The sequence below is a fragment of the Cupressus sempervirens genome, chromosome 2 (assembly GCF_028749045.1).
Source record: "Cupressus sempervirens isolate cs-2001-9-10 chromosome 2, ASM2874904v1, whole genome shotgun sequence".
Classification (NCBI taxonomy): domain Eukaryota; kingdom Viridiplantae; phylum Streptophyta; class Pinopsida; order Cupressales; family Cupressaceae; genus Cupressus; species Cupressus sempervirens.
The window spans coordinates 465582881-465871238 of record NC_143119.1 but is presented as its reverse complement, the minus strand read 5'-3'; the positions used below and the strand labels follow the sequence as shown (position 1 = coordinate 465871238).

Below are 288358 nucleotides of genomic sequence, written 5' to 3'. Positions count from 1 at the left end.
CAATGGCTTAGCTGATTCTTATACTTCATTACAACATCATAACTTCAACCTTTCTCTAGGTACTCTAGTTACATCTTATTGATTGCCACCTCCTTGTCAATAAACCAACTTATAGTATTTGGATCACTAAAGCAATTGTCATTCCTACAAGTAGCAAGTTTGACATCAATGAAAAAAAAATGATTGAAAACATTCTTTACTAGTTCCATTATTCTTCATTCATGAGCTTTTCAATCATTTCCAACAATCTCCCTCTTTGGCATTGATGGCAAACCAAACTGATCACTTGATCAACTTAGTTGCCACCAAAATTATATACATTTTCTACTACATTCTGCTTCCTTCTTGACTGTTGCATCCTTTACTACTGATCTCATATATCTCCATATCTTTACCTTTCAGTTTCTCATGAGTCTCTCTCTTTCATATATATCTCCCTCTTACTTTGTATTGATGATCAGTTTTCTGCATATGTCTCCCTTTTTGACATAAATGCCAAAGATGTAACATCTTTAACATGTGAAATATAAGCTTTCCATCTCATGGTTTCTCCCTCTGTCACCATGCTTGTGACTGATTTGGAGTTCCTACTCCTGTTATCATCCTCTGCATCATTCTTCTAATATTTCAATGATTTGTTCTTATTGATGCAGGGTAGCTTCTTTGTTTCTTTAAATTGCTTGAGTTAGGGTTATTACCCCCAACTTGCCTCTAAGATATTCAAAAGCATCCTTGGGCAATGGTTTGGTGAAGATATCTATAGTTTTTTTCTTTGTTTGAATGTACTCCATCTTCAATTGTTTGTCTTCTACCAATTCTCTGACATAGTGATACTTGATTGCAATATGCTTGGTTTTTTGCATGCATTACTAGATTCCTGGATATGTTTATAGCACTTGTATTATCACAATACAATATCATAGGTTTGGTTACTTCTTCTTTCATTCCTTTCAAGAGATGTGTGAGCCACACAATGTTTGTGCAATTGACTACTGCTGCCACATATTCTAATTCTACGGTGGACTAAGATGTGCATGTTTGCTTCTTGCTAGTCCAAGTAACTACTCTTTTACCTAAAAATAATGCTCCTCCACTTGTGTTTTTTCTGTCATCAATGTTGTCTCCCCAATCTGCATCTGTGCATGCATTGAGCTCAAACTTTTCATTCTTTTTATAATATACGCCAAAATCATCAGTTCCTTTGAGATACCTCATTATTCTTTTTACTACTATGAGATGATTTTCTTTAGGATTAGCAGAGAATCTGGCCACTATTCCAACTACTAATGCTATGTCTGGTCTGCTATGCACAACATATTGTAGTTTTCCAATCATGGATCTATACATTTTTTGATTAACTTCAGCTGATACATCATTTTTGGATAGCTTATGTCATGTTGCCATTGGTGTGCTGACTGGTTTGGAGTCTTCCAGTCCAAACGTTTTAAGTATCTCTTTGATGTACTTTGATTGTGTCATAAATATACCATGTTTTAGTTGATGTACATGAAAACCAATAAAAATTTTGATCTCTCCAAACATAGAAATCTCAAACTCATATTTCATTTTGTCAGCAATTTTTTTGCAAAGCACTTCCTTTCCTCCAAACACTATGTCATCCACAAAGATTTCAGATACAATAATATCCTTACCTTCTTCTGATTTGATGTACATGTTGTTGTTATCATCAGTTCTTTCAAATCCTATTTGCACTAGGTACTTGTGAAGTCTCTCATACCATGCTCTAGGTGCTTATTTCATACCATAGAGTGCTTTATGTAGTTTACAAACCATATCCCTGTTGTTCTCATCAACAAATCCCTCTAGTTGTTTGATATAGAATTTCTCTTCGAATATACCATTCAGAAAAGTAGACTTTACATCCATCTAATAGACTTTAAAAATTTTATATGCAGCATATGCAAGTAAAGTTCTTACTCCTTCCATTCTCACAACAGGGGCAAATGTTTTCCCATAGTCTAATCCTTCTTCTTGAGCATAACCCTTACATAGTAGTCTGGCTTTGTTTCTGGTAATCTCACCATTTTCATCTAGCTTGTTTCTGAATACCCACTTGGTGCCAATCACATTCTTGTCAACTGGTCTAGGAACCAAACTCCAAGTTTTGTTCTTCTTTATTTGATCAATCTCTTCTTCCATAGCTTTATGCCAGTCACCATCTTGTAATGCATCATACACTGTCTTAGGTTCAAATTTTCTTAACAAACATGATTCATTTCTTAGTCTATTCCTTGTCATTGGTCTTGCATCTTTGTCACCAATTATTTGTTTAGCAAGGTGATGCCTCTTCACATATTTGGACAATCTTGGTTATGTCCTTGTTTCGATGTTTGATCTTTCAGATTTAGGATCACTATGCACTTCATTGTCAGGTAGTTCTACATCTCTTTCATGTGTACTGACTTCAGAGTCAAAATGAGCATTTCCTTCATTCTGCAACTTGACTTCTGAATGTAGCTCGACATTCACTGGTTGTGACTCGGCTAAGACTGAAACTTGTTGTTGAATCCCAATTTGATTGGTAGTATCCTCATCAATAGGAATTCCTTCATAAGAATACACAAAGGTTATGTAGTCATTCATTCTCTTTGGTTTTTCAACTTAGACATCTTTCTTGACTTGTACTCAGTTTAGTGTATGAATAGCCACACTTATAGCTTCTCTCCAATATTTTAAGACGATAGTCTTATCCATCATTAATGTTCTGGCACAATCAATCACAGATCTATTTCTTCTCTTAGCAATTCCATTCTATGAAGGAGTTCTAGGAGCTAATGTTTGTCTCTTGATTCCTTTGTCATTGCAAAATGTCTCACATTCATTTGATGTGAATTCACCACCTCTGTCTGATCTCAGGCATTTCAAACTCTTTCCTGTTTCTTTTTCAACTCTAGCCACATACCACTTAAACATTTGAAAAGCATCAAATTTTTTCTTTGAGAACATAACAGTCATCATCATGGAATAGTCATAAAAAAACAACAGTATATATTTATCTCCTTTGTAGCTTTGTACTTCTATTGGACCACATAAGTCAGTGTAAACTAACTCAAGTACTTCTTTAGATGTATAGTTTTTACTCTTGAAACTTGACTTGGTCATCTTTCCTCCCTGACACTATTTGCACATGATATTGTCAGGTTTCTTCAGTTTAGGTAAACCTCTGACTTTCTTCATTTTATTGATACTGATTAGATTATCAAAGTTGACATGACATAGCCTTCTATGCCATAACCATACATCATCAAATTTTGCAACAAGACAAGAAGCATTTTTCATATCAAGATAAAACAGATTATTTCTTGTTTGATCTCCTTTTCCTATCAATCTACCATCAGTATCATAGATTTTTGTAGTTTTATTTCCAAATTCTACTTTGCACCCTACATTGCCTAACTGTGAGACACTTAGCAAATTGTAGTTTAGTCCTTCAACATAGTATGCATTTTCACATGAAATTTTTTCTGTAAGCTTAATGGAGCCTTTTCCTTTGATTTGACATGGAGCATCATTACCAAATCTAACACTATTTCCATCATAATGTGTAAAGTTAACAAACTTACTTTTGTCTCCTGTAATGTGATGTGAGCATCTGTTGTCTATGATCCATCTGTCATTCTTGTTCATACATGTTACCAGTGCTATAGGCTCTTCTTCATCAAATTGGTCCTTCATGGCCACATAAACAATTTCATCATCATTATCATCAAAATCTTCTTCAAAAAATATAGCACTTCTTGCCTTTGTCTTTGTAATCTCTCTTATCGTCTTCTCTTCTATATTTGTACTTGTTACCTTCCTTGTATTCCTTTTTCTGTGTACACCTTGCAGCAATATGTCCTACTTCATTGCAATTGAAACAAATGATAGGCAGCTTACCTTTGAATTTTTCTTTGCCTCTATGAAATCTTCTAGCTAGTAATGCTTCTACTTGTTCCACGTCTTCCTCATCAGTGCTACTGTCACTGGATACATATTTTATCTTTCTTCCCTTCTTTGATTTCACATGTTCAGCATCTTTTAGTAATAGCTTGGCCTTGAAAGAAGATTCAACATTCTCATATTTGTAGTTGTCAAAGTTAGATAACTCAAATGCAGTGAGTCTACCCACTATACCTTTAAAACTTAGATTGTTTCCTAGCACACATCTTATCTCTTGTATAGCTGATACTCTAATAGCATAGATAGGGAGAAAGGTTCTTAAAAACTTACTATTAATAGTATCATCATCTAATTGACCATTCAAACATCTTATTGCACTTACCACTTCCTTTATTCTAGAGGCATACTGAACAATATTCTCACTTTCTTTCATTTTCATATCATCAAACTTTCCTCTAAGGCTTTCTCTTTTTGCTCTTTGGACATTCTGATCTCCTCCATAAATGTCTGATAGGGCTTTCCACATCTTGAATGCAGTGTCACATCCTTTGATATCATTGAATTTAGTATAGTTGAGTGCAAAAGTAATTTTCAGCATTGTTTCATTGTGTTCCTGTTTGTTTTTCAAATCTTCTGCAGTAAGAGTACCTGTCGGATCAACATGTTCAGTAACAATTGAATTTTGAGCATAATCTCCTATGGATCCAAGATGTAGCTTCATCAAGCTTTGCCATGCAACAAAGTTGTCTTTGTTGAGCTTGGGAATTTCTCTTTTAGGCATTTTGATCTTTTCTGCTTCTAGTCTCTTTAAAGTAAGTCAGCAACAATTCTCTGATACCAATTGTTGTAATTATTTAGAATAACTGAGGGGGGGTGTGAATCAGTTATCCAAGGTCCAAATGCCCTAATAACGCTTTTTCTACAAATCCTTAATGGTGCATAACTAAAATTATCATGCATGCAATTGAACATTAAACAATCATGTAAAGTAAACATGCATCACATCATAACACTGAGAATTTGATAACCCATAAACCCTCCAAGAATAAGAAGGTAAAACTAGAATGGGGATGATACCCACAAAATAAGTACAAAATTGATTTCAACAACTTTTGATGGTTTGCCCTATTATAAAGGCTATAGCACATTGTTAAATGTGACCTTGTTAAAGGATTTCACCATACTGCTAGGAATGGGCCTGGTTAAAGAACTTTGGAACATTCACTTGGAATGTCACCCTATTAAAGGATTTACAACATGGGTATTAAACCAACCTAAGTCCATAGGATTTATTTTAACTGCTACAATTTCTAGAGAGTAATAATAATGGCTTTTGATCTGATACAACTTACAACATATCTTGCAGATTACAAATCACACTTTGGTTCAATCCTTTGCTTGGCTTTAATCACTACAGCTCTATAAGCTTGTCATCTCAAGCTTCATCACCTTGAGTCTTCTTACTCATCATGCCAATGCAATCATATCTATGGTCACCTATCGAAGCAGAGTATCTGTGCTTTCTTGCACCTTAGCACCTTCTTCAGCACTTCATGCTTTCATGCTCGACAACCACACTTTTCTTCGTGACCTTATGACTCCTTAAATAGAAATTTGGAATATCTTTCCTGCTCAATTCTCCCTTTCTAACTTTAGGGTTTCAATGGATTAGGTAAGATACAATGTATCTATCCCATATCTTGCTCTTATCTAGAAACTTTGTCTAGAATGCAATTGCATTTGCCAAAAATATTTTGCATAGTGTTTTGTGCCACCAACTCATCATTCTTATCTTCTATCTGATTCACAGAATTCTAGATAACTACCATGTCGGCTCAGATCTAGTGAATCTTTGATTTTCAAAATAATGGAACAACTCAACATTATTGATTTACTAATGCTCAACACCTGAAAAAATTCTGTGAAACTCAGCTCTTAAAATTCACTCAGCACTTCAATATCACTTGGCACTTATATATTGCTTGGCACTTGAAAACTTACTCAGCACCTATTTCTTTTCTACTACTCGGCACTTGATCTTCACTCGACACCTGAAGACTGCTCGGCACCTGAAGATCACTCGACACACACCAAGTTAAACTTTGCTCGACTTTAACTGGAAATTTGTTCGGCACTAACTAGCTTGCTCAGCTCTTTCTAATGAACTTAGTTAGGCTTTACAAATGACTTAGCTAAACCTTACATCTTTGATATGTCTTGGTGTGTCCATCGTCTATGTCTTAGAGTATGTCATCAATACACTATTTCATCAATGGCTTAGCTGATCCTTATGTTAGAGTATGTCATCAATACACTATTTCATCAATGGCTTAGCTGATCCTTATACTTCATTACAACATCATAACTTCAACCTTTCTCTAGGTACTCTAGTTACATCTTATTGATTGCCACCTCCTTGTCAATCAACCAACTTATAGTATTTGGATCACTAAAGCAATTGTCATTCCTGCAAGTAGCAAGTTTGACATCAATGACAAAACAATGATTGAAAACATTCTTTACCAGTTCCATTATTCTTCATTCATGAGTTTTTCAATCATTTCCAACAATTTCCACCAATGCCTGGATTTTTTTTCTACCTTTGTTGGTGGAAATTTCTACTTTCATTGGTTGAAATTTCCACCAATGCTTGAATTTTTTTCCTACCTTTGTTTGTCAAAATTTCTACCTTCATTGGTCAAAATTTCCACCAATGCTTGAATTTTTTCCTATCTTTGTTGGTCAAAATTTCTACCTTTATTGGTCAAAACTTTCTACCTTCATTGGTCAAAATTTCCACCAATGCTTGAATTTTTTTCTACCTTTATTAGTTGAAATTTCTACCTTTATTGGTCAAAATTTTGACCAATTCCTAATTGAACTTGGACAATGACTGGGGAAGGTTTTTGACCAATGGATTAGTCAAAATTTTGACCAACCAATATGTTGGTCAAACTTTTGATGAGAAAAATTTTGACCAATGGGTTGGTCGAATTTGGTCAAAATTTTGATTAATAAAGGTCAAAAAATGAACCCAAATGTACTAGTGTGTGTAACTACTACTCCACCCTCTTTTAGATGGTTACTGGATTTAGGTGCTTAACACCATATGGCATCTTCTCAAGATTGGTTCTCTTCATTTGCGGTTTCTCCTACTCCACACAATTTGATGGGAAACACTATTATGACTATATATGGAAAAATTTATATTGAAATTGATGATGGTACATTTCATGATGTACTTTGTGTTTAATATTTGTCCTCTAACCTTCTCTCTATTTACCAGATTACACACAGTAGGATTGGGAAAATAGTTTAGTTTGCACAAGATTAAGTTCACATCAGAGATAGTGAGACATGCAATATTATTTCTATAGGTATTTTTGATCATTCTTACCACCTATACTCCTCTCATTTTGGTCCACCATCTTCACTATCGGAGACTCACTCTCCTTCATGAGAGACTACTGAGGTGAAGTCAAGTCACTTGAACTTATGCATTATTCCTAAGACCAATGTTGTGACTTCTACACCTCCACCTCCTATTCAAATTCCATCTATCTTACATGATTATTCTTTAGCATTTCCTACTATTGTAGCTCTAATCATTGAGCCACCTACTATAGTTTTTGAGGATATATCAGAGGAAACACATGTCCTCTCAGATGAGAGATTCAACACACTTGTTATCCCACCTCCATTGGAGATTCCATTTTAGGAATCTCATGTTCTCTCCTTTGAACATTAGCTAGGACTTCCAGTTGCACCTTACATACATGGTTTTTATCATCCTCGTCCACTACCTGTTTTTCCTTCAGATTGGAGCCACATTGGTATGTTCATTGACACAGAAGTTCTGCCATTTTGGGGGGGCTATAGAATCTCAAGCTTCTATCATAAGGGGTTTTATTGCACTTATGGTCTTGAGGGAGTCTCTTGAGATATTTCATTTGTGCATCCATTTATATCTCTTTTTGGAGAAAGGTTTTTCCCGTTGGATTTTCTCTATTTCATAGAGATTTGATTGTGATTGGGTACCTCATCAGGCCTTGTTGTGTGGATCCAAGTTTTTTTTCATCATCATAGTTTCCTTGTAGTGTTTGTAGTTTATTTGTTTCTCATCTTAAGGGGCGGGGAGGGGTGGGGGTGTTAGAGTAAAAGGTTAATTTCATTTCATTTATTGAACTACCTTTACTCCCTTCATGAGATTTCACTTTATGCACCTTGCATTTCCATTTAATAATTAATTAGTAATTATTAAATGTCATTTACCTCTTAGGGTTTTCCTTTTAGGGTTTCAATCTCCTTCATAAGGATCTATTGGTTGTAAATTCATTCATTTTGTTTTGCACAAGCAAATATAGTTTTCCTATTTGTTGAGAAAACCCTTCTCTCTCTTTTCTTTTATTTCTTCATTGTAACAGGTTATTTGCATACAAGATATCTAGGGTTTGTGGATTTTTTCATCATCAAATCCTACACTTATCAACACTTACATCATCATTATACTTTCTTCAATTCATCTTCATCAATTGGATCCTCTTCATTAATCAAATCATATGGAACTCTATTGAATTATCATAATGTCTCACCAATTAAGGCTTGACATCAATGACAACATAACAATTGATATGGCTATACATTAATAATATTATTAGTTAGCACTAAAAATCTCCCCATTAGCATTGATTTAAACACATACATACATTACATTACATATAACTTAGAAACTATGAAACAAGGTTCCATATATCAACAAAATTGCATCTCTTTTCCTTCACTCTGGTCCTTAGTAACTTCATGTTCTCTGTATCAGGTCTCTTTTCTTGATCTACAATAGCATATACTTGTCTATTCAATAGCATCAACAACTCATTACCCTCTTTGAATAATTCTCCCCCTTTGAGTGTACTCAATCATTCTTTCAACATTAACTCCGTACATACATCATACTTCATATAGTTGTTCATGGACATCATCTCCTCATTTTATCATTCTCTCCCTTTGACTATACGACACTTTATTATTTAATGCATTTCACCAATCACTCTAATTATTCTATAGAAAATCATTCCCTTTCCTGATATTCTCCTTATAAGCTTCAATAAGAAACTTATAAAATGTTGTAGTTATACATTATAACCTGCATGTACTAAATGTTGGCATTTTCATTTGATGAGTATGATGATGACATTTTGTCCTTGATGTCAAAAATCTAATGAGAATACATTGTCTCAATAAGCACACTTATTATCAGTATTAATAAAGAAAAGTCACTATCATAGGATATGTATGGTTATCAAAAATCTTAACTATTAGATTAAAGTATGAACGACTTTATCAAGATATCATCAACTTACAATGGATGTTTTGTTTGGAAGTTAACAATAGGAATAAGAAAGAGATTAACCTTAAGATCTATGGTCAAGATTGTGTGTAAGGTTAGCAAGAAAAATAGATAACAAAAAGGAGATTGAGATATGAAAAAAAGGACATAACAAAAAGGAAAAAGAAGGTAAACAACAAAATATCATCGCATAGTGAGAATAGAGCACTAAGGGATCTAAAAAAGCTTAAGGTAGAAGTGAGAATCAGGTCAAGTTGTCTTGTACAAATTAGTTTTCTCCAAGATTTGTAAAATCCTTTACCAAAGGTAGTCTTTTACAGGACTAATAAGTTCGTGTATGATTTTTTGTTAAATCCTCTAACAAGGTGAATGCCTAGATAAGTAGGTTAAAATATCTTAATTGAGTAGCCTTAATAAACCAATGATACAATTGACACAATATCAATCAATCCTCACAAGGTGAGTTTCTCAAAAGAAAACTTCATTGTGAGCCTAATAGGTAACCTTTTTGTACTACAGTAAAAAAGTTGTGGGTACTATCCCCACCATAGTTTTTCCCTTTGACCAAGGTTTTCTATGATACCAAAATGCATGTGCTATGTATGTATCAATTTATTATGTGTTAGTATTGTTTACTTTCATGCATATGAATTATTAAGTTATGAATCATGTAATTGGTTACATGAAAGTGTTATTAGATTTAAAATATTGCATATTATCAATTAATGTGAAGAATAAGGATTTAGAATTTTGAAGAATATTTAAGTACTAATCCACCCCCCTCTCTTAATACTAAGAATTTCCAACAAATAATTAAAAATTGGTATTAGAGCCTCATTCTCTTGAAGGAAGTTTGATAGCTTGAGAGCAGATTTGGAAAAATGAAAAGGTACAAGAAGGAAAAACAACATGAAGAAGACCTAGATGAAGATATAGCTCAAAATAAATAACTAAAGAAAAATTTGAAAGTTTCATTTACAAAGATAAAGGAACTATTAGAAAGATTACAAATAAGTCTTGAGGATCTTGAATAACTCTACCAAAATACGAAAAGTTCTGAGGAAATTAATGTAGCCGTAGTAGGTCTATTAGACAAAAATACTATTCTAGAGGAAAACATGCAACAAGCTAAAGAGAACTTGAAAGTCAAGTGTTAAGAATGACTGAACTTCTAGAAAGAATGAAGACTACTGAAGATAGAAAAGGAAAACTTAAAGCTAATAAGAGAAATTTGGGAAATAGAAACATAGATAAGGATAATGTCATTCTTCGAATGCAACATGAAAATAATACATTGAATGGTTATATGCATGATACTAATGATGAAAATACACAAATCCTTTTTGAGAATGAAAGATTGAAAAAGGAAGAAGAAGATCTGACTAACAACTAAAGGTAGAAAAAGAGGTAAGAGAAAAATAAACTGAGATTGACCTAAGAAAGAAAAAGATTGATGAACAACTAAAATGGCAAAGGAGATTGAGCGATACAAGTAGACTTGGCTATCGATAATAGTCCATTTGAGATCGGCAAATCATCCAAAACTATTGTAGAAAATATATCACAACCAATAAATAATTAGAGTAAAAAACCTACTTGCTATAATAGTGGGAAAGCATGACATACATCAAATGTGTGTAGAAGTAGACCGTCTAATACCTCATCAAAAACATCTTTCAATGGTTACTGCTAAAACTTTAATAAATATGGACACATAATAAGAAATTGCAAAATGATAATTTCAAACATCTCAATCGAAGGAAACTTTATGTATTATTACTCTACTTGCAACATATTTGGTCATAAAACTAAACATTATAGAAATGGAATATCATCGAGAAGGAGACCAAGAAACACACAATGTAATAACTATGGATATCTTGGATACATGGAAAGAGAGTAAAGGTTCACAAATACAGAAAATGTTGTATGATCAACATATATCATACTACATTTATTACAAATATAATCATACAATAAAAGAATGCAAATATTGGCAACTATGGATGGGAACCATATGAGGTTCGGAACAACAAAGAATAGTGTCAAACAAACATGGGTCAAAAAGGAAGACAAGAGTGTATACAACAATAATTCATGCCAAATTCAAGCCAAGAAGGTGCATCCTTGAATTGAGACAAAAATACTACTCAGGGACTTGTAACAACGGTAAAATCTTATTGCATTCCCTATAAAACATATAAGTGAGTTAAATAGAAAAGTACAATGTGAATGACTATTGTAATGCTATTGACAAGAAAAGATAAATTCTATCATTCAGAGAAAAATGCCTATCAGAGAAAAAGTCATTGTTGTAAATGCATTTATTGTATAATTAAATATTTGCTTACTTTTTTGGCTATAAGCACATGTAAAGGTAATTCATTTGACACCTTGGTCTCAAAAGTTACCAAGTGTACAAAGAATTCTGAAGCAATTTATTATAAGTGTTAAAAGCAAGTACTAGCAAAGAGAAATTTATGCCCTAATTTGCAAAAGTTGAAAAAACTTTGTTTAGTGCATGCATTAAGCAAGTAGAAAATCTCTAAGAAAATGGTAGTTTTTGTAAAGACATGTTTTGTTGTGAGCATCAGCAAAAAACTAGAGCCAAGATGTGAGGTCTATCTTGTGGATTCAAGCATATGAGATGATGTAGGAGCTTTATCATCTCTACCACTAAGAGTAATATTGACTAAGGACATTACCACTTTTATTCATAACAAAATTGTAGTGTTGGGTAATGCAGGGATTGAAGAAGTGTATAACAAATAAATATGTGTAGATGGAGCATTAAAAGATGGTTACAGGCACCTAAAAGCTCAAGGTCTAACACATATAGTGCACATGCCTAAAGTCTTTGTTGAGGGTTGGATTAGATATGTGTTGAGCTGAGTACATGATGGTTCACTTTGGTTGGATGAAGAGAAACCAATAAAGATCACAGGAGATTGTCAACAAGGTCACAAGCCTATTGACAAAAGGGAAAGAGTGTCCTCTGAGAGTTTACTAACATGAATGAGTTAAGGAAAATAGTAGAAACCACATCAAACAAGAGAGCTATGATGGTAGATAATGCTACACATGAAGGCACAAGGTTTGCAATGATGATAATTGGGTACAAGATATATCAGTCAAGCCACCCTAATAGTGTGCTCATAAAAACTATTTAGACAACACATGACATATCAAGTATGTTTGTTAATCAGTTAAGTATGAATTTGGAACATATGAAGGAGAATTGACAATAAGATATCAAATATGGTTCTTTACTTGTATGAATTTAACTATATGTTAAGAAATGTTTCCTTGATATAGGAGAAGTAGAATGGATTAAATATAGACCAATTTTTACCAAATTAATGAGTATGTTGAACACCTAGGAGGAGATTTCAAGAGTGTCATGTGGAGCTACTTCAAAGAATTTCAAAAAAATGTAGAAGCACTATCAAATTCTAGGCTTCGTAGTAGAATAGTAGAAAGATACTTTATGTTTTATTCTAATTGCATGATTTAGCCAATTAAACATAGGATTTCTTGGGTTTCATATCTTGACTATGAGGTTGTAGAAGAAGAGTTGGTCAATTATGCTGATTATTTATTGAGTTTTACCAAAAGACACCTAAGTTGCATGATAGGGACTTGTGCAGAATTTTTTAGTAGCAAAGCTTTAGAGGCCCTAGTTATCAAGAAAGAAAATTAGAAAAAGAAGACCTCAGGTATAGTTAATAAATTATCCAATAGCATATTGGTGCAGGAGGTTACACAAGTGACATTGTCACTCTAATTGTCAACCCTAGTAAGGAAGAAAAATGGTAAAGCCACTAACCCTACTAAAGAAATTATTTTTACCATTTTAGGACATAAGGAAGAAGACAATGGTGGGGAGATTTAATTAAAAACACTTGAAGAGGCAACTGAAGAAAAGGTCATATAGATCGATAAGGGAAAAGTTTTTAAGAGCAGAAAAACTCAACTTATTGTTGCAGAGAGAAGGGTCACTTGAAGTCAAGGCAAGACTCCACTAACATCAATGAAGTCAAAAGTTGAGCTAAAGAAAGAAGTAAGATCATGGGGAAGAAAGTCTGGAGGGAGGATGTATAACATTCCACCCAACCCTAAGGAACTAGCTAAGTATATCATTGATACATGTTTAGTTGGGAAAATAGATCCTAATGCATTTGCAAATTTGATAGAAACTAACAAGAAAATTGTTGAAGATTCATTGATCAAGCATTTTAGAGAATATGGTAAGTATCCTAGAGATGTAAAGGATAAAGTACCCCAAGAATTGTATACTTCTTGGTTAGTGAGATGAAATTCAACACATCAAAGAGTAGAGGAATTGAGGAAACAAGTATTAAAAGAACTATATCCTAACTTATTAGATATTGATGTTGAAGTATGGATGGACAAGTATAGTAAAGCATTTAGGACTAAAGTGATGACATTTATGGTATTAGTTAATGAAGAATCTATTTTGATTCAAAATATTAAAGAAGTATAAATTAAAGAGTTATAGAAAGAATAGAATCAGGCCTATGAAGAGGCATGACCTTCTAGTAAAAATGATGTATTTATTATTGGTAAATTAATTGGCACTACTACTATTGAACTTGAGAAGAAGTCTAAGGAGGTACAGGTCACCATTGAAGACATCACCAACAAACAAGGTGAATCTGATACTAAAGATAATGTTCAAAATAATTTGGCACATGTACAAATGAGTGCATAAGAACCAAGAAAGGAAACAATGATTAGTATTAAGAAGAGTAGAACAAAGACAATCGATAAGGCTACAAATAGCCAACATACAATTCTAGGTTAGTACATACCATTCATTTTCCACCACTTGATCTTACAAGTCAGACATTGATATCAACTGAAGAAGTATTGAAATCTAAGAGAAAACAAGATGAGAAGAATCCCATATCAGCTAAATAATATCTCTTCCCCATCAATAGATGTACTGACAACGATCAAAAGAAATATTGATGAGAATAAGGATAGTAATGATATATGTAGTCACTCTAAATATATAGGATCACATCAAGAACAAGTGAAGAGTGATAGTACACACACTAGAAATGAATAGATATAGAAGGATACGAGTATAGAATGCATAACTTTGTACACTAATAATACTACGTGATAGAGACTGAAGAATTTGTCAAAAGCACAAGGCATTGTACACACACCAAAAGATAGCACGATGATTGGAATGGAAAATAATGCTTTAGAATTTCAAAACCATATTCTTTTTCTACAAGGTTTAAAGAAGACATGTGAAACACTAGTGAAGCTCACTGAATCAAGGTATTCAACTATCATGAGAAAATTGTAAATACTTATAACTTTCACTACATATTGTATTTGGTCATGTTTATTGGCACTAATTTCCATAAACAAAAAGGGGGACAAAGTAAGGTAAAATTTTAGTTTAGATTAGAGACCAAAAGTAAACAGATATAGAAGGATACAAGTATACAATGCAGAAAAAAAGATATCATAGTAAATAAGACTAATCTAGGGAAGTAATATGAATGGGATAGAATAGTATACATGGAAAAACTTAACAGAGTCAAGAGCTTTTGTTTTTGTCATCAATGCCAAAGGGAGAGATTGTTGGCAAATGCCTTTTGAGTATGATGATGACATTTTGTCATTGATGTCAAATATCTAAAGAGAACTCAATGACTTGCTAAGATTGCTCACTATCGATATTAATAACAAAAATTATCGGAGTATATGTATAGCTATTGAAAATATTGACTATCAGAGTAAAGTATGAATGATGTTATCAAAATATCATTAGCTTATGAAGGAAGTTTTTTTTGGAAGCCGACAATAGGAAGAAGAAAGAAATTAACTCTAAGATCTATGGTCAAGATCATGTGTAGGGTTAGTAAGAAAAAGAGAGAACAAAAAGGAGATTGAGATACAAACATAAAATAGTGAAAAAGTAAAAGAAGGTGAATAACAAAAGAGAATCACAGAGCGAGAGCATTGCACTAAGGAATTTGAAAACTCTTAAGGCAAAAGCAAGAATCACATCAAGTTATCTTGTACAAATGCCTAATCAAATTTGTACAAGATTTGAAAAATCCTTTAACAAAGGTAGTCTTTTATGGGACTAATAAGTTTTTGTAGGATTTGTTGCTAAATCTTCTAACAAGGTGAATGCCTAGATAGGTAGGTTAAAATATATTAACTGAGTAGTCTTAATAGACTAATGATATAATTGACACTGTATCAATCACTCTTCATAGGGAGAGTTTCTTGGGAGGAAACTTTATTTTAAGCCTAATCGAAAAACTTTTTGACAGTAGTGAAAAAGTTGTGAGTACCATTTCCACAGTATTATTTTCCCTCTGACCAAGGGTTTTTTGTGATACCAAAATTCATGTGTTATGTGTGCATCAATTTATTATGTGTTAGTTTTATTTACTTTCATGCATATGAATTGTTAAGTTATGAATCACGTTATCGGCCACATGAAAGAACTATTAGATTAAAAATATTACAGAGTATCAGTTAATGTGAAGAATAAGGATTTAGAATCTTGAAGATTATTTAAGTAATGATATTGAACAAGACTTTGCACATGTTTGAATTCCTTATGCCAGATGTTTTTGTAGATAAGGAGAGGCTTGTCCAATGAAAACAAAAAGTGTATTCAGATACAATGCAGGCAACATGAATAGATCTTGGAGATTAGTTAGCTCAGGAGGCTACATGTTAAATTGAAGAGAAGACAAAACAAATTTTGTCAAATAAGAATGCAAAATTGAAAAGGAAACTAAAAAGTACTATTATTTAATCATGGTTGATAGTGAATACAACTACTAGTAAGTATACTACTCTATGTGCTTTTGATACATTCACTGCAGAGTTAGACACAAAAATTATCAGTGTACAAAGTGAGAGACTGAGTCATATCAGAGGATCAAACTCATCAACAAATATTGTACAACATTCATTAAGATTAAAGGAGTTAATTGTAAAATAATAGGAACTCATAGCTGAAAAAGTAAAAGTAATAGAAAACATTTTGGAGCTACAAGGAATGTTGAGTTTGCATATCAATGTTATGAAGCATAATCTGTCGGAAGCACAAGGCATTGCACACACACCAAAAGATAGTATAGTGACTGGAATAGAAAATAATGCATTAGAATCTCAAAAGAATACTCTTTATTTGTAAGGTTTGAAGAAGACATGGGAAACATTGGTGAAGATCATTGAATCAAGGTATTTAATTGTTGTGAGCAAACTGTAAATAGTTACAATTTTCACTACATATTTTATTTGGTCATGTTTACTAGCATTGATTGCCATAAACAAAAAGGGGGAGAAGTAAAGTAAATATTTAGTTCAAATTAGAAACTAGAAGTAAATAGATACAGAAGGATACAATTATAAAGTACATAATAGATGATATCAAATTATCAAAGATTAATATAAGAAAGTAATATGAATGGGTGGTACAATATGCATGGAGAACATGAACAGAGTCTAGACTTTTTAGTTTTTCCATCAATGTCAAATGGAGATATTGTTGGCATTTGTATTTAATAAGTATGATGATGATGTTTTGTCATTGATGTTAAATATCTAAGGAGAATTCATTGACCCGATAAGCACACTCACTATATGTATTAATAAAGAAAAGTCACCATCAGTGTATATGTATAGTTATCAAAAATCTTGACTATTGGAGTAAAGTATGAATGTCATTATCAAAATATCATCTTATGAATGAAGTTTTGTTTTGAAGTTGACAACAGGAAGAAGAAAGAGATTAACCCTAAGATCTATGGTCAAGATTGTGTGTAGGAATAGCAAGAAAAAAAAAAACAAAAAGGAGATTGTGATACAAAAAAAGGACATAAAAAAAAAGGAAAAATAAGGTGAACAACATAAGATCATCACAGAGTGAGAAAAAAGAACTAAGGGATTTGAAAAAACTTAAGACAAAAGCAAGAACTAGGTCAAGTTATCTTGTACAAATGTATAATCAGTTTTTACAAGAATTATAAAATCCTTTAACAAAGGTAGTCTTTTACAAGATTAATAAGTTTTTGTATGAATTTTTGTTAAATCCTCTAAAAAGATGAATGCCTAGACAAGTAGGTTAAAAGCTCCTAACTGAGTAGTTACAAAGACTAATGATACAATTGAAACTGTATCCATCACTCCTTAGAGGGTAAGTTTCTCAAAAGGAAACTTTATTATAAGCCTAATCGACAAAAAAAAATTACCTCAGTGAAAAGGTTGTGGGTACCATCCCCACCATAATTTTCCCCTCTGACCAAGAGTTTTCTGCAATACCCAGATTCACATGTTATGTTTATATCGATTTTTTATGTGTTAATATTATTTACTTTCATGCATATGAATTGTTAAGTTATGAATCACACTGTCAATTACATGAAAGACTTGTCAAATTAAAAATATTACAAACTATCAGTTAATGTGAAGAATGTACATTTAAAATCTTGAAGATTATTAAGTAATGATATCGAACAAGACTTTAAACACATGTTTGAATGTCTTATGCTAGATATTTTGTTAGGTAAGGAGAATCCAGTTCAATGGTAACTAAATTTTTATCTAGATACCATTGAAGCAACAAGAACATATCTTGTAGATAAGTTTTCTATGGAGGTTGCATGTAAAGTTGAAGAGCAGACAAAACATTTTTTTGTCAAATAAGATTGCAGATTTGAAAAAGAAACTACAAAGTACTATTATTAAAGCACAAAAGATAGTGAATACAACTACTAGCAAGTATACTACTCTATGTACTTTTGATACATTCACTACAAAGTTAGACACCAGCATTATCAATGCACAAAGTGAGAGTCTGAGTCATATTGGAGGATTGGTTTCATCTGCAAATATTGTACAAATTTCATTAAGATTAAAGGAGTTAATTGTAAGAGAATGGGAACTCATAGCTCAAAAAGAAAAAGTAATAGCAAAATTTTTGGGGCTACAAAAAAATGTTGAGTTTTCCTATCAATGTTATGAAGCATAATTTTTCAGAAGCATAGGGCCACCAAAAGATAGCATGGTGACTGTAATGCAATATAATGCATCAAAAATTTAAAATCATATTCTTTATCTATAAGGTTTGAAGAAGACATGGGAAACATTGGTGAAGCTCACTGAATCAAGGTAATCACCTATCATGAGCAATTTGTAAATAGTTGAAATTTTTAGTACATTTTTTATTAGGTCATGTTTACTAGCATCGATTGCCATAAACAAAATTGGGGATAAAGTAAGGTAAAAATTTAGTTCAGATTAGAGACTAGAAGTAAATAGCTACAAAAGGATAGAAGTATATAGTACCGAATAGAGGATGTCAGAGCATCGAAGACTAATATAGGAAAATATTATAAATGGGGGAGTATAATATACATGGTGAACATGAACAAAGTCAAGAGTCTTTATTTTTTCCATCAATACCAAAGGGGGAGATTGTTGGCATTTGCATTTGATGAGTGCGATGATGATATTTTGTCATTAATTTCAAATATCTAAGGAGAACCCATTGACCCAATAAGCACACTCACTATTAGTAATAGTAAAGAGAAGTCACTATTAGAGTATATGTATAGTTATCAAAAATATTGACTATTATAGTAAAGTATGGATGACATTATCAGAACATCACCAGTTTGCAAAAGAAGTTTTTTTGGAAGTTGACAATAGGAAGAAGAAAGATATTAACCCGAAGATCTATAGTCTAGATTGTATGTAGGGTTAGAAAGTGAAAGAGATGACAAATAGGAGATTAAGATACGAAAAAAATGACATATCAAAAAGGGAAAAGTAGGAGAACAATAAAAGATCATCACAAAGCAATAATAGAGCACTAACAGATCTAAAAAAGCTTAAGGCATAAGCAAGAATAAGGTAAAATTATCTTGTACAAATACCTAATCAATTTTCTACAAGATTTGTAAAATTCCTTTAACAAAATTAGTCTTTTATAGGGGTAGTAAGTTCATGTATGACTTTTTATTAAATCCTCCAACAAGGTGAATGCCTAGATAGATAGGTTTAAATCTCTTAATTAGGTAGTCTTAATAACATCCCCACTGCAATTTTCCCTTTGACCAAGGGTTTTCTACAAAACCAAAATTCATGTGTTATGTGTGTATTGATTTCTTATGTGTTAGTATTATTTACTTTCATGCATATGAATTGTTATGTTATGAATCAACTATCGGTTACATGAAAGATTTATCAGATCAAAAATATTACAGGCTATCAGTTAATGTGAAGAATAAGGATTTAGAATTTTGAAGATTATTAAGTACCGATTCACCCCCTCCTAGTACTAAGCTTTCTATCTAATAATTAAAAATTGAATACTTTTGTTTCATGAAAAACTTCTCCACAACTCTAGGAACAATCCTAAGAGTGAACTTTTGCATCAACTCTAGAAATATATTTTGATCATCCATGAGTTAATGTGGCATGCATCCTTGTTCAATGAATCTTAGATATGATATGGACCCCTAACTTTCCTCTCAAATACTCTAAAGAATCCCTAGACAATGGTGTTGTGAATATATCTGCAATCTTCTCGTTAGACTTCACATACTCTAATCTAACTTGTTTTTCTTGAACTTTCTCCCTCAAGTAGTAATACTTGATAGTTATGTACTTTGTTTAGTTTGCATACCAAGTGCTTCTAATTTTGCTCCACAAATCTTCTAGATTGTTCAATTTAGACTTCTTCCTCCAGAATATCATTTAGAAAAGAATACTTAACATCCATTTGATAAACTTTAAATCTCTTGTAAGATGTAAATGCCAATAGTGTTCGAACTCCTTCCAATGTAGCAACAGGTGCAAAGGTCTCACCAAAGTTAATTCCTTCTTCTTGGGCATAGCCTTCGCAAAAAATTCTAGCCTTGTTCTTCACAACTTCTCCTTTCTCATTCATTTTATTCCTGAATATCCATTTGGTTCCGATCCCATTTTGGTCTTTCAGTCTCGGTAACAATGTTTGTGTATTGTTTCTTTTTATTTGATATATCTCCTCATTTGTACCATTGATCCAATCATCATTCTCAAGTGCATCTCTTACAATTCTAGACTCAAATTCAGCAAACAAACATGTTTTATCCTTTAACTTATTTCTTTTCATAACTCTAGCGCTCTTGTCTCTAATGATTTGATATTTTGAATGGTTCCTTCTCACATACTTTGCTAAGACGAGCTCTATTATGTGTTCTCCAACATTATCATCACTCGGTTGGGTCTCAACATTCTACTTGGGGTCTTCTATCTATAGCTTGGGTAATGTAGGTAGTTGCTAGGTAGCTCTTTGATGTTGTTCGATGTAGCACTATAATGACTTAGTTAGGTGCATCATCTTCAACATAGAAATTTTTTTTCTAATCTTCAAGTTCTTTCTTTCTCTCCTCATCATTCTTATCTACAAACTTATCAATTCTCACATTTACAATTTCAATCATTGTGTCAGTCACTTTATTGAAATATTTATAACCCTTACTCTTAGTAGAATAACCTAAGAATATACCTTTCTTTTCTTTTCAATCAAACTTTTCATTTCTTGCATCTCTATGAATATAAGACCTACTTCCAAAGATTTTAAAATAACTTACAATTGGTGTATGACCCTACCAAAGCTCATAAGGTGTCGTGTTCATTCATTTGTTCAACTGAACTTGATTGAGGGTGTTGATAGCAGTGCCTACAACTTCCCTCTAGAAAATTTGTGCAATTTATTTTTCAATTAGCAGTGTTCTAGCACAATCAACAATAGATCTATTCCTTCCCTCTACAATTTTAGTTTGTTTTGGTTTTCTCAGTACTAACAATTGTCTCTTAATTTCATGCTCAATGCAATAGTTCGTAAATTCATTAGAAATAAACTCACCACCTCTATCAGATCTAAAAAATTTCAACTACATATCAGTTTCCTTCACAACCTAGCATTATACCACTTGAACATATCAAATGCATCAGAATTAATTTTTAAAAACATAATTATTATAATCCTTGAATAATCATCAACAAATAGAATAAAGTATATATCACCATAATAACTCTCAACTTTCATAGTACCACACAAATCAATATGAACCAACTCAAGAATATCATTAGATGAATGTGAATTGCTAAAAAAACTAGAATTAGTCATCTTACTAAATTGACATCATTTAGATGTTGCATTATTAGGTTTATGCAAGTTTGGTAAGCCTCGCTCTTTATTTTTCTACTCATTTCAACCATATTCTTAAAGTTTTCATGAAAAAGTCTCTTATGCCACAACCATACATCTTGAACTTTAGAAAATATGAATGTACTCATAGTAGGATGATCTAGATAAAATAAATTACCTCCAATTTTCTCTCTAATTCCAATCAATTGTCCATCAACATCATATATTTTCACCTTTTTGTTCAAAAATTTCAATCGAAGACCTATGTTATTTAGCTCTACGACACTCAACAAATTATACTTTAGTCCTTGAACCCAATAAGCATCATCACATTTGTTCTTATCATTCAACATCGATGATTCTCTACCTTTCACTAGACATGGAACATAACTTCCAAGTTTAACATCCTATTAGCATTAAATTTTGGGTTGATTAGCAGCCATACTTGTTGAGAAATCAAGAGCATTATTGAAACTTCAAAAAATATTTTTTTAAAAGAAGAAAAAAATTGTAAAATTGTAAAAAGAACACCAAAATCAATTAATTCATCTCAAGAACATGGTGAGAAATCTCATCATTTTAATAGAAAAAATAACAACCTAATTAGCTTTATGTAATTTCTAAATGAATTGTTACCCCTCCTTTAATATCATGAATTTCAAACATAATGTAAAGAAATTTTAAAAAATTCAAAATGAAGAATGAAAAAACCAAAAAAAAACTACCCAAACCAATAAATTCATCTACAAAACATTGTGGGGCAGCTCATCATTTTAATACGAAATGATGCAACCTAATTGGCCTTATTTAATTTCCAAATTAATCATTACTCCTCCAATATTAGAGATCTCAAACATAATGTATACAAACTTTTAAATTTATCACTATCTTAATAAATATAACCAAAAAAAATTAATAATAATGGTGATCTTAATGTGACACGACACAATATTCATAAATAACATATCCAAGCTAATTGAATATGTATATGTTATATTTTTATATCAAAATACGAAATTATACATCAATTGAAAAAACACATCCAACCTTAAAACACAAATTCAAAAGATTACGCCAATTAAAATAATTGATAAAATGAACTCACTACTTATTCTTAAAGAGACATAATCCACGTGAATAACAAAACTCTTATTTGGAATCATAGTCATTGGGAGACTAGGTGGCCCCAAATCCTAAGGCACAAGTCTTCATGACCTTGTACGCACCCCAAAGTCTTCAAATTTGGGTGGAGGCTTAGTGTCAAAGTCTTCTAATGTCTGTCACACATCTCCAAAAGAAAAATCATATTAGAAAGTAATAAAAGCAAAGCATTTTATTTTTTGTTTGTTTGTAGGGTGAATTTTGAACTATTTGACTCTATATGATAGTATGCAGACATAATAATCAAGCTAAAATAACTCTGGACACAATAACCTCACCATAACATCCCAAGGACAAAATAACCCACGGTCATAATAACCCATGGTCATTTTGGATCAGGCTATATGCTAGAAATTGAAGGATTTAAGCAATACAAATCTACAAAGCCCAAAGAATACCTGCATGCAAGGACCTGTCATAGAGAAGAAAAAGACAAGAAGAGGCAAGGGTTTTTCTCTAAAAAATATGCTGACTATGTTTCAAAAATGAATAGAATGAATGATCATTACAAAAGATCAATCCTTATAAAAGGAGATTGTAAACCTAAAAGGGAACCCCTAAGAGGTAAATGACATTTAATAATTTCTAATTAATTATTAAATGGAAATGCAAAATGAATAAAGTGAAATCTTAAGAAGGGAGTAAAGGTAATTTAATAAATTAAATTAAATTAACACTTTACTCTAACACCCCCCCTTAAGATGAGCAACAATGTAGCTACAAATAATGGAGAAAGATTAAGAAAACTACAATGCAATGTTGAAAGCAAACTTGGGTCCTTGCAATAAGTCCTAATGAGGTACCCAATCACAACCAAATCTCTATGAAACGAAAAAATAGAGAAAACCCAATGGGAAAATATCTACTCCAAAAAGAGATAGCAAGAAAAGAAGGAAGGAAAGACTCATCACTGAGACCCCCCAAGGACAACTTCCTTCACTCCAAGCATAGAGCACAGCTAAAGATACCGTGGGGATGCAAAAGGTTTAGTGAAGATGCCTGCAACCTGCTTAGTAGTAGGAATGTAGTCCAAGATCAAAGCACCTTCCTGGATCAGATGCTTGATGAAGTGCATGTGAAGCTCAATGTGCTTAGTCTATTGATGCTCAATCGAGTTGTAGGAAACATGTATAGCACTTTGATTGTCACACCATAGAAAGATGGGACTATTAGGAAAAAATCCAAACTTTTTCATCAACTATCAGAACCACAAAACCTCTTGACTAGCTAATAAAGTTGCATTGTACTCAACCTATGTAGATGATAATGTGTGAGCATGTTACTTCTTGCAAGTCCATGTGATAGGACCAGAACTAGGAAAGAAGAAAAATCCAGAAGTAGACTTGTGATCATCAATATCACCAACCCAATTTGGGTTTGTGTAACAAAAAAGTGAGGATCTCCTGATGTATAGTGAATGCCACAACATGTTGTACCCTAAATGTACCTCAAGATACATTTAGAAGCTTGCCAATGACTCTCATGTGGATCATGGGAGAATCGACAGACAAGACCAACCACAAAGGAAATATCAGGACGTGTGTGTGGTTGGTAGAACAAACTACCCATAAGTTGTCTATATAAAGTGGAATCCATTGTAGGAGTAGTGCAAGTGGTAGATAAAATAACACCTAACTAAAAAGGTGTGGGAGCAGGCTTGCAATCAAGCATGTTGAATCTCTAATGCATATCAAGAGCATACTTCTATTGGAGCATGGCTATGCCATTCAAAGGTTGAATAACTTGTAGGCCCAAAAAATACTGCAGAAGTCCAAGGTTTGTCATCTCAAACTACTCTCTCAAGGCTTGTTGAATACTCTGTATCATGGAGACTGAGCTACCTATAATAATGAGATCATCTACATAAAGCACAAGTATCAATAAGTCAGCCCCATGACCCTAAATGTAAATTGTAGGATCAAAATGACATCGAGTGAACTATGAAGCAAGCAAGAAGGAATCCATCTTCTCATATCAAGCTCAAGGGGCTTGTTTGAGACCATATAAAGACCTATGAAACATGCATACTAATGAAGAGTCTTGCACAAAACCATGAGGTTGGTCCATATAGATCTCCTCATGAAGGTCTCCATGCAAAAATGCACTCTTCATGTCCATATGATAAATTTTCCATCCCTATGAAGTTGAAAGAGAGCACAAGGTGAATAGAATTCATCTTGGAAATAGGGGCTAAGGTATTAGAGTAATCAATATCCTCAACCTATAAAAAACCCTTTGCAACAAGATGTGCCTTGTACCTGTCAATAGAACCATCTGCAATGTACTTGGTACAATACACCCATCGACACCAAACCAACTTTCTTCCTTTTTGAAGAGGACAAAGATCCCATGTGTGGTTCTTCATCAAAAACGAGTACTCATCCATAGCCCTATCCCACACTAAGTGTCTTGTCACCTATGAAAAATGTTTATGGATCATCTGAAATGGCATGACTTGAGATGCCAGTACTTGCAATATGAGCACATGTGTGATGAGAATTGGTAGGATCACTTGCAAGAGGTCTTGCTGTAGATATAGTATCACAAACCCACTTGGGCACTCACTAAATAACTAGTGGAGGTGGTGAAGGGGGGTCAATATCAAGATCTTCCTCAAAGGATGCATACTCCTATGGAGGAGTAGAGAAAGTATTGGGTAGTGAGGAGAATTTTGTGATGGTGGGTCCATCTTAGGATAACACTCATCAAACTGAACATCTCGTCAAAACAAGACATCTTTGGAATCAAGATCAAACAACCTATACACCTTCACATTCTTACAGTAGCCAACAAAGATGAGCAGTCGACTCTTCTTCTCTAGGGCTTTTTGTTGAGCATATAGAATCAATGCCCAAGCCTCACTACCAAAAATGTGAAAAGTAGAAACATTGGGCTTGACATGAGTCCAAGCCTCCTCAAGCGTCGAGTGTCACAATGCCTTGTGAGGCATCTGATTCTAAATATAGTTGGCACAATTGATAGCTTCAGCCCAAAATGAAGAATTTATAGCTCTAGATTGAATCATACAATTGGCCATCTCCTATAATGTCTTGTTCTTTCTCTCTGCAACCTCATTCTTTTGAGGGGTGTGGGGAATTGTGAGTTGATGTTGTAAACCATCTTCAATGCAAAAATCCCTAAAAGATTGATTCACATATTCACCCCATTGTCAGTGTTTATATGCTTGGCAGAAAGACCATATTGCTTCTCCACAAATGTCTTAAAGATTCAAAATGAATCGAAGACATCAATCTTGTACTTCAAAAAGTACACCCATGTGCATCTAGATAAGTCATCTATGAAGGTGAGCACATATTGAGCACTTGAAAAGGATGGAGTGGGAAATGGCATAAGATCTGATGAAGGGTGCTCCCCTTAGTACCATAAACCCATAAAATAAACAAAGAAATAATAGCAAATGTGAGAACAAAATATGGACCTCTTATTATCACCGCAAATGCAGAATTATAGAATTCACAAGTATGATATGATAACCCACATGGGTGCCTTCATTATAGTAATCTACAAGATTAAGCTGTGAACTACCACCCAAGAGTTGTTCAGGACAATGTTCGGGCCTTTCTTAAATAGGCAATTTTATCTGGCCCTAGAAGGTTCTAGACATTGAAACTTAATACCTTGGGCCAACAGACCCTAACAATACATTTAGAGTCATCCAAATACATCTTTGACAATTATTTTAGAAATTTTGGGTAGCCCAACTTTGGAAGGTCATAACTCTTGAATTGTTGCTCTGATTCACTATTATAACCACTTTTTCAGAAATCCTAGCTCATGATCTATGGGCTTGGAATCATGCAAGCGACCTTCCATCGAGTTTTTGGACCACATCCAGACACTCTAAGGCCTCCAATAGTGAGCCTAAAGATTTTTCTCCAATTATTTCTACCAAAAATCTGCAATAATTTCTTTGATACTTAAGCTAGAGCAATGAGAATTTTATGATAGGCTTATAATTCTAAAATGAGCCTTCGTGTAGAAATTGAGAATATTTTGAGCTCATACAACAAACTTACTAAAAATAGTAAGCTCCCAGAAATAGTAACCACCCTATCTAATAGTCTTTATTAAAATAGAAAAGACTAAAAAGAAAATATTTTTGGGTGATGCAAGATTGCTCTTACACCTAGGATGCTTCAAACACCCAGGGTAATCTGAAAAGTGAATTCATCATGTCTTAGGTGTTCAGAGGAAAACCACGATAGTCAACCTCCTCCCTTGCTAGCCATGATGAATCCTCTACTACCCTCCCTTTCCATTTGACCAAGTATTCCTCATAAGTCTTGTTCCTTGTACTTTTGCAAACACAACTATCAAGTGTCTCCTCAATCTCCTTTGTAGTTGAACTAGTTACTAGAATACTCCACTGCACTTCTGCAACTTCATCTTCATCACCTCCTTCATAATACTTTTTCAAATATGAAATATTAAATATTGGTAAAATATTCAATTCAGTAGGAAACTCCACTTCATTGGCATTTCCAGAATCATGCATTTACACTATCTTGCATGGTCCAAACTTCTACATCTTCAACTTATTATATGTATCCACTACAAAATGCTCCTTCTTCAAATGAACCATGACTTCATCTCCAATTTCAAATGCTTGTACCTTATTTTCACATCTTTCTTAGTCTTATACTATTTATTCATCTTTATGATGTGCTTCCTCACCTCCTCATCGATGTTCTTCAAATGTTCAACAAAATCTTCTACTTCAGCACTACTTATCTCTCATTTATCTAACTATTGCAATTCAAAAGCATTTCTAGGACTACTCCCATATACAATTTGGAAAGGTGATTGACCAGTACTCCTATTGACATAATTATTATATGCAAATTCTTCCTATGGTAAAATCATATCCCATTCTTTTGCCTTGTCTCCAACCAAACATCTCAGCAAATTTACCAAACTCTTATTAACCACTTTTGTTTGTCCATTAGTCTGAATGATGCAATGAACTAAACTTCAACTCTATCTTCAATTTCTTCCACAATGTATGCCAGAAATACTCATTAAATTTGGTATCTTGTTCTGAAACTATACTCTTTGAAAAACCATTTAGTCTCACCACTTCTATGAAAAACAACTTTGCCACATGAACAACATCACTAGTCTTCTTGCAAGGAATGAAATGTGTTATCTTTGAAAACCTATCAACCATAAAAAAAATAGAATCATGCCCATGTTGTGTCCTTGGTAATCCAAGAACAAAATCCATGTTGACATACTACCATGGATTCTTTGGTATAGGTAATGGCTAATACAAACCTGTATTCTGCTTCACACCTTTCATCATCTGACATACTCTAAAACTCTATACAAACTTCTTCACATCTTGCTACAACTATGTCCAGTAATAATTCTCAACAACCAAATCTATGGTCTTATCTCTGCCAAAATGTTCAGCCAATCGTCCACTACAATTCTCCTTGATTAGATTCTCTCTCATTGAACTTTTGGGAATGTACAAGTGGCTTCCTTTAAGCATCATACTATCCTAGATCATGAAATCCAACCACTTTTTCATGTTAAGTGTAACAAGTTTTGTACAAGTCTTCCACACTTTACCAAAATTAGGATCATCTAGATACAAAATACTGAGTTCCTTGAACCCAACCACCTCTATTTACATTTATGTCAGAAAAAATTGTCATCTACCAAGAGTATCTACAACTCTGTTAGACTTCCCACTCCAATGTTTCAAAACAAATGTATAACTCTGCAAAAACTCAACCTACTTCAAGTGCCTTTGGTTCAATTTTCCTTGACTATTTAAATATTGCAAATCTTGATGATCAATATACAAAACAAACTCCTTAGGAAGAAGAAAGTGTCTCCACTTCTTCAATACTTGAACTATAGTATAACATTCTTGATTATAAGCAGAATACTTTCTTTTTGCATCATTCAACTTTTCACTAAAATAAGTAATAGGTCTACCTTCTTGGCTCAAAACAGCTCCTATTGTAGTACCACTATCATCACACTCTACTTGAAACACCTTGTTAAAATCAGGAAGTGCTAAAACATAATGCTCAATAACTTTTTTTTCAACAAATTAAAACTATTATTTGCTCTTACAGTCCACTTAAATTCTTTCCTATCCCCTCTCATTGTTTTAGTCAGGGGTCCACAAATACTGCTAAAATCTCTTATGAACTTTTGGTAAAAACTATCCAGTTCATGAAAAAATCTTACCTCTATCGCACTTCTTGGAGTAGGCCATTCAAGGATAGTCTTCACTTTCTCCATGTCCATTTATAGACCATTCACTGAGACTAAAAATCCCAGGTACACCAACTCCTGTACAAAACTGTACTTCTTCAAGTTTATCAGCAACTTTTCTTCCCTCAACTTATCAAACACCAAGGGAATATGAATGAAATACTCCTCCAATATCTTACTAAAGACCAAAATATCATCTAGGTAAACAATGAAAAACTTACCCATGAAAGTGCTTGGTGCATTGGTTAGCCCAAAAGGCATGACTAATCACTCCTACAGTCCTTCTTTTGTCTTGAAAAAAGTCTTTCACTCATCACCTTCTCTAATATGAATCTGATGGTACCCACTCTTTAGATCTGTCTTTTTGAAATACTTAGCTCCACTCAAATAGTCCATAATATCATCCATCCTTGGCAATAGAAATCTATAATTGATTGTGATCTTGTTGATAGTGTGAGAATCTATAAACATCCTCCATTCTCTATTCTTCTTTCATGCTAATGTGGATGGTACAACACATGGACTCGGACTCTCTCGAATCAACCCCTTCTAAAATAACTCATGAACTTGTCTATTCAACTCTTCACTTTCTATTGGTATCATTCTGTGTGATGCCTTGTTTGGAAAACTGGCTCTTAGAACCAAATCCATGTGGTGACTGATCTTCCTCATTAGTGACAATCCATCAAGTACATTATCTAATACAATATCAAAAAACTCTATCAACATATCTACGACTTCTGCAGGTACTTCCTCTACTTCTGATTTACTAGCTTTTGGAATTATAGAAAAACAAATATGCTCACACTTCATACCTTTAAAAAACTCATTTCCATCAACAAAACATATTTTGGCAGCACTACATACATTTTCTTCTTTCTCCTTCAACGACTTCAACTTATGCTTCACTCCATCCTTGGTTAGAGTGTAGGTATTTGCTCACCCATCATGTACAACATGTCTATCAAACTGCCATGGCCTACCTAGCAACATATGACATATGTCCATAGGTATGATATCACATAGTACCTCATCCTAGTAGCTTCCCATCTTGAACTTCACTGAGCACTGCTCATTGACCATGACCTTGTGGTCATCTTGCACCCAAGCAATACGATATGGATGCAAATGTTTCTATCTCTTCATCTTCAACTTTGTGACCATCATTTATGACACCAGACTGTTAGTACTTCCACCATCAATGATCACATCACAACACTTATCTTTACATCTACACCTTGTGCAAAAAAAGCTCCTTCTTTGATCAGGTTCATTCTCACCATTCAGTAGGACTCTTCTGTTAACTAGGAATTTTCCTCTTTCAACATCTTCAAAATGTGATGATCTGGTATCTTCATCAACATGTGCAACTCTGGCCTAGCCTTTTGTTCTTCGATCTGTCCTTCCTTGGTGATGGGAACATTCAAATGCTCTATGCCCTTCTCTATAGTGAAAACATTTCCCATGGAAGCCTCCTCTTCTAGATCCTTGTCCTCTACCTCTCCCCCTCTGATCTCTATTATTTTGATCATGGAAATGATTGGCATTGTTTTCCCTCTAGTTTTGATTGCTACTTCTAGTCTCGTCCTTGTTCTTCCGATCATCATTATGGCCTCCATAAGATCGTCCACCAAATCTTCCATCGCGACACCTTCCACTATTCTTGTTGTCATAATTCTTGCTCAATTTCTCCTCAACTCTTAGGGAAAATTGGTGAACCTCCTCAATATTGTTCATTTGAACCAGATTCAACTTGTCCTAAATACTTGGCCTTAACCCATTAAGATAATGGGCTACTTTCTCTTTATCAACTTCTGCATGGTCGGTTCTAATGAGAACTCGATAGAACTCTTCGGTAAACTCTTGAATAAATTTTCTCGCTTTCTTCAACTGTTGCATTTTATTCAATAGATCAAGCTCGTAATCCATGGGAATAAATTTTTGCTTCAGTTATGCTATCATCCAATCCCATCTGGTGATTTTATCCTTTCCCTTTCTATTTCTCTCCAACTAAACCTCTTGCCACTAGATATTTGCATGTTTCTTTAGTTTCACCTTTGCAAACTTGACCCTATCAGGATCCTCAATATATTTATACTCAAAGTACTCCTCCAGTTCATTGATCCAATTGATCAGCTCTGGGTTAATATTTTTCAAAAATATGGGAACTTCAAACTTAGGTCTTTTTCTAATCTTGAAAATGGCCTTAAAAAGCCTCTCTTCCTATGGGTTTGGAACTACCTCTGCTTCGGCATTTTCTTCTACTTCGTCCTCATCCTTGCTTTCATCTCTTACAAGAAGATTTACTCCTCTATGCATTTGTTCTTCCAATGCTTCTATTTGTCTATGGAGGGCTCTAAAATCCTCAAGTGTAACACCTACATCTCTCCCACCATGCTCTCTTTATGGAGGCATTTTTACATTTTTGTTGAAACCCTAATGCAAATTACCTCACAATTAGTGATCTGTCTACATGCTCAGCCCAAACCATGGTCTAGATGCTAACTAACTCATAGTTGGCGATCTATCAACACACTCAAGAACTCTAGCTCTAATACCACTTGATGAAGGGTGCTCCCCTTAATACCATAAACCCATGACAGAAACAAAGAAACAACAGCAAATGCAAGAACAAATTATGGACTTGATAAAGGGTTCTCCCCTTAATACTATAAACTCATAACAGAAACAAAGAAAAAATAGCAAATGCAAGAACAAAATATGGACTTCTTATTTGCACCGCAAGTGTGCAATTGTAGAATTCACAAGTACATTATGCTAACCCATATGGGTGCCTTCATTACAGTAATCTACAAGACTAAGCTGTGAACTACCACCTAGAGGTGTCTTAGACAATGTTCAGGCCTTTCTTAAATAGGCAATTTTATGCCACCCAAGAAGGTTCTAGATGCTCAAACTTAATACCTAGGGCCGACAGACCCTATCAATACATATAGAGTCATCTAAATACATCTTTGACAAATTATTTTAGAAATTTCAGTAGCTCAACTTTGGAAGGCCATAACTCTCGAATCGCTACTCTGATTGGCTATTATAACCACTTTTCAAAAACAAGCACCCTTTCATCATGTTTTTGGACCTCATCCAGGCACTCTAAGGCCTCCAATGGTGAGCCAAAAGGTTTTTCAACAAATTTTTCCACCGAAAATCCACAATAACTTCTCTGATACTTAAGCTGGACCAATGAGATCTTTATGGTGAGCTTATAACTCTAAAATGAACCTTCATATAGATAATGAGAACATTTTGAGCTAATATGCAAAACTTACTAAAAATAGCAAGTTCCCATAAATAGTAACCACCATGTCTACTTGTCCTTATTAAAATAAAAAAGACTGAAAAGAAAATATTTTAAGGTAATGCAAGATTGCTCTTACACCTAGGATGCTCCTGCATCAGGACTTCTTATTATCACTACAAATGCATAATTACAGGATTCAGAAGTACAATATGCTAACCCACATGGGTGCCTTCATTACAGTAATTTGTAAGACTAAGCTGCAAACTACCACCTAGAGCTATTTTAGACAATGTTCGGATCTTTCTTAAACATGCAATTTTATTCTACCTAGAAAGGTTCTAGGCATTGAAACTTAATACCTAAGGCCGACAGACCCTAACAATACATATAGAGCCGATCAAATACATCTTTAACAATTATTTTAAAAAATTTTGGTAGCTTAACTTTGGAAGGCCATACCTCTTGAACCATTTCTTTGATTTACTACGATAACCACTTTTCAGAAATGCTAGCTCCTGATCTACAAGCTTGAAATTACATAAGTGCCTTTTCATCGAGTTTTTTGACCTTATCCGAGCACTCTAAGGCCTCTAATAGTGAGCCTAGAGATTTTTATCCAAATTTTTCCACTAAAAATTTGCAATAACTTCTCTGATACTTAAGTTGGAACAATGAAATTTTTATGGTAGGCTTATAATTCTAAAATGAACTTTCATGTAGAAAATGAGAACATTATGGGCTCATATGACAAACTTACTAAAAAAAGTAAGCTTCCAGAAATAGTAACCACCCTGTCTACTAGTCCTTATTAAAATAAAAAACACTGAAAAGAAAATATTTTTGGGTGATGCAAGATTTCTCTTACACCCAAGATGCTCTTGCATCAAGATAACTACGTATCAACTCCAATGGTGCCCTAGCACATGTGGATCTACTTGTTGGAAATGGATTTATGTGATGTTTGGCAAGTGCACAACCTTGATACACACCATCAATATAGGAGATCTGAGGTAGCCCAATCACTAGCTCTTGTGTACTCATCTATTGTAGATATTTGTAGTTGATGTGGCCAAAATGCTCATGCCAAAGTTTTCTCACTATGTCTGCATGTGCAATGAGAGAAACATGTGTGAATTGATATAAGTGAGATTGAAGATCAATGCTTCCAGTAGAAACAACCAAGTCAAGATCATGAAGGTCTCGAATAACCACCTCATATGGTGAGAACTCAACTATCATTCTAGAGCCAAAATGAAAAAGCTAAAAAATAGACAAGAGGTTCGTAGAAATGGTAGGAACCAAGAGAACATCCTATAATGAACCACCTTCTAAAGAGATAGTTCCTAAACCTATGACTGAAAGCTATGTAGAATCACCAACTGCAATCTATGTAGTAACACTCTAAGCAAGTGAGGTAACAAAATCAATTGAGTGTTTCATATGATGTGAAGCTCGAGAATCAAGAATCCAAGTAGTTGTAGAAGACAATGCTTGTGCAAAAAGAGCATGTCATTTCCTTGAAAGAGGAGGTGGTGGCTTTGGAGAAGCAATACTATGTTGATGCATGGCCTCCTCTAAAGCCTCGACACATTTCTAACACTTGGAAACTGGATTTCCTTCCTTGCCACAAAAACTACAAGGATCACCTATGAACTTCTTTGTCTTGGAGGAAGACTCACCAGACTTAGAAGATTTACCTTTCTAAGAGGATTTATGAGCATATGATTTAGGAGTAGGCTTGGAGAAACTCTCACTACCTGTTGAATTTGTCTTGGGCTTTGATTTTTTCTTCTGCTTGACTGTAGATGTCTAAGCAACCAATTCTTGTGTCTTTGAACTAGTGATAGTATCCAACTGTGTAAGCTTGGACTTCTCTCTAGCCAAGCAATCACAAAAGACCTCAAAAGAGAGCATAACAAATCTAGGACCTAAGGCATCCATAGTGGAATGGAAGGTAGAAGAGAAAATTTGAAAGTCTCCTCGAACCTTGGAGAGAATTAGGTAGATACATTCCTTATCTATCTTCTTTTTTCCACATCCCTGTAACAAAGTCCTCTATTGTTTGAACCTCACAAGAAAGTCCTCAATATAGAGGAAAGAATTGGGTACAAGAGAAGTAAGCTCTACCTAAATCTGAAGTGCTCTAAACTCGCTGATGGTGTCAAACAAATATTTAAACTTGTCTCATGTTTCTTGAGGAGTGTAATACTCATCAAGATGAAACTGTAAGCTATCTAAAATACTCAAAGAAATTAGACACATGGATTCATCCATCTTATGCCTACATTGCAAAGTTTGGTATTGACTGGTTGCATTGTATCTAGACAAGACCACAAACCTTTTGAATGGAGAAGTTGTTGCATATGGCATTTCCATGTATGATAGTTGTGTGGATTTAGAAGTACTAGACAAGAAGAGGTCTCGGCCATTGTTTTAGAATGGGTTTTTGAAGTTCTCTGATATGTTGATATAATAATAGAAAGTAATATAGAAACAGCCCCCACAATGCAAATAACCAAACCCCAACTTACAAAAGGAATGCATATTCAAGAAAAGAGAAAACAAACTTCAAATATGAATTACAAATACCTAGTATAAATTATTGGTGAAATAATAGAGAATCTAGAAAGTGCTCAAGAAGATCTTTCAGGTGCTTTCTCCAAATTGAAAAATGGAGCTATAACGAAGAAGTTATGCCCCTAGAAGATGGAAGAAATCAATGCACTTCAAGTGCAAAAGCATGTACCAAACTAGAAAAAAAATCCAAAAAATACTTGTTCCATTTTCTTCATCTTTGAACCATATTTTTAGTGCTTCTTTTAGATCAAAAAAAGACATCTGTATGCTCAAGATATCGCCCAAAAATAGACAGGGCCTCCCTAGTAGCAAGAAAAACCTTATTTTTTATTTTTTTTAAAAATTAAAATATTCACCATCGCAATGGTGCAGCGCCTTGGTGCTACACTAGGGGCCAAAGGGTAGCACTACTGCAGTCGCATTTGGGTGGCCACAGGGTGGAGTGGCGATGATGATAATAGCAATAGTAGCGGTGAGATGGAGCGACTAGTAGAGAAAAAGACTACAACGGTTGGAAGACCGCTAGCGGTTTTGGTAACCGGTGGTGGTTTTTAAATCGTCTGTGGGCCAAATATGATGAAAATACAAAAAAAAAATGCAATTTTTTTGTCTTGGATTGCGTGCAAAAGTCATATGACCTTTTAACACAAAAAAAATTGCCTCCTAGGTCAATGTTGTCCAAAATCGATAAAATTTATATGAAAATGGAGGTTTTGACACCTTCTGAATTCAATGTGAGGTTTTTTTGGCCTCAAAGTGCTTCAAAAATTAGAAACCCCCTATTCTCACAAAAAATACTCGAAAAACACTAGATATGTTCTATCAAACCCTCATTCTTCTTTTACTCCAAATATTGAACAAGCTACAATAGATCTAGCTTTACCATGAAGGATTTGAGCAATACAAATCCACAAAGCTCGAAGAATACCTGCATGCAAGAACATGTTACAGAGAAGAAAAAGACAAGAAGAGACAAAGGTTTTGCTTTGAAAAATATAGAAATTGTATTTCAAAAATGAATAGAACAAATGATAATTACAAAAGATCAATCCTTATTGAAGGAGATTGTAAACCTAAGAGGCAAATGACATTTAATAATTACTAATTATTTATCAAATGGAAATGCAAAGTGCATAAAGTGAAATCTTAAGAAGGGAGTAAAGGTAATTTAATAAATTAAATTAAATTAACACTTTGCTCTAATAGAAATTACATAAAATAAAGAGGTTAGCAAAAAAAAAGGCTATTTAGGTTATTTTTAGACCATATATTCATTAGATATCCCTAAAATAGCCCTAAAACACTTCTAATATGCTTAAATTATTTATAAAATGTAAATACGTATAAAATTAAAGTTGATTTCATGTGAATAAGCTAATAAATAGTAAGACTATTTAAGTGAAGAAGCATTATGGAGAGGCATTAAGAAGATATATATAATGTGGTAGAATTAATAAAAGTGGAGAAAGGAAGAAGGGGAGAAGTAAGACTATGTAGAGTGATAAGAAGAAGAGAAATGCCAATTCATTAAAGAAAATATTTTGTACAATGCCTTTTCAAATTTTAAGAAGTCAAAAAAATAAGATATTACTTATTTTAAATGGTTACACATTTTTGTTCCATAACAAGACATCAATAAAATAATTTGGTGTTGTGCAAAATATTTTTTTTAAAGGTTCAACTCGGTGTTATACTACGACATAGATAGGATCTAGTGATGTGATTTTTAGTATAGAGCATAATCATGCTCCAAAACCTAAGATAATCATTGTGAAACAAAATTGAATGAAATTAAAGAACACGAGGAGACTCTACAACCCATTATTGATTATTTTGAAGACGTGTAGATTGACATACTTACCAAAAGGGGCAATAGGCAATCACCTAAGTTTCCAATCACAATGTGGACTATTATTCAACTATTTAAGATGATATTTCAAAAACCAACAATACTATTGAGGGGTGGCATAGAGGATTTGGTGAATCACTTCAATCATTGCATAGAAGGTCTAGAAATTTATCAAAGCATTAAAAAAAGAACAAGTCTACCATGAGAATAAAATAGAGAAATGTATGTCTACATACACTAGACAACCAAGCAAGAAAAAAATATGTGAACTCAAAGAAAGACTAAAAAGACTAGTTGGTGGTTATGAAAACCATAACATTTCAGATTATATAAGGGGCATTGCTCATAATTTAACACTTAATTGAAAATTTGAATAATATTTTTTTTAGCAACAATATGTAATTTATAAATTTTATTTGCTCTTCTCTATAAAGTTATGGGAACTTATTAAATTATATATATATATATATATCATCTCCAAGTACCACTATCTCCTATTTTTGAAAAATAGGCATACTAGTAACAGTATCAATATCCCACATCAAGTGTCATTATGTCTAGACGACCTTGTTTTGAATCTATTTTTAATTAAAAATATTCATTGTAAAGATAAGAAAAGATACTATTCAATCTTAAATAGATTAAATTTGATAATATTGATTGAGAGACCTCTTATTCCTCAACTCTTCCAAAAATAAGAATCAAAAGAGAGGAAAAAGACATTTTCCCCCTCTTATTTATAACTTTAGAATGTGACTTTGTTATTACATTTGGCATCTCTTTCAAAACATTTTTAATAATAAAATATAGGTTCCATTATCATGAATACAACTTAGGTTGGGGTCTTATGGAGGGGACCTTCTTTAAAAATAGAGTAGGTGGTTGTTAAGATCTTTTAGGAATATTCTAAGGTGAACGGTCTCATGAACTTTTAGATTGTTTTAGCATTAAAATTTTAGCTCCTAACTCAAGGAAGCTAGTGGACCCATGGATTCTAGAGTGAATAAAACTTAAGATTCTAAATTTATGGTATCATTGATTTATTATTATCATAATTAAATGTTTTGAATAAAGAATTGGTTGTCGACATGCAGCAAAACAAATCCCTAAGTTGGTGGGGTTATTCCCAGAGCCGCCCCATTTTCATCCGCTCAAATTGAGAGGGCTAAAAATTTGGAGCTCCTATTTTTAAAAAAATATTTCAAATAAACAAAGATTCCAAATAAACCTTTAGCCCCCATAAAAAAAAATCATGATGCCACCTGCTTTACAAAAATAGAGCCCAAACCCCTCTTGTGGGACTCCTGCCTAAGAAAATTTTAAGATGAGTGGTCCTATGAATTTTGTAGTGTATTTCAGCTTAGAATTTTTAGCTCTTTAATTTAAGGAAGACTTTCTAAATTTTATTCACAAAGACTTTCAGGCACCAAATATTCCAATGAAAGTATACATGAAAATATTCATAGAGATTTCAAATCAATTTAGGATATTTGTAGGACTTTATTTTGAGCAACATTCTATAGACATGGCATCAAAGATGTTCGAGAATTGCATAATAGCTCATTCAACAAACATTATATGGCTAATTAACAAGACCATTGTTTGTGTCAATCAATATCATCAATAAAAAAAATCTATATATCAACTTAATTTAAACATTGTTTACATCAATCATCAACATTGAATTGTATATATGACAACTAAACAAGAACAATGGTTGCATAACTTGAAGTAGATTTGTACATTTCCTTGCGTAACTTGAGAATACTGGTCATGATGTGATGAAACAATAACTGTGATTATTTGCAATAGAGGATGAAAAGGTCAAAGTCTCTACTAGCTTCTTTGTGGTTGAAAAGATTCCCAATGACCCCAACTATGATTGTAGATTTAGCTTCAAGTCATAAGAACAATTTTTTTAGAATATAAGAAATGGGGAAAACAACAAGAGAAGAAGCACCCACATGGTTATGGAAAGATTAAAATAAATAAGACCATTCACCAATGTATTCTCAGTTACAAGAAAGAAGCCACAGTGGCAGTATCTAACTAGTTATCGGTCACACACACACACACACACACACACACACACACACACACACACACACACATGTAGGTGCAAGTACACTTGTTAGAAATAACATCATGTCAATATATATATATATATATATATATATATATATATATATATATATATATATATATATATATATATATATATATATATATATATATATATTCAAATGACTCATGAATGATCTCAAATATAAAAAGGTGACAATTTTATGTTATTTAAATGTTTAATTCTATTTTTTGTTTTATAAACCGACTCGGTAGCTCATGGTTGTCCAAGGTATACTCTTGCTTGCCTAGTAATTAAATCTTTCACCAAAATGGCTAGAAACCATACCTGATGACTTGTCAATGGACTTTTGGTGCACCAATCCTTATCTCCCATTTAGAAATACTTTCCCCCTTCATCTTCCCCTTCATCCAAGAAGAATTTTCCCACAATAATAATATATTCCTCAATTTAAATCAAGATAACTATAATCATTTAAATTGTAACAAACAACTAACAAGTCGTCTTCACATGAATCAAAATGATCAACAATAATTTTCATTTCATGTGATCATAACATTTAATTGTTTTAACTATCCAACTATCATTCACATGAAATATAAAATAGTTATATGATTATTTTAAATGGGCAAAATTTGGGATGCAACATACCCTCCCCTTGTGTTTCATTGTCCCCAATAAACTTTATAATATTAAAGAAACAACATTCTACTTAATTAAGCCATACAAGTTCTAGTTGATATTTCAACAGAGTTTATCTATGGTTCAAATTCTTGAGAAAAAGTGGGGAAATTTCTGGAAGATCTCATCATAGTCTTCCCATGTAGTATTTTCCTAGGTATACTAGTTCCACTAGACCTTGAACTGGGTTATATATCAGTTTCGCAAGAGGGTCTTATGCACCTCAAGTATTCCAAGCAGCTCTATTTTGACCACCCTTGGGTCTTGTACCTATAATAGGTTCTAATCGATTACATGCTCATGATGGGTGATATATTTCTTAAGATATTATAGTGGAATACATTATGCATTCTAGCAAGGGTTGGAGGTGGTGCAATCCTGTATGCCACTGGGTTTATGACCTCTAATACCTCAAATGGTCCCACATATATTGGGGTTAGCTTGATGTTCTTCCCAAACTTGGTAGTGCTCTTCTACGCTTTTACCTTTAAAAGAACCTTTTCTCCCACTAAGAACTCTCAAGGTATCCTTTTTGCACCTGCAAAACATTTTTGTCCGCCATTTGCCTCTTTTAGTCTCTTACAGATCTAAAGTACTTTTTCTTCCATCTCTAATAGCATCTCAGGCCCAATGATGATTTTGTTTTTTATTCACTTCCAACTTATGGGGGTTATGCAATTACGGTCATGTAGGGCCTCAAAAGGTGTCATCTTGATAGCAGATTGGTAAAAATTATTATAATAAAGCTCTACTAAGGGAAGATACATTTCCCATTGGTATTGTTAATCCATGCAATATGCTCTTAGGTGATCTTCAAATGCTAGATTTACCCTTTCTATATGGTTGTCAATCTCACGATGATAGGTGGAATCGATATTTAGCGTGGTTCCCAAGGCTCAAAACAAGGTTTGTCAAAACCTGGATGTTATTCTAGCATCTCTATCAGATATAATCTTTTCTCGTATTCCCTAGAGCCTAAAAATTTCTCTAACAAACTTGTGAGTGATCTCTGGTGCTCCATCTATTAAATTACCTAGTATAAAGTGGGTCACCTTGGTTAATCTATCCACAACCACTAAGATGTTGTTGTGCATGTTATGGGTCATGGGTAACCCTTGAATAAAATTCATTGTAATTATCTGCCACTTCCATTCTTGAACCTCATTAGAATGCAATAGCCCAGTTGGATAATGATGCTCTATGTTGGCCTAGCTCTGACACTTGAGGCATCATGCCATGTATTTTGCTATTTCTTTTTCCATCCATTTCCAAAAATACAAGGGTTTCACATCTTCCAAAATATTGGTCACCCTAGGATGTCTAGAATATGGAGTTGTATGGGTTTCTCCTAAAATCATCCTTTAAGTTTGGGATTCTTAGGAATATACATCCTACCTTTGTATCTCAAGAGTCTATCCTCTTCTAGTTGCTAACCTCCATACCTGGGGTCTTGAGGGTCTCTTTCAATTGCTTGACTAACCTCATAATGGAAGTTCTTACTGAGTAGGTGATGTAGTACTTGCTCCCTGAGCCAAATATTTATTACTACTATAGTTGATATATGCCTTTGCCAGCTTAAAGAATCTACTACCTTGTTCTCTTTTCCTTTAATATAATTAATCTCAAATTCAAAATTTGCTAGAAATTTCAGCCATCTTCTTTGATGAGAATTGATATTAGGGTGAGTAAATATATATTTTATTCCATGACAATCTAATCAAAATTTGAATGGTTTCCCTATTAGATAGTGCCTCCACATCTGAAAAGCGTGAATAATGGTTGCAACTTCCAGATCGTGTGGGGCATAATTTTGTTAACAAGTCTTCAATTTTCTAGATTCATAAGCAATAACTTGAACTTCCTATATTAATATGCCTCCTAACCCCTCTCCAAATGCATCTGTTATAACTACAAATTGACCTTATGGATCAAGTACTCTAAGTATTGGGGTAGTAGTTAATTTTTCCTTTAGATATTCAAAGGCTTCTTGACATTTTTCATTCCAAATAAACTTATTTCCTTTCTGTTGGAGTAGGGCAATGGGATATTCTATTCAGGAGAAATTTCAAACAAATCTTTTGTAAAATCCAGCTCAACCCATGAAGCTCTTGACCTCTAACACATTCCTAGGCACTGGCCAATCTTTGATTGCCTTGATCTTGGTAGGATCTATGGCTATTCCTTGAGCTGATATAATGTGCCCTAAGTATTGAATTTCATTTTAATTATAAAAAAACTTGGATAGTTTCCCATACAACTTATGCTCTTGTAGTCTCTGTAAGACTATCTCTCAATGTTTTTGATGTTCCTCCTCATTTTGAGATTATATGAAGAAATATCGTCAATAAAAACTAACACAAATTTATCAAAACAATCCTAGAAAATGTTGTTCATAAGGTTCATGACGATTTTTGAGGCATTGTTAGTCCAAATGGTAGTATTGTGAATTCATATCGGCCATATCGAGTTCTAAAAGAAGTTTTATGAATGTCCTCATCTGTGATCCTGAGTTAATGATATCCAAACCTTAGATTGATCTTGGAATAACATAGTTGCACCTCTTATCAGATTGAATAGATCATCGATTTCACGAAGTAGATACCTATTCTTAATGGTGACCTTATTAAGCATCCTATAATCTATGCACAACCTCATAGTCCTTTCCTTCTTCCTAACAAACAACACTAGAGCTCCCCAAGGTGAAACATTAGGTTGAATAAGTTCTTATCTAGTAAGTCTTGCAACTACACTTGTAGTTCCATTAATTTGGTAATGGTCATTTAGTAAGGTGCTCTTGATATGGGTTCTATCCTGCGTACTAAATCTATAGTGAAATCAAATACCCTAGATGGAGGTACACCAAGGAGCTCTTCTAAAAACATATCCTAAAATTTTATAAGATATGAATACTTGTCGTTGAAGGATTCTTTCAAATTCTCTCTAACTTCCCCATCTTCTAGAATGTAGTTATCCTAATAAGTATTTTCTACAAGTTCCCTCAAGTCTTCTACATCTACCGTGAAGATTTCACACCCTTTTCTTCTATACCTCTTAAGTTGCATGGTTGAGATATGATGAGATTTAACCACATCCATAATTCCTTGAATGCTCATAGGATTGCCTTGATCATCTAAACATTCTATTGTCTCAACAAGACAATCTACATTTACCTTATTCTCATTGAGACAATTCATACCCATAATGATGTCATAGAACCCAAGAGGTGTTACATACAAATTTCCTTGTGTAGAGAAGTTCTAAAAGTCAACTTGGGCCTCAAGCAAGCAATGATCTACCTTAGCCCTTGTTTGGTTTGCATACTCAATGTTCCATGATTTGGTGATAAACACAAATCTCTTAGGGAATCCCCTTTTTAAAAAATTGGGAGATAAAAAATTCAATTACTCGTGTATCAATTAATATAGAAATAGGGTTTCTGTAGATCTTACCAGGGCTCTCTATTAGACCCAGTTGTTGTTGGGCTTATCGGTTATATAGTGATGCATGAATCCTTTGTTGATAGAAGAACTTCTATGGAGGTAGTAGGGGTCATGATGGTTGGTTTGTATTTGGCTTGTTAGGGCCTTTGTGGGCATAATTATCCCCACCACATGTAAAACATCTTGACGATGGTCCTTTTTTTCATTCCCTTTATTGCCCCTTATAAAATTGGAGTTACCCTTGTACTCCTTGTCATTATTTCCTTTAGATTTTGGTTTATTATGTTCGAACTCTTAATTGGACACCAAGATACTGAGACGAGGGACGATGAATCCGGATCTACAACAATGTAACCTTTCCAACAATTCTATAATGCATTCACCACATTTACCATCTCATATTCAATTGCTTATGCATACATAAATTATATAATCAAACTGTAATAACATATAGATCTAATCTATCAATCACATACATGAAAAGTAATCACATGACACAAAGATTTGGGTTACCCAGAAACACTTCAAAATGAAGGTAAAACTGGGGTGGGATGACACCCATAAATCCTCACTACTGCAGTAATAAAGTTAATCCATTAGGGTTACAATGTTTGACCATATCCAATAATCTACTCTGTGAGGGGTTTGCCTTGTTAAAAGCTTTTGAGACTGTTAGATCTCACCCTATTACAAGATTTCACACTTAGACCAAAGCAAGGACTTTGTTAGGAGATTTAGAAAGATCTGTTAAGACCACTCAGTTAAGAGATTTACCCTATCTCAATCTATTAAAATTGATTCAGTACCTAATCCTCAAATTTCTCTAATAAGCTGATATTGGATCTCCTCTTTCCAATCTGATTTGATCTTTGATCTAATATGGTCTTTTTGTCCTTTGACTACATCACTTGCTCTATTCTACAATAACAGAACTCTTTGTCTCTTCTGCAATGTTTGCACATTCACTCTTGAATTGCATGAATAGCTTGTTCACTCCTTCATATCACCATACACTTCATCAACGTCTATCTAACTATATATCAAAATAGGTCAAGTTCTACCCTATTTAAAGATTTCATAAAGAGTTTTCTAGATGCTTCCTTGTTTTGCTTCTCCATTTTGATTTGTTCATAGGAATATGTGATCCATGTCATGAAAAACGTAAAACTCTTTGTAACAAACTCTACAAGTATTAAATATCATGTCCATGTCAGCTTGAAATGATTTACCTCAAAGTTTCTATCATTCCTGACTTGAATGTAAATTTTGTGTTGCACAGCGCATACTATTTCTAATACTTGGCACTCATTGTATATGATGTTGACACTCGGTCTCTATTATGCTCGGTACCTTCTATATAACTCGACTTCAACATGCTTGAACTACTTGGTTAACATTACACTCAACTTACATACTTGCTTGGCTCCTATAGAGCTCGGTATATACAAGTTTATATACATGACTTGCCCTATATAAAGTAGCTCAATCACAGTGTAGACCATTTGACTTTTCCTAGTAAATGACTAAGTGTTTGACACTAATAGACAACAATAGTTAGAGAGAATAACATATTGGTCTTGGAGTTCTTTAAAAAAAAATTATGTGACCATGTATCTAAGTTATCTGTATTCCATCTAGTTTTCCTCTTCTTATCATGGATAGAAAAATCCTTTTTTATTTTGTGTTCCTGTCAAATGGCTCTCTCAAGAGCTTCCTCCATAGTTTGTGTATCAAGGGCATCCACCACTCCTTCAACTCTATTATTCAAGTCAATAACAAACTTTCTATCCTTCAAGTTCTTGTCTTGCTAATACAGGGGAACCTACTTCAACAATCGGGTGAACTCTTCCCAATATTTGTGCACAATCAAATCCCCTTGTTTAAGGTTCTTGAAGTCTTAACAAAAAAAATTATTGTAGAAGGTCTAGGACAGCCAAGGATTTTTAAAAATGTAAACAAACTTGTCCCATCTAATTTCAATTGTTTTAATGTTGAGCTTTATCTTAGTGTTTCCCCACCAAGTAGTTGCTTCATCGGAGAGGTGATATATTCCCCATACCACTTTGGAAGTTTCAGAGAAACTCCTGATTTCAAAATATTGTTCTATCTCAATTAAAAAGGCCTTTGCATCATCCCCAAATTCGGAGCCCAAGAACCTAGGTGGTTTCATCTTTTTAATATCTTTGGAAAAAGCACTATCTATCTCTTGTTTATTTTGTTTCTCAGTTTGGATAGGTGAGGCTTGAGTAACTCTTTTGATGTAGCTAGAACATTCAAGTTCACCTCTAAGTGGGAGCAAGGAGTGTGTCTCCTCTTGACCTTGCCCAATCTGGGTTGTCATTTCATTCGTTTTCTTTTCCATCTTTACTAATTTCATTTTCGTGTCTCACAAAACCTAGAGTAATAGGTCTGAGGAGCTCCAAGGGCACCATGCTCTTGCCACCTGAGCATTTTGGTGTTAGTGTGTCAGCTAAGCAACAGACAAGGCATTGGATATCCTCCAACAACTTCCCCTCTATTAGCTAGCACTCTAACCTCTAGCGATCACTATGACAAACATGTCACTAACCTACCTTGGCCAAGGATTTCAATGGGCTACTAATTGTGCTTGATCATCCACTATTCAACTTCACAACAAAAATAGATATTGGACAACCATGAGCTAACTCAGTATAACTCATAGTTTTTACAATTTAATCGCTCTTTCCTGAATTTATTTTGATCTTATAGGGATGTCCCTCCTCCCACACAATATTTGTTTAACCCTTTCGATCTTGGGTGTGTCCTAGGAGATCCTGAGATCATGAACAAAACAAGTAGTTGATTGAGTATTTAATATTCTTTAACATCTCGAGTTGACCTTATCTCAAAGATATATAGTCAACGTCTCTACATAAGTCGAATCAAATATTATGCACAACAATAAATTGGTGCTTGCTTATAAAACATTTCATGTACCATAGTTCAATAGTCATAGATATTTTAAATCAACTTAGGATATTTGCAAGACTATAGTTCCAGCAACATTATATAAATATGGCATCAAAGATGTTCGGAAATTGTATAATCGCTCATTCAACATTCTATGGCAAGTTAACAAGACCATTGTTTGCATCAATCAATATCATCAATGAGCAACATCTATATAGAAACATAATTTAAGCATTGACTGCATCAATCAATATCAACATTGAACAATGTATATATGACAACTAAACAAGAACAATGGTTGCATAACCTAAAGTAGATTGGTACGTTGCCTTGCACGACTTGAAAATACTAGTTATGATGCTATGAAACACTAACTCGAATTATTTGCAACAAAGGACAACAATCAACAAAGTTGAAGCCTCTGCTAGCTTTGTGGTTGCAGAGATTCCCAATGACCCCAACTATGATTGTAAATTCAGCTTGAGGTCGTAAGAAGGAATTTTTTAAAACATAAGAAACGAAGAAAACAACAAGAGAAGAAGTGTCTATGGTTATCGAAAGAGCAAAATAAATAAGACCATCCACCAGTGTAAGCTTAGTTACAAGAAAGAAGCCAAGGTGGCAATATATGGCTAGCTATCCGTCAAAAGTAACTCCATCAATTTAAACTTTTAAAAGAATTGAGCAAATATGAAAATGGCAGTCGTTGAAAGAATAAGAAGCCAAATTAAAGATATACGTAAAGGTTATTCTTTCGTGTGATTTTTATAATATGTTGTCGTCATGCTATTTGCCCCACTTCTATTGGTACGTGTGTGTGTGTGTGTGTGTGTGCGTGCGTGCGTGTGCGTGTGCGTGTGCGTGCGCGCGCGTGCGTGTGTGTGTGTGTGTGCATGTGCGTGTGTGCGTGCGTGCGTGTCTGTGCGCGCGCGCGTGTGTGTGTGTGTCACATTATATATATATATATATATATATATATATATATATATATATATATATATATATATATATATATATATATATAATGTGATTCTTTGTAATTGTCTGTGTGTGTGTGTGTGTGTAGGTGCAAGTACAGATGTTGAATAACATGGTCTCAATAAAAGAAATATATATATTCAAATTCAAATGACTGAACAATCTCAAATATAAAAAGGTAACAATTTATGTTATTTAAATGTTTCATTTTTTTCTTGTTTTATGAACCAAATGGGTAGCTCATGGTTGTCCAAGGTATACTCTTGCTTGCCTAGTCATTAAATCTTTAACCAAGATGGTTAGAATCCATATTTGATGGCCTGTCGATGGACTTTTGGTGCCCCAATCCTTATCTCCCATTCAACAATTACTTCCCCCTTCGTCTTCTCATGTATCCAAGAAGAATTTTCCCACAATAAAATCAAGATAACTATAATCAAATGGTCATTTCATAATAAATATTAAATAATAACATATTCCTCAATTAAAATAATAAATATTCATTTTCGGTTAAATTGTAACAAACAACTAACATTTCATCTTCACATGAATCAAAACAATCAACTGTAATTTCCATTTCACATGATCATAGCATTCAACTGTTTTAACTATACAATTGTCATTCACATGAAATATATAACGACTATTTGATTATTTTTAATGAGAAATTTGGGATGTAACAGCCGGGGAAGTGGGTTGACCAAATCAACCTTATTTCATAATTATTAAATAAATTAAAAACTCCATGAGAACTGAATTTTATTTTTGATCAAATTAATATTTATTTAATAATTATGAAATCAAATTGATTTGGTCCAATTGCATAGCCGCTTCCAATTTCCACCCCCACCCTATTTTCACCAACTCACATTTAAAGACCTAAAAAAGAGTTCCTATTTAACAAGAAAAGACTAAATAATCCTATAGCACCCCTTTAAAAAATTCTAATAACCCCCTTAAAAATTCCCTTCAAAAGAAGAGCTCATATTTAACACCCTTAAAAATTCACTTAAAAAGAGGAACTCATATTTAGCAAGAGAGGATTCTAAATAATCATGTAACACCCCCCTTAAAAAAATCCCAAAAAATTAGAACTTTAGCACATCTTCAGTCAACCCAAAAAAAAAAAAAAAAAAAAAACAGACATCGCATAATGATATCTTTAAAGGCTATTACTCATAAGATAATCATATTCTTCATTTTGAGCTACAACATGGGGTTCTATGTAACACTATAATAAATAAATTATCTGCAAATTCAATGAAAAATAAAGCATTTAAAAACTCATTGAAAGTTGGTATCAACGTAGTGCAGATATAAACCACTAAAACGAGGACAAAAGCAATCATTATTTTCACTCCACTTTCAAAAACTACAACTTCACGATATTAGCAGTGTATATGGAGAAATCTCTGAGCCTAAACAATTCCGGACCATGCTGAAAGGAAAAGCCTAAACTTCACTAGCTAAGATTGAATGATTTATTGAAATGGAGAGAGAATACAGGTTAGCACAGAATAAATGAATTGCTCAGATCAACTTCTGATCTCGAATTCATAAATATAATGACATGCAAATATCCGTCCACGTAAAGGGATGTCTATCCCAAGTTTGTGTTATCTCATAAATGAAATATGAAGAAAATTATCCACCCATAAACACGACTTTTATCTGATAGATGCCGCCAGTTCCCAAATCCAGCAAATAATTGACCTGAGTTATAGCTTGGTGTCTCTCCATTTCAAGACTTCAGTGTAGTCTATGTTGTATGTGACACAAATAGTGGATATTGTCAGATTGCTCAAGGCACTTGCTCTGCTGTCTGAGGAAATAATATCCTCTAGCCGTCTGCATGGACATAGTACCTTGACCCAAAGAGGAAATACAAAACATTTATAATCTGAACAAAACAAGCAGCATCTTTATTCGCCTAAAAATATAGACTGAGTTAGCAGGAAATAAACCTTGGAAGCAGTAAATATCAAATGATAAGAAAGACGAACCTTGTGTGTTTGACAAATCTCGGTCTTCGTTCATTATAATAAATTTCTTTAATGTCATTGGAAACAGAAAACGCAGTACTCTCAAAACAATAAATAAAGCATAATCAAGCTATCATACAACATTTTCTATAAGGATTTTGCAAGCTAATCTAGGATAGGTTATTGCCATAAGGATCATCATAACTTGTTTAAAGCTAGATATGCTAGAATTTTGAGATTGTGTTATCGAAAGAACTAACACACCAGTAACAGAACTGTGAACTTCCAAGATATATACATCTGCACCAGGAAAACTAGTGGTACACGTCTACTGGCTAATACTTCAAACATCAAAATGGATTAGATAATTATTATTATTATTTTATCAATTAGCATTCAGTGATTTGACTTTGCAATATCCAAATCCATGTATGGTTACATCGTCACAGAAAGGCCATCAAGCAGTGATTTTGTTAAATTTCATTAGGCAAGTTAGTACGAAATCCTTTGGCTTCCTATTTGCCGTTAGGTTGCTGTACTGCTGCGATATCATTCCTTTATGACCCAGAATGTTAAACCCCGCCTTGTTAAATTTCCGTGGACCAGCTAACGACTCAAACCTTGGGCCGCCGATTTGCTTCTAGGCTGCTCTACCATTGGGATATTTTTACTTTTATGATCCAGAGTGGTCGGCTCTTCTGACACATTGTAAAGGTTGTAATTGAATAATTCTCCAATATGCTAGTCTACAATGTCCCACTAGCAAGTTTTGTAATGTCCCCAATTTATTTAAGTCACAATTAATTTAATTAAATATTATTAAGTTGTCAAAAATTAATATACTAAATTATAACTGAAAGCTAATACTAATTAAAGTACTATTGAATGTTACTTGATATTATTTCCCTTAAACTTCAATTTTAAAATTAAAAGAAAAAATTGAAAACAATAAGTTCGACATTCTGCAAGGTGCTATTTATTTATAATCATTTTTTTAAGAGATGACATATTTGACCAATTTGTCAATCTGCTTCTGCGAATTGACTTCAGTAGGAGGTGGCACAGGTGATGGCCGAGGCGCCCGAGGGTGGCACTTGCATCATCTACAGTGGCTGCAAGCAATAGCCAGATGAGGAGGAAAAGCAAGACATGTTGATGCTAGACCAAGGCGAGGAGACAAAGCTTACACCCCAAACGGACCCAAATCCACCGAAGAAGCCCAGACCCCTGCAACAATAATGGAAGAAATGGTCTCTTTAGATGCAGGTGGCACAGACACCCCTTATGCAGCAAGACCGACCTATCCACTGGCACCCCCACCATTGTGGATAAGGTGAGATGGTTTTGAGTCAAATCCTTACCAGAAACTCATAAATCAAAGGGCTACTGGTACTCAAACTATTTCTTCATGCACTTTAGCAAGTCTACAGGAATATCTAAGCGTGGAAAAGAACCCAAACATGCCACAGAAGCTCTAGCCGCAGAGGCCATCACGCATACAAAATTTAGGTCATTGTTGATGAGCAGCCTAACAACAAATCTCCTGCAATAGATGCTCTTTCCCAGCCACAGGGAAAACAAAAGGAACATGGCAAAGGCCATAGAGGCTCCCCTGCGACTACCAGACGCCCCGTGTTTTGAACACTTCCGCCTGACTATAATTTGCGATCTAATTCTCGAAACTTCAGAGACTATATAGTGTCTTTCATTGCAGTGTTATTGATTTTTCCATGGACATCACCGTGTCGTTGTGCATGGATGTGAGCTTGCTGCTGAGCAAATGCTGCAGATGCGGAATAGGTCTTGTAAGGATTATTTACAATCTAGATTATTCCATCTAATCTATATCTATTCATGTGCTACCTAGTCTTGGAGATAAGTTATTTAGTTGCAAATATGGATATTTTTTCTTCCCAAAATTTTGATCTTTTAAAATTTGTCACAGGTGGTGAAAGTTTCTTACAACTGTCTAAAGAAGCCCCAGTCAAGTGACACATGTTTTTGTTCCGGACGTTCTAGAAAGCACTACAAGCTCTCACTAAAATGGAAATGCCCAACTTTAACAGTGATTAATTGTACGCAATGAGAAAGCATATACAATTAAAATGTAATCACTCCATTAGCATTATAAATTATTTGTAATTTTTTTTTTTCAAAAATTTGACGTCATATTTCATTACATCATTTTCAACATAATTATCCTTTCACAAAGGCCACATCCACATTTTTTAAGCCCAAATTCCAAATTATATATAATATATTCAATTAAATATGAATGACAATTAAATGATAATTACAAATTAATTCTTGTAAATTAGGAAGTCTGAATGACAAAAGAAAACAACAATTACTTGTACATCCACATTAAACTATCGTAATAGATTTTTCATAGATTAATGTAAAAAATATTATTGACATATTTTGGAAATGGTTTAAACGAATTAAGTATCAATACAATTTAATTAACTAAATAAATATGAAATATGATTTTAGTAGTTAAATTTTAAAAATATTTTTATTCGAGTATTTGATTTTTCTTAAAAATTAATTCAAATCGGGATCCGGGGCCAGGATCTTGCCCCAGGCGAATTTGACAGCGTGGATGCTCCTCAGTCCTTGGCTCTTAGCCGAAGAGGTTTCAAGCACGCATGGGCCCGTATTGGCTACCTAAAACGTCTTTGTGGATGACCTCCATCGAAAAAAATTAATTCAAATTTCTAGCTTTTAATAAATGAAATTTCAAAATAAAATTGTAGATATTAAAATGAGAATCTAAATATGATGTAATATGTATATCATTACAAATTTTATCAATAAACTAGATTTTATTCATTTTACAAAATTGTTAATTATCTATTAAAAACTTTTACAAACAAAGTATTCAACTTAAAATATTTTATTGGTAGAGGAAAGATTATATTTTTGTTAAACAATCTAATCACAAACCAAAATAGCAATCTTACTAAATGCAGTTGTTGGTAAACAGATTTGTCACAGTAGAATTTGCCCAACGGAGTGTGTGGAAAACCGTTCACAACAGTTGGAGAGGCGCTTGATATGCGGCCTTCCTCTGTGTTTAGAGGGGCAGCTCCCTCGTATGATATAATTTTTAAAAGATTTTCAAATAAAGAATCTAAAAACTTCGAAGATCAAGAGAAAGTCGTTCAGGATGAATGCACCACACGTCTTCACAACCTTCTTCAGTAAACAAGATTGATAACAATGGTGATCAAGAACTACGCTTGAAAGCAACCAGTATTATCAAGCACATTCATTAACATTCATAAACACTCGCATAATACCATGAGAATGTCTACTACAATGCATAACAATTTTGATTTCAGTATAGGGAACGCAAAACACATCTCATTTCATTTCCTTGCACCAAGAAGACAAAAGAGATTTTCAATTTCAGAGATAAAAAGTGTACATACTTCCCAAAATTTATCCTGCAATCAAAATTTCAGCATAGTGTTCCCTTATTTTTAAAACCAAAAAGTCCCTTTTACAAAGCTAAAAGGTGTCCTTATATAGACATAGAGGTTAATAACTACCTCTTCGTGGTTAATAACTACCTCCAAAATACGTGGTTTTGGAAGGTTAATTAACCTCAAGAAAATTAACCTATACAAAGAAACTTGCAAAAACAAAACTTTCGCTAGATTTCTTAAAGATGTTTACATATAAAAATACTGATTCTTCTAGCCACTAATTCTATCTACCCGAACACAATTGATCTATCCCAGAAAGCCCTGTAAGCATCTAGGATGATCATCATTGATTCATAGTTCGGAATGAACACATTTTCCATCTTGAGTTTGGCTGTGAAGTATCTATCTTGAATTTCTTTTGACTCTTGTCGATAGGCTGAAATGTTACAATCTCCCAGCGTGACTGCAACTAGGCTAAGCTTCATCATAGTTTCAACATCTGATACACGGTTCTCTATTTCTGAATGAATCTGAACACTGAAGGAATCAAGGAGAAACTGACAATCAACATGCTGAAGATCACTTACTGGCACCCCACCTGTAATAGTAGAGATTAATTCATCTGTACTTTTTGTTTTCAGTTGCTCCAAAGAACCTATTAGCTTTTCGAACTCAGTGATCCCTTTGCTGATGTTTATCACCTTTCAACCAACACTTTTACTCCAAATACGTGTTTGGTTGTCACTTGGATCAGCAATAATTTTCTCAAGAAGTAGGGTGCTCATACCTAACTTGGCCATTTCTTTTAATTCATCAGCTACTTTTTGCCAGGTGGATTTTTGTTTCTTGCTATTTTCCAGATCTTTAGAAATTTCCTGTATCTGTGCGATGGCTTGTCCATATATCTCCTTCACTCCAGTTATAAGTTTCGAAGCATCCTCTATCATTCTATTTATCCCATAGTAATGAGAATCGCCCAAAAATCGCCTGAATCGGCAATTCCGCGACCCGATTCATCTTGCACGATTTTTTTTGAATCGTGAATCGGTATCGCCGATTTTTGGGCCATGAATCGCTTGAATCGCCGATTCAAGCGATTCATGTAAAAATCGCCAAAATCGCCTTAAAAAATCGGTTATGAATCGCCCGCGGCATGTAAAAAGGGAAGTTGAAATTTTTTAAAAAATCATTTGTTTTTTTCACTTTGTTTTTGACCTATTCTCTTTGTTATAACCCTAAAGGCCTTTTATTTGTGAAGCATGAGTAGAAGAGAGAAAAAGTGTGAGAGAAGAAGAGAAAAAAAAAGCCATAGGTTTCCAACCGGCAAGAAGGAGGAGCACCAAAGAGATCAGCAGGCCATTTGGGGAGCCCATCAATTGCTTTGGGAGCATTAAGAAGCCAATATCAACACTCCTCAACTCATTTGCAAGAGGTAAGTGCTTATTTTTTCTTGCATGTTAGTGTATTAAATTTTTAGTGTATTATGCGTTTTTTGTTAAATTTCTATAGTTTTCAAGAATTTTAGTGTAAATCTTGAATGTTCTTTATTTTTACTAAGTTGCAAGCTAGGGTTTGTTGTTTTCTAATTTTTATTAGCTTCAAACTGTGATATTTTACATAAAAAAATTTATTGCAGCAGCCTTTGCTCTCATTTTTCGCAAATTCCAATGGGTAAAAAAGATGAATGTTGGAAATATAATGAAGAGTTTCCTGGAAGAACCAAATATCAAACAAAATGCATGTTTTGTAAAAAAAAAAAAACTTCCGAGGGTATTTATAAATTGAAATTCCACATTGCTGCTATACCTGGACATGATGTTACAGTTTGCACTCACCAAACTCCTGAGGCAAAACGCACTTGCTTAATGGCATTAGAAAAAATTGAAAAAGACAAAGCAAATAGGAAAATGCAAGTTGAAGGGTTAAGGGGTATTGGCTCCCATGTTCCCGCATCCGCAGCCGCATCCACGTCTGCATCTGCATCAGCTTCCGCATCTGTAGGTTGTGTTGGAGAGGGTTCTTCTAGGCCTCCTTTTTATCCTAATTCTTCTGCTCATGCTAGTGCTAGTGCTAGTCGGTCACATACTGAGACAGAGTCCCACACCAACCTATTGCAGCCTTGAGTGCGGAAAAACAGAATGGATAGTTACTTTGTGCCCCGCACTACTCCTGGTTCCCAACCCACGCTTGAGGGCATGGGTTTGAACAAGGAGATTCACGATGCTGCCAAAAAGGAGATATGCAAATTTTGGTACTTTTGCAACATTCCATTTATTGCAGCCAGGTAACTGATTTTTTTTCTTTGTTTTCTTTAAAGCTAAAATTAAAAGTAAAAGTAAAACTTTAATTATATTTAGTTGTTTTATAATTTGAGTCTTTGACATCTAAACTTTTATTTGTGACAGGGCTCCTTATTGGCAGAATATGATAGATGCGGTTGCTATTTGTGGTCCGGGGTTTAAAGCCCCAACTGAGGCTGAGTTGAGCAGATACCTCCTGGATGAGATGGTAGAGGACATGAGGGTTGACTTCGAAGAGAACCGAAAGGAATGGATTGCAAAGGATTGCACCATCATGACTGATGGTTGGACCGATAGGAGAAATAGAACACTCCTCAATTTTCTTGTATCCTGTGGAGGTGATTGATCATTCTACTTTCCTACATACATTGTAAATTTTGATTTGTTGAATGCTAATTCGTTAATGATCCATTTAATATTATAATTCGTTGTTTTGTTACTTGTAGGATATACCATGTTCATAGAATCCATTGATGCTTCCGCACATGTGAAAAATGCCACATATTTATGTGAGGCTATTGAGGAAGTTATAGTAGAGGTGGGAGAACAAAATGTGATCCAGGTGGTGACAGATAATGCAGCAGGTAAACTTTTTAACTTTGCAAGTTTTGAAAATAAATTTATTTGAATTTTGAAATTTGAGTTTCTAATTGACTTAAAATTGTTGTAGGTAAACTTTTGATGGAGAGGCACCCCACCATATTTTGGTCCCCTTGTGCGGCACACTGCATTGACCTCATGTTGGAGAAAATTGGCAAACTTGAGTTTGTCAAGTCATGTGTGGAAAGGGCAAAAAACATATGCAAATTCATTTATAATCATGCATTTGTCCTTAGCACAATGAGGAAGTACACAAAAGGCAAAGAGTTAGCTCGCCTAGGTATCACGAGGTTTGCCTCGAATTTCATCACCTTGCAGTCCTTGTTGACATCAAGGGATGGATTGAGGAGCATGTTTGTTGGGCAGGAGTGGATTTGCTCTTCCTATGCTACGACCACTGTAGGGTTAGATGTGGCGGATTGCATATTTGATGAGGATGGTTTTTGGAAACCCGCTAGAGAAATCCTTAAGGTAAATTTATTGCAATTTAACATTTAGTATTTTGCTTTTACTTTAAGTTATATTATTTTATATTTAAGTTTTGACTCAAATTTTTTGTTTTACTTTATACATAGGTCACTGAGCCCCTTGTAGCTTTGCTACGAACTGCTGATGGGGAGAAGCCCTCTATGGGCTACATTTATGAGGGCATGGATAGGGCCAAGGAGGCCATCAGAGCCCAATATGCAGGAGTGCAGGAGAGGTATGGCCCTATTTGGGACATCATCGATAGGAGATGGCAGAATCAGCTCCATCGACCCATCCACGCAGCAGCTTACTATCTGAATCCGGCATTTCGTTTCTGTCCTGAGTTCAAGGCGGATGCGGAGGTTCTCACTGGCTTATACACAGTGATTCAGAGATTGAGTAGCGATGAAAATAGCGTTGCTGCGATTGTTGAGCTAGACCAGTTCAACAATAAGGAGGGGCCACTTGTCTCTGGCAGGATGGCCATAAATGCTCAAACAACACTACAGCCAGGTAAAAATTAAATAATATATTCAATGTTCATGAATCTAGATTCTAAACTTAAAGTTGATTATATAATGCATTAATTTTAGAGTTGTAATCTATAAATGAGACTAATTGTTTTTGTTTTTTCCTTATTTCAAATAGATGGTGGCAAATGTTTAGGGCCACAACCCCAAACCTTCAAAAAATTGCCATCCGCATTCTGAGTCAACCGAGCAGCGCTTCTGGATGTGAGCGCAGTTGGTCCATGTTCGAGCACATCCACTCGAAGAGGAGAAACAGGTTGACAGTGCAGAGGTTGAATGATCTTGTCTTTGTTCATTACAACCTTCGTCTTAGGATCAGACAGATTTTGGGTGCTGACTCCTCTCCGATCATTCTAGAGGAGATTGATCCAGAATCAGAGTGGATCACAGAGACCGTGGACCCAGTCTTCACTGAGGAAGACCGCGCGTGGGTTGACCAGGTGGATGTAGAGGCTGAGGCTATGGCCAGGGCAGAGGAGGCAGCTAGAGCACGTTCAGGCATTGGTAGACGCACACGCGCACACACAGACGCAGGCCCTAGCGACGTTATTCATGAGCCCATTGCCCATGCAGGGGACATGGCTCGGCGGTCCTCTAGGACCTACCTTACACGCCTTTCTCATAGGCAAACTGGATACTCATGAGGCTGCAGCAGAGCTAGAGGATGATGATGAGGATGATGAGGCGTGAGCTGGAGCCTTGTTTTTATATTTTGTTTACACTGTATAGATATTGATAGTGATACTGAATCACTGATAGACATATGTTTCAAACTTTCATGGATCTTCATCTTAGATTTATACATACATTTATGATTTGATGTCTTATAGATCTTCATGATTTCATCTTACTGATTCTATGATTTGAATCATTATGATCATTTGATTTTTATTTACTTCAGCTAGCATACAATTTACATTTTAGTACATAATGATAACATAGTTACGTATGTGATGGATTTTATGTTTCATGTTTATGTATGTTAGATTCTATTTGATGATGTTATAGTGTTTTTAAGTTATATTCAATAAAGGGTGCATGAAATAAGTCTTAAATTGTTAAAATCTTTACATTTAAAGGGTTTTTTCAAATTTGCCGATTCATTGCCGATTCACCGGCGATTCACCCCTGATTCACGATTCGATTCGGCCGTGCCAATTCCGATACAATTCTGATTCACATTACTATGATTTATCCAAGCTTCGATCATCATACTATGTGACTTGTGTTGGTTCATTCTTTCAACAACAGTATGATCTAAAATACCATCAGGGCCTGCTAAAACTGGCGGAGTGACCACGACTTGGGCATTAGAGGGATTGCTGATTGAATTAATATAAGATACCAGTATCTGAACTTGTTCCTTGAGTTGCTCCTTGGCTCTTTTCTCTTCTTTCGCCCTTTGCAACATCTGAGCGGCAATCAGTTCAAAATTTTGAAACTCTCTTTCTGCATTAGAAGGACCAAGATCAACCTTTTCTAGAATGAAATCTAATTCAGATGCTTCATCAATACTCTTTTCAATTATAGGCTTGGCTAATTCCACACACAAGTTGCTTGAAGTTTCATCAATAGCTAACCTGGACATCACCTTGGTCTTTTTCACCTTAGGAGGCTTCTAAAGAATACTAGAGATCACATCAAATGGAGGTGGGACCATTTGAACAACTTTCTTCCTCTTCTGAAGACTATCCTGGAACCACGAATGTGTAATTTTTGAAGCTTGTACATCGCTTGTTATATTTTCAGCAACCATCATTAAGTCTTCTGAATTAGATAACGGGTTATCTAACTGCATGATGTCTATTATTGGCATATCAGGAGGAGGGTGACTCAAGTGAGGAATCGCTACATCATGAGGGGATGTAACAGGGACATGTGATTCAGCAAATTGAGGAGTTCTTTGGTCTTTTTCATTGGATTTATTCCCTTCTTGATTCATTCTACCTTTCATTCTTGTCCTTTTTCTTTTGACTGTAAACTTATTTGGCTGATCAGATCTTCATCCTGTCCTAGAGCACCTGTATCTAGTTGTTGTATCTTCTCACTAGAAGTTGCTTCTATTGTCATCCGAGATGATTCCCCTATATTATTTCTCCTCTCTTTATTTTGAAATTCACCAGTTGCTATTTCGGATCTGACTTTACTAATCCAATCTCTTGTTCTTTTAAGAACATAGGAAGACCTCTCCTTCAAGCTTTTTAATTCGAGAATTGACCAATCAATAGGAGGGAGCTCTAGCAATTCAATTTTCTCATAATAGTAAGGATCAACCAAAGAACCCTCATCGTCATTTACACCTATCACATCAATGTCCAACTTGAAGTCTATCACCTGTTGTACTGTAAGCCGCATCCAATCTCTCTTCCTAACTTCAAAATCATTTTCACAGTCCTCCCAAAAGTCTTCTAGAGCCGAGAAGTGACCAAGACTGGGATTTAACTTTAACTCATTCACTGCATAGCCCTTACTGTCATAAGGGAAATGCATTGTGTATGGATGCAAATTTATTGTGGCAATAGATCTTTCAATGTTCCTGGCATTTGACGCAGTATCACAACTATAATATCCGATGCCGATAGGAAAAGCTATTTCTTCTATCCTCCTATTCCTGCAAAGTTTATGGATTTGACTAATTTGCCTGACCATTTCAATTAAGACCAGTTTATCATCAAAAAATCTAGGTAACATCAACGGACACCCCGTCATAGACAGCTAACCTGATATAAGTAAATTTCGGGAACTGTATGAAAATACTTCCATATTTTTGTACTTTCATCGCTGCTTCCGGTGAAATCCTGAGTCCAATGTTCCCTTGAATTTCCCTTACAATTAGCATGGTGAATGCATCATTCACTCTTCTAAAATGGTGCATGCTATTATCATACTGAATTTGAGGAAGATGATTATAAATGATGGTAGTATCATCATAAACACCCTGCCGGTTAAGTCCTGACCAACTTTTGGTACTTGCGATAGCATAGAAAAGATATGAAGTCATATAAAAGTAGTTGTTTTCTTGAAGTCCCATGAGCTGTCTATGTAGTGAGTCGCCGATAATTTCAGCCCAATCAATATGTTGTTTCCCTTCACAGATCATGTTGATAAACAGGAACATCCAACCTTCAAACTCGTGTGAATCCCGAAGACCAACGATCCTGCTTAGTAAGGTCACCATGTTCGCCACATCTTTTAACAACGACCTATGGATGGATTTTCCTAATTGAGATTTCCCTTTTCTTGGTTGCGAGAACCATGACCTGGCAATGATGTTTAAACATTGAGTTTGATTTGCAGTAAAATACTCTTTGGCAGTTCTCATATTGATGCTAGCATATTGCATCCTGGTAGGCAATTTGAAAACATTAGCAATAGAGGCAGGGTCTAGACGGACAATTACTTTCTTGTTTGATGAAATAACTTCTCTAGTATTCGGATAATAAGCCTTCACGCATTCCAATACTAGATCCGAGCATTGTACTGAAATAGGATGTCCGCCTACTTGAGCTAAGCCACTTTCCAATATCTTTTCAGCTAGTGGAGTCTTTTCTTCATTCACAAGAGGTGACCAGAAGTCTTGAAGGTAGACACTTCTTAAAATGGTATCACCGATATCTGGAAGCGTACTTCTTAAAACAGGAGCATAATCCGGCCTTTGATACTTGTACCTCATGATTGATTATCAATTTTCTGGATATCTTCAGCCCCATACAGCAATCTTTATTCCCAGCTTCAAAGTAACAAACCAACCATTCAATGGAAAAGATTTGCCAACATTACACTTGACTGAAGGTCACTGTGTTTTGTATTAAACATTCACACAAATTTGATCTTGCCCAAACTATAATTCACTCATAAATTTGCACGACATTAATGATGCTCCAGCTTATCTGCAGATTGTCGATTGCCTAAGAAAGTAAGGATGCATCTGAATTTGAAATGAATTAAGGAGTGCAGCTTTCAGAGCTACAGGTCAAGAATGGATATTTCATTTTGTCGAACATTTTCCAAGCACTCTATATGTTCTGTTCACATTCACCACCTTGTTATTCAGGCATTATGTCAAACAAGTCAAGAGCAATCTCACTCAATACTTGCATTCCTCGTTACATGTCCATGGATTTGAAAATGGACTGTTTAGATTTCTCTTTGATTCTAGGTGGTCATTGTCTTCCATGATCAGATTCTTTTTCCCATGTTTATATTTGTATTCTGTCTTCACAAATACCCTAGCTAGATAGTTCTCCATTCATATTTGCAGATGGGCATTGTCCACAACTTATATTTTAAATGACTTAAGGCAATTTGAAAGCATTACGGGCCTGAGTCAATATTTTATACTTTGGGCATGCAGCTGGTACTGTACCTGCGTATTCTCAGACATGAACTCAGGTTTTAGTATCATACCCACTGTTAAATAAACCAAAAATGCATTTGGTTCTTTAACGCATCCTTCCCTTGCTCACGTGGACAGAAGTATAGACTCCTCTGTATCGCTCAAGCACTCTGGCGTGAGGTTGGCTGGCAGCGTGATTGTTTAATTAATCACATTAACCAATGTGAATTTGAACTTGTGCCATGTTGTGGCCCCATATGGCTTACGAAATTTTGAAGCATCTCCCACTGTGAAGGAAAGCCGCTGCTGAAAATGATCCCAATAAAAGTAGAATCGTGGGTTGGCAACGTATTGAATGAGGTGGTATGAAGTTGTTTGATAAACTGCACTTTTATTGCTCCTTTAAAAACATTCTTACCCTGCACTTTGTGAAGCGGACAGCTTACACATGATTGGTCTCTATATAGCCGCTGCTCAACCAGTTTAATTTCCCTATCATTACGACACCCTCTACACCAGCATTTGCTACAACTGCATATGCACAGGTCTGAATTGTTTGCACTCCAATCTTCTATCCGGCTGTTGCTTTATTAACCAATGTTGCATATGTCCCCTTAACAGGTTAATAACTACCTTATAGAGGTTAATGAAAACGTGTTTTTGAATGTTATCATTAACCATTTGAGAGGTTAATGAAAACATGTTTTTGAACGTTATCATTAACCTTTAATAACTTGAAGCTCAGAAGTCAAATTTTAAAAATTCCAAGTGCTGTGCGTAGCTGATAATGAGCTGGAGACATGGAAGTTTAGAGATTCATGAAAATTCAAAGATAAAATGGCCAATTGAAAGCTTAAAATCGGGCAATTTTCAAAAATTAACCAACGCTTATAAAATGGAAAGAATTTTATAACCAGGTAACACTAGTTCACTAATTAGAATATGAATAATCCTTCTAACAATTCATTTTCGTATCATTCTAAATTATACCTGTTAGTGAAAACTTCATTTTATAAAAAAATGCTTGCTAAACGTCCTATTTCATTGTATATTTCCAAATCACTTAAATGCTTCTCTAATAAATTATCATCTTCTCTTCACTGTGCTTTAACAGAAAAATAACAATTTCTCCTTTTTGGCAAAAGGCAGGGACTATAGCTCCTTCAGAGCTCTTGTTAGAAAGCAGCTTTAGCTTCATTTTGGGCATGCTTGGTTTATACATTTTTCCTTGATAGAATTTTGGGAGCTTATTTTAGTTCCAGTTTCTTGAGGACGGAAACTCTTAGGATTTTCTTAGTGGAGTTAATGGAAAATCAATTAGTTTCATGGGATTGGATTTGTGATGGAGTCCACATTAAGCCAAATTTGTGAAGTCTTCTCTCAAAGACAAATCTGCAGAAATAAGAGCACAAATATGCAGTGCTGAAGAGATTTACAGCTGTAGCAATCTGATATTTCATTCTGAATATTCAAATATTTGGTGAGAGCTTTATTAGAGTTTTATATGGTGGTTTTGTTTATTATTAGAGCTATTATTATCTTTAAACTTTAATACATATCATGACATTTGCATTTGACTAATATTTGACATTTTTATTATCGGTAACTAGTATTTGACTATTAATATGGTGGTTTTGTTTATTATATAACACAAGATGCTATCTATGGTGTATTCCAAACTTAATTACTGTTGCAAATAAGTATATATTTCTGATTTTGTATGCTTTATATAGAAGAGACCCAACCCCCAAACGAATTAACCAAACCCCTGAACACACACCTCAACCGCTATGAAGACTGGTAACTTAGTTGAGGATTGATAACTATGGACATTTATTGCCAAGACTTCGACGCTGAGTAAGTACCTAAAAAACCTAACAACTGTTGACTGTTTACGATGTTTGCATGTAACTACTTTACCCCTATGACTATCTATGTATGATTGTTGAAACCACTTTGAATAGAGAATGCCAATAAAAGTTTCATTTCATGATGATTGAATTTATGTAACATGCTCAGATCAAAAACAAAAAGTAATTTTGATTCTGTGATCGTTTACAAATAGGAAAAACTTCTGTCCAAACTGGAGGATATTTAGTTTTTTCAAGTTTATTGCATCAGCTTGAAATTGCATTTTGGGACACTGATATAAAACAATGATAGGCTATCACCCTCACGGTTCAAAACATACCCTGCATTTAGTGTTAGATACTTGAGGTTGTAAATTGGCAAGATTGAGAGCTTTGTGATTTCAGCAACTGTTGCATATAGTCTAATTTTCTTTCATTGCTCAAGCTATCTAGTATAGATGTGTTCACAAGGGAAAAATTCAAGAATCCTCAAATGGCTACTCTCTTAATTCTTAGACAATGCTAATCTATAAGTCCCAATGATTTGTAGAGTATTTGTCGGTAATTTGTACCTTTTCTTACCAGTTTCTCACTCACTGAAATCTTAATGGATGACTCTTGAGATTTGTACATATCCTGTCAGTGTAGCAGAGAGGGTGCTGTGTGAGACCACTTAACAATTCAGCTCTGTTTCTTGCATTTTATCACAACCAATTGATGACATATTTCAAAGTGCATGTCAATCAACTCTAACACATATCTCTGTTAGAATGTATAGGATCTACCAAAATTGTTGTCATTAGGGTTGGGATTTTAGACTTAACGGTCCTAAGAACCAGTACAAGCTAGGATCATTAATCAATATTTATAGATTCACAATAAGAATCAACAAATTTGAAATTATACTAAACTAAAAATAAAAGAATATAAAACTATGACATCTATGTAAATATTAATACCTTAGAAGCATACAACTAAACATTACAAGACATAACTCAGCCAGCAATTTCATTGATTTGATGGTACAAATTCATATCTTCATATTTGGGATATTTTAAGCCAATTAAGGTTCCTTATTTCTACAGATGTAAAATTGCCTCGTGTGTTGCCAACATCTTATACATTGAAAGGAAAAGAGGTAAGCTTACCCAAGGACAACATGCCCCACCCACATCTCCAGATGAAATTACATTCTCACCATCCTTATTATCAGGTGCTGCATTCATCTTCCAAGCTTCTGAGGAATCTGAAACCAAGAAAAGTAGCCTCTCACTTCCCTGCAAATTACTTTTAATTAAAAAATATCAGATGTATTGGTTGTAAGAAAAACAATGTCCATATGCAATTCAAATGAACTAATACTTAATTTAAATTCTAAGATGAGGAAAACCACCCTTAAACAATGATACTAGTAAAGGGCTTTGGACTATTTCATCTTCACAAAACATGGTGACAATAAATATATTCATTAATTCCAGTGTGACATCCCCACACACATAGCAACTTTCTGTAAATGGATATACATAATGGGATCCAAATATAGAAATATTTTTGAGAATGGACAAATAACATGCAAACCCAAGAATTTGGCCCTTATATTCTCATTACATATTAAAACTTATGGGAATATTTTCCAGGCCTGCTGGAATGTCTTTGGACAAAATAGCAGAAAAATAAGAAACTTCACAAATACAACCCTAGTCTTTATAAAGTCTTAATTCCATAAGAAAAAAACCTACCTTAAGAGCTCGCCAATGAGCATGTGCTCGAAACAGGTTCCAAAACAAAGGTATGTTTGGAAAAGGGAGGACCTGCCAATCAATTTGAAAAATCAAACGATTAGTTTTGACAAATAGAACACCTAAAACCTTTTTATATATGCAACAGTAATACTACAGTACTGTTATTTATAAACAAACAGTGAAATCAAATCAAACTACAGAAGATCACTAAAGACGACCACTACATCATTGCATAGCCAGCTTTGACTTCAAAACAGAACACCACTATCGAATATATAGAACAGTTTTAACTTCTATAATAATATCAATAGCTCAAACTCAATTACTTGCGAATGGATGTCATCAAGTATCACAGTAAGAAGCCAAACATTGAAACAAGATCATGTTAAGAAGCCAAGTCCACATTTATAAAACTGATCTCCAACAATTAGAACAATGATCCACAACAATAAGAAACCATACACCATAACACAATGATTTTGCTAACTATATAAACCCTTGATCTGAGGAAAAACCCCAGTGGGGATGGTACCCACAAGATGGCGTACTAATATATAAATTCCTTGTGAAAGGATGTTGACCCTATTAGTAGTCAAATACAGATCATTTAGTACAACAGTCCCTCTTAAAGGACAAATCTCCGTTACAAGGCCTTGAACGCTTACTAGAAGGTTCTAACCCTGTTAAAAGTTGATAAGAACAAGTAGACCCGCTGTTCAAATGATCTAACAAAAGTGAAAGATAGTTCTTTCAGGATAACATATCCAATAAGCATGAACTGACTGCTCTGCAACTTACTTGCCAAAACAGTTCCTTAGAGATCCACTAATCATCTAAACAGCTTCTCTGCTCTGCTCTAATAATCCAATGTTACAAGCTTCAGACTCGGCTCACACACAACAAAGCCCCAGTCGGGCTTGAACTCAGACTCAACATCCGGACTCTACAATTAAAAACACATGAAATTCAAGGATTTATAAGGATTTAAAGTTTCTTTCATGCATCATTTAGCCATTTAACTTCAAATACACAATAATTGAGATAAATAGAAAGTACTTTACACACATACACAACATTGCATCGATCACATGAGTACAACTATGAATTTTGAAAGAAATCAGTTAAAGTTAAACTAGATAACATAATAGAAATATAGTGTCATTGTCAAATGTCTACAATATCCATAGAATCAAAAGTTCAAAACATATATCAAAACAAAAGCTCATTGTAGACTATGTCCTCCTACGAGTAGGCCTGAGATAGGTCATGGAAGACTCTAGAGCCATCCTCTCCCCCTATCTCTGAGGTTGAATCTCTATGACATGTTCATCATGATCGTCCTCCTCATCGCTAGATTCATCCTCATAATCCTTATAATCCTCTAAAAATGGAATTGCAATTCAAGTTTGTAGAAGCCTCCTCCGAATGCTTCTTTTAACTCCTTTGAATGCTTAGGTGCAAGTTACAAAGTAGCACAAACAATCAACAACCAATATATGAGAGTCAACTGATTTGCCAACCTATCTCCTAATTAGGTTGGCCTATTAGAGCTTCCCCAATGCATTACATAGGACCATGCTAAGGCATATATGTCTTCATAAGCATCTATACAACCATTGCATTAAATTCCCCACACGTTACAATAGGAATATAACATTTGCTAATAATAATTCACACACTACAACAACCTAGTCGGTAACCAGTAACATGCATCGTACATTACACACCAGCAACCTTTCCAAAATAATCTGAATAATTCACAAATCTGAACATATGTGCGCGAACAAGTTTTCTACAATCTTCCATGTTGGCTAGCATTAATTCTTGCTTGCCATTAATATATAGCAAAAAACACTATAACTAGTTCTGTCATATTTTCGTGTACATTGGTTTGCTACTAGTCTTCACAAAACAAACCATAACTCATCCAAAATATTATATAAAGTACAGTGAACATAGACATGATGTCTACACTCATTGTTTTACACAAATATAAGCTTGCATAACCAAATATGTCAACCACTTTCTACATTGAACTAATAACTAGCCTACGATATACAAAATCTGAGTCTATGAAGAACTGAAATATATGTTGACATCAATGACAAAATCTGCCATTAATACATCTCTGCAACACTCCCAAGTGCCAACAATATCCTCTATTTCTAACAGATAAGTGTATTTTTAAGGATTAACAACCGCATGTTTTGAAACTGAAAGGAGAACCAATGTTTCTCTAAGCTTCAAGCATTAAGGGATAGGGCCAAAATTTTGAGCATGGCAAAATATTTCTGTATATAGAGTATAGACTCTAGAGTGTGGACAACTTTTGAAATAATAATCATATTCTTAAAATATAAATAAATAAATGAAACCTGCTTAATGTCAGGCAAAATTCACTTTGATATTTTGTACAAAACCTATGAATTTGCATTAAATTCTCACCCAATTTTTTATCCGATGTAATTTAATTAATAAAATCATTAACAAATTTGCTTTCAAGTCTTAACTAATTTTCAGTAAAATTTACTTCATGTATTTTATTTTTTTGAAGAGTTAAGAATCTATTTTAAGTGTTAAGAATCTTTAAGCAACTTTCTTCAATATATAAATCAGTTTGAGAGAGAAATTCATTCTCTTTATGATAACTTAGGTGACAAATTATTGCCCACAAAAACGGGCTTTACTTTAGGAGCAATACAAAAAAAACCAAAAAAAATTGTACTTAATTCCACAAATTAAAATATCGCAAATATCTCGGTGATGAGTTCACTTATTGCGAGAAGTTATACATGGCAAAAAATTGTGTTACTTTTGCACAGAAAATATCACAGATATCTTGGCAAAACATTGCCAACAACTTGCTAATTCATCACAATTAGCCAAAAACTTATCAGACGCAATTGCATATAGACAATAACAGCTCAAGAAAAGGTCAAAACATAATTTTTTGATTGCAAAAACAGGATTGGAGAGGAGAGAAAGGATTTGGAGGAGAAAGAAAGTCATTTGCAGTATTGTGGAGTGATTTGTAGCTCATCCAGTTGTGACTGTAATTGGAGCATTGGACCTTGTTCGAGGCCATTCACATGAAAAAGAGGAATAAGTTAGCACAAAAATGCCTCAATGACCTTCTCTTTGTGCAATATAACCTTAAGTTGCACATAAGAAAGGTAGAGTTAGCATCATGCGGTCCACTTGATTTGGATGACATAAATCCTTATTGTGATTCAAAATGGATGACCTCAACGATTTGGAGAGGCAACCTTTGGAGGAGGGTGGATTTGCAGTGGGATTGGATGCCACTCGGAGGGAGGATGAGGACACTAAGAGCAAGGATACAAACGATGAGTCGTTGCCAGTGTTAACACCATCTACATCTAGGATTTTGGTCAAGTTACAAACAGTTGCACAGAGAAACGGGGCACATTCAACTACAACAGACTTCAAGGTCTAGACCCCCTACCACTGCCGTAGTTTTTATTAGAATATTATTATATTATTTTAATGGTCATCTTTTGTATACTATGTAAATTAGGTAGATATGATCATAGAAATGATCAACAGTTTCTTATTAGAACTTTCTATTTTGTACCTATTGTAAATTATTTATAATGATCTTTGTGACATTCGCTAACACAACAAATAATTTGCCAATTACTTGCATAATAGTTTTTACTAGAGCTGTTGCAAAGGGGAAGAGGAAGATGTAGACTATTTTGATATTGTACTTGTATTTGTTTATAGCTTTACAAAAATAATTTGCATTTTTAGTTTGCTTCAAAGTTCAGACTATCAAACTATGGCCATCAACATACTTGAATTTGTACCCTATATGCATTTTTATATAGCAAGATCAATTTGTATGGTTTGTTTACTCATTTATTGACTAATTAGATGCATCTCCTTATTCAATTTTGCAAAAGAAAAATGCATTTCTAATTAAATCTAAGCAATTTTTTTAGTCCTCAGGGATGAGTTATCAATAGCAATATTTTGAACTATGCTTAATTCAATGTCTATTCTAGAAGGTTCTACAATTCATTAAGGAGGTAATTATTGCAGAAGGGGCATGGATTCTCCCATGAACCAATGCTTGTGGATTATTTGTGCCTTTAAGAAAGGTATTTCTAGTCTAGCCCTCAGATTTTCCTATTCAATTGAGATAAGATAAATTTATTAATGTCCAACTAGAGACCACAAACAGGTTTAAGGGATTGAAAAGTGTACAAGGCTGCAGCCAGCATTGGGAGCACAAAACATTGTCCATGGAAAGAACAAAACAGAAAAGTCAAAAGATAGAACAAAAGAAACCTATGTACTCCTCATAGGCAAGAAGTAGTTCAGAATTGAAGGATACGATCTGAGGTGAAGATGAGTCACAAGTCATCTCAAGGAGTTGTTGGAGATAGGGTGTTGCTGCTGAGGGTGCCCTCTATGAGGTCTCATAGATTCAATGTGAGTTGAAGAATGGTTGAGTGACCTCTTCGCCACCAAGCAGTAGATCAAAGAGTGAAGAAGGAGGTGATGAGATAGCCTGAAGTTTGTCTTAGGGGAAACTGAAGCTCAAGAGTGTGATCACGAAGTTGCATGGCCTCCTAGAGAAACGGCAAGACACCGTTGATTAGTGTATCTGAAGAAAGATGACAAGCTCCTACACTCTTCGAACAAGCAATAGAACCTCCCCCTAATCTCATAGTAGATTGGGCAACGAAAAACAAAATGGACCTTTGACTCTGCCTCCCCAAGAGGGCAGAGGCAGCATTTTGTGTCAATTGAAGTTGAAAACTTATTATAAGCATTTTGTATCCATATGAAACTTGTTTTGAGTTCTTCAATCAAATTCATGGCATTCTTCACATTGTGATTCATAACTCAATCATTGTCTCCCATAAACATGAAGGTTTCTTTTCTCATTTTTTATCAATATCTTTGTAGGCCCAATGAAAGAAGAGCTTTCAAATGCACCAGGCAAAGAAAACATCTAGACTCATGTAAAGAAGGTGAGAGTGGCCCTACATGAACAATTTTTGGAACCTTAGACATTAAAAAATGTGGAAAAGTTGTCCAAATATGCATGTAAGGAGAAAGTTCAGTTTTGAGTGAGTTTCAAGTTGAATAAATGCTTAGCAAGTCAAAATGAGTCCTTTTGATTGTAATAGAGACTCTAACAAGTCAAAGAGCATGATTTTGATCACATAAGTAAGGGCCATTGCAGGTCAACTTCAAATTAGTAGAAAAGGTGAATTTTAAATGAAACACTGCATAAGTTGCCCAATGTCAATGACAAATTAGAATTTTAAAAAAACACTTAAGTGACTCAAGAAGGCACATTTTACTTAAATGCCAAAAATCAACATTAAAATGTGAGAAAAAGTTCAACATGACCCCCAAAAAGGATGCTAGGAAATTAAATCAATTAAATGAATGAGGCATTAAAAAGAAAGTGCAAAAAGACCCCCTAGGAGTGTATCCAAATTATTTAAGTCTTGCCTTAGAATCCGTTATAAAATTAGATCAGAACATTCAATTGTAGTTGCATGGTGTAATATCCCCTTTTGGGGGGCATTAAGAAATTAAGGACGTATTCATGTAATATTAAAATTGACTTATGGAAGGATAATGTAACTTAATTAAAAGGGGTCGATTTAATATTAAAGTGGGCAAAAGTGACAAAGGAGGAATATGACAAAAGGACAAGAGAAGGTGATTGAAGAGTTGTTTGCATATTAAAGAAGGAAGTCCCATTTATTTTTGGCAACCTTAGTTTATCATTTTGGATTTGGTTTTCGAGTTTCTCTTGGAGATACATTGGGAGAGCTTTCAGCTTTCTATTCAGACTTGAGGACAGAAACCTTAAAACCATTTCTAGGGGATTGGATGTCGTAGGATTAGATGCCACTCAAAGGAGGATGAGGACACTAATAGTGAGGAGGATACAAATGATGAGTCATTACGCGTGTCAACACCATCTACATTTAGGATTGAGGTCGAGTCACAACTAGTTGCGCAGAGAAAGGAGGCACATCCAGCCACAATGGACTTCTAGGTCTAGACCCTTGTACCACTCCCATAGTTTTTATTAGAATATTATTATATTACTTTAATGGTCATCATTTGCATATTATCATTTGTATATTATGTAAATTAGGTAGATAAGACCCTAGAAATGATCTTCTACGATTTCTTATTAGAAACTTTCTATTTTGTACCTATTGTAAATTCTTTATAATGATCTCTTTGATCATTTGTTAATACAACAAATAATTTACAAATTACTTGCATCATAGTTTTTAGTAAAGTCACTAGGAAGGGTAAGAGGAAGATGTAGACTATTTAAATATTATATTTGTATTTGCTTATAGTTTTACAAAGGCAATTTGCTATTTTTAGTTTGCTTCAAAGTTCAAACTATCAGACTATGGCTACTAGCCATCAACATCCTTGATCTTGTACCTTATATGCAATTTTTTATTTCTAGATCAATTTGTTTGGTTTGTTTGCTTATTTACTGACTCATTACATTCATCTATGTATTGAGTTTTGCAAAAAAATGCACTTTTAATTAAATTTAAGCAATATTTTAAGTCCTTAGCAGTGAGTTGTTGATAACAATATTTTGAACTATGCTTAATTCAAAGTCTATTCTAGAAGGTTCTACAATTTATTTAAGGAGGTAATTATTGCAGAAGGGGCATGGATTCTTCCAAGAACCAATGTTTGTGGATTATGTGCGCCTTTTAGAAAGGCATTTCTTGTCTGCCACTAAGATTTTCCTATTCAATTGAGATAAGATAAGATAAATTTATTAATGTCCAACAAGAGACCACAAACAAGCTTAAGGAACTGAAAAGTGTATAACAAGGCCACATCAGCATCAATAGCACCAAATGTTGTCCATGGAAAGAATAAAATAGAAAAGTCAGAAGATACAAGAAAAGAAACATAAGTACTCAGGCAAGTAGTCTAGAACTGAAGGTTAAGATCTGATGTGAATGTTAGCCTGAGCCCATCTCAAGGAATTGTTGGAGATATGGTGATGTTGCCTAGTGTACCCTCTATGAGCTCTTAGAGATCTCATGTGAGCTGAAGAATGGCCGAGTGACCTCTTCGTCCCCCAAGCAGGAGATCCAGGAGTGAAGGAGGTGATTAGCTAGCTTGAAATATGTCTTGGGGGGAACTAAAGCGCAAGAGTGTGATCACGAAGTTGCATGGCATCTTGGAGATAAAGGGCAAGACACCATTGATCAGTGTATCTGAAGAAAGATGACAAGCTCCTACACCCTTTGAGAAAACAATAGAACCTCCCTCTGATCTCATAGTAGATGGGGCAACGAAAAAAAAAAGAGGTCTCTGACTTAGCCTTCCCAAGAGGCCAGAGGCAGCATTTTGTGTCACTTGAAATTGAAAACATATTGGAAGCATTATGCACACACATGAAACCTTCTTTGACTTCAATCAGAATCATGGCATTCTTCACATTGTGGATTATTTGAAATCATTTCTACAATCCATTTGTCATGATCAAAATTTTCGTGCAAGAAACAAATGCAAAGGTTGGCATCGTGTTATGTGGGACAATATTAAATCTTGAATTACTAAGAAGCCATTAACAAGAGGGACAAAATCCATTTGAGGTTACAAAAATCGCCGCAAAAAAAAGCAAGAGATGAGAAGAGTATTCAGTATTTGTCGTTTAATTCTTGGGTCCTGAGTTTTAAAAACCCATCTCCATATATTTGCGATGAAAAACATATTCAGATTTACGTAATGAAATATTGAGAGAGAAAGCTATGCATCTTGTCTATGGTATGAGGCAGACATCTCGATAAAAAGTTTCAAACAATTTGGTAGATGTTTGTATTTAAGTGATTTCTATAAGGAATGCAGTTCCTTACAAGCTTTAGTGTCAAACAACAAGATTGGAATACTGACATATGCTACTGATTCTGGGAAGGAGCATTACTTTCATCATCATCATCATCAGGTTCAGTGTGACTCTGAATTGACATCATGTGAGTCATGCAGCAAGGTTCTCTACAATATTATGCTCACTTGACAGGAGAGAAATAATGGTTGTATCATTAAGATATATTTAGAGAGCCGCTAGATAGGAAAATCATCAGTCCTGTTCATTCGACATCGAAATTTTAATTGTCTAAACATTGTTTTCATTTCTACAATATAAAAATATTGAATAACAATTTCATTGGCAATGTTCCTTAAAGGGGTCTTCAGTTCCATGTGTCGTGAGGGTTATTAATTTGATTTTATTCAAAGTAAAATTGGTCCAAAGTTGCAGATACGTGTCATTGATATGTGGGAATAAGACAAATCATTCCTAAAGCACTGGATGTCGTAAAATAAACAGATTCCACATTTTTGTTATACGGATTGGCAAGGTTAACACATTGGCATTTGTCATTACCTTCTCCTAGCGTAGTAGTCTGAAGAAACAAATGAAAAAGACTAGGAAATTTTTTGATGGAAATTATAAGACTAACAACAGCGATTATATGTTTCACGTCATCAATATTTTGAGTGATGAATTGCATTTCTGGTTGACAATATGAACAACTAAATCAAGTGCTGAAGAGGCATTTTTCAATAGCAAGTTGTTCCAGTTGCCTTCACTCTGGAATGTTATTGGAACTTCGGTTTAGAGACAAAGGGTAGTTGGCTGCTTGGTGTTGACCTCAACGAATAATAAACTCTAGGTAATACATCTGAACTTAAATTGGGAAGTCTATATCATGATTGCAAACAAAGAGTATCTCACAAGGCTTCAACCACAGAGTTTTCACTTAATCTATAGAAGTTCGGACAGTTTCTAAATGCACAAGGGGATTCCAAAAAAATTAACAGTAGTAGTGTTGTGTCTAATATTGTGGGATGCAAAAATCTATTGTAATCATCACATTAGGCGCAAGATAGTAGGCAGTTTAGTTGAACATCAACGTGATAGAAAACAAAGAAGATTTTTTGAGCTCCTTGAATCCGAGCAATATGACGGAAGAGAATCAAAGTGATCACTACAATAGAAATCCCTAGTGAGTTTGAGTTAGTGTTCAAGTCCAATTTTCCTAGCATTATACACAGAACAATTTTAATTTATGCATATGGATTCAAAACTTATGTCAATAAAGATGTATATTGTGTGTTGTTGGACGCGTGAAAATTAAGTCCAAGATAGTCTATAGGTACCCGTCATTACTAGCCGGCTTCAGATAGTGGTCCTCATTTGGTGGAGTCAGCATCCAGTACCATGTAATGTAACTGGGCAGACTAAAATCAATCTGGAAGTATTTTTGCTTAACATTTCTCGTATTCAATTCGTGATGTGCATCTCGATTGTTGAATAAGAAAGAAAGGAAGTTGCAGAGAGAATCAAGCCTCTATCATTTAGAGGGCAATAATATTTAATTAGACCACAAAAATTTAAAACAACAAAATATAGCAAAACTCACAAACTTCCAAAGCTTGCGAAGACAACTTATAACATACCTACAAAATCAGGGTAGGAATAGTAGTGGAAGCCAAAAGTGTAGTACTTTAATTGCATCAACTTAGCAAATATCAAAAAATGGCATAAAATAACAATTTGGCCAAAGTGCTTTATGAAATGGATAGCAAACTAGGGTTGGATTTCCAAACAAATGAATGTGCTCTAATCATTTTGATTTAATAAGAGGGATGCTTGAGCATGGTCGAGCAATCACCATCTGAATTACTCCAAATCACTCTTGTTCCTACAGTGAGTGCATTGAGTCCACACAAATAGCTGAAGCCTTCAAATAACGAGAATCGCCATGAAATCGCCCTAATTGCCAATTTGGCGATTCGATTCATGGTTCTAAATTTTTTTGGAACTAGTGAATCAAGTCAACAATTTCATGGCATGAATCGCTGATTCATGCGATTCATGCAAAAAAATCGCATGAATCACCTCTGTGAACTGCAAAAAATCGGCCACACAGGTAGAGAAAAAGTCAAGTCAAATTTTAATAAAAAACATCTTTTTTTAATTTTTTTCGCCTTTCCTCTTTGTTTTAACCCTAAAGAACCTTCTAATTGTTTAGCATGAGTAGAAGAGAGGAAAAGTGAGAGAGAAGGAGAGAAAAGAAATACCACAGTTTTGCAACCAGCAAGAAGGAAGCACCAAAAAAGGATACATTTACAGATACTAATAGACATACATTTGCAAATACTAAAAGACATAAGTTTCATGGATCTTGATTCTTCATCTTACATAAATTCTATGATTTGACTCATTATGATCCTATGATTTCTATTTACTTGAGCTACAATTTACATTTTACATGTAACGTAGTTACGTATGTGACAGATTTATCATTTATGTTCCATGTTTATGTATGTTAGCTTCTATTTGATGATGTTATAGTATGTTTAAGTTATATTCAATAAAGGGTGCATGAAATAAATTTCAATTTGTTAAATCTCTAAATTTCAAGGATTTTTTAAATTTGTTGATTCGATTCCAATTCATGGCAGATTCGCGATTCAATTTGGCCTTGTTGATTCCAATCTGATACCAATTCTCGGTACTTTGATTCAAACCATAGTTGAAAAACTCGGTCTCGGCAAGCAATATCTCGGCCGACCCAAAAAAACTCAAAATCTCGGCATCGCCAAAAACTTGGCAAAAAGAATGACACGTTTATTGAACATTTGAAAATATATAATTTCTTAAAATACTCTTAACATACATTATCATGTCCCCATTTTAAAATATAATTTTAATAAAAAAAATTAAATAAATAATTATAAGAAAATCATATTCAAATAGAGAAATATGAAATACAAATTACATGTCAAATATATTATCAATAAAATGATATTTATAATAATTAAATAATAATAAATTTAATATGAATAAATAAATAAATAAAATTAAATAGAAAAGAATATTGTAGAAAGTATGTTATCTTTTTAAATAAGATTTAATAACAAATGATAATAAATACAAAATAGATAAGTAAGAAATAATATAATATAAATTAACTAAATCTAATAAAAAATAAACAAGTGACTTTTTTTCAAATATTTTCAATGATGAAAGGATGTGACTCTTTGAAAGGGTTGCAATTATGAATGCTTGTGACTCCTCAAAAATATTTTAGCTATGAAGAGTTGTGACTTCTCGAAAGGATTTTAATTATGAAAGGTTGTGACTTTTTGAAAGTATTGTGATTATGAAGTGTCGTAACCATTTGATAGTTTTGTGATTATGAAGTGTTGTAACTTTTCAAAGGATTTTGATTATGAATTGTCACAACTTTTCCAAAGGATTGTGATTATGAAGGGTTGTGACTTTTCAAAAGAATTGTGATTATGAAGGTTTGCAACTCTTTGAAAAGGACGCAGATGATAAATAAAAAATGGGAGGATTAAGAAACAATTATACCTAAGAGAGTTGAACTACAAAACCATTAGAGTAGAGAAAGTAAAGAAACTAAAGTAATATATATTGAATGTTGGGAATTGAAGTAATATATATTCTATGAAGGATTATAAAATGAAAAACTAAAGGGAACCAAAGGTGTGTTCATTTGTTATGTTTATTTCATAAATAAACATGAACCATTAGGTAGATTATCAAGATCAAGGATTGATATGAGAACTTTGTAGTTCTCATAGCAATCAAGTAAAAACTTGGTAGAGGGCATTCATTAGAATGTCGAGTTTCTTTTAAGAAAACTCAAAGATTAAAGGACATTTTTGATTGAATGTTGAGATTCCGAATTGGAACCCAAAGAGAGATTTGTAGAGAATCTCTTAGAGACAATATATATTGTAGTGGTTAATCAGATGCATATGTCAGAGACACAAGGCTTGGTTAGAGGTGGAATTTCTATCAAGTATGTATTGTTAATGAGTTCACTCATTAATAGAGATCCCAGAGGCCTTAGAAGGTGCTCTTAACATGATGGTTTACTAACTGAGAGTTATTCTCATTAGAGGGTTAGACAAATCTGTGTAAAGGCTCCTTCAAAGGATTAGGTGGGTTTAGTATGGGAATTAGTACTTAGATGATTTAATAATATTCATCTTGTTAATTTCTAATAATTGTTTTATACTCGTATATGTTTGTGTTGTCTTTTCCATCTACTAACATTTGTTACAGGTTTTAAGCATCAAATACTCAAGATGGGAGAAGATAACATTAATAGCATATACACCAAAATGGAAAAAACAACGGAGCAGGCACAATCAATCTACAATAAACCACAAGCAACCAAAAAACGGAGCAGCCAAAAACACTCTGCAATAAAGCACGACAACAATATCTTCCAAAATGCTATTAGCCAAAAACAGTTTTGCTTCAGCTCTACCAAAAATGACAGCCAAACATAATATCGTCTCAACTCTGCCAAAAACTATATTGTCGCAATTTTGGCAAGAATGAGCAGCCAAAATGAACAAAATAAAAGAAGTCAAGTCACCAAAAAGTTTTAAGTTTTAAAAACAACGGAAACCTAAAAACATCAATTATTTTAACTTTAAACTTTTTTTGGACTTTAGCAAGGATTTTTGGGTAGATTAAAAGGTTGATATTGTGGCATGATAATGAATGCAGCAGCACAAATATTAACTACGATTATATTGTTCAGTTTCTCGTAGCACAATATATCCCACTATTTTGCAAACAAAGTAGATATTTTCAACAATGATTCAAACAACGAGATAGGTTTTTTGGTTACTTCATGTTTGATGAAGGTTACAAGGATTTTAGCACCTCAAGAACCTTAAGAAGAAGATATAATGAAGGAGGTGCTAAGTTAATGGTTGATAGTTTTCAAAATCTTGGGGACACCAACAGTTGTCATTTCTCAAGAAGGGTTGCCATACTAAAAGCCTTTGCACAAATCAAATTGTATAATCTACTACTTGGATTGGGATTGCATTATTTAATACAAACCATGTTTCAACTTTTATTAGGCACAATCAAGGAAGGACATAATGCAGATGTTAGTGCAGCCAAGGAAAACATTATGTTTATGACAATTAATGAGAGTGATGCTCACTTCTAGCAACTTCTACAAATGTTGTTAACAATTTCAAACAGAGGGCAAAAGGCTTCAAATCCTACATATAAGTTGGTTAACAAGGTGCTCAAACAATGAGAAGTACAAACAACAGTGTGTTAAAGAAGAACTAAAGACAAGGGAATTACAAGTTGTACAATCTCAGAAAATGAGCAAGAACCAAATGAGGCAAAAGAAATTTTGTTTTACTTGCAAGCATATCTGGTCACTTGATCACACTTGTAAGGATAACAAGGAAGAAGAGTCAGATCAAGAAGTGCAGATCAGTGTTGGAGAACTTGAGCATTTGTTAGTCCATCTTTTACATAATGAAGACCATGAGAGGGAACCCACTATGGATGATGCTGAAAATGAAAAAATTCTTCCAACCAAGGGGATGCCAAATCTAGAATACAAGAGTTAAAGAAAAATGAAGCTACTGTAGGGGCTGATTTGAAGGGCCAATCAGAAATTTCATTTTTAGTTGATGATTTTGGAGCATATAATTTGGAGGATAAGCTGAAAGTATCACATGATATGGTTATTGAAGCTTTAGAGCACTTTCATAACACTCATAAGAGCATTGCAGAGGGGTTGTGAGAAGTTCAAATGGAGGAAGGGAAAAAGGGATAGGTAATGGAATCAATAGTGGACATTTGCATACACTCAAAGGGGCATTGAAAAGAATGAAATCAGACTACTTGAAATTGCTCAAAGATAGAAATAAAGTCATCAAACATGCAAAAGATAAAGAGGAGATAGATGAGTTATGTCTCAAACAAAGTATGACACAGTATGCAATATATCAGGCTGAAAATCAGATTTCTACAACAGCCACTCACTATTGTAAGATGTTTTCAGTTCAACACTGTTCAAGTGTGTGTGGGCTAGACTGTGGAAATCCATATACAATGAGTAAATGTTCATTACAAAGCTTGCAATGCCAAAAAATGCTAGGAAACTCATCAAATATCAAACTGGCAAAGGGGAAAAATATCTACAAATGGAATTGTGACTAGATAAATCATTTGTAATATCAACATCCTTGAGACTCACAAAAGTTTGCAAATCTCATCACACTTGAACTTCAAAGAGTTTTAATGTTAGAAGCTCCCTTGACTTTCCATTTTATGGAAACCCAAAATGACTGACCTTTTTGGAAAACAAACTGGCATATATAGCATCCCGATGATTGCCTTATTACTTTGCCAATCAAGGAGGAATCACTAGTCAATGAATGAAGCTTGCAAGGTGAACTTAGATCCAACAAAATTTACGAAAGTGGTGGTCTACAGCTTTGTGCAAACCACCCACCTCAAAAATATAGCTGTTGCATTAATGGTAACATGGCATTCATCATTTTCTATTCTTGAAATGCATTTGAATGTACATCCTTAAGATGGAAACTATTCCTAGGCAAGAAAATTCACATGGACTAGTTGACTTGTGGACAACATTGATCATCAATGAAAATCTTGGTTAAACTATGAGGTAGGTGGGAATGAATAATGCGAAACACAAGTTTAAGAGTTTCAAGGATCAAGGATTAAAGATACCTTCATAACCAACACATTGTTAAGGAGTCGAGGATTATGAGTAACTTGGAATTGATTCTTTACAAGATGAAAATAAGTTTGAAACAGATAATGTAATGAGATGCATAGTGAAAAGTGTCACAAATTAGGGCTCAAGAATACCAAGAAGAAAGTACCTCAAATAAGGGATGGCCCCTAAAAGTTGCTATAATAAAAACCAGAGTCAAGATTTAGAGGGAAAGTAATGTCCCCTTTTTGAGACATTGGGAAATTAAGGGCATATTCATGTTATATTAAGATTGACTTATGAGAGCATAATGTAAATTTATAAAATAGGGTCAATTTAATATTATAAAGTGGGCTAAAAAGTGGCGAAGGAGGAATAAGAGGAAAAGTCAAGAGAATGGAACTAAAGAGTCACTATTTGGGCATTAAAGGAGAAAGTTTCATTCATTTCAGCTATGCTTGAATTTGGATATTGTTTTCAGTTTTCCTTTTGAGGAAGTGAAAGCTTTGCTTTCAGTTTCATGTCCCTGAGGACAGACACCTTCAAACTCTTCTTGTGAATCGAACGCAAATCTGGTTTCAATGTGTGGTGAATTTGAGACAGAGTTCACACTGCACATATAGGTTCTTTCTTGGTGTTTCCAATTTGATTGTAATATTGTTTTTAAGATTGGATATCTAGTGCTCATTATTGTATAGCTGATGTATAATGCAATAACATATTCTAAAGAATTTATATGAACTTTTGTTAGTCATGTTATTGTATTGCTGAATATTATAATACAATAGAAACTTATGAGATTTTTTATGTGAGCATTTGTTGTTTATTTGATGGTCAAATCTGAAGTTTATTGCATAAAGCAATATGTTTGCATTCTGAAAAATAATTAGGGTTTACTGGGAGAGAACATCCATTGGGGATATTATCGTGGTATCAAAGTCGTGCATCCTACCAGTCAGTCAAGTTAAAGGAAATTGTTTATCATTTTCAAAAAGTCTTTTCAGAAACAATTTTTGCAATGATAGAAGTATTTAACTTATGAAGTGTATAGTTTGGGCATAAGCTTTTCAAATGGAAAATATTTGAAAGGGGGGTTAATCTTGTATCTACAGTGATATTTATTTATGGGAAAATCAAGCAAAGCCTGAGAAGTATTGCACGACCTTGTTTATGATTGACAATGGTGGGTAATTATATAGGAGCCAACTCATATTATCATTCAATACCAAGGTTTATCCTCTATCAATAGCAGCAAAGTATATATTTCCGAAGAATTAGTATCGACATGAGTGGCCATGAATTGAGTACCTGGGCCAAGGAAGCTTCTTAATTTTTAATACTTGAGAAGTTTGATTTATGTTGAGCGATAATTATAATGGAGTAGGCAATGTTCTAATTAATTTCAGCCAATATATGTTTCAAGATACTAAAAGTTTGTGAAGTGGGCAGTTACAAATTACATGTGGGGACGCCAATTGTTTGAAGCACACCCATATATAGCAATACACTAATGTTAAGCATGCGATTAAATCACTTGAGAACTATCAAACCACTTAAAATTTGTATAAAAGGTGAAAATTTTGAAGATTAGAAATTGTATGTCCACCAAATATCTTGAACTATTATTGGCATCTGCAGCAATGCCATTAGAAAGTATTTGCATAGTGATCTTACAATAGCTTCTAATTTTTCTTGAAACATTAATATTTGAGGCAATTTTTTTGCAGTCTGACAAGTATACGAAATCGAGCATTCTGAAAAAACACACGAGCCACTTAGAGGTCCATTTGGTGATTAGAATAGGCTTGACAAAGTGAATAATGCATAATTCATGTCCTTCATCAAACATCAGGGGAATTATGATATTAAAGCCCCATTAAAGTAGTTCATCACCGCAGAAAAGTTGCAAAGTCGTTACTCTCAATGGGCTATCGGGATGGTGTAGGAACCTATAAGGGGTGTTTCATACATAAATGTTTGTCAGCAATAGCAATATGAGTAGAGAGATAGTAATGTAATCCCTGTTGGCAATATGCGAATAGAAATTGCAGATTATAGGAACTGAGAGTTGCAGTTATAAACTTTGAATTTGCTAAGAACAAAATTGGAAACACGTGAAAGGAAGAGTTGCATAGTTGTTTGGTCGAGCATTGATTGTGGGCATTACTCTGACTCTAACTAATTTTGCACAGAGGCAACTATAATTAATCATTACTGTGAGAATAGATTTTAAAAAGAAAAAAAAATGGTTATCAACTCCTTATTCACACACCCAACAATAAGAAAGATGTTATAGGAGTAAACAATTAAGATCACGGTCATAATGATACTTTTTAAGATGACTATTAGAAAACTTATGTGCCTTTCAAATGTTTACTACCAAAAATATGTTCCGACAACTATGGATAATGAATGAGGTTTCAAACAAATTCTCTCCAAACTGTTCTCAGAAAATAGGAGGTGACATAGAGAAAATTGTGTTATTTCAATCATCTCTAGTTTATTGTTACAAAGTGGTGTCGGTTCTAATAATTTTGGAAACCTCAAACAGAAAGTTACCAACATCAAAACAAACTGGGCATGTATCTTCTATCAACCATTTAAACACTAATTGTTGAGTGCAAAGGCTGGAACAATAATATTGTTGGTCTGATTTTGACCTTTTTCACAAACGTCCATCTTTGCCCACATGCAATCCGCCCTTGAGAGTCTGATTTTGACCTTTTTCAACCAAATACATATGCTTTCCGCTTCATTTCCAGCCATCATATGTGTTCCATAAGTATCTAATCCATACTTCGAACACCCATCCCTCATGGATTTGTCATTGTAACTCAAATCCCAAAGTTCTCAAGGATTCCATCTCATTGGAAGATGTTCTCATCTTCATATTGCGGTGCAATATTCAAGATATGTCAAAATTTCCTCAAAGAACAGATGGCATCCTGTCAAGAAGATATGCTTCGGATCCAAAGAAGCAGTAATTCATTTGATCCTCATTATCCCAATGGTTGCCCGAGTCCCTGAGTTCCCGAGTCCCTGAGTTCGTGTGGGAATGTGCCAAGCACTTCGCTTCAATAAAAAAAATTAAAAACAAGAGTTAAAGGTGGTAATGCAAAGTTGTTCTGTGTTTACATTCAAACACCATTGAGAAGGTTTTCAAAGTGTTAGAGACTCCAGAATGTGTCAATCTACAAAAGAGAATTCACAACAACTCAAACAAGAAAAAGCTTGATCACGTCAAGTTTTCAAATGAGAACGGGAAATTAATCAAAGAGAGTCAAAGGCTATCAAAAGACGCAACACCATGTTTATCAAGATGAATGCAGTGGCACTAAAATACATGAATTCCTGATCCTGTGATCATCTGGGATTGCATCATCAAGTATAAGGCCCTTCAGAACAACCCTTAGGATTGTTTCAATTCTCTTCCATCTTCTTCCTTCTTTAGTTTCATGTTTGTAGTTGGAGAGAATGAATTGCATGAAAATTTGTAATTACATGTAATTCAATTTCCATGTCCTTATGACATGTAATACAATAATTTCTCTCATTTAGTTTCAAAAGGTCAAAGTTGGTTGAGTTGCTCCCACTTTTTCTTCCTTTTTCTCAACTCCTTTGCCTATATAAAGGAATGCCCCCTCATTGTAAAAATCATCTTTTGTTGTATGTAAGAAAGCTTTGCCAAACTTGTGCAAGCATAACTTTGATTGTGCAATACGAATTTGGGAGAAAAGTGAATAAAAGAAGCAAGCTTTGACTCGAAGCAATTATGATAGAGAAAATTAGAAGCTTTGACTATAATTTGTGACTATTGTCTTTGATTCATGTTATTATTGTGTGTTCAATAATAGAGCATACTGAGTTAAGAAGCAAGCGGAGCCGAAGCTTTGACTGGGAGTGGTAATACATAGACTAGAAGCTTTGACTGTAGCCTATGTTACCATCTCAAATTCACGAAAAATTGTTAGAATTCCCTATTTCTAGAAATCTTTGCACCCATGGTAGAGGTTTTTCTTATACAATAAATTAAAACCAAAAATAAATTACAGAATAGAGATCATCTACTTCTAGAAGTCTTTGCACCCCAACGGTAGGGATTTTTCTTATAAATTAGACCAACACAACTTAGAGCCAAACTAGTACGCTTTCAACTAGCCTTTGAGTTAGTGTTTGTTTATCGATGTCAACATTTACACCTTTAGATAAAAGTGTAGGTTGAAGTTTCATCTTGCCCATTACTCGCTTTGAGGGTAAGTGGATTATTTTCTGAAAATTAAGAGGAAAGAATATTGGTAATACCCTTTTGAATCTTTCAACTTCTTGCTTACCTTGAGTTGATCCAAGGAGTGGTGAGAAGGGTGAGCCTTCCCTTTAAGGTAGGAGAGACTCCGTCTCACACATTGTGGCTGGTCTACCTATTTTGTGACTGAATTTTACCCAAAATGTCAATTGCAATATATTCACCCAACAGTTTTTTTGCAACTCTACTAGGTACACGAACGCATTCGGAGGCCTCTTGCTTTCGTTTGAAGTTTCAAGTTTGTGTTCTATTGGCACTACCAGCTATCACACTGGCATGCTATGAGCATGTGTATTTGAGGAGAAAGAAAGCAGACAGTTCCTCAAGTTCTGCAGAATCATTTTAGAATCAACAAGATCGTTTTGATTTACTTAATAAAATCCCTTCTCTTTCCTGAACTACAAGCTACCCAGCTTCCAAAAAGAAGACCGTTATACCCAGAGAAGATTCCCAATTTTTGCTCAAACCCCTTGTTTTTGTTTCACAATTGATTCCTACTATTCATACCATCCATACCCATATTAATATCAATATGGCTGTTGGACCATGGGGAGCAACTTTTGGCCCACTGAATCTTGCATCACCATTACATGCACTACCGCAAGGTTCCCATAAGAATTTTCCCAAATTTTACAAGGACAATAAACAACACCTTGATGAACACATTAGAGATTTCTACATTGTTGTAAGATTTTTTGGTGTGGAACACAAAGATATCTCTGTGAGGCTCTTTATTGAAACCTTACAAGGTATAGAAACTAATTGGTTCTACAACTTGGAACCCACTTCATCACAAGATGGGCATCCTTGCAAACCAAGTTTCTTGAAAGATTCAAGTCTACAAAAGATGAGCACCCTCTCCTAGCTGAGCTCACACAAATGAAGAAAGAAGCAAATGATGGAATGCGAGAGTTTATTGCTAAATTTAATATGGCCAACCAAACTCCTGCTACTTCTCAACCTACTGTTGCGAATTTGTAGTGTTTTTTCATCAACACTCAACTTCCAAAAGTTAGTTTCTTGCTAAGAAGGGCTGCCCTTGCAACTTTGGCTCTTGCCTTAACTCTAGTATCGTAGTTCAAAGATAATCTGATACCTTGCGCAAGAACAATTCCTATATAGAATTTTCTTTAATAGGTACATCTAATCCACTAGTTTAGAAAATGGCAAACAAACTCCTCACTCTCAAAATACAAATATCTCAAGGGTCGTTTTCTGCTCCATACAAGGATATTCCAAGTCGACCATATCCTAATATTGCAAATAACTATGCCACCAAGAACCAGAATAAGCTTCGTCCTCCGGAGAGGCTTGCACCTGAAGCACCACCAAGTAACTTAGCGACTAGTTACTATGAAGTTGATCCTACTGGTGAAAATCAAGAAAAATATCCTTCCAAGGATACTGCAGATCTATATCATGAAGATCATCAAGCAGCCGGCGACTACTACTATTGGGTACGTGCAATACAATGATGAGGATCATGAAATTGATTTTGCACAAGCGTATGCAGTTATGACGCATTCACAACAACAAGAAGAGGCTGAAAAGAAGTTGCATGCTCCTCAAATGCCTGTCACCATTGCTAAGAGGGGATAAGCTCCACCAAGCCTACCTAATGACCCGACTAGAAATCAAGTAAGTGCTGACCAAACCACTCTTGCATCTAGTATTTCAAAGCCCAGTGTGCCTAATGCTATCTAAAACCCAGACTGAAAATTTGAATTGTTTTTTAGCTAGTTCTTTCCAGACTTTTGATATTATAGATAATGTTAAGGAGACTAAAATTCAGATATCTGAAGTAGAATACCTACAAGCATATCTGGATCAACTGGATAGGCTTACCAAATTTGTCAAAGAATCTCAGCCTACTCAAACTCATTTGGTTACCCCTGAATGTAAAAGTATGCCTAATAACCTAGTTACGATCCCATCCTCAGTTCTAGTAAAGATTGAACATTTCTACCTTTTCTTGTTGATTGGTAGTTTCAAGTTAAGCAATAGCATCATACACTCTGGTGCCTCTGATAATGTTATGTCAGCTCAGGTTGCAAATGCTTTAGGCTTAACCTTGACTAAGTCTTTTGGTAATTGTTATTCCGTGGAGAATAAGGAAGTACCGCCGAAAGGACAAATCAAAGACACTCAGTTTGCCTTTGCATCCTTCCCGGACAAGAAGATCAAAATGACTATTTTGCTTGCTGATGTACCAGCTTCTTATGGTATGTTACTTGATTGTAATTTATGTAAAGATGTATGAGGTGAACTCAATATGGACATGACTAAAGTTAGAATACCTGTTAAGGGTGTTATGCAGAAATTGTATCCAAAGAGAGAAACAAAGTATGTGGTGTTCAAATCCAATGACCCAAATGCTCAAATTCGTTGAGTCGGCCGAAAAGGGTAATTATTACCTACATGCTGATGAAGTGTCAGAATTTGCTAATGATTGGTCAAGTTCTAAAGGTTCCTCATTACTTTTAGACACTAAAAGGTTTGTTGATGCAACTAAAGATATAGACGAAGATGTCATCCCTAACCAACTGCCAGTCATGGTAGGAGTTGTCCTTGAAGATGATCCTATGGATTTTCTTAAAGAAGAAAATGTCTCCAAAAGCGATTCTACTGATTCCCTTGAAGGAAAAATCATTCTCAATGATTGCGGAGTAAGTTCAAGTAGTTTTAACAATGTTTGCATAATGGAATTTGATGGGAGTTGTGCTGACATGGGATTCAGTGCGGGAATTGTGCTGATTTCACCTAAGGGGGAATTTCTCCCTTTTTCTTACAAATTGCAATTTCCTAATACCAATAACACATTTGAATATGAAGCCTCTATATTGGGATTGAATACACGAGCCAAAGGAATTCAGAACTTACATGTAAAGGGAGATGACGAGTTGGTGGTATGTCAAGTAAAGGGTCAATATCAAGCTAGAAATGACAAACTTAGACATTACCATGATCTTGCTTGGGATTACATCAAGTTATTCAATGCTTTCAATATTTCAATGATTCCTAGAGAGCTAAATGATAGGGCTGATTCACTTGCTATTTCAGCTACTATGCTACTTCCTCACCAAGATTTTGAAGATGGCATATATGAGATACAACTAGTTTACCGACCAAGTATCCCAGATAATTGTGAGCATTGGCAAATTTTCAATGATGATACTCAAATCATCAATTTCCTTAAAACTAAGGAAGGATTTGATAACCAAGTTCCTTGCAATCAACTTAATTCTACTTATTATGATAACTAGGTTCCCAAGAATGACAAGGTAAGCGCATATGCAATAAGAATGAGGGCAAAGGAAAATTAATCAACAAGCGTTGGCTGATAGTGAATGCAAACAAAGTTGTATCAACACCAAACTGGAAGATTATCTCTTCTAATTCCATTTTCTACCATACAAGGCATATTAGAGTAGCAGTGGTATGTTTCTTATTTATTGTTCACTCAATGTACTTGTTGGTTCCCAAAACCGCAGATTGGAAATCCAAGAGCCCACCACTTCTCCGATAGGATTCCGCAATCAGTTCTAGCCAACGAACAAGATTCACCTTGATTCCCCTGCACTTCAGGCTCCACTGCACCTAGGCGGGTAGTACTTCTCCTCAAACCTAATCACTTGGTTTAGAGCTTTTCTAAGGCGAATTTAAGCTTGGGAGTTCTTTGGTTGGCAAAGTCCTTGAACTGTTGAATGTTTAAAATAAATGAATTGTATAAGGTTTGTTAATAATGGATTTGAGGCTTGTAAGAAGGAAATTTTAGATTTTCTGACTTCAAATATAAATCCAATAGACCAGTGCTTTAATTTATTTGGGCAATAGAGTCAACTTCAATAAAGATTTTCATGTACAACTTTGTAATGTTCTATGCACTTAAACTGCCAACAATTAAATAATCAAGATGCGACAGATCAAATATATGGAATCTTAAATTAGTCTAGATTGAACTTTAACTCCTCTGGTAAGGAGACAAATTGGACACAAATACGGAAACAATTTGATATTTCACAATATCTGTGATGATCGAATTTAAGATGCTAAATGACCATGTCCACTTATTTGACATTTAAGTTGTACACAGAATTTAAAAATAATTATAAAGGACGAATCATTTGCAATTTAAATCTCCATGCCTTTAAAAAATAAGCAAAGGACTTTATTTTATTATTAAAATAAAATATATGAATTTATATTACAAGTCATATTTAAGCCCTTATTCTTCTGCAAATTGTAGGATTCATAATCAAGATCGCGCCAATTTTTTGTAAATTGCGCAGATTTCAAAGTGTGCAAGCTTTGCCAGTCATAATTTATTCACAAATATTATTCTTCGTGCAGCCTTGGAAGTTAAAAACATTGTCTTTGTAATTACTTTAAATGGACCTTTTCATCAACAACTTCCTCTATACAATTTGTTTATTTATTTGAAACACCAAATTCTCAGATTAGCAGGGTATGAATCGGGTTATACAGGGAAAACAAGGGCATCCTATTAATGCTCTCAAGCATCATTCCAAACACTCAGTTCTTCACATAAACAATTTTTCTGCAGGTGTTGGACCAATCGCAACTCAGATTATCGCACACCAGGAGCATTCTGATTTCACATGAATCATCCGTGATCTTCACCATTAATGGCACCATTTTTTTGCTTGTGTGTCCATGTGCATCTCTATACCCTCATCAAATATGGGAAAATCCTCCTGAGTTTCCTGATACGAGGGTGTATGAGAAGCACAGCTTTGATATATAAATCAGGTGCTACGATAAAATTTCTTAACAATGTTCTTGAGCAGTTGCGTCTGTAGCAAATAATCATCCTTGTGCATACACTACTGAACTGTGCAATATGTTTACACGAGCGTCCATCTATTTCTCATCATACATCTTATAAACCCTATGAGAAACAAGTACAAAAATCTCCACTATCGAGCACATTGTTAGTTCCATAATTTTCACATGCACATATCCTTTCTCCTCCGTACCTGCAACCCCCAAAAAAAAAAAAAAATTAGTATCGAACAAGATTTAAATCTGTAATCAAATGAATAAGACTCCAAGTGCTTCCTCCCAGAATAGTTTTTTTCCATCATCGGATATCTCAAATAGAATATGATCGCAGGCTCTCTTCATCCATTAAATGCGACCAATGAGTATATGCGATGTTGTATACACAATTCACTGGAAGCATACTTATATGAAACTAATAATCACTTCCCAGTGCACAGTAACCGAATTATTGAATGGCACCAATCTGCAACTTCTCTTACGGCAATAATAATTTCAAGATAACTCCTCTGCTGATGTTTAACATAAATCTTTGATAACAACTTGGATACATTTCCTTTAGGATGATGCCTGTTTATAATGTTTTAATCCCTGCTCTCTGAACATATACACGCAAACACAGGCCACCATTTCTCCTTCGAATACTAATGGACATAATCATTTTTACAATCATAGGATTGGGAGAGTCACGAGATTCTGGAGATGCATATTATGCCTCTCGAAGAGTGTCGGGTCTAATAACTGTAATAAAAGCTGAAAAATAATTTTCTGAATATTTCCATGGGTCTAATAACTGTAATAAAAGTTTGAAAAATAATTTTCTGAATATTTCCATTTCCTGTAGAATCTACAGAAAACGTCCCTTACGGTATCATCACCTTCATTATTGGAACCATATGCATATGCACGATATGTCTTATCTTAATTAATTTTGGGGAAAAAATTTCGCTCATATCTGATGGTTCCTTGAGATATGAAAGACTTGTGCTTTGCAGATACAAAAATCCATAATTTTATGCCAATATATAATACATAAATAAGAGTTGCTCTTATCGTACTTCAGCTTCTATTCAAAATAATCCACTTCAGGACAATTGCTGCTTACATCTGCTACTCGATTCCAAAATTCTGATTGCGAAGATACAGCTACACGTGACTACATTGGAATAAATATTTCTGATAGCCTCTTTGAGGTAAATCTGTAAATACTGTTACTATTCTGATGAATTCATCCATTATCAATTTGCTGTAGGGCCAATAAACTGAAAATGACTTCATAATCTTCCATAACTAGTGAAGTTCTGTTTACTCCTTAAAATAATACATACTGAAATGCTCTTATGCGTATAGGTCTACCTCAGGACACTTGTAATTTATATAAATCTTATACAATCTGTATGTTATTGTACAGTTCCAATTGAATCCTCAACCACTATTCATCTTGTACATATCTGTTCACATATTCTTATCCAATTGGCTATCACCATGACAGTAACCACATCACAACAATGACCATAGTCTTACTATAAATAGCTCACAAGGTCTTCATGTGTCTGTTCAAGAATATTTTATCATAACATTCCTATCTTACATTGGATGAATGATCGGATAAAATGTTTTGAGTGGAGACTATAATTTGCTAAAATTTCAAGGCTTCATCAGTGGCTCTTGCTGGGGACATATGCCCCTTGTGGGCATGATGAGACTCCAGCTATCTCTGGAGGAACAAACTGAGTATCCATGTTTAACATGATGCAAGGTGAAATTGGGTGGCACCAGGCCCCCCAAAATGGACACAAATTCTTCCCTCCGTCAAACGCTTAGTTCTGATCTTGTAACACCTTGGATCTCCTCGATATAATATCATATCGTTCCTTAGTAAAATCTATCCGTTAGCAAATAAAAAGCAATCGTCATATGACAGGTTGCTTTCTTTCATCACTTGTTTTTAGGTTTAGAATTTACCTTTGCCTTATCAATAGGATCATCTGAAGAGAAATAAATTTTATTATCATTTAATCCAAAAACCTAATCTATTGCTTTACTCATTTGATCAATATACATGGAAGAAAAATCTTGAAAAGAAATACAATGAAGACCTAAAAACATTTTCCTAAGCATATTCTTAGCACACATTATCATAGAATTTTCAGGGATACTTACCTCGGTATGCTGCTTATACTTCATACCTCTATTAAATGCATCATCATTATGGGCAATAATTACTATCTCTGTTTCACCAATGCAATCCTTCGCATCTGAATTTTGTTTAGCTTTTGAGAGATCAGCATGTACGCTATGTTCCTTACTATATAGAAAATCCCTTGATTCACGCTTTTGACCAGTCGTACAAGCAGCTAGATAGATTTTATCTGCTCGGATATCGTCTTGTGTTTAATTCTTTCCACCTTCATTCTCAGAATGCATATCATCTCCATAATAAGACTTTGAAGATGATCCACATTTAAAAGATGTCACTTCACATATATCAAGGGTATGATCGGATGAGCAATCATCAGAACTATCCTTCAATCTATCTTCCTCATCATGCTCGGCTGATTCAATCTCATCTTCACGTGTTTGATTCAACTGCTGCTCACAGGATGAATTGAAAAACGTTTCACCTTCTGAATGCATATGAGTTTCATCAACTTCATTAGGCCTGCTATCTTCATCATGATGTTGATGGAATTGATTGCATAAAAAATCCTCCTTAAAAATTGGATTTAAAAACATTAAAAACTTGGGCACATCTCCATGAGAATCTTCATCCAGTTCCTCATATATAATGTCAGTAAATAGCATATCCTTACTAGACTGATCATTCTGAAGATCATCATCCATTTCATCTGGATAACATGATTCATATTTGGAGAAAACCTCTAGTATTTTCCATGGACTTGTCTGTAGAATGAATCATCCTCATATGTTTTGTCCTTTTGAAGTTGATCTGGAGCTACATCAAAAACCAAATTATTGGTTAATTTGCTTTGATAGAAAAAAATTGAACATCTTTCTTCATATACTTTTGATATTCCATATCAAGTAAATCAGAAATCTCTTTTACGCTAAGAAGATCATCTTCCCTGTAATCACTGGTATTAGATACTTCCATGTAAATTTCACCATTGATGGGTTCTTCCTCCATCTGATCTACAACTTCTCTTGCATCTAAAACCTTACTTAACTCGTTTTTCCTCAGTTTTGCACTCCTCTTCTGCTGTCAACTCATCATTTATATGCTTAAGAAGGATAAGCAATTGAGGATCACGTGAGAGGCCTAGTTTATCCATTCTGTTGAAAAGATGAGAAAATGGAGGTTTGCATTCTGAAGGTATTTCTTGATAAACATTAAACGTTCTCAAGAACAATTGTACTGCAGATTCATCGTCTTGTTTTTCTAAGTTCATAAAAGCATCCAAATGATCTTCTCCAATGTTACCAAAACTGTCATCAAGCCTAGGGCCTTGCTGGCCATACACCTCCTTTCTAGTTTCACACTTGCTATCATCTATTGTCACACAAATCTTATCATAGATGGATTCTTCCTTCAAATATTTCTTCTTCATTTGAATCTGAAACTTTATTCACTTCTTTATATTTTTCTACATCTTTATTGTTTACCGTACAGGGTAAATGGTTTATTAATGCATTCAGACAATAGACAAGAACATGTAACATAGAAGTATTCCTTTTATTATTCGCATGTATACAGAAGATACTACAATATTCGATATGATTGATTACAGTATGATTCCAAAGTCCATTCTGGATGGTGTACATATACCTTTCCGAAGGGGTGACTCAATCGTCACGCGCCCATTCGGATACTATTCTACCCGTCGGCTACAATATAGATTTTATCGACAACATTTATTACCTTCCTCTAATATTTGAAAAACAAGTTTCACATCAGGATCCTATGGTGAGATTCCCAACTAAAAAACTTAATTTAAAAATTCCTCACATGGAAGCTTAAGGTTGATGGTATCTCTTGATAAATATTTGTCATCCTTATGAATAAATGTGCTGACGTCTCACCTTCACATCTTTCTATGTTGAAAAAGACATAAATCGAAGACATGTCAAGATCCTCCATGTGACCTTGGTCTTTAAACATATCCTCTTCTTCCTAATCTTGGAATACTACAAGGAACCACTATAAATCCCTCCATGATGCAATACTTTGTGCGGGCAATAAGTCATATGCCTCCTTTGCAAAATCTTTCAAGGTTTCGACAAAAAGCTTCATTGCTTGACCTTCTAAATCTACCTCGTCTGTATTTATGATCCCATAGAAGGCATCCAAATCATCGAGAGCAGATTCACCACCTCCATAAAATTTAGGAGCAAGGTGTGAAAGTCTCAAATATAAATCATTTGGATTATATTTAAATCTTCTCAGGTCCAAAAGTCTATCTTCACTAGAAAAATATTGTCTTCTTTTCTTTGGTTGTAACATTTTGCAATAACAATGCCTGCTCTTTAAAGAATGAGAGAAATACATTTCTCTAATTCTTCCTTCCGGCAGAGTTTATCTCATCAAAGGTCTAATTCGTACTAGTGTAGAATCAGAAACTTTTTACGAAGCATTTTGCAACTTACCCTAGTAAAGTCGCTAATCTATTGGTTCTCAAAACCAGAAATTGGAATCCTACAAGTATTGCCAACTCGATGCTGAGATATCCAACCGGTGATGGCCATCTTGACAAGACTGATCAATTCAATCTTCTGCACTTCTGGCTTTGCAAGGCCAAGGTGGGTGCATTTGATCCTAAACGAATCACTTAAGTCTAAGATAATTATAACAGATCGATTTGAATATGACTGCAATGAAAGTTTCCCAAATGGCAAGGATTACTGTAAACTTTAAACTTGCAAATTACGAATTAATAACAAAAGTAAATGATTGTATAAATATGAGTGTTTTAGAAAAAGAATAATTATTATGTATTATTGCAACAAATGAATATATTAAATCTATAATAATTATTCAAAGGAAAGATATGAAACAATAGCCAGCATATGGATAATGAATTATGAATGGCATAAACACTAGTGTCAAGAAAAGGGCGATAGAGTTAGTATTATAAGTTTAACACGTACAACTTCATAAAATTCTATGCACATCAACTAAAAACAATTTACTAATCTAGATGCAACGAATCAAATATAAGGACGCAATTTTAAAATAGTCTTGAATGTATTATAACTCCTATGGTTGGGAGACAAACCAAACATAAATATAAGAACAGTTAAATATTTCACTATATCTATGATGATCGATTTTATAATGCTATAATTGATCTCATCCACTTATCTATCATAAAAATTATTTATAGAATTTAAAAATAATTATAAAGGACAAAACTCTATAATATTGTAATGTCCCCATTTTTAGTAGGTTCCTGCAGTTGGCTTGGTCAGTTCATCATCACGAACCTTGTGAGCTAGCATTGGGATTTGAGAGTCTCAATTGTGGGGTTATAGGCTTTTCAGCAGTCTATGGTGTGTTTTGGCTCCATTTGAGGGGCTTACTATTTATAATAAGTCAAATTGTTGGTTCCCATGAGCTCAATTGAGTTAGAAGAGTTGTGTAGTGCTCTCCGTTTTTATTTCGGGCTTCCAATTTGGGCTCCAAGAATCTTGGAAGGAACATCTATTTATAATAAGTCACCCCATCAAGTTCACTCGTCGTCTTTCATCATCAAGATCACTTTGGTGTTGTCAGATTTCGATTCTAATGCTTCTTCAATTGTTCTCGCAAGACGGGTGAATTATTATTATTATTCATCTAAATACACTAAGGTTGCTATTTTTGTTGGTGTTGTTGGTTGGTCACCTCAATATCATAGTAAGTTCGAATTGGGACGAAAAATTTTAAATCGTGAGAACAAGAAACAGTGGCCTTGCGTGTCAAAATATTAAGCTATGGTGGAAAAGGTCATTTTTGGAGCCAAAAAACAATTAATAAATTATATTAATGGCACTTTATTATATTTTAATATTGTATAAGTGGATTTCTTTTGGGAAAGTGGTGCCATCTGGAGATTATAAATATGAGGACATTTGATGAGAAATGCATCCAATCATTTGATTATTTTATTTTACCTTGTCGTGTTTGTGACGTTTTCCTGAAGTTTTTATTTCATGTGCCATTGCTGAAGTATAAGGGTTTGAAGCTGAGAGGTATTTCAGAATCACTGCTGAGGTATAGTGATCTTATTATATTCTCAATATTTGTTGAATCTCCTTTACTGTGATTACCTGTGACTTGGGAGATATTGTTTGGGTTGGGTTTGTATTTCTGTTTACAATTAGAGGAGACCAATCTGCAGCAAAACAATATTTTAATAGTATTTTAGCATTGTGGCAAAGTAATTTTTCTACATCTGATAGGCATGATCTTCTGTGCAAAATCTGGGCAAATTCTGGTCTGTTATTTGTGCCTGCTAGAACTGCATTGAATGCTTGACTCTAAGGTTTTTTGGTGCAGTTTCCTTTCCACATTTGGGGTCAGCTGCATACTGAATTTTGGACGTCATTACAGGCAAGTCCAATCAATGCTGCAGCTATCAATACCTAGTCAAGCATGTGTAAAAAGAAGCCATTGTTAAGGCGTGGTGATCTAGGCACTTACAAGTCATATATGTATTTCAGTGTGGGTATTTGCAAGCTCTTGTGAAGTCACGCTGAAAGGTTTGGGCATTACCATAATGTACAGTAGCATATTAGTCAGGTTTTTTATTTATAATTAATATGTAACAATGTTTATTGCATTGGTTAGAGTATGATGAGAGAATTCTCTTAAATCTGTCATGGTTATAGGCATTAATGTTATAAGCTTATATTCTGAAATACAAAGAAAATCACAAGTTAATACAAGTAAGATCAATTCAATTAAGAGCTAGTTGGAATATTACAGTAGGATCAAAAGTTTTCTGGCAAAGTGTTTGAGGAAATGTCAAAACATTGGATTGTGAAAGAAAATTGGAGATTGTGAAAGTTTTAACCAACTGAGGTTATTACAGTGGTATCAGAGCGGTTTTTTGCCATCCTCAGGGGTAGGAAAGTTATTTTATTTTCAGATTTGTTGTTGCATTTAGAATGACCAGCACCCTAGCGTTTTCTAGCCATGGACAAACATAGGAGGACTGGCAGTTATAGAAGTTCGTGAAGTAATGAGGAAGTTAGCACGAAAATGAATGTTTTACAAGAAAGTATGGAGCAACTTAACCTTCATCAACAAAGATTGGCGGAGAACTTGTCAGACCCAGAGACAGTAGAGAGGGCAGCGAGATATATGGTTTCTGTCTTAAGAAGGCCGACATCGAGATTGCAAGGAAAGAAGCTTGAGTTTTCCCCGACGGTTGTAGATGATGTAGATGTACCTATATTTAGTACGACACATGCTAGCCTTACTTGCAGTGTTGATGATTGACTTATTTCACAGGGACATGTGGTTGTGTCAGTGGTAGCGAAGGATAGTGGTAATGAGCTTCAGTAGTTTGAGGCTCCCAGAGTTGTTGTTGTAGTTAGAGCAGAGACAGTTGATGCAGTTGTTACCACTGATACTTTTGGCTCTCTCAAGGAGGGGATTATTATTGGAGATTTGTATGTGAGTTGTCATAGTGTTGCTTCAGTACAGGAGGCAGTTGCTTCCTCAAGTGAGACCGATGCATGTATGGAGTCACCCAGCTATGAAGTTGGCGATTTGGGTGTTACAACGAAATCAGTGGATGTGGATTCATGCTCTAGCCTTATTGATTCACAGCCTGGCATAGAGTCAGGTGGTGGGGATGTAGATAGTATGGACACCTCTAATGATTTGTTGGATGATGCTATGAGTTGCACCGAGTATGATACTCCTTGTCAAATATTGGGTGATGACTCCGAGGAGGTTTTGGATGAGTCCCAGGATCAATGTTTACAGGATCTTACTATTGAGGTGGAAGCTAAGACATGCAGAGAGATTGATATTGCGAGGGCTTCCATTTCTTCGGATAAGGAGTTGTTTGAGGTACATATTAGTTGTATCTTGGATGAAGAGCTATGCGAGGACAATAGCACACATATGAGCAATCTTGTGGTGGGCAGTTTTGATTCAGTTTCCTATCAGAGTGCAGTTAGTGAGACAAGGAGCTTGCATAGGAGTCAAGGGATACAAAGGCATCATGTGACTTGTTAGCTGAAGGTGACTGATAGTGACATTTCTTCAACTCTTGAGCATTATGATGCTACCCGTCAAATGCTAGCTACATCTAGTTGGGGTGCTCCTATGTTAAATGAGCATGATGATAGTAGTTTTTCCCTAGTAGAGGTTCATGGGCTTCAAGAGGCTGCCAGGATCTTGAAGCATAGTTCCTCTCAGTTGCTGAAAGAGATTACCTTCTAGAGTGGGGTAGCACCTACTATGAGACGTTGTTAGGGAAAGAGGAGGTGGTTGAGCTCACCTAGGAGCTTGAGGTGACTGTGGACTCTCTTTAATATACTCAGTTGAATCTTCAAGAGTCACAGTTACAATTGGATGAGGTACCAAGAAGTTAGAGCGGGTACAGCCAACACCAACCCCAGACCCTGATCAGTTACATATTCTACTTGGTGCTGAGTTTGCTCCTACGGTTGGGAATGAAGGACATGATAATGTGGTCGACACATTTGTCCAGCATATGGGTGCAGTAGGTACAGATAAGGTGAGAGCATCAGTGGAGACAAGCTCTCATGGTGATTTGCTTCCTTCTGCCGGAAGCAAATCTGTTTCTTCATTTCATACAGCTGGTACCATTAGACAATTGGCAGTGCCACATTTTCAGAGGGATCAATTGTGGGTTGCAAGGACCAAGTTGATGCTTCCACATATAATTTCTACTGCATAGAGTCTTTCATGGATTATCTTTTGGAGAGTTCGGATGTGCGCGAGGAATCATACAGTGTCTGAGGGTATTCTCATCCAAAGCTCTCATGCTATTAAGAGGTTGGTGGGAAAGATTGTAGAGACTCTGTGTACTATGCTTCCCCATAGGGGTTTTAAGGTTGCCTTTGCTAAGAAGGTTGCCCAGGATCCTGCCTGACCAATAGTTTGGAGTAAAAGATTGGAGTCATCTTTTGATTCCCAGTTTGATGATGATGAGCCATTCACAGAGATTGGGAGTTTTTATCGGCATTACACTGTGACGAGTGCTCATCACTTTTCTTTTGACCCACAAGTATAGGGCTTGATTTCACGTCGGTGTGGGTTGGCTCTAGTTTCATACTATCCATTATGGGATGGGTTAGCACCATCTTTTGCAGATGGGGTTAACGTTTGCAAGTTAGACCCCTTGCAGTTTCTACACACCCAGGACAATTTGGCAGAGGTTGGAGTTGGTGGTAGTGTTTCAAGTGCCTATGGTTGTTACCATCTACACAATGCAGTTGGGTGTGAGTATTAGTTTGATGGGGACACAGGTGTGGACAGAGTCGGTATTTCAGTTCGGTTTAGTTTCAATTGAATTGTTGCCTTCATCAATGCCTAGGATCAGTTTTCAAATGATTATGATGTTGATGCCTGTTATTTGGGTGTTGGTGCTACAGGAGTTGTTCGTACACAACAGGGATAATAAGCAATTCTACCTTTTTGATACAGGTGGACTGTGATGTTCATTTTGCTCTGAGATTGCTTAGGGACAAGCATTCTTATGGAGGGAGGACTGTAATGTCTAGGGACAAGCATACTTAGGGAGGGAGGACTGTAATGTCCCCATTATTTGCAGGTTCCTGTAGTTGGCTTGATCAGTTCACCATCGCAACCCTTATGAGTTAACATTAGGATTTGAGGGTCTCAATTGTGGGGTTATAGGCTTTTCAGCAGCCTGTGGTGTGTTTTGGCTCCATTTGAGGGACTTACTATTTATAGTAAGTCAAATTGTTGGTTCTGATCAGCTCAGTTGAGTTAGAAGAGTTGTGTGATGCTCTCAGTTTTTTTTTCAAGCTTCCAATTTGGGCTTCAAGAATCTTGGAGTGATCATCTATTTATAGTAACTCATCCCATCAAATTCATTCATACTCTTTCATCGTCAAGATCACTTTGTTGTCAGATTTTGATTTTAATGCTTCTTCAATTGTTTTCACAAGACAAGTGAATTATTATTATTATTCATCCAAATATGTTGAGGTTGCTATCTTTGTTGGTGTTGTTGGTTGGTCACCTCAATATCATAGATCGTGAACTAGAACGAAAAGTTTTAAATTGTGGGAACAAGAAACAGTGGCCTTGCATGTCAAAATATTAAGTTATGGTGGAAAAGGTCATTTTTGGAGCCAAAAAGCAATTAATAAATTATATTAATGGCACTTTATTATATTTTAATGTTGTGTAAGTGGATTTCTTTTAAGAAAGTGGTGTCATTTGGAGATTATAAACATGAGGACATTTGATGAGAAAAGCATGCAATCATTTGCTTATCTTATTTTGCCTTGTCGTCTTTGTGACGTTTTCCTGAAGTTCTGATTTCCTGTACCCTTGCTGAAGTATAAGGGTTTGAAGCTGAGAGGTATTTCAGAATCACTGCTGGGGTATACTGATCTTATTATATTCTAATTATTTGTTGAATCTCCTTTACTGTGATCACATGTGACTGGGGAGATATTGTTTGGGGTTTGTTTGTATTTCTGTCTGCAATTAGAGGAGACCGATCTACAGCAAAATAATATTTTAATAGTATTTCAGCATTGTGGCAAAGTAATTTTTCTACATCTGCTGAGCGTGATCTTCTGTGCAAAATCTGGGTGAATTCTGGTCATTATTTGTGCCTGCTAAAACGGCATTGAATGCTTGATTCTAAGGTTTTTGGGTGTGGTTTCCTTTCCACATTTGGGGTGACCTGCATACTGAATTTTGGACGTCATTACAGGCAAGTCCACTCACTGCTGCAGCTATCAATACCTAGTCAGGCATATGTAAAAAGAAGCCATTGTTAAGGCATGGTGATCTGGGCGCTTACAAGTCATATGTATTTCGGCATTGGTATTTGCAAGCTCTTGTGAAGTCACATTGAAAGGTTTGGGCATCAGCATTATGTACAATAGCATAATAGTCAGGTTTTTTATTTATAATTAATATATAACAATGTTCTGTTGATGTTGTACGTACGCTAATTCCTAAGTCTTGAACTCACATTTCAGTTTATTGCATTGGTCAGAGTATGATGAGAGAATTCTCTTAAATCTGTCATGGTTATAGGCATTAATGTTATAAGCTTATATTCTAAAATACAAAGAAAATCACAAGTTAATACAAGTAAGATCGATTCAATTAAGAGCTAGTTGAAATATTATAGTAGGATCGAAAGTTTGTTGGCAAAGTGTTTCACGAAATGTAAGACCAATTCAATTAAGAGCTAGTTGAAATATTATAGTAGGATCAAAAGTTTGTTGGCAAAGTGTTTCACGAAATGTCAAAACATTGGGTTGAGAAAAAAAATTGGAAATTGTGAAAGTTTTAACCAACTGGGATTATTACAAATATTTCCAACTCTAAGGCTTTAAGCAAATAAAATAAAATAAATACTTCTTACTAGTTATGCAAAAAATTGAAATACAATGAAGACACTCATTGCTGATGCTCAATCCGCTGTAATTCGATTCAATAATCGCATATAAATATATTTATTCAATGATCCAAAATTCATAGGCTTCGTTCAAAAATCCATTTCTTTACCAATGCAAGAATAATATATCAAAGTGCATAATAGCTTGAGTATGTAAAGTTTTTGAAAATTCTATATGAATTGTATGTCTTGTTTGATTTTACATCTTGTATTTATAAGTGCTCGAAAAGATACTCCTCTTCATAAACCTTTCAAAACTAATAACTAATCAACAAATTCCTCTATACAATTTCTTTATTTATTTGAAACACTGTTGTCGGTAAATTCTATAGTGTAGCCGACAGGTAGTATAGTATCTAAAAGGGCACGTGAGGGTTGAGTCACTCCTTCGAGAAAGTATATATACACCGTCCGAAAGGGACTTTGGATAATCATCATTGTAATCATCATCAGATTGTAAGCATTGAAGTGCATATTGCATATATGAATAAAGTATCTGTTTTTTGTTATATCTTACTGTACTACATGCGACAAGTATCCTTTTATCCTGTACGGTAAACATTTGACATCGTTGCTAGTCAAACCTGAAACGAAGAAAGTGCTATAAAGATTAATGCCTAATTTGCTCAATAAGGATAGGAATAAGATAAAAGATAAAGATGAAATATGCATAGCACAGGAAGTTTTAATTTTAGCACAGCAGGCGGAGCGCAGACAGAAGCTTTAGCAAATTACCGACAGACACTGAGGGGGTCAAGGAGCACAGACAGAGAGAGTGCATTCACCTAGCAAACCGAGGGGTGCCGAGGAAATGCTAGAAGAGACTCAACAACAATTGAATTTGGTGGAAGAGACAAGGAAGGAGTTCCTTAACTTGTATACACCGAGGGTAGAGAATCCGAATGGAAGGAGAGCAACTTGCATGGCTCGAAGTGTCGAAGGAGCACGAGCATGGAGTGAACTCTTCATTCCCGATACACCCGACGAACGAAAACAAGTAGAGAATCGAACAACTTCACTTGAGGAAGATCTTTTATCACTAGGTAACGCGATTGTTGGAAGTAGGACGGTTGCCCGAAACAGTGCAGTTATGCAGAACAACATGGGTGCTCAGAACAGCGCAGGTACACAACAAGTATCACAAAATAAGAAGAAAGTTGTTATGGCAAGACCAAAGGAAAAATTGTCGGAGTTTAATGGCGACGGGATGGCAGATCCAATCAAACACTACAAGGCATGTGAAACAATATGGACAGCTAATGGTGTAATGGATGAGGATGATATGGTTCGGCAATTTCCAGCGACCCTGTGGGGTGTAGCAATTGATTGGTTTACGGATGTCGATCCTCAAAAATTGACTACATGGGCAGACGTTAGGAATGAGTTCATAGTAGAATTCCGACTAAGGGACGATAACGAAATTGTAGCAAAAATCTACAGCACAAAGCAAGGAAAGAACGAAACGATCCATGTCTATGCAAGAAGGATGAAAGAATTGGTAGGGAAGATGGAAAGCCCACCGACTAACGGATTAAAGAAGCGATGGTTTGTTCAAGGGCTACGGCCAGCTCTGAACAAGAAAATGAAGATTGTACCTCTAGCATCGTACGCAGATGCGTATAATCGGGCGATGGATCTAGAGAGTGAATAAAAAACAAGCAAGAAGAAGAAGCACAAATCGTCGGACTCAGGCGATTCATCATCTGAAAGTAGTAGCAGCGATGAAGAATCAAGCAAGAAAGTTCGAGCGTTGCAGAAGGATATGCTATGGATGATGAAGGAATTTAAAAATCTAAAAAAGAATCCTGACTCGGTGAAGGGGGAATTGTGGTGTATGGACTATAAGGAGGAAGGCCACACAAAGGGCTCCTCCCTGAAAAAATAATTTTGTGATATCTGCCAGATTGCAGGACATTCCATAAAAGAATGCCCATTGAATATGAAGTCAAAGGGACACCAGCAAGTGTCACTGATGCAGGAAGTGTCCACCGGAACAAACACAAACAATGATGCAACCTCAGGAGGATATCGCAACAATAACTGGCACGGAATGAGTGGTAATAATAATAACAATAATAACAATGGAGGCCACAGTCGGATACAATACGACTCGAGTGGACGACCGATGATACAATGTTGTGCATGCAATCTCTGGGGGCACTTCGCCAGAGATTGTACCACAAAGGAGATGTCGCAACTATTATGCAGATGGTGTGGTCTGGGAGACCACGAAGATTCGAAATGCCCAAAGCAGGGGGTGAACTTGTTAAGCATCGGAACATGTGATGAGGAAACACTAATCATTACACATTAGCAAGCTAAGAAGGAAAAGTACCCTAATGCAGAGGAAGAAAAGAAGAGGTTGCAGCAAGCATGAATGGAGTTTGAAAAACAGATGGAAAGAAGAAAGTTGCAAGCAAAAGACACTGCCGACACCTCGAAGAGGAACCTAGTAGAAGAAAACATGATAAGGCAAGTAATGCAAATGGAAGTTCTTATAAAATTAAATGACCGTACAATGCCTTAGTTAAGGACAGCGATTCTAAATATGACACCACTTCTGAAAGCAACGGAGGAAACAGGAAAGGACAGTAGTGGAACAACTGCAACAGACCCAATGCTACTGGCACTCATGACGGGAAGGCATCCAGCAGTAGTTGAGATGGGTATCCTAGGAACAGTACTTACAGACACAATTGTGGACGAAGGGTCAGGCATAAACGTGTTACCAGAGGATATATGTAAAAAAGTTGGGACAACCTACGTTGTGGTCACCTACATTTCACTTACTCATGGCGGATCAGCATCGAATCAAACCGTTGGGAACCCTGATGGTGCAACCGGTAACTATTGGAATTCAACCATTTTTATTAGATTTTGTGGTCATTCCATTAAAAAGAAAGAGGGTATGACGCTATCCTTGGACAGGGTGGGTTGGTGCAAGCAAAAGTGAAACATGATTGGAAACAAAATACCCTATCCATGGAACATAGAGGTCGAAGACTTATAATTGACCTGCACACACAAATGGTAGGTGAGGAGGCAGCATCTTCAGATTCAGAAGATGAAGGTGAAGGCAATGATGAAGGAAAGAAGAGAATGGAACCAGATGGAGTGTTGAAATTAGGAGGGTCCAACGATGACGACTTAGACTCAGTGAACGGCCTACTCCACTGGCAGATGGAGGATTACAAGCTTTTCCTGAGCTGTAACATGTGGGGTGTCAAGGAGGAAAAAGAAGGGAATGAGTTTCTAAAAGAGTATAGAGAAGTAAAGGAGGAAAAAGCACATGTAGATGAAACATTGGCGCATACATTTAGTGATGAAAAACCTGTAAAGTATGAAAAGCCTACTGTCAAAACAATGAACTTAGGAGATGAAGCCAATCCGAAAAATATTCTTGTAGGAGATGATTGGAATCCAGTTCTGAAGGCAAAAAAGTTCAAAATATTTATGGAGTACAAGGACGTCTTCGCCTGGTTGTATAAAGATTTAAAAGGAGTGCCACCAGAATTATGTGTCCATTGGATACCGTTGATAGAAGGTGCAATACCCGTACGGAAGCGGCCGTACCAGATGAACAAAAATTATGTCACACGAGTCACAGATGAGATCGACAGGATGTTGGAAGCAAGGATTATTTTTAAAGTGTTGACCAGTGAGTGGGTATCACCAATTGTGATATCTCTAAAAAAGGACAGCACGCAGATAAGAATATGCATAGACTTTCGATGCCTAAATGTGGTAACGATCAAAGATCCGTTTCCGATACCATTCACTGATAGCATTCTAGAAGAAGTTGCAAGACATGAGATTTATTCGTTTATGGATGGGTTCTCTGGATACAACCAAATATCCATCATGGAAGAAGACAGATTGAAAACAACATACATCGTGGAAGATGGAGTATACGCCTATAACAGAATGTCGTTCAAACTATGCAATGCCCCAGCAATGTTCCAGAGAATTATCCTACACATATTTGATAAATGTCTATCAGAAATTTTTAAAGCATTTCTAGATGATTGATCAATCTTTAGCGCAAAGGATAAACATATAACAGCACTTGGAGAATGTATGGAGTGATGCAGATAGGTGAGACTAGCACTGAATCCGAAGAAGTGCAGGTTCATGGTACCACAGGGAAAGCTATTAGGACACATCGTTTGCAAAGCAAGGTTGAAGAGGGATCTTGACAAAGTTCGTATAATTTTGGATATGCCACCGTCAACAAATGTGTCAGAAGTAAAATCATTTCTTGGACACATAGGATACTACTAGAGGTTTATCAAGAACTTTGCGAAGATTTCCTACCCGCTGGACAAACTCACCTACAAGAGCAAATCTTATAAATGGGAAGCAAAGCAGAATGAAACTTTTGATGGATTGAAAACGAGGTTGGCCACATCACCGATTCTAGCCTCTCCGAACTAAGATAAGGAATTTCATGTTCATGTGGAGGCATCAAATTATGCGATTGGAGCGACACTGGCGCAGACAAGTGACCACAAATTGGACAATCCAATATATTTTGCAAGTAGACTATTATCTAAGGTGGAGAAAAATTACAGTACGATAGAGCGAGCGGCACTAGGGATGGTGTACGAAGTACAAAAATTCAGACATTATCTGTTGGCGACGCCATTTGTATTCTATGTAGATCACCAGGCACTACTATATCTTGTAAACAAGTCGATCATTCAAGGAAGGATAAGTCAAAGGTTATTACTGTTGCAAGAGTTCACATTCAAGATTGTGGTGTGGTCAGGGAAGAGTCATGTAAGTGCAGATCACTTGTCGAGGATAAAATCTAGAGAGCCACCGGAGAGAGTCAATGATGATTTTCCTGACGCACAGCTATTTACATTGCAATATTGCCATCCTGGTACGCACATATTGGAAAGTATCTATCAACGAGATAGTTTCCTAGCGAGATGTTGAACGAGAGAAGGAAACTGGTGCTAAGAAGCTAAACAGTTTAGTTGATCAACCAATTATTGTACAAGATGGGACCCAATCAGATCCTTAGGCGATGTGTTCCAGAGGAGGAATTTTTGAAGGTGTTGAAGGAAGCACATGAGGGACCAGCAAGACACATGGCGCCAGACACAACTGCACGAAAGATACTTTTGACAGGGTTATGGTGGCCAACCATGCACAACGATGCCAGGAAGTGGGTTATTGCATGCGACACATGTCGGAGGGCTAGGAAGCCATTGAACAGGCACTTCATGCCTCTGAATCCTTTGCCCACATAGGAGCTATTTGAAAGATGGCAATTGAACTTTGTCGAACCCCTTAAGGTGAGCAAAACTAGAAGGTGTAGGTACATCATGGTGGCGACGAAATACCTAACCAAGTGGGCGGAGGCATGCACACTACTAGACAACTCTGCGGTGAGCCTGTCAGCTAAATTTATTTATGAGAAAATCATCACTAGGTACAGGATCTAACTACAATTGACAAGCAATCGAGGAGGACATTTTGTCAATCATGTCATCCGATTGCTCACTACCGAGTTCAAAATTTATCATTCACTGTCGAGCCCGTACTACCCGAGAGCCTACAGACAAACAGAAGCCACGAATAAGATCTTGGTCGAGATGATTATAAATCTTGTGCAATTGAAGGAGAAGATTGGGAAGAAAAACTACCAATAGCATTATGGGTGTACCATACTTCATATAAGGTAACAACCAGACACTCTGTTTCAATTGATGTATGGACAAGAGGCAGTGGTACCGACAGAGTTCATGGTACCGAATTTGAGAATAGCAATCGAGAACAAACTGGGCGATATGGAAAGCCTGAGGGAGAGACTGTATAGCTTGAATAAACCGGATGAGCGACGACTGCAGGCACAATGGGCCACGGAGGTCACAAAAAACGAGCGTAAGGTATGGCATGACAAGCATTTGAAATTGAACAAACTTCAACCGAGCCAAACAGTTTTGAAGTATAATGGGTGGAACGAGATCAAACCAGGAAAGTTCAAGGTGAAGTGGATAGGACCGTACAAAATACGCAAAGTCGGCGATAATGGAGCAATCAAATAATGGACGCTCGACGGGAAGTGCCCAATACAATGAATGGATCGAAACTGAAAATTTACCATGAAAGAAATAACGCACCTCCGAGGACGAGCAACTGAATGACAATATAAATAAAAAATATTAATGTATATATGTAAAAATAAGTGTAAAATAGAATATTAAAATTTTTAGAGTAAGCTGAAGAAAAGAGGTAAATACTAATTTGTGTAATAAGGAAATATGGCAGTAGGAGAAGCATTACCATACGATATGGTAACCACAGAAAAGGCCATCACCGTACAGTCGATAACATACGGCCATCAAGAAGGAGGAGATTATAAAAGGTATTGTTGAATGGAGAATGAAAAGGATAACAGTCAACGAAGCAATCATCACACAGGAGAATTGACCGGTACGGTCATACGGATAAGGGAAACACAAGCACGTGCACCATATGGACTTAAGGAATATAGTGGGCCATTCAAACACATCGTACGGTATTTAAAGCAAAGTGGATGATTGGGAAAACACCGTATGGAGGTGACTGAGGACATCAATGAGATACCTAAACACCGTACGATAAATTGGTGGCACAGAAGTGTGGCGTACGGTCTGTACGAAAGACATAAGAAGGGAAGACATTGCAAAGACACCATATGGCACTCAAAAGGTAGTAGGAGATCACGTACGGCCATCCAGAAGAACAGCAGGGGAACAATTGTCGTATAGTGCAAAAAGGGAACAAGCACCGTACGGTGGTCCGTACGGCAACCTTGGAGCACAACGTACGACCCTGCAACAAACAAGAAACAACATCAAAGAGAGTGCAAGTGGATGTCGTACAACCATACGAAAAACAACTATAAAGGCAAAGTATCTTCTAAACATTGTATAGTACGACCTTTAGGTAAACGTAGAGACGAAGAGAAGCACCATACAGTCGTACGGCAAGCAACTATAATGGAAAAGTATCTTCTAAACATTGTATCGTACGGACTTCTTACGCAGTGCCATACAGTTGTACGGCTTTGCAGTAGAGGATTACAAGTAGAGTAATTCAAGAAGTTATAACTCTATAAGAAACGATTTGAAGAGCAATCGTACAACCTCTGGAGAGAAGCATTCCATTTGTACGGCCACAATAAGCAAAGAAGTCTAAGCCGTACAGTCTCAGTAGGAGAAACAGTACACCCATATAGCAAATAGAGCATTGGAAAGAGAAGCCGAACAAGAAGCCTAGGATAAAGGAGTCGTATGGATCTGTATGGACACCATCAGAAGTTAAAGGAACTTTTGAGAAAAAATTGTACAGAAAAAGGTAACTGCCCTAACGGATTTTGTTTTTTATCCGAGCAAAAAAACAAAAAGGTGTTAGCTATGCATTCAGCCAGCAAGAGAGCCTGGAAAAAGAAATTGGACAAGGATTCAGTGACAATTGCAGCCATGAACAAGAATGTAAAGGACTTTTCCATCCAGAGTCCGTGTAGCAGGAGGAACCAATACAGGATCAAGCAAAAAGAAAGTGAAACAACCAACACAGTCGGCTGCAACAGATATTCCCACAGCGTAGAATGTTGCATTCGGAGGATTGAATGGTGCAGAATGCCGGAAGTGGTGGCAGGAGACATCTGATAACCATCCAGTAAAGGCTAGCATTCGAAAGGCACAGGTCGAATGGGTGATACAAATGCTTGTGTTTTGTATCAGAGATTACGAAGCATTTTTACGCATCATGATAGAAACATATGATAAGTTCTCTCGAACCAGTACGTTTACTTACCTTGGTTGCAACTTGTTGATATCATTCAAATTGGCTGACTTCACACGGTTATTCAGGATACCTGGTCATGCACAAGGGGGAAGGAAAATAGATAGCAAACCAAAAAAGTTGAGCTGGGAGGTAAAGACAGTTGATACAGCTCGTATGTGGGAATTTGACGCAGGCGAAACAAGCTCTCACAGACACATCGAGGGGTAGAGGATTGAAGAAATCCAATATGCAGGAAGGTCACTGGCATTGTCTGATGGACGTTGTGCAGAGTCCCCTCACAAGCTCTGGCCGTGCCTCAGATATTTCATTTCCACATGTGGCGATGATGAACAAGATTTTGCATGGTAGGGTGTATGACTGGGTTGCATTGTTGGCCGAATGGATTATGAATTCATGACATTACAGCACAAGACATTCTACATGTCACATTATACCATCGGCCTATTCTTGGAGGCAACGACTTGAGTGATCCCCAATGATGCACTGGAGGCCAAATCGAGACAACTTGTGCTAGGCGAACCCCTGATTATGTAATGGATCTTGATACACTTGGCACCAAGACCACGGTCGGACATAAACGACTGAGACCAGACGGTGGAAATACTGACAGTGGTCGGGAGGAGATTTCTTCTGAGGAAAGTGGGACTGACAGGGAGGAGGAAGAGGACGAGGAGGTAGAGGTAATTACAACTACACTATTGAGATTCCAATGGCCCACACTTTCAGCGACAACACACTTGGCTCCTGTAGGTATACATGGCATCCCGGGGTTTGGTCAGTTTAGGCAGCCAGTAGTGATGACGCTAGCTTCAGTTGCAATCCAGCCTACCGCGGAGGCATGAGGGGAGACACGAGCTATTCCTGAGGCATTGGCAGAGGCACATCCACCACCAACGGAGACAGCTGTTTCGGAGGTAACAATGGAGCCTGCTCGTGAGGCCTTACCAGAGGCTGGGGTTGAGGTACTTGTACCTGATACAGAGATGGACACTGAGGTAGGAGTAATGGAGATACCGAGGAGCAAGGGTTTGAGGGCGTCGTGTGTCCAATTGGATGTAGTGGGTTCAGATGCAGTGGTTACAGTGGATACAACATTGTTAGCATCACCTGAGCGAGACAGAGAGAGCAGAACCCAGAAGTTGAGCACGTACCTAAATAAGCGGTTCCACCGTACCCCAGCACCTCGAGTGGCATACTTGCATACACCTACGCGAGAAGTAATTCTGGAGGAAGACCCTTTGTAGGCACAGGTGGAGCCGACACAAAATAAGGGACTACCACATAGCACTGTTGAGCGGATGGCGGAAGCAGTATAGAGGGCTATGGGTGTGCAACAGCATCCAGTAGCGCCAAAATTAGGGATGAGAGAGGCATTCTTTACTGATGTAGCAACTCTAGCTACTTGAGCTTGCCAGGGAGTGGCCTCTGCAGAGATATAGGCTTTGGACTCAATAGTAAAGGAGCTGGAGAGAGCAGTATCCTTCGTGAAATTGGGATGCTCGGTTGCCTTTACAGTCAGTTTTGAGGAATGGGGATGGCCAAGTGTGGAGACTACAAAGATGCGACAGGATTGGATCACGACAAGAGATCCTGGTATGGAGAACCAAGTAGAGGCTTTGACTCAGGAGATAGTGGAGATACACAGGGAGGCATATTACACCCTTTGGAGGAGCCAGGCAGATCACATAACAGTGCAGAGGGCTTGGGAGGAGTCAGCTGCCAGGCTAGCCATAGAGAGGGCAGCCTAGGAATCCAAGAGGGCAGCCTTGTTAGCCAGACAGAGTTAGCTACAAACATTGGCAACGAAGAAGGAACAAATAGTAGTAGAGAAGGAGAGAGTAGCAGATGAGAAAGAGAGGGCGCTGGGAGAAATTGTTGGGATGATGCAATCAACTTTGGTTCTTCAGATGGAGGAGAAGGCTGAATTGAAAGTTGGAAAGGAGCAAGTGTACAAGCTACGGGTAGAGTTAAACGAACTGAGGGCATGGACGACCACTACACCAAGGACGCATCCCTCTGCTTAGTATCTATACATTCATGTAACTAGTTGTTTATTTTGAATTTTGTTGTATTGTCGTCCGAAGACAGCTTTACTTTTTGGGGGGAATGATATTGTCAGTAAATTCTATAGTGTAGCCGATGGGTAGAATAGTATCCAAAAGGGCACGGGACAATTGAGTCACCCCCTCGAGAAAGTATATGTACATCGTCTGGAAGGGACTTTGGATAATCACCATCAGATTGTAAGCCTTGAAGTGCATATTGTGCATATGAATAAAGTATTTGTTCTGTGTTATATCTTACCGTACTACATGCGATAAGTATCCTTTTACCTTGTACAGTAAACAAACACCAAATTCTTAGATTAGCAGGGTATGAATCAAGTTATACAGGGAAAACAGGGGCATCTTATTAATGCTCTCAAGCATCCTTCCAAACACTCAATTCTTCACATAAACACATCTACCGCAAGTGTTGGACCAATCACAACCCAAATTATCACAACCTAGGAGCATTCTGATTTCACATGAATCATCTCAGATCGTCACCATTAACGGCACCATTTTTCCGCTTGTGTATCCATGTTCATCTCCATACCCTTATCGATTATGGGAAAATCCTCTTGAGTTTCTTGATACGAGAGTGTATGAGAAGCACAGCTTTTATATATAAATCAGGTGCTATGATAAAATTTCTTAACAATGCTCTTGAGCAGTTGCGTCTGTAGCAAATAATCATCCTTGCGCATACACTACTGAGCTGCGCAATATGTTTACACGAGCATTCATCTATTTCTCATCATACATCTTATAAAACCTACGAGAAACAGGTACAAAAGTCTCCACTATCAAGCACATTGGGAATTTCATAATTTTCACACGCATGGATCCTTTCTCCTCCGTACCTGCAACCCCAAAATAATTTAAAAGAATTAGCATCGAACAAGATTTAGATCTGTAATCAAATGAATAAGACTCCAAGTGCTTCCTCCCAGAATAGTTTTTTTCCATCATCAGATATCTCAAATAGAATATAATCACAGGCTCTCTTCATCCATTAATTGCAACCAATGAGTATATGCGATGATGTATACACAATTGCTTGGGTCTAGGTACGATCACTAGAAACATACCTATATGAAACAAATAATCACTTCCCGTGCACAGTAACCAAATTATTGAATGGCACCAATCTGCAACTTCTCTTACGGCAATAATATTTTCAAGATAACTCCTCCACTGATGTTTAACATAAATCTTTGATAACAACATGGATACATTTCCTTTAGGACAATGCCTGTTTATAATGTGTTAATCCTTGCTCTCTGAACACATACGCGCAGATATAGGGCACCATTTCTCCTTCAAATACTAATGGACATAATCATTTTTACAATCCACAGACTGGGAGAGTCACGAGATTCTAGAGATGCATACTATGCCTCTCAAAGACTGCCGGGTCTGATAACTGTAATAAAAGTTGAAAAATAATTTTTTGAATATTTCCATTTCCTGTAGAATCTACAGAAAACGTCCCGTAAGGTGTCATCACCTTCATTATTGGAACCATACACATATGCACTATATTTCTTATCTTAAATATATTTTGGACAAAACTTTTCCCTCAAATCTAAAGGTTCCTTGAGATATGAAAGACTTGTGCTTTGCAGATACAAAAATTCATAATTTTATGCCAATATATAATACATAAATAAGAGTTGCTCTAATCATACTGCACCTTTTATTCAGAATGATCCACTACAGGACAATTGCTGGTTACATCTGCTACTCGATTCCAAAATTCTGATTGCGAAGATGCAGCTACACGTAACTACATTGGAATAAATATTTCTGATAGCCTCTTTGAGGTAAATCTGTAAATACTGTTACTATTCTGATGAATTCATCCATTATCAATCTGCTGTAGGGCCAATAAACTGAAAATGACTTCATAATTTTCCATACCTAGTGAAGTTCTGTTTACTCCTTAAAATAATACATACTGAAATGCTCTTATGCGTATAGGTCTACCTTGGGACACTTGTACTTTATATAAATCTTTTACAATCTGTATGTTGCTGTGAAGTTCCGATTGAATCCTCAAACACTATTCATCTTGTACATATCTGTTCACATATTCCTATCCAATTGGCTATCACCGTAACAGTAACCATATCACAACAATGACCATAGTCTTTTTATAAATAGCTTACAAGGTCTTCATGTGTCTGTTCGAGAATATTTTATCATAACATTCCTATCTTACATTGAATGAATAATCGGATAAAATGTTTTGAGTGGAGACTATAATTTGCAAAACTTTCAAGGCTCCATCAGCATCTAGCTAGAAAGTGTGAGCATTTGTAGGAGTTAATTTTCTAGAGAATAAACTAAAATCTCACGTATTACTAAGAAATGTTGATTTGCCTAGTGCTCTTACCTGAGGACAAAAAGACAAGTTTTGTTTTAAAGTTCAATTGTATTATAGAACTAAGAAAACCAATTGTTTATTTAATTTATGTTACAAGGGAGCTCCCCATATTAATTAGAAGAAAGGTACATCCTTGCACACTATTCTGTTCGTGTTGTCTTAAAAAATAAAAGTAAAATGCTAACACAAACTGACCTTAAGGAACTATGATTGGTAATGAATTGTTAGAAAACAACATATTTCTACGTTTTCCATGAGTAACACTTTTCTAAATAATTTACAGCAGACCTGCTAATAGGATGGGAGTGTTTCAAGGTTGTAACATACAATGGTTGAAAACATTCTACCATAAAGATTATAATAAATTTCCCTTAGACCATGAGGACCATAACTTTTCCTCCCAAAAGCAATTAAATGCATTTGATAGAAAACCATTCCTGAGCATGCAAAAGATTCTCAATTAGCTACGATCTTCCGAATGCAAAAGTTGAGAAACATTGTAATATAAATGCTTCCTTGTTTGCATGGCTATTGGTCTCTGGAAATTTCAAGCACCACCTACTCCACAATCACAACTAAATATGGTTCATGCATATACAACCAAAAAAATGGTTAACCCATTTTAAAATACCCAAACATGCAACACTGAAGTTCTAGAGAAAATACATACTGCTAAAAGGGCTGTGAAAGGAAGCAATGCAACAGAGCCATACATGTATCTCCTGTGATAGATAGCACCACTACAAAAGATGGCATCAAGTATGAGATTAAAATTTGCTTCATGTTCAAGTCTCATAGCATAGCATCCAAACTCTCACAGTTAGTTTGTTCATTTTCAAAAACCGAATTTAAAACTGGAGTAACAAAACACAAATAATATTTTACAAGATTGCAAGCAAATTAACCTCCCACATCATGGATGATGCTTTTGACAAGTCTACAGACAAATTGAAAACTCAAATGATGTATGTAATCAGTATTCCTTTAGTCTTCCCTTTAATTAAATAGTTAATTATATGAATTGTGTAAAACTGAATATACATTTTACTGTTATAGTGGGTGTTACCTTCTCTTTCTACAATGTGTACAACTGTGTACAGGCTGTACTATAATTTTGATTATAAATAAGTTGACAAATTATTTTTGAATATGTGTGTGTTTGTGTGTTTGAATATATGTGTGTGTGTGTGTGTGTGTGTGTGTGTGTGTGTTTGTTGAATAAATAGAAATGCATGTGTTAAAAGTAAATATACGTATTACATACATGTGTGCAATGGTGACATTAACATAACAATTCATTTTAGTTTTATGCCCACCAAGTCGAATGTCTTAAATTCAAATGCATATTAACAAGTGGCAGACTCTTGAGCTGACTTTTCTCGTTCCTTAATCCCCACTCATCTACATCTACTCCACTTCACACTTATCCCAATACATTTGCTCCCTGCCTCAAGATTATCATTTCACAATGCAGTTTCACTTCAGTACAACTGGAGATCAATCCAGCTGAACACAAGAATGACCCTCAAGTTCAAATTTTCAATTTTACTACCCCTGCCTACAGAAATTATGAGCCAACTTGGTAGATGTTTGTGGAACACCTTGCCACATCTTGGTAATTAAAGACATTGAATGTGCCATTAATATATACATAAGGATAAGAAAGAATAAGCAATGGTGGTGTTTTAACTTGTCTCATATGAGAAAACTCAAACCAGACCAATATGTGAGGTAGAATCTTTCTTCAGATTATAAAGGGAGCCTCCTTGACATCTAAGCTAACTCTAGACACACAAAAATATAGAGTTATTTACACTATAAAATACTTTCCTAGGAGATGTCACATGAACAAAATAGCTACTTGTCTTTTTGCCTCGGGTGTGAGTACAAGACTAGGAATGACTCTTGTCTCACAAATGAAAAACCCTTCCCACTAGCTAAAGCAAAGACCACTGATCAACTCCTATAGATATGTGAAATCATAAATGACTTCAACACAAGAAGACACATTATTTCAAGAGATTAACCACTGAGTTGCATACAAGGCTACCATTTACATGAGCAAAAACCTTAACGCAAAAGTTACCACCATTATTTATCTTCATTCTAATACACAAAATAGACTGCACAATAAAGCGAGAATGAGAATATTAGATGGAACAATATAAAGCGAAATAGGCATGGATTCCATTATCAATAAGAACTTCTTGTGCCCAAAGCACTTATTTATAGGTCACAAGATGTCCAATATTTTTAGACTTAGGCCAATCTTTAATTTCTCCCAGAAATCAATGTTTTAAAAAGCAAACACTTTTAGTGTGATGCCCCTGATAGAGAATAGGATTGAATAATAACTTGTGTGATAATAAAATTAAATAAATAAATTAGCAAATAAAAATAATACAATATAATCTACTATTAATATAATAATATAAAATAACCTATTACTAATATTATTAATAGTTTAATAGCCATCGCTATAATCAGTAATTCTAATACATGACTAAGGAGGCATGGTTAATATCTATAACCACAAATTATAATAAGATGATAACAGCATTTAATAGAACCCTGAAAAGTCCTGAACGGGAAGAGGCATAGGACATAGCTTACAATTGCATCATTCACTCATACTGGAATCAGCGGGATTCTGTTCCAGAGATCATCAACTCAAGAGAATCGCCTGTCAAGTATTTTGGAGTATTTCTGGGAAGAAGCTAGAAACTTATGGGAATGATGACAGAAATCCTATTCAGAAACTCCCAGTTGTGATACTGTGTGCTACAGAAACTGCATTGACACAAATCCTTCCAAAAACAGCCAAGACGAATCTCGTGTGTGGAAAATTAATAAGGTGAAGGTCGTATTATCAAAAGGAGTTGGGTGCCATTTTTCACTTTGTTTGGAGTTGTCATCAGAAAAGATATCCATGTTCACAGGTGAGTTCATACAGTCCAGTGCGCATTGAAATATGGTGGTGTTCCGAGACAAACCTGGGCACTATTCAGGTGGTTTTGAAGGCGTGCTGCTGACAAAAAACATGCTATGGATTGTGGGGGTTCTGCAATTGTTCATATTCAATAACTTTGTATTCCAGATTGCAGTATATATTCAACAATCTCTATTTTGGCATCACATTTAGTTTCTAGACCCACTAGATATCTCTGTGAACATAAAATGAAGAATATCTGCAAGTGGTGTAACAAAACATTTGTACAAGACTGAATATAGGCAAGGGACGTCACATCTATCCATTCCAAATTTGAATAATGAAAAATGACCAGCTTTGAAATGGAAGACCAAAATTTGTCATCTTTAAAATCTGCTCTACTCAACTGTAGCTTCAAAAATGATCAGTTTCAGTTCAGTTATGAATATGAATGTTTAGGGCCATGTCTATGTATGTTTCAATGTATAAAATTACTCTATCACTCAGACTAACAACCTTCACCATCATATTTGCTACCTAAAACTCTGAACTTACACTTTTGTGGAAAAATGTCTGACAATATGTAAAGGAATATAAATGGTAAATTTTGGGACAAAAACTAGTGGCGACATTATATTTAGCTTCACCTGATGCAGTATATAAATGAACTTTATTTCAATTATTTGTTCTAAAGAAAGAATAAATAAAATGATAATATAACTAAAAGTGATGTAAACATGGACCCTAGCCATCTACCTAGAAATAGAAACTCCACAAGAGCAACTGCCAAAAATAACAATTTGGCAAATGAATGCTTTCTAAGATTATGATGCAGCTCCTTGTTTTGAATCCTACCTGATTCTCTGAAGAACTTGAAACTCTAACCACCATGAGACTTATTAAATGATCTTGATGACTTGAATCTGAAACCCTTATTATGGAAACAAGACAATTCAGTGCTCATATCTAAAGGTTCTTTTGTCAAAAATTAAAGTTTTCATGAGACGCATCATCCGTTGCAATGTCCCCTTTTAGGAGAATTAGGACAGTACGTGAATTTTCACAACAGTTTGTGAGTTTCAAGTGCTATAATATGAACTATGTAATGACAAACAGCAAAATGTATTTAAAATGCAATGAATAGTAATGTATTAATGCAATTACAATGAAATGCTGATAATGCAATACGAACGTACGACTGAGTGCAATGGTGTAATGTAAATGTATGCAGATGATTTGATATATATATTTACAAGTATATTCCAAATGCCAATGGAATAATATTACAATCAAAGTCTGTAGATATCAGACCTTCAGGTGATGCTATGGTTCTCTATGTTATATACTGTTGTGAAACATGCACATTCCCTGCAGGCAGTCTCTGTTATTACTTTATAATATATGCTGCTGATGACAGGATGGTCACTGGCAATACGTTGTCTCTGATATCACTATATTATGTATGCAATCTGCAATGTTTCGAGCCATGTCTGATAAAAAGATAAATGTATGCTCAACAATGGTGCTGTGTCTGATATATGCTATTGCAATTTCTACACTTGTATACTAGAAGATTGCATCAGCAACCAATTTCTAAAATATATAATCAATCAATCACACTTTCATCTCATGAGATGGAATATATTTACATGTCTAACTAGATGCATTGTAGAGTCGTGTCAGCTGATGTTATTAGCTAACACCGCAAATGATATAATATACATAACATGATCAAGTGCCAAGCATTGTCAAGGCACGATCATGACAAAATCGCAAGTGATTGAAAATGATCAAGTGTCAATAATTTTCAGAGCACAATCAATGAGGCAGGTTATGACAGTCACCCCCCCCTAGAGTTGCCCACAGCATCTTTAGATTAGGATATTTAAGTATGAGCTCATTCTCCCAGGTGGCATTCTCTTCAAGTAGATTTTGCCACTTGACTAAGTACTTGATCTGAAGAGCAATTTGACACAAGGAGGGATGAAATAACTAGGGCCAAAGGCACACCCAGTTATCCAAGCCACCTGCAAGAATAAACACAGCGGAAAACAGCACAAGGAACAGCAACCAAAGGAGATAGAAGAGTCACAATGCTTTATAGATTCATCAAATCGTCAATATACATGCCCAGCTGTAAGGCCTTCTAGGTTAAGGCCAACATTACAATTCAGGGTTCAACCTTCGATCATAAACTTTGCATTCCAACTTTACTTCTGCTCTTCATCATCTACTATCCTTACTACCTCTCCAAGACTCTACCCAAGACCGCTTTAAATACATGCATGGCCACAAGTCGACCTGTTGCAAATACCAACTAAATAAACCCTTACATTAAATGCAAACCAAGCCACAAGTCGGCTCAAACAAATATACATCACGAAATTAAATAAGAAAGGTCAGCCCAAACTTAACTAGACACAGACAACTCCATCAAAGAAGACCCAAACAAAAATTGGCACTCGATAGGCTAGGCACATATACAAACTCAGCAACCAAAGAGCACTCGGCATCAATTGCGAACTTAGCAACCAAAGCGAACTCAGCAACAACTGCGATCTTGGTAACAATTGGGAACTCAACAACCAAAGAGAACTCGGCATCAACTGCGAACTCAACAACCAAGTGAACTCGACAACAACTAAGGAGCTCGGCAATGCAAAGCATTGCAATTCGGCAGCAACTAAGGACAAACATGCAGGATAGCAATGCAACCCAGGATGCTCCTACATTAGACAACCGAGGTTGAAAGAAATGATTCTCCCGAATCATTGAGATGTCACAAACTGAGCTGAAGTCAACTCAAATTGGGAAATTGATGTAGCATCTTCAACTCGTCTATTTTTCCACTTCACCAAGTACTCATAATAATCTTTTCCTCTTGTGCTCTTACTAATTTTATGATCCAATACCTGTTCAACCTCTTCAATTTGCTTCTTAGGATAATCATCTGATACAACAACTTCATCATCTGACTCATGGTATTTATACAAATCAACAACATTGAATATAGGAGATACATTCATGTCATCAAGTAACTCAACTTCATAAGCATTCCCACTATCAAACTTTCTCAAGATCTTACAAGGTCCAAACTTCATCTTCAACTTATTGTATGTTCCAACAGGAAATCTTCCTCTCTTCAAATGAACCATTACCTCATCTCCAATCTCAAAAACATGATGTCTTTTAGACTTATCAGCATTCTCCTTATACTTCAGATTACTTCACTCCAACCTCAGCTTTACTTCCTTATGCAAAGAATCCATAAAATCGGCAAATTCTTCCCCTACGGCACTTCTCTTTTCTTCACCAGCAACATCCCTTAACTCTGATATACCTCTAGGCTGCAATCTAATAACAATCTCAAAAGGTGTTTTCCCTGTACTCCTATTCACACAATTATTATATGCAAACTCAGCTTGTGCCAATACCACTTCCCGATTATATGGTCTATCTCCAACTAAACATCTCAGAAAATTACCCAAGCTTCTATTCACAACCTTTGTCTGTCCATCTATCTGTGGATGGAATTTAGAACTAAACTTCAACTTAGTACCCATCTTCTTCCACAACGTTTTCCAAAAGTAACCAGAAAACTTACTGTCTCTTTCAGAAATAATACTTCTTGGTAATCCATGCAATCTAACAATATCTTTGAAGAAAAGTTCAGCAACATGTTCAACATCTGATGTCTTCTTACAAAATATAGAATCATACCCTTTCATTGTCTTAGGTAATCCAAGAACAAAATCCATACTGATGTCAGTCCAAGGTTTCTCGGGAACAGAAAGAGGTGTATACAATCTAGTATTCTAACTTACTCCTTTTGCAACTTAACAAACTTCACAACTCTTTACAAAATTTTGAAAATTCTTATACATTTGTGGCCAATAATACTTATCCTTCGTCAAACTCAATGTCTTATCAATTCCAAAATGTCCAGCCAATCCACCACTATGCTTTTCTTTGATCAAAATAACTCTCATAGAACTTCTAGGGATACACAACTGAATTCCTTTGAACAACATACCTTCTTGAATAAAATACTAATCAAACTTATATGATTTGTTAGATTTGTTGCTCTGCACTCTCTCCACGCCTCAAAAAAATCAAGGTCAATATCATACAACTCTTTCATTTCATCAAAACCAAGAACTTCAACTTTCATCTTGGTCAAAAAAGAACATCTTTTGCTTAATGCATCAACAACTGGGTTAGTGGCTCCACTTTTATGCTTAATCACAAATGTGAAACTCTACAAGTACTCAACCCATTTCATATGTCTCTGATTCAATTTTTGATAACTTCCCAAGCACTATAAAGCTTTAAAATTAGTATACAACACAAACTCCTTAGGAATCAAATAATGTCTCCACTTCTTCAAGGCTTGAACAATAGCATAAAACTCTTGATCATACACAGAATATTTCCTTTTAGCATCATTCAACATCTCACTAAAGAAAGCAACAGGTTTACCTTCTTAACTCAATACAACGCCTATTGCACTACCACTTGCATCACATTCAACTTGAAGTACCTTATTAAAATCAAGCAAAGCCAATACAGGTAACTCAGCAACCTTTTGTTTCAAAGTCTTAAAACTCTTATCAGCTCCATGTGTCCACTTGAGATCCTTTTTATCTCCATTGTCCCAATCATGGCATTACAAACAGAACTGAAATTCTTTATAAACTTTCTATAAATACTAGCCAAACCATGAAATGGTCTTACCTCACCCACATTCTCAGGTGTAGGCCACTCCAAAATTGCTTTAACCTTCTCAAGATCTATTCTCAAACCATCAGCTGAAATCATAAATCATAAATACACAATCTCCTCTTGCATAAAAGAACACTTCTTCAAGTTAATCATCAACTTTTCCTCTTTCAATCTCTGCAATACTTGTCTAACATGCTCAAGATGTTCTTCCTTAATCTTACTGGATATCAGAATATCATCTAAATAAACAATCACAAACTTGTCCAAAAATCTTTTGAGAACTTCATTCATCAACCTCATGAAAGTACTAGGTGCATTAGTCAAACCAAAAGGCATAACCAACCATTCATACAAACCATCTTTTCTCTTAAAAGCAATCTTCCATTCATCACCTTCTCTGATTCTGATCTAATGATAACCACTCTTCAAATCAACCTTGGTAAAATACTTTGCTCCACTCAAACAATCAATTATGTCATCCATCCTCGGCATAGGAAACTATATTTCATTGTGATCTTGTTAATAGCTCTGGAATCAGTACACATCCTCCATTCTCCATTCTTCTTAGGTGCTAGTACAACAGGTGCAACACATAGACTCAAACTTTCTCTAATCAAATCCTTCTGCAATAATTCATGCACTTGTCTATTGACTTCTTCATTCTCAGTAGGTGTCAATCTATATGGTGCTTTGTTCAGCAAACTAGCTCTAAGAATCAGATCCATACAATGACTTATACTCCTTACTGGTGGTAAACCATCAGGTATATCTTCTGCAACAATTTCTTTACACTCATTCAGCAAATTGGCAATTTCCACTGGCACTCGGTCAAATGCTACTAATTTATGTTGTCACTCAATTGCTACTGATTGGTACTCGGTTAACATTTTTCTCTGATACTCGGTTGCTACTGGCACAACTCAGTCTCCTAAGAATTATGGCAAAACAAACTTGGTTCCTTGTTACTTCTTTTTCAAATTTCTTTTCATTAACCATGCAAATTCTCACAGGTAGTACAATTAACCTCATCTCGACTCTCAATCAAAGGCAACAATATTTGTTTTCTCCCATTCACCCAAAGAGTATATTGATTCAATCTTCCATCTTGTATAGCATATCTATCATATTGCTAAGGTCTACCCAACAAAATATGACAACAATCCATAGGCATAATATTACATAGAACTTCATCAAAATAATGTCCAATCTTGAACTTCACAATACATTGTTCACTTACCAATATCTTATGCTCATCTTTGATCCATGAAACATGATAGGGTTATGCTTCAGCCTCTACAATTGCAACTTTGTAACCAATTCCTCTAATGCCAAATTTGTAGAACTTCCACTATCAATGATCACCTTGCAACATTTTCCAACCATCTTACATCTGGTGTTGAAAAGACTTCTCCTTAGGACAAGTTCCTCATCGCTTTGCTTATTACATAAGGTTCTTCTCACCATCAAATTTTCTCCAGCCTCAACTCCACTTGGTGAACCCTCAGTGTCTCCTTGAACCACAGCATTTATGTTGCCTACTTTCAAAGGATCTGCATTTAAAGGATTTGTGCCCTTCTTTACCACATCTGAAACAATTGTCATGAAAACCACCTCTAGAATAAGAATTACCTCTTCCATGGTAAGAACTAGTACCTCGGTAAAAATCACCACCTCTCCACTCGGCCTTGCCTTTATCATCATTCTTCCATTCAAATTTGCCCTTATATTGCGTAGAAATGTTAGATCTACCACCTTCTCCATAAGATCTACCTCTGCCTCTCTGGAATCTACCACCTATACCTTTGTCTTTATTCATGCTTCTTTTTCAAGATCTCCTCAGCTTTCAAGGCATATTGGTATGCTTCTTCCACACTTTCCAATTTCACAAAACTAATCTCATCTTGAATTCGAGATCTTAATCCATTCAAACGCCTAGCAATTTTCTCAACATCATCATCCACATGTCCAAATCTTATGTCCAATCTATAGAATTCCTCAGCATTCTCCTTCATAGTCATGTCTCTTTGTCTCAAATTTTGCATGATTCTCTACAAAGCAGAAAGGAACTTGTTCTTCACCTTGTTTACCATTTTTGGCCAAGTTTTGATCTTCTCCTTTCCTCACCTTTGTCTATCAATTTGCAAATGCTCCCACCACAGTTGGGCATGACCTTTCAAGCTGGTAACTACAATTTTCACCTAACTATTATCAAGAGTATTTTCATACTCAAAGAATTTATCCATATCAAAGATCCAATCCAATACAGCATTGGTGTCCAATTTCCCACCATAAGGAACAACTTCTACAGCAGGCTTTGAATGTGTCCTAGACAGTACTCTCAACAATCTTGCTTCATCTTGATCTTCTTCAGGGTCTGAATTAGGGTTTGGTGCTACTGCTTCATCATCACTCACATCATCAAGATGTGCTCCTCTGCTCTGGCTTGTCTCCACAACATCTAATTTGGCTACAATTTGTCTCAATGTATCCAAAATGGCATTATCAGTATTTCCTATACCTCAAACCATCTTTACAATCAGGTTACTGCAAGATCGTAACCCTCTGCAAGTTGTAAGTCAAATCCTCAAATCTGCTACCCCACAACCAAATCAATTTAGGGTTCTACACGATCCAATCTGCATAAGGACGAACCTCAAGCTCTGATACCACCTGAAGCAAGGAGTGATGAAATAACGAGGGCCAAAGGCACACCCAGCTATCCAAGCCACCTGCAAGAGTAAACACAACGGAAAACAGCACAAGGAACAAAAAACAAAGGAGATAGAAGAGTCACAATGCTTTATAGATTCATCAAATCATCAATATACATGCCTAGCTGTAAGGCCTTTTGGGTTACGGCCAACATTACAATTCAAGCTTCAACCTTCGATCATAAACTTCGCATTCCAACTTTACTTCTGCTCTTCGTCATCTACTATCCTTACTACCTCTCCAAGACTCTACCCAAGACCCCTTTAAATATATGCACGGCCACAACTCGGCCTATTACAAATACCAACTAAATAAACCCTTACATTAAATGCAAACCAAGCCACAAGTCGGCTCGAACAAATATACATCACGAAATTAAATAAGGTCAGCCCACACTGGAACCAAACATAGAGCACTCGATCAAAGAAGACCCAAACAAAAACTAGCACTCAGTAGGCTCAGCACATACACAAACTTGGCAACAAAAGAGCACTTGGCATCAACTATGAACTCGGCAACCAAAGCGAACTTGGCAACGATTGCAAACTCGACAACCAAAGAGAACTCGGCATCAACTGTGAACTCGACAACAACTAAGGAGCTCGGCAATGCAAAGCACTGCAATGCGGCAACAACTAAGGACAAACATGCAGGATAGCAATGCAACCCAGGATGCTCCTGCGTCAATATATTTCCATTATAATCAAGAGGGGGAAGATTAGAAGAAATCTTGTCATGATTCCCCAAAGCTCTTTTTAGAAAGGATACATGGAAGACATTATGGATCCTGCTTTCTTTCGGTAGGTTGAGAGCATATGCTACTTCCTCAACCTTCTTTATTATTTCGTAGGCACCGTAGAATTGAGGTTGTAGCTTTTCAACACAACTTCTCTCAAGTGTGGGTTGTCCATAAGGTTGTAAATGGAGATAAATCTTATCACCAACTTCGAAGCTCTGTTCAATGATTTTCTTGTCTACATAAATTTTGTGTTGGTTTTGTGCCTAATGTAAATTGTCCTTGAGAACTTTCAATGTGTAATGGCTTTCTTATATCTAGTCTTTTGCAACCGTAACTATAGGACCATCATGATTGGGCATACATTTGCCAAACTGTACACCACAGTGCTCGACACTATCTTATCCAGGGAGCTCAACCATCAACATTGTCGGACTAGGGGACACGCCACTTTTCAAACTGATTTCCAAACCATAGACCATATTTGAACTTTGTGGACTATCATTTAGGAGGCTCAACACCGCTTGGCGAAAGTCTATTGCTGCTTTGTAGACTTTTGTAAAGCGTTGGATTTTGTTTTCACCATGGCCATCTTTCAGGGACATAGGGATATTGGGATTTCTAAGGTTCTTTTGACAGCTATCATGAGACTGTATGAGTGTATTGTGGGCAAGTTCAAGACTCCTCAAGGGTTTTCAGACCATATTCAAAGCACTATCAGGGTGAAGTAGGGCTGCCCTCTCTCCCCTACACTCTTTGGTATCTACATAGATGAGTTGGAGACTTTCCTCCCAAACTTGTCGCTCCCTGTTGATGGATGTTACTTACACCAGAATTTAATCTTCATCTTGTTGTTTGCAGATGATGTGGTTCTTTGGGCTTCCTCCCCAGAGGTCTTTACTATCTTCTTGATGAGTCAGCCTCTTTTTGTGACTCCTAGCAGATGGTGGTGAACTAGGGTAAGACCCAAGTGATGGCCTTCAAGTACTTGAACACCTCGCATTCCCACTTTTACTTTCAAGGTAAGGAGATTGAGATCACTTCCTACTATGCTGACCTGGAGCTTAAGTTCTCTGGGCCCCGCTTCCATTCGGGACTTGTTATGCAACCCCGAGTGAATAAGGGGGTCGGCTCCCTGGCTATGCTTGAGAGATAGTGCTTTAGACATCACTTTCTAGACACCATGACCAAGATGTCCCTTCAAGACTCTTTGATCAAAATAATTAATTATTTCATTCTCAATTTTTTTGGAATTTTTCTTGCAATCTTGCTCTCTTTTCCAAACCCAACTAGGGTTTTTCATGGTCATTGCATCTCTGAAAATCACACCCTAGTTCTAGAATCCATCTAAGTTTATTTGCCCTCATTTCGTTTATGGTAATGTTCCTTGAACACTTTGCAGTCAATTTTTGTTCTTCCACGACCAATTTGTAGCCATCTTTGAGATCGCACAGCATCATTCTTAGCTTCATTTTCTTGCAAAGCCCAAGCAACAAGATTTTCAACCATTTCTTGGTTTGAATGGTTCTATATCCAGTCATTTGTTGTTTATCGTCAAGCCTCTACTTCCACAACACTATTTGCAAGATTTTGTGGCATTTGTGATTGTTTTTTCCAGCCCTCAATCTTCTCCAACTTCGTGTCAGACATTTTTGTCACCAATTTTTGCTTGGATGACTTGAACCACTTGTGATTTCAAGGTTTTTTTGCATTGCCCCTTTACAAATCTTCAAATGAGTGGTTAGGGTTGTTAATGTTTTGTAGCTTCTTTCGGATTAAACTTATTGAATATATATATAAGAGTTATTATCACATTCTTAATCATAATAAACATATGTTATTTATAACTAATGGGAGTTGAAGAGACATGCCTCTATGGAGACATGCCTCTTAAATGTCATATACATATGCCTTGAGAATGTAATTTGGAACACACAAAAATTACAACAGTGTTAGTACATTTACATCTTCCATGAAAATTTCAACATGATATCAGAGCTGATTCAATCTCTTGGGATAAAAGATTTAAGAAAAATTAATGTCTATAATGATCTTCTATACCTGAATTTATGTGATTGTTGCCACAATAGATGTATTCACCCACATTAAATCAAGATATGGCTAAATGATTTGTCCCATTTGCAGCATACAGCAAACAGTCTAAGTGGGTAAAGTAGGCATGATCATTCCACCTTGTCTATGTTAGTGAACGGTTTTCCCTCTTAAAAATATGATATGAAAAATGAAGAATAAGAAAAACTTTCACCATGATTGAGTTCCCTTGATTGAACTCTCTGTGTTTCAAGGCACAGCTCCCTCCTTAAATAATGAACAATAATTTCCTTTATTTCAAAAGAATTGAACAAGAAGAGATATTTTACTAAAAAGAACTACAGCTGCAAAAACTCTTTTCCATATCTATTTAAAAGTATTGTGAAATCATTGTTGGTTCAATGTTAAGCCAAAAGACTTTATCAAATGGATAATATGTATTTTGAACAAAAAGCAATTGATTCAACTGAATAAGACTAATTTAGAACCATTTACTATTCAACACAAGCATTTATCACAACCAAGAAATCATTCCTTAAGAAACGAATCAAGATTGCCCAAAACCATACGATCTTAAGTAACAAACGATGTGTCGCAAGAACCAAAAAGGATTTATGTTTCTATTCCTTCCTTCGAATAAATAGCACCAAAAAAATGGTTCAGTCTGAACCTGCCTTAACAACTTAAGTTCTTATAGCAGCATTACCAAAGTATTGATACCAAAAACATTAAAAGTCTTACAATATATAGCCATGCAAGGATTAGGAAAAACAGTTATGAAACTGACTCCAGCCGGAGTTGATAAAGCTGATCTTAGAACTGAAAGAAACTAACTTAGGAAACTAAAATATTAACTGGCCAAAGCCCTAGTTCTAAGCTGAGCACATGTGGCATTGACTGGATTGTCATGTTGTCCCTGTCAATAGATGCTTGCCTCCTGCATCTTTCCATTCTTTGTAGGCAACCTCGAAATCAATGATTCCTTTTGCTGTGCGATTCCCAGTTGTTTTGTCCCCAGCTGCCAGATGATGATGACTTAGTGAGCATGCTCCAGCTTTTTATTCTACATAATCAAATGATCATCACTAATTATGATCATTGAATCCGTTTGGGCAGTGACGGTGAAGCTCGCAATAGAGACTTCTTTGGTGTCTTTTAGAGCTCGCAACTTATCTTGACAAGTTGCTTTTATTTCCTTCAAGTTCTTATTAAGTTGATCCTTGTTGCCTGAGATTTTGACGTCAATGCACTTCACATCATTATCTAGAATCTGCTTTAGACAATCAAGCTCTTTAACCAATTCTAAACACTCCTCTAAGCATTGCTCAATAACCATATTTCTCCATTCCAGGTTAGTTCTAGAGACAAAAGAAGTCTACGTCTACGTCAGAGTTCTTTTTTTCCATCACAAACTTATCTGCCCCATACTCTTCAACTTCTATGATGTGAGCTACAAAATCCCATTTTTCCTTTTTTGCGGCCCACGCACCAAGCTTTGGTTCCAAATTGATCATCATTTGTTTAACTTTTACCTTCATTTTGGCTACACGAGTGATGTAGCTAACTTCACCAGAAACCACAGATTCAAGCCATTCATCAAATGCCCGACAGACTGATTTATCTCTTTTTACTTGGTCAATGAATTGTTGGTTGGTCAATGAATTGCTAGTTAGCTAGAGAAGTCACATCGACCATGGAAGTGGCTTGAGGTTGGCATTCAACTTCCGCATTCTATAAGGTATGGATGTATTCTGCCAACAAACGGATAGATTATTTCAACTCTTTCTTCTCCTTCCAGTCTTTCCAGATGCGACTAGTGACCCTAGCGTGTCCTACATCCAAGATTTTCATATCCACGGCTCTAGAAGCTAGCCTGAGAACCTTTTTCTCTATAGTGTAATCTTGGGGTGTAATGTTATCCAAAGTTTTATCTTTGGCAGGTTTAAATACATCGGCAACCCAACCCCCTACCTACTCATCAACCTCTAGTATGGTTTCTATCTTTGGCTTTTTGACTTTAGGCATTTTTTTCCCAACCATATCCTCCATTGAGATTCTTACTAGCACTATACTTCTTTTCTTGTTCACTGATAAGTCAAACCAATTTGGCGCTAAGGAAGTGCCCTTGGATGGAGGGGTTTGTAAAATAGGGGAGGCAATACTAGTAATCATCAAGCCTGGAGCATTGACATCACCTGTTGGCTGCTGATCACCTTGATCCATGACTTCTTGTACTCTCTCTCCAAAGGATTCAACCACAACCTCGAATTCAATTCAGTCTATATTAGTATCTTCCACAATAGCTCTTTGGGCCTTTTCTTTCTTAGTGAGAGAGCGGGTTAACCTTGTTGGTCTTGAAGGTTGAACTGTACTTTGAACTTCGGGTTCTACTTCAACTTCAAGGTTAAAAATACCTGCAGAGGAAAAGGTGACACCTTTATCTACATTATGAATAGGCAGAAGTGAACTAGAGCTAATGAAAGTTTCTCAAGGCGTTTGTTTTGAATCTCTCATCTTAGCCTTCTTTTTCTCTTTTAACCAATTTTTAGTTCTTTCAATAACTGGGTCTATCCCGGTCTGCAGGTCATCTTCCTCAGGAGAATCCCAGTCTATTTTTGGCAAAGGAAAGGCTTCAACCTAGACTATATAGAAAACGTCAACAACTTCTTCATATTTGTCTTCCTTCACACCTCTTATATTCATATGGAGTTTATATTCTTTTGTCTGTTTCAAAGTAAGCTTAGACCACCATCTCTTCCTTACTTTATAATCATCTTCACAATCAGCCTAGAAATCTTCTAAATGAGGAACATGCGAGAATGCAGGATGCAATTCGAACAGGGATTGAGCAAAATGCTTGCTATCAAAGTCAAAACGGATGATATAGGTTTCTAGATTCATCATCTTTAGTTCATGTTCTAGGGCAAGAGCATCCTGTATAGTTTTGCACCAGTAATGACCGAGCTCTATGGGAAAGGTAGAACCAAAACCCCTCCTAACCTTGCAACTCCTGTAAACTTCTGCTACTTGTCTACAGACCTATTAGAACAGAATGGTCTAAGCAATACCTGGGCAATTTAAGAGGCTTTCCTTCATACCCACCAACTCGGATATATGTGAATTTAGAGAACTGGGTAAAGAAGCTACCGTAGATGGATATAAATTGTGTTGCTTCTTCAATCAATCTTTTATGTTCTTTCCCTTGTAGTTCAAAAACCAATTTAGCAAGGAAAGTATCATGTACTCTTCTAAAATCACCCTGATTCTTTTCTTTTTGCAAGGAAGAGAAGTATTCATATATGGGCATGTCATTTACCCATAAGGCATGAGGAAGTCTGACCCATTCTTTGCAGCATGCCAATATATAGAACAAGTATGAGCTCTTCTAAAAACCAGACACTCCAAATACTTGGGAAAGTTCTTCATGCAACCTATCTGCTATGATTTTCGCCCAGTCATATGTTGCTTGTCACTTAGGATGGCTTTAATAAAGAAATACATCCAATTTTCCCAACGGAAAGCATGTTTGTTTTCTTTGACTCTATTCAGGGGGGTGATTGCATCCTTTATTTCAAGAATCATGTGTTCTCTTGTTAGAGGGTGAGGAAGACGGGAACCTCCTTTCTCTGGCTTAGTAACCAATTTTTCGCAATGGCATTGTTGAATGTGTTTGGATCTGATGCAAATTTGTCGTTTGAAAGATCAATCGTCCAAGCTTCATATTCTTCATGTGGCGTAATCATTAAGGCACCCATAATTGTGACCCTATTCATGTACACCAAAACTTCAACTAGGTATGTCTTAATACATCTTTGGGTGGCATCATACATATTTCTGCATTCTAAAACAAGCTTCGGGCAAAGAACTAATTCTAGGAAACCAGCAGCCTGTAACAATCCACTCTTGGCTATCTTTTCTATGATAGACCCAGGCTTTGACTTTGAAAACCTAGTCAGCAGCTTGTCAATTTCCTCGTCAGCTAGGAAAGTGTCTTTTAGAGTGGGAAGAAAACTGGTAAGGGAGGTGGTAGGCTTTTCTTTAGGTAATTTTGGGCGAGACCCAGCCATGGTAACAACAGCTAAAATAATCCCTTTTAAAACCAGTAAGAATAGATGGAAATGAAAAAGGTTTATCAGGGCTACCCCACTTAAAGCAAGAAATCTAACAATAACCAACGAGGAATAAAAGGACTCGTCACGAAGAAGAAACGACAATGCACTTCCACAAACAAACCCTGTTGCAAGCTGCTTATGACTCCATAGAAAGTATGAAAGCTTACCTCATTCAGTAGATAGCATAATGAAAAAGAAAGGCAGACTAAAACAGCCTTAAATAGTCGCATCATGATTCAATATGGAAGGTACCGATTTGACAGGAGCAATTAATCATTAATGAGTGTATTTCCCTTCGCACTTAACATATCTTTCCACCACCCTTCATACCAATTATTCATTACAATGTATCACTTCAACCTTTTAAGAAAGATTTTGGTAAATCTTCGTACTGCCACTTGTCATCCTTCATGAATATTTTGGGCTAGCGAAATGAACTCTTGAACCATTTTGAAGTTCAAGATTTCAAGTTCAAAGCTGATAACTATAGGAATTCTGGCGTATGAAACCATCATTGCCATCGGGAAGAAAAATGCGACTAAAAAATTTTGAACCTAAACAAATGATTACCCGAAGTTTAATATCAAAGACGCCCAGAATTTGACAAATAACATTGATCTCACCAAGCTTGGGCAAACATATGGGCACAGGAAATGAACTTTGAACCTTGAACTTAATTTTGGAGTTCAAGGAAAGGAAATAAAAAGATTTGAACAAATCGATCCGATAGGAAGAACAGATGAACCTTGAACTTTGAATTCAAATGAGTTCAAGATTCAAGTTCAAAACTCAGATGAGAGGAAAAGTCATCAAAAACTTTAAGCAACATTTATGAGGCTTTTACATGGGTAATAATGTGGATGAAGGTGAATGCTCTAGCCTAGCAATAGAAAGCAGCCGGATTCATTCAAAATTTTAGCAAATCCAATAGCTTCCTTTTCAGGACTTCACTCTGTTGCGGCTTGTTTCCTAAATTTGTTAATCGAGATTTGGGCTCATCTCCACAATTTGGATCTCAACCTTGGCGTTTGGTTGTACAGTTATAAAGCTAATATTCCCAAGGCTTTCTTTGACCTGATTCACTCTTCAAACAAGCATTAACATCTCAGGATCAAGTTCAATTCGACCTAATAGGATTTCACAATTAGTGAATAAATTACATTGTTGATATTTAGTCATTGAGTCTTCGTGGAACGGAAAGAGTTCAATAAATTTATATTATTTCAGGAGGGCGAAGTAAACGGCAAGAAATATCATCTATTAAATAAATTCATTTAAGCGGTAATAAGCATTTGTGATTATGATGGTCGATTAAGATGTAAATTGATCATGGGAAGTACGAGATGATTCATTCTCACGATATTTACTGTCGATTGAGAGACGTCAAGTATGAATAGTGAACCATTTAAGAGTCACAAGTTTATTGATGAAGGTCTAAAGCATTAAACTAGGTTATTGAAATTAAATGCTACGCAAAGGTGCAATGAGCATAAAACTGGAGAAAGGTTTTTCTGAACAGGAATACTTGAGATGCTTAGAAAATCTAAAGGGATTCATGTTAGTCTTCAAGCGCTAAATAGGCGGTAGTTGCTTTAAGGGGGCACTTGGATTATTCCTTTGCATTTGAATGGCAAGTTATATCATTATTGAAAGGTGGACAAGATGTACACGTGAAAGGAGATAAACGCGTAGAACAAACCACATAAACAGCAATAGTCCATACACGTAGACTTTAGAAAGGTACATGGACTAGACACGAGTTAAAATTCCTAAATGCCAACATAATTATATATGGACAGGACAAAAGGAATAAAGGTATCATATTACACGGCACATAGTCATTAAAATAAATTACTGAGGACATTGGTGGAGTTGTTGATCAATCATTTAAAGGTATGATATATTATCTAAACAACATTAATCAATAGAAGTGTGATCATCATTATTCATGGTTATGATTATTTATTAATCCATTTATATAGAAAGATATGAATGTACATTTATGGAAAATAGTTAAGAGGATAATGTAAACAGTTATCTAAATTTGATATTATTATAACAAAGAATATTTCACAAGGGAAATAGTTGATGGTGTTAGTACGAGAGCAGATTGATAATCTCCAACTAACACGACCATATAATCTCTTTGAATGAAATAATTAATGTACTAAATAATTGTTTTCAGCTACAATAAAGTCTAATGGAATGAAAGGTTATGTATTGATGTGCAGAAAAATATTTATATGTATTTCTATTAGAGCTATTTGCCTTGATCTTTTCCTCCGAGAATCTTATTGCAGGAAAAGGGAGATTGATATCAAATTTAGAGGGAGTCTAGCACTTCTTCAAAAGCAACTTTGGATGAGGAGCTCAGAAGATTGAGATTCAAAGGGAGTCTGACACTTGTTCAAAAGCAACTTTGGACAAGGAGCTCAGAAAATTGAGATTCAGAGGGAGCCTGACATTTCATTAGAGACAACCTTAAAAGAGAGGGAGCAAATAGAGGATGTGATTCAGTCAACCTTCGGTAATCTAAATCATATTGATTTAGAGGGAGTAAACCATGTTGAGATGGATTCTCTAATGATCAATAAATTGTAGCAATCAAGAGGATTGTGATTCATGAATATATCTTGTGACTGTGATTTTAATTGGCCTACCCCCTGTGTACATCATGAGGAAGTGACGACTTCCAAAAAATGTCACTTGTATTTGCAGAAGTTGTTGTAAGGTGATGATCTTACAATAACTTGTATTATGAGATCAAACAAATTGAGTAAATTGGTGAATGTCTTGCATCTCAAACATTCTGGAAGGCCATTACTCAAAGAGTACTTGGTGAATATCATTGATATTCTGGGAGGCCAATACTCTTGATATCAGATGTGATATCAAACCTTACTTTGAGTACTTAGTGAATATCATTGATATTCTGGGAGGCTCTTGATATTAGATGTGATATCAAACCTTATTTTGAGTACTTAGTGAATATCATTGATATTCAAGGAGGCCAATACTCTTAATATGATATCTGATATCAAACTCTTTGAGTACTTCGTAAGTATTGAGATCGATATTCTAAGAGATCAATACTCATGATATCAGATGTGACATCAAACCGTGTTGAGTACTTGGTGAATATCATATGTTGATATTCTAGAAGACTAGTACTCATGATATAAAATGTGATATCAAAATGTCCAATATCTTCTTATGAAAGATATATTACTTTGAGCTAATAAATGTGTTTATCCTCTATAGCAAAGAGGGAGTATTAATGTTTTGTAGTTCTTTCAAGTAAAACTTATTGAACATGTATATATAGATATATACATATTTATGAGTTATTATCACATTCTTAATCATAATAAGCATATGTTATTGATAACTAATGAGAGTTGAAGAGACATGTCTCTATGGAGACATGCCTCTTAAATGTCATATACATATGCCTTGAGAATGTAATTTGGAACACACAAAAATTACAACAATTTTGGTACAATTACATCTTCCATGAAAATTTCAACAAGGGCATGTCTACAAAAAAATTTCAAATTCAAGGAGAAATTTCTTCATTTACAAAATCAGCCATTTTTTTTTAAGTTTCTTATAGCCGGATAGGGTTTCTTGCAAAACACTCTTTTCTCGTGCCATTTTGAAAAACTAATTGCAAATTCTTTGTGGGAGTTTCAGGAGCTCAACTAGGTCAACCTCAGAGTGTTTTTTGTGCCTCAGTTTTTCTGCCAACATTTGAATTTGATATTAAAGTCTTTCTAGGTTTTTTGCAAGGATTTTTGGGTTGTTTTTGGATTTTTCTGGGTCACCCACAAAAAAATTCTTGAAATCCATACCAAGTTGTACATCATTTTTCTAAAGTTTATAGCTGCATTTGCCTTTGTTTTTTGCATTGGGATTCATGATTTTGAATCTACGCCATTGCCTCTTCTATAGTTTTTGCTCTCTATGCATTGGGAAATGTGCAAGATGGCATCATTGGCCAACTTCATTTTGGAGGGCAATCAGAGATTCAACACCAAGAATTATAACACCTAGAAGTAGCGCATGTTGACAATCTTCGAATATCATCAACTTAAGACATTTGTTTTGTGCACAAAAATTTGTCCTAGCACTATACAAGGAAATATAAACAAGTTTGATGAATGGAATCGAGAAGCAATCATGCTTCTCAAACTCTCTATCACAAATGACCTTTGCCTAAGATTCCTTCTGGTAAGTCTACAACTGACATTTGGCAACATCTATAAAGATTGCATGAGACATTCAACAAAAGTCGAGAATTCTTATTGAAGAAGTAGTTGTTCTCTATCATGATGGATGAAGGTATGTCCTTACAAAAGCATCTCACAAAGATTAAGGACATTGGGATCAGCTCAAAGTGGTTGCCCGAAAAATAGAGGAAGAAGATATGGCAGTCATCACCTTGAAGGGTCTACCAAAATCTTATGAGAAATTTATACACTCTCCACATTACTTCTATTAATGATGATCTAAAATTTTCAAAGTTATGCACCAAACTTCTATAGCTGGATCATTGGAAACAACATTCTGGTAACAATGCCACCTCATCCTCCTCAAAGCATGCCTTTCCAGCCAAATCCTTTGGAAAGGTTAGAGGGAAATCTCAACACTCTCAGCTATCTCAGCAAAAGGGCTCAAATCAATCACAAAATGCTTCAAAGAAAGTGTAGTGTAATTAACATCACAAATATGGCTATTTGCTCAAGGATTATTGTAATTGTTTGGCTTCTAAACAATGAAAGCAAGGAGGGTCTCAATAATGTTGCTGAACACATAGAACAAGAAGAGTCTTCCTTTTATGCCTTCATGGCCAAAAGATCAATAGACCATGTAAATCTTCTACTTGGTGTATAGATTCTGGTGCATCTCAGCATTTCACTCATAGGCGTGATTGGTTTACAAATTTTTCTTTCTTTGTTGATTTAGTTAAGGCAAAGAGTATATTGTTGTCGGCAAAAGTAGCATATAGATATAGTCTGATGTGAGGAATCTCATTTTCTTCAATGTATACTATGTTTGTGGCATGGAGCTTAACCTACTCTCTATGAGTCAGAGCGTTCTCCTCAACTTGATGTAGTATTCACTTCCCACAAGTGCTTGATTGTTGATTATGCGACATACACTATTGTTGTTGTTAGCATTAATGATCGTGGTCCATATAGACTTGTGGATAATGGTCATTCTCTTGAGCATGCCTTTGCAGCTAAATCATCTTCTATTAGCGATCTCTAGCATCAGTGATATGGTCACCTGAACATTGACTATCTTGCTCAACTTGTTCAGGATGATTTAAAACTTGGCCTACCTAAAATTCAAACCCAAAATCAGCAAGTTTGTGGAGCTTGTTAGGATGGAAAGCAACACAGGATGTTGTTCGAGGATGGTGACTCATGGCGAGCCTAAGGTTGGTCCATGTTGATTTATGTGATCCAATGAATACTCCTATTACCAAGTACAGATGTTTCTTACTTCTTGTTCATGATTTCAATAGAAAAATGTGGGAGTCCTGTCTTAAACAATAATTACAGGTGTTTACTATATTTCAAAAATTTAAGACCTTAGTAGAAAAAGACTCCAGTTTTTATATTATATCTCCCAGGCCTAATAATTGGTTGGGGGGGGGCGCCGTGGTGGGGGGATTTTGTTCTACTGCTTTCCCCACTTTCTATGATACAAATTGCATAAAAAATCAATTAACCACACCATTCACCCCTCAACAAGATCACCAAGCGACGGGGAGACTTAGAGGTCTCTGGTAAAATAGAAGGAGATACTTGGAGACGACAATTGTTTTTAGTGGTGTAAAGAGTATAATACTAAATACAACATAGTAAAGCTATAAAACTACAAGACTAAAGCAAATACTAATAGTAATGTCACACTAATATAGAGTCAAATAGTTCAAAACTCATATAATCATATTATTGCATCTCATAGAAATATCTGATTTCTGAATATTGCATATGATCATCATCATATCAGATTATATATTCAAATTTTAAATTCAAAAAAATATAATTTGATGCTAAATCGCTAATATGCAGACAAAAAAAAAACTTTATACTGTAAACAAAAATCAGAAATCTATCTACTATCTAGTATGATGATGATACTATCATCTCCCCTACAAGGTTGTGATCATCCAGCTCAAGGTCTTCAACTATCATGCTCTCCAAAAAATCATCATTCTCCATGTTGGATTCCATTTTATTATCTAATAAATTTTAAATATTTCTAATTATTTCTGGTTTTGTTGTATTATTGAATAAAAATTAAAAAATTAAAAGTGTTTCTAATGTTTTTGAGTTACTAAATAAAATATTTAAATAATTTAAATGATTAAATCATTTAAGTTGTCATTGGTTTTAAGTTTTCCATTAAAAAACATTAAAATGAGAGCCAAAATATATAAAATAATTTAATATTATATTTTACATATATTTTGTTATCGTGAGACTTCACTTTTTGGATTTGGAGACTCCAGGAGACTTCGTCATGAAGTCTTCAACCTTTTTTGAGGTCTCTGGAGATGTAAAAAGTCTCCAAGACGTATCTCCATCTTCGAGATGTATCTCCTAGGGGAGATGCAAGTCTCCTTGTAATACTGCCCCTCAACAAAATGGCATTGCAAAGCATCGTAACCACACCACTACAGAAGTGGCCAAGTCTATAATGGAACAAGGAAATGCTCCTAAAAAATATTGGGTAGAAGCAATGCTTTTTGTGGCCTATCTCCTTGATAGGTCTCCACACATATTGTTAAGGGAAAGACTCCTGAGGAATCCTGGACTGGTCACAAACCTAGGATTAGCCATCTGAAATTTTTTAGCCCTTTGACATATGTTTGGATTCCAGATGCTCAGAGCTCCAAGTTGTATTCCATGAGTCAAAAGCTTATGTTTATAGGTTATAGTGACAACCATAAGGCTTAAATACTCATTGGTGTAGACATTGATTGTCTTATCTTCAGTCATGATGTTGTCTTTAATGAAGAACGAGGACCATTTCTTTCTTTCTTGTATGAGCAGAATTCTAAGGATCACCTTTGAAGGCTAGCAAAATCTGAATTTAATGATGCACTACCTGACTTTCCTTCAAATGATGCTGATCTTCCACATATTGTATATCTTGTCCCACCTCTAGTTATTCTAGCTCCAATTATTCCTCTTGATGTTGGCACATCTAATCTCCGACCTAAATAGTGGGCTAAAACTCAAGTTATCTTTGTCTTGATGAACTCATTGAGGGTAGATCTAGAAATAAGGGAAAGTAGCCAGATACAATTGACCTTGCTCTCCCAGCTAACCTTCATAATATTTATGAGCCTCAAACATTTAAAGAGGCCAAAGGGATTTCAGAGTGGGAATAGGCAATGGATGTGAAATACCAGAGTCTTCCGAATAATCACACCTAGGTTATCTCAGATCTTCCTACAAGGACCCATTAGCTACAAATGGGTCTATAAGGTCAAGTTTCATGGAGATGGTACCTTAGATAAATACGTTAGATTAGTTGCTCGAGGATTCACACAGTAGAAGGGCATTGATTATGAGGAGATTTTTGTTCCTATTGCCAAGATGAATACAATTTGTCTTCTTCTTGCCATTGTAGCTCAATTTAGATGAAAGTCAATGCATTACATGGATGTTAAGAATGCCTTCCATAATTGTGAGTTGCAGAAGAAGTCTACATAACACAGCCTCCTGGTTTGAAGGTTGCTGGCAAATAGCACAAAGCTTGTAGACTCAAGAAAGCACTATATGGACTTAAACAGGCCCCTCGAGCGTGGTACAACAAAATTGATCAGTACTTGATTGCTCATAGTTTTCATTGTTGCCCTTCTGACACTAATTTGTCTATCAAACGCTCTGGTAATGATAGTCTCTTTCTTGTTGTCTATGTATATGACTACATCATTAGTAGCAGTTCAACACATTTGATTGCAGAAAAGAAACAAGATTTTTGAAAGGATTTTGATATGACAAATTTGGGGCTTCTCCATTATTGATTAGGTGTTAAGGTTTGGCAAACTGATGGCAGCATCTTTATTTCTTAGTCTAAGTATGTCAGGAACTTGCTTGAAAAATTTTGTAAATAAGATTATAAACCTACTTCCACACCTATTAAGATAGGGCTAGAGTTGTTAGCCAAGTCTAATTCTCGTGTTGATGAAACGACTTATAGGCAACTAGTGGGAAATCTCATCTACCTCATTGCCAGTACACTTGATCTCAATTTTGCAGTAAGCTATGTTTCACGATTCATGACAACCCCCAGGCAGATCATTGGGTAGCAACGAAGCGCGTGCTACATTATGTGAAGAGCGCCTATAATTATGGACTTTTTTACACTCACAGTCATGATTCTAGACTCACTGGGTTCACAGATTCTGATTGGGCAAGTTATGTTGATGATAAGACATCAACTTTTGGATATGTGTTCAGTTTGGCATCTAGTGTAGTCACCTGGACTAGTAAGAAGCAACTTGCAATCTCACTCTCCTCCAAAGAAGTAGAGTATTGAGGAGTTGTTATGGAAACTTGTGAGAGAGTTTTGCTTCGTTGAATGCTAGCAGATATGCATTTATCTCAAGTAGGCTCGACTTCTTTGCTCTTTAATAAATCAAGTTGTGCTCAAAAGTGCCTAAGTGCTTAGTCTTCCATAAAAAAACCAAATGTGTAGACATTCATTGTCATACATTCGTCAATTGGTTGAAGACAAGAGTGTTCACTTGCAGTATGTTCCAACAGTAGATCAAACAACAGACATTCTCACCAAGCCTCTCGGTCCAAATAAGTTTGCTCAATTCAGGGGACAACTTGGTGATGTCAACAAATTGACCATTAAGGGACAGTATTAGTATTTTATTTTTTTATTATTTTAATAGATCTGATTTTTGCAGCTGCTTCCAAAACTCTAGCTACCTTACCAAAGGATGGATTAAGGATATCACTCAATCCTCGAACAATTTTTGAGATCAATTGGAATACCTTTTTTCTAACTTCCCTATTCTAAGGATCATGTGGCATTGTTATCCTCATAACAAGAACAATACGTTGAGTAACTACAAGTCTTACCTCTCTATCGAAATATCTCAACAACACTGGCTTAACTAAAGGAACTACTGCAAGAACAATGTTCACTTGTTTACTCTTAGAACCTAGTTGTTCTATTGTGAATAGATAATTCTTTATTGCTCTCAAATTGTGAAGTAATTCATATTTTGATTACATGCAAGTGTCCTTTCTATATTTTAGAGCTTTTTTTTCAAGAATTTGTTCCTTGTCCTTGGCAATAAATTTTGGTAGTTGTCTAAACATGTTTGTTTGTTGTCTTGTGAATTTTAGACCTGAAATGAACAGCTATTAGAGCATATCACAATATATTTATCTGTGTAGCTTCGAGTTTCCTAGGTTAATGACTCGTTTAGGTTCCCTGTCTGGAATTAATATGTTTTGAAAAGAGCTGCCTCAGGTCTGTCCAAAATTTATCAAATTTCTTTCACCACCACCAACTAGGAGATTTTGTCAAATAATTTGTATAATGCTCTTGTAGGAGATCTTTATTGCGATGTATTACAAATTTGCATACAAATACCAGTCCAATGATATCTTTGAGACTCCAATGCCTAGTTGACTAAATTCAATTCTGAGTTTCTATGCCAAGAACAATTTTGCTATTTATAATTGCTTGAGATTTGCCTATGCCATAGAAAAGGAAATATGACCACAAACTGTACAAGAATTCCCTTGAGGCATATAGTTGGTTCATATTACGAAGTAATTGGTAAAATATTTGCTTGTTATTGACAGAGACCGAAAGGTCATTATATACAAAAGAATAAAACGATGTTTCCTTAGGAAATGATTGTAAAGAATAGAAACATTCTTTTCTAACAGAGAAAGCTAAAAAAGCGAAAGCAAACTAAAGCTAACTAGATATTTACAATAGATTACCATTAACTAATAATAGACAATTATCTATTATTGTAATACCCTCCCTTAATGATTAATCTATCTAGAACACCAAGTTGTCCTCTGAATTTGACAAACTTATCAGGACCGAGAGGCTTGGTGAGAATGTTTGCAGTCTCATATGTGGTAGAAACATACTACAAAATCTATAGTCTCGTCATCAACTAATTGTCATATGTAATGACAGTGAACATCCACATGCTTGGTTTGTTCATAGAAGACTGGATTTCGTGCTAACTTGATAACACCTTCATTATCAACAAACAGAGTTGTCGGTAGTTCTGGTGACATCTACATATCCCCAAGCATCCAACGAAGCCAAATAGCTTCACATCCTACCTTAACAGTCCCTCAGTATTCGGCCTCCGTAGAGGAGAGAGAAACTGTTTGTTGCTTCTTACTGGTCCATGTGACTGCACCAAATCCCAAACTGAATATATATCCAAAAGTTCACTTTTTATCATCAACAAAGCCTGCCTAATCTGAATCTGTGAACCCACTACGTTTAAGATTAGAACTTCAAGAGTACAGAAGTCCATAATCTAAAGTGTCCTTCACATAAAAAAGCGCATGCTTTGCTGCCATCCAATGATCAGCCTTAGGAGTTGTCATAAAGCGTGAAATATAGCTGACTGTGAAGCTGATATCAGGCCTAATAGCAAAGAGGTAGATGAGACTACCTACTACTTGCCTGTATGTAGTATCATCAACGGAAGGAGAATCAAACTTTGCGGATAACTTGAGACTTTTCGCCATAGGTGTAGAGGCAAGCTTGCAATACTACATATAGAATTTGTCTAACAGGGCCCTGGCATATTTGGACTGAAAGATGAATATACTAGAAGATTGTTGCCAAACTTCAACACTGAGGCAATAATGCATGAGCCCGAGGTCAGTCATATAAAAAGACTGGCATAAATTTTGTTTGATTCCTTGAATCAAAGATGTCGAACTGCCAGTGATCATCAAATCATCCACATAAATAACCAGAAGGATGATGTCACTATTAGTAGTCTTGATGTACAGATTTAAGTCTGAAGAACACCTCTTGAATCCTTGATCACTGAGGTAAATCAATTTTTATGTACAATACCCGAGGGGCCTGAGCCAAGCCATAGAGAGCTTTTACCAATCTGAGAACCTAATGGTCTTTACCAGCAACCTTGAAACCAGGAGGTTGCGTCATGTAGACCTCTTCATGGAGATCACCATTCAGGAAAGCACTCTTAACGTCCATCTGATGGACCTTCAAGCCAAACTGAGTTGCCATGGCTAGGACTAATCTAATGGTGCTCATCTTTGCAGTACGAGCAAAGGTCTCCTCATAATTAATACCCTGACGCTGAGAAAAGCCCTTCGCCACTAAATGAGCTTTGCACTTATCCAAAGTACCATCCGATTTGTATTTGATTTTGTAAACTCATTTGCAGCCAATGGATTTCTTCCCTGGTGGACATCAGAAAGGACCCAAGTGTTGTTCTTCAGTAGGCTCTACTGTTCAGATGTCTATGGCCTATTCGCACTCTGGAATTCTTTTAACCTCGGAATATGTTTGAGGTTTAAACACACTATGAATGTTGGCCATGAGAGCAAAGTTAACACTATAGTTTTGCTCTTTTTCCGAGCAGTTCTCCCATCAATGAGCTCATCATCACAAAGATCAGCAAGTGTCTTGGCCCACCAGTTAGGCCGAAGAGGAGAACAACCAACATTAGTATCAGGATATGCTTGGTGATAAGGTTCCTCATCAGAAGAATCAAGATCAAACTCAGGTGAAGCTGGAGGTGTCTGTACAGGGATCACTTGTATAACTAGAGCTACTGGAGCCCTCCCATCAAGTGGACCTAATGGAAGCCTAACTCCCAAATCATGAGCCTTCATAGGCTGGTCTGTTGGATCAAGAATAGGAGAAACAGGCATGAAAGGTCCTCGTTGCTCATCAAAGACTACATCACGATTGTAGATGAAATGAGATGTCTAAACATCAATCAAGTGGTAGGCTTTGTGAAGACTGTTGTATCGAACAAGCATGAGTTTCTGACTCTTGGCATCCAACTTGGTGCATGACGCATTAGGGATCCAAAAAAAAGGGAAGGGAGCCAAAAACCTTCAGGGGACTAATTCTGGGCTTGCGACCTGACCAAGCCTCTTCCGTAGTTTTACCTTTGACCGCCACTGTGGGTGATCGATTCAATAGATAAACTGTAGTGTTAACTGCTTCTGCCCAAAACTTCTTCCGGTCTGTATGTGAGTATAGATCAAGCCATCTCGGTGATTGTCTGATTCTAATGTTCAACTACACTATTCTGTTGTGGGGTGTTGTTAACTGGCATTTGATGCCATGTGTATCTAAGAGGATGGAGAAAACATTAGAACAAAATTCCCCCCCCCATTGTCTGATTTAAGAGTAATAATAGATTTCCCAAACTCTTTTTCAACTAAAGATTTAAACTTCTGAAATACATGAAATGCATCTGATTTCTTTTTAAGGAAATACACCCACATTTTTCTACTGAAATCATCAACAAACAACAGAAAATACTTGGACCCAACAACAGAAGGAGTGGCCATGGGGCTGCAGATATCAGCATGAACAAGCTGAAGTACCTGAGAAGCTCGTCATGAATTGCCACTAGTGAAAGGTGTGCGATGTTGCTTCCCAACTTGGCATGCATCACAAACTCCAAGCTATTGAGTCTGAAACTCTAGCAATCCAAGAATAAGCTCATCCCGAGCAAGTGGGGAGAGATAATGCACATTTAAGTGCACATATCGTTGATGCCAAAGTGTGTTGATAGAAGACCGTCGAGCAGTCATAGCTAAGTCCTGAGAATCACAAGAATCGGTAAGTTTGAAAAGACCATGATCCTCAAGACCCACTGCAACAATAGACTAAGTCGCCCAATCAGTGATGGTGCACTAATGTCAACTGAAGGTGACATCCAAGTGTGGAGAATGTCGCAACAACTGACTGACTAAGAGTAGATTTAGTTTCATCCCTGGAACATAGTACACATCAAGGAATATGTGATTCCTCCTAGCAGACTGAATTTGAATGTTGCCTTTGTCAATAATCGTGTACTCTTCTCCGCCACCAAAAATAACAAACTCTAAATAAGGTTGGTAGTCAGTAAACCAGTCTCTGCGGTGAGTGAAATTATGAGAGGCACTTAAATCAATGTACCAAGCGGACAACTTCACATGATCTGCAGGTCTTTTAGCCATGAAGGCGTAAAAGGCAGCCTCCATCTGCTTAGTGTGCTCTACACTGTTGACTTTGGGCTGTGAACTTGATTGCTTAGATTGTGCAGCTAAGTGTTTCCGACATTGAACCTTCATGTGTCTGTTTACCGTACTGGGTAAAGAAATCAATGCATACAGAGAATGAAACATGAACAACAGAACTTTGTATATTATTCGCATAGCCAGAACATTATATTATGCTTCCTAAGGTAAGATGATTTACAATGATCCCAAACAGGGTATAAATACTACCCGCCGAACCTTCCCGAAGGGGTCCGTTGGCTACATAATAATCCTAATCTACCCGTCAGCTACAAAATACAAAATCTCCGACGGCATATAATCCAATCGACTTCAGAATGCAAAATCTACCGACAACATCATCCCCCCAAAAAGAAAAGTCATCTCCTGACAACTAACAAAATAGGAGACAACCCATATACAACAAAAAGAAAAAATACTAGAGACAAGGTGGTGCCTCTAAAGAATGTTGCTGTCGACGCAACTCATAGACCTACTCCATCTGGATGCTCAAATCCTTCTGAATCCTTGAGTTAACCTCTACGGCCTCCTTCAGGAGAACCGCCGCATCCATAGCCTGTGTCTTTGCCAACTGTAATTCTTGTTCAACTGCTTTCTTATCTCGCACGGCCGCTTCCTTATCCCTCAACAGTGTTGCCCGCTCAGCTGCCCACGCTGCCTGCTAGCTGGCCAAATCCGCCGCTAACTTCTCTCTAGCCTCCCTCTCAACCGCCAGAGATCTCTCCGCTGCAATCCTGTTCGCTGCCCTATCAGGGTGTCCCACGGACAGTTCCGCGGACAACTATCCCGTGGGAGAAAATGAAGTCGTGGGAGAAGTTTCCCAAGCTGTAGGAGAAAAAGATGCTGTGGGAGAAAAAGAAGCCGTGGAAGAAAAAGACACCCAAGGGAGAAAATGAAGCCGTGGGAGAAGTTTCCCACGCCGCGGGAAAAAAAGAAGCCGTGGGAGAAGTTTCCCACACCGTGGGAGAAGTTTAAAAAGATGCCACGGGAGAAAATGAAGCCGTGTGAGAAGTTTCCTACGCCGTGGGAGAAAAAGAAGCCATGGGAGAAGTTTCCCACGCCGTGGGAGAAGTTTCCCACGCTGTGGGAGAAATAGAAGTCCTAAGGTAAGAAAGGGATATTTCCGGGAAGTTCTGGACAGCTAAGTGGGAATTAGCAGAGTGAAAATTTTCAGAACCTTTGCCGTCGAAAACAACAGAGAAAAGGAGAAAGACAAATTATCGCGATGCCCCCTAGACCCCGGTGCGGTTATCAGTCGTAGGAAGTGTGACCAGTTGATGAGACCTGGAGCTATTGAAGGCATGGAGTGTCTGTGTACCAGAGGCACTTGGAGTAGGTGTTGGACATGAGACTGTCTTGGTGGATGTATAGTGAGCTCGAGAAGAGTTGATCCTCCAGTTGAAGGCAATATAGCGACACTTGGCTCAGTGTACCCAGAGTTGGCAGCACAGGTGGCTATCAAGGTCAGCTTGACTAAAGGAGACAGTATTGTGTTCACAGAGGCTGCAAATGCAACATATTTTGGAGACCAATTAGTGTATTTTGTTTTGTTAATCTGTCCTGGATATGTTGTAATTGTATTTTGTAATTGTCGTCCAGAGACGACTTTTTCTTTGGGTGGGGATGATGTTGTTTGTAGAAACTATAGCCAACAGGGTGTTGTCGTCGGTAAAGATTTTGTAGCCGATAGGTAGATTAGTATTGTTATGTAGCTGACGGACCCCTTCGGGAAGGTTCGGTGGGAAGTATTTATACCCCATCTGGGATCATTATAAAGCATCTTATGCTCTGTATGTAATCTCTTGGCATATGCAAATGATAAAGGAAGTACTATTGTTGCTGTTCTTATTCATTGTTTGTGTGCATTAATCATTTAATCTATGCAGTAAACAGTGTCCAAACTTGTGGCAATAGTTGCATTGAATTTTCTTCTTTCAGGAACCATCTGATGGTGGGGCAAAAGACTTCTACTGAGATGACTACTGAAACTTTCCTTTATCCTTTTGAAAGGATTTTGCAAAAAAGGCTTGCTCTGTAGAGGTGGAGCTGGAGCTGCTACCAAATTGTTGTTTCCATCGATCTCGTTGAAGTAGCAGTGTGCAAAGATTAGTGAACTTCAAATCAACACCAGAAGATGTGATGTTGAGAGTCTCGATAAAATGCTCATAGGACTTTGGTAAACTACGAAGAGTGATAACCACAATATCCTCTTCCTCCATCTTGCGATCGATGGCAAGTAAATGATCACGGATTTCCTGAATCCAATTCAGGTGTGCTTGGAGCGAGGCGCGCTCATCCATGACAATAGAAAACAGAGTGTTTTTTAAAAAGAAAGCTCTACTTTTGTCAGAAGTCTCATGAAGACCTTTGAATTGTGTCTAGATCTCGGTAGTTGTCTTGCTGGATGGAATCTAAGAAAGATAATCATCAGCCACAGATAATTTGACAAGCATCACTACCTCCCGATTATTCAAATCCCATGTATTCTAATCAAAACCAGGAGCAGTAGGACACTTCGTAACACCCAGTACAAGTTGATCAATGTTCTGATATTCAAAAATGGCGATGATTCACTACTTCCAAGTGCCATAATTCCGACCATTAAATTTGGAGTTGTGCTCGAGCAGAATGTTTGTAAGAGATGCCATGGCATATTTTTAATGAAAAACCGTGAAAATATTTGAAGGCACGTTCTTTGAGGCAAAAAACGGAAGACCTAAAAAATTTGGAGTGACCCAGAAGAGAGCTCGAAAAAATCAGAAGGAATATGGTATCGTTTTCTGGATCCGCTGGCTAAAAAAATGAGGCACCCAGAAAAAACGGACGACAACCCAGTTGAGCTCTCAAAAAACCCACCAAGGATCTATGATCAAAAAAACATTCGAGCCCAAAAAGTTAGGATTTCGAAGAAAACCCTAGCTAGCAGCCATTAATGGTCGAAATTGCAAAAAAAAAGGTGTTTTGTAGGCAGAAAGATGGTTGATTTTATTCAAAACAAAGGCATTTTTGCAGGGACAACACAGACCAAAATGCCCAAGAAAAAATAATGCCAAGAAATGAATGATTTGCAGATTGCAATTTTAAGAAAAAAAAGGCCCAAGAAAATATGCCTTTTTCTCCAGACGAATTCACAGAGTTTTGTCTCTGAAACCCTAGCCATGACTAGGTGAAGCACATAAAAAACCATAAAAGACTTTAGAAAGAATTTCAAAAAAATTTGAGCAGATAATTTCTTTAAAAAAATTATAAAAAATTCGAAAAAATTTGAAGTCTAGGCTCTGATACCATATTACGAAGTAATTGGTAAAATACTTGTTTGAAAGACCAAAAGGTCATTATATACCAAAAAAAAAATGACGTTTCCTTAGGAAACGATCATAGAGAATAGAAACATTCTATTCTAACAGAAAAAGCTAAAAAAGCTAAAGCTAACTAGATATTTACAATAGATTACCATTAACTAATAATAGACGATTATCTATTATTGTAATAGTTCACATAGTTATATAGAGTATCATTCTACACTTTAAGTCTCTCAACATTAAGGTAACAAAGTTGTGTATAAAACATAGTTATATAGCGCATCATTCTACACTTTAAGTCTCTTAACATTAAGGCAACAAAGTTGTGTATAAAATATTGTGTTATGCCTTTCGAAGTGTACCTTGCTATTAGTCTCAATCTACAACACATGACTGCAATTGACACACTGGAAACAGTTACCTCTTACTACTACCTTTTTAATCACAAACAAATTTAGATTTGAGCCACCTGTCATGAACCTGGTTTTTTTCCCTGAGAATCCATTTTTTTATGGATTACCTATTATAGTCAGCATTATCATATGCGCACAAACCAATCAGTTATGAAGACCGATACTGTCTTGAGAATCTTCAGTTCTTTTTGGAGCATCCAACTGTGGTACAGACTTTGCAACAGCTATAGTGAGAAAACTCCTCCTCAAGACATGTGATACACTAGTCGGTACTTAGAAAAAATCCCATTGGTGATTAGGTTTCCGATCCTTATTGCAAGAGGCACAAATTTTGCCTCAAAATGCTCTTGCTCGCTTTCATAATTTTGTCATTGAAGAATAAATTTATCACATTGATTGAATATATTATTGACCATATCATAAGCAGTAGTTGATATATGCAAATCTTGTTTATAAACAGCCAATAGAAAAGTTATGAGAGGTTAGGAAATGACATTATATTCATCAATAATTGTAGTCATAATGTATCTCATGAAAACATGAATAGATTGAACTATTCTTTACTGATAGCAAAAAGAAAATGATGAAACAGATGAAAAATAAGATCATGACTTAACTGCCTCTTGTGGTCTATAAGTCTAGTGGTTGTATCGGGCATTGACAAGTCGATCTTTTGGTGCAATGACAACCCTAGCTTGTAACAACTCCTTATCACCTCCCGACGTATTTAGTCCATCCTCTCCATCTGTTTCTGATTTCCTTTGCAGATTGAGCTAAACCATCCAGTATGCTAACGTAAATACTCCACTCACTACAACTTTGTTGCAATTGTTTATACTCTTCATTTTCTCTTTAAAATCTATGCCTAAATTCCATCAGTAGTTCTTCAAATCTCTTCATCTTTCTAATTGGTACAATAAATTTAAATCAGTTTTCTGAATTTTTCCAACAGGCTGGCAGGAAAACCAGCTCTAATACCACTGTAAGAACACTTACTTATTCTGATAATTTTTTCAACTGTTTCTACTTGCAGTAACTTTGTCAAACAATTTGCAAGCAATATAGATCTTTGAGTTTGTTTGTGTTCTATGTTAAGATTTTCAGATTTCTTTACTAATGTAGTATCATATATATAATGGTTTGCAAAATAGATGAGATAATAAAGAAGACAATGCAGAACATACACACACTTTGAACTTTATTAATTTGTTTCTCAAGCATTACATGACTGTAAAGAAAACAAAGCAGACTTGATATTATTCTAGTACAAATTAAATATATATGCAGAGCTGTAGTAGCATTTCTGACCAGATTTGGGCGATGATTGTTGCCACCCCTTTCCTATCACCTATGTGTTACTCCAGCACTGTCTACCCATTACTAGATATACATAATGTCCAGTTGCTAATCCAGTAATGCCCAGATTGCAGAACTATTGCCTCCAAATAAGACTGCTATCAATAATGAGCTACGGTAGTGGAGTCTCCTTTAGTTGCAAGTGTATATGTTTTCCCTTTGAGCATATTTTAGTCCTCAGAAAAACCCATGCACTAGCCCAGATAAGTTACGACACACTAGAAATCGAACCCAGTCATGTATGATAACCATATTTGTTGTAATGGCTATAACAGTTATGTAATTGGGACTGCAGATCAATTACCACTGTCAATTAGTCTAGAACGGCACCTTTATCGCTGATCAATGGCACTTAAATCCTGTACGACACCCGAAAAACAATACTCTAGACTTCCCTAACTCCTTGCCTTGACTTCCAACCTGTACAACTGCTTTGCTGCAACTTATACACCTGTACAACTTCTTCCAGAGAATTGCTGACCTGTACAGACCATTTGTAACTGATTTCCAGTTTATATGGTTCCTTATCAGACTCGTATGGGCAGAAACTACTGATTACAAGCTGTTATTACACCCAGCTAGGATATTGTAATAGATATAAAGCATAACCAGTTCATTTGTTCTCATCAAAAACTCAAACAGCAAAAGAAAATCATAAATCCTTTGGACTGTGTCTTTCAACAGCAAAGAGAATAGTAGCGAAGAGGGTTTCTGTCCACCAAGCCCAAAAATATAAAGCCTCCATACAATTTCTCAAATTCATATATTTTTCCAAGCATGTTGAAGGAGGGCATTTCCATCTATTTTATAGCATTTTCTAAAAGCTCTTTCACTCACCTTGACAATTTGGGATAAATAAAGTCACTTTTTTAGCCTTCCCTATACTTTCGGGATTTTTGCTTCTTCGCTCCTATTTTCCTGCGGTTTCTTTTTCGGCCCCTATTTTGTCATGAGTACCTTTTCTCTCATACTTCCATGCCATATAACAAGATTTTTCTTCCCTTAAGTCCCCAGTAACTTTTATTTGTGCTTCCAATGTATTATAGAATAAAGAGGGACATTTAATTAAATATTTTCCACAACTATAGACTATGCATTAATAAAGGTAAATAATTGAATTTAAATTTATAAAATAACTTTATTAACACAAAGAAAAATACCAATGATAAATAGATGGATTTGCCAATTGTAAACAATTTATCATCAACACCTTTGCCTATAGATGTCCAGTTATGCCTATAATGACTTACTATAAATAGTAAGTGTGCCCAAACATTGCCTCAGATCACCTCAGAATGAACTGCAACTGAAACTGCCTAGGCTAAATGGCCTCTAAGTCCCTTCCATGTCCTGGTTGGCCTACACAACCAAGGGAAAACAGGTTAATGACAAACTCATAAAACTTGTGCTAGAAAATGGGACAATACAAGGAGATTTTCTATCTTCCTAATGTTTTAGTGGAAGATATTATATATCTTAAAAATAGTGTTCGCTTGCTAGCGTCAATACTTACAGAGTTCTCAATTTCTATCTTGGTTTTTCTATGTTGTGATGAATTGAAACATATCGGGTTGGGTATGAACAGGAATTCCATTGAAAAGATTATCAAAATCCCTTCATGCTTTTACCACACAAGGTTCCTATGAGTAAAAGAGCCATTTGTAGCACACTTGGACATTGATTTATAAGCGGTATAAGCCGGGTGTGTCTTGGTGTGTATCCCCTCTTGGAGGATGGGTTCTTCACCTGGGAATCCGGAAATCATTCTTGGCATGAACAGATTTAGTAAAATCAGAATTTCATGTCTATCACAGATATTATTTCGCTTATGATGTTCTGCCCCTTCCAAAACATATAGGGTTGAGAGCTGAAGTTTGGAATACTCAAGGACTCGGCCAAGTCCGAGTCCTAAGGCCATTTGTCTCGGAAAGGCTGCCTCTGCCTTGGACTCGCAGAGTCCTGGAACACTGACATATATAAATAGAATTGAAATTTCTACTCAAAAAGTAGTTCATTGGGTTGCTGGAAGGAGAATCCTCTTTCCACAATGTGTAACACTCGACTTCTCAGTTAGATTATCATTTCCCCAGTTGGTTGGTTTCTCTTATTAGTTATTACGGTAGTGTTTCTTTTCTGAAAACTGATTATAAGTGAAGTCGTTGAATCTCCGAAGTCCGTGATTTTGTAAAAGGATGTCTCAGAATTTGAGTGTACAAGATTTTTCTTCATCGTGGAAAAGATCAAGAAACATATTTTACAACAGAATAAAAAATGGATGGTTCAATCCAATTTCATATGAATTTTGGAAGTTTTTATTTCTTTCTTCTAATGTTAAGCTTAACTTATCATAACGACCCTGGTTGGATGACTGCATGAATAAATAGATGTTTTGCAACTTTGTTCCATGACTGAACAATATAAATATGATTTGATAAAAATAGGACCTCAACTTCTTTGATAAAGGTTCCTCGAGGCTTGCCAATAATGCATTTCTTTTACTATAAACAGAAGTGAGTTCCCCCAATAATCATGCAACGAGTGTAAACTATTTCCATATGGAACCCATGGCTCAAGCCACTGTCTGGCTAGAATCAGCCAGCCACTTTAACCACTAGCTGTACAAGGCTTGTGCAAGGCACTAACTGATAGACCTATGTCACCATTTATCGAAAACCTCCCCTAGGTGCTCTCTAGGTGTTTTGCAACTTTGTCCCATGACTGAACAATGTAAATATGATTTGATAAAAATAGTACCTCAACTTCTTTGATAAAGTTTCCTTGAGGCTTGCCTATAATGCATTTCTTTTACTATAAACAAAAGTGTGTTCCCCCAATAATCATGCAACGACTGTAAACTATTTCCATATGCAACCCATGGCTCAAGCCACTGCCTGGCTAGAATCAGCCAGCCACTTTAACCACTAGCTGTATAAGGCTTGTGCAAGGCACAAGGCACTAACTGATAGACCTATCTCACCATTTATCGAAAACCTCCCCTAGGTGCTCTCTAACCAATAAAAAGGATAATGGGAATCCATATATTTTGAAAAAACATAACAGCAGAATGACTTCAAAACTCAACAATAGGAAGGCTGTTTATGCACTTCACCATGCTACCAACTGCCTTCTTTCCTCCATTGACTTACATTCTCTTCAATAGTCCTTGTTAAGCAATGCTATATTTCTCCTTCAGTTGAGTGAATACCTGAAGACAAAACTGAGTTTTCTACTCAATTAAAAACGAATTGTCCTCCAACATCCATTATTAGATATCAGTGGGTTTCCAAATCGAGACTTCTTCTCTTGTTTCCCGCTGAATGGTCTCTCAATCAAATGATTAATTGCCAATCACCATAAATATGTTAGATACAAATCACATAGCTAGCGTCGAGTTTCCAATAATACCAAATGTAGATAGAGATGTACACGTAAATGACCTAAGGATTTGACTTGTTCCCTTTAAACTGCTTTAATATCCAGACACCATTATTGATCAGCTACGTTCTACCTTGAATAACCACAGAAACAAAAAATACAGTGAAACAACTGTCTAGCAATTAGATCAAACCCTTCAATTATTTTCGTAAGTTAAGAACCAAAGTGCAGTGATAAAAACGATGCCCCAGTAGCAGTAACATCCCCAGTTCATACCCTGCAGGGACACCTTCATAACCTAATGGTGCAAAAAACTGAGAGATCAATACGATATAGTGCAAATTGTATTGCAATACATACAAGTGGGTTTCTTCTATCCCAAGAACTATCAACCTTGGTAGGTTATGCACTATTTTCCAAATGAATATTTTAGAAAGACTTCATCATTATTAATTGTCAAAAGTTACTAATATACAAGGTTCCTTGTACATTGTCTTTCAATCTCAGTCAAGGAATAACTTCTGATGAATCATCCAAACACCTAAGGTTCTTTATACATCATCTTTAGCTCTCAGTCAAGGAATAATTTCTAATAAATCATCCTACCACCTAACACATTCATAAAAAAAAGTGCACATGTTACTTCTTACCTAGTTGCCACACAGCGTAACCTTCTGCGTACTAGTCTTGGATTTAGGCTGAAGATCACAGCAAAAATAAGGTGACCTTAAATATAATTATCCAATTGAAAGAGATATAGAAATGCCTTGCAAAACAATAAATATTATACACTTTCCTTCCTGCCTTCTTATTGCTAACTGAAATTATACAGACAGAAACATTTAGAAATGAAAAAGTACAATAATTCAGGTGAAACTTTCAGTTGCTTCACATGTGAGTTTGACAAGATAATTCTCAAGAATAATGTTTGAAAAGGGTAGCTAGCAAAAAAAATTAGAGCATAGTTAACCAAATCCAGCAATCATCCTTATTACCTGTTGCACTTGGACTACATATTAATTATCGTATTCATAAATGGCTTCTACACTAATTTGCATGCCTCTTGTGAAGTGCTTATTACATGTTTGAAACAATTATTCATTTGCTTCACTGAAATTAGAGCCCAAATCACAGGTTTGTTATTGGCATTGATATACATGACAAGAAATTAAAAGCAAAAATTTACTATACTGCTAAAGAAAATAATTCAACATATAAGAGGATTTAAAATTGTAAAGTAAAAAAAATTGTCTAGTTTATCCATAGTTGAAAAACAAGTACTCCACAACAACTTAGCCAGTCCAAAAAATTCAATCATTCGGGACTACACAAAACTCAAAGAAACTTAACAAACAATACTAGCATTGTTTGTTGATAGGTAACAAACAATACTAATGTTGAACAACACATAGTTGTAAGAAAAAATCTTCAAAAGCATGCATACTACTGCATTTAGTGAACATAATACTGATTTCCTTGGCATATAAATCAAACTTAAAGTTCAATACACATTGTCAAGCAAAAAAAAAGCTCAATAGATATCTACTTGAAAATACAAATTACAGTTTCAATGGCCATAATCCACTGGGGATGTCATTTACTTCACAGAAAAATGGAAATCAACCATAACCATAACAGAGAGGAGAAAATAAATCAAACAAAAACCTAGCAGCTTCCCAGTAATCCAATTACTCAAAATCATTCCCCAGTTGTCGGATAACAATTTTTCCCTTGCTGTGTAATTGTCCTAAGGTGTTGCCCAGCTAGTTGCAGTTGTTGCATAACTAGTCATTTACAGTTAAAGCTGAAATTCTCAATATGTGAAACCAATTCTTAGAAATTTCAGTAGTGATGGTTTTTGGCTAGAGCTGTAACTATTGAAGAGGTTGTGTTAAAGGATTCATGAAAGGATTGCTGTTAATATATTTTTTCCAAGGAAGTGGACCTCGATCAATATATAACATACACAAAAATAAAAAAATCTGAAAATTCCTTGAATATAAAACAACCAAGAAAAAACCTACCAGGCTAGCACTAGTAAAAATCCACTCTAACATTTGGAAACACTAGCCAAATGCCAAAACCCTAACAGGACGCTAAGCTCAAAACATTGTTGAAATAAGCAAAATGGAACTTGGACACAGATTTCACAGGAAAATATGGGCCAAAGAAAGAATAACTTGGCAAATTAAACCTCTCAGATCCCAATCAAGACCACCTAAAAATTAGCCAAATCACATATAAAAATACTCCTACATGCTGCAGGTCCTGTTGTTTTTGCTTGTGGTGCTGCAATTTAGAATTTATATCTTAAAATGAGGGAAATACCACATTCAAGGTTTTTTTTGTTAGATTTAGGAATTTTATTATTGAGTGATGAGTCTCTCCCAAGTTGATTCAGCCAGATTTACTAGGGTACGTTCAGCATTAAGTGCAGAACATTTTCTCGACTATAATGTCCCCTTCCTAATTTGTCCCACAATTTTCCCTAAGATATACTTGCAACAAATTAGGGTTAAGGTTACATCTCACCAATTAAATACTTTTCTAATAATGTGCCCCAAGATTTGAACCCTGTGCTCATAAACAATACATACAAATACACACACACATACAAATAGGGTTTAGGCAAACCACATCACATTCATAGGTTATCAATAATGCCACACAAACACATTAGGGTTTAGAGGAAGATACATGATGGATCTGCTTATGTCGTCCAAACGGGATGTATACCACAGCCCTCTTACTTGTCAATTTATACATTATCCTGCCTCATCTCCCAGAAAACACATACCATCTTGTGGCTCTCCAACATAAAGGGTCATTGTGGTCAACTTTAGGACAACCTACTTACTTAGCCCTCTCAAACCCCTTTGGCTTCCACATCAAGCATTACCTTTCAAGATGGGTTTCGGACAATCAGACACTTCTCACATATTTGTCATCATAGGCAACATAGTCAATGTCATTGATATATAACAATCAGTAGTCTTAACCATTTTTTATTATACATAAACAACATACATTTGCCTCATAATCATGATGGGCAAGGATGTTAACATTATGCACACCCCTTCTTGCTCTTTATTCATGATGATGGATCATGGAGTGTGATCCAAAACGTTGATGAAGAAATATATACACAATCAAAAACCAGAAATCTATATGCAATATTCAAATGGATTGTGAAAATCTAGTCAATTTGAAGGATGTTAACATAATAGATATACCAAAAATTATGAGTTTGATGACAAGGTGTGAGATTTATTGAGTTCATGCTGGATGATATGATGTTGTACAGTCTCCTTGGGGAATGCAATATCACATTTGGGTGCATGTTCAGATGCTTATATCAGGTCATTGGTTACTTATGCCACTTGATCGATGCTATTGTCGAGTATGCATTATCTAATGATAATGATTCGATATATTAGTATGATTGAATAAATGGGAATTCATAGAATGAGTAATGATCAAATATTGGTTCATTATGTTGGTGAATAATGATAGATAAGTCCCTTGAATGCTTGGAATGATTTCTCCTTTATACTTTATTGGTAAAAAGGTTACTACGTTTCATAAGAATCGAGTCACCATTTTTCACTAGTGCCTCTAAGAATAGCATATTTTTCCTACAAATGATCACCCTTGGATCCTCCTCTAATGAAACCTTCTCCATTTTATACCTTTCAATGTGAGGGAGAGGACATACCTCTTCATAATGTCTGCCCTCTAAAGAGACAAGTAATTACAACCTTTTGATTGAGTCGCAACGTAAGTCACAAGGTTCGGGTTTGAGTTCAATAACTATGAAGTTCGGATGAAATTCGACAAGGCAAAAAAATCGGAAAAAAATTAACATTAAATTCGTCTTATACAATTTTCAAAAAATAATATGTATATGTTATTTATTTTTAAATGTTTATATAAAATAAAACTTCAAAATTATACAATAAAAGTAATTTAAAAATACTGTAATAAAAAAATATTAATAATCATAAATAAACATATAAAACATTAATATATTACTAATAATAAAATATGCATATTATATAAATGTTTCCTAAAACAATACATAAAATGTTTTACTTTCATAAAAATTAATAAAAATACCATATAATATAAAAATAACATATATTATAAAAAACTTTAAATAAGATTTAATAAACAATATTAAACTTAAAACCTAAAAAATAAAATGAAAACTCTATAATTATATTCCCTCCTTGACCGTCGACAACTAAGCACGTCTGAAAATGGCAAAGCTGTCATGGGAGATTGCTAGCTAAGGTGGAAGCAAAGACGAACAACAACCAAAGATAAATGGAAATTTCAAAGGCAAAAGATGAACCTTTGTTGGGCTAGGTTGAACAGCAACCGCCAAAGATGAATGGCAACTTCAGACAACAGCAGCCGCCAATGTTTGGACCTTCAGAAAGGCTTTGACCATCAGATGCAAACCAGATACTTAAACCCTTATGCAAAACAAGAGAAATATTGCCATACGAATTTCCTGACAAATTTAACAATTGTTTTTCATTTTTGAGGGGTTCGCTGAACAAAACAAGGTAAATATTGCCATACGAATTTCTTGATGAATTTAACAATTGTTTTTCATTTTTGAGGGGTTTGTCGAATTTCGAACCTGAAGCCAAAAATTTGGCGAACCTTGTGACTAATGTCGCAACCCTTCATAATTTTTACCTTTTGAAGGAGTTACTTCCTTATTTTCTTCTCTACTAGTTCTTTCTCGATTCACACCTTCAAACTATCTTCTCTTTGTACTTCTTTAAACTGCATATACTTTCCTTTTCAATTCACATCAGCATGTTCATTTATCTCTCTATATATATTCCTCTTTTATACCTTCAAGTGCTCTTCTAACTCGTCTTATAATTATGCCTTCAACCTTTCTTTGGTGATCTTCCCTTTGATCTTCTCATTTGCAAAGATGCAACCAGTCTTATATAAACTCTTGCTCCCATCAAATGCACTCTACAACTTCTTAACATATCTTCCCGAGAGTGCTGCCTTTTCCACTTTCTTAATTGCTCCTTAACTAATCTTAATTTTCCTATTAAGGATTATTTCTAAAGTTTTCTCCAATTCCAACCTAATTATTCCATATTTCACTTTACTAGTTTCCTTGCTCCATCCGTCTTCCTTTGAAATGAACTCTTCTCTCTTTTATATCTTATGTTGAGGGAGTCACAACTCTTCATTACATGCCCCTTGACCTGTTACTAAACTTAACTTGTAATTATTTTTATTTATTTATTTATGTATTTATTAATTATTGTCTATTATTAAATCTTATTTCAAAAAAGAGACATTACATCAAGTATGAGAGAGCCTATCAAGGAAGTGTAAGAGTTCTTTATTCTAAAACTATCTTCTATGTAATCTAAGAGCAAGATTCTTTTAATATCCCAATAGGATATTATCTCCAGATTTTCTTAAAATAATTTCCAAAACATAAACAGATAAATCATGCAATGTAAACCAGCAATATAACTAGTAGATTCTCATTAAAATGCCTCAGAATATATTATTGCATCATACATCAGCAATACAATAACCAGATATCAAGTCCAATCGTAAATACAAAAAATACAGTCAAATTAGAAATAACAATAAAATGCACCCATAATCCCAAGTGTTAATTCTGATGAATCCACCACAAAGATGAATCGGGGCTACGTCCAATCCACTCAAGAAGAGGTCGCCGAAGGTTTCTGTCATGAAGATCCTCGACAAAAGAAAGCTAGCAACTTCCCAAAGTCCTCCAAAAGAGAAACCAAAAATTAAGTCCCAAATCCAAGCATGTCCAAATGAAACCATCTCTCCTTTTATTGTCCAATGCCATGACTCTCCAGCTTCCTCCACCCTGCCTACTTGTCAATTCGTCTCTTAGTAATGCCCCTTTAATATTAAATTGACCCTTTTTGTAATAACCCCAATAGGTTATAACTTCTTCCAACACCAAAAATCTTTATACTTCAGTTGTTTGACATTTCGTCAAACACTTTGCAAGCAAGGGTCCTCTGACTGATATAACTTTTCAGATTGCTACAGTGATTCTTGTTTGGATTTGCCTCAAAGAGAATGCTTACAAAAGACTCCAAATTGTCTAAACAATGACCTAACATAAATATGCAACTAATTTTGGCAATAGTGAATGCATATATGAGTTCTAATCATGAAAATGATCACCTACAGCCAACTGGTATTTTAACAAACAGTTGGTATGCAAGCTAACTAGCTGATAAAAAATGATATATTAACACCCAAAGACAACTATTAATGACCAGCAATTGTATCTCCTTAATTGAGAATGAGTATCCAATACAATATTCATACTAAGTTAGCCAAGACTCTTAGCATTTACAAAGATATCAAAATATGATGATTGCTGGTAAAGTAATATGCACCTACAGCTGCCAATGAAAACTAATGCAACACTAAATATCTAACTTCAATACTCCCCTACAGCAGTACGCTAATCACATGCATGATTAAATACAACTAAAGCCATGGATTGCTGATACCATTGTGAGGAATGTAAAAATGAATGATGTATCTATTAATGAATGATAGGTCTGATACGAAATGACAATTACAACAACACTCTATAGTGAAAGGCAACTATGAAAATACACATCAAACCTGGCATATGAAGTCGCCTTAGAGAATAGATGTATTGCAATACCACTGAACAGAAAATAACCTCCTCAAGTGCCCAAGTCGTGCCTCTCTAGCTGCCGCCCCTGATTGTAGATGGCTGTAATAATTTTCTTTGCTTTTTCGGATTGCTTTTTTTTTTTTTTTTTTTTGGATTGCTTTTCCGGACCTGCTTTTTCGGCCTGCTTTTTTCGGTTCTGCTTTTTCGGCCTGCTTTTTTCGAACTGCTTTTTCGGCCTGCTTTTTCGAACTGCTTTTTCAGCGTACATTTTCGAACTGCTTTTTCAGCCGATTTTTTCGAACTGCTTTTTGTACTCATATTTTTTCTCAATGTAGCACAAATAGAAGACTGAAGTATCTTCCTCCCAGCTGCAATAATTCAAGTGATATTTCACACCCTCAAAATTGCGTACCAATTGAGAGTTTTCGTTCTCAATGGTCAGTTGTGACTATTGCAAAAACCCTAGGCTCCACAATGCACATCAACAAACATCAACATCAACAACAACAAATCTGGATGATTAGAATGAAGCCCGAGGTGCCTATTTATTCTTTTTCTCCACTTTCTCCAGAAACTTCTAGAACATTATTTTATTTTATCTATTAGTGACTTTATAAAAAATATTTTATAATTCAAGTCACTTTATTAAATTAATTAAATATAAAGTTACCTTTTAATATTTATTTATTTGATAACTTTATAAATAATTAACTTAATATCACTTATTTATTTAATTAAAATAATTAATTAGTCATCCTCATAAATATTCATTATTTTGGACAACTTAATTAATTAAATTAATTAAATCAAATTGCCTCCAAAATGGGGACATGACACTTTTTATAAATCTGCATTAAGCTCTCATAAGCCAAATTAAATATTTCATGATTTTGACTTTAGAGTTCTTAATGTCCCAAAAAGGGGACATTACAATTCTTTTCAATTTACTCCACCCCATTTCCTGTGAACTTTAACAAATGGAATGCCACCACAAAATATCAGAGCCAGGTGTTGCCAACCAGCTATGCCTGATAAAGGGAAGAGTTTGGGGTCCTTATCCTTCCAAGCACCTAGATGTCCAGTCACGAGGGGGTTAAATAGTCAAGTGAACATGCAGTTGTTTATTCAAAGGGCCTATTGGTTGAGTTTCTTTAGGGAGGTAAATACTAAAAATGAGAACTTTGATAAATTGAAAAGAAACACAAAAAGACGGTGCACACCAAGGTTAAAGAAGAGCAACAATAACAACACTTGTCTATTAATCCAAACAAATCATCTAACTAAATCCAAGAAGAGTATAACACATTTACCATCAACTTGCATGATAATCAATTATAAAATATTAAGGAAGCAAGATTCATTTTGTACTACAATATCATCTATATTAACACAAAGAACTTCAAACATTCTTTTGTAAAGGACAACATGAAATGAAAGAAATCTTATTCATTGATAAACAAGCATGCTCATGAGCCAAGTATTTCGTTATTCTTTGCATTGATCATCAATAATATACTAACAATCACTGGTTCTCATATACATCTCCAACGGAGTAAAAGCTCTAAGCTAATATTAAGAAGAAATGAATGAGTTTAGAAAATTATTCTATAACCTATCTAAGGTACCTCAAAATCATCAATTTTGTGGACTATAACAACAGCCCAAATCATTATATTTATATTGTAGGGAAGGAGACCCTTCATCTTGAAACCCAAAAAGAGAGGATGAAAAGGAGAAGGGACTCGTAGAGTCTGAATACCGAGGAAGAAGTCGGTTTGCAAATCTTCTTATATACCTTGTACTTCTCTTGGAACCCATATTTCTGATTTCAATGTTGGATTGGTGTTCCTGTCAATCTATCAGGTACTTACACCTTATCTTCAACTTAAAAACAACACCTCATCAACAAGGTAGATGAAACCTACGAGCACCCTTCACCTATCACTTCGACTAACATCTATATTGTACCTCTGCAATGAGAGTCATAATTGTACTTTGGAGCATCAAATGCAAGCAATAGAGTTTTGTTGTGGTAGGTCTGCCCAAATGTGACATTTGGAAAGCTCACTATGAAAATTCCGAAGAAGGGAAATTTGGGGCCTTCAAGTCCCTTTCGACTTGAAAATTGGAAGAATGACTCAACAAATGTGGGGAACAATTACCCCGAGGAAGACACCTTGTACTTTTGAAATTTATTAACGCAAGCATTAGGGACTCCTTATTCGGGTTGTCCAACCATTCAATCTACCATCGGGCCTCCTATATGGTATCATCAGCTTTATCTATATAGGTCTTCATCTTCTCACTTGTCTTATCTACATAGTGAACAAAAAGAATCAACTATATACACTCATCCATCACTTATTTTTCAAAATTGTGGACGGGAACAAATTTCTCCTCCTCAAATTTACATAATAAAGAATTCAAAACTTCTTGGCATCAACGATGTCTAAAATGGCAACCCATCATGTGATATATGGAGTCATAGACTACAATTCACTTCTGCACTAATCGAGGGATCTTCCAACATAGCCCAGAAATATCTAATTTTCATTGGAGCTTACAAAGGACTTAATTCTGCAAAATCTTCACTCTTCTTCAAGGATACCTACTGCTATTAGCTCCTCCCTTCCAAGATCATTCATTTCTTCTAGGCCCGCAATTTTCCATCTTTACATATCCACATCCGCATCCTAGAAACTTAAATCCACTAGGAACTATTTCTTGCTCTCGATGGCCTCAAAATTCTACTTTAGTGACTCAGAGAAGAAGCCTTAGATCTCCACTTGCTCGAAGATTCATTGATCTGTGATTATGGGTTTTCTCTTCATTGTTTGGAGGCTATTTATTTCCTCCTACAGAATCAAGGTTGGAGTGGCTGTGCTAGGAGCATATGATGCGAGAGGAGTTGCCAACTCTCAAATAAACTCCTCGTTTGGACTATGTGGCCTTTTAGCTCCTACTTTGTTTTGTATTCTTTCTCTTCTCTCTGTAAAATCGTGTTGGTCGCCCCCTCAAGGGAATCAAGTTCTCTCCACTTATTTTGCTTTCTCAAGATTACTTGAGTGACCTAGAAGTCTTTCGGAGTAGTTTCCACCTGATCTTAGTTTAGAGGTGGGACAGCCACCTTCATGAGTATCACAGTACATTGTTTTTTCCTTCTTTGCCTCCCAGGGAGGGGTAGGCTCGGTCATCACCTCCTAAAGTGAGACCTCTCTCTACTCCGACCTCTATTTTCCTTTGAACCAAGTCTACGACCACTGTGCCAGGGTTGGTGCGTTAAGTTTTGAGGAGGGGTCTCTTTGGATGCAACCACTGCGTCTGTTGGTGATCTACTCGACAAGGGAATCAGGCTCTTGGGGTGCTCTAGATCTTGTTTCTATTGTGGAGGAGGTTGGTGGGAGGGAGGCAACGAGCTCATAGGTGGGGCTTGCTCGCCAATGATGGAATTGATTGTAGGGACTGCCTTAGTTTAAGCTTGTGCAGCTCCTTTTCTTTTTAAACTTATTCTATGTAATTTCCATGAAGAGAACAAGAGAAAAATAATTTATTTTTACAAAAGATGTCTTGAATGGATGTGACTACTAAATATGTTAATTAAAAAAGAAAATCATAACTCTGTATTGATTTTCTTCATGATAGGCATATTTATTGCTGATAATACTTAACCATTGCAATAAAACTTGTATTAGCATTATTAAACATTCAACAATAAATAATATTCTGACATCATTATGGAGAAATGTTTTCCATACAGTTGATTCTCATCTAATCTTTCACACTTTTTACATCATCTAGATAGTTGTTTCGGGACTTATAATTCGCCTTTCATGAATAAGATACCATCAATTTTTTTCCACTATTCGAGTCATACTTAAATCCTATATCCCAATTTTGACCATAGTTCTGAAGACCCCACGATTATATTGAGAGGGGGGGTGAATCAATATAATCACAATTTTGCCAATTTAAAACTTTTATCCAAACAATTGCTTTGTTTACCGTAGTGGTAAAGAAATCAACGCATACAGAAAATGGAATGGAATAGCAGAATAATATTCGCAATAGTAGATTATTGATTTACAATGATCCCAGACGGGATATAAATACTATCTGTCGAACCTTCCCGAAGGAGTCCGTCCGCCAAAAACATTATGTCCGCTACAAACTATTTACCCTTCGGCTACAAAATACAAAACACCGACGACAATCATTCCATCGGCTACAGAATACAAAACATCAACGACAATCATTTCGTCGACTACAGAAACACAGCCGGAACCATCCAGTCGGCTGACACCATCCCCCCCAAAAAGAAAAGTCGTCTCCGGACGACAATTACAAAATATTTGAGACAAATTAACAAACAAAATACATTATCAGAGTGACTACAACAAGAATAATCTGCTTCTGTCACATCACTTCCACATTCATCCTGTTACATCTGTAGCCTCTGCTAACACAATACTGTCTCCTCAAGCTGACCTTGATAGCCACCCGTGCTGCTTTCTCTGTTTTCAATTCCTCGGTACCCTGAGCCAAGTGTCGCTGCACTGCCTCCAAATGGATGATCAGCTCCTCTCGAACTCTCTATGCATCCACCAAGACAACCTCACAACCAACACCTGCTCCCACTCCCTCTGGTACCATGCCTGCAGCAACTTCAACTCTTCTCAACTGATCAGACTCCCACGATTGATATTCACAACAACTGGGGGTCTAGGGGGCAACGCCCCCGGCGGGGTCTCGTCGCCAAGACCAAATTAGCACTTCGCAACCCACACAAAAATGCACGGAACACACCATTTTTATTGCCGATTCTGCACTCTTTCTGTCAACCACGAATGCGTCCCCTTTCCTTTGGCATCATCTGTAACTCATTCTGAACAATTTGATTCTGTCGTCGTTTTTTGTACACCCATCTTCTACACAAACTCAACAATCTCTCCTTCGCAAATGAGAAACAAAATTCCAACAATCTTTCACTGAAACCACTTCTCTGGCAATGAGAAGCTCAACAGTTCTTTCGGCAATGAAAACAGACAGAAGATCACGCTGCGGAAGACCTCCCGCAGGACAGTCTGCAAACATCTGTCGCGGGACAGTCCGCGAACAGCTGCCTGCGGGACATGTTCGCGGGAGCCACCCACGGGACAGTCCACGGACCTCCTGTTTTAACTACCCCGCGGAAATAAATAACTTCCGCGGATTTCCCTTCTGCTCGCGGGACTTTTTCACTTGCGGATAGACTCTGCCCGCGGGACTTTTTTCCACCCGCGAACAAACTCTGCCCGCGGGGCTTTTTCCACCCGCGGACAGACTCTGCCCGTGGGACTTTTTTCCACCCACGGACAGACTCTGCCCGCAAGGCTTTTTCCACCCGCGGACAAACTCTGTCCGCGGGGTCCTCTTTCCATCCGCGGGCAAACAGACTCTGCCCGCGGGGTCTTGTTTTTTTTTCTTTTCTTTTTTTTTTAATTTTTTTTTTTAAATTTTTTTTTCTTCTTTTTTTTCTTTTTATTTTTTCTTTTTTGACAAAAATAAAATAAAATTAAAAGACAGCACCTCAATTTTGCCTCCAAGCGTCGCCATTCTGCAACAACGACGACAAGGGAATCATCTGATCATTCTGTGACGGTGACGGCATCTTCCTGGCGTGGTAGGATTCGTTGACTGCGTGAGGTACCTTTTACCCGTCCAATGTTCCCAACTTTACCACTCGATTGTCGCCAACCTCCTGGATCTGATATGAGCTAAGCCATCTGGCCTTAAACTTTTCCACTTTGATTTCATTCCGACCGTCGTACGCCTTACGTCTGTTCTGTGCCACCTTCGTCGCCCACTGTGCCTGTGGTCGTCGCGCAACTAGATTATTTCCTTGCTGTCGGTGCCCTTCCACTAATTTTATGTTGCGGTGTAACCTTTTCTTTATGGGCGGTCCATTCACCATGTACCGGACAATGGGATCTTTCGTTTTTCTATGTTCAGACTGTATGTTCTTCCCCTCAGCTTCAGCCATGGCAGCTTTTCCTTCTTCCGCTTCCCTGCATTCCTCCGGACATTCATTTTTCTGTGTTTTGTCACGTTCATCGACCGTTAACATATTGCAACTCGGAAACAGTTCGTATTCTTCTATCTGCCAGTGGAATAGGCCATTCACCGAGTCCAGGTCGTCGTCATTTGATCCTCCATCAAGTCTCAATACTCCTCCTTCATCTGGTTCCATTCTCCTCTTTCCTTCGTCGTCACTTTCGCCGTCACTTTCTGAATCTGACGATGCTGCCTCCTCACCGACCATTTGTGTATGCAGGTCAATTGTGAATCTTTTGCCTCCGAGCTCCATTGATAGGGTACTTCATTTCCAATCATGTTTTACTTTTGCTTGCACCAACCAATCCCGTCCCAGAATAGCATCATATCCTTTTCTTTTAAATGGAATGACAACAAAATCCAATAAAAATGGTTGCGTACCAATGGTTACCGGTTGCGCCCTCAAGGTTCCTAACGGTTTGATCCCGTGCTGGTCCGCCGTGAGCAACTGGAATGTAGGTGGCAACAGCGTCGGCTTCCCCAACTTCTTCCAGGTATCCACCAGTAAGACATTCACGTCGAACCCTCCGTCAACAATTGTTTCTGTCAAAACATTTCCCAAAATCCCCATCTCGACGACCACCGGATGCCGTCCGGAGGTGAGTGCCAACAACATTGGGTCTGTTGTCATCGTCGAACTACTATCCCTTCCTGTGTCCTCCGTTGCTTGCTGAAATGGTGTATGATTCAAAATGGCCATCCGTAATTGGGGCATTGTGAGAAGGAGGTCACTTATCTTGACCGGTATCTCCGTTTGTAAGATCTATCGTACAATGTTTTGTTCGGCGAAGTTCCTTGCCAAGTTGCCGGTGATGTCCTTCAACCGAGATGTCTCCACCAACGATACCTTTGCAATTTCTGCCTTCGCTTCCCCCAATTTTCTTTTTTCCTCCGCTTGCCTCCGTGTAATTGCCAGAACCTCCGCTTCATCCGTGCCGACAGTGATCAAGTTTACTCCAGACTTTGGACACTTGGAATCTTCGTGATCGTCGGGTCTGCACCATCTGCATAATAATTTCGGTGTGTTTGCCGCTGTACAATCTCGCGCAAAATAACCCCACAAATTACATGCTCGGCATTGAACGATTAGCCGTCTGTTTGCATCATACCGAGTTCGACTTCGGCTCCCATTATTATTGTTATTGTTTGCATTGTTATTTTGCCCTCTGCTATTATTCCTATACCCTTCGGATGTGGCACCATCAATGTTTGCATTTCCGTTACTGCCCAACGGGGAAGCCTACTGCGTAAGAAGCACCTGCGGAGATCCTCTTGTCTTCATGTTAAAGGGACAGTCCTTTGTCGAATGGCCCATGATCTGACAGATGTCACAAAATTGGTTCTTTGGACACGATCCTATAGTATGGTCGTTGGTCTTACACTCCGTACACCACAATTCACTTCCTTTTGGCTCCTTCTGCATATTTTTAAACTCCATCATGCGAACCATATCCTTCTATAGGGCCCAAACTTTCTTGCTGTTGCCTTCGTCGTCGCTGCTATCATCTCCGGCAGGTTCATCGTCATCAAAATCAGATGAGCTAGTTTTCTTCTTCTTTGTCTTCTACTCACTTTCAAGATCCAGTGCTCTGTTATACGCGTCCACATATAACGATGGTGGCACAATTTTCATTTTCCTCCGCAATTCCGATCGTAGGTCGTCCATGAACCATCTTTTCTACAATCCGTCCGCCGGCTTGCTTTCCATTTTGTTTATTAAGTCTTTTAATCTCCTGGCATAGACACGGACAGTTTTGTGCTTCCCCAGCTTGGTATTGAAAATTTCCGCTATGATTTCATTATCATCCCGCAAGAGTTTAAACTCCGCCAAGAACTTCTTTTTAATGTTATCCCAGGTATTCAGCTTTTGTGGATCTGTATCCGAAAACCAATCAATCGCCACACCCCGTAGGGTTGCCAGAAATTGCCTGACCCATTCGTTGGCATCTGTGATTCCGTTTGCCCGCCAGATCGTCTCACATGTCTTACAATGTCGGATGGGGTCGGCTGTACCATCGCCTTCAAACTTCGGCAGCTTTTCTTTGGGTCTCGCCATCACAACACTGGAGGTCTGTACTGTCACACCGGAGGTCTGCACTCCTGCACCGACAATCTGCACTCCCACACCGGAGGTCTACACTCCCACACCAGCGGACTGCTCTCCCACACCGGAGGTGTCGACAGCTGCGAATTTTGGTGAAGAAGAAGGATCTTCTGAAGTTGTTTCCCACAAAAGTCTATCCCGGACAAAGAGGTCACTCCACGCTCATGCTCCCTCGGCACTGCGAGCCGTGCGAGTTGATGCTCTTCCGTCTGAATTTTCTTCCCTCGGCGAACACAAATTCAAGAACTCCTCCCGTGCTTCTTCCACCAATTCCACCCGCTGCCGAGTCTCCTCCAACAATTCCTCCGCACTCCTGTTTCCGTCGGCAAGCTTCTAGAATCTCCTTCGGCAGTCTGCCTGCTGTGCCAGAATTAAATGTTCTTGTGCAGTACGGATTCCATCTTTTCCCTTTGCCTTATTTCAATCCTTGTTAAGCTGATTTTCCATTAATCTTCATTCCTCCCACCTTCCAGATTCATAAGGCAACGGCGCCAAATGTTTACCGTAGTGGTAAAGAAATCAACGCATACAGACAATGGAATGGAATAGCAGAATAATATTCGCAATAGTAAATTATTGATTTACAATGATCCCAGACGGGATATAAATACTATCTGCTGAACCTTCCCGAAGGAGTCCGTCGGCCAAAAACAGTATGTCCGCTACAAACTATTTACCCGTCGGCTACAAAATACAAAACACAAACAACAATCATTCCCTCGGCTACAGAATACAAAACACCGACGACAATCATTCCATCGGCTACAGAAACACCGCCGGAACCATCCAGTCGGCTGACATGCTTTAATAATCTTGATGCTGAAATAGACAATTATGCACATCAACACAAATACACAATGATTTACGTGGAAACCCAATGTGGGAGAAAACCATGACAAAATAATTGTTTTACAGTGGTTTATAGGCTCCAACCCCTATGTTTATGAGTACCGACTCACTAGAAGCTCCAACTCCCACTTCACAAGCATCAAACTTCTGGAAGTTCCTGCTCCTACCCTTTGCAGGCTCCAACCTACTGTAAGCTCCTACTCCCACTGCTAATGAAACTTATCTTCCACCTTAATTTTTGTTCTTCTTACAGATGATGGATATTTTACTTGCACAAGTTTCTCTTCTTTAATTTGCTATTTATTTCTGTATGAATTCAACTCCAGCTATATATATACCCTTCTCTCATATTTTCTTTTAATCAACCAACATATCCTGACATATATATAAATCAGAATTTTAATCTGATTATATATTTTTTCTTTTAGACACTTATTATTCTCTGCTCATCTTTTACTTCTTCAAAACTGATTTCTTATTTTGATTTAATTCCACTTATTAATGGTATCTATTTTAAAATAAATTACATCATATTCTTTAATAGTAAAAGCGCCTTTTTACATAGATCATTTTATTAGAACCGCAGCTTTTAATAACCTTAATCCATGGTATGAAGAACTAAAATAAAATTAGGGATATCATTGCGGTTGCCGCTAATATTTTTTCTTTTATTTGTATTGTTTTCAGCATCTTTAATAAGTATCATGTCTTCCATATCATGGCTCGTGTAGTTGCTGAGATTTGTCTTTATTGCTGGTAATAATTTACCTCAAAATATTTCTTTCCATCACATCACTATATGTATTGATAAATATATCTAGATTGCATTCCGTTAATCAGAGACAAACTATTGCAAATGACTGTGTATACTTCACTGCCATAAAACTTTGTCATATTGCTGCCTCGCTGCTATCAATCTTTAATATCGCTGCTCACAATAGCATACAAGCAATTCTTCCAAAAACAATGGCACTTGGGAAATATGAACTGTGTTTTTCTTTTTGCTATCACTCTGGATATAGTTTGCAATCCTTAGGATAATGATCGTCAACTCTAATAATATCTATATATTACGCTAGCCTCAGACTGCATAAACTTCTTTTTATGTCTTCTTGAAGAGCATATATTCCCTTGATAAAACTCTGCTGTACACCAGTATGTCTATGTTTCTTTCATTTCTGAGTTACAAAGAATGAACAGTAAATGAACTGTAATAATATCTATATATTACGCTAGCCTCAGACTGCATAGACTTCTTTTTATGTCTTCTTGAAGAGCATATATTTCCTTGATAAAACTCTGCTGTACTCCAGTATGTCTATGTTTCTTTCATTTCTGAGTTACAAAGAATGAACAGTAAATGCTATTGTGCCCCTGTTTGGTTCATTCTTACTATCGCTGCTGTATGTCTTTCTTCATTCTTTACAGGCACATTGTATTATTATGTCTTTTCCATGTATTTGTGTATTTTCAGATTAATATATATGGTTGTTTCTGTCCATTTGTTCTTTATTAATGCTTCAAATTAGTTTTTGCCTGCTGCTTTCAGAATTATAAATTGCTTCTATATATAGGAATGTTTATTGAAGATTCTTGACGGCATCTCTTAATTTATCTTTGTTTGTCATTTCTTTTTATATTCTTACCTTCATTTCCTATGCGTACTCTTTACTTCATTGCTGCTGTATGTTGTTTTATAACATGGCATTCTTAATAGTAATACAATACCACTGCATCAAGGCAAGAGCCTACAACACAACGGTAAATTGTGAGCCTATTATCTGGGAGGTCTTGGGTTCGATTCTACTCGAGCTTAATAAATAATAATAATAATAATTAAGCACAACATCTATTAATAATTAATTTCGGCTTCGGCCTCTTTCTGATCCAAAAAAAGTACAATACTGATGCATCACAAATACTTTTTCCAATTCTCCGGGCACTTAGCAGGCAGGTACCTCAACATTCTCCTCAGTTGCTAAATTCAATTGGCTGTCGTGTTTATTCAAAAATATATTAATTTCATCATTGTCTTTCCTTGCTTTCAAACAACAAGTATTCCTCTCTCTATCAAAACTCTTATTTAGAAATTGATGCTGAAGATATTTGATAAATATATTTTTTGATAATCAAAGAAGTTACTGATTATACATATGCTCATTAGTCACCACAAACTTCATAACAAATAGATGCTTTATAGAGGGGATCTTATACTCACATAATCTATGTTGTCCCTATTATAATCAACTTCTTATCAATGACACCCTCATTCAAACCTTTAAAATTTATGAAGCTTAAGTGACTTATCCATCTTTGAAACCTTTTTGACATCAATGACAATACTTCCATCAACTTCTATGCCAAATACTCCAAAACTACACCTACATTTCATACTTCCCTTAACCAAGTCTCTTATTTTTGTGTAACACTTAACCACTTACTAACCCTAACCATAACACCAAGCGTCATATAAACGAAATTGTAAAACTTGGATCCTATTTCTAACCCTACTCTATATGTGACTACCCTAACTCTATATGTGATTGTACTAAGCATTTAGTAAAGTATATACCTAACATTAACCCTATATCTAATATCTAACTCTAGTACTAACTAGCAATAATATTATATTTTTAATGGTGAGAGAGAGAGAGATTAGGAAGCATATCTAGAGACAAGAGCAGGCTCATATTATGTTTTTGATAGAGGTTTGTTTTTAGTAGAGAGAGTGATATTAAAGATAGCGGTAGAAATAGGCATATCATGGGGGGGAGAGAGATTAGGGGATGTATCTAGAGAGCAAGGAGGGAGAGGGAGAGGGAGAGAGAGAGATTAGGGGGTGTATCTAGAGACTAGTGAGGGAGGGAGCGAGGGAGGGAGGGAGAGAGATAGAGGGAGGGTGTAGGGAGGGAGAGAGACTAGGGGTTGTATCTAGAGAGCAGGGGGAGGGAGAGAAAGAGAGAGAGAGATTAGGGGATGTATCTAGAGAGCAAGGAGGGAGGGAGAGAGAGGGAGAGAGAGATTAGGGGGTGTATCTAGAGACTAGTGAGAGAGGGAGGGAGGGAGGGAGGGAGAGAGATAGAGGTAGGGTGTAGGGAGGGAGAGAGACTAGGGGGTGTATCTAGAGAGCAAAGAGCAGAGAGAGAGAGAGAGAGAGATTAGCAGGTGTATCTAGAGATTAGAGAGAGAGATTAGGGGGCGTATCTAGCGAGCAGGGAGAGAGAAAGAGAGATTAAGGGAGCATATCTAGAGATTAGGGAGGGAGGCAGAGAGGGAGAGAGTGATTAAGGGGAAACTCTAGAGGGAGTGGGAAGGGATGGAAGAGGGGAGGGAGGGAGTATATTATAAAAAAGCTAATAGTAGGTGTCACAATAGCACTAATCATAGGTGCTATAATAATACTAACCCACATAAAAAATTAACCTAAGAATTACTCTAACACTAACCTAACCTATAATAATAGCACTAATGTTAGCTGTAATAGAAGCAGTAACCCTAAGAATAACCTTAACTACAATAATAACACAAACCCTAGCAAACTTCTTAAATAAAACCTAGCAATTCCCCTAACAATTATGTTAGGCATAATAATAGCACTAACACCAACCGTAGGTGTCACAATAGCACTCACCACATAAAAAAAACTAGCAATTAACCTAACACTAACCTTAAGTATAACAATAGCACTAACTATAATCATGTTTAATAAAGAAAGATTGGATATTGGCACGAGCCATAACAAGTTTCTTGGTTTTCGTAATCTCAAGGGATTTTTTCCGTCATTTCGACACGTTTGGAGGATCGTTATCATTTTCACTTGCTATTGTATCAGAGAGGCAAATGATCACGAACCCAATAATAGAAACAGAGCCAAAATCTTGGCTGGAAAAAATTTGCAGAGATTGGGGCTCATGAGAATAGTTGAAGAAAAAACGGAGGTCATGACTGGAGAATGGAGCAAAAAGGAGCCGGCGGGTAAAGTGGAGAAGTGGAAGAATATGGGCAAAGTCTGGAAAAAACTGGAAAAGCGCGGGGTTGCGAATTTTTTCGAGAAACTCCATGGTTTTGACCCTGAGGTCACCAACAGCATGGTGAACTCGTGGAACAATGGCAAGGTCAAGGTGAATAGGGTTTCTTTCCAAATCACAGAGGAGGTGGTTGCAGAGGTCACTAGTATCCCTATGGAGGGTTTCAAATTCTATAGGGACAAGAAACTTTCGTCCAATGCAGTCAAGGAGTTCGTGAAAAATTCTGCAGAGATGAACAAGCTGGAAAAGAAAGAGTCTTTCTATGTGACGGAGACTATAAAGAAGTTCTGGAGGTATGTTTTATATGCCCTCATTGATTATGTAACCCTGGACCCTAGGTTTGATCGGGTCAGAACTCACCATTTTGTGATTTTAAATCATTTTCGCCATAAGAGTAGAATTTCCATTCCCTTTTACCTTCTCACTTCTATTAACAAAGCAATCTCTAGTTTCAAGAAGAAAGCCACTGTTAACCCTGCTTTGCATGAGGGATTATTGCTCCTCATCCATGAGCATTTCAAAGCTCGGTCTATATGCAATAACCCTCCCCAAGTTGAGGATGTTGACAAAGGCAGCTCCAGCTTTTCTTCAGACTCTGATGACATTGAGAGCATTAGCTCGGAGGAGGAGAATGTTTCCTCAGGAAAGAAGAAAAAAGGTCAAGACAGGAAACAGTCCACAGCTACAACTCCCAACAGGAAAAGCCCTAGGGATCACGGCCAAGCTCAAGCAAAAGAGGGTTATGCTGAGGAGGAGGAGGAAATGGATACGGAAGATTCTGACAAAGTGTCGGAGGAGGAGTTGGAAGAGGAGAAACCTGGGAAAAAACGGAAGAGGGAGGTAGTGAGAGTTGAGGAGACTAGAAATCAGAGGACGGATGCTATTCCTCTTCCCCTCTCCCCTGTCCAGTCTCAGCCTCTTTCGAAGGAAAAAGTGGATGTCATCACTAGTGAGAACGAGGGGGAAGTGCAAGTCAAAAATAGGAGAAAGGCCTGGAAAAATTTCAATGTGAGGACTGCTACTATGGGGATTTTTAGGGAAGTTATGAACCCTCAGATCCTGGTGGACAACCTGGAGCAGCCTAGGCTCAATGAGCTCATAGACCCAGCTATCCTGGCCATTTCAGACAACGCAGGGGAGACTGGAATGAACCTTCTGAATAATGCCCGCAATAGTATGATTGACAACTTAAGATCAATCAAATGGCTCTTCCATGAGCTAGAGGAAGTTAGAGAAAGGGTATCCCAGATGGAAAGTACTAAGAATAAGACAGGTAATGACAGCCAAGAGAACCAGGATAACAGAGAAAGCTTAAATGAAAGGAAATTCAGAAATCTTGAAAACTACAACCACAACCTGGCAAGTCAGATGATTTCTCTCCTGAGTTCGACGAATGACAACATCCAATCCCTTGCTGGTAAACTTAAGGACAAGGGCCTGCTGGTGGAGGAGGGAGGACAGAATAGGGATAAGGCCAGGCCGGATGATGACAAGGCCACAATTAGTACGTTCACCAGTATGGATCAGGGCATGGAGAAGGTCCAGGATCAAATGGCAAAGGAACAACAAAAGATAGTCGAGGCAGCTCGGACTATGCAGGAAATGGAGAAGATAACTGAAGACTAGTTTTCTTGTCTTTTGTCTTTTCGTCTTCCTGGCTTTTGGCTTTTGGATAGGCTTTCTGTAATATTTTAGTTTGTTTGTTTTCTGGCCTTTCTGTGGGCCTTTGTTTTGGGCTGGGCCTTTGGGCTTTTTTTCAACTGCTAGACCTCTGTTTTGGCTGGGCTTCTTCTGCTTATTATCAGCCTTGTTTTTGTAAAACTTATGGGTTTCAGGATCCCTTAAAACCTGTTTATCTTATCAAAAACAATAGCACTAACATTAACCATAATAGGAAAAATAACCCTAATAATAACCTTAACTATAACAATAACATGAACCCGAACAAACTTATTAAATGTAACATAATAGTTCCCCCTACACTAACCTTAGGTGTACAAAAACACTAACACCAATCGTAGTTGTCACAATAACACTAACCCACATTAAAAAATAACCTAATCGTTACACTAACCTTAATTTTAACAATAGCACTAACATTAACCGTAAGAGGAGTAGTGACCTAACAATAACTTTAACCATAATAATAGAATGAACCATAACAAACTTCTTAAATGTTGTTGGGTGGATATTTTACAACTAACAGTTTTGTGAAAATCCAGTAGCAAAATAGGATGACTAGTCAGCCATAGGATATGAGATAGAGTCTCTCCTACCTTAAAGGGAAGGATCCCTCTTCTCACTGTTTCTTGGATCAACTCAAGGTAAGCAAGAAGTTGATAGATTTTGAAAGGGTATTACCAATATTCTTTTCTCTTAACTTTTAGCAAAGAAACCACTTACCTGCAAAGCGAGTAATGGGCAAAATTAAATCTCTAACTACACTTCTACCTAACGCTGGAAAGAATGATACCGATAAACCATCACTAGCTCAAAGGCTAGTTGAAAGCATACCGATTTGGCTCTAAGTCCGGTTTTAATGTGTTCTATAAAAATAATTTTTACTATTGGGGCTCAAAGATGTCAATAAGTAAACAGTTCTATTTTTGTGAATTACGAAGGTAATACAAGCTACAATCAAAGCTCCTTGTCTATGTATTACTACCGTCACTTCTAATCAAAGCTTCGAATCCAACTATTTCTTTACTCTTTATACTTGATTATTTAAACCAAACAACAATAGCATGAATCAAAGAAGACAAACACAAATTACAGTCAAAGCTTCCAATTTCTTTAGAAATTTCTTGCATACAATAAAAGACGATTTTTACAATGAGGGGACACTCATTTATATAAGCAAAGAAGTTGAGAAAAAAATGGAGGAAAAAGTGGGAGCAACTCAACCAACTTTGACCCAATCAAATTAGGTGAGAGAAATTATTGGATTACATGTCATAAAGATATGCAATCGAAGTATATGTAATCACATAATTTCATACAATTCACTCTCTCCAACTATAAACATGAAAACTTAAAGAAAGAAGAAAACAAAAGAAAGTTGAAACAATCCTAGAGATTGCTTTGAAGGGCCTTGTATTTGGCGATGGAATCATGTATTATAGGAAGATCTAAGAGTTTCATTGTCTTTGATAAAGCTTCATTTGTGACTGCATCAGCGTATGCTGATTTCACAACCTTGTAATTTGGTGGAAGAGAATCTCATAAGCGCTTTGCTACTGATTTGTATTCAGCTAACCTATTCATCATGTGTGATCCAAATTCTTTAGAATCAAGATTAGTATTCACTTTGACTGTATACTCTGAAGTTATCCCCCCTTTGTGACTAGGTTATCATGTTTAGTAAGGACATTACATCCTATTTGCTCCAAATTACACATGATCTCTATTTCAATCAATTGACTGTCTTCTAAGGCTGCTTGTAACTTTATCAGAAGTTTTCCCATTGTCTCTTCTTTGTAGCCCATGAGTCCTTGACATCTGTAAAACATTTCTGCAAATGGAACGACTTCACATGCAATCATGTTGTCCAAATCAGCATTAGCCATTTGATTCCAATCACCCAAGATTTCTTTCAAGGTATCAGCTTCTTGATTCAAAGAAACAATCAAGTCATGTAACATTTCTTCAACACCTTGGATACATTCAAGAACTTTGACCAAATCTTTGATGGCCTAAACTCCTTCAGAGATAATCTATCCAAAACAAGTCTTTGTTGCTTCAATTATCCATTTTTCTCGAGGTGTCTGAGATGTGGTGATTGTATGTTGTGAAGACTATTAGCAAATGAGCTCATTGAGACGAGCAACTTCTTGCTTAAGTTGATTCTTCTTCTCCTATAGCTCATGGTTGTTTCTGGACACATTGGCAAGTGCATCTTGAGCATCTTGCAGAGAACTCAGCCGTGATTGTTTACCAAGTTCAATTTTAGGACACCGCTTGTCAAAACCAGCCTGATGATATTCTAGATCAAGAATGTTGCCATCATCTTTAACCTGAAAATTGGGTGGGGTCTCAATCATGTTAAGATTGATGATTTGTTGCAATGTGAGCCTGCAATAGTCCATCTCCATGATATCCAGCTTTGTGCGCAAGTCAATCCATATGTCCTCTATACGATGAACATGGGTGAATACTCTTTTGATCTTTGAATGCATCCCTTTGTAATCGAAATCAAACCTAGCTTTGAAATTTTTTAATCTAAAAAGCTGAAGTTCTGCCTCCATATTTTTCACCTTGTAGACTGAATTGATCATACACCGACCAATCACCAAGGGCTTGGTTGTATTGATACTGAATCCTGGCCTGTATTGAGTATTCTGATATGTCTACACCTCCATAAGTTGTCTAACCCCAACAGAATGATCTTATTGGTAACATATCTTGGCAAGGTATATGGTTCTCCTTTCAAATAACCCACTCTCAAATAAGTGAAAATTAAAAACTGCAAAACAATGGCACCAAATTGATTCACCCTATTCCAAGCTTCATTTGATACTCTCTTGATTACTAGTTGTTTACAACTGACACCTGAAATGTCCAAAAAATGCATCTTGGACTCTCCTATACTGATACTTGCTCTGTGTCAATGTGATTTGATCGTAATAGCTCCAAATCGAAACTTGAAGTCAATCCCCTTTAGTTGAAAGTTCTGAGAAGGATCCCATAGATGCAGCAATGTAAACCAAGTAAGAGTTCATGTAAAATGGTGATGATATCCCCACATTGAGCAAATGTTCGCATAGTGTTGTATTGATAAGCTCTCCCTAGAAGATAGGCTCATCATTATCAAAGATTTGAAAGATGAACTCGTACATACATGGTTCAAAGTGACCAAACTCGTTGAGGACACATACTCTACTGAGGAGAGTAATCAAATCTTTGCATTCTGGCTTTAAGTTAGATCTATGAATTGTCTTGGACCATCTTGAAAAGTTATTTCTTCTAACACCAATCAATATGCATTCATATACCTATAAAAATCTTACTTCTTTTCATTCCATAACCCCAGAGACGTCTTCTTTGACAGAGCTACACTCTTTGCACTATGAGGAACTTGGAAAATCTATTCAATAACTTCTTGATTTAGGTTGATGATGACGTTACCATCTGGGTCCTTGATTGTTTTGGTCTTAGGACTGAAATGTCGAGCACATCCTAAGACGAATTCTAGTTCCAAGGCAGCCATAGGGAAAGTAGACACCAAATGAATGTTACTTCTCCTAATGCGTCTCATCTCTTTGTTTGAAGGAGTTTCAACCCTTTGTAAGAGATCAGCAATGTCAACATGTCCATATCTATGTTGGATACTTGATCCAGAGGAGATGAGACATGTGATGCAGTTGCATGAGCTAACTCCTTGTCATACCGGTACTTCATCTTTCCTTTAGACTTCATAAATGCCAACATGTCTTGTGCTGCAACATGAAAATTCCAAAGGGTGAATACATCATCGGAAGATAAGGACTTCATGAAGATATTGGCAAAAATGGATCTCTGAAGAATAGTGTGTTTGGAGTATTGATTAAATATATTCATGGAACTTACGCAATGAATTGAATGAGATATGAAAAGCACATGCAGAGGGCAAAAATGGGACTTAGGAAGATGGAATGCACGTGGGTAAGGATGAGCTTTATGTGAATGCTTCAGGAATGTAAGCTAGATGCACGAAGTAATGTGCAAATGATGACTTTTGGATTCTCTGGATGTAATTACATGTAAATTGACTTGATGTAAACACGTAATTAGGTTTGGAGGATGGAAATGTAAGTGGGTCTGGAGGTAATTGCATGTAAATGTGGATGGAGAATGAGATTACATGTAAATGTGAATGGATGTATTTGCATATATTGGAAAAAGTCGCAATGTGTTTTGGCATGTGTTGGTGGAATATGAAATGGTTTGATGGACTTGTATAAAAAGGTGAAAAGTGGAATAAAGAAGAACGCTCTTGTATTCTTAAAAAAGAAACTTAGCTTTTTCGAAAGAGGAAAACAAAACAGCAAGCAAACAACAAAAGAAAACTATGCACAAAACAAATACATACCTTTGGCTTTGACTCAAACATGAAAAATACCAAGTTGTTTTCCCGTGCAATTTTGAAATTGGAATTTGGGGAAATTCCAAGCACTTGAAAAAGAAAGTTTTCATCTTATTTAAAGAAAATTTGCACAATACATGGCATATCTTTGGACAAATGTACAAGGATGAACCAAAATATGCAATGAAATAGCAAAGGCTTGAAAACTTCAACTTACTTGGTGATCAAAGAGCCAAATGTGAAAGATTAATAAGTTTGAAAGAATGTTTTTCCTCCGAATTCGAATTTTCAAACAACTTGCTTGCAAATGACAGATTTGAATGAGCAATGTATGAGGCAGTTTTGTGTATGGATACCAAAAACTTGATTCTCAAACCTCAAATATGCAAAACATTTTCAAAAAACACCATGCATTTGGACTTTTTTTACCAAAAATGTTGAATGTTTTAGCAAGGAATGGAAAAAACGTGACCTTCAATAGCAACAATATGCATCCAAACTCAAAAACAACTCTCCATTGATGGAAAACATGAGTTGGAAATGATCAAATCTGGGAATTTTTGGGCAAAAGCATGCCCTATTTTTGCTTTGAAATCAATTGATTTGGCAAGGAAATGCAATGCCAAAAGCATGAATGTGCATAGAAACTTCAAAATGCCTCCACGTAGATTGATTTCATGGATTAGAATGAAGAAATCTGGACAATATCATCAAAAACGTGCAGTTGGACTGCATGAACATGGACATATTTGCTATTGGAAGCAAATTTGTGGTCTGAAGATGCAAATACATGTGATGGAATGCAAAATTGCATTCTATTAGAGGGTTTATATGTTTTAAAATGCATGCCTTTTGGTCTTCTATGCAAATTGCACTCTCCATGTGCTTTTGCATATTTTAAAATGCATGTATTTGGAGACAAGAGGAAAATTGCACTCTCCAGGGTTCATTACATGTTTTAAAAACTTGCTTTTAGAGGTTGAGAGAAAAAATCGCACTCTCTAAGCCCTTATGCATGTTTTAAAATATACAATATGTAATATGCATTGAGCAATTTTAGCCTTGGAAAGCAAAATCGCACTCTCCCAATGCATTTACATCTGACTCTTACATGTAAAAGACCAAGTCCATGCAAATCGCATTCTTGGAGTGCTAAGTGTTCCATTTATCCTTATGAGAGATGGATTCATTTTGAATCACTACTCATGAAACATGGGTCAATGAGTTTGACTCAAAATCACACAGTTAAATCCTGATAGCAATATCACAATTTGACTTGCTGTGGAAATTATCTCCTATTTATCAATTGATGAGCTTAAGGGGCTTTCCAATGAATGGTTCATAAGGCACAACGCTTTGTGAAGGTTTTGCAAATGGGGTTGCAAGTTTTGGGATTAACCATGGAGGAAACTCCATAGTTAAGCGCGCTCAGGCTAGAGTGATACTGGGATGGGTGACCTCCCGAGAAGTCTCGGTGCTTCATCCCTATGAGCATCACCTAGATCCAATGAGTGTTAAGTGTTCCATTTATTCTTATGAGAGATGGATTCATGTTGAATCACTACTCATGAAACATGGGTCAATGAGTTTGACTCAAAATCACACAGTTAAATCATGAGAGCAATATCAAAATTTGACTTGCTATGAAAATTATCTCCCACTTATCAATTGATGAGCTCAAGGGGCTTTCTAATGAATGGCTCATAAGGCACAACAGTTGGTGAAGGTTTTGCAAATGGGATTGCAAGTTTTGGGTTTAACCATGGAGGAAACTCTGTAGTTAAGCGCGCTCAAGCTAGAGTAGCACTGGGATGGGTGACCTCCCAAGAAGTCCTAGTGCTTCACCCCTGTGAGCATCGCCTAGATCCAACGAGTGCTGAGTGTTCCATTTATTCTTATGAGAGATAAATTCATGTTGAATCACTACTCATGAAACATGGGTCAATGAGTTTGACTCAAAATCACACAGTTATATCCTTATAGCAATATCACAATTTGACATGCTGCGTAAATTATCTCCTACTTATCAATTGATGTGCTTAAGGGGCTTTCTAATGAATGGTTCATAAGGCACAACATTTTCTGAAGGTTTTGCAAATGGGTTGCAAGTTTTGGGTTTAACCATGGAGCAAACTTCATAGTTAAGCACGCTCAGGCTAGAGTAGTACTGGGATGGGTGACCTGTCGGAAAGTCCCAGTGCTTCACCCCTGTGAGCATCACCTAGATCCAATGAGTGCTAAGTGTTTTGTTTATTCTTATGAGAGATGGATTCATGTTGAATCGCTACACATGAAACATGGGTCAATGAGTTTGACTCAGAATCACACAGTTAAATCCTTATAGCAATATCATAATTTGACTTGTGGAAATTATCTCCTACTTATTAACTAATTATAATCCTAATAGTTTCCCTATCTTAAGTGTACCCCTAACCATAACACTATATCTAACCCTAACTCAATGACTAATCTTGGTCCTAAGCCTAATCTTATGTCTAACCCTTCAGTTATCCTATGTATGACCCTAATTGTAATCCTAACCCTAACCCTAACCCTAATTCTACTCCTCATAAGTCTTAACACTAACCTAGACATATTACTAAATGTAACCCTTTTCCTTATCGTAATTCCTAAGCCATAAATCTAACCCTAACCCTAACCTTACTCCTAATCATAAGTCTAACTCTGACCTTAACCCTATTACTAAATGCAACCCTTTCCCCAATCGTAATTCTTAAGCCTTAAATCTAACCATAACTGAATTAATATTTCCTCGTCCAAACCCTAATCTTATGCCTAACCTTTCAATTATCCCAAGTCTGAAACCCTAACCCTAAGACTACTTCGAAGCATAACACTAATTATAACCCTAACAGTTGCCCTATCATAAATGTGCCCCTAACCATAACTCTATATCTAACCCTAACTCAATGAGTAATCCTGGTCCTAACCCGAATCCTATGTCTAACCCTTCACTTATCCTATGTCTGCCCATAGTCCTAATCCTAAAGTTAACCTTAACCCTACTAGTAAATGTAACCCATTCCCCAATCGTAATTCCTAAGCCTAACTATACTTTTGAGTCTAAAACTTAATCATAAGACTAATAGTAATCATAACCCTAACACTAATCCTGATCGTAAGCCTTACCCTAGCCCTAACCATATTTGTAATGTTGGCTCTAATTGTAACCCTATCTATAACCCTACTTATAAGTTATAACCCTAAGAGACACCATAACTGTAAATATAAGCCTACCTATCACCTTAACAATTACCTTATTATATATCTGACTCTAATCATAACCTTAACTACTTTATTATCGTAAATTTGCCACTAACTCTAACTTGAAGCCTTATCATAACCCTGACTATAACTATGTACCTAATTGTAGTCCTAACTATAACTATACCCCTAACTCTAACCCTAAATGTAAGCATGTCTTTAACCTTAACTCTAATTCTAACCGTAGTTGTACTCCTATCCATTGCATTACCCTTAATCCTAAGCCTTTTCTTTTAGTCTTATAGGAAGCTTAACTATACACTAAATATAATCTGAAACCCTAACCCTAACTCTACTCCTATGTGTAACCCTAATATTAATCCTCAATGCCTATATGTTTGACCCTTATCCTAATTATAACCCTAAACCTAACCCTACTTCTAAATGTAACCCTCCCCCCAAACAAAATTCCTAAAGCCTTAAATCTAACCCTAACTCAATCAGTATTCCTGCTCCTAACCCTAATCATATTCTAACCCTTCACTTCTTCTTAGTCTGAAACCCACCCTAACTCTACTCCTTAGTGTCGCACTAATTATAATCCTAACAACTACCATATCATGAGCAAACCCTTCACTTATCCTAAATCTGAAACCCTAATGCTAAGTGTACTCCTAATCGTAACACTAATTATAATCCTAACAATTTCCCTATCGCAAGTGTACCCCTAACCATAACTCTATATCCAACCCTAACTCATTGAGTAATCCTGCTCCTAGCCCTAATCTTTTATCTAACCCTTCACTTATCCTATGTCTCACCCTAATCATAATCATAACCCTAACCCTAACCCTACTCCTAATCATATTTGTAATGTTGCCTCTAATTGTAACCCTATCTATAACCCTACTTCTAACCCTAAGCAAAACCCTAACACTAAATATAAGCCTACCTATCACCATAACAATTACCTTATTGTATGCTTGACTCTAAACATAACCCTAACCTTACCCATGTTCGTAAACCTAAGTCTAACAGTAACCCTAATAATATTACTCATGATACATCTAACTATAATCAATTTCATAACTCTACTCCTAACCCTAACATTTTTCGTAACAAGATCCTTAAAATCAATACAAATTAGAGTCATGCAAATTAAACACGATAAATAGAATTAAAAATAAAATTTTGAAGAATAATTTTAGACTAACTTTAACAAAATATACAAATATAATTAAAAATTAATTAATAATTTGATACTAGCCTTATCAAAACAATAAAATAATAAAATGTTTTTCCTATTGCGTCACAATTGCCATTGGCTTACGCCGAGAGTAATCATTCTCGACGCACCTATAGTCATCAATCCAAACTAAAAAAAATTAACCTTGGGATTTAATGAAAATATGCACCTCAAGAACAATTGCTCTCAGCATATATACAAGAGCTGGTATAAGTTATTTCTTAGCATACTAATTGTTCATAGTTTGTTACTCTTAATTAGTTATAAGTGTCATTTGGTTAATGGTTGTGTCTCTATTAGTAACCGCCGGATCTTTTACATATGTTATGTATCGTCAAAGAAGGGAGTAGTGTATAGTTGGATGAAATGTAATGAATAATATTTTACTCCTATATCTAGTATGCAGTGCCATCTATATTCTTAATTCATGTATACAATTTACTAGGTATAGCGGTAAACATGCATCTCTTTATCTGGTTCTCTCCTCTCTCCTCCAAAACCTATCTCTCTCCTAGGCTCAAACCCCATCAAACTCTACGTCTAAGCAACAAAAAGTTTGGTGATATATCATGATCATAAAAACCTACATAATACATATCCCTTATTGCAAATATTTGCATATTTGTAGTTTAAAATGTATCGTGGCTGCTATATCATCCAAGGCCTACATTGGATGCCTTTTAGGAAGGCTTTATTCTCCTCTAAGAAACAAAGTCATAGACTTGTAGTATTTTGATATTTGTTTGGAACATTTGACACCATGGATTTCATATTCCATGACTTCTTCATTTGTTTGAGAGTATTTATATATCAAGAGTGTTATTACTTGAAGCTACAATTTGTATTTATAGTTTTATACTTATGTGATAGATATAAACATGTGTATGTGATCAAATTAGCTTCTATTTGATGATTCTATTGTGTTTTAAAGTTTATTTAATAAAGGGTGCATGAAACAAGTTTTAAATCATTAAAAATCTCTTTATTGGTTTTTCACTATACTGCATCTTGTTGAGTCCCGAGACAAGTAACCCTTGCCAAGTTCAAGTCTTATAAATATAGTTTATTCGTCACAACCTTTGTTTGAATCCAAAGAAAGCACAAGCTTACAGGTTAAATTGCAATCATAGTTGTAATTGTATTCACTCTGTTTTTCAATTTGAGTTGCTAAGGCTTATTTCTACATAGACAAGATGCACATACTATTGAGGATGATAAGCCAATTAACCTTGACAAAACTAATCTAAAGTCTAAGTGAATTGAGAAATGATGAAAAGTTCTTAAAAAAAGGATTTTGAAATCTTAATGGAGACCACCTTCTATAATAAAAGTTTGAATGGCTTAGGGGGAACCTAGGAGCTTCATCAAGACTTGCATTCCTCTATTTGTATTAGCAAGAGTAATAAGCAATGTTTGATTTTCTAGAATTTTGAACTCAGCTTATAGGTTGGCTTTGAACAAACTATATTGTAATTGAGATCTTGTGAACAAGCAGCATATGGTTATTATTAGGCACTATTTAGTCTACTTTGTTCAATATAATGCAAACGACAATAGGAATATAAACAACAGAAATCTATTTTCTAAAAAATCATAGTGAACTCTATTTGTTTGCTTTCTATAGGTCGATGTTGTGAAAATGCCTTTCAATTTCAAAAGAAACAATTGTCTCTTCTTCCATTTTCTTTTCTTATTTTTTTAAATACAATTTTTTCCCCATTCATTTCCCATTTAAATCCTATTGTTTTCAAAATAACTTATGCTTCTAGTTCCCTTTGATTTTTTCCCAAAATATTTTTGCTGCTATAGATACTACCTAAATTTGGCCACAATATGCATGATAGCATAATCTCATTGTCATAGATAGGAAATCCCTTGTTTGAATCTTTCAACTTTCTGCTCTCGATTGCTAAGCAATGCCCATTTTGCATTAGGAATGCTTAAACAAATTCTTTTGAAGCATCATATGAAGTGAGAGATCTAGATAGTACATGATGAGAGCCAGTTATGTTCCATTTTTATATCATATTAGCCTCTTTAATGTACCTTCATACCCATTCTTGCATTCTATTTCCATTCCATATCCTACCATTTTACCTTTTTATGATGCATATGATTAGTTATATGTAAGTGGTATTTATATAGATTTTAGATAAAATATGGAAATTAATTATTGATTGTATTTACTAATGACTAATGAGTATCGTGAGTTGAGTCATGGAAATTACATCTTGCAGCATGTTAATGGAAGAAGGACTTTAGAATATCTGTCAATTTTTGGACATCTATTGCCTATTAGACATAACCAATCACCTGAAGACTTCTTGTCGCCAGCATACTTCTTGTCACTAGTCAGATTTCATGGATTTCGTGTCACCCACAAGTGTGTTTTCGAGCAAATCATACCAGAATATAAGTTTTTCGTTATATATTTTAGTTATGTTGTTGCAACTACTTAATATTTAGTTAAAATTCAATAGAAGAGAATGACTCCAAGTAAAAAAACAATATTCTATTTTGTTGTACGTATGAGCTAAATAAGCTCCTCAATTATAGGAAAGTTAATTCCAACAAATCGAAAAGTCAAATATGAGCAACAAAATAAAAGCAAAGTGGTATGAAAATAGGAAATAGCTTGCACCCATATTAGAATATATATATATGAGCTATGTGAAAGGAAAAGGGGCAATAAACTTTTATATCACTTCTTTGATTAATGAAGATTAGCATTTCATCATCGGTCTTGTGTAGAAAAACTTTCATTTAATCAATTGTTCAAGCTAGGAGCAAGGGCCCACTCCTTGAGAAGCTTGGTATTATTTTTTAAGCACTTTATTTTAGTTTGATTTTATTTTGTTAAGATATCTTTAATTTATAGTTGTGTGATTTTAATTAGTTTGATTTTATTAGTTGTAATTTATTTTAGTAGCTGTGTTATTTTAATTAGTTTGATTTTATTTAATTAAGATAATTCAAATTCCAGCCTATTAATGGGCCTTTGAGGGTTAAAACTCAGAAGTCGGGTGATGGTAGGATAGTGTGGTCACCTGCATAGATTGGGTGGATCAAAGTCAATTTTGACAGAGCTTCTAAAGGTAATCTGGGTCCGTCTGGGATTGGTTTCGTTGCTCATGACACCCAAGGGAACATCCTCACAATCGGAGCTCAAAGGATAGCGAATGGAACAAATAATGAAGCTGAATATATGGCAGCAATTGGTGTAATTTTGATGGCAAAGTAATTAGGAGTGTGAAGACTTCACCTTGAAGGCAACTCACAAATTGTAATGAATGGAATTTCCAAAGGAGAGATAATTACATGGTACCTGAATAAGCATATGAGAAGGATTCGTGATCTTTTGGGAGATTTTGAAGATTTTTCGGGTTTCTCATGTGCTTAGGGAAGCAAATTCAGTAGCATACGAACTATCTAACGTAGGCGTGTAGGGCTCTTTGGAGAACAAAATGGAAGTATTCGAAGATTATTGGTTTTTGGAGTTTGGGATTTCCCCACAGTAGGAAATGATTGTTCATCATGTCTTATCAATTAAAATGTTTGATGGAGGTTTTATGAGTTCGAAGGCGATGGGAGGACGGATGTGACTTTTTAGTTGGATAAAGGGTACAATAGGGTTGTCGTGGCAAGGTAAGCTCAAGAAATGGCTTTTTGGTTCTAAAATATATCTATTAAGGAGTCAATTTTGCCTTCATGACAGGTATTGAAGTGCTCCCTTCGATGGTGAGTTAGCACGATAAATGTTGCCTTGGGAGCGGCAGATGCACCTTACTCTACCTATCTGTGCATTGTTTTGGTTTTTGTGGTGTTTCAATGGAGACCAATTTCTCCTTGTTTCACCAGGTCGGATTCTAGGATTTCGAGGTGCAATCTATGTGCACCGTTTATAGAATATATTCAAGCTAGATTACATGGATTTCTAGGAGGCCTTTTGTTTGTTGTTTGGGGAGGAGTGGGTTCATTAAAAGATGAGGTGTTGCAGGTTTGTAGAGTTTGTTTGGAGCCAAAATGGGTGGGTGGCTTGATAGATGTGGTGGCAAAGGTGGAGTTGGGTGTTAGCCTGCACATGAGTCATGGGTCATAACGTCTTATTGGTCTCACCCAATGCAGGCTCACATGGTATATAAGCGAAAAGGTTGACATAACATGATGGCTTTTCTGAAAAAATTAGAGATGGTGAAGTAGGAGTTGGTGGATGGTAAAAGGAGGAGAACGAAGACAACTCCATTGAATTCTGTTGTGCCTCAAGTTGATGGGGTTCCTATTCCTCTGCACCAAATTCCTCCAAAACGTACAGGTCATGGGCATGGTTCTCGTTCTGCAAGTAGGTGTGCTAAGGGTCTTGGTGGTGGTGCTGGTGGGGATTTTTTTTCCAATTTCACTAGGAAGGAGACATCTAAGTGGTTTGGATGATGGTTTATGTTTTGTCTATTTGGCGTTTGCTCAATTTTGTTAGTAAGGGCTAGTGGTGTGCTAGTAGTATTGTATCTAGGTTGGGTGTTAGCTTGTGGTATGGGTTGTGTTGGTGTTTTGAGTTTTATTCGTGATGATGGAGGCCCAAACCTGCCAATTTCAGTGGCTTTGTAATCCTCTTTGATATTAGTTAAATATGATATTACCCATCAACAAAAAGACACTACAAATTTCTATTATCTTTTAATAGTTGTGTGATTTGGATTACTTTAATTTTATTTAATTAAGACAATTCTGATTCACTTTAATAGTTGTGAGATTTACATTCCATTAGTTTAGCTTGATAAAATATTTATTGTTTGAGCTTAGTTTGGAACAATTGATTAAAGTTTGATTTTTGTATTATTAATTTAGTGAGAAGTTTTTTTTTAATGAATTGTTTGTTTTATTTGTTCTGTGTAGTTCTTGTAGTCAGTAAGAGATAATTTCTATCTTTGGAATTGTTTTTTTTGTTGCAGGTTTCTTTTCATAGCTGCATTCATTCACACTTGGCTTTCTATCTTCATCCCTTGAGCAAACAACCATTGTACCTTTCATCAGTGTACGGCCCTGGGTTGACATTTTTAGGTACAAACCAAGGAAACCTACATGAATCCAAATTTGATCGTAAAAAGAAGTTGATTAAAGGCGCGAAGTCGTAGCAAGCTAAGTTAGGAACAATGCATTAGGATGAAAGCTTGTACAACTTCTAGCCTTGCCCAAGTAACTAATCCTAATTTGTGTTGCTTAAATCATATAGATGCATTGTTTTTGTTTGTATGTAGGTCTTAGAAATTAGATACATTTTTATGTTATGACTAGTTGTTGTGACTAACTAGTAAGAAAGGGTAATTTTGATGAAAAATGTTTAAAATGATGCATTTTCAATGTAGTTCAAAGTCAAACACATCAATTTTGGAAGAAGAATACTTCAATAATGCAAACTTTTAAGGGAAGACAAGAAGAAAAATGCACTTGGTGGCCCTCTGTGTTGCTTCTCAATTCTACAAGTGGCATTGCCCCTTGACCCTTCTAGAAGTTGCCAACCCCAAATCTTTGCTGTCAAATTTAAAATCAAAAGAAGAAATTGGTGGGGAAATCATGCCAACCAATTATACAATCTCTACCTAATGAATGCAACTTAGATGATTTTGATCTTTCCTTGTCACAGGTATGTAAAAATGTTATTTCTATGTTTGAACAAGGGAAAATAATTGATGAATTTTTAGGATAGTGGAATTTTAAGAATTAAAATTTAATCATTTATAGTTTTAATTGTTACATGCAGGAAGATAAGTGCATATGCCTTGATGAAAATGGTTAATGAAGTACAAGCTATTTGTAAGCCTCACCACGATGAGGGTGGAAGTGGAAACATATTTATTGTAGCTGATGAACAATCTCAAATAACAAATCGAAAAGATCAAGGTTTACATTATAATGTTACATTTCAAAACCAACATATTTCTTCAAAAGATATTGCTTCATATATTATGCATGATGAATGGAATCATGTATACTCACAACCACCACTATATCCATCTTATATATTACCATAGCCATAATTCCTATCTTACTCAAATCTGCCCACTATATATCTAATGCAACCTTCTCCTTTATCATTCTTTAGCTCATTTCACCCATCATCCACTTCAACGTATCCACCAAGGGGAGTTAGAATTCCTAATAAAACATTTGATAATAAGGTAGTTCAAACCGCATATAATGAAGAGATTTCAATAATCCATTATTCTATTAATGTGCATGAAGTTGGCGATATGACTAAAGAATGTGATTCTTGTTTATAAGAATTAGAGGAAAATATTGATCAATTCACGAACCATCAATTTAGTTCTTATGGTCTACTTCTTGAATCACAAATTTGAGAGATGTTTCACGAACATAAGCAAATAATCTACTCCAGTGTCATCATTGAAAAGATATGTGTGTCTTGGATGTAATCGTGTACTAAAATGGTGATCTATTGTATATCTTAATCATTATGGACTTGTGTATAACACCTAATTATATCTTAAAAGATCTATCCTTCTCAAATGTTTTAATATTCCAACATATACATCTTGGAAAGCCAACAATAAAAATGTGTATTCCTCACACACTTATTGATTTGGGACCAATTGATTAAAAAGAACACGAAGGATTTGAATTCATTAATAACCAAACAAAATATCTTGCAAAATGTACGATTATTCATTTCAAAAGGATCAAAGTGTTAATATCTATATATTTCTAATTATTGATTCTTTGTATTGCATTAAGTTGACCATTCATTAACAAAAAGTGTTATTTTATTTCTTGATTCCTTGGATTATCCTAATGACTGTAATGACCCCAACAGGTTATAACTTCTTCAAACACCAAAAATCTTTATACTTCAGTTGTTTGACATTTCGTCAAACACTTTGCAAGCAAGCCCTGATACCACTGTAATAACCCTCCTCAAATCTGCTCTCAAAGATGCTGATTGAAGGCTCAAAGAATTTTGTCAAACAATTCACATGCAAGAGACATATGAATGATATAGTATTTCAGCTTGCTTTAAATGACTTTTTTCCAATTTGCATCGATAAGAATCTAGTGATAGAAGATTACAATGAACTACACAATGACCTAACATGAGTGTGCTCCTAATTTTGACAATATTCAGTGCATATATTATGATCTAAGCATGAGAAAAGAACACTTACAGCCAACTGGCATTTTTGCAAACAGTTGGTATGCAAACTATCTAGCTGATAAATAATGAGATTGAATTGCTTAAATGACACCAGCAACTATTATCTTTTTGATTGCAATCAAATTTCTAATACAATGCTCATGAAATATGGCCAAGACTTTGGCATTTACATGGATTACCAAAATGACAATGCTGGTATAATGCACACTTATAGCTGAAACTTATAATACCCTAAAAAAAACAATACTAACAGGGGAACCTGGTTGTAGGTGGCTGTAATAATTTTCCTTCAATGCTGCCCCTTCTGCTTTACTTTTTCGAATTGCTTTTTCGGCCTTCTTTTTCGATTCCGCTTTTTTCGCTGGCTTTTTCGATTCCGCTTTTTCCGCCTACTTTTTCAGTTCCACTTTTTCCACTTGCTTTTTCGATTCTGCTTTTTCCGCCTACTTTTTCGGTTCCGCTTTTTCGAACTGCTTTTTCGTTTCTGCTTTTTTGGATTGCTACCCTGTTGAATCTCAAGACCATATCTTTCAATGGCGTCAAGATTTTCATCTTGAAGGGATTTCGTCCTTCAAACTATTGAGACATAACCTCCAGAAAATTCTCCAATTTCTTTGATATTTCCAACCATGCATAAAAGAAGCTCGTCCATTTCTTTTATAGTGTTCTCACAAGAGCTTCATTCTTCGTTTTCTCAATGTGGGATAAAACATAACTCCCTTTATGTAACTTATGTCTCCAATGTGTTATAAAATAAAGGGGACTATTTTAATTTAAATATTTCCCACAAACTATAGTCTATGCATTAATAAAGTTAAATATTTAAATTTAACTTTATAAAATAGCTTTATCAATGCATAACAAATCTTATTAATGATAAACAAGTCTTCTTGTCGATTTTAAACAATTACCATTGACATGCCGCTGCCACTGGATGTCCGACCATGTCCAAGATGACTTACTATAAATAGTAAGTATGCCCAAAGTTGCCTCAGAACCCATCAGAAAGACCTGCAACTGAAACTATCTAGGCCAAATGGCCTCTAAGTCCCTTTAATGTCCTGGTTAGCCTACGGGACAGTGGAGAAATAGGCCAACGACAACAACATGCTATGAATGCTAAAAAGGGAACATTACAATCCGCCCTTCCCAAAATTGCTTGTTCCCAAGCAATGGTCGAACAACAACCCAATCAATCCACCTGGATCCCAAATGTAGTCATGAACTATACTGCTGTCAGTCAACATAGGCTCCTGCAACAACCTCTGAAAATTAACCAAGAGGAATCCATAATCAAATTGACAATTACAGCTCAACCAAACTCCAAAATCACAACTGCCACAGTCAGAAAGCCACAAGACACAAACTCTTAGAACATCAAAACCCAAGTAAAGTGGACAAATCAAGCTGCCAACACAGTAAATACCATCAACGCATCCCACTGGTCTATATGGAATGTACAATCCAACTCTGCAACAATGGTGACCACTCCCACATGAAACTGCACCAAATACAAAGAATCCACACACTGTACATCTATTGCAGTTAACACAACTCTGTAGATTACCGACCACTGTCTCATAACCATAACTCCCATGCACCGTTGATGGTGAAAAGACATCACAAGATAAACAGCAAGAAATGGAACCCAAACCAAATTTGCCTGCCACCAACTCCTCAACACATGGATCAAAAGCAAACCGATGAACATATCCTTTAGTATAATGCCGGTAAAAAGAACCAATCTCAGTCAAAGACTCATCCTGCAGACGTGATATGACCAACTGTGACTGATCATCAGCTAAGTCAAATGATGATATAGCCAAGGGCGCAGAATCAACAAAATCGCTAGTCTCTGTGCCCTTCAAGTCAAACATACCACAATGCTCAGCTGCAGTGCCTAACTCAGTTGAACCTACCTCTAGTGGAAACAGACCAAATATGCCAATACTAGTGTCATGGACAGATATATCCTCATCTCCATTGCCTCTATCAACCTCGACCATGGACATCCTCGGATCACCAGACACCACGATCAGTGACTGTACAGAATCGAATAAAGATTGAAGTCGTTCCAACTCCACGGTCACCTCAGCTAAATGAAACTGTGACTCCTCGAAAGCCAACTGTGTACTCTCAAGAAACTCAGAAGTCATCTCGAGCTGCTGAGTAAGCTCACTCACCTCATCTTCCTTGACCAATAATGTGTCATATGCTGTACTGCCCCACTCCATAAGATAATCTCTGTCGGCTACCAACTGCATATAATTCTGTCTCAGAATCCAAATAGCCTCCCATAAAGAGTGGATCTCTGTCAAGGAAAGATAACTGCCTCCTTGCTCATCACTAGTAGGAGAACCCCATCCATAAACTACTAACAACTGGCAAGCAGCATCAAAATGTTCGCACGCAATAGCAATGTCTCGCTCACTATCTCTCAGCTAACTAGACACATGATTGTGTTGGCTGGTCAAACTCCTATACTTTACCCCTAGTACACTGTCCAAAGGAGTAACCTCATAATAGCTATCGTTTGTAATACTGCCATCCAAATTCTGCAGTCCAACTGCTGAACTTGTATCATCAAACGGAGTGACTGAAGCATCAACATAAACCTCTGTATCAAAGGAAACTGTTGAGGAGACTAAGTGCTCAAAACTGTCCACAACATCCCCCTGGGTGTCATCTGTAATAATCAGATCCTGGGACTCTTCTGTAAACTTTGTCATATCTAAGAGATCATCAACCCATTCCAACAAGAATGGTCGACTGGATACATGAACAATGCCCAACAAAGGTGTGTAAAAACTAATTCCAGCATCAAACATGCTGCTGGCATGGATGAGAACTACACCTGGCAAACTACTTATCAAGTCCATGATGGTGCAACAGATACTACTACCAAAGAATGATAAATATCTCCAATCAAAACGATCCCAAGTACTAAGATAAGAATCCCAACATCTAATCCATGAACGGAAACCAACTGGAAATTCAAGTAAACCTCTCACCTGAGTAATGTGAACAATACCAACCGACTTCATGAACCTGTCTACAGTCTCTGAATCTGGAGTGTGAATGCTAGACGTACTCATATCATCATCAACATGTGACCCGACTGTAAAAGGAAACTGAGTCCCTGCTATATGCGCTAACTCTCGAACTGAACTCACCTCAAGACAACGCTCGTCCACATGTCCCTCAGAATCCTGGAGAGCCAACTTCATTGCCTCCATGCCTTCCTTGATCTGTTGTAAGTCGTCACAAGTAGAACCTGTTTTGACTCCTTTCTGTCTCTCTTGCAGTTGAATCATCCAAATGTGATTCTCAATCAATCCATGTATCCTATCATGATGGGCTAAAGCCGTGACAATATTCTTGTACCTTGTCTTCAGCTGGCTTGCCAAACCAAGTAAAGAGCTACTAGCCTCTATCTCATGTGAAGAAGCATCCAACTGTGCCTGATACTCACTTTCTGCAAAGTCCTGAATGCTCACTTTCTGATCAACTGTACTATCCTCAAACATGACAGTATCCCCAACTGCTATAACTACATCCAGCCCAACTGTACTAGAATCACTATCTGTGTCAATCACACAATTCGGTGTGCTTGTGATATCACCTTCTGATGCAACTGGCTCAACCTGCACAACATCTATAACCCCTTCTGCCTATGAAGATGATGCAGATAAACCATTACCTAAAGATGTGCTGAAGTCTCCCTGTATCGAATCTGCATGTCTGTTAAAATCCTCATACAAGTTTTTGCCTGTCATAGGGAAGGTATGATCCTTAGGCCTATCAAAGCATTCAATCAGTCTCTCCGTAAACTCCACATATTAGGTAATGTGTGCATGACCCATAGTGACCATACCATGATGCCACCACTTGTGTGCTAACCCATCCAAGTGAATTGTTGCATACTTAATAGCTTCTTCCTCAGGCATAAGGTTCAATTGTAAGTATGTGTCAAGCTTTTGAACCCAAGCTCTTGCTGTAGACTTCCCCGAGCCATCATAATATGGTAACTGAAGTTTCCCTACTTTCTTTCGTAGCTCATAGCTCTGGTTCCTGTCATGTCCACATGGCATATGCTTCATCCGCACATCTATATACTCCCTAAAGGTAATTGCAGCAATAAAATCTGGACCTCCAGCTTCCCAATCTCTATTCAGTTGGTCATGTTTATCAGTGATCTGGGGCTCTGGTACGGGCTGCTCTGGAGCTCTAGGAGAAAATATGGGAATCATGGGCCGCAAACGCACTGTCCTAGTTTGCTGGGGTGCATGACCGAAATTGTTCCCAACTTGTTCGCCTCCATTATGTGCCCCATCCTGATTATTACCATTCTGATTATTTCCTCCACCCACATTAGCATTCAACCCCATTTGACAAGCCATCATCTGCATCATAAGCTCAAATCTCTGACTTTGTTCCTATGCTCTTTGCTCTGCTGATCGTTGTCCCTGTGCTAAGGTGTCTAATAATTGTAAGAATCTTTCCTTTCCCTGATCTGGACCGGCATTCATTTTGTCAAACATTTTTCTCTTTATCTGGCTATTCCAAATTCCCTATAAGACCTCCACAGGATGGTAGGACTTATAGCTTTGATACCACTGTAATAACCCCAACAGGTTATAACTTCTTCAAACACCAAAAATCTTTATACTTCAGTTGTTTGACATTTCGTCAAACACTTTGCAAGCAAGCCCTGATACCGCTGTAATAACCCTCCTCAAATCTGCTCTCAAAGATGCTGATTGAAGGCTCAAAGAATTTTGTCAAACAATTCACATGCAAGAGACATATGACTGATATAGTATTTCAACTTGCTTTAAATGACTTTTTTCCAATTTGCATCAATGAGAATCTAGTGATAGAAGATTACAATGAACTACACAATGACCTAACATGAGTGTGCTCCTAATTTTGACAATATTCAGTGCATATATTATGATCTAAGCATGAGAAAAGAACACTTACAGCCAACTGGCATTTTTGCAAACAGTTGGTATGCAAACTATCTAGCTGATAAATAATAAGATTAAATTGCTTAAATGACACCAGCAACTATTATCTTTTTGATGCAATCAAATTTCTAATACAATGCTCATGAAATATGGCCAAGACTTTGGCATTTACATGGATTACCAAAATGACAATGCTGGTATAATGCACACTTACAGCTGAAACTTATAATACCCTAAAAAAATACAATACTAACAAGGGAACCTGGTTGTAGATGGCTGTAATAATTTTCCTTCAATGCTGCCCCTTCTGCTTTACTTTTTCGAACTGCTTTTTCGGCCTGCTTTTTCGGTTCCGCTTTTTCCGCTTGCTTTTTCGATTCCGCTTTTTCCGTCTACTTTTTCAGTTCCGCTTTTTCTGCTTGCTTTTTCGATTCTGCTTTTTCCGCCTGCTTTTTCGGTTCTGCTTTTTCGGACTGCTTTTTCGTTTCTGCTTTTTCGGATTGCTACCCTGTTGAATCTCAAGACCATATCTTTCAATAGCGTCAAGATTTTCAGCTTGAAGGGATTTCGTCCTTCAAACTATTGAGACATAACCTCCAGAAAATTCTCCAATTTCTTTGATATTTCCAACCATGCGTAAAGAAGCTCTTCCATTTCTTTTATAGTGTTCTCACAAAAGCTCCATTCTTCGTTTTCTCAATGTGGGATAAAACATAACTCCCTTTATGTAACTTATGTCTCCAATGTGTTATAAAATAAAGGTGACTCTTTTAATTTAAATATTTCTCACAAACTATAGTCTATGCATTAATAAAGTTAAATATTTAAATTTAACTTTATAAAATAGCTTTATCAATGCATAACAAATCTTATTAATGATAAACAAGTCTTCTTGTCGATTTTAAACAATTACCATTGACATACCGCTGCCACTGGATATCCGACCATGTCTAAGATGACTTACTATAAATAGTAAGTATGCCCAAAGTTGCCTCAGAACCCATCAAAAAGACCTGCAACTGAAACTATCTAGGCCAAATGGCCTCTAAGTCCCTTTAATGTCCTGGATAGCCTACGGGACAGTGGGGAAATAGGCCAACGACAACAACATGCTATGAATGCTAAAAAGGGAACATTACAATGACCCCATGCATTTATAACGTGAAGGGATGTCCATTGAATGTTTGAAATCTTTGGTTGATTGATGATTATACAAGGCTCAAGATTTTCTTAAATGGGTTACTCTACTTATTTCCTTCTTTGGTTTATCTTAATGTTCTCATGCCCTTGCAGTATGAATTTAATTTGGAGAGAAATCCCTTAAATTTTGTGGTTCACGGATGATTTACCATAAAACCTCATCGGTTGTTTCATTGGTGCTCTAATATAAACTTGTGTGATACTTGGATCAAACAAAGCTATGTGTTCTTGGGTTGATTAGCATTGATATTTAATCTCTGCCAACATTCATCTTAATTATATTCATTTATTCTAATGGCAATATATATCATATTACTAGCTCTACTTATCAGTTGCACGAATGAATTACCTTCTTAATGGTAGAGTTATTGAATGGATGGTATTGCTTTATTATAGTTCATATACTTGGTCTTATCCAACGCTCTTGCATAAATGTCAATTATTGATTGCTTTTTTACTTAAGCATCTAATGATAAACTTTGTTGGCCTTATTGGGAGGAGAAAAGCATTATTTCTTTGTGTTTTTATCATGGTAATCACAAGAGGAATATTGAGACATATGTTCAATATTCATGGATACTATTTATCTTCTTAACCACCTTTAATGCCAGATAATACGACAGTTGATTTATGAGGCCCATGAACCTGGCAGTATCATATCTTTGGCTAGTTATTCATCACACATGGACATAACATGAAGACATGACCAAGGTATAAAAAGAATCTGAGTCTATTCTCATCATAAATAGATTCATCTACCTATCTAAAGCTATATGGATAAGTTGGAGGACTACATTGGTCGTTTTGTAGGTATAGGAATGGTTACTGAGATTGGGCGAGGGAGGGTGAATAAGTAATCACTAACCCAATAAAACGTATAGGCCCAACAAACTTTACCAAACAAAAAACCTTTAAAACTTCTTTAACCTATGATCAACACTATCAGTAAACTTTAAGCTAACATGCAACACATGAAAACATTTACACAATTATAACACCATGCATATCTCACGGAAACCCGATTAGGGTGAAAATCTTGATGTGAGAATGATGCTCACAAATCTTGTACTCTTCTAGAATGGGCTCTGTTAGGCGCCTGCACCATTAAGGGTTATAACAGCACTATTAGGTGCTACCTGGTTAAGGGATTTCCCTAGAGACCTATTAAAGTCTTATACCCTATTAGGATTAACCTTGTTAGAGAATTTTAAACACTCTATTGAGAATGTCACCTAGTTAGAGGATTTTACAAAAACCTATTAGGGTGACCCAATTAAGGGATTTTTCTACTACAATGGTTAGAGAGTAGCATATACGAAATGACCTGTAATTCGCACTATCTCTACTTGATCAAATCCAATAAAGCTCGTCAACACATCAACATACCATACTTGATCCTCTATTCAACTCTTTGTTAACTCTGTCTTTCTCAGTGATCACAACCTTCTCCAAACTTAGTTCGCCACAATATTCAGCCACGATAACAAACTTCTTCTTTGTCTCCTACTTAAGTAGAAACTCTTTGATTACAAACTCTAAAACTAAATACAAGGATCTTGATTGGTCATAACAAATCCAATCATTCATATTTATTTTCCTTTAACCATGTCCTCCTTCCATTTGATCTTTTCCACAAGTCATTTTGACCTTGTCGAAACTTCCTAAAGAATCTTCCTCAAACGTAATACCTTGATCCTTGTGCCTTTAAATATGATCAAACGTAATACTCTTTCCTTATATCATGCATTAGCCTGGAAGACTATCAATACAATTGACACTTTCCAATAATAATTTGAACTTTGTGATTGCGCCTTAAATCTTTGCCAATTGTTCTTCATCCTCCAATAAGACTCCATTGTTTCTGATAAGCCTTTATTATTTACCTATCAATACTTTGTACCAATAAGATTTCTTTGTCGAGTTTACCTATTTAAATTTTCTTGTTTGCATCACTTCCAACTGATCAAATCACCTTTTATGTGTTCTCATTATAGGTACTATCCTAAACATATCAACTTAAAAGTGTTGGTGAATCATATCCAACAATCAAATCAACTAATTCCTTTACAAATATTGATAAACAATCACATCATTCAACTACTCATCACTATCTATCTTAACTATTACCCGATTAGATTCCTATCTCCAAAACTTTCTCAAAACTTTATACAAATTGGTGTTATCATATAATTAGCGTCTATACTCATTACTTAGCATCTCTCTACGATAGCAACACTTAAGTCATTATCTAACTTACTCTTTTTTCTCCTCAATAGGTGATAACAAGTCAAAACAACATGCCAAATAGTTTGACATCTATGACAACAATATAATTGATTGTCATGTAATCATGTTCCATTATTTACCGTATCATCATTAATATTATAGTTCATCAAATTACTCTATCAATCAGCATCACTAATCAATTATGCCTACAATCTCCCGCTTCAACATCGATGGCAGCACCTATTTGATACTATAGATAAAAGTGGAAACATTTTCCTGTTCGTTTTGCCTAGCCATCATTTGCATATATTTACTATCATCCACTGATTAATCACATTCTACCACTATCAAAACTCCTAAGCCAATACTCCCCTTTAGAGTATCCATCCTCTTCTAACTTCTTTCTCTTGTTTGCTTATTCTTCTTTTTCTTCTCATTTTCTTCCTTGAGTGCTTTTGTTTTATCTATAGGATATCAACTCCCCCAGTTTGTTAATTGATATTACTTCTATCTATGCAACTTATAACTTCTCCTCCTTTGACAACAATGCCAAAGCCAATCAACCTTTCCTTGATTTACTTAATATGTTACCTATTCTCCTTAACCTCTAACTAACTTAGACTTCTCCACCACCTAAACATCAATTCATGCTTATGATCTTCTATTTTGTGCTGCGACCTAAAGCTCAACCTACATCTTCTTTCTTAATTAATAGCAAATAGGGGTAGGACCCCTAGACTACCTCTAAGATATTCAAACATTTCCTTTGGTAGTGGTTTTGTAAAGATATATGCAACTTGTTCCTTAGTAGGAATGTACTCCAATCTGACTTCTTTGTCCTGTACTTGTTCTCTCAAAAAGTGTCACTTTATAGCTATGTGTTTGGTCTTTGAATGCATTATTGGACCCTTCGATATATTTATAGCACTAGTATTGTCACAATGAATCCCAACAAGTTTAGTTACCTTCTCATGTATTCCTTCCACTATTTGTTTGGTCCAAATTACTTGTTGACAGTTAATTGCAGCAACAACATACTCTGCTTCAAATGTAGTTTGTGAAATACAATTCTGTTTCTTGCTAGTCCAAGAAATTAATTTGTTACCGAGATAAAAAGCTCCTCCACTTGTACTTTTTCTATCATAAACATTTCCTTCCCAATCAGCATCTGTATATACTTTTAGATCAAAGTCACCACATCTTTCATACATAGACCATAATCTTTAGTTCCTTTTAGCCATTGTTATGTGTAAATCCTTTGGTTTTGATGAAATCTTGCAACTATGCCAACTACATGAGCTATGTTTGGTCTGCTACGAATAACATATTATAGCTTACTTACCATTGATCTATACAATGTTTCATTCACCTCCTTCGAATCATCTTCCTTAGATAACTTGCAACTGGTGATCATGGGTGTACCTATAGGTTTTGAATCTTTCATGCAAAAAGTTTTAAGTATTTCCTTGCTATATTTAGACTGAGTTATGTATGTGCATGTTTTCATCTATTGTGCTTGCAATACGATAAAGAATTTGATCTCCCCTATCATAGACATCTCAAACTCTTTTCTCATTTCATCAGCAAATAATCTATTTATAGACTCATTTCCTCCAAATATTATATCATCAACCAATATTTCAGCAATCAATATTATGTCCTTATTTTCAGCTTTCAAATGGACATTACTATTATACTTGTTCTTACAAATTCAATCTTAATTAGATAAGAATGTAACCTCTCATACCATGCTCTTGGCGCTTGTTTCAAACCATACAACGCTTTAAGTAATTTGTAAACCAAATCCTTACCTTTTTCAACAACAAATCCTTCAGGTTGTTATATGAATTAACTCTTCTTCTAGTATTCCATTTAGAATAACAGATTTCACATCCATTTGATCAACTTTAAATCCTTTGTAAGCAGCATATGCTAGTAGTATCTTGACTCCTTCCAATCTAGCAACAGGTGCAAAAGTCTCTCCATAATCCAATCCTTCTTCTTGAGCATAAACTTTGCAAACTAGTCTTCCGTTATTCCTTATTACTTCACCATTTTCATTCAGCTTATTCCTGAAAACCCATTTAGTTCCTATTACATTCTTGTCACTTGGTCTGGGTACCAATGACCATGTCTTGTTCTTCTCCATCTAATCAATTTCCTCCATTGTTTTCATCCAGTAATCTCCTTTATATCATCTCTTACTATCTTAGGTTCAACTTCAGATAGCAAACATGTTGTATCCCTTTCTCTTATTTGACTTCTTGTTAATACTCCTTCACTCCTATGACTGATTAAATCAGATAAACTATGATTTATCTTAATGTATCTTGGGGTAGCTAGTTCATTATTCTGAATTCCTTCATTTCTTTCATTAGCTTGATTTGCATATACCGGTTGAGCATTGTTTGCTCCTGCATTTATTTGTGGTGCAGTTTCCGATTTCACAAGTTCATAATAAATAAGTTCACTATATCCTTCTAGTTTCTTCATGTTGTCTTCCCCATTCTTTTTTGAGAATTCATCAATCTTTACATTTGCACTTTCAATTATCTTGTTTTTCCTTTTGTTTAAGCATTTGTAAACCTTGTTTTGGTAGAGTAACCAAGAAATATTCCTTTATCACTTTTATCATCAAAATTGTCATTCATTTCATCCTTCTTGTTATAGCATTTACTACCAAATACTTTGCAATAACTAACAATGGGTGTATGTCCATACAAGAGTTCATATGGATTCTTGTTTGTACCTTTCTTGAGTTGTACCCAAGTTGTTGTGTATACAACAGTACTCACAACCTCTCTTCAAAATTTTTGAGCAACTCCCTTTTGTTTCAGCAACGTTCTTGCACATTCCACAATAAATCTATTCCTCCTTTCAGCAATTTCTTTTTGTGTGGTTGTTCTCATTGCAATCAATTTCCTTTTGAATCCATGTTCATCACAGTAATCATTAAATTCATGTTAAGTAAATTCAACTCCTCTGTCAGATCTAAGGCATTTCAATGTTTTACTTGCTTCCTTCTCAACTCTTGCCTTGTACATCTTAAACATATGAAAAGCCTCTGATTTATTCTTTAAAAATATCGGACATCATCCTTGAGCAATCATCAACAAACAGTATGAAATATTTATCACCATGATAACTTTCAGTACCAATTGGACCACATAAATTTGTATACCAAATCTAGAATGTTTTCAGTAGAATACACCTTACTGGTAGAGCTTGAGCTAGTCATCTTTCTTGGCTGACATTCCTTGGATATTGCATTATCCGGTTTAGCCAAAAAATATATACCTCTAACACTTTTCTTCTTACTATCTTTCACCAAATAATCAAAGTTCACATGACAAAGTCTTATGCCACAACCAACTTTCTTCAACTTTTGTAATTAAACAATATCCAACAAAAGTATTCAGCTTGAAAAGATTACCTTTTGTCTATTCACTGGTAGCAATCAAGTCACCAGATTTTCAAGATATTTTGTATTTTCCATTACTAAACTCAAATCTGAATCCTTTATTGTTCAACTAAGATACACTCAACAAGTTGTACTTCAAGCCATCTACCCAATAGACATCTTCACAAGTAATATTATAGGTAAGAGCAATAAAACCTTTACCTTTGATTACACAAGGAGAACCATTTCCAAATTGTACTCAACCGCCATCACAGTTTTCCATCATGATAAACTTGTCCTTATCTCCAGCCACATGATGTGTGCATCCACTGTCAACGATCCAATCGTTATTGCTATTCATGTTTGAGATGAAAACCTTCACTTCGTTGGTTTCAATGTTGTCAATAGAGTGATCTTTTACAGCAACAAATGCTATTTCCCCATCATTATCGTTTCCATCAGAATTATAAACTTCATCTTCTTCATCTTCAGCTGTGTAGCACATCTTCTTGCTCTTCTCTTTGAGGTTATTCAATTTCTTCAATCTTTCTTTCTTCTCTTCTTCATTGTCCTTCTTGGTCTTATTAGGACACCTAAGTGCAAAGTGTCTTATTTGTCTATAGTTCCAACAAGCAATAGGACTCTTTCCTTTGTACCTTCCCTTTCCCTTAGGAAACCTCTTGGCTATAAAATCTTTAAGTTCTTCCAACTCTTTCTCTTCAATGACCAAACAATCATAATCATTTGAACTATAAGCATGAGCTTTTCCTTTCCTAGATGAACCAATATTCAAGGAAGCTTGAAATGCAATTTCAATAGCAGGCTGAGTAATATCATAATTACTCAACTTAAATGCAATAAGCTTACCGATTGATGAATCAATTGTAACTTTGTTAGGATCAACTGACCTTTACTCTTGAATAGTAGAAACTCTAATTACATACATTGATGTAAGGGTTCTTAGAACTTTACTTACAACTTTGTCTTCTTCAAGTTTTCCTCCAGGTCCTCTGATAACAGAAACAATCTCCTATATACATGTTCCATACTATGCAATAGTTTCACCTCCCTGCATCCTCGTATCATCATATTTTCCTTTCAAATTGTCAACCTTGGCCTTCAATATATGTTCATCACCCCCATGCACTTTCAACAATTTATCCCACGCCCCATGATGTCAACATATTTTGAATTGTTCAAAGCACTTGCTATTTCTATCATTACTAAGTTATGAACCAATGTTTCTCTCTTGTCATCAGCAATAGGGTTCCAGTAGATGGTACATACTTTGTAGCAAGATATCCATCAAATGTATCTGAAAGTCCTAAAAGGTGCAGCTTCATCCTACTTACCCATCTGTCAAAGTCATCAATGTTCTTATTGAATTTGAGTGCCTACTTCCAATACATCTTGAGATCTTTTCCCTTTGTTGTTTAAGCCTCCTTAAATCAAGGAACCAATGCTCTAATACGAATTGTAGGCATAGGAATGCTTATTGAGAGAGGGGGGTGAATCAGTAATCACCGACCCAACATAAATTTACAAGCCCAACAAACTTTACCAAAAAGATTAACCTTTAAAACTTCTTTAACCTATTATCATCACTATCAGTAATGAAAACCTTAAGCTAACATGCAACATATGAAAACATTCACACAAGTATTAACACCAAAAATATCTTGTGGAAACCCGATTAAGGTGAAAACCATGGTGTGAGAATGATGCTCACAAATTTTGTACTCTTCTAGAATACACTTTGCTAGGAGCCTGCTCAATTAAAGTTTACAACAATACTCTTAGGTGCTACTCGATTAAGGGATTTCCCTAGAGACTTGTTCAAGTCTTATACCCTATTAGGAGTAACCTTGTTAGAGGATTTTAAACACTCTTTTGAGAATGTCACCTAGTTAGAGGATTTTACAAAGACCTATTAGGGCCTCTCGATTAAGGGATTTTTTGCTACAATGGTTAGAGAGTAACAGATATGAAATGGCCTGTAGTTGGCACTATCTCTGCTTAATCAGGTCTAATAAAGCTCCTCAACCCATCAACATACCATGCTTGATCTTGTTCTAATCTTACTTAACTATGTGTCTTCCTTAGTGATTGCAACCTTCTCCAACCTTAGTTCACCACAATATTCAACCATGATAACAAACTTCTTTGTCTCCTTGCTCCTTAAGTCAAAACTCTTCAATCACAAACCCTAAACCTAAATCCATTGATCCTAATTAACCATAACAAATCTAACCACTCATATTTCTTTTCCTCTGACCATGTCGTCCTTTTATTCAATCTTTTCCATAAGCTATTTTGACCTTGTAGAAACTTCTTGAAGCATCTTCCTCAAGCGTATTACCTTGATCCTTGTGCCTTTACCTCTTTCTTTAAATCATGTATTAGCCTGGAAGGTTATCAATACAATTCCTACTTTCCAATAATAATTCAAACTTTATGATCACACCTTAAGTCTTTGCCAACTGTTCTTCATCCTTCGGTAAGACTCCATTGATTCCGATAAGCCTTTACTATTTTCATGTTTACCTATCATTCCTTTGTACCAATAGATTTATTTTCCTAGTTCACCAGCAAGACCTATCCTTTCTCCAGTTTACCTATTAAATTTTTCCTGTTTGGATCACTTTCAACTGATCGAATCAACTTTCCCTGTACTCATTATATGCTACCCTAACCATATCAACTTAAAATCCTCATGAATCATATTCAACAATCAAAACAACTAATTCATTTATAGATATTAATAAACAATCAAATCATTCAATTGTTCATCATTATTTGTCTTAACTATTACCCGGCAAGATTCTTGTCTCCATAACTTTCTCAAAGCTTTACACAAATAGGTGCTATCATAGAATTAGCTTCTATACTCATACTTAGCATCTTTGTATGATTACAACACTAAAAATCATTTTGTAACTCACCCTTTCTTCTCATGAATAGGTGGTAAAGAGTCAAAACAACACACCAAATAGTTTGACATCAATGATAACATTATAATTGATTGTCTTATCATCGTATTCCATTCTTTACCGTATCATCATCAACATTATTTTTCATCAACTTACTCTATCAATTAGCATCATTAATCTGTTAACTAATCAGTTATGCCAACACTTGCATGATATTTCCTTCTCTATCAGTAATTGTGTCAACAAAATGATTGAGCATCTTGTCTAGATTTCTACAACTAGCTTTTCGATAAGGTGACATGAATTCACTAGGATCCAACATTCCTATGGCACGCATGCTATGGGGATTGATTGGTCACTCTTGGGGAAGTATATTTCTTTCTATTGGTCATCATTTCAAGTTCTACAAGCAACCAACTTTATCAGTGAATTTAATGTAACTCTATGATTGATGGCATTATTCCTATCATCTACATGATGAGTTTTAATTTATATGGTCATTATATGCAGTTATTCAAAAGTGAAATAAAAAACTGAAAAAATAAAAAATAAAAGATCCAACTATGAAAACCTTCGAGTGTTGTTGGCCAGTTAATATCTGAAAACCAGATTCTGATAGATATTAGCTGCAAAATAAATTCTTAACAGCAAAAAATATTTTTACGTCATTAAGCGGTGAGTGATTGAAAACTGGCTTGTTGTCAATGGACCCTTGGTCTACTGATGAAGTTGAATGGCTCACAAAGAGCCTACTAGGGATCAAGTCTTTCTGAGTGCAAGGCTCCGAGATATCATAAGGGATGAGGTCGGGATCATGCCCCGGGTGATTTTGACAACGTGAATGCCCCTCAGTTCTTGGCTCTAAGCCAAAGAGGTTTCAGGCGTGAGTGGGCCCATATCGGGTTCCTAAATCGTCTATGTGGTGGCCTCCATCAAGAAAAAAAACTGGCTTGCCAACAGTCACTTGTTGTTTTTCAAAAATTGAAAAAAAAAATGAAAAAAAGAAAAGAAAAGAAAAATGCAATAATTGGTTTGTTCTAGCTATATTTCAGGGACACTCAGCTACTTCCATGGCTCTTTCCCTCTCTCAGTGTCTAGCATCTCCTGTTACTCAATTGATCACCTACGGTACGTGCTACACCTTCAATTGAGGTGTTATGAAAAGTGGGTTCAGCTCCCTTCAGAGAGATCTATAATGCTTCAGTCAGGTGACAATGGCTAATGAAGTTGTAACATTTGTCAAAAAATTTGGGTCCTCTTGATGGGTTACTCTTTAGTGCTTTAAGTCAACTAGAGATATTCTTGGTGCTGGAATTCTTGGTGCACTCTTTGGTTCCTTCTTGCAGATTCATTGTTTATATTTCTGAGATGTCCTATTTGTCCACTTTGACCTACCCAGACATGCAAGTTGGTAAACAGTCCATTTTATTTGTCATTCTTTATCTCTTAACTTTATTAATATTACTTATTAAATTGATCACTATGCAACACCTATACCTAGCCTCTCCTTGTTTCTCGTGGATGGTCAACCTTTGAAGTTGGGGGGAGGTGTTTCATCCTATTCTATATCTTTTCATTTATTATTCTTAATCACCCCATCATACTATCCATTATTTTCACATTGCTTAATCATAATATTGCCTACCATTCCACCCATCTCAAATAAGCTTGTGAATCACCATATGAGCCATGATGCTATGAAAATGAAAAGAAAAAGAATAATAAGAATTGGAGGTATCAATATTGGAAATAGAAAATTGAAATAAGAAAGCAAGAAAGACTGCCATGTAAAGAAAAGAAAGGGCTTTGTGTTTATAGATGAGCTAAAATGGTTCGGCGTGGAAACAAAGCTCAAAGTTATAAATCCAAAAAGGCAACCAATTCAAATTAAAGACCTCTCAATCATATTGATTGCACAAGCACGTGCAATAAGTTAAGTTGGGCGGAATGATGAGAGGCAATTATGTTCTATTTTATATCATATTTAGCCTCTTTAATGTACCTTCATACCCATTCTTGCATTCTATTCCCATTCCATATCCTACCATTCTACCATTTTATGTTGCATATGATTAAATATAAGTGATTTAATATAGTTTTTAGATAAAATATGGAAAATAATTATTGATCCTGTTTACTAATAAGCATTGTGATATTAAATCTTGGAAATTACATCTTGCAGCATGTTTATGCGAGGAAACTTCAGAATTTCTGTCAATTTTTGGACATCTTGTCGCCTGTTAGAGATGACCAATCACCAGCCAAACTTCCTGGCAACAGCAGACTTTCAGTCACTTATCAAATTTCATGGACTTCGTGTCACCCACAGGTGTATTTTCCAGCAAATAACTTTGTACCAGAACATTAGTTTTCTGTAACATATTTTAGTTATTTTGTTGCAACAAATTTAATATATAGTTTAAATTCAATAAAAGACAATAACTTCAAGTCAAAAACAATTTTCTATTTTTTCGTAACTGAGCTAAATAAGATCCTAAATTATAGGGAAGCTATTTCCAACAAATAGAAAAGTCAAATGTGAGCCACAAAATAATAGCAAAGTGGCATGAAAATAGGAAAAAGCTTGCACCCCTGTTATAATATAAGTATGAGCTACGTGAAAGGAAAAGGGGTAATAAACTTTTGCATTACTTCTTTGCTTAATGAAGATTAGCATTTGCATGATCGTTATTGTATACAAAAGCTTTCATTTGTTCCGCTATGCAAACCAAGAGCAAGAACCCACTCCTTGAAAAGCTCAATGATATTTTTCTATGCATTTTATTTTTATTAAGATACCTTTAATTTATAATTGAGATTATAATAAGTTTGATTTTATTAGTTCTAATTTATTTTAGTAGTTGTATTATTTTATTCCTATCTCTAGAATTGTTTTCTTTGTTGTAGGTTTCTTTTCAAAGCGGCATTCATCCACACTTGGCTTTCTATCTTCATTCCTTTAGCAGACACTTACCATACCTTTCATCAGTCTACAATCCTGGATTAACATTTTTAGGTACAAACTGAGGGGATATGCATGAGTCCAAATTTGATCTTAAAGAAGTGTTAATTTAAGCCACCGTTTTACCATAAAATAGGTACAAGGCATTACCTTATTACCTCCTTAAGCTTCTTAAAGATGTATCATAACAAAAAGAGACTTTTTTGTCATGTAGGTTAGGGGTGCATCTATTGTGCTTTCCTCCTCACCACTTATGGTGACTAAAGTGTTCTCTATTGCTCCCTCCAACCTTCCACCCAATGAATACAAGGGTAGGGGTTACATCCTCTACTAATACTTGCAATATGCAACAGCAAACCTTGCATCATATACTGTTATGGCTGCAGCTATTAATGGATCCTTCTCATCATCATCATCTACCTTGCACAAAGTGTAGGCAATTGATGTCTCTTATAGATATAAAACTCTAGGGTCACCCACTAAGATAATCCAAAATACTTGAGGACACTTTAAAAATGAATCCGCTCAAGGTAGGTAGCATTGTGACAACAATACCATGGAGATCACCTTATTTGTCTTTGTTAGTGTTTGCCCAATAGTCATCCTAAAATATCTCTATATGGTGCTTAATAACTTCAAGATTTAATCAATCGAAAATGCAACACCAAGCAAGTAGAGAGTTGTCCTCTCCCACCACCTACCTATATGAGTAGTATTTCAACAACATTCAAAAGGATTTTCTATATTAATATACTGTTATGGCTGCAGCTATTAATGGATCCTTCTTCTCGTCATCATCTACCTTGCACAAAGTGTAGATATAAAACTCTAGGGTCACCCCCTAAGATAATCCAAAATACTTGAGGACACTTAAAAAATGAAACTGCTCAAGGTAGGTAGCATAGTGACAAAAATACCACACAGATCACCTTATTTGTCTTAGTTAGTGTTTGCCCAATAGTCATCCTAAAATATCTCTATGTGGTGCTTAATAACTTCAAGAGTTAATCAATCAAAAATGCAACACCAAGCAAGTAGAGAGTCGTCCTCTCCCACCACCTACCTATATGAGCAGTATTTCAACAACATGCAAAAGGATTTTCTATATTAATATCCACAAAGGACACTCAAGTGATGAAGAATCTGAATATGCTAGTAGGCCCAACATTATAATAATGTTGTGGCATATAATGTAGTACCTATGATTCCTAGGATCTATGATTACCATAAAAGTAACATCTTAGAATGCTCCAAATCTTGAATCAGATGCAAATTATATAAAACTAGCACTTGCACCAGAAAGAGGTGCAAGAGGTACGCCGATAGGTTTTTCTTTTTAAAGCAAAATTAAAGAGACGTAAAACAAAAGAAGGATTTCAATTTGGTAATGTACAATTTACTTATTCAAGAATTGAACAACATTAATATTTTATTTAATGTACTACATTCCAATTGAAGAATTGGTTTGAAATGTACAATTGTTGAAACAGTTTGTTTTGCATTTAAATACACACATAATTTGAGTCATATTCATGACCAGCCAACAAAAACCCATACAAAAAAGGAAAATGGTAGATTAATTTGTACATTAATATTACATATGAATAGTACATTAATTTGTATCCCTCTACTTATTATTTTATATAAGTTCCATCATTATTTTGTGAGCTAGTTTTTTTTCTTCTAAAAGTTGCTAAATGATTCTCGTATTCAAATTTATGCATACAAGGACATTAAAAAGGAAAGATAGTGACAACCTCAAAAGTGGGGACACAGAGGACTCCAACATGACACAAGTAGGTTTTGTATCCTTAAGAAAGTGGAAAAATCATAATATAAATTTACAACAAAAGTATTGTCAACCAAATTTTCAAGTTTATAAATCTTAGATATAAAAAGGACTAAAACTTTTTGAGCTTCCAATGTTCGCCCATTATGATTATGTTATTATTGGATAGAAACTCTTAGGCCAATCTATGCTCAAGGTGCTCATATCTTTAAGTGTTTGTTGTGAAGTTTTCTTGCTAATCATAATAGTCAAACAAGACAAAAGTGTTGTTTTGAGATTTTCTCAACCAAGACATTATTATTCTGTTATTATTAGATGGATAGTTTGTAAATAATTATTGTCATTGATAATGTCTATATTACATTTCATCAACAATTTTTATCACTTTATGATTTATTATTAGTAATGATAAAGAGAAGAGATAAATGTCAAATGATAAGTTCTAGATCAAGTATAGCAAAAATTTAAATGATAAGGAAAGGACTCATGTTCAATATTCCTTTGCATGTTGAATAGTCTATCCATCGCATTTCAACAATCAAAATGACACTATACTATTATCAAGTGTGTCAATATTGGCCTATTCGTCTATCTAGTAGATGAGAAAATAATAATAATTAGAAGAATTGTGCAGCTTTATTGGTTCAATAGTACACAACAATTAGAACATTTGTACAAATAATTTAGTTATAACAACTAAATATACACCGATTAAAATATTTATACAAAAATATTAGCTATAGAACAATAACTAATAGTACTAACATTAGCTGCCAATTAAAACTAAAAAAGACACTAGGATAGACAATTTAAATTGCATACCAAAATTGATCATATAAGTTTGCAAAACATAAAAAACTAAGCCCATCCACAGTAGATTTCAAGAGTTAAAAGGCTATCATTTATTCTATTAAAAGAAATACTAATAATTATAAAATAAAAGCATAATGAACCATTGGCACTGATGTATTTCTAATAGCCTTGAAGTTTGTATATGTTGCATCCACATACAAGTTTCTATCACAAATATGTCAATGTATAACCTCCTGATTTCATTTTATCATGCAATATTTTTTTTTAAGGAACGTCGAACAATCTGATTTTTTTTTTTTCTAAAGAGATTTATGATGCAAACCACTCCATTATATGGAAATGATATTCGATCAAATCCAAGAAACATTCCACCGTGTGATGCACATGCAACAAGGCATACACAACTTAATAGAATACTGCAAAATGATAAAATTGTATTACTTTTACCTTAAAGATAGGAAACACAATTAAAAGAAAAGGTTTTCCTCTTGTATATAATGCTCTTTAATAAAGGTTTATATCACCAACAATGTGACTTCTTGAAATTGTTGATTTGGGTCATAAGAGGAATTGTGATTTCTAGACCAATGTTCATAGAAGAAAGGTGTATACATTCTTTTACACCTAAAATTGTCCATTTCACCAAGATATTGATTGTCTACAACCTCAAGGTTAATTGTTATAAACCCAAACTATATTGTATGCTTATTATTGAAATAGACTCTTGAAAGATGGAGACAAATCTAATTAATTATTTTTTGTTGATATAGGATGTGGACATTATGATCCCTACTACTTTGAATAGAGGTGTAGATGTAAACAAAGATAGGCATCCACCTCACTAGCCCATTTATCTCACAAAGACTGAAATATAACCGATCATTTCCTAAAATGATAAGATTGCATATTAAACACAAATAAATATCTAAGACAAGATGACCATTAATTTTTTTACTAACCTAATAGTGAATCTCTCATCATTCCAATAGAAAAAGACTTTGTTTAACCAAATGACATGTAATTGAATCCAGTTTTAGTAAAAGATAAAGTGACTAAAAGTGGACAATCCTTCACGATGTTACTTCACTCAATTACGGTCGAAAAAATAATGGTCTTGAAGTTGGTACTAGACCAAAGCTACTTCACACCCAATTTTATTAGCCATGGATTTATTAGAAAAATAATAATATTTTTTTCTAATTGTACAATTAAAATGTTCAAAATTCAGTGTGAATCAACATTAAAAGATGCTAACATTAACTAAGTTTATATTAGAGAATCCATATATGTCTATGTGCTTCAAAATTTGTATTATTTACTGAAATTACTGCCAACCTCATCGATGTCTTGAACATGTCTATCTTTGCATTGCATAGAATTACAGCAGTCCTAGGCTTCATCAACTCAATTGTTCATAAGACATTAAAACAAATATGAGTAGTTAGCATAACACTATGCCAAAATTCAGCCTTTAAAATGGTCTCAATTAATACTCCAGGTCGATGGTAATATGAACAAACCAATCAGGTTGATTAGATATTCTCTCAAGACAATCTTGTCTCTGTCGAATGATATTTTCAGTTGGAAATTAAATTCTTCATGCTCGAGTGCTTGCACCATAAGTGTGATGCTGACTAGAAATAACGTGGGAGAGGAGCAGCAAAATAGCGTGCAGAGGAAGACAGCAACAAATGATGTGATCTAGTAAACACAGACATGCGATTCTGACATCCAACAATATTGTGTGAGACTATTCTAATGTCAGGCCTTTTCTCAAGTACAAGATGAAGGCAAAACAACCCCAATTTCAGCACTCGTTCCGTTTCTTCCACATTATAGATGCCATCAAAATTTGGATCAGCCGCTCCCAAGATTTTTCTATTGTTATACAAATCCCTCACCCAATCCATCAAAAGAATCTGTTCATTATCACTGGACATTTATCTATAGGCTTCCTACCACATCCAACCTCACCCCAAGATTGAATACATCGGAGCTCGGAGTAACTTTCCCCGTATTTGTGACTTTCGAAGCAATGTACCCAACGGTCCCAACGACCCGAGTCGTCTAAGGATTTTGCGTGTGATCGTACAAACGAGCAATCCCAAAATCTCCCAACTTTGCATTGAGTTCTGAATTGAACATGTTGTTGGATTTCACATCTCTGTGAACAACCCTACGATCCCATTGCTCATGAAGATATAAAAGCCCCGTTGCAATGCCCTTCAGGATTGCGTATCTTCGATCCCAAGAGAGTACTTCTCCCTTCCCATTAGGGTCTGGGACAAATCAGTCGTAAACAATGAACAATTGCTTCTTTTTCCTTCACCAGCCTCGCAATTGAACAAGGTTTCTATGCTGGAGCCGACCCACGCTCAAGATCTCTGAAATGAATTCCTTCATTCCTTCCGTGGACTCCTTTGTGATGCATTTCACTACAACTTCAAGCCCGCTTGTTGGAAAAACGCCCTTGTAAACTCTTCTGAAACCCCCGTGACCTAGAAGCTGCTCATTGTGGAAGCCTTAAACACAGACGTATGCAATTCTGACATCCAACAATATTTTGTGAGGATCATCCCAGAAACCACAATCGAGAAACAGTTTACCGACAACCATTTGTTAGCGTGAGACAAATTCCGGTTGGAGTGAACTCCAAAAGGAAAGCCTATCGGCTAATTAACAAGATATGTGCATTGGGGAGAATCGCTAGTGACATCTTACGTCATATGTTTTATTAACTTATGCATGGTATGTGGTATTCTAGATTTAAGATTTGTTTCTACTTTTTAAGTTGCATATATAACATACATATATGTGCAACTAGCAAAGTACTCTCCGAGTTGCAAAAATTCGTTGAGTTTTCTGGCCTAGTGAGTTTTTAAGACTTCTACTAGGACCAAAAAAACTTGTTGAGTCCAAAAACTCGACGAGTTTTTGTTAAAAATTGAGTCGTAGTTTTATAATAGCACTTAAAGTCTACTTTTTATGGTAGCATATTTATACATACATAGATGTGCAACTAGCAGAGTACTCTCTATGTTGCAAATATTGGCTAAGTTTTCTGGCCTCGTGAGTTTTTATGACTTCTACTAGCACCCAAAATTCACCAATTTTTAGCGAAATCTCGTTGAGTCCCAAAACTTGGTGAGTTTTGTTGAACATTGAGTCGTAATTTTATAATAGCACTTAAAGGCAAAAAATAGCCCAAATTAATTTCATTTCTCATTTCTTAACTTGTTTGTTGAGAGGGGGAAAATAGTCTTCCCAACACTTGCAAACTAGAAGAGGACTTGAAGTGGTTTTCGATGAGGAAGACATAAATGATCTGGAAAGGCAGCCAATGGAGGAGGGGGTGGATTTGGTTTCACACTAGCTTAAATTGAATTAAATGAGTAGTAAATGCTAGTGTCGGGAAAAGCTAGAGGCAGAGCTACATCCAGGGTGGAGGTCAAGCCACAAACCAAGTCAAACAAACCAAGCAAGGAGGCATAGTCATGCTAGTGTAGACTTCGTGGACTAGACCTAGTTCAACCTCTCACTTAGTTTTTACTAGAGTTGGGAAGGAGGAAGATGTAATTGTACTGATGTATTTACTTTTAATTTTACACAAATTATTTACTATTTTGTTTCCAGCCCTTAGCATTTCTCACAAGAATGCAATTTTGTACCCACTTTATGTATAAATATATCTAGACTAAGCTTGCTTCTTTTGTGTTCTCAATTATTGACTCATTTGATGCATCTTCTCATTGAGATTTGCGGAAAAATGCATTTCTAATTATATTCAAGCAATTTTTGAAGTTCCCGAATTTTTGTCAAGAACTGGTCGAGTTTTTCCCAAATTTTATGTTCAGGCCTTGGCGAGTTTTCCAACTATCCATACATACATACATACATACATACATACATACATATATATCTTTATATTTTTTTTATAGATGTACCCGACCCCCCTCCAGAAAAAAAAGAATGGATGTACTTGTTTCCAGCCCTCAATATTCCTTAAAAGAATGCAAATCCGTGCCCGCTGTGTTTAAATCTATCTAGACTAAGCTTGCTTCTTTTGTGTTCTCAATCATTAACTCATTCAATGCATCTTCTCATTGAGATTTGCAAAAAAAATGCATTTTCAATAATATTCAAGCGATTTTTTAAGTTCTCGAGTTTTTGTCGAGAACTCGCTGGATTTTTCTTGAATTTTATTTTCAGACCTTGGCGAGTTTTTCAACTATCCATACATACATATATATAATCTTTATATATTTTTGTATAGATGATGTACCCAACCCCCCTCCAAAAAAAAAGAATGGATGTACCCATGTACCCATACCTATGCTAGCATCTTAAATTCCCATTATTTTATTTCTGTGAATTTTTTTTGTGTGGCAACAATCAGTCCCAGCTCTAGTTAATCTACACTATTGTTTGCATTTATTTGATTGGCCTAGATTTATGTAAACAAGAATTATTTCACTTGCGATCATATACAACACAAGCCACACATAGGAAGCTACAAGTCTACAGCAATTAACAATTCAATCCATCATATTTGAATGTGATAACAATGCTACCTTATTCTCAAAAATGCAAGGAAATAAGCATATTAGATGAAAGCCTGCCTTGCTCCTCTATACCTTCAAATTCTGATTTAGATTATCCTTCCTATCTTTCCTTTAAACAAAGCACTCAAAACTAATCCCAAGAAAGCACAAACCAAAATAACAAAAATAATAACACAAAAAAGAACCTCCAAAATTAAATAAGCCTGCCCACAGAAGTTTCATGCCTCTTTCCCAAACCAGTGAGATGAATCCGTATGGTATTCCCAAACCCTAAACCCTCAAACTTCTTTTAAAAATTGATTCCCTCTTACAAATCCAAGTGCAACCCATGTGGGTGCACATACTCTCATGAAAGGACGTGTGAAAACTTTGATTTAGAATCACTCCAACACTCAAGCCACCAATATATATTACTTCCAAAGGTTCAAAAGACTACCCCATATGCATCAAAGTTAACACAATCACATGGGGATGGAGACTCAATTTTGAGTCTTTTATGCCAAAACAAATAGCAATCAAGCTCTACCCAGGTTTTCTAAAGTTTAGTTTGTTGGAACTGCAAAAATTATCCTTCGAGACGTGAGCCTAGGTTAGGGCCTATTGCGTAAGGTAGAGACATTATTTGCCTCATAGAGACACACGAGCACGAAGGATGTAATACTCCCTTGTTTGAGGAATATTTGAAGTTGGCAGTGTCAAATGATGCAGTAACGATAGAGGTCGCAGGGTATAGTGGTTCTCATAAGAGAAAAGGTAGGGCGTATCATTCAGTTGGTAAAAGACAACATCAATAAACAATTTATATGGTTCAAGATCTCAGAAAACAATAATCTTATCAAGATTGAAGAATGTTACTTTTCTCCTAAAGTGTCTAAAATGCATAGAAAGTGTGGATTAGACAAAAAAAAACCTTTTGCAACATTGAAAAAGGAAGTTTTTGTGTTCTCACAGCAAGGTGATGTTCTCCTTGTTGGAGATTTTAATGCTAGGATAGCAAGTGAATGAGTGTTGAAGGGTGCTCCCCTTAATACTACAAACACATAACATAAATAGAGAAATGATAGCAATTTGCATGAACAAAATATGGGCTTCTTATTATCTTCAAAAGTATGGAAATACAAATTTCAGAATAATAATATGCAAAGCCACATGGGCACCTTCCTTACAATATTTAGCAAGACAGAGCTGCGAAAACACTCTAAAATGCCCTAAACAACCTACGGGTCTTCCTTATATAGGCAGTTTTCTATCGCCTGAGAAGGTTCTAGACATTAGCCCTAACCTTTGAGGCCGACCAAACCTAGAATTATATTATTTTATTACAAACAATGGGCTCAAAATAATTACAATTTATAATTTCTGGATTTTTGGGTAGCCCAACTTTTGGAGACATCTTACAAACCGTTGACTCAATTGGCTATTATGATCCCTTTTCAAAAGCGGCAGCTCCTTTTCTTCAAAGGTTAATCACACAAGCATTCATAAGCTGAAGTTTGACCTCGTTTAAGAGCCTCTAAAGCCTTCAAAACTGAGCTCAAAGTTTTTACACCAAAAAATCCATACTAAAAATCTGCAATAACTTCACTAATACATATGATATGGCAATGAAACTCAATTGGCAACCTTCGCCTGTGCAATTAGAATATTTTGCGCTCATATGACCAACTTACTAAAATACTAAGCTTCCACAAATGGCAACTCTGCATTGAAATGGCCCTTATTGAAAAGACAGAGATAAAAATATTTTTGGGTGATGCAAAATGACCCTTACACCCAGGATGCTCCCGCATTAGACATCAAAAAATTCATACCGAAAATCTGCAATAACTTCACCAATACATATGATATGGCAGTGAAACTTAATTGGCAACCTTCGCTTGTGCAATTAGAATATTTTGCACTCATATGACCAACTTACTAAAATACAAAGCTTCCACATATGGCAACTCTGCATTGAAATGGCCCTTATTGAAAAGACAGAGATAGATATATTTTTGGGTGATACAAAATGACCCTTACACCCAGGATGCTCCCGCATCAGACACCCGAGGTAATTTGAGAAGTGACCCTATCATGTCTCAAGTGTTTAGAGGAAAACCGAGATGGTTAACCTCCTCCCTTGTCAACCATGATGAATCTTCTATGGGTCTTCCTTTCCATTTAACAAGATATTCTTCATATGTTTTGTTCTTTGTATTTCTACCACACAATTGTCCAATATATCCTCAATCTCCTTTGCAGCTAAAGTAGTTGCTAACATACTCCATTGTGCTACTATGACCTCATCTTCAACACCTCCTTCATGATACTCTATCAGATCTAAAATGTTAAATACTAGTGAAATATCCAGCTCAAAGGGCAAATCTCGTTCATAGGCATTTCCGAAATCATGTTTCTTCAATATCTTGCATGGTCCAAACTTCTTCATTTTTAACTTATTATATGTATTGACTGGAAATCACTCCTTCCTCAAATAAACTATGACTCCATCTCCAGTGTGAAATTCCTTATGCCTCTTATGATTTGCCTTAACCTTGTACTATGTATTCATCTTTGTGATGTGCATCCTCACCTCCCCATGGATGTCCTTCAAATGTTCTACGAAATCCTCAGCTTCAACACTACTTATCTCTCCTTTATCCAACTTCCTCAATTCATAAGCATTTTTGGGACTGCTTCCATATACAATCTAAAATGGTGACTTACTAGTGCTCATGTTGACAAAATTATTATATGCAGATTTTGCCTGTGGTAAAAGCAAATCCTATCCTTTTGGCTTATCTCCAACCAAACATCTTATTCACCACCTCTGTCTGTCTATCAGCATGTGAATGATGTGATGAGTTGTACTTTAAATCTGTCATCAACTTCTTCCACAATGTGCACCAGAAATAACCAACAAACTTAGTGTCTCGATTTGAAACTATGCTCTTTGGTAGACCATGTAGACTCACCACTTCTTTGAAAAACAAGTCTTCCACGTGAACAACATCACTAGTCTTTTTGCAGGGAATAAAATGTGTCATCTTTGAAATCCTGTCAACCACCACAAAAATTGAGTCATGCCCTTGCTGAGTCTTTGGTAAACCAAGAACAAAATCCATGCGAACATCCTTCCACAGCTTCTCTGGTACACGTAATGATTGATACAACCCTGTATTTTACTTCGCTCCTTTCGCCATCTGACATACTATACAAACTTCTTGACATCTTGCAACAACGGTGGCCAATAATAATTTTATGTAACCAAAGCAACATTTTTATCTCTACCAAAATGTTTGGCCTATCCTCCACTATGCTTCTCCTTGATGAGATTTTCTCTCAGTGAACTCCTTGGAATAGAGAATTGATTTCCTCTTAACAACATTCCATCCAGTATGATGAAATTCAACCACTTTGTCCTGTCAAGTGTAACAAATCTATACAATCTTTCCAAGCTTCACCAAAATTAGGATCCTCTAGATACAAACTCTTGAGTTCCTTGAACCAAACCACCTCAATTTGCATCTCCACTAGCAAAAGTTGTCTCATGTTAAGAGCATCTGCAACCTTGTTAGACTTCCTACTCTTGTGTTTCAAAACAAATGCATAATTCTACAAAAACTCAACCCACTTCAAATACCTCTAATTCAACTTTCTTTGACTATTCAAATATTGCAAAGCTTGATGATCAATATATAAAACAAATTCCTTAAGAAGTAGTGTCTCCACTTCTTCGATGTTTAACTATAGTATAAAATTCCTGATTACAAACAAAATATTTCCTTTTGGCATCATTTAACTTCTCACTAAATTAAGCAACAGGTCTACTTCTTGGCTAGCTCCTACTGCAATACCACTAGCATTAAAGTCTACTTAAAACGCCTTAACAAAATCAAGAACTGTTAAAACAGGTTGTTCTGTAACTTTTTGTTTCAACAAATTAAAACTCTTATCTACTCATGTAATCTACTTAAACTCTTTTCTATCCCCTCTCATTGTTTCAATCAAAGGTAAACAAATACTATTAAAACTCTTGATAAACTTTATCTAATAACTAGCCAATCTATGAAGAGATCTTGCGTCAATAGCACTCCTTGGAGTAGGTCATTCAAGGATAGCCTTAAGTTTCTCTAGGTTCATTTTTAGACCTTCTATTGAAACTACAAACCCCAAATATAATCAAAACTGACCTTTTCAAATTAATCAATGATTTCTCTTTTCTCAACTTCTCAAACACCCTACAAACATGCATTATATGCTCCTCCACATTTAAGTAAACAATGACAAACTTCAGAAATTCTTTTAAGTACCTCATTCATGAGGCGCATGAAAGTGCTCGATGCATTGGTCAGCCCAAATGGCATGACTAACCACTCATACAATCCTTCCTTTGTCTTGAAGGAAGTCTTTCATTCATCTCCTTCTCTAATCCGAATCTAATGATATCCACTCTTCAAATCTATCTTTGTGAAATACACAGCTCCACTCAAGCAATCCATTATATCATCCATCTGCAGCAACGGAGATCTGTACTTGATTGTGATTTTGTTGATAGCCCTAGAATTCATACACATCCTCCATTCTCCATTCTTCTTTGGTGCTAACATTGTTGGTACAACACATGGACTCAAACTCTCCCAAATCAACCACTTCTACAACAACTCTTATACATGTCTATTCAACTCTTCACTTTATGTTGGTGTCATTTTGTGTACTGCCTTATTTGGCAAACTGGCCCCTGGAATCAAGTTCATCTGATGATGGATCTTCCTTAATTGTGATAATCCATCAGGCACATTATCGAATGCAATGTGTAAACTCATCCAGCAAATCTACAACTTTTGCAGGTACCCTTTTTACTTCTTTACCATCTTTTGGAATTATAGCAAAACACATATGCTCATGCCTCATACCCTCTAGGAACTTTCTTCCATCAACAGAACTTATTCTGTATTACATACCTTTTTCTTCTATGTCCTCCAATAGCTTTAGCTTATGCCTCACTCCATCCTTTGTCAAGGAATAGGTATTCGCACAACCATCATGTACAGTACCCTACCCAGCAACATATAACATGCATCCATAGGTATGATATCACATAGTACCTCATCATGGTAGCTTCCAATCTTGAATCTCTCTAGGCACCATTCATTGACCATGACCTTGTGGTCATCCTTCACCCAGGCAATACAATATGGGTGTGGGTGTTTCTGTCTCTTGAGCTTTTTAACTTTGTGACCATATCCTCTGACACCAAATTATCAATCCTTACACCATCAATAATCACATCACAACACTTATCCTCACACTTGCACCTGGTGTGAAACATGCTCCTCCTTTATTCAGGTTCATTCTCACCACTAAGCAGGACACTTCTATTAACTAGGACTTCTCCTCTTTCAGTGTCTTCAAGATGTGATGATTTGGCATAAGCATCCACATGTACAACTCTTGCCTAGCCTTCTGTCCTTCCTTGGAAGTGAGGACATTCAAATGCTTTATGCCTCCTCCGCAATGAAAACATGTTCCACGAAAGCCTCCTCTTCCTAATCCTTGTCCTCTTCCTCTTTGATTCCCTATTATTTTGATCATGAAAACGATTAAAATTGTTTCATCTCTAAAACTAACTGCTACTATTGGCATCATCCTTCTTTGATCCAGTTTTGGCCTCCATAAGACTGTCCACCAGATCTTCCACCACGATCTCTTCCACTTTGTCTTCTCTCAAACTTCTTGTTCATCTTTTCCTCTACTCTTAGGGAAAATTGGTATGCCTCCTCAATATTGTTCATTCTGACCAAACTCAACTCCTCCTGAATACTTGGCCTCAACTTGTTAAGATAATGGGTGATTTTCTCCTTGTCAACTTCTGCACGACCTGTTCTAATCAAGACTCTGTAAAACTCTTCAGTATACTCTTGAACACATCTTCTCCCTTGCTTCAACCCTTGCATTTTCTTCAGCAGATCAAGCTCATAATCCACGGGAATGAATTGTCGCTACAACTTATCCATCATTCGATCTCATCTCGTAATTTTCTCTTTTCCTCTTCTATTATGCTCCAATTGGATCTCCTACCACCAAATCTTTGCATGACCCTTCAGTCTGGCCTTCACAAACTTGACCCTATCAGGGTCCTCAATATCTTCACAGGCAAAATATTCTTCTAATTCATTGATCTAGTCGATCAATTCCTCTGGGTTAAGATTTCCTAAAAAGGTGGGAACATCAATCTTAGGTCTTTTCCCAATCTTCAAAAGTGCATTAAAAAGTCTTTCTTCCTATTGGCTCATAACTTCGTCTTCTCCTTCCTGCACAACGTTTCCTCCTCTTTCATCCTCACTTTCATCTCTTTCAACGAAATTCATCCCTTTGTGAATATGTTCTTCAAATGCTTGTGTTTGAATCTGGAGGGCTCTAACCTCAGGTGACATAGCTCCGGCTCTTCCGCCACGTTCCCTTTGTAAAGGCATTTTCACGCTTATCACTAAAACCCTAAACCACAAGATGAGTGTAAATTGTCTCACAATCGATAATCTATCTACACACTCAACTCAAAGCACGGTCCTGGTGCAAACTACCTCATAGTCAACAATCTGTCTACACACTCAGGAAGACCACTTGATAGGGGTGCTCCCCTTAATACCATAAACACAACAAAAATAGAGAAACGATAGCAATTTGCATGAACAAAAATAGGGTTTCTTATCATCTCCAAAAGTATGGAATTACAAATTTCAGAATTACAATATGCAAAGCCACATGGGTCCCTTCCTTACAATATTCAGCAAGATAGAGTTGCGAACCACCACTCTAAATTGCTCTAAACAACCTACAAGCTTTCCTTATACAGGCAATTTTCCACCGCCCAGGAAGGTTCTAGACATCAGCCCTAACCTTTAAGGCCGACCAACTCTAAAATTATATTATTATATAACCTAAAATCGGCTCAAAACAATTACAAATTATATTTTATGTATTTTCGAGTAGCCCAACTTCCAGAGACCATAACTTACAAAACGTTAACCTAATAGACTATTATAACCCCTTTTCGGAAATGGCAAGTCCTATTCTACATGTCATGTGATGATTAATCGCACAAGCATCCATCAATCAAGGCTTGACCTCGTTTCAAAGCCTCTAAGGCCTTCAAAACTGAGCTCAAAGTTTTTATACCAAAAATTCACAATAGAAATCTGCAATAACTTCACCAATATATATGATATGGCAATGAAAATCAACTACTTCCACCTGTGCAATTAGAACATTTTGAGCTCATATGACCAACTTAATAAAATAGTAAGCTTACACAAATAGCAATTCTACACTGAAACAACCCTTATTGAAAAGACAAAGACAAAAATCCCTTACACCTAGGATGCTCCAGCATCAACAAGCTAGCAGGAGAGCAAACCTCGGTGCAAAGGAGTCTTAGAGGATGTTAAGGGCTGCGACCATTTTGGTGAAGAATTACTTACTTCATGTGGTAATTCTGATCTAACAATTTGCAATGGTTTAGCCAAGTGGTCAAAGTTGGGTTTTTTCACATGCAACACTTACAATGGGGCAAGAGTGGTTGAGTATGCAATTTGTTGGCATAATTTACATGACGAATTGGGGAACACGTATGGGATTTGAAGTCAGATCCCAAACCTATGCATGTTAACTTTTTCTGGACAGAAAAGGAGCAGCATGTGGTGAAAAGGGAGTGTTGTCAACAACCACTTACACAGAGCAGAATTCTTTTGACTAAAAAAATAGCAATACTTTCAGGGTTACACTTGAAAAGCTTTATATAGAAAAGATAATGCATCTGCACATTATCAATAGTCATGAGTTAACTAATAAAATGATTCGTGGGGCTCTCTCAAAGCGCAAAAAGAAGAAAGAAAAGAAAGTCTGAAACAAATTGTTTCCTTGCCAATGCCTGGTTTGATGAGAAGTGTAAAATGGATAGAAAAAATTTAAGAGTCAAATAAAAAAAACTTTAGCATAAAAGCTTACAAACTGATTCTAAAGATAATAAATGCTGATGATTTGATTACAAGGGAGGGAGAATTAATTTTTTACCGAATTAATTTTTCTTGGTAAAAATAACCCCAAGCTATTTTGGAAGGAACTCCAAGCCAAAAAGAAACAAGCAGAAAATAATATCACAAAAGCACAGTGGTTTGATTATGCTAGGTAGCTTTAGAAGCTAGATTGTGAGGGGGACCCACTGCTGGTTAACAATATGACAGAAAATTTCACTATACAAGAGGTCGATATGGGCATTAAGTTGGGTGGGGGTAAAGCAAAAGATTTTGGTGAGTTTCAAACAGAATTTCTCAAATGGGGCATGAAAGTGCTTGCACCACATATTACGAGGATTTTCAATGATATCCAACAGGGTTTCCCTAAGGATTGGACAACTAGTTTAGCAATACCTCTTTTTAAAAAGTGGGAATGTCAATAACCCGTCCAATTACAAGACGATAATGTTCAATCTTTTGTTTGCCAAACTTTTTGGCAGCATGATTAAAAACTACAATCGACAAGTGGGCAGAAGAGAAGCATAAACGGGCAAAAGGGCAAGCTGGTTTTAGACCTAAGCATTTGACAATCGCTCATTGCATTACAATGAGGTACGTTATTAAAAAAGGTTCGGATAACAAGGATGGACTCTTTCTTGCTTTGTTGATTAAAAAAGGCTTTTGACTCAGTACCTAGGAACAAGTTGTGGAATAGAATGGAAGAACTTAGGATTCCTATACACCTTAGAGCTGTTTGTGGGTTGTATGTCAAAATTAGAACTTCAGCTGGCATTTCAGAATGTTTTAGGAGTGGTATTGGGGACAAACAATGCTGTCCCCTATCGCCTATGTTTTTCAGTCTACATAGTGACAAGGTGGAAGAGTAGTTGAACATGCAAAATAGTGAGGGTATTCGATTAGGAGAATTTTAATTAAGATTGCTCCTTTATGCAGATGATCTCTTGATTGCCAAATCTGTTCATGGTTTCCATGAACATTTACATACTCTTCAGTGTTTTTGTACTATGGTGGATATGCAGATTAACATTAGCAAAACTAACGTCATAGTGTTCTCCACTAGCAAAAAAATAGAATCAGCATAAGTTTTATTTTGATGGCAGTATCCTTGAAGAAGTTACAAATTACAAATATCTCGCCATGGACTTTTTTTAAAAAATCTTAGAAGGGAAGGGTGCAAAAAGAAAATAATTTTGGGATGCTAGAAGGCCTTTTATGCTCTCCAAAACAGATGTAGAGAAGCACAGATCTAGGATTGGAAAACTACTCAAACCCTTTTTGGTATTTTAGTTTTGCCAGTTGTTCTCTATGGTTGTGTAATATGGGCCACCAATACCTCCATCTCATAATGGAAACAAATTTGAGGGAATTCAAAAATGTTTGATCACAAGCAAGTTCAAAATCGAGAGCACCGTTTGACTTTAAAACCCATTGTCAACTTAGGTCAGGCAGGTTTTCCCTAGCAATGAAGATGTGCATATCTTGATCTGTTATTATTGGGTGATATAAAATTTGAATTTGGAACAACGGAAAGAGTTTGGTTTGCCTGAGAACTAACACTGAATAGCTGTCAATAGACTCAATACTCCCATTGTTACTCTTGCAGGATATTTCAATCGATGATCAAGAATGTGGAAAATGTGAATGATGTTGAGTTTTAAAACTTGCAGAAATAATATAAGAAAAACTTTACAATGTCACATTCTTTGTTATCTTCAAGATAAACTTTACCAAATATACCTGCTTGATAGTTTGTGAAAGCACTCTAACATGAAGTAGCATGGAATGAGGCACTCGAATCAAGAACCCACAAAGTAGCATTCGTGTTGCTAGCAGCGAGGACCAAAACACCATCATCATTAACAGCTGCAGTGCTTACTCCATCGTTAATCACTTTATCTTGGGCCTTCTTGTAATTCCAATATTGCCTTTTTGTGGACTCTAGATTTTGATCGTCTATAGATTTTGACCTTCCATTGTTGTCAAGTTTGCCTATTTCTCAACTCCGACCTTTACAGTTGTGAGTGCATCAATGGAGGAAGATTCTTGATTCCTCCTGCACGTGTGTTCGCTAAGAAGTGTAGCTGCAGCCTCATCAAGTTTTGACTTGCTTTTAGCAGCAACAAAAGTGTTAATTGCCATTACCAACCCTTCCCAACTATTCAGCAATGAACATAACAAAGAATAGCTTTTATTTCATCATCTAATGTTATACCGACTGAAATCAATTGAGTAATAAGCATGTTGAACTCAATGAGGTGATTTGACATAACTACTCCCTCTTTCATTTTCAGATTATATAACTTTTTCATTATGAAGACCTTGTTTGAAGAGGATGCTATTTCATACAGTGAGGATAAGTTATCCCAAAACTCTTTTATTGTCTTCTCTGTTGAAACATCGAACAACACATTGCCTAAGAGTGATAGAAAAATGGTTGCTCTTGCCTTCTGATCAAGTTTCTCCCAATCTTCATCTGATAAAGATACTTTGCCCTTGGTTTTCCTTAAAGTGCAGCTGAGAAATCCTGCTCTTGCCTTCTGATCAAGTTTCTCCCAATCTTCATCTGATAAAGATCCTTTGCCCTTGGTTTTTCCTTGAAATGTGGGCAAGAAATCCTACTTCATCAGCTGTGATTCCATCTGCATTTTCCATAACCCAAAATTCTAACCTACAAACATTTCAATTTTCCATTTGTCCAGATCATCCATGGCTCCGAGAAATCTTCATCAATTTCCAAAAACTCAAATCAAGCTCTCCCAGCTCTGATTCCAATTGTTGGGTTTTATAAAATTTTGAAATAAGAAATCAGAATAACACATATAACCAGAAAAATAACACACAAAGAAGAAACAGAAATTTTATAGTGGTTGATACAAACTGGACTACGCCCACTCCTCAAGCAGAGAGTATCTCTCTTATTCAGATAAAATCACTTTCTTACAATATGCAGCAGCTCTTAACATATTAACTATTCTCACATCCTGAATAATCAGTTTTGTATCTACCATTGCAGCATCTTGGAAGTGAATAGTTTTGTAATATTTAAAGTATCGGTTACACACAGTAAGTAAGGATTGGGCTTCACAGATAGACAGAGCCGTTACAAACGAAACACTTGGCAAGTCGGCATAACAAGAAAGGAAAATTTAGAAAAGATAATATGGAAATTATATTTCTCTTTCCAAAATAAGAATCAAACAGAAACTCGGAATACAAAGATATCTAACCTTTGAGGGAAAACAATTTCCACCTTGGTCATTTCTTTAGGAATAGACTTCAGGAACATCTCAGACGGCTTAACGCGCAAGAGAAGTCGCTGTCCTATACTGCACAAAATATAAAATTTTATGAAAAATATATGAACTGGCTCGTAACTGGTTCGTCATTTCAAAAAGAGGGTAAATTTGTAATAACTTACTTGTAAACCCTATGTCGAATGCTACCAACCGGAGCCATCTCAAGTGCGACCCACTTTTGCTGCATCTGCAAAGCAAAGAATCCCTATGAATAGCAATATAGCATGTACGTATTTCTTCTAAAGCGATTTCTACTCTATGAATTAGGAACTCTAGTTTTCCGCAGAGCACACTCTTTTTTCAGTAACTTAAATGTTGATTCTGGAAACAAGTTCCAGCAAGGCATGGGTGCAAAGTTGCAAACTTTGAAACCTGATAAGGCAACAGATGAAAGATCCCACGTAACTTCTGGACGTAGACAAGATCACCATTTATGTTTTGATTATCTTACAAATTAGAATGTACGCACCTGACCAGGTCATGCTCAAGATGTCACAAAGATCTAAGGCAAGTGAAAATGCAGATATGAAATACGCAGCAAAAATGAACAAAATTAGCAGTTGTTTGAATGCATTACTCGTTTGTGGAATCACACATTTAGCACCTATAAACTCTATTGCTAAGGACATTTTATACTAAGTGTCCACTAATAATACATTAGTTGTGTACTACAGGAAAATCCCCGTTTTAAACTATGTGAAACCTGGATTGGATGTTATTGTAAAATAAAAGTTAAAAGAAAATTTTGGATTAGTCAAGGCACAGGAAGCAAATGCACCAGTATTTATGAATACCGTTAATGTTAAAGCCTTGAGCACTCAAGACTCTAGATAGCCCCAAACAATACAGAGCAACATGATGCTTCGGCAATTGTGGACACCTCATAAAACCAGAACAGTTTCCAAGCGCTAGTAATTACGAAAAAATCCAAATAAGAGTCAACATCAAATATATGCGCCCTTACTAGCCACTGGAAAGATATTCTGGGAGCTAATAGATGATCATTTTTGCAACGATAAATGCAGTTTCTCAAGGTCCCAGCAAAATGCCCAACGGTCTGAAGTACGAGACGCCCTTTAGAGCATCCGCGGTGTAAGCAATCCAAAGAGTATACTAGATTACGCACCTTGTCAGAGACAAAATGTGTGACGAGCTCCGCCTTCCCTGAGAGGGATAGCGAGTGATCATGATCATCATGATCGGGGGAAGCAATGCGTCTCCAGAGTTGCTTCCAAGTGAGAGAACTTTGATGCTTATGCTTATCTGTACAAGTACTGGCATTGAAGGACCATCTCCTGCCCTCCACGGGAAATACTATCAACCGACTACTCTTCATCTCAAACTGCCCACCAACATGGCACAGAGAATGCGAGGAAATAAATATAATTTCTCAATTGGACTCCACCCTTCTTCGGGTAACCACTTTTACTCCTACTTTTGGCTATTATTATTAGTCCCTTGGCACTCACGTTCCCCCATTGCTATATGCAATTAATTTTGGGACCTTAAACAATATAAGACTAATAGTTTCAAGTTCTTTTATCTATAAAATATTTTTATATGTACAAATTCTAATTTCTTTATTAATTGATTCTAATTTAGCTGGAATTTTATTAATTTTTAAATTGAAAAAAAAAAAAAAGTTGATGAAAACTTTCAATCATTTCTCTTGATGGTGCAAAGTTTTGGAACCTTCGGCCAGAAGAGGATGGCACAACTTCCAAATTGTTTGCTAGTAGTTGTGTGGAATCAAAACCCACTTACTGTTGTGAAGTCAGTGTGTCAATTGAGAGGGGTTCGAAGAACGAGCAAATCTGATCAAGAGGGATTCTATATCATTGCCTATTGGATGCAATCTCACCGCCCCAAAACCCTTCTCGCCAATAAGAAAGGCCTAGAAAACAATGCACAAGGTGAAGATGGAGCAAAGACATGAGTGATGTAATTCTGCCATCATCTAAATCCATGTCTATTTAGCCATGTTTTCTATTGAAAATGATACTAAATGTGCTTTTAACTTCACATAATCTTTGACAAAAGCTTTCAGTATTCGTTTTGTATGGTTCTCGTCTACTGAAAACTCCCTATTTTAAATTCTTGTTCTTGCATTCAAGCATTTGGATTAAAACCTTCAATTTTGGATTTGGACATAAATGCATTTCAAAGAAATTGGTTATTATGGATGACTTATATTTCTATCAAACACAACAAAGATTGAAAGCTATGTTTTGTTGTGAATTTTCAATCTTTGTTGTGATTTGGTAGGAAAAAATCCCTCTCACAGTCCAGCAATAAAAGTCCCCTTACAAGTAACAAGGGTTTTTGTCTCACTCAATTGATTTTGAAATATAGAATTTTGTTCCAATATGTTTACTATGGAGATTTTATGAGCTGCACCAAGAGCTCTAAAGATATAATTCAATTGTTCTCCATCCACAAACATTTTTTTAAAAAAAACCTTGGTAACTTGAAATACCCAAGTACAGTGCATATAGAAGGGCATCATCAATTTTTAGGAATATAATACGTGAAGCACATTTGGAACCATTTTGTGATGGGGTTTTTCTACTCTTGATTTGGCTTCCATTTTCTGTCCACAATCCAATTTGAATCTGATCCAAAAAAAAATAAAGAGTAATGATCAGTGATGCATCCATATCCTTCTCTTCTATTGGGGGGTCTACATAAGTGGTCGGTAAAGGATGCCCAATCTATCTACAGGGATGTCTGTCATTGCCAGTAAGGCTAGTGGGCCTAAACAGTGATGCATCTATTCATGTGTGTCATCTCATCTACCAGATAGGATAGCTATTGTCAAGTCTGTCTAAGGAAACCAAAAACAAACTTGTAGGTATTCTTAATAGCAAATGCCCTACTATTCTAATAAGGGATGTGTAAAAGTCATTTTAATAAGGGAACTATTTTTTTATTGTGCCTAAGTTTTTAGCATCTAAAACTCTCCTCTATTAATTACCATGTGTAATCGACAAGTCATCAACTTTTGCATTCTTTCCTAACTAGATATGTGTTGAAATTTCTAGAAAGAGACTTATAATAGATGAGACAAATAAATATGTCCAACATAATTAAAATTAAATATTCAACGATGAAGAACAAACATATGTATCTTCATCTCTCTAAATTTCTTCTGTTGTTTATAATATCCCTCTCTATCCCTCTATTTTTATCACTTTTATTATTATTTTTTACTATACAAATATGTAGAGAGATCTTTGCAATAGATAAATTATTTGTATGTGAAGGTAAAAATTGGCCAACCGCACTCCAAGATTATGACTACTAGAGAAAGATGGTAATTTCATTTGGAGGCCTCCACATATTGTCCCTTAGACTTTCTTATTCTTCATTTGTTCTTAAGCTTCTTGTCCTCTCATATTATGACTATTTTAGGAAAGGGCAAGGATGAGGAGAAAGGGATGTGAAGTTGGATGAATTGATAAAAGATAAAAACTTAATTAAAAAATTACTTTAATATAAAATATAATAATTTAATTTAATATATAATTTAAAATGGATATAAATTAGTAAATTATAAATTTCAATATAGAACATAAAATATAAAATTTAAGATCATTATTCAATGAGAGAATAAAATTCTTCACTTAATCATTTACCACTCTAAAAAATGAAATTAAAAATAGAAAGATTAGGCTCTTAGATAATAAATCACAAATAACATTAACTAATTTCAATTCATGAATCTAAGAAAATATGAGTTGCCAATTGATGAGATAAGGTAAACTCTTTAAAAATTTATCAGGTGACTCAACACTAGAGTCATCTTTGAATTCAAATAGTATTAGTTGTGATTGTTTGTCACAACTAGTTGTATCACCTAATCTAGTAGTGTCATATTGAATACTAACAAATAAACGAAAGCATTCTCACAACTAAACAGTTAACACTTATGACAGGATCAAAGTTATCACCAAGAAGGAATGCAAACCAAGAATGGTAAGCTCCTTATGATATAACCTACGATGACGTAGATGTGTCCCTAATAGATGAAGATGTATGCTCACGTTATGCTCAAGCTTCCAAAGGATGGGGGGTTTTTACCAAGTGTGTGTATGGATGAGGGTTTCAATAATGGAGGTATGGATGGATTTTAGCATTATGATGGTATTTGGTAGTTTTTGGGCTCTCAAAATAGAATTATAAGTTTACATGAAGGTGGTTGATAGATTGTGAAGGGAGAGGGTTTCATTTATAGGCCAAGGGGTAGTACAATGGAGGGTCAGGATGCAAGGATGGAAGAATGGTGAGGGAGAGCTAAGATGCTTTCAAAGGGAAGCACATGGATTGTGCTTGTTTAGAGCTAATAGGGGAGTGACACTTGTCACAAGGAGGATGAGTGTGAGAGGATGGGATAAGGGTTGGTCAAAGGGAGTAATGAGGGAGGATGAGTGTGTAAGAGGGATGTAAGAGACATAAAGAGGGATGTGAGAAGAATTAATGGCATGTAAGAGTCATAAATGCTCTTGTATAGGGATGGAAGAGGATAAGAGAGACTTGTTGACTTTGGTTTGGGTTAGCGAGTCTTAACCCTTGCTTAAAGTTGTGCACATGTTTAGGAGGGGGATTAGACTTAGCTTAGAAAGGGGGTTAGGGGGCAAGTGGCTTAGCTTTGATGGGATGGATTAATTAGGTGGCTAAGTGAGGTTAGTATGGGTGAATGGGTTGGATTAGGGATAAAGGTAGGTCTTGGGGATGTTTTAGGGGTCTGGATGTTTTATTAAATGATTTATTTAATAAAAATTGGGCTATGGGATTAAATTAAATAGATTTGAGAATTTATTTAATTTAATAGAGGAATGGGGATTTAATTGATAAGTTGATTTTGGATCATCATTTGGTTTTATCAATTGGACTCTAGTTAATTAAATTAATTAATTAACTAGAGGACAATGATTAATTAATTAAATAATAAATATTTAATCGATAATGTCCTAGGAGATGACTAAATATGATAACCTAGTAATGTAATTAGATTTAGGTGTCTATATTTTGCCCCTCTTTGAAATAGTGTTGAAACAACACTATTCTATTTTTAAAAAGTTTGAATATAAACAACATGAAGAATACTCTCTCTTTTTTTTAAAGTAACATGGTTCCCCTAGTTTTGAGTAGAAAGGGAGAGAATGGACTATATGATGCCCCCTCATGAAGGCAGTAGGGAAAGAAAATGAGGCACAATGACTTCTTGAAAAGTTGTAGTTAGCCAAGGGGGGCAGGAGGACACATAAGGATAAAAAAGGGGTGGAAAGGGGAATAAAAGTAAGAAAAAGAAATAAGGCTAGGGGAAAAGGGGAGCACGGGAGGAATCAAAGAGGGAGACAGGGCACCCTAGGGAGTCTATAAGGGGCTTGAGGGGGGCTAGGAAGGGTTATTTGCTTTCATACAGATGAGGAGATATTATTGTTGGAGCTCTAAGGTGGACGATACAATGGCTGAGTTTGGACGACCATAGCATTGAGTGGACATGGTAAGGCAAGTATGAGTGCGGCAGACACTAGATAGATTGGTAGGGTCAAAAAACCAACCTGTCAATTTTTATTTTAAAGCATTTTTAGCATTCCCACAATGGCGGTAGATCGATATTGTAGACACGAGTCTAACGGGATTGCCAAGGGGATCGGCAGGATCACGATCCTACAAAAATGGCTTAAGGCAAGGTTAAAAAGAGGCTAAGAAAACACATTTCATGAGATCGTGAAATTGGGTAAAAATCTTGTGCGGGAGTGAGGTTAGGATAGCAGGATCGCGATCTCACAAGGAAAAATGCACGTCTCTCAGCAGGGACGCAATCTTGCTATAGGAAATTGGTCAACGTTAAAACAGGTAAGGGTTGACTAGGAAGGGTATTCAAATGCAATCCTACAGTATGATGTGTCAGCAGGATCGCTAGGATTAAGTCGTGTGGGAACACGCCCATGGGGATGCAAAGTTAGCTCAAAAGGAGGGTAAAGGGTCAAACAACGATTTCATGGGAACTTGTTTTAATGGGATCATGAGGTTCAGAGGTTCATGAGAACATGTTGGTGGGAATGCAATTAGGGTTTTTAGGAGGCCAATGTGTCAAACAACAATCCTATAGGAACTTGTGTCAGCAGGATCACGAGTTGTATAGGTTTGTGGGAACGCGGTGGCGAGAATGGGGGAAAAGGGAAAGAGGGGTAGGAAAAATAGAGGGATGGGGGGGGGGGATTAGAAGTTTCAATTAATGTAAATATGAAAACAAAAACTAACATGTTATAGGTTTGTGTGTAGTGATCTCTAGATGCATTGGTATCATGTGAGTGGCGGGTGATCGTACTACACATTGAAGAGCAGCTTATTCCGATAAACTAGGCAAGGGTAGATGCCATTGGCCTAGGGTACCTAGTGAGACTACCTCACATACGTACCTATATGGTGATGGTGATGATCTTGTGTGAACAGTGGCATAGTGAGACTAGGACATTTCACCTACCGATAGGGGAGATGACAATTACTTTGGAGGATATGTATAGGATCTTCAAATTACCTGTGTGAGGTACGCTAGCGATGGCAACCAGGGAGGTGACAGGAGAAGCAATAGTGTAGGGGCTGGTGGGGCCAGGAGTGGTGTATCAGATCCACTAGGGGTAGTTCACATTGGATGAGCATCTAGATCAGGTAGCCATGGAGAGGCAAATCTATTTTTATGTATGTGGTCTAGTATCGAGGTATATTGCCCCAAATACAGGTGGGACAAGCATCACTTTGGCATCGATACTAGTGATTATGTGGATAGTGGATGCGGGAGTCCTAACAGCTTGGGAATCTTTGATGCTAGCAGAGTTATATCAGGATTTGCATCAGATTGTATGTTAAGGAGCAAGACAGCAAGGGAGGAGCATAGGGTTCCCTACATTACTATAGGTTCAGGTATGGGAGCACATTGCATCATTTAGGCTGATTGGATTAAGGGATGGGTAGGCAGAGGAGCCAGTGGCTTACAGCTGAAGAGAGTCGTTGACCTACCATTATATAGAGGATGTGGACTACTAGTGAGTCCAGGTTGATGAGATCAGGGCAGTGGTATGGAGACCATATATGGGGCTAGGGCCATGGGTGGAGGAGGCACAATATCTGCCATACATCATATCACCATGCTTCATTTTTGGGTGGTGGGAGTACATAGCTGAGCAATACCGGTCAGATAGGGTCTTGTGACAGTTTGGATGGGTTCAAGTAGCTCTAGGGGAGCCAAACTGGTATCAGCGGATGACACGCGAGCTAGTGTCAATTTATGGGTCAGCACTATAGAGAGATGGGTTACTTCAAGCTTGACGGGAATTAGCGCCACAACAATGGGATTGGTCTAACAAAGCAGTAGATGCGGGCTCACATAGGATTATCGAGACTGGTTCTAGTGGCCAAGGCTAGTAGGTCGAGCCCATGTGATAAGAGCGACAGTGGTAATAGGGGAGATAACTCGAGTAACTAGATAGGGCAGATATGTAGTGAGAGGGCTATGACAGTGGGCAGAGGCTGTAGTAGAGGAGGAGGGGCCAGCGAGGCAAAGGCAGAGGGGAGAGAGGCAGGAGGAGAGAGGGGCACATCTATAGAGGAGATGAGAAGCCAACGGTGGAGAGGAGACCATAGGGGGAGGAGGAGCAGAGGCCATAGAGGCCAGTAGGTGGAGGAGATGGGGGTGGCTCTTTGGCAAGGGGAGGGGATGATGGATGGGTAACTCGATACATTTCATAGAGTAGACACAGGATGCTACCAGCTAGTTGCTGCGAGACACTTAGCAAAAGAGAGATCAGCTTAGGATAGAGCAGGATCAACTATGATAGGAGTGCAATGCAACATAGGGATAGGCAGACAGAGCAGGGATAGAGGTGGGGACACTGGGAGTGGAGGTTGAGCGGGTGGAGGGGAGGTTAGATGTGGTGAGCCTAGAGAGGTAGCCAGTACAAGTGAGGCTGGACATAATGCAATAGGAGCTGGATAGACTGGTGGTGGACCTAAGAGCATAGGTGGCAGTCAGTGGAGGGATGGAGGAGCTAAGGAGGTTGTAGGAAGAGAGAGAGAGAGAGAGAGAGAGAGAGAGAGAGCAAGGTTTATCGGGGGAGGTATCATGTAGCAGTCCCAATGGATCAAATTGAGCATTACAGATGGTCAACACAGTTAGGGACAACTAGGACCCACACCAACATGCAGGGAGGAGGCAGAGAGAGTGGATGTAGCACTAGGGGCTCACAGAGGACAGGTGGGTCTTAGTGCACAGGGCAGAGCCATAGGACAAGGCAGAGCTAGAGGTGAGACAAGGGGATGAGTGGGAGGAGGGATGAGGTGGAGAGCTTGAGTACGGGGGGAGGATAGATGAGGCCACCACCTCCACCACCACCAGTGCTAGGGGCAAAGAGGGACATCTATGAGGCCCATGATGAGGAGGTGAGTGATGAGGGAGACCAGTGATATGTTGGATTATACACGTTATTATTATGTTTTGTTGGATGTATTGATGGATGTATATTTTCGAGCACAGACCTGATGTATTTTATATGTATGATATGGATACTGGATATCTAGACTATGATGGACTATGGTATTTTTGCAAGGGGTAATTTATTCATTTATTCTTTGTGGATGAGATATATAGATTGGATCATTCTTTGGGGTGTGATATGGATGTATGGACTTATGATGTCATGATAATGTTTATGATATGGATTTTTATATATGATAAGATGTAGATGAGAGACTGATGTGTTTTTATGTAGGACGTGATGTGTTATGAGAGATATGATATTGCTTGTAGTTTGTGATGCAGGATATGATGTGTTTATGAGATATATGATATTATTGATAGTTTGTGATGCAGGATATGATGTGCTTTGACGATGAGATATGATATTGTTGATGATTTTGTGATGCAAGATATGATGTGCTTTGATGGTGAGAGTTGTTTTGATAGTGTTGGATATGATGTGATTTTTGATGATGGGATTTATTTTGATAGATTATTTTTATGATGATGTTTATGATAACTAGGAAAATATTTAAGGATCAACCTTAAAAATGGGGAGGGATGCAATATGTTTGAACTTGTGAAAAACATAAATGGAAATAAATGTGTGTAAAAACATAACCTAAGAGATGAAATATGAATATACATTAAAAAAATGGGAAAAAGACAGATGCAAACCTAAAAAAAAAAACTTTAAACTATGCTAAAAGGACGATAAAATGAACATAAACTAGGATAATGACTTATTTTAAATGAACACAAACTAAAATAAAATGAATGTGATTTTTATGATGATGGTACATAATTAAAATGAACACCAAAAATGGGATAACTGAACTCAAAGTTAGGATGAGAACATATAACATGTAAACTAAAGATTATGATGATGACACATGAGAAACATATCTAACATGTGATGAATGATCTAATTCTATGATGGGGAGATATGATAAGATAAATCCAAATTATGATAAGGGTAAAGGAACACAATCTATTATAAACAACATGTTGAATAAATTGAACACTAGGATGCTGGGAGATAACAAATAGAAATAATCAATGATGGTAAAAATAAGATACAGGAAAATTTATGATGGTGGGATAGGATAAAAAAAACTCAATCTAGGATAATGATTTATGAAAAAGAATGAACTTAAAACATAGGAGATACTGACTCTTAAGAGGATGATGTTGGAAAATGATTGACCAACAAACTCGTTTTTAGGATGATATGGAATAGGATAGGTGAACGTAGGGCTAGGATAGTGAACTATGATAAAGAGCGTAACATGATGATGGTGAAACCTTTGCCTAGGGGTTTAGAATTTGTAAGAGTAGGATAATGAAGAGACCTCAATGTTTGATGATAAGGAAATTGAATTGAAAGGTTCTGATGATGGAAGGATCTAAAGGGTGATGAAGATAGGTGATGTAAAGGAAAAGGGGAGCGTAGGCAAAGGAAAAATTAGGAGAAGGGTTTTAAGGGGGTGTAAGGATGACAATTGGTGATGATAGTAAAGGGAAGTAGAGTGATAAGGAAATAGATGTGGGGTGTAGGAGAATGGTACAACATATCACTGATCGGTCAGGACCTTGGTCAAGGGGTAGGAACAATATGCACAACTTTAAACATGACATGTGTAGAGGATTGAATAGGAGATTAGGATAATGGGGAAAGATGAGGTCATGGGGGATAAGAGTCATGGGGGAGCAGGGATAGAGAGGATAGGAGGCTAAGAGAACATGTAGGAGGGGGTGAGTACAGATGTGCATGGAGGGTGATATGAACATGTAATTCTTCCTATGAGAGAAAATGGTGAGAATGAGGGGATATACTAGAAGCTTAAGAATGAGGTACTTCGTAAAGAATTACCATCACATAGTGTGAGCACTTTATTTGATATAAAAATATTAGGGATCTGCCAAGGTTACTAAGAACATTGAGGCCTTTTCCCCAATATTTCATAGGACTAACTCAAACAAGCACGCAAGGATTTCCCCAACATCGCACATGAGTCCCTTAAGAAATCAGTGTGGAAACGATGCTGGGTGATCCACAAGAAAATGATATTTCCCAACTACATCATATGATCATAAATGAAAGCATGTTTAGAATATGCAAGGGTGATATCTGACTGACTCACAAGTAGAAAAAGACCATGGTCAAAACCATGCTTTCAAGTTGCCCCAATCAAAAAACAACATGATATGGAAGACCATGGCGACCATGAGGAGGGAACAACTAAAATCACCTGGAAACAACCTACCAAAATATACATGAGAAACCCAAAGATTAGAAGAAAGAACAAATGTACAATAAAGTAACCTTTTGCCAAAGAGATTGGGATAACTAGATATTGACAGGCCAAATATAGGTACAAGAACGAAAGCATCTGGTAAGGACTTAGCGATAGTATGATTAGGATGGTGACAGAATTGGTAATGATACTTTCCTATTGACGACTGGCCAGGGACATGGGGTTTTGCCATAAGACATGAAAATGTACAAGCATGACTATACAATGGGTGAGTGACTTAGGAACATACGAGAAAATACAGTAGTGGGTATGTGTATGAAGGGGGAAAGCTCAGGATGAGGAGATAGCATTGTTGTAATACAATTATTGGTACATGAGTATGGTATAGATACAAGGATATGATACATAGGGTATTGTTGTTGTTACAAGGATATGATACATAGGAATGGTACAAAGGATAAGCTACACCTGATAGGAGACATGTGGTAGAATACAAGGATAAAATACATCAGATATGATACATGTGGTAGAGTACAAGGATAGGATAAATACATGAACTACAAATATAATACAGGATCTAGGTAGGGTGTTCAAACTGATGGATGTTGAAAGAAATGTCGTGAGTCTGTTGGGAATGTGAAGGCAAAACTATGGAGAACACCTTGGAAAATGAGAAGATGGGCAATGAGGTTTGGAGGGGTGACAGGGGAAATGTATGTCACTAATAGATAATAAAAAGGCTAAGTACACCTGGCACCTAATTGCTAGGTTTTCACCAAGGTACCTATCCAAGGTGCTTGAATTGCCAAGTTTTCACCATTGGACACTTGTTTTTCTTGACCTTATTTTTTCTTTCTTTCTTTTCTTATTTCTTTCTCCCATAAAGAGGGTAGGATACATTGAGGATATTTAGGCATAGAATTTCTTGAGGTGAATGATGTTGGTGGGATCATTCAAGTTTTCTCCTTCAAGTGTGGATAGCTGATAGGCCCCTGAGCCAAAAGATGATGTGACAATGTAAGGACCAAGCCACGTGGGCTCGAACTTGCCTTTCTTTTCTCGGTCAATTTGGACCTTCATGTTTTCTTTAAGGACCATGTCTCCCTCTTGAAAGTGGTGTGAATAGATCTTTCTATTAAGGTTGTGCTTGAGGCAATTCTGGTAGACCGTGAGGTGGTCATAGGCTTGTTGCCTTTTTTCATCAAGTAAGTCAAGTTGGGTAAGTCTAGCCACTTTGTAATCCTCATTTGATATCTAGCCATGCAAAGAAATGCAAAGGGATGGGAGTTCAACCTCAATAGGTAATACTACTTCAACACCATAAACTAGGGAGTATGGGGTTGTGTCGTGGATGTACAAAATGAGGTGCAGTAGGCCCATAGGGTGGGGTTGATCTATAAATGTCAATCACGGCCAAAATCATTAACCACTTTCTTTAGGATTTTGAGTAGGATTTTCTTAGTTGCCTCTGCTTGACTGTTACCTCATGGGAAGTACGGGCTAGAAAAATAGTGATGAATATGAAGGGAAGTGCACAATTCCTCCATATTGAGATTTTCAAAATTACTTCCATGGTCAGTAAAAAAGGTAGCTGGGATGCCAAAGTGACATATGATATGATATAGGATAAATTTGGACACCTGAACTCCTGTGGCAGTTAAAGGGGGACTGCTTCTACCCACTTAGTGAAATAATCGGTGGCGGTGATTATCCACTTCTATCCTTCTGAAGAGAGAGGTGTGATAACACTAACAAGGTCAAACCCCCAATAGGCAAATGGCCATGGCAATGTGATAGGTTGTAGATCTTGAGCTAGGGCTCAGATTAGATTAGCATGTTGTTGACAGGGTAAACATCATTTCACAAAGTCACACGCATCATGTTCTAGAGTAGGCCAATAATACCCAGCCCAAAGGATTTTCTTAGCTAGCACTATTCCACTCGTATGAGCACCACAAAGTATGGCATATACCTCCTAGAGAGCCATTGCAACCTCATTTTGGTCTAAACATTGAGTAGGAGTATCACGATAACCATGACAATATAGGGTTTAAGCGATTATAGTATAATGGGAAGCTCTGCAAATAAGGTTATGGTGTTGGGTTCGTATGAGATGGGGAGATATGATACCATTCTATAGGTAAGCATGAATTTTGTGGTACCATGGGGATTGGGGACCAACCAAGATGCATACCCATGTTGATTCATCATTCTTGTACACGGGCTCATGTAACTACTCAACTAAAAATTCATACTGTGCAACCTCTTGCGATATGTCCAAAAGTGAACAATAGCGGCCATGGCATTTGTTGCCTTGTTTTGTAATCTAGGTATTTGTATGAACTAAATTTGACTACAATGTTCCTTCAATTGTTCAACCAATTCTTTGTAAGGTAGCAACTTATCATCCTTGGTCTGATATTCATCTAGAGTCTGCTTGATAATAAGTTGGGAATCTCTATAGACCTGGAGCTCTGTGATATTCCATTCAATTGCTATTTTGAGCCCTACAATAAGGGCCTCATACTCTGAGATGTTTTTGTTATACTGGAACTGTAGTTTAAAGGATTTAGGAATGTAATCTCCTTGAGGTGTGACCAAGAGTATGTTGGCATCGGAGCCCTGGAATGTGTAGGATCCATCAAAGTATAATTTCTAGGAGTGTTGTTCATCTATTAAGCATAGATGCTCATTTTGAAATTCCATAATGAGGGGGTGATTTGCAACCAAAGGTGCATCTTCCAAGTGATATACTATAGCTTGTCCTTTGACAACCTTCCAGTTGACATATTGGATGTCAAATTTGCTGAGAAGCATGATCTCTTTAGCCAAACACCCTGTGAGCACCGTACATGACATCATAATTTTAAAGGATCAATTTTGGACATGAGTTGCATAGCGTGGCTTAACATGTAATGACACAACTTCTAAGTGGAAAAGACCATGGCTAAGCAAGCCTTTTCCATTGGAGTATAATTGAGCTCATATCCCAATAGAGTGTGACTGATGTAGTAAATAGCCCTTTCTTTGCCTGCATCATCAAGTTGTGCTATAAGAGAACCTAGTGTTGTTGGGGTAGCTGTGATATATAGTATGAGCTGATGACCTACAACCAGAGGAACCAAAATAAGTGGATGAGCCAAGTATTGCTTGATTAGTTCAAAGTTGCATTGGAAAATGAGGTCCCATCTAAAATTCTAATCGTTCTCGAGTAAATGCGTAAATGGTTAGCATTTGTCAGCGAGCTGTTAGATGAATTGTCTAACTAATTGTAGCTTCTCTTGAAGAGAGAGAAGTTGTCTGAGTGTCTTAGGAGGAGCCATATCCATGATGGCCTTGATTTTCTTAGGATCAATCTCAATACCATGTCATTATACAATGAATCCTAGGAGCTTTCTTGAGGTAATGTTGAAGAAACATTTCTTAGGATTGAGCATGAGATAATATTTAGCCAATCGATCAAACACTTCCTCAAGATGAGACAAGTGATCAAGGGCATTAAGAGATTTGACTAAAATATCATCCACATAATCCTTAAGAGTTTTATGGATGAAGTCATGGAAGATGACTGTCATGGCACACTTATATGTTGCTCTGACATTCTCTAACCCAAATGGCATCATGTTATAATAGAATGTCCCCCAAGGGTGGTAAATGCTATCTTATGCTAGTCTTCCTATTCTATCTGAATCTAATTGTATTTGGATAAACCATCCATGAGTGACAAGAGTTTGTGGCCTGCAGTGAGATCAACAATCATGTTGATGTTTGGTAATGGGAAATCATCCTTCAGGCAAGCCTTGTTGAGACCTCTGAAGTCTATGCAAATTCTAATATCACTAGAAGGCTTTATGATAGGTACCATGTTGGAGATCCATTCTGAATAGTCAATTAGGCTAATGATCTTTGCCTCTAACAATTTTTCTAACTCTAATTTAACTAGTCAAGCAACTTTGGGGTGCATTTTATGGAGCTTTTTCTTGACAAGCTTGGCCTTTGGATCCATGGCCAAATGGTGTACTAATATAACTTGGGGTCCAACCCCGACATGTCTTGACAAGACCATGCAAAGTGACCAACATTTTTGTAGAGGACTTTGATGAGAAGTTCTGCCTGCTCAGGTGGTAGAGATGTTGCGATATATGTGATCTGTGGTACCTCGATTAGACTAATATTGATCGGTCTAGTTTCTTCTATCAAGACTAATCAAATAATAGCCCTATGATCCTATAGGGAAAGGATGAAATCTCCATCTTTGAGTGCCTCTAAGAGGTTTTCATCGTCGTATATGTCCTTTATTTTATTTTTCATTTTTTGAATCATTCAATGGCGCTCCAGAGGAATTTTCACCAGAGGATGGTTTTGTTTTGCTTTTTTTCTTTTTTACTTCTTTTTTTCATTTCTTTGCCCAATTTTGTGACTGGAGATTTCCTCCTCCCCAAAGTAACCTGTTGGATTCAGTTTGTAGACATATGTTGATGGTGGTGGTAGCTATGTATGTGGTGTTTGTGCCCTCATGAATTTAAGGAGTGTGTGCTCTATAGAGAATTTGTCAACATGGACAACACTTGATTGGTCCCAATCAACGAGTTTGGGGCGAGCGAGTGGTAGGTTTATGAGATTTAGGGATAATTGGTAGAGAAAAGAGGCTCCTAGGATAATTTTATCAAGGAAGATATCATCATAGGATTTCTTTTCTACTTCCTCGGGAATGGCTTTCACCTCAATGAGACTATTTTGGATGTTTGTGAAGGCATGGCCTTCTTTCATAGTGCTTCCAATTGCGGGGAGTCCATAGCCTAAGCCTTTTTTTTTTCTTTTTCTTGGTATGCTTCTACAGGGTGCCTAATGCATGATTCCAGATGCCCCAAACCACCTCCTTGATAATCCCATTGCTTAGTGGCAAGGCGATGCGACCATGGGTATTTTTGTTTAAGATGATCAAGAAGTTCTTCACTCTTTAGAGGTGGCTCTTTGTATAGCCATGTGCTAATGTCTAGAGCAATTTCCTCTCCATCGAGGATAACTTTGGTAATAAATGTGGTTGGACCTAGCTATCTGAGTTGAGGGGTGGTATCTAGACTTTGCCCTTGATGTGTCAGATGCCCTTGAGTATGCGGATTAAGTGGTAGAGCACCGACAACAAAAGCGTATGTGAGATTGTATTCACTACAACCTTGGTAGTTGATCTTAACCGTGGAAAGAGTGGAGGCTAAAAATGGTATCCAAATCATGGAAGGTGCTAAAGGAACTGACCGTGGTGTGGCCAATTTTGATTCCAGGACAATGATTGGTGTATGAAGCTTTGACTGCATTGTAATAAGCAAAGGGTTTGAGATCTGCATGAATGGTTACCTCAGTGCCATTATGCAAAAATTTGACGCATTGATGGTATGTGGATGGAATGGCCTTCATGGCATGAATCTAGGGTTGGCTAAGGAGGATGTTGTATGGAAGGTTAAGATCAACTACATGACAAACTATTTCTTGAGTGGCTAGGCTAACTCTAAGAGGGAGCAAGATGGTTCCTTTAGTAGTGTGCTCCAAGTTGTCATATGCTTTGATGTTAATTGCCTCATTAAGGATATCTACCTCAGTGTATCTTGCTTGCTTGATGAATTTTAAAGTACATAGATTTAAAGTCGATCCATTATCTATCATGACCCATTTGAGCGCAAAGTCAGAAACCATGACAGTTATGTGAAGTGGAAGTATATGATTAGGTTCAATTGCTTGGATGTCGGAGGTTTTGAAGGATAGGGCACATGATGCGGAAAGGTGGCCGACCAAGTTGTAGAACTCAGTGAAATTTATGTCGATGGGGATGAGTGGCTCATGGAGAGCACTGTCAAGGATCTCTTGATAAAATGGGTTGGTTCGTAAGAGATCTAGAATGGAAATCTGAGCTAGTGTGTTTCCAAGGTGCTCCAAGATATTATACTGTGGTCCTAATAGGGGCGATCCTGATGAAGGTGCTCTTGATGGAGGTGGCCTTGATGGTGTAGATATAGATGGGCCAGCTATATTGAGTCGAGCTCATCAAGTAGTAATCGCACATTGGGTATTTGGGCCTTTGATGTTTATAACATTGATAGATGACTCAACTTGTGATATGTAACCAATAAAGTTTATGTAGTCCAAGTATGCTGAGGTATAGTTTTGAGATTGATCTCGATTATTGCCTTGTTTGTTTTGAGTATTGTGGGGTTTGTTGGTAGGAGTGTTTGTAGGTACTTTTCTTGGGTTTGTGTTATGATGAGGAAAAACATTTTGATATATCATTAATCCTACATTGGGTGAGGCTTGTGCCCCCATTGTGATCTTTTTCTGGTCAATAAGGTCTTGGACGTAGTCCTTGAGTTGCATGCACTTGAGGGTGGTATGCCCTTTGACATGATAGAATTTATAGAACTCATTATCCATGTACCAAGATGCTCTAGGCTAATTGAGTTTCAAGGGTTGTGTTTGTGGATGTCTAATAAGATTATCCTTGGCTAGTTTCTCAAAGATTGCATTTAGAGGTTCCCCCAATGGGGTGTATACATGGGGTTGTCTCTAAACATGTGGTTTAGGTCTAGTTGAAAGTGTAATAGCATTAGTCTAGTTTTGATGGCTGGGTACTTGGACCTTGTGCATTGTTTTTTGTAAGAGGTTGTTGATAGATTGGTGGTTGTTGTGGGTAAGGTTGTTGTTGACAAAATGTGGTAGGTATGTTGGCTGTTGCCCCAATGATATGAACATGTCAGATGTCGGTGATGCCATCTATCACTACATTCTTATTCTTATTCCAATACTGTGGTTTGTCATTGTTTTGCCCTCGATCTTGTGTGTTTTCCTTGTAAATTTTGATGACACCATCCTTGATGAGCCCCTATTCAAGTCCCATCCCCTTTTCCTTAATGTCTTTGTATGTTTGTAAATAGTTCATAACCATGCGATGGGGAAGACTAAGATGTGCATTTTTAATGAAAATTTTGACAAGGTGACATTCTGGGATGGTACATGAGATCCTAGTTGTGAGGGTTTGCCAATGTTGTAAGCATTCTGCAAGGCTTTCTCCTCCTTTTTGCTTGGTATGAACTAGGTCTACTACAAGTAACTCAGTCTCAACAAGATGAGCATATTGAGCCACAAAGGCTTCAAAAATATTAGTGAAGGTCTTAATGGTACCCTAGGGTATATGATAGAACCATTCGAGGGCTGGTCCCTCTAAGCTTTTCAAAAAAAGTCGCATGAGGAATATATCATTATAGGCCACTTCTTAGAAATGAATATAGAATTCTTTAACATGTGTGACTAGATCGCTTTTCCCTCTAAATTTATCAAACTTGGGGATCTCAAAATGTTTAGGAAAGGGTGTCATCATGATGGTTTTGTCAAACGGATATGGACAATCATTTTTAAATTTAAAAGTTTTGGAGTATGTCCCATCTTTGAGGGCTTCGAGAGCATTTTTCATCTCTTCCCATTTAGAGTTTATAGGTGGGGTAACAGGTGCTCTCGGTCCAGGTGCCCCTCGTGTGGGATACATAGTAGATGTTGAAGGTTGATATGGGAAACCTAGACTTGCATATGGTGGTTGCAGAAAAATAGGTTACACAAATGGTGGGATAAATGCCTGGGTTGTTGGAAAATAGTTTGTGCATACTATTGCATCTGCTGGGAAGTTTGTTGATAGGGAGTGTAAGTATGAGGTTGTTGCCCTACTAGATAATTATGCGGGGATACCTAAGCATACGGTTGACATGATGATTGTAGTTGAAAAGATGGTAGCGTTGGCAATACCTAGGCTATGATTTGGGAATGTATACTTTGCCCAATATAGGTTGGTTGTGCTCTTGCTTAAGAGAGTAACTAATTATTAATAGGGGCAAGGTAATTAATGTGAGGAAGAGTGTTCATAGCAGGATATTGTGATGGAGGGGTGATTTGCCTATTGCCTAAGGGTGGCATAGAAAAATAGTTGGTCATGGGTGGTAGCGAATAGACTTTAGGAGTGAAGGATGAGAGTGATTGAGGTATGGATGCAGTGCTGAAGGGGAGGCTAGCGGTAGGCCCTTGTGTTGTACCAACACTCCAAGGCCCTAAAGGGAATGAGGCCCAAGTACTTTGGCTAGTAACAAACGAATTGATAGTGATGTCAGGTTGGGATGAAGATGAGGTATTTGACCCTAGTGGAGGCATTCCGGTAGTGAATGGATTGGATGTGCTTTGAGATGGAAGGGAAAATGTGGTGTTGTTGGGTGTAAAAGGGGGACTTTGTGGACCAGGGAGATAGGTTGAGATGTGTTACGTACTAAGGGTTGAGTGAGGATGGGATGGGTGTTTTGTGGAATGGGAGTAGTCACCTGGGTTGAGGGCATATTTAGGTTTGTTGGTTCTGTTTGTGGTGGTTGGTACCCACTATCGAGTGAAGAGAAAGGATCATGAGGGATAGATGACTCTGTGTATGGTGGTTGCCACCCAAACAGAGGATGTGCAAGATCCATAATGTTGGTAGGTGGTGGGCATCCAAACTCAAATGCACCAACATTGTCCCTTAAGAAATTTGCCCTGATGATTTCCTTATTTTGATCTATGATGGCATTAACAATGGTTGCATGGCCAGGTTGGTTCATGAAAGCATCAATGTTTATGGAAGAACTTGTACCTTTAGGGGTTTGCGGTGGTGCATCTGGCGGTATCATGGAAACTATGGGGTATGGCTGAGCCCAAGCTATGCTACTACTATGACTAGGATCCATATCCATCTTTTTCCACGTGTTCTTACCGAAGTGTGTGGTGGGTGACATGAAAGGATAACTTCCCTAAGGGTAAATATGCAAAAAGGATGATGACAAATGTATGAAAAAGTGATTTGCCTAAGTGTGACTAGGGTGGATTGATTTCCTAAAATGTAAAGAAGAGTGGGTTCAAGTGTGTTTAATGATACCTTAGGGACCTAAATGATATGGTACTAAGTGATAGGAGATTGTGTTTCCCTTAAGTATGATCTTGAAAATGTGATGGTGATATCAAACCCTAAGGTAGCCTTATGGCTACTTTTGGAACACAAAGAAGGATCAAGTGTGTAGCCTAACCTTTTGCTCAAGGTGATGTAGGACACAAATGACAATCTATCCTAGACAATGCTTAGTTTCAAGGATAACTATGATGGTGAGATGGATGGAAATTTTCTTTAGGGAAACAAATCCTAATGAAGTGATGCTAAAATATTTGTAAGTGGATAAATAGTGGAGGATTTCTAAAAACCTAAGGTTGATGTCATAATGGAAGGAGGTGACTCTATTTTAAATGCTTGAATGGGGTAGTGGTTTTATGTGAAGGACTAAATGTATGAGGAGATAAGTGCATAAGTGTGTGTGGAAAAAGAAGGGCCCAATCAAAGTGTGTAACACTAGAGTTATTGATAAGGCTATGGTTGACACCTTTTTAGAGAGTTAGGTTCTAAATTTTGTAATCCCACTTAGTTTGTAATGCAATGTCTGCACCATCTTTCTCAATTTAGTCTAGTATGTTGATCCTTAGGTTGGGGGCATATTTCTTGTGTTCTTCTTCTATTTCCTTGTAAACTAGTATTTGTAGAAGTTTAGCTTTTTTGAATTTGGTCTTGGTTTGGCTTGACATGAGATAACTCTAAGAGATTTGATCGCAACTATGGGGTTTTATAGGCAATGACTACGCTAAGTATACCTTTTAACCTTGGGTTGGAAACATAAATGAGTTGAGGAATAGCTAAGTTTCTAGAAATGGTAAAGTAGTAAAGTGGGGCAAACTAAGCTTAGGACTTGTTGTGAATGAACTTGTTAACAATCCTTTTGAACCAAGGTAGGGAGGAACTATTTTTGAAGACAAATGTGTTATTTTTAGTCAAGTAGGATAGGTAACAAGGATAATTTGAAAGAGACAAATTTGGACCAAGTAAAAAAAAGGTTTGTAACTGGATTTTGCTATTAGTTGGTTTTGAGATAACAAGTATAATTTTGGAAAAGGTAAAGTTGAACCAATGAGATGAAAGTTGTTGCAAATGGACTTGATGACAACTGTCTTTGAAATAACAAGGATGGGATCTTTTTGACATGATGGATTATGAGCAAATAGTTTCTCAAAGGAAAAAACAACTTTGAGAAAAACAAACAAGTCATCTCTTTAAAAAAAGGATTTGATAGTAACCATAGAATTGTGTATGTTTTTACAAATGTTTTTTACGGGTCTTGAGCACAAATAAGATACTTCAAACACACTCTTTATCCCTAAAGTAAATTTTTTGGTCAAAATATGCTATTCAATGGCCCGCAACTTGGTGTCTCCTGATTCTAGTACAATATGTCCCTCTAATCGATGAGGTGAGTTGATACAAGAGTCAATTGACAAATGATACACATCAAAGAATCTTCAAGGCATGGCAAATAGAAGTTCCCCTTCTATGGGAACAACGATCCTTGGAGATGAAACCCAAGTGGCCTTATGCCTCTACTAGGGGAGCACAATGGTGAGTAATCTTGAGGGATGTTGTTTCCCTTACACCATGAATGAATATACCATAGATAAAATCAAGAATTTTTGACTAAAAGAGGGTTGTAAATGGGTTTGTGGAGTCTCACCAAATAGTTGTTACGTATGTGATCCACTTAAGCATATATTCTAGACATGCTAAAATCATGGGAAAGTTTTCCCACCTCATGCTACCCCTAGAAACACATCGCCCAGACTTGGGTGATAGAGCAAGAAAGTTTACATTTCCTCTCATTTATATACTGGCCAGACCTTTTACTAGTTTGAGCTTCTCACCAAAGGGGATGCACTTCCTAGAGGTAGATGAACTTGCTAGAAGCACTCTCAGGTTATTGCGGATGATCTTGCTAAGAAATTTTAGTACATGTGTCATGTACTTTAAGGTCTTAAGATGCAAAAAAGAGAGAAGACCAAGATGTGCTAGAGTGCACAATATCAAAATATACAATACACTTGATTCATTTCTATTTGGATACTTTAGTGTATCCTAATCAAGCTAGTTTCTGAAGACACTAATGAGCTTAGCATTCAATTGTTCATTCCAACTTTACAATGATGGTCAACAAAAGGAAATCGAGTCAACAAAAGGTAAATTGTGCATGAAAGCTTTGAAAAGGAGGGAATAAGAACGAGTTTATCCTTAAGGCATTCAAGATTTTATGAGTTCATTTTAAGCACTAAAATTAAGGTGTTAACACATAATGTTCATTTGCACCTTGAAATGAAGTGTTTGTCACATTGGTTCAATTTTAGATACTTGACATTCAAGAGTGAATTTTTGAAATTAAACTACCCAAGCATTCCAATGAAAAGCAATCTAGAATTTAAGCATACATTCAACAAAAAAGTGAGAATTGTTCTTTTTAGAGCATTTAAAGTGGATTTTTTTTATCAAAAACTTAAGGAAACTTGCGAAAACATGTTAGTATTTTGTTCCAATAGATACTTACAAAAACAAGGTCAATCCAATGATCCTGCGGATGTAAACAACAATCCCACAGGTTTAAACAGTGATCATGTGATGCGGGAACATAGATGAGAGCCGATGGGATTGTAGTACAAAAAATTGGTGAAACCGTGGAAAAAGTGAGTCGCTAGTAAAAAATCACAGAGCGATCCCACAAAAAATGCAATCCTGCGAGTTTTTGAGGGAGTGTTCCTACTGAAGTATTTGTTTGTGAGTTCAACAAAGAGGGAGAAAAGTGGGATATAATGGTTGACTAAATAGCTCAAGCATTCTTGCAAGCCTTTTATAATGATCCTACTGGTAAAAACTTGTGTTTGTAATCACCTAAAAATGGTCATCTAGACTATTAGCCCCCTTTTCAATATTTTGGCTAAATTAATTTAATCATTTACCTAGACCAAATTGCTAATAATCAATTTATTTGATTATAACCTATAGTTTGACTATGCTATCCTAAGTTCATTATTTGATTAAAAGAACATGTCCCCTTTTAATTAAATAAAACACCCCATTCTTCTAACCCACTTAAAGTGCACACATAAAGTCCTTTTTTCTATTTTAAAATTAAAAGAAAAGGCTTGTGAGACTTTTGTCTTATATGACAAGTCAACTTATATTCTATTGGTTGACTTGTGTGTGCACATGGATCACACCTATTTTCAAATTCCACCGTTGATCATCCACCATCTTCTTCTTGATCTCTACCGTCCGTAGGACTTTAAAAGGGAGAGAGCTTTCCCCCTCAAAGGATCCAACCCTCATTTGAATATTGTTATGCTACAAGTTTTCTAACAGGTTTCTTTGGAGCTCTGTGGAGAACTTCTATTTCTTGTCTACATTCTCTCATACCATAGCATTTTAGCTTAGATTCATGTTGCATGTTAGTTTAGCTTCTATTTTGCAATAATCTATCTCACATAGCTTAATATTTGGATTGTAACACTCTTATCCATGCTTAGGATAGCTGCATTTTTCATATTCATTCTAGCTTAATCTTTATTTGCATTGCATTCTTGAGGAACTCCTTGAGACATTTGCATTCTTGCATCTTGTCTTTGGAACCTCCCATTGCATGGTTTACTAGCAAGAAGAGTATTCCTAAGGCTCAACTGAGAGCCCTTGAACTTGAAATACACTCTCTTGCACTCCATGGATAGGGAGCTCTAAGCCGACATCCAAGCATTCCAAACTCATGGAATCGTTTGGATAGAAGGGTTTAGAGTGTGACACATTTCTAGTGTACATTTTTGGCGCCCACCGTGGGGCTTGAATCAAGTTTCTAACTCCATTTGCTTCCATTTATTATCTCTAGTTTTTTACAATAGCATATTGGATCTAATCAAGTGCTTTTGTAGAATTATCACTTTGGTTTTAAGGCCAACCCATAAGTAAATTGGTTTGAAGGCCAAAACTCTAGTTGGTTTAAAGATTTGATCATATCTTTTAAACCGCTTGGAGTTTGGTTCTAAATTTTTTTTTTAAAGTTGGTTATGTGTTCAAAATGTCTCAGTCCAATTTTTAGAGAATTTTTACGTGATTTGTGGGAGTTATGATTTTTTCTTTATTTTTCATAAAAAGCTATTTCTGATCGTAAATCAATGTATTTTTTGGAAAAACTTATATTTTTAGAAAGGTTTTTGAATTCTAAGAGGGGTACTCTCTTTGTGTTTTGACTTTTGAGGTCATATTAGGGATCAAAAATCCAATTTGATAAATCTAGCCTGTTTTGACAAAATCGATCTCTAGGGCACAAATGAAGAGATTTTTTTGAATTTCTTACATACATTTGATTGAAAGATAACTTGGATATTTGAGGCAACTAACCAATTTTTATTTTAGTTTTTTATGTTGTTTCACACTAACTTGTGGTGGTAACAAGTTGTGATTGCAAGTTGCCATCTTTGTGAAAAAAATTGAAACATTGCATAAAAAGAATGCATGTCAAAGCTTCAAATGCACAAGGGCTACTAACGATTGTTTGTAGGGTTTCCCAATGCATAAAAACCCAATTTTGCTTGTTCTTTACTTTTACATCTGCGGCATATACTAGTTGTTTATTTTTAGGCACATTAAAACTTACAATTGGGATCTTTTGGTGATAGGAGAGTATGCTCTTCACCCTTGTGGTGAATCAGAAATCTTGACTTACCATTTGGTTTCAAGAGTAAGAGGAAATTGAATCTTCTTGGCATTTTTGGGAGAAAATGATTGGAATAGGAGAGTATGCTCTTCACCCTTGTGGTGAATCAAAATCCTTGACTTCCAAAAGTTGATCCACTCTTTATGTAGTTTAGAATCCTTTAGAGGGCCTGCTCTCGGATAACCTGAGAGGAATGACCTAAGCGGGGACAAGCAAATTACCTGGCTCTTCCAACCCATTATAAACTCAAGGCTATCAAGGACACAAAACCTTGATAGACATAGTGTTTTTTTTCACCTAGTGTGATCGCTTATGGGATTTCGACCATAGGGAGATCACTAGGCAAGAATGCTTAAGGTACTCTTTTGGTCATGAGATCGGTTACTCATCGCAAGGTGAGGTGTCCCATAATTGGGAGCAAGAGGAACACTATGAACGGAAGCCCTATCTAAACACCCTAAGTTAGTAACTACCTTTTTTAGCCGCTCAACTTCTTGGTGCAAGGATCGATCCTAGTGGACTACCCGGATCATCCCAAGATTTTACACTCACCATATGTGTTCCCTTGGTTGTGCTTATGGAACTTCCATGACAAAGCCAATATCTCTTGTGGGAAACCACTTGGTGTGCGGCAAAGGAGCATCAAGCATGGGCCAAGTTGTTGAGTAATGAACCATGACTTTTAGGTAGATATTGCTTGATGTGTTCTCGAATGTGCTAGACCTGTGGAAATATTTGGAACATACACATGATGATAATTCTAGGGATTTCTTTTAAGACCTCACATATGCTTGTATCATGCAAGGTTACTTTGTCCCTTGCTTGATTGTTTGAAGAATGCTCCATGTGTCACTATCTTGCTCAGAAAGAAATTTCTTTTGAACATCAAACTTGCTAGGCTATCAATTATTGTCAAACTTTGTCAACCAAGTCAAAACATCAAGTGCAAAAATTTTCTTGTGTTGCTTGCTAAGAGGAGTCTCATCATTTGACTTTTCTTTTATATGTCTCTAGTGCTTGAACATGCTTAAATTGACTCTTTGGTCTTAGTACTCTTGGTCTTTTTGTCTTCATGGTCTATGTTTGCTTGCTAGTTATCCTTTTGCTGAAATGGTTGCCTTGATTTCTTGACTACACTCTTGAGTTGGAGAGTTGTTCACTTGTCACCCTACTTGCTCTATCTATTTGGCTATTTAGGCATCTTGCCTAGCCATTGACTTGAGTCATTCATGTCGTAAGTTTCTTGGACATATTGTTTGACAAGTCACTTTAATCTCTCTCTACTATCTTGGCAAGTGAACACTCTGTCTCCTATAATTTCAACATCAAGTTATCTTCTAGGCTCTTTTATGGTTGGCTTTGCATCTAAAACTATGGCATTCAAAGCTTGTGCTATTAAACCTCAGCCAAATCTAGATGATCATGATATCCTCCATGCTGCTAAAGAGTTTCAAGATCTATATGCACAATATAAAGAACTAGAAGAGACAAATGATCTTTCTTACCTTCATCTCTCTAAGCGCATGATAGAAATGAAGTTTAAACTTGAGAAAAGGTTAGAGGAGAAGATTGCATTCTTAAATAATTCTCCCTTAAGACCTTTACATACACATGGTTCATCTTCTTCGAGGTCTACATGCTCTACTTCAAGACATCAAATGTCTTCATCTTCTAGATCTAAAGACCTCTTTAGAGAACAAGCAAGTGATACCTCCTTTGAGCCTATGCTAAAATTTCATGATGGACCTATCTTTGACCAAGATAATGATGAAGGCATGGATGCATACCATTCACTTGAGAAACAACAAAAGGACTCTAGACATACTTCTAATAGAACTTTTGCTCCCTTGGAAGATTCTTATGATGACACTTTGCAAAAACTTCTTGGCAATAAGATCATCATGTTACCTAAGTCTAGCTCATATGGAAACCCATTCTTGGATATCTATTGTGCTTATCGTCAAAATAATGAGCATAGTACTTATGATTGCATTGAGCTAAAACATAAAATCCAAGATCTTATTGATAATGGAATTATTGATACCTTTAATGATTCATGTGATGAGGATACTTTTCTTGAGAAAGATCATATTAATGAACCTATGTCTAGTAGTGGCTCCATTGCAACCTCCACTTCTTCCAACACTCATGCATCTCCCAACACTTCAAAGCTTTCCAACATGCCTCTATCAAAAAAGGAACCTAATGCTTTCCACATTGACTACGTGTATCCTCAAGGGCTACCTCTAAAAGAAACTCAAGCTAAACTTCACTTGGTTGCAAACCTTTTCCATGCTACTAATCCTAAACATCCTCAACCTTCATGCAGTACTATGCCTAATCCAAACACTACTCCATTCACTCTTCATTCTCCCTTGTCCTTAGAAGTGGCTCCATGTCAAGAGGAATCTCAAAAAGAAAAAGCTATAAATGTCAAGAAAGATCAAGATCAAGCACCCTTTCATCTCTTTCAAGATTATTCCCCTCCATATCCTATATCTTGTCCACCTCCTAAGTATGATGAAGATACCACTTCCATTATCTCCCTTGAGCTTACTGAAAATTATGACAAAAGTTCTCTTCATATGTTATCCAAAGCTAGTTGTCAAGATCAAAGCATCCCATCATGTTCTACTTCTCCATATCCACTTCAAAATTTTTCTCAAGCTTCAAGTGCTCCTATTAAAAATGTTGTTCCTATCAAAGCTACTCATGAATCTATTAATGGTTTTGACTATGTTGCTCACTCTAAAGATGTTGATATCCCTTTTCACTATCCATTTGCATCTTCTAAATCTATCCTTGGTCCTTATCCATCTAAGCTAAAGCATTCAAACATTCCATCTATATTGGGGCCTTATGTTCCTCCATCTCCTACATTCACTCCTAGCTCATTCCCTAGCTCTCCCATCATAGCTCAAGATCAACAAAGGCACTCATCCTTGATGACTTTTCACCCATCTATCCATCTAAACTAGTCATACCAGCCTTATTCATCCACAAATCCCAAGTCCTTTGGAAGTGAGAATAAACATAAGAATCCATTGAAAAAGAAAGATCACTATGTCCCATCTAATCGACATGTGAATGCTAAGAAGGAGAATGCACAAAAGAGATCGGAGAGGTCCACTATTAAAAAAGCTAAATCAAAGAAAATATGTGTTCCTAAACCCATTATTGAAGAAATGTGTTTTGAAGTATCCAAAGGAAAATCTAAAGCTATATGGATTCCCAAGTCTCTTTTAAAAGACTTGAATATTAAAAATACTTCAAAGTTGACATTCAAGCTTCCAAAGGCTTCCATTCCATCTTCTTCCAAAAATATTTCTAAAAATATTCCAAAGCCTTCCACTCCAATTTTTTCCAAATCTCTTCTACCACCTCATACATCTAAATCTCAAGCTATTTCATCCATGATTCCTCCATTGTTCCAATACCCTTCAAGGTGTGTGTCAATGTTGATCTTGTCCAATATTTCAGCTACCTTCATGAAATCCTCTAAAGCTTACACTTACTTTTTATACATGAACTCTTATCCTCAATATATTCTTCCTACTACCATTTCTCTTTCATCACCCTATCAACATCTTTGAGCATACCTTTCTATGGTCTTGGCTTATCATGACTTATCTTTCCTATAGGAACACTATCTACATTCAAAAAGCTTGAGCTCTTTCTAAAAATTCAAAAAAATTTTAAAAAAAAAAAAAAAAAGCAAAAAAAAGAAGGAAAAAAATGAAAATGTGCCTTGGTGAAAAGTACTTCTTGTGGCACCTTGGTAGCAAAAGTAAAGCAAAATAAATGCATCCTATGGTGAAAACTACTTCTTGTGGCACCTTGGATAAGTACCATGATGAAAACCTGGCAAATAGGCATCATGCGTAATTCTTCCATCATCCATCTATCCCCTCTTCTCTCTTTGATCTTGACAATGTTGAGCTATCTTTGCATATTGGCTATCTTATCCATGAGATTTTCTATTGTGCTCTCCCATTCCCTCATAGCCTCTATGTTGAGCTTTATTCTTATTGCTCTATCCCATTGCTATACTATCTAGTTGAGCCCTTGGTCTTGATCATGATAAATAAAAATGGTTCTTAGGTCTCTTGACATGTCTACTCTTTTGGACTACATGCTTCATGCTATCTCATTTGTTGGCTTCATTGCTTATCCTACATGCTATCTTTCTCATTACTTCCATTGCTTATCCAAAATATGCTTCATATGACTATTTCACCTCTTTCCCTAGCTTGGGTACTCTTGAGGAGTCAGTCCTTGAGGATCACTTTCACTTGCCTCATACTCTTTTTTCATCCATCTTTGCTTATCCACTGGCTTGTTGCTCCATCATATCCTATACCTTGCTAGACATTGGGAGAAAATGATGTGATCTTGCTTGAGAACTAGTGATATCTAAAACCTTCTAAAAAATTCCAAAAAAAATCATATATGATCCTGAAAAAAAATCCTAAAAATTAGAAAATGATCTGAAAAAAAGATCTTCTTAGTGAAAACCTAGCAATAGGCGCTTTGATGTATCACCAAAAAAATAAAAAATACAAAAATACAAAAAAATTGAAAAAAGTCTTGAAAAAATCTGTCAAGTGGTGAAAACCTAGAAACAGGTGCTACTTGAAACCCTCACACTTATGTCTATCAATCTCAATCATCCATTTCACTACACATTTCCTGGCTTGGAATTGTTTCTTGTCCTCATCTCGAGGGCATAACTACTTCACCTATTGAGGTATTCTTGTGCATTAGGGTTTCTTTGACAACTCACAAAATAGTGTTTCTCAACACTTCCCCCACTTTGACATCTAGTGTTTTTCAACACTTTTCAGATAGTTTACCTACGGTCTCTGATGTCGCAATATTTCTCACTATCATAATCAAGTCTTGAAGAAATGGCCAAGTGACTTAAACACCTAAATGACTGAGCTATGCTGATCTTTATCTACTTTGTGTGATGTCTATGATAATTTCTTTACTATATGTTCCATCCCTAATAGTCTTTCAAGGATGTCATTGACTAGAAGACTGGGGGCATGGGACATATTTTATTGATTTTTGCTTGTGGGTATACTTTGTTTGTCTATAGTGTTGTAAGAATTTATGCTTGACTTATTCAACATTTTGACTTACAAGTGTATCATCCTTGACTGTTTCGCAAGACCGCATTCAGAGGTTATCTTGGTGCTTATGCCTTGGTACAAGTATGATCTTGCTAAATTAAACTTAGGTAATCTAATCACATATTTATCTTGACTTACATGTCTCTGATGCTTAGATTGTATTTCCACATACCTATCTGATATCGATCATATTCATATCCTCATAGTTGTACTAGTGATGGTTGTATGATCTCATGATGTCCCTAATAAATGCTCAATGATGAAATTAAGAGTCTAAATGTTATGCACTTCTTGCTGGTAAACCCCTTTTCATATTAGCTTGCATTTTAGGTTCATTTTCTAGCTTAGTCTTGCATTCTTGCATATGGGGAGAGCTCTCTCTTCATCTTTTCATAGACATATCAGCTAACTCCTTTCATATATTTCTTTGCTTTCTTCTTGTTCATGTCTTTTCACCTTCTTAATCTTTCACTTCATCTCTTTTCTATCTTATCATCACATTATATAAAGTTTTGACCTCTTAAATAATTTCAATGTCCTAGATTCATTTTCGGGATCAAAATTCAAATTCGAGTTCATCTTGATGGTCAAAATTGTCTTTTAAAAATTCTACTTTCTTCTTAGTAGTTAGCTGACCTTTTGAGGTCTAATCTCTGAATCATGACTGGGGCATCTTCATTTCTTCATGTCTTCATCATTTCCATAATTCATATCTACTTCAATTCACCTTTTCATGTCTAAAATCATCTTTCTACTAGATTTGACCTAATTTTACACTATGTCCTTCATGGTAAACTCTAGTCAAACTGGGGCATTTTATCACTTTCTTATAGTCATTCTTGGGCTCTAATCATTTATCTATCATATCGGACATTGCTATATCTTGATTCTCTCATGTCTATCTAGTTTCTGCATTCTCTTACCTCATTTCGATTTTGATCCCGAGGGGGCAAAATACTCTACTGGTGATTGTTATAGCTATCTATTTCTTAGGAGCATTTGTTTGACCTTATCACTTGCTCTTAATCTATTTGCTTTGCTACGTGTTAGAATTCTTTTCGGATCCTAACATCATCTTCGTAGTGTTCAGTACTACCACTATCAGGCTGTGCATTCAGGACTTGCTATCTATTTTTGCATTTCATTCTTTGGAATCAGACATCTATATCTACCACTGCCTACTTGGCTTTGATTTTATTTGACATAATGTGTTCCCAGATCGATCACACATTAGTCAAAGAGGGGCAAATGTAATCACCTAAAAATGGTCATCTAGACTATTAGCCCCCTTTTCAACATTTTGGCTAAATTAATTTAATCATTTACCTAGACCAAATTGCTAATAATCAATTTATTTGATTATAACCTATAGTTTGACTATGCTATCCTAAGTTCATTATTTGATTAAAAGAACATGTCCCCTTTTAATTAAATAAAACACCCCATTCTTCTAACCCACTTAAAGTGCACACATAAAGTCCTTTTTCTATTTTACAATTAAAAGAAAAGGCTTGTGAGACTTTTGTCTTATATGACAAGTCAACTTATATTCTATTGGTTGACTTGTGTGTGCACATGGATTACACCTATTTTCGAATTCCACTGTTGATCATCCACCATCTTCATCTTGATCTCTACCGTCCGTAGGACTTTAAAAGGGAGAGAGCTTTCCCCCTCAAAGGATCCAACCCTCATTTGAATATTGTTATGCTGCAAGTTTTCTAACAAGTTTCTTTGGAGCTTTGTGGAGAACTTCTATTTCTTGTCTACATTCTCTCATACCATAGCATTTTAGCTTAGATTCATGTTGCATGTTAGTTTAGCTTCTATTTTGCTATAATCTATCTCACATAGCTTAATATTTGGATTGTAACACTCTTATCCATGCTTAGGATAGCTACATTTTTCATATTCATTCTAGCTTAATCTTTATTTGTATTGCATTCTTGAGGAACTCCTTGAGACATTTGCATTCTCGCATCTTGTCTTTGGAACCTCCCATTGCATGGTTTACTAGCAACAAGAGTATTCCTAAGGCTCAACCGAGAGCCCTTTAACTTGAAATACACTCTCTTGCACTCCATGGATAGGGAGCTCTAAGCTGACATCCAAGCATTCCAAACTCATGGAATCATTTGGATAGAAGGGTTTAGAGCGTGACATATTTCTATTGTATAGTGTTCATGTGGGAATAGGGTCAGCGGGAATGAGTGGGGTATTTTTAACTGCACGTGGCAATGGGTTTTGGAGCAAAGAGTGATCTCATAGACATGGGGATGTATTCCTATGGGTTTAGTCTATGATCCTGAGGCTGCGGGTTCATGATTTCTCATTTGCAAGATCGTGAACAAAAGGTGTGAAAAGGTTGCCAAAGTTGGAATTTTCGTTTATGGCTGGGAATGCGATTCTTGATAAGAGACTTTGGTGCCTACAACAAATATTAGAAAACCACCTGCATACACAAAAATAAAAATAAAAATCAGTTAGTTAGTTTAAACATTAACAAGCAAAAGTGAGATTGTTGTGACTTGAATGTGGGGTCCCACTAGGCATGCCAAAATGTATCACCTAATCTAGTAGCACCATATTGAATACTAACTAATAAATGGAAGCATTCTCACAACTAAACAGTTAACACTTATGATAGGACCAAAGTTATCACCAAGAAGGAATACAAACCAAGAATAGTAAGCTCCTTATGGTATAACCTATGATGACGTAGATGTGTCCCTGATGGATGGGGATGTTTGCTCAAGCTTCCAAAGGATGGGGGGTTTTTACCAAGTGTGTGTATGGACGAGGGTTTTAATAATGGAGGTATGGATGGATTTTAGCATTATGATGGTATTTTGGTAGTTTTTGGGCTCTCAAAATAGCATTATAAGTTTGCATGAAGGTGATTGATGGATTGTGAAGGGAGAGGGTTTCATTTATAGGCCAAGGGGTAGTGCAATGGAGGGTTAGGATGCAAGGATGGAAAAATGGTGAGGGAGGGCTAAGATGCTTTCAAAGGGAAGCACATGGATTGTGCTTGTTTAGAGCCAATAGGGGAGTGACACTTGTCACAAGGAGGATGAGTGTGAGAGGATGGGATAAGGATTGGTCAAAGGGAGTAATGAGGGAGTATGAGTGTGTAAGAGGGATGTAAGAGACATAAAAAGGGATGTAAGAAGAATTAATGGCATGTAAGAGCCATAAATGCTCTTGGATAGGGATGGAAGAGGATAAGGGAGACTTGTTGACTTTGGTTTGGGTTAGCAAGTCTTAACCCTTGCTTAAAGTTGTGCACATGTTTAGGAGGGGGATTAGACTTAGCTTAGAAAGGGGGTTAGGGGGCAAGTGGCTTAGCTTTGATGGGATGGGTTAATTAGGTGGCCAAGTGAGGTTAGTATGGGTGAATGGGTTGGATTAGGGATAAAGGTAGGTCTTGGGGATATTTTAGAGGTTTGGACATTTTATTAAATGATTTATTTAATAAAAATTAGGATATGAGATTAAATTAAATAGATTTGAGAATTTATTTAATTTAATAGAGGAATAGGGATTTCATTGATACGTTGATTTTGGGTCATCATTTGATTTTATCAATTGGACTATAGTTAATTTAATTAATTAATTAACTAAGGGATGATGATTAATTAATTAAATAATAAATATTTAATCGATAATGTCCTAGGAGATGACTAAATACGATTAGCTAGTGATGTAATCATATTTAGGTGTCTACACTAGCCATCTACACTCAAAATTTTAGGTTTATATGTACTTAGGATTTTGCTATAGTTTATTAGATCTATGTATTGTTTTCATACTTAGCATGAGCATAAGATAATAGTCCCACAATTTTAATTTAACCCCAATATACAAGTATACATTTGGATAAATATCAAAATTTATACATATGTTTTAGCCATCTACACTAAAAATTTCAGGTTTGTATGTAAGCATGGTCATGCATTACACTATGTTTAGTTGTTGTGATGCTTTTTTTATGTCAATGCATATTAATCTAAGACAAAAAGAGTTGAGATTCTAAGATTTATTCTCATTTGACCCCAATATACAAGTTCACATTTGGAATGCTTGTTCATATGTTCTCTATTATATTTTGCCCCACATATTGCACCCACAAATCAATCATATTGATAATTTGTTTCCTTCTACTTCCAACAATAGGTAGGGACTCATGCTTGAACAAATGCACTTGTTTTATGGGTACCTACTTTACAAACCTTGTTTATGAACTAAATGAAATATTTAAACTTGTACTCCACTAACTTTTTCTACCAACAATGAGATAATAGGAGATGTGATTTTGTGGTAAAAAATACTTTAAAATAACTACATCATTAAAAGAGCTATTTTTAAGATGCATGTTTGTAATTTTTTTACTCAAATTTTTTTACTAGTGTTTCATGTATAGTTGTTCAAAAGAAATCAATCTTATGAGAATGAATAGAACACTTAGCACTCATTATATCTAAATGATGATCATAGAGGGGAAGTGTTGAGACTTCCCATGAGATCACTCATCCAAGTACTAGTCTAGTTCAAGTATGCTTAGCTACAATTTTTCTTCCATGGTTAAGCTCAGTCTATTTGCAAACCACTTACAAAACTTTTCCCAAGTGCTTTGTCTTATGAACCATTTATTAGAAAGCCACTTAAGCTCATCAATTGATGAATTGGCAATGTTTTTAAGAGCAAGTCAAATTATAATATTGTTATTAGTATTCAACTTTATAATTTTTTTTACTTAGATTCGTTTACTACTATTTAATGAGTAACTTATCTCTCTCATGACAATAAATTAAATACATAGCAATCATTACATTTAAGAGGTCACCCATATTAATACTAATCCAACTTGAGGACACTTAACTAAAGAGTTTCCTCCATAGTTAAGTCTACTCCACTTGCAAAAACTTCAACAAGTGTTACACCTTACTAACCATTCATTAGAAATTCCCTTGACCTCACTAATTGATAAGTAGGAGATACTTTCTGAAAGAACTCAAATTATGATATTTTTGTTAAGAATCAATTGTGTAGTTTTTTTATAAGAAGCCTTTGTAAATGTGGAAATGAACATAAAGATCCAGTTCACTAGTGGAATGAAAGAGAGGTTAGTTGTCAATATTTATTGATAATATATGAATTTAAAATTTATTATATGTATTTTATTTTTATTTTTTTGGTAAGCAAGAGGTCGACGACATATATTAAATATAAAAAGAGTACAACCCAACTTGTGAGACAGTGAAAGGATAGAATTGGGTGATGGTCCCTTAGTTTACCCCAAATTTTAAAAATATTTCCTTTTTTCCACATCCAATGGTTATAATTTTCTATCTTATCCAAAGAGATCTACTCTTGTGTCTTAAATTACCTAAAACATCACAGAAACACTAACTAAAATAGGCCACTCCATAATTCTTTGTTAGAGGTTAGAAGACTTAAATAAAGATAGTATTAAAAAGATAAAAACAAGAAACTACAAAAATCTATCAACTGGAGATTGAGCAGCATAAATCCATAAAGTCTTAAAGGAGCATTTAAATAGAAAAGAAAGACTTCAAATCAATTAAACACGGTACACACCTAGAGCTGATTAATAACATCACAAAATGCCTTTCTAAAATATTTTTACATACTAATCAGGCTAATACATCCCAAAATCTAATCAAATAGAGAGTAAGAAAGGCAAGAAGCTTGAAAGAGGGGAGGCTTCTACCAATTACATTTCTAGGATCCCAAATTATGGCGAGACCTCCAGAAGTCCCTTTAGCAGGGGAATCTTTTATCTCCCTCCAACCTAATGGTCTTCTGAACTTATTCATTTCTTCACTATTAAGTTTCATTTCCTGAAGAATAATTATGTCAAATTTAGTGTTAGTAATGCAAAATTTTAGGAATCATTATTTGTTAGGGTCATTGAGGCCCCTAACATTCCAAGTTAAGACATTCATGGTGCCTGGGGAAGGAATTTCCCCTTCCTAGCATTAAGAATATTGATTAATTTAATCTAACCTTTAGCTCCCCTATCTTTTAGACACAATTCTTGCAAGGATTTATGCCCTCACTTTCTTAATACTTTTGCACAATCAGGAGCTCCCCTACTTGGGAGGATGAACGCTAATCCTAAAGGACCTATAAAATCCTTAGCCAACTTTGCTAACTCTTCTTTGACGACAATGGGACTTGTCTCCCTTTCCATTTCCTCTAATTCCTTGATTTGCAACTTCAGTTCCTCCTCATCACAAATCTCATCAATGAGCTGATTTGTAAGATCTTCAACTACCATATTATCTAGGGCTTCTATCAAGATGTTAACTTTTGCTTCCTTTCTTTCTAGAGTTTGGCTTTGATCTTCTTGAGAGTGAGAGTGAGTCACCTAACTTAATAAATCTTTTCTTTTCAAAGTAGTCTAGTTACTCTAGCTTACTGGTAACTATGGTGGAGCCTCTAGAGAGTAAACTACCTCATTTTGATTTAAAACAATGATGGTCAAGTTGAGGCAGGGATGATAGTCTCTAATTTCCTCTTATTCTTCCTTGTTATCTTGGTTGATTGACAATTTCTTCTCTTCATTACTCCTTACAGTTTGAGTATTTTCTACATTCCTTAGATTATCCCAAGATGAGGTTGAGACAAAGCTAAATCCTGATAACTACTGAAGAGGCCTTTAGCTACTCGTGGTTTAACAAAAATAATTTTATCATCAACATTAATATCTAGTGATTTAAATTTAATAGTGTTAACATTTTTTTGCACTATTATAATTGGATTGGACGCAACCAAATTTAATTCTACCAAACCTACATAATTTCTGAAACTAGATCTAATTATTCTAAGAATGTCCTCATACACAAATTCAATTGGCAAATTTGGTAATAAGATAGCTTTTTCTACCTCAAATTTAGCCAAATTTTTTGGGTCGAAAAAGGGTCTCCAATCTAGGAATTCAACAAGATAACCTTTTAAAACTTAAGTATTACCATACAAAAGTTCATTGTTAACATCCATTTTATCACAGGCTAACTAAATAAATTTATTTTTTGATATTGTTAAGTTAACATGCTTACTCATAACACTTTTTAGCCAATTCACCACATGATCTGCCTCCATCCCTAGAGCTGTCTAGCAAGCAAAAAGGCCTTGGTCTTGACATCTCCTTTGAACATATCCCACCAGTTGCCTTGATAATTAGACTGCCTTCTAGTCATGTTGTGATACTTCCTTTTGGTGTATGAGATTACCCATAGATCACTGAGATAGGGCTGTTGGAAATATAAGGTAGGCTAGGTTACTAAGAGGGGAGGGGTGAATCAAGAACCAATAAAACTTTATACTTACTTCACCAATTAGTCCTTCATATATTATTCTGATCTAGTAGCATGCATGAAAGAATAAAATCAATAAAAAATTAATAACACTTTGACACAAGATATGGTGACCCAAAAACCTTCCAAATAAAAAGTAAAATTGGGGTAGTAATGGTGCTCACAAGCTTTAGTACTACAGTATAAAGTTGGTCTATTAAGGCTTACAATTGATCAGTTCTCATGATCTACCCTATTAGGAGCAATAAGGACTATTAGTGTAGCTTATGAAAGGATTCTACAAACATAAAATGAAGTATGCACTCTGTTAAGAGATTTATCAAAAGACTGTTAAGTCCACTCTATTAAAGGATTTGACTGATGCACCTATTAGGATGAATTAGTAGTTGATCTTTGATCTACAACTTTGATTTGCTAGTTGAGATTCCTTAAATTTCAATGATCATCTTACTGTGATAGATAAGTCTCTACTATACCATATACTACTTGTAGCCTTCTTCATTTCGCTCTTATCTGCTTCTTAATACTTCTTATTCTTCATATTAATATTACCCTTGGATATGATATATATACCAATCTATTTGACTATCTTCTGGGGTTAGCTACAATACCAAGTTTACCAAATTACACAAAGTCGGTCGAACTATTGTAACTTGGGTTCTAATGACAACTCAGTAATGTTCTAGCAGTTGGCAAACATTGTCAACTCTTAGAAAGCTCTAGCACTCGATTGACATTGAAGCTTGGTCCATACTAATCACTTTAGTAGCGTGAACTCTATCAGCATTGTGTGACTCGATGAACACTTAGAAACTTGGTAGATATTGAGTCACTCTATTGACACTCCATGGCTCAGTCAACACTAGATTCACTTTGTTAACACTACAAGCTTGGTAGACATTGATATGCTTGGTAAAAACTACACATCTCAGTTAACACTACAATCTTCTTCACTTTTTCTGGAAAGCTCAACATCCATTACTATGCTTAGTTTACACTATACAGTGCTTCTAAAGCTCAATAAACATTGTAGAACTTGGCAATCACTATAAACTATCTCAGATGCTCGCTAGATACTATGAAGCTCAACATGAATTGCAGTTTGATTGTTTGGCTCAGTAGCAACTGAAACCATATGACTAAGTGTTAAGTCACTAATAATAAAATGATTTGACCATAAGGCCAACAATCTCCCCCTTTAGCATTAGTGACAAAAACACTTATCATACAAAATTATGAATTCAAAATTACAAGTCAAAACCTTTCCTTTATCAACATTATGTGTCTTCAACTCAGTTAAGACCAATATCTACTATTATAACTCGGTAACTTCTAACTCTATTTTTTTTATTGTTCAAAATTATTTTTGTAAACATATTTTCTACTATTTGTTAACTGTACATGTGTTACCTCTTATATTACTACTTCCCCTTACATATATCTCCTTAATACATATATCTAGAGTATAATATAATCTTCTCCTCTTTATACATTTTCTCCCCCTTATACATATAATCTTCTCCCCCTTTTTGACATAAATGCCAAAGGTGCAAAAATATTTACAAGCTAATACCAAAATGTGACAAGAAATTAGAATGTACCTTCAAAATGATTTCCATGGACTTGTCCCAATTTTATTGTAATACCTTGGATTCATGCAAGGCTATCTAAACTTCTTTTGAAAGTTTCATCATGTGATCTGCTATGGAGAAGCTATTGTCATGAATTAGTGCATTTGCATGTGTAATGTGCTTCTACAGTGCATCCATGTTAGGGAGGATCATGCCTTGGATATCTGCAAGTGTAGCACTAAGTCTGGCTTCTTCCCTTAATAACTTTTCTTCTAGATCTATTAAGTATTTGATTTATGTGAAGTGTGGAGAACTAAAACTTGAATCAAGTGACAATTGATGTGCACTTGTCTTTACATCCTCATCTATCTTGGATAATTTAACCTTCATCTCCTTTGTGAAGATAGATGTGCCACTCAACTTGACAAACAAAGAAAAACCATTATTTACTTATATTTCTAGAGTAGTAAGAGTAGTAGATAACTCTACTTGGTCAATAGCAATCTTCTTTGCTACTTGCTCTAGAACTTAGTTCTCAAATTTTCTCTTTGCTCTCTGCAACAATTTTTCTTGTCCATTTAGCTCTTCATTGTATTTCTGGACAATATCAACTAACTAATCCATAATAGGTTGATTTTTATCAACTTCAATACTTCAAGAATCAACAAATATGCTCTTGATGTCCTCAAGGACTTGATTTTTATTTTTCTTCTCTTCTCTAAGTTTTTGTTGCTTAGCCATCTTCTTCTAGAGTTCTCCCAGTGTATCCATTTGATCAGGTGTCAGATTGGAGAGATCCTAATCTAGTATTACAATATCTTCCTCAAGATCAATTACCTCTTCTTTAACCTTTTTGGAAGATATACCAGAAGGAACAATTTCATTTGTTTTTCTTTTGAATTCTATGCTCGGTTGAGGCTTGATCTAAACTTTCATTGCACTTATTGTAGATATACTTGGTGTGGTAACAATAGTAGAAAAAGTAAGAACAACAACGAATATATAAATAGATGGAATAATTGATATACCTATCTATTGCTCGGTAGAGCCTGATGTTGGAAGGACTTGCTACTCAATAGATGAAGTGTTAGACACTTCAGTCATTGTAACACTCGGTAGAGTAACTGCAAAAATTGGTTGGTTGCTAGGTGATCCAGTTGTAACCATAACCAATTCGGTAGAAACCTTCTTAGAGCCTGATTGCATTAAGGCTTTTCTTAGTGAGTGAGGAAGGGAGGCCATAACCTCTGTTGCTATCTTCTTTGCATTAGTTTCTTGGATGCTTTGGATTTTAGGCATTTTTCCTCCTATAGCTTCATGTTCTTCTTCCTCATTAGCAATATCTTCTACATTGTCATCTTCTTCATCATTAATGTCCTCATTATCTTTTTCAACATTCTCTTCCTCATCATTCTTGTCATCTATTTGTACAAAAAAATCACTGGCTTTTTGTAACCCATGGATATTTTTCCATGCAAAAGTATTTGAATTTACAACTAATTCACTGTCCTTTCCAAGGACTAGTAATGCATTGAATTTAGGTGTGAACTTCTACTCATTTTTCTTCAATGAATCCTTTACTTCCTTGGTTGATAGATTAGGCATCAGTTTCTTCAATGTCTGCTCTCTAATGTCTTTTTCAACATTGAGTACATTCTCTCATACTGGTGTAACTGCTTTCAAAATTTCATTAGGATCCTATTTTACCAGTTCATCTGAGGAGTACTTCCATTTTGCCACCTTTGCCACTAGGGCATCTTCAATCTGCTTCTTCTTTGCTAGACTCTTAGTATCATACTCGAGGGATTTTAAGGATCCCATGCCTCCTCCTTCTTCTAATCTTTTCAATTTCTCCTCAAAGGTAGGAGTAGTCTTTTGAAATATGATCTACTCTACTTCATCTTCACCTTCACCCAATTTTAGCTTCTTTCTTGACCTTGAAGTCCTTCTGGTGAATACAATGGTGGAAGACTTTGTAGATCTTTTTATTATTACTTTACCTTTCTTCTTGTGAGGTTCCTCTTTCTTAGATCTAGTTTCCTCTACATTCTCCTCTTCATCTTCATCATCCATTATATCATCCCTTTTGTCTTTTTTCCACATTAGAGGAGAGCTTGATGAATTAGTGTCCTTCATCATCTTCTCAATTCTTTTCCTTGACCTACTAACTACTTTGGGCAACTTGATCTCAAGCTCAGTTATGGCCTTAGCCTCTTCATATGTTCCAAAATATGCTTCCTTGGGATCCACAGGCTCATTCAAGAGAGCCTCAATAATATCTCTAGTATCATCAATGTTAACTTCATAACTCAAAGGTCTTACCCATGTCACTCTTGGTCTAACTGCTTGAATGTAAACCTTATCACAGTCCACTAGAAAACAAATGTCTTGCTCATAGTCTTCTACTAGTTTCCTAGGAATCCTATATTTGCTTTGAGTCTTTTCTTTGAATGTCTAAAAGTAGTTATCCATAATACTATCAAAATTTTATCCCATTTCTGCTATAAATTCAGTGATTTGATACAATATTGAAGTATCTTTCTTCCATACTATAGTACCTTTAGAAGGGAAAAACTTTTGAACATAGAAGAATAAACATGTCAGTAAAGAGCCAAACTTACATAGATTATTCATGGAGACTTGGATACTCTCCATGTTTTTGCCCAACTGGTTCAACAATAGCTCAGTAAGGTCAAATGAGAAGTTGTTCTTTACCACCTTTAGTGCTAGGTCTACTGCTTCATAGGAAACATTGTTGAGTTTGCTCGAACTATTTTTTTTGAGCTATTACATGGATGCCAAACTTTAGTTCCATGTTTATAACTCCACTTAGTTTTATTCCTCAGCCATCCCACTCAACAAGAGTTCATTTTTCCAATTCAACCTGACGTAGGGTTTTAGTCATCTTAGCTTTGTTCAACATAGACAACCCGGTGATTCTATGAATCATTTTCTTAGCCAACCACAACTTCATCTTGTGAACATGGCTCAAGATAAATCTAGTCCAAGTCTAGTCCATTTCACTTGGAATTCCCTTGGCATATGAAAAATATGGATCAAACCCTTAGTTTCCAAGTGTTTGTGCTTAGGCTTCCAAAATCCCTCCACACATAGTTGGTTGTATGCTTCATTAATCTCAAGGGTTCCAAGCTCCTGAATTGAACAACAATAAAATAATTGAATGTCATGAACAAGGAGTACCTCAGGTGGAATATGAGATTATGCTCAGTAGGGTCAAGTGCTTCTACAATTGATGGACTCAATTTGAATGTAGGAGCCTTGCAGTTGACTCCATGAACCAACATCTTAGATCATTTCTTAATCTTGCTACTTGAAGATGCCATTGCTTGGTAGGGTTTTTAACATGCAACAAAACTTCAACAAAAACTACTTAAATCACTAAAGGGATCTAAATTCTTTTTTCACTAATAGCTTTGGAAATTTATGGTGAAATAAATTGATGAATTTGCTCCTTTTAAAAAATTTCAATCTTTACTCTCACCATTAATGCTTCATACTTATGTAAGCTTGCTAAGAGGCTATCCTCCACTCATTTTTGTCTTTAATGCTCAAAAGAAACCTTCAACTCAATAAGGTCTCTTGACTCATTCTAAACTTGGTACTCGATAGATTCACCAACTCAACATTTACATTCAAAGCTCTAGTGCATCTCGACCTCGCTCAGTAAGGTCTCCTGCTTCCATCATTGCTCGGTGATCCTTGTGCATCTTGAATGTTGATTGGATCATTTTCTTGCTAACTAGAACTGGTGTTAGATGTCTACTTCTAAATCTCAGTTCCAATAATCTTCATAGATATCTAAGTTGAAATGGTTGAATTAGCCAACTCATTGAATTGGGTGTCAACAATTTTAGGACTTTGGCTTGCATTTTCTAGAGATTTTTGCACCCATTGTTGCCTCATTTCTCTTCTAATTTTATAATCTTTTGCTTTCTTTTCATCTTCAACTCTTCCTCTATTCATATAGTTCTTGGAAAGATTTCCAAGATATGAACAAACAAAACATCTCCTTGTAGTTTCTCTTTTCCTCATATGATGTTTTACACAATTTTCTCCAATACGTCCAAACTTAGCACAATTGTTGTTGATCTCAGATTGGTTTTGACAATTGAGTGTCAACACACTTAAGTCATTTACTAAGTTCATGCCAAACTAGTAATACATGTCAAGTATAATATGTAAATAGAAGACCATGCTGAGTTGCAATGAGTGTTGAGTGACTCATGTGCTTAGTCAGTCAAGTGCCGAGTAGATAGACCATGTTGAGTGATTCAAGTGTTGAATAAATAGTAGATCTGAGAATTTAGGTGTTGAGTCAGAATTAGAATTATAGTATGTGTCGAGCGTCAGTAACTTCAAGTGATGAGTAACATAGATTGGACATAGTTGTTTGTGATTGCACAAACAACTATGTAAACTATTTTTTAGCCAACCAAAGGTTGGATTTTGATTCTTTAAGATAAGAACAAATCTATTTGGCAATCCCTCTATGTTTACATGCAACCAATCAGAAAAAAGGAAGGATTAAGTGGCAAAAAGGACAAATCTCAAATGTAGATTCATACCTAACCCTAAGTCTTCTAGTCTTCTTAAGGAGGACAAAACCCTAAACTTGATATGAGTGTGTAAGGGATTGAAGGAGAAGAATAGAGAAGTTTACATGCAAAAACAAAGCATTCATGGAGACTTAGAAGTTATAGAGAGTGAATTGCAGAATTAGTTGAAGGAGAACAAGAATAGAAGGATACAACAATTGTCACATCAAATCAGGAAGGATCAAGAAGGACTCTATATGGATTTGATCTTTAATTAGACAACCAAAGCCAATCATAAGATCTATGTTGAAACATTCTAATAGGTAATTATAGTTAAATCTCCTAGGCAGAGTAGTCCTAACAGACTATTGTAAATCCTTTAATAGGGTGACATTTTAAGTGGATGTTCAAAAGTCCTCTAACTAGGCACACTTCTAACAAGGTGTTGAAATCCTCTAACAAGGTGGGACTTAACAATCCTTGTAAGCCTTTAATAGGGTAGGCCTTTCATAGGGAAGATCATGATTCATGGTCAAACCATTGCAACCTTAATTGGCTACACTTTATTGCTACATTAATGAAGAATTGTGGGTGTCATCCCCACCCCAGTTTTACCTTCTCTTTGGAGGGTTTCTGGGCAATCATATCTAGTGTGAAATGTGTGATTGCTTATATGTTTACATGATTTAGATGTATGTGCTTTACATGTTATTTTAGTTTATCTATTGAATGCATGAGATGGATTAGTGGTGAAAAGTTTTATGGGTTCATGTTTTAACTATTGATTCGCCACCCCCCCCAGAAGTTTACCTTTCCTACTTGTAATTCCAACAATTGATATCAAATCATAGTTCTCAAATGGAGAAGCCTTACAACTTAGAGGAAATATCTTGAAATGGAAGTCTACAAGTTGGGAAAGACCATTGAGAAGTAGGAGATTGAGATACATCTCATACTACATCAACTAAATGAAGCCAAAGATGCTCTGAAGAGTTCCTTGAAAAGAAGGAAAGAGATTGCTATAGTAGAAAATGACACACAATAAAAAAAAATTGACACTACAAAGCTATTTGTAGATGGTAACTCCAGTGAATTTGATGCAACAATTGAATATCTAATGGAAAAGAATAGAGCACAAGCTGAAGAAGTCAGAAATCTCAAGTTGGAGCAAGAATCACAAGCTATACTACTGTGTGAAGTGACTGAACAAAAGAAGAAAGCTATAGAAGATAAGGCCATGATTAAAGAAGAGAAAATAATTTTGGCAAATAGATTGGAAGAAAAGTCAACAGAGCCATCTGTAATCACCTAAAAATGGTCATCTAGACTATTAGCCCCCTTTTCAACATTTTGGCTAAATTAATTAAATCATTTACCTAGACCAAATTGCTAATAATTAATTTATTTGATTATAACCTATAGTTTGACTATGCTATCCTAAGTTCATTATTTGATTAAAATAACATGTCCCCTTTTAATTAAATAAAAGACCCCATTCTTCTAACCCACTTAAAGTGCACACATAAAGTCCTTTTTCTATTTTACAATTAAAAGAAAAGGCTTGTGAGACTTTTTTCTTATGTGACAAGTCAACTTATATTCTATTGGTTGACTTGTGTGTGCACATGGATCACTCCTCTTTTCGAATTCCACCATTGATCATCCACCATCTTCATCTTGATCTCTACCGTCCGTACGATTTTAAAAGGTAGAGAGCTTTCCCCCTCAAAGGATCCATCCTCATTTGAATATTGTTATGCTACAGGCTTTCTAACAGGTTTCTTTGGAGCTTTGTGGAGAACTTTTATTTCTTGTCTACATTCTCTCATCCATGGCATCATGGCATTCTAGCTTAGCATAGCTTTCATTTTTACATGTAGCTTAATCTCACATAGCTTAATAATGGTATTGTAACACTCTCATACATGTTTTAGCATATCTATATTTTGCATTCTCATCTTAGCTTAATTTTCATTTGCATTGCATCTTTGAGGAACTCTTTGGGACATTTGCATTCTTGCATCTTGTCTTTGGAACCTCCCATTGCATGGTTTACTAGCAAGAAGAGTATCTCTAAAGCTCATCTAAGTGCTCTTAAACTTGAAATACACTTCTTGCACTCCGTGGATAGGGAGCTCTAAGCCGGCATCCAAGCATTTTGAACTCATGGAATCATTTGGATATAAGGGTTTAGAGTGTGACACAATTCGAGTGTACACCATCTAGGATCTTAAACATATAATTGGATACCTTGAGCCAAATGATGAATGCTCATCATGAGTTGAATGTCAAGGACATTGAGATAACTACATTAAAGTTGCAAAATGAACAACTATAGAATGATCTAAAGAGAGAAAGATAGATTTTTGAAAGTTTCAACAAGCCAAATGAAGCCATCAAGTAGTTTGAACAATTACTGAAATCCCCTAGATCTAATAGAGATACATTAGGATTGGGTTGCACAAGCACTGAAGAAGGAGAAACATGCAAAGCTGCTGAGGAAAGGAACAACAAAGGTAATAACTCCAAACCTACTTGTCATAGTTGTGAAAAGAAAGGGCATACCTCTAATGTGTGTAGGAGCAAGAATACAAATTAGAATGCCAAACCTAAGGACATGGTTTCTTGTCATAAGTGTAAACAAGGTCATCAAGCACATGAATGTAGAACTAGAACCATGCATGCACCAAGATTTGAAGGATATTGCTACAATTGTTAGAAGTATGGACATAGAGCATTTGAATGCAAATCCAAGTCCATGTGGTCATCAAACAAGCCAACAAAGGTAAGAAGTTCTAGAAATTTCTATGATTGGGATTGCAACACAAGATATAGCTATTACTATTGTCAAGAATATGGATATGTACTTGAAAAGTGCAATAGGACTCACTTCAGTGGTAATTACAAGAGGTGGTTAAGTCAAACTACATGTTTCAGCTACTTGAAGATTGGTCATATTAGTAATTATTGTCCAACTAGGACCAAGGCACCAAGTTGTGAATTTGATAAAGGTAAAGGCAAGGTAGATGTAGAACACATCAGGAATGAGATGAACAAGACATGGAAGAAGAAAGATGGTGGCAGTACATTAAATGGAGAAGGGATCACTTCGCCCAAAGGGTCAAGTGGTTACACCTCATCAAACTAAGCAAACAAGAGGTAAGTGAGACTAATATTTACGTAATATATCATACATCAGTTCCAAAAATAAAATAGCACTGAAAAGATTACATTAGCATGAATAAAGATGCAAGATGTTGTGAAAAGTTCAGGGTTAAATCTTTAAGTTTTCATGTTGTTGTTGAGCATGGAAAGATTTCAATGAATGCTGAGTAAAATACTGGTGAGTGTCAAGCTACTAGTCAAAGATAGTTAGAGTCAAGTCCGTAGTAGCTACTGAGTGAGGGAAATCTCTATAGATGTCGAGTGGAACAAAAATCGTGTTGATGCCAAGTTTATAGCTGTACAAGCACCAAGCATTAAATGTAAAATTTTGGAGGGTATAAGGTTAATTTTCACTTATTATTTTTCATTTCAAACTCAAGCAATTACAAGGAGAGCAAAAGGTGACTCAAAAACCAAGTTTGAAGTGATTACACTGATTCCAACAATGATCCAACACTAGCTCATCGAATTTCTAAGGTATTTTTCATAAGCTGAGTTACGTAGTTAAAAAAATTTTAAACCCTAGTTTGACAAAATGGCTTCTAGTTGAAAGAATCTAAAGGATAAAGAAGTCCTTGATGTCCAATTAGTCATTAATAAGGTCAAAAAACCAAATTTTAAATCCATCCCAGACATTGTTTATAAACAAGACCTATTAGGCACGTTATCCATGATTCCACCTAAGGTCATAATGGTCTGAGACATAAGAAAATGTTACAACTGCAAATAGGAGGTATAGGTGATATGGAAATAAGGCAAGCTTATGATAAGTTGTGTGAAAATGAAATTTTGAAGGAATAATTTAAGATTGTTGAGAGAAAGGGTTTGAACCGTTTCCTAGATTTTCCCACAGAATGGATCAAGATAGTGTTAAGCAGGGTACACGATGGATGTCTATGGTTGGAAGGAGGACCAATGAATATTTCAAAAAGCATTGTTCATAGGGTGACTAGTTTTCCAACCTAGATTGGCCAAAGACCCTACAAAGTGACTCAAAAAAGGTAATTGAGAAAAACATAGGTACAAAATGGAATAAGCGCAGAATGAAAATAGATACCATCACAGACCCACTACTTGACTTTGCAATTAGGGTTATTTCTCATAAGTTTCATTAATCAAGCAGATTAAATGATGTACCCTACATTTCAGTTGATGTTGGCTATAAAATTGTTAAGAATGATCATACTTATGATCTTGTAGAGTTTCAATTACAGCAAAAATAAATAAATCTTGGAGCAGTTAGGAAGACAAAAAGTGCACAATGAAAATTTGGGTCAATCCTTGTGTGCAAATTTTTCTATATATAAAATGAATTCCCTACTTTTGGCAAAATAGGTTGGAAGACCAACAAATCAATGGCTTTACAAATCAATGGATATATTGCGCAGATGGGTGAGAACTTTGAAATAGTTATGACAAGCTATTTTTAAGACTTCAAGAAGTCTATGAAGTAGAGAATGAGGATACCTATCTCTTTTTTTGAACAATACTTCAATGACATATGTTTTCTTGTAGATATTGATTACACATACATACAGGTTGGCATACCTAGGGTAAGATGGCTAAGACCCTTAAGATATGAAATCAATGTTGATGAAGCCTCAACTGCCATCACTACACTCCTAACAGAGGAGATTGATAAAAGTGCCAAGATATTTCGTAATTATGATGTTATGAAATCCAAAGTTGAAATGGAGTTGAAGAAAACCTCCACAATGAAGAAGAAAGACAAATTGGTGAGAAAATTAAAGGCAAAATTTGGAGAAGGTGCAGGTGAAGAGGAAGAAGAAGATGATGAAGAGGAAGAATAGGAACACGCCCAAGAACCTCTTGCTTTGACCCAAGGCATGGGTGAGGACATCAAAGAGGAAGGTGCTAAGGAAGAGCAAACCAAAGAGGCACTAATACAAACCTATGGCAAATACAAAGGCAAAAAAGACTGCTAAGCCTAGCCCAACAAAACCAACAACACCAAAAAGCACGGCATGCACAAGGGCCACTAGACAAAAGGCCAAAGAGAAAGCCAAAGAAAATACAAAGGCTAATGAATAAAAGGGCCCAATATAGAAGAAACAATGAAGACAATACATTGCACAGCCAGAAATTGATGATGAAAGGATATAATATGAAGATACAAGCCAGTTTAGAGTGGTAAATCACACACCAAAATTTGATCTTGAAAATATCTATGAGAATGTTAAGAATAATGCAGATTTGACAGGTTTGAAAAATATTGATTTAGGGAAACTTGGTAGAGAAGAACAAAACTTCTACTGAGGAATCAATATATGAAATAATGTCTAAGTTCAAGAACACTCCACTTAAATTAGATAATACAATGTCTAAGAATTTTTATATTATTGTTAAAAATAAGTGGCATTATTGTTTAAACCTAGAGAAACAAATCAAAGAATCCACACTAGCCTAGGTGATACCAGAATTGACAAAAGGACAAATTGTCAAAGCAAATAAGAAATATGGTGGATAGTTTGCACCAAAATATAGGGCATTTAGCATCCTTTAGAACAATATTGAAGATGTTGTCAAAAAATCCACTCAAATGTGGAAATTGATCTATGGGTTGACAACTGTTAAAGAAAGAGAAGAAGATTCATTTGAAGGAAAAAATAATGGAGATGAAGATGAGGAAAAGGAGGAAGAAACTAAAAAAGATAATACTGTTGTGGAGGAGACATAAAAAGAAAAAGATAACATGGCTATAGCTGAAAATTAGTAGGAAGAATAGAGTGTGCAAGACACACAAATGCCTAGTATGAGCCCTCCACATGACACAACCATGCCTATAGAAACTATAACTATTAAGGATGTCTTTGATGTTTCTACCCAGAACATCAATCCTTTAACTACAGAAGAGCTAAAGAATATTCTTGACCAATCCACACTACAAGCCAGATTGTGTGAAAATCTAGTATTGGTCAGCATTGATGAATTTCAAAAGGTAGTAGCTGACATTACAAGGGATAAGGTGAATACACACGAACCACCTTCTACCATCCCTTTAGCTACTAGTGCTCAACCTTTAATACAAACATTAGTAGACACATCCACAAAGGTTGACACAACTGTTAAAGTTGATTTGGTTGAACAACAAAAGACTGCAAAAGAAGAGGAAAAGGAAACCACAATAGAGCAAATAGGATAGAAAGACACATTTGTACATACAACACAACCAAAAGGTGCAACTTAAACCGTTGTGATTGATGGATTTAGATCTAAAGAGAGTAAGGATACCAAAGGAGAAGGAACATGAGGCCATTCAAGCATTGGTAACATTACCAACATCTAGCATTCCTACAAAAGTCCTTCAGAAGTAGAGCACTAAAACTGTACCATTGTAGATTTTAGCACTAGGCTCAAGTTCCTCCAAGGTTGCTAAGGTAATTCACTATGGAGATGTAACTCTAGATGAAGAAATAGTGATACCTAAGTATGATTATCCAACCATAACATTAGAATAGATAGGAATAATGCAACAAGCCTTAGGATAAAAGAAAAATTAGGAAATACTCAGAAAGGAGTATAGAAAGAGGCAAGCATTACAAGAAATCAAAGACATCTTCTTAGATGCATTCAGCTTGCCAACACTTGAAGAATCAAAGCCACTATTGGAACAATTATCAGAAGTTGTGGAATAGGTGAACAATGAAGACTAGGACACTAATGCCAAACTTTTGGAATGGTCTGAAAGGAAATTTCAAGGGAAAGAAAATGAAAAAGGTATCTAGTGACATAGCACTGATGTAAGTTGAATTGGCTACAAAAATTGAGAAAGTGAAGAAGGTACTTGAGAACATATTCTCATTGTACACCAAAATGTGTGATCCCATACTCTTCACTCAAGAAACAAACCATAGAATTCTAAGTCTAGAGAGAAATTTAAAAGTCTCAAGTATGCAACTGCCTCAAAACCCAACTCAGAGTAAGAAGCATTTTTACTCATTGCTTTAATCACAAAGTCAACTAGATGTGTTAACAAATAGAAGAGGCTAATATAAGAGCCAAGTTGACTAATATCCTAGTCTCCCTTACCCCCCATATAGAGATACTCAATAAAGAACTAGGATATGTAGAAACTTTGTTGAAAAAAGGTCCTAATCTTTCTACATTAAATGGACTAGTTCACCTTGCAGCAGAGATAGCAATCCAAAAAAAGTCATTGGATGTTGCATGTGATAATTGGGATGCTACTTTGAAAATAATCATGGAAGTCCATAAATCTTTTTTGGACAAATACACCATAAGTGTATAAACCCTTTGGCATAAGTGTTAAAAAGGGGGAGATAAATAAGCAAAGGAGAGATAAATAAGAAAGGGGGAGATAAAATAAGAAAGAAGGAAAAATTTTGAAAATAAGAAGAAAAGGGGAGAATAAGCAGAATAATGAAAGGGGGAGCAAACAGAATAAACAAAGAAAGAACAGAAACAAAGCATATCAGATAAAGAGTATCAACACATTTGAAGTCAAAGAGTATTAGCAAGAGATAAATCTACTTAGAAAGGAGAACAAATTTTGGATATAAAATAGGCATATTAACTCAGGGGGAGTTACAAAATTTTTGAGGTATATAATCTGTTACAAAATTTTGCAATTTTGAAGTTTTGTATATAAGCCGAGTTGTGAATATATTATACTCAAGAAGATTAGATAATTATGTACAGTTAAGTGTTTTTGACACTCATGTCAAAGGGGGAGATTGTTGATCTCGAATTGGTTTTGACAATTGAGTGTCAACACACTTAAGTCATTTACTGAGTTCATGCCAAACTTGTAATACATGCCAAGTATAATATGTAAATACAAGACCATGCTGAGTTGCAATGAGTGCTGAGTGACTCATGTGTCAAGTGACTCAAGTGTCTAGCAGATAGACCATGCTGAGTGATTCAAGTGCCGAGTAAACAGTAGATGCCAAGAAGTTCAGGTGTTGAGTTAGAATTAGAATTATAGTATGTGTCGAGCATCAGTAACTTCAAGTGTCGAGTAACACAGATTGGACATACTTGTTTGTGATTGCACAAACAACTATGTAAACCATTTTTTAGCTGATCAAAGGTTAGATTTCAATTCTTTAAAGATAAGAATGAATCTATTTTCACAATCCCTATGTGTTAACATGCAACCAATAAAAAAATAGGAAGGATTAAGTGACAAAAAAGATGAATCTCAGTTGTAGATTCATACCTAAACCTAAGTCTTCTAGTCTTCTTAAGGAGGACAAAACCCTAAACTTGATATGAGCATGTAAGGCATTGAAGGAGAAGAATAGAGAAGTTTGCATGTGAAAACAAAGCATTCATCGAGAGTTAGAAGTTATAGAGAGTGAATTGCCTAATTAGTTGAAGGAGAACAAGAACACAAGGATACAATAATTGCCACATTAGATCAAGAAGGATCAAGAAGGACTCTATATCTTTAATCAATCAACCAGAGTCAATCACAAAATCTATGCTAAAACATCCTAATAGGTGATTTTAGTTAAATCTCCTAGGCGAAGTAGTCCTAGCAGACTATTGTAAATCCTTTAACAGGGTGACATTCCAAGTGGATGTTCAGAAGTCCTCCAACTAGGCACACTTTTAACATGGTGTTGAAATCCTCTAACAAGGTGGGACTTAAAAATCCTTGTAAGCCTTTAATAGGGCATGATTCATGGTTAAACCATTGTAACCTTAATTGGCTACACTTTATTGCTATATTAGTGAAGAATTGTGGGTGTCATTTCCACCCCAATTTTACCTTCTCTTTGGAGGGTTTCTGGGTAATCATATATGGTGTCAAATGCATGATTGTTTATATGTTTACATGATTTAGATGTATGTTCTTTACATGTTATTTTAGTTTATCTATTGAATGCATGAGATGGATGAGGGGTGAAAAGTTTTATGGGTTCATGTTTTAACTGCTGATTCAACCCCCTCGAAAGTTTACCTTTCCTACTTGTAATTCCAATAGTAGTGACACCCACACCATCTATTGTAATCCCAACCAAATACTACTTTTATAGTTTGTTCTATTGGGTTCCACTTCTTGGTTTTGTATTATGAAGATCTATTTCCCTATTTGTTGCAATTGAAACATTTTCCTTCAAATTTAGACTTTTCTTTGCATTCTTTTGCTCGTTGTCTTGGCTTGTTGCAGTTGTAGCACTTTCTATTGAACTTTTATTTAGCATTGCTCCAAAACTTATTAGATGTATGACCTATATTACCATAATGATTACAAGTAGGTCTTTTCTTCTTTTGAGCTCCTTGTTGAGATGATTCACCTTCTTCTGTGTATCCTAATCCAACTTTTCCTTTGTGTCTATATTGATTTTGCTCATTCAACCGATTCATGCTTTCTTGAAATTTCGTTATCCTCTCATTGGTTTGCTTCTCCATGCTGAGATCATTCTACAATATTTTATTCTTCGATCTTAGATTCATAAGCTCTTCATTTGCACCAGTGAGTTGATCAATAAAATCTGCTTGTTGAAGGGATAGTTGAAGGATTTCATTATCTTTTTATTCTATCTTTTTTGTAAGAAATCTCTTCTCTTCTTTGACTTTGTCTATTTGTTCCAAGTTTTCACACATTTTAACTGATTGGATTTCTTGCTCTCTTTTTAGCTTTCTAATTTCTTCTTGAAGAGTAAGATTCTTCTCAAGTAGATCTTTTATTGTTGCATTAGCTTCATCTTAACTTTTTTATTGGCACAAGTCTTCAATTCTTTCATCAATGTGGAGATTGGCATTCAATTGTATTGCTAGTTTGTTTCTTCTTTACAAGGATTGAAAGAGATGCTCCTTTGCTTTTCTGAGATTTCCAATGGCTAATTCCTCATTCTCAATAGCCTTTTCTAGCCTATATACCTCCATTGCCTTTGATGTTTTTTGAAGCTGTCAAACTTTTGATGTGAGAACCAAATGCTCTGATACCAAATTTTGGAGATATAAGGTAGGCTAAGTTACTGAGAGGGGAGGGGTGAAATAGGAACCAATAAAAAATTAAAATTACTTTACCAATTAGTCCTTCATATAATATTTTGATCTAGTTGCATGCATGAAAGAATGAAATCAATAAAACATTCATAACACTTTGACACAAGATATGGTGACCAAGAAACCTTCCAAATAGAAAGTAAATCTGGGGTGGGGATGGTACTCACAAGATTTAGTATTGCAGTATAAAGTTGGCTTGTTAAGGCCTAAAATTGATCACTTCTGATGATTTGCCCTGTTAGGAGCAATAAGGACTATTAGTCCACCTTGTGAAAGGATTTTACAAACATACAATGAAGTATACACTCTGTTAGGAGATTTATCAAAAGATTGTTAAGTCCACCCTGTTAAAGGATTTGACTAATGCACCTATTAGGATGAATCAGTGGCTGATCTCTGGTCTGCAACTTTGATTTGTTGGTTGTGATTCCCTTAATTGCAATGATCACCTTACTACAATAGATAAGTCATTGCTATACTATATATTGCTTGAAGCCTTCTTCACTTCACTTTCATCTGCTTCTAAATACTTCTTATTCTTCATATTATTATTACCCTTGGATATGATATATATACCAATATATTTGACTATCTTCTAGAGTAGACTACAATACCAAGTTTACCATATTACACAAAGTTATCCCAACTGTTGCAACTTCGGTTCTGATGACAACTTGATGATTTTCTGACACTCAACAAACACTATCAACACTTAAGCTTTAGCACTCAATTGATGTTGAAGCTCGGTCCATACTAATCACTTCAAGTAGCATGGACTTGGTTAGCACTGTGTGACTTGGTGAACACTAAGAAACTCGGTGGATAGTAAATCACTCGATTGACACTCCATGGCTCGATCAACATTAGATTCACTTCATTAACACTACGAGCTTGATAGACACTGATATGCTTGGTTAACATTACAGAGCTTGGTTAATACTATAATCTTCCTCACTTTTATTGGAAAGCTTGGTAGCCATTTTCTATGCTTGGTTCATACTGTACATTGCCTCTAAAGCTTGCTACTCATTGTAGAACTTCGAAATCACTATAAACTATCTCAGATGCTTGGTAGATGCTATGAAGCTTGGGATGAACTACAATTTGATTGTCTGGCTCAGTAGCAATTGAAACCATTTGACTAAGTGTTGAGTCACTAATAAACAAATGATTTGACCATAAGGTCAACAAGGGAATCCTTCCTATTTTTGGATTCTTGCAGCTCTGTGGAACTGTTCTTTCTTACTTCCTCTATTTTCTCCCCAAGAGGCCGAAAGGGGTTTGAAGACCATTGTCTTTTTGTTGCTACTTAGGTTTCACGAGGACTGAATGTTTATGATCTACCATGGATATGCTCTATCTCTTTCTTGACCTATGGGATCAAACCATATTCCATCCATCATTCACATCTTCTCCCACCTAGATCTAAAGTAGGGATTTGTAAAATGGGAGAGCATATTTTGTTCTCTAGAAATGTTCACTCTATCTCTGAAAACATTGAGAGTTCCCTTGATTTGCTAAAGTAGGAGTAGAGCACATTTTTGTTGATATTCATCATATCGAAATCCTATCTTAGGAATAAATATTTGATTTCAAGAAAATAAAAATAAATTGTACTTAGAAAAGAGTTAAGTTTATATCCCTCAATTATTTGAGATCAAAATTGGTGTAATTCCAAATGCTCCTCTCTATGAATAAGGATCTTGGTACATTAGAAATGATCAAATTGCTGAGACTTTAAAAAAAGCCCAAATCCTTCCTTGAATTTACAAATGAATTTCTAAAAAGTTAATTGATTACTTAAAGATGTCTTGTGCCCTGATGTGCTACAAATAGAGGAAATGGAGATTTGAGTCCACAGATCTGTAGAGAGAGCTTCCTGTGAAACAAGATAACCCTTCTAAGGAAAATTGTAGACCCTTCTGAAATTCACTCTTAATTATTTTGGAATTCAAAAGTTGAATTGCCTCACAAGTTTGCATGCCATTCTCTGTTGAAAATTTAGTTGTTTTGTTGATAATTCGCTCTCTTATCAGGCTCGATTGACCTCAATCACATGTAATTCACCTTTAGACCAATCTAATTCCTACTTCAACCTCAATTATTTCTATACGAATCTTTCAAACATCCCTTTTGACTCCATCTTGTACTTTGATTGAACTCAAGTTACAATTAGTGCCACAAATATAAATTCAAGACCCTTCCATGCATTGAATTTTGATAGGTCAAAACTAAACAAATAGAGTGAAAGAAATCTAGCTAATATAGTGACGAATGGATATTCTCTTAAACCTCAAAACACCTGGATTTAGTCCTTTCAATAGCAAATCTTCTTATTTCTATATGATTTTGCAAAAATTTGAGGGTTTACTATAGGATTGCCTTATGTCCCTTATGTTGCTTTTATTTGCTCCTTTTTTCATTGCTAATTGATTTCGCTGCTCCTCTTGAAGTCATTCCTAGACTACTACAAGAATTATTTTGTCAAATTGGATGCCACATATTGCAGGAGAAGAGGATTGTGTGTAGAGAAAATGCTTCTTGTGAATTAATATGCAAGTCAAAGACTACTTAATTTTTTGCAATCATATGAGGCTTGGTAGAACAAGTTGGGTTTGAAGATTCACTTTTGCTCTTTGCTAATGGTCTAAATTTTTTTATTGGTAAATCAAGAATCTCCACTTCTGGTCTTCACTGATGGTCTAAATTTTATTATTGATAAAGTAGCTATATATATATATATATATATAAATTTTTTATAATATATATAGAGAAAGCTAAGAGATATCGAGGCTTTATTTTCAATGTCTAGGTATTTTTCAAAGTAAATTAAAGTCTCGATATCTCTAGGCTCTCTCTCTCTCTCTCTCTCTCTCTCTCTCTCTCTCTCTCTCTCTCTCTCTCTCTCTCTCTCTCTCCACACACACACACACACACACACACACACACAAATTTCTAGTAGCATGCGAAGGGACAAGTTGTAAGAATAAAATTCAATTACTTATTATATAATATAATATTATTACATTAATTTGATAATATTTGTATAAATTTACTATGCAAGCTAAATTTTTTCAATTTTATAAATAGGTATAATTTAAGTGAAGGTTAAGGTTGTAGTTTTTTGGTTCAATATTTAAAAAATTGATGGTTTTCAATAGAATTTGAGTTCTATTTGATTTAAGGATAATGTTTACTTAGTTTTACTATTTGGTTGGGTTTATATGGCCATCTTCAATTTGGATTTCATTTTTAGTACTAGGATTATAATTCAATCAAATTTTAGGTTGTGGTTCATTTTGGTATGTGTTAGGTGAAGATTATATATAGAATCACACTTAAGTTTTAGATTAAAATATTGAACCTAATTGAATGTATAGATTAAGGTTCAATATGGTTTAGTATTCAATTGTAGTTAGGGATATAGCCTTCAATTTTGTTTAGTGTTCAATTTTTTTTATTCAATTAGTGTTTACGTTCAAATGATACTATTCAATACATTTTAGTTAATGGTTATAATTCAATTCTATTTAGTGCAAGTTTGAGTTAAATTTAATTTCTAATTATGTAATTGATACATTGAAGCTTTACTTTTACTTAGGTTTTTACTTCTATTTGGTATAGGATTACAATATAGCTTATATAGTATTAAATTTGGTTTAGCCTTGTGTTTAAAATTTAGTTAAGGTTTGGATCTCCAAATAGATCCAAGGGTAAATATGGTTTTCTTTTAATTAATGTAGTCATAGGTTTATTGAATAGTTTTGGTCAAGCATTGTATTTAGGATTTCATTGGTTTAGTTTGGTTGCATGATAGAGCTATATTTCAATTTGGTTTAACAACGGGTTAAAGGTTAGAATTCAATTCAATTCAATAGTCATCTTATGATAAGATCATCTGGTTATGGTCTAATTTCATATTATGATAGTTTATATGGTATATTTTGATGCATAGTTAGGTTTAGGTTTTACTTTAGAATAGTAATCAATTATGAATAAGGATAGACCTTAATTTAAGTTAGGTCTATGATTTTAAGTCAATTTCATTTAGTAGTAACATTTAATGTGGAACACTATCATGACAATTGGGCAAATGGTTTCATAAATATATGGAAGATGACTTAATGTTGGAAACTTTATTATTGAAGTCCTATTTAAATTTAGAAGTTATGTTTTGAGTTTGAACCATTTTACATTTATAGTTTAATTTTATTTAAGTTACTACGGTTGTATGTTCAAATGACACTATTCAAGTTTGTTTGATATTGGGAAATTACCAAAGCTAAGAGCTATTATGGATTCAATTTTATAACTTATAGTTTGTTTATCAATTATTAAATTAAATCACTTTAAGCTTCCCTCTATAATGACACAGCAACATAGAAGGACCAAATAATTATTTATTGTAAATTTTCATGTCCAATAATTTATTTTTTATTAAATATTGAAATCCATTTTAAGAGGAGGTTCACCATATAATGTGGCATGTTGTTGTTCCCACCATGATTCAAATCCTTGTATGGCCATTTTTATTAGCGAGATGCACATTTTCTTTAGTCAAAACAATTTATCATAATAGTTAACTTGTAAATCAAATAATCTAGACTTGGGCCAATTACCTATTTAAAAAAAAGTATAACTAACTTACTTTAAGAATATATACAAACATAATGATCTATATATATACACCAATTGAACAAATAAAAAAATTAGATAACAAATTATTTTTATGATGACAGGGTTTAGGTGTGGTATTTAATTTGTTTTAGCATTATGGATTAATTTAATTTAATATTCGGGTTTAGTTTCATTTACTATTATTGTTAGCAATTATTTTTCTATAAATAATGGTGTCAATTAATTATTCATAAGTTGAAAAAAATAGAATAATATTTTGTTGGTTGATAAAAAAAAAATCTCAATATTGTAAGTTAGTATATAATTTGTTGCAAGTTAGGGTTTAAATGCTTTAGTATAATTTTCTTTTATAGGGTTTAGTTGATTTTATTTAAATGCTTGAGTTAATTTTAGTTAGGGTTTGAATTATTTTGTTTGCACGGTTAGGTTTGAGATATTTTTACAAGTTTTAGGTTCAATTAAATATAATGCTTAATTAGGTGTAGAGATGTGTGTAAACTTGGCTTATTACTCAAGGAAGCATATAATAAAGTACACGATGACATTTCATATAACCTTAATGATAGAGTTAGGTTTCAATTCAAATCTAAAATTTAATGATATGGGTTGATTTTATTTAGTGTCATTCTACAATTTTTTTAAAAGTAAGTCTTCAATTTAATTTACTATTTAATATTAGATTAATCATTTGGTGGACAATAATGTTTAATTTAATTTTATTAGTGTATCACATCTAGATTTTTTTAAAACTTGGCTTAATATTATAGGTAGTCTTTAATTAGGAACATAAAAAAAATTCTTTTTAATATTGTTTTGTTAGGGTTTGTGTAATACTTAGTGTAAAAAATAAATTAAGTAATGGATACAATTAATGTTTAATTTTACTAACATGTAGACTTCTATTTTGTACAAAACTACATTTTGTTTAATATATTGTAAAATTTGATAGTTAGGTTTGGAGCTCCAATTAGATGGAAGGCTAAATATAGTTTACCATTAGCATTTAGCTTCAAATAGAATTTACTTTTATTTTGGTTAATTAATTAGTCATAGAGTTGATTCTCTGTGTAAGCTCCCAATAGTAAATGTTCAATTTTAATATTAGGGTTTCATATATGTTTCTTATAGATATGTTGGCTATTGACCTCATTATATAGAGATGTGTGTAAACTTGGCTTATTACTCAAGGAAGCATATAATAAGGTAACAATGACATTTCATAAAATCTTAATGATAGAGTTAGGTTTCAATTCGAATCTAAAATTTAATGATATGGGTTGATTTAATTTAGTGTGATTCTAAAATTTTCTTAAAAGTAAGTCTTCAACTTAATTTACTATTTAATATTAGATTAATCATTTGGTGGACAACAATGTTTAATTTAATTTTATTAGTGTATCACATCTAGATTTTTTTTTAAAAACTTGGCTTAATATTATAGGTAGTCTTTAATTAGGAACATAAAAAATATTTCTTTTTAATATTGTTTTGTTAGGGTTTGTGTAATACTTAGTGTAAAAAATAAATTAAGTAATGGATATAATTAATATTTAATTTTACTAACATTTAGACTTCTATTTTGTACAGAACTACATTTTGTTTAATATATTGTAAAATTTGATAGTTAGGTTTGGAGCTCCAATTAGATGGAAGGCTAAATATTGTTTACCATTAGCATTTAGCTTCAAATGGAATTTACTTTTATTTTGGTTAATTAATTAGTCATAGGGTTGATTCTTTGTGTAAGCTCTCAATAGTAAATGTTAAATTTTAATATTAGGGTTACATATATGTTTCTTATAGACCTCATTGTTTTGGTTGTATGAGGTTAATCATGTTTTAAAATGAATAAGGGTTTATTTTGGTTGCATGTTAGATCTATAGTTTATAAATGTTTGTATAGTTAGTTTGGCTAAAGGTTAGAATCCAATTCAGTTTAATATTCCTATGCTTATTAACATATATCTCTCATCTCGCTCTTTTGTTTGTACTTCATCTTTCTCTCTCCCCTTATACCCATATCTTCCTCTTGATTAACAAATATATTCATTATGAAAGTTAATTCTAAAGATTATAGATATTTGTTATAAATAATAATACGATTATTTGAAAGTTGTATAATTTTTTTATATCTATTCAATACACTGCTATCAACTATAAAAAATAGTAATCATGAAATATATAAAAACTCATACATGTTTCAAATTGAAGCCATATGACAATCTAACATATAATATGAAACATAAATGTGATTGATTATGTATATATATTTCAATACAATGATCTTTTCAATCAAGTATGTATACTAGTTGTAAACATAATTGTGAAGAAGTCCATTTACAAAAAGTTATGATAGAAACTAATTGTTACAATGTAGTGACCTAATAAAATAGTCACCAATGGGAATAATGTTATGGCCTTCATTTTCATTATGATCACGTTGCACTTCTTCCAAATATTCTAGAAATTAGGATACACGATTAAACATCTCCCATACCTTGTCCACAACAATTTGCATTCGTAAAATATCATTATCTGAAACATAATCTATTGACAACATTGTAGATTCAAAATGTTGAATCATTTGGTAACAACATTGTAGTACAAACTTTTTACATTTATCAATTGGCGTTTGAGGGGAGCCATGCGAGTTTAAAGAAACAATGGGACTTGGTGTGGTAATTTCATATTCATTGTTTGATAAATGCATTTTTTTTTAATCTTTCTTGAACATGCAAATATTTGAAGAAAGAATGAGATTCTATTATTACTTATCAATTTTAGAAGGAAACAAAGATATAATACAAATATAGGAAAACCAAATGACAAGAAGAAAAGAAAAACCATATTGAGTTAGAGACATGATCATGGAAAAAAATTGTAAATTATAAATATGAAAAAAATGAATGCAATGTATAACATAGGTCAACTCAAAAGTTAAAGTATAACATATGTCAACTCAAAAGATAATAGAAAACTATTTCAATAGTTAATGTAGCGCATACAATTTTCAATAATTAATATCAAATTATAAAATAATTGAAAACCTCTATGTAATTTTTTAATGTGAAATAAAAAATGTTAAAACTATCCATTTATCAAATTGTTACACCAAGAGACAAAAGGGTGCGTTGATGAAGGAAGAATGTTGATGGCATCCCTGGTCTAGGTTTCGGCTTGGAAGCCCTTGCCGGCCTGCGCCCTATTTCATGGCGTCTCTGCAGTGTAGGAGGGGTTTCGTGGGTTGTGGGGCCTCTGCTGCGGGTCGCTGCTGCTTTGGAAGACCGACCTAGTCTAATTCGGGCCCTTGGGTTTATTTCTTTCTTGCTTGCTTGGTTACAGGTTTCAACACCAAGGATGCACTTTGGAGGGAGATCTGAGGCACACGGTGTGTGTGGGGCATCTACCCTGTCTTCCTCTTTCATTTTGCTGTGCCCTAATTCATTGGTGAATGGGGGACTGAGGGTTAGCGTCTTCACAGATTTTGATCAACGATATGGTGATGGGTGAGCCATCCTCTTTGATGCATGAAAATTATAAGGCTCTAAATGCTAAACTCTAGCAGAGGATGGTGTTTCCTCTCCCAAAGGGATGCTACGATTAAAGAAAGTCAACGGATGCTTGTAGCATGCTGAAGATCGACCTGTTCTGGTTATTCAACCAAAACAAGCATCAGAGGATGTTGAATATTGGAGTAATCATGCCCTTATTTGTAAATTTCTGGGCCTTCGACTCTCTTTGCCTATGCTAGATTCTTGGGCTTGTCGAGTGTGGAACCCGGAGGGAGATATGGAGATCTTGCTAGCAGCAAATAACTATTTTATGGTTATCTTCTCAAGCATGACAGATAGGAATAGGGCTTTCGAAGGGGTGCCATATTTCTTTAATTAGGTGGGGCTTTTCATTAAACCCTAGCACATGGGATTCAACTCTACTGAGGAGATCCTGTTGTGAGCTCTGGTGTGGGTTCGCTTACCGTGGCTTCTGTTGGAATTTTGGTGTGAAGATATTCTTCACTTGATTTCTTTGTTGCTTGGAAAACCTATGGGTTCGGCTACTCAGACACAAGATCGTAAGGTAATTTCTTTTGCCCATATTTGTGTTGAAGTAGATTTAAATAATCCATTACCAGACTCTATGGAGATTTTCATGGGATCATCTTCCTAGATCCAATAGTTGGACTATGAGACCCTTCCATTCAGGTGCAAAATCTGCCATGAGTATGGACATTTACACAGCAGATGCCCCAGGAATAAACCCTCCTCCTTGGATGCCCTCGGTCTCCCTAAGGAGAATGTGAGGAAGGCCCCCCAATCTAATGGACCTGTTGATAGTGAAGGATTTATTCAAGTCAAGCCCCGTAACAAAGGCAAGGGTAAGCAGAGAACTGGGATGGATAGGCGGAATGAAGACACCTTTAATAGATTTGATGTTCTTAGAGATATGGTCCAAGAGGAAGGCAATTTAATTGAGCACTCTTTAGGGGTTATAGGTCAATAAGAATTTCTAGTTGAGGCTATGCAGAAGGAAGATCTGAATCTACCTACAGGGAACCAACAAATTGGACAGGTGGATATTGATTTGCCACCTCCTGCTCAGGACAATGGAGACCTCCGAGGGCTCAATCTTTGTGACTCCTGATCCCACCACACCTAGGGGGGGGCTCAAATTCTGCCAAGTGCTCTAAGGCTCCTCCTGTCTTAGGCATACAACATAAATCCTTCAAAAAGGGGACTTTAGAGAAAGCACCAAAGAGTGGCAGAAAGACTGATCAAGAGAAGGTAAAGATAATTGGTGAGAACTTGGTTGAGTCTGGGTCTGTAAAACCCATTGATTCTCATTTCTCCCAATCCCATAAATGATTGTTTTGTCATGGAATGTAAGGGGGTTGAATATCATCCCCAGACAAAAGGTTGTTCGCAGGTTAATTGAATCTCAGTCTCCAAATGTGGTCTTTATTTAGGAAACTAAGCTTACAATGGAAGGATTAGCTACTTGTGCCCCGCAGATTTGGCCCTAGGGCTCTTGGCAAGGGGTGGGTGCTTTGAATAGTTTTGGGGGGGTGGCTTGTCTTTGGAACTTGAGAAAAGTTTCCCCCTTATGGTGGATTTCTAGCCGATCCTCTATTTCTTTGGTTGCCTCTAGTTTTGAGACTGGGGAAAGATGTCTTCTATCCAATATTTATGCTCCTATGGACTTCACCAGTAAATCCCACTTATGGGCCCATATCAGAGTCATTCAATCCCTGGACCCATTTTTTCCATGGATTGTGGCTGGTGATTTTAATGCTGTTATCAGTTTGGAGGAAAAACGTGGTGGCTTGGCTAGGTTGGATATGTCTTCAAATCTGCTCAGGGATATGATTGGCATTTTGTATCTCATTGATGTGAAGCCAAGTAATGGTGTCTTTACATGGAATAATCGAAGATGCGGTGGTGAGGCTATCTCAGAAAGGCTTGATAGATTTTTAGTTTCTTGCTATTGGATGAACAATAGGTGGGCCACCAGTTCTGAAATTCTTGACTGGAGGGGGTCCGACCACTGGCCTATTAAACTCTCGATCACCTCATACAGTGCAACCAAGAATCCCTCTTTCAAATTTTAGTTGATGTGGTTAAGGGACTCATCCCTTTTAGATTATGTGTTGGATTGGTGGTACAAGGGGAAGCCTGCCCATGGAACAACTATGTACACTTTCAGCAAACAGTTCCAACATTTGAAGTATAGACTTAAGAGATGGAATAAACAACACTTTGGGAATTTATAGGCTCAGAAGGTTGCTGCCCAGACCAAACTAAATGATATCACCCATTAGATTCGGGACCAGGGGTTGACCTCCGATTTGAGTAAAGCTGAATCTGTGGCTCTTAAGGGATTGGAAGAATGGGAGCTTAGGGAGGAGATTTTTTGGAAGCAGAAATCTTGCATTGATTGGCTAGTGGAGGGGGATAGGAACACGACTTTCTTTCATAACTCAGTTAAGGCTCGGAGATAGGGGAATTCTCTCTCCTCTCTTGTTGCTTCGGATGGCACCCAAATCTTTTCTTGTGAAGAAATCTCAAGGGAAGCTATTAATTACTTTTCCAGTCTGTTCACCAGAGTGGATCTTTCTGCTGGGGATGAGGAGCGGGCCATCCTGGATTGTGTTCCCCACCTTGTCTCTATCGAGATGAATGAGGCCCTATTGCATCCTATCTTGTTACCTGAATTGGAGAAGATTGTGTTTAATATGAAGAAAGGCAAGGCCCCTGGCCCAGATGGATTTTCGATTGAGTTTTTTCAGGAATTCTGGGAGATAATTAAGTTTGATCTCCTAGAAGTAGTCCAAGAATCACATAGGAACAAGCAGATGCTGAAGTCTTTGAACTCTACATTCTTGGCTCTCATTCCTAAGAATGAAGGGGCTAATTGATTGGATCAATTCAGGCCTATAGTGTTATGCAATGTTGTCTACAAGATCATCACCAAATTGATTGCTGAGAGACTCAAGCCTATTCTTGGGT

The 288358-nt window shown here is 36.0% G+C and overlaps 3 protein-coding genes across 10 annotated transcripts; 2 read left to right on the top strand and 1 right to left on the bottom strand.

Annotated features, from left to right (window-relative positions):
• Nucleotides 1-47986: 47986 nt before the first annotated feature.
• Nucleotides 47987-225459, bottom strand: LOC149573062 (K+-H+ exchange-like protein). Of its 8 annotated transcripts, XM_089814235.1 has the most exons (9): nucleotides 225171-225454; nucleotides 224167-224231; nucleotides 223976-224074; nucleotides 151079-151126; nucleotides 112092-112161; nucleotides 63906-63977; nucleotides 63315-63443; nucleotides 62739-62802; nucleotides 48177-48534 (listed from the first exon to the last, which is right to left on the bottom strand). In XM_089814235.1, the coding sequence occupies exons 1-9, from the start codon at nucleotides 225378-225380 to the stop codon at nucleotides 48419-48421; spliced, it is 873 nt and encodes a 290-aa protein (XP_089670361.1). In that variant the 5' UTR covers nucleotides 225381-225454; the 3' UTR covers nucleotides 48177-48418. The 8 variants fall into 8 exon arrangements, with proteins under 8 accessions (XP_089670362.1, XP_089670360.1, XP_089670367.1 ...); XM_089814236.1 differs by lacking the exon at nucleotides 62739-62802 and having other exon boundaries at nucleotides 47987-48534; nucleotides 225171-225459; XM_089814234.1 differs by lacking the exon at nucleotides 62739-62802 and having other exon boundaries at nucleotides 47987-48534; nucleotides 225009-225454.
• LOC149573064 (uncharacterized) lies at nucleotides 54221-54958 on the top strand. The gene is made up of 3 exons (XM_089812305.1): nucleotides 54221-54366; nucleotides 54488-54666; nucleotides 54945-54958. Exons 1-3 carry the CDS (start codon nucleotides 54221-54223, stop codon nucleotides 54956-54958), a joined length of 339 nt encoding a protein of 112 aa, XP_089668431.1.
• Nucleotides 54945-56119, top strand: LOC149573063 (uncharacterized). The gene is made up of 2 exons (XM_089814242.1): nucleotides 54945-55453; nucleotides 55558-56119. The coding sequence occupies exons 1-2, from the start codon at nucleotides 55064-55066 to the stop codon at nucleotides 55972-55974; spliced, it is 807 nt and encodes a 268-aa protein (XP_089670368.1). The 5' UTR covers nucleotides 54945-55063; the 3' UTR covers nucleotides 55975-56119.
• Nucleotides 225460-288358: the final 62899 nt, after the last annotated feature.

What these genes read in the sequence shown, in the direction of transcription:
- LOC149573064 (XM_089812305.1), top strand. Translation starts at nt 54,221, where the DNA reads ATGGATAGTTACTTTGTGCCCCGCACTACTCCTGGTTCCCAACCCACG. An exon ending in ATTCCATTTATTGCAGCCAG is followed by an intron (nt 54,367 to 54,487) that starts GTAACTGATTTT and finishes TATTTGTGACAG; the next exon opens with GGCTCCTTATTGGCAGAATA.
- LOC149573062 (XM_089814234.1), bottom strand. Translation starts at nt 225,380, where the DNA reads ATGAAGAGTAGTCGGTTGATAGTATTTCCCGTGGAGGGCAGGAGATGG. An exon ending in GAATATCTTTCCAGTGGCTA is followed by an intron (nt 224,232 to 225,008) that starts GTAAGGGCGCAT and finishes TTTGCTTTGCAG; the next exon opens with ATGCAGCAAAAGTGGGTCGC. An exon ending in GAAATTGTTTTCCCTCAAAG is followed by an intron (nt 151,127 to 223,975) that starts GTTAGATATCTT and finishes TGTGATCTTCAG; the next exon opens with CCTAAATCCAAGACTAGTAC.
- LOC149573063 (XM_089814242.1), top strand. Translation starts at nt 55,064, where the DNA reads ATGGAGAGGCACCCCACCATATTTTGGTCCCCTTGTGCGGCACACTGC. An exon ending in CCGCTAGAGAAATCCTTAAG is followed by an intron (nt 55,454 to 55,557) that starts GTAAATTTATTG and finishes CTTTATACATAG; the next exon opens with GTCACTGAGCCCCTTGTAGC.